The sequence below is a fragment of the Ascaphus truei genome, chromosome 9, assembly GCF_040206685.1.
Source record: "Ascaphus truei isolate aAscTru1 chromosome 9, aAscTru1.hap1, whole genome shotgun sequence".
Classification (NCBI taxonomy): Eukaryota; Metazoa; Chordata; class Amphibia; order Anura; family Ascaphidae; genus Ascaphus; species Ascaphus truei.
Window position 1 is genome coordinate 6049175 of NC_134491.1, and position 288358 is coordinate 6337532.

Genomic DNA, 288358 nt, shown 5'->3' on the forward strand with positions numbered 1-288358 from the left:
AGGGAGGTGCGGGGGGGCTAAGGGCAGGGAGGGGCGGGGGGGCTAAGGGCAGGGAGGGGCGGGGGGGCTAAGGGCAGGGAGGGGCGGGGGGGCTAAGGTCAAGGAGGGGCGGGGGGGCAAATGGCAGGGAGGGGCGGGGGGGCTAAGGGCAGGGATGGCAAGAGGGCAGGGATGGGCAAGAGGTCAGGGAGGGCAGGGGGGGGCAAAGGGCAGGGGGGGCAAGAGGGCAGGGAGGGAGGGGGGCAAAGGGCAGGGGGGGCAAGAGGGCAGGGAGGGAGGGGGGCAAGAGGGCAGGGGGGCAAAGGGCATGGTGGCAAAGGGCAGAGGGGCAAAGGGGAAAAGGGCAGGGGAGGGAGGGCAGGGGGAAAAGGGCAGGGGCAAAGGTTCAGGGGAGGCAGGGCAGGGGGCAAAGGGCAGGGGAGGGCAGGGGGCAAAGGGCATTGGGAGGGAGGGCAGGGGGCAAAGGGCATTGGGAGGGAGGGCAGGGGGGGCAAAGGGCATTGGGAGGGAGGGCAGGGGGCAAAGGGCATTGGGAGGGAGGGCAGCGGGGCAAAGGGCATTGGGAGGGAGGGCAGGGGGGGCAAAGGGCATTATGGGCAAAGGGCAGGGGGAGGGAGGGGGCAAAGGGCAGGGGGAGGGAGGGGAGGGGGGCAAAGGCAGGGGGATGGAGGGTAGGGGGGGCAAAGGGCAGGGGGGGGGCAAAGGGCAGGGGGAGGGCAGGGGGAGTCAGGGAAGCGTTAAATAAGCCATTCCCCTGCGTGTACTCACCTTGCACATGGCCGCCCTCCTCCTCCACCTCGGGCTCCTCCGCGGCGAGGCTGAGACGCTCCAGTGAGGAGGTGCTGGGCCTCGCGGGGAGAGCCGCGTGCTCTGTGTGTATGGGGGGGGGGGGTGAGGGAGAGCGCCGGGTGAGGGGAGAGCCGCGTGCTCTGTGTGTGTGTGTGTGGGGGGGGGGGGGGGGTGAGGGAGAGCGCCGGGTGAGGGGAGAGCCGCGTGCTCTGTGTGTTTGGGGGGGGGGGGGTGAGGGGAGAGCCGCGTGCTCTGTGTGTGTGGGGGGGGGGGTGAGGGAGAGTGCCGGGTGAGGGGAGAGCCGCGTGCTCTGTGTGGGGGGGAGGGGGGGTGAGGGAGAGCGCCGGGTGAGGGGGAGAGCCGCGTGCTCTGTGTGTGTGTGTGTGTGTGTGCCAATGAGAGGTGTGCGGGGGCGGGCCAAGGGACCAATCTCATTGGCCTGGCCCAAGGTCCAATGAGATTGCCGCTAGGGACACGGGGAGGGACACAGGGAGACACATACAGACCCGGACACATAGAACACTTTCACAAATATATAGTAGATAAACGTAATGTTTTTCTTCATATTTAAATTGCTTTTTTTTTTAAACCACAGGCTCATGTTTACGACGCTGTGCTATGAAACCACACCTGCCCCTCACTTCTGGAATGGCCTTCCTCTTAATATCTCTATCCACCTTTAAGACCCACCTCCTTAACAAAGCATATAAGTTGCTCCGTGGTTGAGACTATATAGCTCATTCATCGACCTTGGCCCCCTGCAGTCGCACTTACCAGGACACCATCCTACTGTCTCTGTACATTCTTCCTACCTACCACTTAGATTGTAAGGGACTCCTTTCCCTAAACGTTACTTTTATGTCTGAAAGCGCTTCTTCCCATTATGTGTTATTTGTATTATTTGTTATTTATGTGATTGTCACGTGTATTACTGCTGTGAAGCGCTATGTACAGAAATGGCGCTATAGAAATAAAGAAATACATATATACATACATGATTATGTTTAAGTGAATGGGAGGTGGCATAGCGGTGTTTAGTAAATATTGGCCATAGTGTGTGGCAGTGAAGGGGTCGCTGAGTGCGGGGTACAGTGTATCCTTTCATCATGACACTGTTTCTAGTGTCCTAGCTTTAGAAGATATAGGTAAATACATACACCCTGATGGACAATCTCCCTCACTTCAGCTTCTTTCCACGTTACTAAGAACAGAGAACTCGCGATCCAAATCACATTGACACCTTTATCAGAGGAAACATTTCTGGGGATTATACCCCTGTGAAAATGATGTTGCAATATATAAATATAGAGTCTCTCTAGATATCTCTCTCAGCTTTTTTTGCTGTGAGCCTCAGTAGCGGCCGTGGTCACTGGAATGGTTGTGGCTGGAAACTTGGAGCCCTGCAGCAGTGTATTTCAACAGGGTTTTCCGCGGGGATCCCTAAAGTGGTCTGAATGCATCTGAATTTGGGGAACAGGTGAGTGTAACTCTACTTGTGCACCTTTTAGAATGTACAAAGGATTATTACACCATGTCTGCCCCTCTTCTAAATCTATTGGAGAGGTTTACCGGACCCGTGCAATACCCAGAGGATTTCCTGGATACCCCACATTACCAGCGGGCTCTGGATTCATTCCATACTGCCTGCTTATACTTTGCACCATGTGAGTGGGCCACATTGATACTGTACCTACTTTAAGAGTTAATACATTGTACTGTATTACACACACACACACACACACACACACACACACACACACACACACACACACACAATCTTTTTCCTACATAAAGAACACTTTAAAGATTCACAAAGTATACATATACCGAGTATCCCAATGTTTGAAGATTAATTACACTTGTGAGAGCACGGATTACCCTCTATATCACTTGTATTCACTGGAGAATATACTACACTTTTTTCTTGTCATACTCAGAGATTGCTCCCCTTGTTTGGTCTGGAATCCTAAAACGATTCTCTGTAATTTTCAGGTCATTTGAAAATTGTACCAAATACAGAAGCTTTTACATTGCATCTGATCTCAGACGCGCTAATAGAGGGGGCTGGGGTTCCTTACAATGTATCTGATCTCAGACGCGCTATTAGAGAGGGTCGGGGTTCCTTACAATGCATCTGATCTCAGACGTGCTATTAGAGAGGGTTGGGGTTCCTTACAATGTATCTGATCTCAGACGCGCTATTAGAGAGGGTTGGGGTCCCTTACAATGCATCTGATCTCAGACGCACTATTAGAGAGGGTTGGGGTTCCTTACAATGCATCTGATTTCAGACGCGCTATTAGAGAGGGTTGGGGTTCCTTACAATGCATCTGATCTCAGACGCGCTATTAGAGAGGGTTGGGGTTCCTTACAATGTATCTGATCTCAGACGCGCTATTAGAGAGGGTTGGGGTTCCTTACAATGTATCTGATCTCAGACGCGCTATTAGAGAGGGTTGGGGTTCCGGAGAATTTCACAATATAATTATTGGGTTCCTTAACAAAAAAAAGGTGGAAAGCCAATGTCCTACAGAGTAACAAACTGCTACTTTGTATTTAGAACCTCAGACGTCTCCAGAATAGAACATTATAAGATTCTATAGTGCCTACTCCAATATACAGTGTCTCCCGCCCTTCTTGTTCTTGTAGCATAGACATAGAGCTTACTTAAATAGTGTATAGAGTCTTCACTGCATGTTTCGGAGTACTGCGCTCGCCCGGGAAAGCCGCACAGTATCACTACTTGTTCTATGGCGTCACAATCCGATTTGCACCGGGTATCTGCAGCGACATGCAGGGAGGGGATCAGACATTTTGTTCCTGCTGGAAAAATGGAGAAATGATTTGCCGAGATCCGGTAAATAAATACTTTCAATGTGATTTTTTTCCTTTGATAAAGTTGGTGCAGCCCCCCCCACCCCCCCCCCCCCCCCCCCTAAGTTTTGCAGCCAGGGATTTTGATAGACAGACCCCAGGATGTCTGAGCTCGGCAGTTAAAGCTTCTTATGGCTTTGCCAAGTGAGGTTTTATTTTCAATATTCAAACCATCAGTGGCCAAGCCCTGTATAACTTCCCCAGCGAGGCTTAGAAGTCATCCTATGTGATGAAGCAATATATTAAGGGGAGGAAATTTAGAACCTCATAAAAACAAACAGCATGGAGCAGCAGACACATAAGAGAAGCCTTTATTAAAAGTGACTCCGAATATTTACATCTGTGTGCCATAGTCTTTTTTTTACAAGTTAAAAATATAAGTGTTATTTCAAAGTTTTAACTATAAAGAGAGTCCACAGTGAAGCAAGATCAGGAAGTCTCATGTGTGACATCATCAGATTGAAACCCATGACATCATCTCTACTAAGAGCTCACCTTACATATTGTATCACATCATAGTTATTGGGTGTACAACTTTTATGGATTAACCCCTCCACTGCCAGAGATGCCTGCAAGGTATTGCAGTTTACGACAGAGCAGTTAATTGGTTAAATCACCTCTAAATTAGAACTGGCAGCTATCAAACTTCAAAAGTGACTTTTATTTAAGAGATAAATAAAACATTTAATGTCTGCAGAATTTCTTTCTGATTTCTGCAATACAGGAAGCAGCATTATAGCTAAATTATCATTTTTTTTTACATACTGTACAAAAATACCCATGGTATGGCTAACAGCAAAATATACACATTTTTATTATAATTTACAAGCTGCACATCTCTTTCTAAAAGAAAACAAGTGCCAGATCCCAGTCACTGTCTTGGTTCTGGATGTTGCATTGTGGATTACACAGGGGCGATGTATGAATGCAAATAAGGAGCAAAATTGTGCAGTTTCCATGTTGCGTCAGTGTATCATGGTGTTTGCTCTACATTTAGCACGGTGTGCGTTAGCTTGTGATTTGGGAAGTGTCAGGAGGAAGAGTTACATGTCGCAGAGTTTAATAATAATTGTTTATTTATAAAGCGACAATTCCACAGTGCGATACAATGGGGCACAGAGTGGTATAAATTACATAAACCACTGATATACAAATAAGGGAGAAGAGATACAGACGGTAATGAGGGCTGTGCTCCGCAGAGCTTACAGTCTGCAGAGAATGAGGGCCGTGCTCCGCAGAGCTTACAGTCTGCAGAGAATGAGGGCTCCGCAGAGCTTACAGTCTGCAGAGAATGAGGGTCGTGCTCCGCAGAGCTTACAGTCCGCAGAGAATGAGGGCCGTGCTCCGCAGAGCTTACAGTCTGCAGAGAATGAGGGTCGTGCTCCGCAGAGCTTACAGTCTGCAGAGAATGAGGGCCGTGCTGTGCAGAGCTTACAGTCTGCAGAGAATGAGGGCGGTGCTCCGCAGAGCTTACAGTCTTCAGAGAATGAGGGCGGTGCTCCGCAGAGCTTACAGTCTGCAGAGAATGAGGGTCGTGCTCCGCAGAGCTTACAGTCTGCAGAGAATGAGGGCCGTGCTCCGCAGAGCTTACAGTCTGCAGAGAATGAGGGTCGTGCTCCGCAGAGCTTACAGTCTGCCGAGAATGAGGGCCGTGCTCTGCAGAGCTTACAGTCTGCAGAGAATGAGGGCTGTGCTCCGCAGAGCTTACAGTCTGCAGAGAATGAGAGCTCCGCAGAGCTTACAGTCTGCAGAGAATGAGAGCTCCGCAGAGCTTACAGTCTGAGGTCTTCACCTGTGTCTCAAGATAGGATTGCAGGCCATTGGATATGAGTGTATACATAAAAAGCAATGTCTCTATAGAAATAGATATAATGTGGCTTAACTAACAACTGGCTGATCTCGTTCAGCACAAGACTGTTGTAGTTTGCAACTCACGGACCACAAGTAAGTCTCTGACAGCTTCCAAGAATCCAAAACCTTGCATCAGCACGAAAACTTCGCCCAGAGGATCCCAGGGGCCAAAAGCCACGGCAGTAGCAGGGAAGGGGATCACCGTTCGGTCAATCCCCAGTCGTGCGGGCTAGCTCATAGCAGAGCTCCTAACCGCAAAGTGGATGTAGATGCACTCCCTCTGTGAACGTCAGGGTGTTCACAAGCCATGCAGCCCCTCCATTGAGCATACAGACTCACTCCACAGGTGCCGGAGGGAGGCGTCAGAGTAGGTATATGCAGACCTTTGCAGCGTCTCCACAATGGCGTGCCTCCAGGTAAGTAAACAGCAAGCAGCATCCAAACAGGAACTGGAGCACAGCCTCACCAATGCAACATGGGACACAGGAATTACTTTCCAAGATTTGTTGGGTTAATTGGGGTTATTGGGTTCAAAGAACATAGGGACAAAGTCCTGACAAAAACTCTGACATGTTTCAAGCTCAAGGCACTTTATCAAAGATAAAGTGCCTTGAGCGTGAAACATGTCAGAGTTTTTGTCAGGACTTTGTCCCTATGTTTTTTTAACCCAATAAATCCTTGAAAGTAATTCCTGTGTCCCATGTTGCATTGGTGAGGCTGTGCTCCAGTTCCTGTTTGGATTCTGCTGGGAGAGTGAATTGTCTAAATTTAGCATACAGTAGGTTGAACTTGATGGACCTATGTCTTTTTCCAACCTCATCTACTATGTAACTATGTAGCATGGGGAGAGAGAGTGACACAGCATGGGGAGAGAGAGAGAGAGACATACACACAGCATGGGGAGAGACAGAGAGAGACACACAGCATGGGGAGGGACAGAGAGAGACAGCATGGGGTGAGAGAGAGAGAGTGACACAGAATGGGGAGAGAGACAGCATGGGGAGAGAGAGACAGAATGGGAGACAGACAGACACAGAATGGGGGATAGAGAGAGAGACAGAGAATGAGAGAGAGAGAAACACAGAGAATGGGAAGGGTGGAACGAGGATGGGGGGGACAAGAATGTAGGGATGTGGGGAGAGAGAATGGGTTGTGTGTGATGATGGAGAACAGAGAGGGGCGGAGAGACATAAAGGAGACAAAGCGCAGTTGGTGATGTCATTTGTTTTATAAATATTCTTTTTAATGTGTCCCGGTTTTTACTTTTGTAAATCTGGTCACCCTAGGTAGGGGTGAGGAGCTTGTTCAGATAGACGGGTAGCTTGCACAGAAAGTATTTGAAGGCAAGAAAGGAGAGGTGAACTTTACGCCTAGACACAAGTGATGACCAATCTAGCTCTTTGAGCATTTCACAGTGATGTGTGTTGTAGTTGCATTGGAAGACAAAACGGCATATTGAATTGTAGAGGGTATCAAGTTTGCTAAAGTGGGTTTGGGGTGCCGAGCCGTATACTATGTACCCATAGTCTATAATTGGCATCAGCATCTGCTGTGCGATGCGCTTTCTGACCAGCAGACTTAGGAAGGATTTGTTCCTATATAGTACACCTAGTTTGGCATAGGTTTTGGATATCAGGGTATCAATGTGCAACCCAAATGTTAAATGGGAGTCAATCCATATGTCCAAATATTTGAAACTAGTAACAGGGGCTAGGATAGTATTAGAGTTGGTTCTGATCTGGAGCTCATTCATTGGAAGCTTTAGAAATGTAGCCTTGGTCCCAAATATACTGGCGACACACTTTATTCGAGCTCGGCTAGTCCCACGAATTCGGGTATACCCGGGTGTATTGAGGTTTGTGACGGTTTTCTGCCCGAGTGCATTGGGTTATTTTCCAGGCAGGGATTGAAGCATTTTATTCCCGCTGGCTGCAATACTGCACAGTATATATATATATACTGCATTACAATTCATGAATTTATGCCATCTGGTAGACACGCGAAGCATTGCAGCCTATTAAATCCTAATCATTATCATTTAACAAATCAGCCGCCCGTCAGCCAGGCATGAACCCAGGCTGGGAAGGCAAACGCAACGGGGCTTGTCAGAGGTGAGGAGCGGCGCATTCCAGGTATCTGCCAGGTACATACTGGGTATTTGCTCGAATAAAGTGTGTCGGTGCAGTACCATTGCCACAGTCTTGTCAGTGTTTAAAAACAGTTTGTTTTGGGAAATCCAATTTTAAAGTCAGATTGAAGTATGTGTCCAAGGTCGGAGAGGTTTGGACTAACAGCATATAAGATTGTGTCATCCGAATGCATGTGTATTGAGGCTCCCTTACAAGCTGTAGGAAGATCATTGATGAACACTGAGAAGATTAAGGGCCGCAGAACAGAGCCTTGCGGGACACCACAGGTGATATCCATGGGGTTGTAGTTAGTACCCGAGATAGACACATGTTGGGATCTACCTGACAGGTAGGAATGAAATCAGTTTAAAGCATGCTACCCTATTCCAGAGCACCAGAGTTTATTTAGCAAGATAACATGATCAACAGTTTCAAAAGCTTTACCAAAATCTAGGAATATTGCACCAGTGAGTTGTCGCAGTTCCATTGCACACTGGATCTCATTGCAAACTTTTAGGAGGGTAGTCACTGTGGAGTGTTTGGGGCGAAAGCCACATTGGAATTGGCTAAGGAAATTTGTCTTGGTATAGTAATCGCTTAATAGGGAGTGAACACATTTTTCCATGACTTTGGATAGTATTGGGAGAAGAGAGATTGGCCTGTAGTTTCAGACAGTGTTTTTGTTCCCACCTTTGATCATTGGGAAACTATGGCAGTTTTCCAGGTCTTAGGGATATGGCCTGAAAACAAAATAGAGTTAATTATGGAAGCAAGGAGTTTGGCAATGGCTGGGGCACCAAGTCATAGGAACTTAGATGGCAGTAGGTCAGGTCCACATTGGCTGCTTAGTTTTAATTTGAGGAGCGCTTGTGTAATCTTTTCAGATAGTGGGTGTAGAGGGAGAGGGGGTTGGCCCGGTATTAAAGGGGTTGCACCCCATATGGCCACCCCCTGACCTCACAAGGGAGGCAAGGGGTTAACTGGACTGCGGTCCAGGATTGTGGCTTACACCTCGTCATGTCAGGAAAATGTATGTTCCCCTGTTCCCATGTTTCATTATAATCCTGTATTTTAAAAATGTTTTAAAGTGCATTTCTGTATCTCCGGTTCTGGAGGTCGCAGAGAGTTGAAATGTGGCCAATATGTAGAGTCACTGTAGGCATTAAAAACTGGCAAATTTCTACCCACTGGGCCCACCAGAACGGAACTTATTAATATGTGAAGATATTAAAGTATATATGGTATTTTGGATCTGCTCTGAAAATGCAGACTCCATCTGCTATGCTAATAGGTCAGGAAGGGCAGCCGGATGATTTAGCATAAGCCCTGTGATCAAAAGTTAACTGCCCTGATTGTTTACACTAGGGACCAAGTACTGATCAAAAGACTCTGCTACTCTAACTGTTTACCTGAAGGCAGAGAAGCATCAAACTGGAGTGGTTTGTAAGTGTTATATCTACACCTACAAACAATGAAGATCCTGCCAGATACTTCATTTGGTAGACTGGTTGTCGCCCCTGATTTAATCATGGGGCTACAGAAATAAGACCCTCAGAGTCCCAGTACGCATGGGCTAACTAGCTTGGGGGCATGGGTTAAACTGTGTCTCCACGTTAGGGATTGGATACAGTTAATTGTTCACCAATAGTCTGTATTCAATGTTAAGAATAGGGTTACAAAGGTATATAAACTGTGTCAACCCTATAGTTCTTGTTCTTCTGATTTCACCTTGAATGTCACCAGATTGCTGGAGAATTGCTAGCTGATACTTCTCCATTCCCCAACCCTAAGTAAGTGTTACCTTCTTGTCTGTTAATTGTACTATATTGCTGTGTTCACCTTTTTAAAGAATAAATATATTTTATTATATCTAAGCCTCGTTCAGTTCAACCCAGATATTTGGTGTTTGTTATATCTTGTCATAAGTTACCATGACAAGCTCTATAATTAACTGGTGGCAGCGGCGGGATTGAACTGAACCTGTATTACAATGTACTGCGGGACCCTGTAATATAGTGGGAACTCGAAGGGAATTACGAGCTCCTGGGACTAAAGATATTGAACACACAGTAGTGCAACAGTTAACACAAGTTGTAACCCCACCTCACTGCTGCGACCATGAACCATGAGCGAGGCTGAAGGCTCATCCAACATGAGGACCCGAGCTCAGCTGAAGGACAAGTGCCGTGAATATGGACTGCCCTATGAGAACCAGGAGGTCGCAGACATGGTTGACGCAATCTGTGACTATGAAGCCCGGCTTGCAGAGCCTCAGGATACGGCTCAGCTTGCCCTTATACAGCAAAGGAAAATGTAGTTGGTGGGTGGTCACTGCAGCAGGAACTCAGCCGAATGCATAAGTGAATAAAAACAGCTTTATTGCACTGTAGTGCTGCACATCACATCACGGAGAACACCTCTGACGCGTTTCGTTCCGGTATGGAACTTTATCAAAGATTTCTTTGATAAAGTTCCATAACAGAACGAAACGCGTCAGAGGTGTTCTTCGTGATGTGATGTGCAGCACTACAGTGCAATAAAGCTGTTTTTATTCACTTATGCATTCGGCTGAGTTCCTGCTGCAGTGACCACCCACCAACTACATTTTCCTTTACTGCAATTACTGGCGTGGATCACGCAGGCAACTACGCAGAGCTGGGAGCTGGTCTTCACTATTCCCCTCCTGACGAGTGTGTTGGATCTATCCTCTGCGCCTGCCTTAAGGAGATTCAAGAGCGCTGAGCTGCAGTGTACTCCTCATTCATCCACAGCACAGCTGTCGGCCCTCTGGGATGACGTCACATGCCAGCGCGAAGCCCGAGGAGATGGGACCGGCCAGGCACGGGCAGTGAAGATACCGGGTCGGGTAAGGGCAGCAGGCGATACCAGCGTGAGTACACGAGAGGGGTAGCCCACGGTTGCCTCTTTTCCTGTCTCAGACTATTTCCTGTGCACTAGCCCCCCACCCAGGTTTTATTTCATTTGTTCATCCCGTCAGAGCCTTGCTGCCGTCTCCCTCTATACAGGATCTTTATGCCTGCTTAGTTGCCGTTTTCTTTCAACATATGCATCAGAGACAGTTTATACATCACTACCAGTTCTACTGTGGGCACTTGTAGCACCGGGTTCATTCTCCCATACACCACAAATTGCCCTTATACAGCCACCCGGAGATCAGGGAAGGAACCCAGTGCCGGGGCGGCGGAATATCAGGGAGGGAACGAGTGCACCTCCCGGGAGCAGTGCAACAGGAGGGGTACCAGTCCGTTCACCCCTGAAATGTTGGCACTGATTACTGTGTGGGGTGACAGAGGGACACCAGAGGAGCGGCTGCAGTTTATCACTCTGGCAGTGAACAAACCCGCTTATTGCCCCCCTGTCCAACCCAACAAAGATGAACTCAAACTGGATCAGCACAGTCTCACCAAGTTCGTGGAAGGTACCGATCAGATCGACAGTTTTCTAAAGAACTTTGAGACACAGTGTCGGCGGTACAAAGTGCTTGCCCAGCATGGGGTTGCACGTTTGGACCCCTTACTGTCCGGCTTGGCTGAGCAGACGATGGTGGCGCTTCCAGATGAGTATTCTGATGACTATGACCACCTGAAAGAACTGTTACTGTTTCAGTACGGTTTTAACCCTGAAGCCTACCGGGGTAAATTCCGGCAGGAAGAGAGGCAGCCCCTGGAGTCCTATGTTACCTACGTGACCCGCATGGCTTTGTACGGGATACGCTGGGTGGAGGGCTATGAGGCACGGACTTACCAATGCCTGCTTGACCTCATCTTTCAGGAGCAGCTCATGCAGCAGTGCCCGCTGGCGGTGAGCGCTTGGGTGTACGACAAGAAGCCCAAAACTTACCAGGAGGCGGCGAGGCTTGCAGACGACTATGTGGCCAGCCGAGCCCTGATGCCCGCCAAAGCAGTAGCCAAGGCGGCGGTGGCGGCAGCACCGGCCAAAAAGTCTGCCAATACCCCCCAATGGACTCAGAGGCCACCTGCGGGCAGCAGTCCACCGAAGGCGGGGGAGCTCCAGCACGAGCGCCGGTGCTTCAACTGCAACCGCCCTGGTCACATCAGACCAGATTGCCCGGAAACCCTGCGTTCCAGCAGACCCCATCAGGGGCAACGCACCCCAGCTGCGAAGCCGGTAGCCCGCGTGCGGGTGGCTTCCACCAAAGACTCCGGATCGGTCATGGAACCAACTCCCAGAGAGACGTCCCATGCCACACCTGTCCCGGTTTCATCGGTGCCTACAGCCAGGAGCGGAGGACATCTCAGCGCAGACTTGCAGCAGACGGACGGCCGGAGCAGACATCTCACCCTGGTCACAGTTGGTGACCGGCAAGCAGTCGGCTTGATGGATTCAGGAGCTGAAGTGACCCTGGTCCGACCTGATATGGTCCGGCCAGAGGAATTACTCCCAGACCCTGGGATGCAGATCACTGTGGCAGACGGAGAGCCACATTTCCTGCAAGTGGCCAGAATCTTTTTGGATCGGGGGGAGGGCCAGGGTGTGCGGGAGGTGGGGGTTTTACCCGGTTTGGATGCTGAAGTTCTTCTTGGCAACGATCTGGGTCCGATAACCTGCACCTACGACCGAGTGCCCAAACCCGCTGCAGTGGCGGCGTTTACCCGGAGCCAGACAGTGGCAATGGCGGCGGCGCCAGTCCCCCAGCCTTTGGGACCAACGTTAGCGGAGGGCACAGAGGAGCCCGGGGAGGTAAGCCAGGATCAGTTGCAACCACAGACTAACTTACTGTTTCCCCTCACCCTTCCCCATTCTCCGGACAATGACATGACTGGGGGGTGGCCAGAATTAGGAGCCCAGTTTAGGGAGGCAGTGAAGACAGACCCTACCCTGGCCGGCGTGAGACTTCGGGCGTCCGAATCTCAGACAGGGGAAGGCACTGAGCACTGCCTATGGTATAAGGGACTCCTGTATAGAGAAGAAGGGAACCCAGGGATAGAGGAGGGATTGACCTGTAAGCGACAGCTAGTAGTGCCCCAGGGGTACCGACAGCAACTGTTATGGGTAGCTTACTCTATTCCGTTAGCGGGACATCAGGGGGTCAACAGAACGCGAGCCCAGTTATTACAGCGTTACTACTGGCCGGGGGCATCTCGAGATGTGGGCAATTTCTGCCGCTCTTGTGATGACTGCCAGCGAGTGGGTAAGGCGGGCGACCGTGTGAAGGCACCCCTGAAACCCCTACCGATAATAGGGGAACCCTTCCAGAAAGTAGCGATGGATCTTGTAGGACCCCTTATGATTCCTAGCAGGTCAGGGAAGCGCTACATCCTCACGGTGGTGGATTTTGCCACCCGGTACCCTGAGGCGGTAGCGCTTGGCACCATAGATGCCAAGACAGTGGCAGCAGCTCTGCTGAACATTTTTTCTAGGGTAGGTTTCCCTAGTGAGATCCTAACCGATCAAGGGTCGAAGTTCATGAGCGAACTGTTACATTGTCTCTGGGATGCAGGCGGTGTACAGCACCGGCGCACTACCCCTTACCATCCCCAGACAAATGGATTATGTGAGAGGTTTAACGGTACCCTGAAGCAGATGCTTCGGACCTTTATAGAGGCGGAGGGGAAAGACTGGGAGATTCATTTACAGCACTTGCTGTTTGCCTACCGAGAGGTATCCCAGGAATCTACAGGCTTCTCCCCCTTCGAGCTACTATATGGTCGCAGGGTACGTGGACCTCTGGACCTATTCCGTGAGGGATTGGAAGGGGAGGCTACTGCTACTGATGCTTCAGTGATCCAGTATGTAGTAGATCTCCGAGACCGGTTAGAGATGCTCATGGGGGTGGCCCAGGACCACCTCAGGGCCGCTCAGACCAAGCAAAAGCAATGGTATGACCGGAATGCCCGTAGCAGGGAATTCATCCCAGGACAGCAGGAGCTTGTTCTCAAACCCACTCAGGAGAACAAGTTGATGGCTGCCTGGTCGGGACCGTACCCGGTTATCTGAAAGGTGAATGAGTACAACTACGTTGTACAGGTAGAGCCTGAGAGGCATAAGACATATCACGTCAATATGCTGAAAGAATACAGAGCACCGAGTATGGGATCAGTAATGGCCATTTGTAGCCCACTGCTGGAGGATCCGGCGAGCAATGCTCTGCCTGATCTCCTAGGGGAGGCTAGGCAGGGAAACACTGTGGAGCAGGTATAGATAGGGGCACGGTTGCGTGCTAGGCAGCAGGTAGAAGCCAGGGACATGCCAGCTAAGTTTAGGGCCCTCTTCACTGACATGCCAGGGACCACACATCTCACAAAACACCCAGTGCACACAGGTGATCTGCAGCCACTGCATAAGCACGCTTATAGAGTGTCAGCAGAGGTCAAGACCAGTATGGAAAGGGAGATAGAAGAGATGCTGACCCTAGGGGTAATTACTCCGTCCCAGAGTCCTTGGGCAAGCCCAGTAGTTCTAGTCCCTAAGAAGGACAAGACCACCCGGTTTTGTGTGGACTACCGCTTGCTCAACGCTGGGACGGTGTCAGATGCCTACCCCATGCCCCGCATGGATGAGTTACTGGATGAACTCGCGGGGGCAAAGTATCTGACCACCATGGATTTGAGCAAAGGCTATTGGCAAATCCCCCTGACCCTGGAGGCTAGGGAGAAGTCAGCATTCATCACTTCAAGTGGCCTCTATGAGTTTTTGGTGATGCCATTTGGGATGAAGAATGCCCCGGCTACCTTCCAACGCCTGGTCAATAGGTTACTGGAAGGGATGCAGAGCTATGACAGGGCTTACTTAGATGACATTGCTGTCTTTAGTAATTCCTGGGACTCCCACTTAGGACATGTAGCTGCAGTGCTAGATAGGATCAGGGAGGCTGGGCTTACCTTGAAACCCACTAAGTGTATGGTAGGGATGGCAGAGGTCCTGTACTTAGGGCACAGGGTGGGTGGAGGGCACCTCAAAATAGAGCCAGCCAAGGTAGAAGCCAGAGTTCAGTGGCCTGTTCCAAAAACCAAGAAACAGGTCATGGCATTTTTGGGCACCGCAGGGTACTATAGGAAGTTTGTCCCACAGTACAGCGCGTGGCCTAACCCCTTACTGATTTGACTAGGAAGCAACTGCCTGTGCTTATCACCTGGACTCCTGCCTGTGAGACTGCATTCCAGGCACTGAAAACTGCGCTTGCTGGGGCCCCCATTCTGGCTGCCCCGGACTATACCAAACATTTCCTTATACAGACTGATGCCTCAGACTATTGCATTGGGGCTGTGTTGAGCCAAGTGGGGGACGACGGCAGAGAGCACCCTGTGGTGTACCTCAGCCGAAAACTACTCCCCAGAGAAGTGGCCTATGCCACCATTGAGAAAGAGTGCTTGACCATTGTGTGGGCACTCAAAAAACTCCAGCCCTGTGTGTATGGAAGGGCTTTCACGGTCCTCACAGACCACAACCCCCTGAGTTGGCTGCAGAGGGCATCAGGGGAGAATGCCAAGTTGCTAACGTGGAGCTTGGCCTTGCAAGAGTTTGAGTTTACTATTCAGCACAAAAAGGGTAGTGAAAACAGCAATGCTGATGGACTTTAACTTCAGGACTATCCCTCTGAGACTGAGTTCGTTAAGGATGCCAGCAGTGCCCCACTCCCCGTTAGGGCCAGTGGGCCACAGGTCACCCATTAAGAAGGGGAGGTGTAGAGGGAGAGGGGGGTTGTCCCGGTATTAAAAGGGTTGCACCCCATATGGCCACCCCCTGACCTCACCAGGGAGGCAAGGGGTTAACTGGACTGCGATCCAGGAATGTGGCTTACACCTCGTCATGTCAGGAAAATGTATGTTCCCCTGTTCCCATGTTTCATTATAATCCTGTATTTTAAAAATGTTTTAAAGTGCATTTCTGTATCTCTGGTTCTGGAGGTCGCAGAGAGTTGAAATTTGGCCAATATGTAGAGTCACTGTAGGCATTAAAAACTGACACATTTCGACCCACTGGGCCCACCAGAATGGAACTTGTTAATATGTGAAGATATTAAAGTGTATATGGTATTTTGGATCTGCTCTGAAAATGCAGACTCCATCTGCTATGCTAATAGGTCAGGAAGGGTAGCCGGATGATTTAGCATAAGCCCTGTGATCAAAAGTTAACTGCCCTGATTGTTTACACTAGGAACCAAGTACTGATCAAAAGACTCTGCTACTCTGTTTACCTGAGGGCGGAGAAGCATCAAACTGGAGTGGTTTGTAAGTGTTATATCTACACCTACAAACAATTAAGATCCTGCCAGATACTTCATTTGGTAGACTGGTCGTCGCCCCTGATTTAATCATGGGGCTACAGAAATAAGACCCTCAGAGTCCCAGTACGCATGGGCTAACTAGCTGGGGGGCATGGGTTAAACTGTGTCTCCACGTTAGGGACTGGATACAGATAATTGTTCCCCAATAGTCTGTATTCAATGTTAAGAATAGGGTTACAAAGGTATATAAACTGTGTCAACCCTACAGTTCTTGTTCTTCTGATTTCACCTTGAATGTCACCGGATTGCTGGAGAATTGCTAGCTGATACTTCTCCATTCCCCAACCCTAAGTAAGTGTTACCTTCTTGTCTGTTAATTGTACTATATTGCTGTGTTCACCTTTTTAAGGAATAAATATATTTTATTATATCTAAGCCTCGTTCAGTTCAACTCAGATATTTGGTGTTTGTTATATCTTGTCATAAGTTACCGTGACAGTGGGACAAATTGAAAATTGTGGGCAGTGCTAGGAGAGGTTGGGGCTATAGGGGTACTCCCAGAATGGGGTTCATGTATGTAGTTTGGGTTGTGTTTCGCTAATAAGTTAGTAGTACACCCCACAAAGTATTAATTGAATGCATTTGCAATGTCAGTGGGATTTGCCAGAGTAATAGCCTCCTTAATGATATTACATGGTTGTTGATGGCTAGAAGGCTGGAATATACTGTATGGTTGATAACCTTCCATACGTTAGCTGGGTTTGATGTATTCTGGTGAAGATTGTCAGAGTAATATTGTGCTTTTGCATGCCTTGTTTGCCTTGTGCACATATTCCGCAGGCATCTGTAGTTATTAAGATCCTTGGTAGTGGCAGTTACTTTGTAGCTTTTCCGCAACCCATTCCTTTGATAGTAGAGCAATATAAGGTCGGTTGTTACCCATAAAAGGTGGGCCCCCCATACTCTTATTCTGAGTAGTGGAGCATGGGTATCACATAGTTTTGAGAACTCGGATTGGAAATAGTCGAGTGCGGAATCGGGGCCGAGAATTAAGTTGATTCTGTACCAAGGGCAGTTGGTAAGATCAGCCAGAAACTGTTCTGGGTTAAAGTTTTTAAATGTTCTAATGAGGAGAACTTTAGGTCTTAATTGGGGTGATCTGATTTTCCTTACACAGTACACTATTGCATGGTCACTGAAAATGTCAGGTAGGGTGCCAAAGCATTGGATTCTGCTGAGATTGTGATATTTCAGGTTTGTCCGTGTGGGTTGGAAAATTAATTGTGTTAGGTTCAGTGACTTTAGTTGTATCTGGATTTTCTTGTTTTGGGGTCGAGTAAATTGTAGTTGAAATCCCCAAGAACTAGCAGCTCACTCTTCTCATTCAGAGAGGAAATTGAACCAAGAAACTGGGTGATATCAGTCAGGGATTGTAGTGGTGCTTTTGGGGGGCTGTATATGCCAGTAATAAGAACAGGCTTAGAAAAGGGGAGGGAGATTTTGCCAACTAGGATTTCAAAAGAAGGTGGGCTTGAGGGGCAATTTAGGAACGTAATTTGTAAGGTGTCTGCAAGGTAAAATAACACCCCTCCTCCTCTCTTCGACCTGTCTTTCCTAGAAAAGGAGTATCCCTGAATGGCGAGTTGCATTGAGGGTTTTAGGAGTTAGCCATATTTCTGTGAGGATGATGACTTTGGGTTTATGCATAAGGCACCATGCCCTTAGTTCATCCAGTTTGGGCAGCAGGCTCCGGATATTTATAATGGCGACAGATACACCTTTTTGGAATTTGAAAGGGATATTCCCAGGGGTATGAGACAGAGTTGAAAAGGGAGGGCCTTGGTTACATTCCATATCACTTGCTAAAGAGAGTAACAGTATAAATAGAAATGTGAGTAGTTGTTTACAAGTTGTAAATTTGTCATGTTTGCCATTAGAATGTGTGGTGCTAGGTGTGCTGGTTTTCAGAGTTCTCCACCAACATTCAGCAGATAATGTAAGGCTTTTGAGTAATCCAGGGTGTATCATGATATTGGGTGTGGGCCAGAAGGGAGGAGTTTGTAGTGGATAGATAGAGTAACATTTCCATTTGGTCACAATAAAGGACAGAGTTGAAATAAGTAGCAAGTCCATGACCACAAAAGTAGGTAACTTTGCATGAAGCTGTTGTGAGCTAAGTGAGTGTGTGCAGAGTAAACAGCAGAGGTGTGCATTTTCTTTGCCAAAATGTTTTGCTGCATTTGCATTTCTAGGGTCTGTTCAAGGTTTGCAAAGGGATTTGGGAGAGGCAATTGTGTGCATTCAATACAGACAGGGTGGGGGTGAGTCTTATATGCAGGGGTTCAACGAGTTAAAACATACCAGAGATAACTAATACAGACAGGATGGGGTGAGTCTTATATGCAGGGGTTCAATAAGTTAAAACATACCTGTGGGTAAGGAGACAATGCAATTAGTTCCATATCACATCAGCTGAGATTATAGTCTTCCATGGAGAACAATTCATATATATTATATTAATAATATATATAACGACTATCTAACTACATTATTCACTTACAAATGCCCACCTTAAAATGCAACACTCTTAAAATGCAATGCTCAACCCTTCGAGGGTGCCAGAGAGGGAGCAGAGGAGCTGTGAGGGAATAGGATGAAGGGGGCAAGTTGTAGGGCGAGATGCTGAGACCTCATCCTCAGTCACAGGGCAAATGAGCTGGAGGTGGATGCTGCTGTGCGAAGGGAGGTAGGTGATGCGTGTAAAACCTGACCTGAAGAGAGGTCAAGTCTGATGTACTCAATCATATCTGTGAAGTAGATGATGAAGTCTTCGGCCATGAGGGTAGAAAGGGGTGCAGGTGCAGTTGGGCAGAGAAGGGAGTTAAAAGTGGCAAATAGGCATTGAGGGTTAGAGAACAGAGCTAGTATGAGTGAGGAAAAGTCTGTTTGCTTGGCAATGGAAAGGGCAGTTTTATCGGAGAGTATGAATTTATAGTGAAAGAAAACAGTTTTAGAGTGGAATTTCCTCCAGTAGCAGGTAGAGCTTGTGTGCCATGGTTGTGACTTAAATTGTTGGGGGCTACATGTGGTGACAGAAGCGGTCTTGTCTAGGGATGATGAGTGTACTGCTGTATAGACAGGTTGACAGGTCTGGGCAGTAATGGTTACAGATGGGAGAGAGGAGAGGTTGTAAAGATGTTGAAAACTGGAGGGGGCCTAGAGCATGTAGGTTTCTGTATGTGCGTGTGGAAGTAGTTGTTGGGGAGGGTGCAGAGGGTAGAGTGAGGTTAGAAGTTAGGAGGTGGTGATCAGAGTGGGAAGGGAGTGTTAGAGTTAGAGACTGAGCAGAAGTGAGAGAAAACCAGGTCTAGTGAGGGTCCATTGCAGTCAGTACGAGAGGTGGCCCACAGGGAGAGACCTAAGGGGAGGTTAGAGAGAGAAATGAAGCAGCTGAAGTGACATTGGGATTGTCAATAAGTATGTTAAAGTCTCCCAGGAGGACGGTAGGTGTTTCAGAAGAGAGGAAGCATAGTGGGAAAGTTATCAAGAAATAGAGAGGTTAGTCTAGGGCGGCGAAAGATTACAGTGACACTGAGGGAAAAAGGGAAAAAGTGACGCACAGCGTGAACTTCAAAGGCTTAGAAAAAGAGTGAGAGAAAGGGGGGTACTGTATGATGTGAAATGAGACGGAACAAACTGCGCCTCTGACACAAATAAAAAATTAAGAGAAGGGACAAAGTCTGAAGTGGTGTACAATTCTCTGGCTCACAATCTGTCACCTGTAGGAAATGCGCCAAAACAAACCTCTGTTCGCGCTTTCTTTATGCTGATATAGCCCCCTCTTGGTATCCAAGTGATTCCCCTGAAGATTTGATTCCCTGCAGTTGTATTGAGCCTTACAGAAGTGAAATCCCACACAATGCCGACTGCAGCCGCGGCCCCTCTTCCAGGAATTCTCTGCGCATTTGTATCTCACTAATGATTTATTATCAAGTTTCAGGCCGTGGAGCCAAAAAAAAAAGAGAAAGAACTTGTGTCAGATTCTTAAAATAACCAAAAGCATTTCTGACATCAAAGGACAAACAGAGCTGCGAGAGTATGTGCGCCTGGGCGAGAGTGTGTGCGCCTGGGTGAGAGTGTGTGCGCCTGGGCGAGAGTCTGCGCGCCTGGGCGAGTCTGCACACGCCTGGACGAGAGTCTGCGCGCCTGGGTGAGTCTGCGCGCCCGGGCGAGTCTGCGCGCCTGGGCGAGAGTCTGCGCGCCTGGGCGAGAGTCTGCGCGCCTGGGCGAGAGTCTGCGCGCCTGGGCGAGAGTCTGCGCGCCTGGGCGAGAGTCTGCGCGCCTGGGTGAGAGTCGGCGCGCCTGGGTGAGAGTCTGCGCGCCTGGGTGAGAGTCTGCGCGCCTGGGTGAGAGTCTGCGCACCTGGGCGAGAGTCTGCGCGCCTGGGCGAGAGTCTGCGCGCCTGGGCGAGAGTCTGCGTGCCTGGGCGAGAGTCTGCGCGCCTGGGCGAGTCTGCACACGCCTGGGCGAGAGTCTGCGCGCCTGGGCGAGAGTCTGCGCGCCTGGGCGAGTCTGCGCGCGCCTGGACGAGAGTCTGCGCGCCTGGGTGAGAGTCGGCGCGCCTGGGTGAGAGTCGGCGCGTCTGGGTGAGAGTCTGCGCGCCTGGGTGAGAGTCTGCGTGCCTGGGTGAGAGTCTGCGTGGCTGGGTGAGAGTCTGCGCGCCTGGGTGAGAGTCTGCGCGCCTGGGTGAGAGTCTGCGCGTCTGGGTGAGAGTCTGCGCGCCTGGGTGAGAGTCTGCGTGCCTGGGTGAGAGTCTGCGCGCCTGGATGAGAGTCTGCGTGCCTGGATGAGAGTCTGCGCGCCTGGATGAGAGTCTGCGCGCCTGGGTGAGAGTCGGCGCGCCTGGGTGAGAGTCTGCGTGCCTGGGTGAGAGTCTGCACGCCTGGGTGAGAGTCTGCGCAACTGGGTCTGCACCTGAGTGAGAGTCTGCGCACCTGGACGAGTCTGTGCGACTGGGTCTGCGCAAGGGCAAGTGTCTGCGCGTCTAAGTCTGCACCTGGGTGAGAGTCTGCGCACCTGGTTTTGCACCTGGGTGAGAGTCTGCGCGCCTGGGCATACTGTGTATGTATATATATGTAACGGGTATTCCCCCCCCCAATCGCAGATATAGTGTGGGGTGCAAGGGAACATACAAGGTTACCATAGGTGTGGTGCATTACCTGTTGGCTCGCAGGAGGGCTGAGCTTCCGCCACGGGGAACCTGGGGCAATTATACTAGGGGTACTCACTTACAACAATGCAGCGCCTCCACCTGCGATGGCTCCCACCAGAGGGGGAGTGGTTCCTCGCAGGACAATCAATAATACCATACACAGTGATTTATATATTAACTAATACCATTTACTGGGAACAGCATATAACACATCATCACATCAATACCATAACATATCAGAACAGGTGTCCCTCTCTCGAGGAGACACTTACTGCGACGTCCAGCAGGACGCTTCCCCAACACCAGGTGATCCCACCCAGTGTCCAAAGAACCCCACCCAATGTCCCGCACTCTTGCAGAGAGAGTCAATGGATGACTGCGCAGTCACTATTTATACTAAGGGCCCGTTGGTGCACTTGTGTGTTAGATAGTACCTGCCGAGCACTCCCGTGCTCGGATCTCCAACTGGCTTCACAAAGGATCCGTCGTGTGATGGTTCCGTCTGATCCTACACCGGACTCCTTACACGCAGACCGCCAGGGGCGATCCGAACCTGGAAACAGTCTCTGCGGACCCCAACTTGGATCCGAACCTCGTAGCAGGAACCGCAGCGTCCGCTGTGTCCCTAACTAAGCTACCCTATTGTGACAGGATCCCTAACATAGGACCTGTCCCTACAGCCCTAAGTGACACGCGCTATACTATAGGCCGTCCCTACAGCACAGCAACCTGTAATGGCTTTGGGGGAAACTCCTAGGGGCATATAGGGGTTAATAACCTGCCCCACTCCCCTAACTCTTCCCAGCCCTGACAGTACTAAACTAATCCCAGCGCCTGCAGCAACAAGCTGTGACCCACTGGATGCTGGCAGCCAACGTGCTGCGCAACAAGGTGCCTGCCTGTCAGACCTCACAGCACTGACAGCCGTGACTCTGACAAGGCAGCACTACACTAAGGGCAGCGTCCCTATCTTGGGCCTCCCTCAGCACTTCCCCACTAACCTAGTGGGGAGTTGGGGCCTACCTGGGGGTGTGGGTACCTATATGGGTGCAGGAGCTGCACTCGCTCCCCGCACCCTTCCTTCCCTCACAGCTCCCTGACTCCAACTCACTTACTGATAACTATCAGCGCATGCAGCAACACCCTGCAACTTAACACTAAGTCCGCTGCTGCCTTTCTTCCCTTCTGTTCCCCAGCTCCCACTAATGCAAGTGACAGGGTCCCTAACCTGAGGGCTGTCCCTGGCAACACTCACTTTACTGGGGAGCTGAGCTATCTCGGGCCCTGGGGATACTGGCCTAGTACAGGGAGTCCCTGACTACTGTACCCTACCTCCTTCCCTGGGCTGCTCCGGTCTCTGACTCACTAGCGTGGGCTCAGCGCGCGAATTGTATCCACTTGCCTCTGCAGACTTCTTAAGCCCTATTGGCTCCCTGGCATCACGTGGGGCGCGCAGAGGCTCCTGGGATCTGTAGTCCCTGCCTAGAGCCTTCCCCAACAGGCTAGGGCTTCGCGGGCTTTTACCTCCCTCTCCTGCGCCTGCGCAAGCTCTCGGCGGCTGCCTCAATCTTCCCCTGCCTAACCTTGCCCTACTCTGGGGCTCTAACTACGCATGCGCGACCACTGCGCATGCGCGAGTATCCGGGCAATGGCGGCGCCCTTACCGCCCGGCTCCGGGAGCGCCGGGAGCCCTGTGACGCGCGTGCGGCCTTGGCAACCGGCCGCACGCGTCCCCAGCAACCCCCGAGCCGGGACCTGACCGCCCTCTCCCCTGCCATCACCGGACGGAGCCGCCATTGGACGCGGCGGCCCCCGCGATCGGCAGCCAGGTGAGGGGGGCACTGGCAGGCTGGGAAGACATGGCAAAATCTATATAAGTTATGGTGGGTGAAAAAAGTGACAAAAAGCCCTCCACCGTAAAGCATATAGCAAATGAAAATATCACTTGTGAGCACATTCACAAGTCATGTCTTAGACAGGTCTGCAACCCGCCTTTCCCCATTATCCAGTAACTATAGATGCGTAATGCTAAGGACCTGTAACAGAATAAGGATATGCATGTAAATGGATACTTGTAGGTGACCCCCTGATAATACTGGATTGAAGACAGGTACTGGGTGTAGGGTCCTGGATGGTAAACTCACAACTCCTTGATGAGAATGTGTACACAATTAGTCCAGAGACCATGACAATATAATTCACCCTAGATTGTACCAAATGTCCTGAAATTCATGATAGGGAAACATGTAGCAAGCAAGAGACTCACTGTTAGGCCGAGTCCATGCTCCCTGCTTGCTCGCTGAGGCGCGCTGAGGCTCAGGGAAAGCGGGTGCTTTCCCTGGCCTTGCAGTTGCTTACCGCACGCGCTCTCAGCAGCCGTCAGGGGGCGGTCCGGGGGCGGTTTCTCTGATGTCACGGAGCTGATTCGCCCTCATTGGGCGAACCGCTCACGTGACCGGCCTGTCTCGCGGGCAAGCGGGGGAATTTTAAATTCCCCTAAGACCTGCGCTTCCGCAAGCGCGCGGAAGCGCAGGTGAGCCCCTACTAAAGCCGCTCTAATTGCGGCTGTAGGGGCTCAGTGCTGAGCGGGAGCGCGCGTCAGCACGCTTCTGCCAGCAAGCGCCAAACATGGCCAAGGCCTTATGCTGCAGCGCCCATGTATATCCACATTCCCAGGGGTCCTGGTGTGTCTCCGTCCAAATGAAGCAGAATGTGAAGACAGCAAAAAGTGGCAGAGCACTACAAGCAGTATCCAAAGGTCACGTGAGCAGTTCGCCCAATGAGGGCGAACCAGCTCCGTGATGTCACTGGCCCGCCCCCGGCCAGTGACGCGCCTGCCCCCGGACCGCCCCGACGGCTGCTGAGAGCGCTTGCGGTAAGCAACCGCAAGGCCAGGGAAAGCACCCGCTTTCCCTGAGCCTCAGCGCGCCTCAGCATGCCAGCGGTAAGCGTGTCCGGGGCCTTACAAAGACCAAAATTCTGTCTCTTCCTCTTAAAAGGGAAAAAGAGGAGGAGTGGAGAGAGGGGGAGAGAGGGGGGGGACTGGAGAGATAGAGGGGGGAGGAGAGAGGGGGGAAAGAGAGGGGGGAGGAGAGAGGAGGGAAAGAGAGGGGGGGAAAGAGAGGAGGGAAAGAGAGGGGGGAGGAGAGAGGAGGGAGAGGGTGGGGGGGGGGGGGAGAGACGGTGGGGAGAGGAGGAGGAGAGAGAGCTGCTGAGTTGAACCACTTTATACAGTTTGACTCTTTAAATGCCAGCGGAGCAGTGGCACCAAATTGCCACAGACCCTGTGGCACTCACAATCACGCGATTGTCCTATCTGATTGCATTCTCAGTCTCACCTACATAAACGAGCAACTATATTATGATGGAGCCGGGAGTGCCAGACCCCATGACTTTATAGCTACGTCACCCAGCCACCCAAAGGTACTGGGATAGCCCTTCCTGTCAGAGGAGCACAGCAAATAGGATCTGTGCTTCACTTAATGGGATCATCTAGCCCCCACTGAGCCCAAGACGCTACCCTGGAGAGCAGCCCCTTGCCCCCTCACTGGGGACCAGGTGGCATACGTAGGGGAAGGTATACCTTGGCTTTGGCGATGGACTGTAGATTTATTTTTTGTGAATGATTTGCTGTTGAAGCAGAAGACCCTGGTGCCACCTGTAGCCAACTACAATCTCCCTGAGATACATCTTGGACCAGTACTAACCTACCTATGGGTTGACCTCTAGCATCCACCACCAGCCATGTGGGCTACACTTGTAACAAGAATATAATGAAATGGTGGTTTTTTGCCACAATTGGTTGGTGATTTTTGTATTCCTTTTATACAACGTTTGCCTCTCCCTGAACTCATCGGAAAGCGCGGATAATGGATAGATCTGCTCCCCCCTGGGTGTCTCTGATCTCGGGGCAGAATGCCACTGGTGAGGACTGTTGGCTGTCACTGTTTTATAATATAATGCCGTCTCACAGCAGTGTACATAAGCTCAGGTTACGTTCACTGAAACGGCTTCCAACTGCCCCAGCACATCCCAGCGACAGACGATACCCAGCGTCACAGGTACGCTCTGTGGATCCATCACACAAGGGTTGGGCACCGAGCACCCAGACAAGTGGAGGAGACTGAATGCACTCTCACTTTTGATAGGAGGCACCCTGGGGAAATCACAGCTTTTTGACCCTATAAGTAAAAGTACAACAGTCCAAACAGGAACATTTTACACGTCTCATCTTGAAAAATAAAATTCTGCACTTCCAGACTCCAACAATACTTCACTCTAAAGATAGAAAGAACTGTGTGTTACTGCGCACGACATCACTCGCTGTGTGTTACTGCGCACGACATCACTCGCTGTGTGTTACTGCACACAATATCACTCGCTGTGTGTTGCTGCACACGATATCGCTCGCTGTGTGTTACTGCGCACGATATCGCTCGCTGTGTGTTACTGCACACAATATCACTCGCTGTGTTACTGCACATGATATCACTAACTGTGTGTTACTTGCATTACTAAATTGTGTAAGGTAATAGAATCAGAGCAGGATGTAATTTCTCTTCAGAAGGACTTGGAGAGACTGGAAACGTGGGCAGGTAAATGAGGTTTAATACAGATAAATGTAAGGTTATGCATTTGGGAAGCAAGAATAAAAAGGCGACGTACAAATTTAATGGAGATATATTGGGGGAATCCTTGATGGAGAAGGGTTTAGGAGTGCTTGTAGACAGCAGGCTTAGCAATAGTGCCCAATGTCATGCAGTAGCTGCAAAGGCAAACAAGATCTTATCTTGCATCAAACGGGCAATGGATGGAAGGGAAGTAAACATAATTATGCCCCTTTACAAAGCATTAGTAAGACCACACCTTGAATATGGAGTACAATTTTGGGCACCAATCCTTAGAAAATACATTATGGAACTAGAGAGTGCAGAGAAGAGCCACCAAATTAATAAAGGGGATGGACATTTTAACTTATGAGGAGAGGCTAGCTAAATTAGATTTATTTACATTAGAAAAGAGGCGTCTAAGAGGGGATATGATAACTATATACAAATATATTCAGGGACAATACAAGGAGTTTTCAAAAGAACTATTCATCCCACGGGCAGTACAAAGGACTCGGGGCCATCCCTTAAGGTTGGAGGAAAGGAAATCTCACCAGCAACAAAGGAAGGGGTTCTTTACAATAAGGGCAGTTAAAATGTGGAATTCATTACCCATGGAGACTGTGATGGCAGATACAATAGATTTGTTCAAAAAAAGGTTTGACATCTTTTTAGATGGGAAAGGTATACAGGGATATACCAAATAAGTATACATGGGAAGGATGTTGATCCAGGGATTAATCCCATTGCCAATTCTTGTAGTCAGGAAGGAATTAATTTTTCCCCTTAATGAGGTTTTTTGTTTGCCTTCCTCTGGATCAATAAGTAAGTATAGATATAGGATAAAGTATCTGTTGTCTGAATTTAGCATAGGTTGAACTTGATGGACCTACGTCTTTTTTCAACCTCATCTACTATGTAACTATGTAATATCACTCGCTGTGTGTTAGTGCACACGCTATCACTCGCTGTGTGTTACTGCGCACGATATCACTCGCTGTGTGTTACTGCACACGCTATCACTCGCTGTGTGTTACTGCACACGATATCGCTCGCTGTGTGTTACTGCACACAATATCACTCGGTGTGTGTTACTGCGCACGATATCACTCGCTGTGTGTTACTGCGCACGATATCACTCGGTGTGTGTTACTGCGCACGATATCACTCGGTGTGTGTTACTGCACACGCTATCACTCGCTGTGTGTTACTGCACACAATATCACTCAGTGTGTTACTGCACACGATATCACTCGCTGTGTGTGTTACTGCGCATGATATAGCTCGCTCTGTGTTACTGCGCACGCTATCACTCGCTGTGTGTTACTGCACACAATATCACTCAGTGTGTTACTGCACACGAAATCACTCACTGTGTGTGTTACTGCGCATGATATAGCTCGCTGTGTGTTACTGCACACAAAATCACTCACTGTGTGTGTTACTGCGCATGATATAGCTCGCTGTGTGTTACTGCACACAATATCACTCACTGTGTGTGTTACTGCGCATATCGCTCACTGTGTGTAAGACTGCGCTTAAAGTGCCGATGACAGCGACGTCGCAGCGAAACAAATGCATTGTCGCCGTCGCGTGTGCTTATAGTAAGCGCGACGGATTGGTCGCGATCGCTGGAAGTTATCTCTATTTGATTTTCCAGCGACCGTCGCCTGACCGTCACGTCGCCATCACTATAAGCGTAGCCTTACTGCGCATATCACTCACTCTGTTACTGCACACAATATCACTCGCTGTGTGTTACTGCGCATATCACTCACTCTGTTACTGCACACAATATCACTCGCTGTGTGTTACTGCGCATATCACTCACTCTGTTACTGCGCACGATATCACTCGCTGTGTGTTACTGCGCACGATATCACTCGCTGTGTGTTCCTGCGTATATCGCTCACTGTGTTACTGCGCACGCTATCACTCGCTGTGTGTTCCTGCGCATGTCGCTCACTGTGTTATTGCGCATGATATCACTCGCTGTGTGTTCCTGCACACACTATCACTCGCTGTGTGTTCCCGCGCATATCGCTCACTGTGTTACTGCGCATGATATCACTCGCTGTGTGTTCCTGCGCATGTCGCTCACTGTGTTATTGCGCATGATATCACTCGCTGTGTGTTACTGCACACACTATCACTCGCTGTGTGTTCCTGCGCATATCACTCACTCTGTTACTGCACACAATATCACTCGCTGTGTGTTCCTGCGCACGATATCACTCGCTGTGTGTTCCTGCGCATGTCGCTCACTGTGTTACTGCGCACGATATCACTCGCTGTGTGTTCCTGCGCACGTTATCACTTGATGTGGACGCTCAGTGGTCAGGACAGGTTTAAAATAATGATTGAGCAACTAATCCAGGAGAAGCGGCTTGTACCGTGATGTCCCGTTGCATCTGAGTGTTGACAAATAACCCTCCGAGTGGAAAATAACCAGGACTGGATGTCCCATGATAAGGATGGGAAGCAAAGATCAGATTCAGTTGTGGTACATACAGATGTTTTAATTCAGAGGTCTGTACACTGACAAACACACATACATAGTGCAAGGTTCTAGTAGCGTTTTTGGTTAAAGAGAATACGAGGTACTTTGCAGGTGGCGAGTCTTCTTACTGGACCAACATCTATAGAAAATTCAAGTTATTCTGTTTTCACAGAAGTTACTTTGAAGATCTGAACAAGAAGTTGGTGCTATCTGCCAAACTCAATGTAGGAATCCCATATAGGGAGATGTCTCATGTTAAGTCCAGTAACCAGTACCAACCCCTGCGAAGCAACCTACATACATACATAAATATATATCAAATATTCTATACAGGAATATACATGTGCATTCTATAAAAATAACAGAAATAAAACATTTGACACAAATAGATTTAATAAAGAAACCCAGGAAATTTCCAGCAATTTGTTTAGACGAGTGTGAGAAGAGTCCTAGATTTCATATTACATCAATGTGTGTGTTTGAAGCTTCCTCTCTCCCTCAGTGTATATATACAGCAATTATACAAACTTCCAGTACCACCAGACACATGATGCAGAGATGTAAATTTTGATGCTGCGCCGGTTGGTGTATATATAACAAGCAGAATTCTACACAAACACACGGCAGGATACACTTTCCATTCATTCAACCAGCAATCATTTCCAGGCTGTACACCTGTCGGGATAGTTTTCTTTCTTCACCTGTTCATTACTTTGCGGATCACTTTAATCCCTTCGCCGTGTCCCAGACAGGAGTTCATGACACGTTCCTCCCGTTTCTCGTTGCTGGTCTCACCTTCTCAGACAGATTCTCCGGCTGCCGGCGTCACTGTCTGGTTTGATACTGTAGTTGAGATCTCTTCCCGATGCCCGCTCCTGCACCTCTGTCAGTTGCCGGTGACTGTCGCTTCTTTCTGCCGCAGCCTCTCTTTCTGCATTTCAAGGAAAAATAAACTGATATTTGTTCTATTTAATATATATATGTATGTATATATGTATGTATATATGTAGCAAATGGAAATATTACTGTATGCTCATTTGCATGTCTTGGACAGGGCTTGCCCCCATGCCTTTCACCATTATCACCCAGCACACAGCGCTTCCACTGCAGCAAGGGATTCTGGGAAATGACATGCAAATGAGCACACAGTGCCGCATTTTGCTTCAAAACCATAAACATAGTTCCCTATAGGTTTAAGCTTGCTGCATGGTCACAGCTTTGAGCACAGCCAGAGTTAAGATGCATAGCCATCAAAGGTAGGCTTAAGCCTATAGGGAACCATGTTTATGGTTTTGAAGCTAAAGGTGGCACTGTGTGCTCATTTGCACGTTATTTCCCAGAATTCCTTCCTGCAGTGGAACTGCTGTGTGATAATGGTGAAAGGCGGGGTTGCAGACCATTTGCTATATGTTTTGCTGTTGAGGGTTTTTGTCACTTTTTTTACCCACCATAACTTAACTAAATATATATATATATATATATATATATATATATATATATATATATATATATATATATATATATATATATATATATATATATATATATACACACACACACATTTTTTTTTATTGGAATGTAATATGTGTATGTGTTTCTTACAGTCCACTAACTCAGTTCAAAGGAACATTTATTTCCCCCTCTATCACCTGGATAACACATTTTCACGGTTAGAACCCTTTGACTGCAGGAAAATACTGTATGTGTAGTTAATTGGTACATAATAATTTAATTCTCTGAGCCGTTTCCCTTCCTCTCGCTACCAAGTTACAGCCTTGACTAAGTTGGAGAAAGTGGCCTTGTGCAGCCACCCTCCTAATCGCATTCTCAGACTGGCTGCTGTGCCAGACATAACACAGAGACATCTCTCGTTAAGGCCGCCTAATGACGTCCTGTTCAGCGCACAGACTGGATCAGATTCTGTATGCGAGTGCTGCTCGGGAAGATGCTGATCCACTAATATTGTATATCTCCCTTAATACTATGCTGGTGAACAGTGTACTTCAGTATATACCTCGTAATATACAGGGGTTCCTCCTATACCTCCCAGTATACAGGGGCCCCCCTTATACTTCCCAGTATACAGGGCGATACCCTACACCTCCCAGTATATAAGGGCGACACCCTACACCTCCCAATTAAAAAGGGGCTTCCTCCTATGCCTCCCAGTATAACAGGGGCTCCCCCTATACCTCCCAGTATACAGGGGCTTCCTTCTCCCATACCTCACAGTATACAGGGGCTCCCCCTATACTTCCCTGTATAACAGTGGCTTCCTCCTCCTGTAACTCCCTGTATATAGGGGCTTCCTCCTCCCATACCTCCCAGTATACAGGGACTTCCTCCTCCTATACCTCCCGGTATACTGGGCTCCCAACTATACCTCCCAGTATACAGGAGCTCCCCCTATACCTCCCTGTATAACAGAGGATTCCTCCTCCTATACCTCCCAGTATACAGGGACTTCCTCCTCCTATACCTCCCAGTATACAGGGACTTACTCCTATACCTCCCAGTATACAGGGGCTTCCTCCTCCTATATCTCCCAGTATACATGTGCTTCCCCCTATACTTCCCAGTATACAGGGGAATCAGAAAATATATAACTTACTATGTACCGGCGACTGTGCTGTGGGGCAGACTATATTCATGAGATCTCGGGGAGGCGTTACATATTAAAATCGTATTTATCGCAGTGTAAGTGTCATCTTAACGTAAGAGCTGCTCACGCACAGCGAGGAGGGGAACCGGCAGCATTTCACAGGACACTCAGGTACAGGCGACAGTGACAAAATGTGGGTGACCTCGATATCTAATGGTGGTTTTACAATAATTACCAGGCTCGCTGCAGGGTTAATCTTCTTGGTCTCCACCTTCTTCTCCCCTGTCAGTTTGTTGACCGACTCCTGAGCCAAACGGAGTCTGAAACACATGAGAGAGAGAATTCAAAATCCCCTCCTTCGGCTGAAACGCTCGCCTGGAGACGAGAACGCCGCTGTCTGATTGCATCATCGGTAACGCGCTGATCCAGCTGCTCCCACCTCTTCAACCATACGTTGTTTTACTAATTCGTTTTTTCAGTTCTCTTCGCGACCATCCTTTATCAGGATACATTTATATAAGTGTTCCTAATGTGTTTATCTTCTTCGATAAACATTTTGTTACTCTGCACTTGATGAGGTCATCACGCCGGCATCAATTCCAAAGAATATTTATTAGATTATCAAATAATTCTTAAATGTTATAATCTCCTGTGACAGACATATCATTTTTTTTCCAGATAGTTTTTATTAGTTTTCAACATAGTACAAGTAATTGACATAATACTGTATATCCAACAATATGACCGTCTAAACATTATCCTCTACCAAATAGTAGTATTAAGTAGAAATTCAAAACAGTCTTAGTGGAGCACTACCACTCCGGTTATACTCAAGCTGCAGGTAATTTAGACCTTGGATCCGGCCTATTTCGGTCCACGTTGAGGGATCGGCTCTTACTGAGTAATATATATATATATATATATATATATACACTATGTTGGGGGAAGAAAGAAGCAGAGACAGGGAACGTCAACAGAAAGAGACGAGACGACAAGGAGGGACTGGAGGGGGAAGAGGAAGGAGGGGGGGACGGAATGGGTGGAGGTAAAGAGAGGGATCGGGTGGGGTAAGTGCCCCTCCCCACGTCCGACTCAGACATCTGTTTTTAATCATTTGTATTTAGTTTTTGGTAAATTACTACTAATCAATTAACTGATTTCCAGCCACGGGCCCCATGTTTTATGGAATTCGTCGGTTGAATGTTTTAGGAAGGCTGTCATTTTTTCCATAAGCATCACCTCGGTGGTTATTCTGCTTTCTACAGTTCGCCTTGAGGGGGGCGCTATTTTCTTCCGGGACGCTGCCACGGCACACCTAGCAGCTGTTAGTATAGATGACACTAGTTGTCCCATGGGCCGGCTGATATCTGCTACTGGCTTTGCAAGGAGAAAAGTCAATGGCTCCACAGAAATAGAGAGGCCTGTCACATCTTTAATGATAGTTTGGACAACGGCTCAAAACTTCTGAATCTCTGGACATGACCACCAAATGTGAACCATGTCACCTCTCTGCCCACAGCCCCATCCAACACAATTCTGATGTTGCCGGGTAGATCTGCTTCAGACGACTCGGTGTGAGATAGCAATGAGATAGGATTTTGTAAATATTCTCTTTGATTGTGGTACAGATAGAGGTCTTTGCAGCACACTCCAAAATATCCTCCCAGTCATCTCTATCAATTACTATGTTCAGGTCGACGCCCATTTGAGTATGTAATTATGATCGGGCGAGTCCACTGCGGACTCTATACCCGCATATATTTTTGTGATCAGGCCTTTTTGATAGGTACCTCTTCTGCATAGTGCTTCAAAATTTGAGAGACAGGAGGAAATTCCAATTCCGGGGAGATTTTTTGGAGAAAGTGCCGAATCTGTAAGTATTTAAACATAGAGAGATCAGGAGTCTCGTATTTGGTTTGTAGCTCCTGAAAGCTTAGAAATGTTCCATTATGTAATAAGTCGGCAATTGTCTTAATGTTTTTCTCTTTGAATTGGTCAAATTGTTTAGTATGATATCCCGGAGGGAAACTTGGATTATTAAAAAGTGGGGTAGGTTGCGAGTTGGTTGATATTAATTTGAATTTGCGCTTTAATTTGTTCCATACTTCCCATGTGCACCTCATCGGACCCAGCTCAAACAATTTAGCCTGTAGATCTTTTTTTTCCGCGGCCCACAGGGATGTTTGCAGAGAAGACGTTCTGGCGTACTGAGATTCAACAGCCAACCAGCAATGATGTGTTGGGTCGGCATTCCACATCACCGCTTGTCATAATTGAGCGGCTTGGTAATATTTTAAGATGTCTGAGACTACCCAGCCCCCCCATCCCCCCCTCATCTTCGATGTTAGCATGACTGGTCTAGCTGTTCTGGGCCTTTTGCCCTGCCAGATATAGTGGAATATTTTATTTTCTAGGTTTTTTAATTCGGACCCAGGGATCCTGACTGGCAGTGTCTGGAAGTAATATAATATAATAATCTTGGAAGTATATTCATTTTCACTGAAACTATTCTCCTGATTCAAGACACCTGGAGACCTTCCCAGCTCGTCAAATCTTTTTTTAATCTTATCAAATAGTGGATGGTAATTGCTTTGGTATAGAGAGTGGTAGAGCCTGGTCATATATACTCCCAAATATTTAATATGAGAGGAACTCCATCTGTAATTATAATTCAGCTTTAACAGCTTAACCTCAGGGTCCGGAAGATTCAAATTTAGAGCCTCTGACCTATTATTGATTTTATACCCTGAGATTCTCCCAAAATCCAACAGGGTTTTTTGCAGATTGGGCAGGGAGGTTTGAGGGCTGGTTGACGTTAGGATAATATCATCTGCAAATAGGGAAATTTTGTAGTTCGTTTTACCGATTTCTATTCCTTGGATATTTTTATCTGATCTTATAATTGCAGCTAGGGGTTCAATCGTTAAAGCGAAAAGAATAGGGGACAATGGACATCCCTGTCTTGTGCCATTTTTGATTCTTATTGGGTCTGGCCCATTTCCTGGGAGTTTAACTACAGCCGTCGGGTTTTGACATAATGCTCGTACTCCCTCTAAAAACGAATCTTTAAATCCGAATTTCTGCATTGTTTTGTCTAAGAATACCCAGTCTATTCTGTCGAACGCCTTCTCTGCATTGAGACTTAGAAGAATAGCTCTGGTTCCAGTGAGTCGAACATGGTCCACTAAATTTATTATTTTCCGAGTGTTATCCGAAGCTTGTCTACCCGACACAAATCCCACCTGGTCGACATGAATCAATCTTGGCAAGGATTTTGCCTATTCGCCAGGATTTTGCTGTATAATTTCAGATCGTTGTTTAGAAGAGAGATTGGGCGGTAGCTCCCACATTGCATGGGATCATTACCCTCTCTATGAATAATGGCCAGATTAGCGGTTGACAGTTACGGGAATTGGTTTTCCCCCTAGGAAGGAATTATACATTGCAACTAGATATGGAGAGAGAACAGGCAAAAACCTTTTATAATAGACGTTGGTGAATCCATCCGGGCCAGGAGATTTAGATACTTTTAATGTCTTGACTGCTTCTGCAAGTTCAGTCTTGGTAATCTTTCCGTTTAAGGCTCCGGATTCCTCCTCGGTTAGTTGGGGGAGATTACATTTTTCTAAATACTTAATTATAGCCTCAGAATTCTGCGGCTGTGATGTGCCCTTAGAGGAATTCAAGTTGTATAATTTTGTATAGAATTTAGTGAATTCCTGTGCGATTTTCTTCTTGTCGTATACAATATTGCCCTTTTTAACTTTGATTGCCGTTATTTGTGATCTCACCCACACCCCCATCAGCTTATTTGCAAGTAGTTTATCCACCTTATTTCCCTTGTCATAATATCTCTGATTAGTCCATTTCAGGGCTTTCTCCACGTCTTCCAATTGAAGTTGTCTTAGTTCTGATCTAGCCGCGACCAAGGATTTGTACAGTTTCTTTGTTGGGTTAGTTTTATGTAGTTGCTCTAGGTGTGTAATTTTATCGGTTAGTTCTTTGTATTTTTTTAGTTTGGATTTTTTCTTGTGGGATGCTATGGAAATGAAATCACCCATGATTGTGGCATTATCGGCTTCCCAGAGCATTGTCGGGGAGGACGCGGAGTCCCTGTTAATATTGCTTGTTTAATTCTGCATTCTATTTCAGGGTGATTGAGAAGGGAGTCATTTAATCTCCAACAAAAAGAATAGTTTTTGACAAAGGGGAGGGTGAGAGTGAGATCAATTAGCGCGTGGTCCGACCATGTGATAGGACCTACAGTATATCTGCACGCGACGAGGCCTGGAGAATATTTTTGGTTGCAAATAGATAATCTATTCTAGAGTAGGTCTGGTGAGGGGGGGGATAGAAGGTGTAATCGCTCTGGCCCCTGGCCCTGATGTTGAGCTCTCCATATGTCTGTCAGTGAGAAGTCCCATATTATATCTCTGAATTGTTTTGCTGTTCTCTGAATATGAAGGGAGTGAGACTGTCCTGGGACAGAAGATTTATCTACCTTAAGGTTGAGAACCATATTTAGGTCACCTCCCACTATCAGGGAGCACAGGTATTCTGGTTCAATTGTTTAGAGTACAGTTTCCAGAAAATCTGTCTGGTTCTCGTTTGGCGAATAGAGATTTACTAAGGTGACTGCGGAGCCGGAGAGGGATCCGCGAACTATCAGGTATCTACCTTCTGGATCTGTAAATGTTTTTTCTACACTGAAGGGAACACCCTTCCTAATTAAGATTGCCGCCCCTCTTTTCTTACTGCTAAACGAAGAATAGAATGCCTGTGGGAAAATATTTCTGAATGTGTTAGGAGGATCGGAGATACCAAAATTAGTCTCTTGGAGGAAGACTACATCTCCTCTTGATCTTTTAAGTTCCTGGAGCGCTAATCTCCTTTTCCCATTATTATGTAGCCCTTTAACATTCAGTGATATACATGTAAGTTTTATAGAGGTGGAGTTAGCCATAGTTAGTGACAATAAATTGAGAAACTAAGACTGGAGGGGTCTTTATATTTTTCAAAAGATTTTCCGAGTTTGTGATCTTGGATCACCTCATCCTCATGGATTTTTGCGGCTGCGGGGAAGGGGGGGGGTCGGGGAGGGAAGGGGGGGAAAGTACACAGGGGTTAAGACAAGAAGAATAGAAAAACAAGGGGGGCATAGAAAAAGCCCCAAAACGAGAGAGCCAGTCATCCAAGTGACTGGCCTTTAGGGTATAAATCCCTTTGGAGACACCCCCGATTCCGGGAATCCAGTGTCAGCGGAAGGGTGGTCAGGAGACCCTCCTTTGAGTTAGTGGACAGTTCCCCACCTCGTCAGCGAGTATTTCGATTAGGGTACCATGTATTTTGGTTTGTTTGTTGCCTGGTGTTAACATTGATGTTTTTGTTTGGGGGAGGAGAGGGGGAAGTGAGGGAGGGGTGAAGGGGACAGCGGGGAGAACGGAGGGGTGAGTGGGGAGAGGAAGGGATAGGGAAGAGGGACTCTGAACACATCCTTATTTTGTTTCGCTTATAATTATGGTCACAGGTTTACCCTTGTACTTGGTATCTATCACTCTAGAGACATATATATCTGTGAAAAACCAGATAAGTATAATTTGTTCTTCATTTGACATATAACTTTGAGTACTGGATATTAACATATTAACCTTTTCCATAACCATAATGCGGGGTAAGGGAGGAGGGGAGGACTCTGAACACATCCTTATTTTGCTTAGCTTATAATTATGATCGCTGGTTAACTCCTGTACTTAATATCTATCACTATAGACATATATATCCTTGAGAAACCAGGTAAATACAGTTTGTGCTTCATTTAGCACATCATTTTAAATTCAGGATATTAACATATTAACTTTTTCTATAACCAGAATGCAGGGTGAGGAGGGGGGAGGAGGGCGAGGGGGCATGGGGAGGGGAGAAGGGAGAAGTGGGGAGGGGAAAAGGCGGGAGATGGGGGAGGGAGGGAGATGGGGGAGGGAGGGAGAGAGGGGGGAGACGGGAGAAGGAGGGGTGGACTATGAAAGCATCCTTATTTTATTTAGCTTATAATTATGTTCGCTGGTTAACTACTGGACTTGATATCTATCTCTGTATAGACCTATATATCTGTAGGAAACACCGTTTCTTCTTCATTTAACATATAGTTATAAAGATAGGAATTTGCCATATTAACCTTTTCCATAACCAGTATGTGGGTGAAGGGGGGGGGGGGGAGGGAGAGTGGGTTGAGGGGTGGGGGGTGGAGGATGGGGGATGGGAGGGGGAGAGGAGGGGGAGCGGGGGGGGGCTCTGAACACATCCTTACTTTGTTTAGCTTACAATAATGATCGCTGGTTAACCACTGGACTTGATATCTATCACTCTATAGACGTATATATCTGTGGGAAACCAGGCAAATACAGTTTGGTCTTCATTTGACACATCGTTTTGAATACAGGATTTTACCATATTAACCTTTTCCACGACAGACATACTTTTAATGAAAACTTAGTGATTGATGAAAAATAAAAGGGGTCCCGTTACTTATGAGCACAGTGTATATTCAGAAAGTACTCTGCACAGGGAGCTGTGAGCAGCGGCTGCTGCTCCCTGGAGAAGGAAGTTATCAGGGATTAAGCCAGAGGGCTCCTGCTCATTATAAGGCTCCAAATAACAGCACCTACAGTAACGCAGTTAGTAGCATCCTCTGCCCAACTCATAATCAGATTATTTAAAAAAACACAAAACGAAAAAGATTTTTGTGTGGTGCTCAGAACAATAAGATGACATATGAAAAAGTATGAAAGTTCCAATAGGGGCAACCCGTGAGGTACCAATTGATAGATATATATGTAGGTTTAGATAGGTAGGTACAGCCTTGATAAAGCGCTACGGCCCGAAATGCGTATGTGGGGGTGGCAGGGGGAAACCTCCGTTTTTTCTGCATGACCAATAAATGATCATACTTTTATGGGTAACGCGCACTCAGTATTCTTTCTGGCTGTTCCAGTGCTCCGTTTTTCTCCATTCATCTTTTCCTTTAAAAAACTGTTATTAATCAGTGATTCTCTTACATGCAGAATGGACGCCCAAACCAGTATCACTATACCGGTGCCCGACACTTACAGCTGCTAACTCCACTTGCGTATTGCTAAAGCCCCATAACCCCTCCAAACACCACTATGGTTACCTGTAGAGTGGGAATTACTAGCATTCCAGGACTATGTCAATTCAAACGGGGAATGTATGGAAGGTTAAATAAGCATAATTATGCCCCTCTATAAAGCGTTAGTAAGACCACACCATGAATATGGAGTACCGTTTTGAACACCACTCCATAACAAAGACATTATGGAACTAGAAAATGTGCAAAAAGCCACCAAATTAATAACGGGGATGGAAAATCTGATTTATGATGAGAGACTAGCTCATTTAGATTTGTTTACATTAGTAAAGAGGCGTCTAAGAGGGGATATGATAACTATATACAAATTTATTCGGGGACAGTACAAGGAGCTTTCAAAATAACTATTTATCCCCAGGGCCGTACAAAGGACTCAGGGCCATCCCTCAAGTTTGGAGAAAAGGAGATTTCACCAGCAACAAAGGAAAGGGTTCTTTACAGTAAGGGCAGTTACAGTGTGGAATTCATTACCCATGGACACTGTGATGGCAGATACAATATATATCTTTAAAAGAAGCTTGGGCATATTTTTTAGAAAGGAAAGGTATACAGGGATATACCGAATAAGTAAAAATGGGAAGGATGTTGATCCAGGGAGTCATCTGATTGCCATTATTGGAGCCAGGAAGGAATGTATTTATCCGCTTATGAGATCATTGGATGTTATGTCACTGGGGTTTTTTGTTTGCCTTCCTCTACATCAAAATACTATAAATACAAATATTTGATAAGTAACTGTAGTCTAAATTTAGCATAGGTTGAACTTAATGGACATATGTCTTTTTTCAACCTCATCTATGTAACTGTGTAACCTATTGTAGCTGGCTTGTCAAGGGTTCTACTGCTTTTAATAATCATTAAAGATGACTGGTAGACGCCCAGTGTCATTGGCAGTGATGCTGCACTCGGACTGCGCGAGTCCTGGACAGATTCTGCTCTCTCCGGGAACTAGCATCCACGATAGGAGGAGTCAGGAGGAGCCTTGGAACGTGAGTAAGCGTGAAATATGAGCATGTGCCACGTGCGATTGTTCAAAAGGAGGACTTTCAGTGTCAACTCATCACCAGACTTTGTAATGAAAACAGCATGGCTGGCCTGAGAAATTCCATGTTCTAACAGGAGCCTTAATTACACCTCACTCTGCGTAATACCGCACACAGAGTCCAGAGCAAAAAGCACGGGGAGCTAAATGATTCCTCCTAATTACACACTACCAACAATCACAGCAATGAGAACAGAACGATGACCCACTGGCATCCAGAACGGCCAGTTGCACAGATCAAAGGAACAAAGGGAAACAGCGCCAGGATCTGCAGGACCTGTCCAAACTGGAAGTATTTGTATTTTATCTAACGAAATACAAACTGGAGCAACAATCTGATGAATGCCCCCATTAACTTGCAGCAGGCAGCATTATATATTCATTTGTATATCTATAAATCACTGTTCTCTTTTTAATGTAATCAAGAACCACCTTCAACAAATGTCTCACTCACAGGAACGCCAAGAACTCTCGTGCTGTTTACTTCCCAAATAAACATTCACCGAACCGATATCTGCACAGGAACAGTGTCATGTTGTTCAGCATAAAACACCCCCCACCTATCGGACATCTCGGTACGTCAAAATAGGGGACAAGTGTGTCCTAGAAAAGGCTTAACCCTTTCCTCACCACAGAAGGAATAAAGCAAAAGTAACTGTTAAATAAACTGTGTTTTGTGCTCATAGTGCTTTGTTTCACCAGGGAAGATACAACGCAGAAATCAGCACAGGGATCCACAGATAATTTTACTCTGAAAGGACATTAAAAAAAATATAGAATTTGACCTCAATATTAGAAGGGTAGCAGACTTGCTAAAGAGAGGAAATTCTGTCCCTCCAGGAGCTCCGAGGTAAATTTCAAGTACAAGACCTCAAACCGTTTAAATTCCTTCAAATTAGGCACTTTCTTATAGCGCTCTCCCAAACCGCCAAATTTCCCAAACCGACCAAATTTGAGTCCCTCTGCATCAAGGGTTGTTACCAGAAGGGATTGATCTCAGAGATCTATAGGGGGTTAGAGCCAACATCGGAGAACCCAAGCCATGCAAAAGTGGTGTGCAGACCGTAACCTACAACTAGTTATGGATGATTGGAAGGACGTCTGGGAGGCAGCATCCAAGACCTCAATTTGCCCCATCACAAAAGAAAATATCTACAAAATTCTATTCCAGTGGTACCTAACCCCGAGTAGACTGAGCCAGATGTTCCCCGGCACGCCAGATCTGTGCTGGAGGGGATGTGGTCAAAGAGGAGACATGGCCCACATTTGTTGGCCATGCCCAGAGATCCAGGGGTTCTGGTCTAAGATCCAGAAACTACTCTGTGAAACCTCGGGGCTGGAAATTCCCCTGGACCCTCTGACCTTTCTGTTAGGAAAACAAGTTGATGGTCCTCCCGCTCCCCTAAACACACTTATCTCCGCCATTCTAACTGCTGCAAGGTGCTCTATCGAGCTGCTTGGAAGCAGGTAAAAGCACCCTCAAAAAATACGGTCACTAAAAGAATTACCACGGTTATGACCATGGAAAAACTTACGGCCATGCTCACACAGAAAATCCCCCAGTTCTACAACACCTGGGGGCCATGGCTAGACCGCAGAGGCCCAACTCTCCCACAAATAAGCACCCGAACCAGTTGATCCCTCCTGCGGGAGAAGGATGAAAAGGAGTCGGCCACTCCTCTTCCCCCCTCCCCCGACCCCTCCCCTCCCCCCCAGACCTTTCCCTCCCCCCTCTGTTTATCTACCACACTACCCCCTTCCCCCGCCCCTGTCAGCCCCCTCCCCGCCCCCAACAAAAAATGAAAATGCTTTATTGGTTTCAATGATTGTAGTCTATATGTTATGTGCAAATGAACGCAATGTATCTGTATATGTTCCCTGTTTGTTTCCAATAAAGGAAAAAGATTGGGGGAAAAAAAAATAGAATAGAATTTAACAGCAGATAAAAATGTGGCCCCCCGTGTCTGCCCATTTTCCCATCTGCTGTAAAACCTCAGACCCCCCATTTGATTCTTGGCTTTTTGTAAAAATATTTAGCCTTGTGTTTTTCAAATTCCCTTTACTGTATTAGCCTCTACAACCTCTCTTGGGTGGCTATTCCATTAATTTCCCACCCTTTCCATGAAAAAAGTAGTTCCTCATACTTCTGCAGAACCGGCCACCCTCCAGATTTAGAGCATGACCTCTTATTCTAGCATTTCTCCTTCTCTGAAATATACTTTTTTCCGGAACTGTTGAAACTCATTGGGTTCTAAAACATTTCTATCATGCCGCTCCTCTCATTTCTCGCCTGTAAGCTGTACATACTGTATCAAGGTCCTTCAGCTTTTCCTGGTAAGTTTTATGATGTAAATCATGCACCATTTTAGTAGCCATTCTTTGAACAATCTCCAATGTATTTATTTCCTTCTGGAGATCTGGACTCCAGAACTGAACACAATACTCTACTGGAGATCTCATCAATGATCTATAAAGTGGCATCACCACCTCTCCCCAATACAACCTAACATCCTGCTGACTTTCCCCATTGCTTTGTTACAATCGCTCGCCTACTTTTAAGTCAGCTGAAATCATGACTCCCATGTTCCTTTCTAATAGTTGGCAATACAATGCCATGAATGATGTATTCTGCCTTTAAATGACTCAAATGCATTTTTTCTTGCACTTCTTGGCATTACATTGTAATTGCCACACTCTTGACCATTCCTTGATTTTACCTAGATCATTAATCATTTAGTTCACCCCCATGGAGTGTCAACACTGTTGCAGATCTTTTAGTCATCTGCAAAAAGGCACACTTTGTCTTTAATATCGTTATTAGTGACATTACAAAATGATATTAAAAAGAGTACAGGTCCCAGTACAGATCTCTGAGATACTCCAACCACCAGCTTCCTCTCCTCTGAAAGTACACCATTTACCACAACTCTGTGTTGCTTATCCTACAACCAACGTCATATCCATTCAACCATCTTAGAATCCAATCCCAATTACTGAAACTCATTTATCAGTTTTCTATGTGGGAGTGTCAAAGGCCTTACTAAAATCCAGATACACTACGTCTACTGCTCCACCCTGATCTTGACCGTAGTCATCCAGTCAAGAAAAAATCAATTCGATTTGTCCCACATGATCTCCCCCCAGTAAATCAGTGCTGCCTGGGATCTTGTAAGTTGCGGGACATTCAATAATCAACAATTCTATCTTTCAGCGATGTTTCCAACAATTACCAGCAATTACCTCACTACTGACATTGCGCTCACAGGAATTAACACCTGTTAATAGTGACTGGTTAACTAGTTCTGTTAATGGTGTTGCCAGCCTACCCCTTGGATGTATCCCATGAAGCCCCATTGACTTGCCCACATTCAGTTTTGAAAGCTCCAGTAGAACTTTCTCATCTGTAAATGAACTTGTGTCCAGCCCCTTTCCATTTATATTCCTGTGATCCCACTGTGGTGCCTCTCCTCCTCTCCTTCTCTCCTTCTCTCCTCCTCTCCTTCTCTCCTTCACCTGTACAGACCGAGTGAAAATAATTAGAAATGTTTTCTAATATTCCCTCAACATGGCTGTCCTCTTGTTTCTTACAATTTCACCTTGTGTTTTTTTCCTCATATGCCTAAAAAAGGTTTTGCCCCCTTCTTTACTGACAGGGCTATTTTCTCTTCTGTTTGGCCGTTGCACATCTGATTATCTGCTTAGCCTCCTTCTGCCTGACCTCGCTGTCCATCTTCCTTTTTTCCATGTCTGCCTAGACTTGATAAACGTTGTCTTTGTAGTCCTCACAATACCTGCCACCTTCTTTGGTAACTACATCGTTGTTCTTTTCCTTGCGATTTTACTAAACCGGTCTGACGCACAGGTCTGTTACTGTTGGTATTGCATCTGTCAGACAGGCTTTTATTCGTCTTCCGTGTGCAAAAAACCCCGGAGCTAAGAGATTTACATATAACCCAGAACATCTTCACAGTGCTAAGTGTGTTTTCTCCTGTGTTGCAACAGGGGGTAGGGGGGGGGAGTATGAAGAATCGGGGTCTGGGCTTTGAATAAAACAATAAAAGCAACTGAACAGGCTTGGGACATGTTAGAAAACAACCCTAGCATGTACTTTTATCTGCTCCCTGACTTTGCTCCTGTATCTACTTTATATTCCATCAAAGGAAGCTGTGTATAATCATCTGGAAATTTCAGCAATAACATGGTGCCACTTAAAAAACATCACCGCTGTGCTGCTGGGGTTTTACATGTCCCAAAGGAGACTGCAGATTCAGCTACAGACTATTAAATGCATCTGGCTACCCTTTTCCCACCGCACTGCTTTACACTATTTAAATCTCTTAATTGATTTATTCAAGTCAATAAAATAAATGCCACAGTGGCTCACGCTGCTCAGTTTCCAGTTTTACTGCGGAGCGAGACGTCCGTCCGACATTGAAGGAGGAAAGCTCGGATAGAGGAGGGCACCGTAATATGCTGGAATCAACAAGTCTTTTATTAGACCAATATAAATAAATGTATAATACACAGATGGGTTCGCAGAGAAGCTGGTGGGGCCCACCTAGGTGTCAGGGAGGTGGTAGCGTGCGTGTTCAGCGGAGTGAACAGTTATCAGACGTACTCCGTTTAGAAATAAACTGTATAATGAGGACCCCTTGTAGCCAACTATCTTCACTGACCTCGATAAATCACGAGAGGTGGAGCCAGAGAGGAGTCAAACTCTCCTATCGTTTATTAGCAGTGAAGCTGCCGTTCTATAGAGCAGCCCTGAGCGTGCAGCTCCCCCCACGCGGACCGCTGGTTTATATGAAATCTATGCATACAGCAGTTCAGATAAATGTAGCTGTGTGGACTTTATGTGTAATGAGACATGGGCTTCCCATATCCCTTGGGTTTATTCTGTAGTGCTGTTGCTTTGGCCCTTGTAATGGGTTGCTACACTCCTATCTGCGAACTCAGGAGATGAGATACAAAAGTCACATCCACTCTTACTGTAAGTCTTTTCTTGCCCGAAACCCCTTGGCTGTTAGCAGGCCAGTAACATATTGTGCTGCAATGCACTGCAAACGCCTCTGGCAGCAAAAAGGTTAAAAATCGTGTTGGATTTGAGCACAAAAGCCCACCCCCTCTTGTTGATGCGTCTGAGTAATTTCGGGGAATTTTTTTTTTTGATCAATGCCAAAATATCCTAATGTGCAGCAGATGATACAGCGCTTTTCTATTAGGGTTTGGGGCTCCATGGCAACACCTCGGCCACCGCAGTGTTAATTCTTGCAGTGCACGAGCCCACATGAAGCAAAATACGGGGCTCCTCGGCGCTGACTGTCACAGCTAATCCCAGCTTGTTCCGTGTAACGCAGACACGAAAGACAATGAAAAAAATGCAGCAGCAAAGGCTGAGGAATCTGTTCCAAATTAGCAGAGGTCTCCTTTCATTTTACTAGCAAGTAATTGGAAGTGATAAAGAAAAGTGTAACTTATCGGATCTGGCGTGTTTATCTTTCCGTGAGGACAGGCGGCCGCTAGTGGGTTCCCTCTGGAGCCCTGGGGGGGAATCACCTTCCCTTGATGTCCATTTGATCCGAAAAGAAAACAAAGGCGCCTGTGGAATGAGTGAGCATAATTTGGGCGTCCCAGATGCTCTGTAATGCAAGGAAGGATCTTGATTGGAAACGTACCTTTCTGCGGAGAGGACTTTGCTCTCTCGCTTCCACACGCCCTTGAAGTCACCGCAGAATTCATACCACACCGTGAAGAAGGAGTTGGGGTTGATATCCTTTTCGCCGGCCTTTGGCTTCAACCCAAAATATCCGACTGTTTCTTCAAAGCTGGGAGCGGGAAATGGAGCTGTCAGCAAACAAGATCCCCCGGGGAGACGTTATGTTCCCCACCCACCCCCCTCACACGGCCTGTTTCTGGCTCTGCAGACAAGACACCAATAATTGCAATGACTTCCTACCATCAAACACTCATTCCTACAAGTATCGTCTTATTCCTGCCTCCTGCACTCGGAGCCAAATCTGCTTATGTAAATGTCTCACAAAACACATGGACTCAAATAAATTGAAAGCACTCAGCCATGCAACACATTGTCTACTATTTGTCGTTTGACAGCATTTCATAATTCAAGAGATGTTTAATAAAACCCTAAATCTTAAGAGTGCAGTAGCATGGTATATATATATATATATATGTATATATATATATATATATATATATATATTTATTTGTATTTGTTAGAAATACATTGCTAACTGAAGAGATGACAAAGTTTGCAGCTGTCAGGGATGAGTTATGAAGCATTTCTTAGGAAACTCACATTGTGGACATACATATATACACACACACACACATATATATATATATATATATATACATATACACACACACACACATATATACACACAGACATATATATCATATTTAAGGGGCCATGGTCTTGTATTCTATTATTACTTTTTCAAAGCAAAAAGAGTGCGAGAAGCTTTCGTAATGTAACAGGATGAATGTTTCCCACTTTTAAGCAGAGATGTAAGTTTGAGTAATTTGAAAGCAAAATGTTTAAGAAAGCTGTTGGCAAAGCTAAATAAGGTGTTTTTCTCAATACCCCCCGGTTGTGATGAGGTTGCTTTGCTTGGTTGTGGAGCAGCTGCCATTACCACCTACTATTCTTGTTTTCTGTTTTGCCATTTGCTGTTCAGCAAACCTTCACCTCAAGGGTGCTGCAGGTCTGTGCTCAGCCACAATTTACTGTCTTAATATCCCTGCTCTTGTCTGGCAGGATGACAAACTGCACAGGAGATCAGAGCCTTTAATGAGACCTCGAATGTGGCCTAAACACCGGCCAGATCACCCCCCTGCCCTAAAACGACATTGTATGAAAATGAACAGCAGGATAACCCTGTTTCAGGTGCTTAGAATTAGCCACTGGTGGACAGCCTGTGTCGCTCCGTGGAGAGAAGAGTTCACTGCTGGTTCTCTTGCCCACCGCTCATTTACCTGCTCTGTGCTTTGCTCAAATTGTTTTCCTCCGTCTTATGTTCTTCTTTGGCTGCAAAAAAATACAGTGTTCTTACTAATACTGCGCAGAGCCTCATACAAGTATAGACTTAGAAAGACATTGTTTGTCCCAAGAGATTGTCACCACATTCCCATGAATGAGACCCCCAGGGGAAAAGTCACCATAGATGGTATGTTTCCAGCAGCTTAAGTGGAAGATGTGAAAGTCTTCCAGATATAAAATGGTGCAAATACCAGCAGCAGATTCCTCAGAGAAAACCCAATCATTTACTATTGGATCGTTAGCTTTGATAAATCTGGTGATATTTTGGGTTGTGGGTTTGCAGTCAAAATACTTTGATACAAAGAATGATCACACAACCACTAAACTGGATAAAAGAGGGAGAGGGCTAGAGGGATAGAGGGAGAGGTGATGGAGAGGGGGAGAGAAAAAGAGAGGGGGTAGAGAGAAGTGGGGGGAGAGAGGGTAAGAGAGTGGGGAGGGAGAGAGGTGGGAAGAGAGGGGGAGAGAGATAGATGGGGAAAAGAAAGAGGGGGTAGTGGGAGGACGGGAGAGAGGGGGGGAGAGAGATAGATGGGGGAAAGAAAGAGAGGGGGTAGTGAGAGGAGGGGAGAGAGTGGGGAGGGAGAGAGGGGAGAGAGGGATAGATGGGGGGAGAGAGAGATAGATGGGGGAGAGAGTGGGTAGTGAGAGGTGCGGAGAGAGAGGAACAGCAGCATTAACAAGCTGTAACTAAACATTTTCCATACTCTGATTTCACTGGTGCCTAATATCCTGCCGTCTTTGTGAAAACATTTGAAGGAGGTAATATCCCTACGGATTACATCAGGGGAATGACGGGCTGAGCTACAGAGCCCACACGGTGCATGATAAATAACAGAACTCCCACCCTATGTTCTGTGACCAGAGCTGATCATATCACAATGTTTTGAACTTGGGAAAATGACCTTTGGTAATAAGGTACCTAATGTGGTCTAGGACATTTGGTCGCGGCCATTTCGCCACGACCAAATGACTGCCAGCACTTCGCCGCGACTCACCCCGCCACTGGAACCTGTCGCCGTACACTTAGCCGCTCAGGTAAGTGCCTAAACCCCCTACCCTAACCACTAAAGCCCTTAAATTAACCCCCTACCCTAACCACTAAAGCCCTTAAATTAACCGCCTACCCTAAACAGTCATAAAACTTACCATACAAGCGGCCGGCAGTGGGGATTCCAGCAGTGGATCGGCCGGGGTGGAGAGTCCGTCTGTGGCCAAATGCCGGCGGCCATTTGGTCGCAGCCGCGACCAAATGTCCCATTCCGTTACCAATTTGCAGTAGCAACACATCTGAGGTTGCCCACCTAACCACCCAGAGACAACCTGGAGACGTGACTCGCTACATATTACTTTATGTAACAAATCCTGGCATTGCCTCCACCCGTGTGCATCCCACTGTCACGCCCCCACCTGTTCCAATCCCTCAAACATCAATACGATATACAAAAACAGGAGCGCAGAGACACACCTGTGTTAGAGAAAATCACTTTATCACATATAGTGTCAATATTAAAAACGTTCATATAATGTAACAACGTAGGGCGCGCTTCCCCCACACCACTGATGGATGTAACGACGGGACCCAGATCGCGCCCTCTAGGTCAGCTCCAACCGGAACATCAATCAGCCACCAGACCAAAAGCAGCCGGATCAAACTTTCCCAGGGTGCACCGCGAGCCACGCGAGGGCGACTGCCTAGCTCGAGCAGCGCTCCCTCAACTCACAGGGTGGGGGCGGAAACAGCGCAGTGTCCCGACATGGCCGATTGATGTTCCGGTTGGAGCTGACCTAGAGGGCGCGTTCTGGGTCCCGTCGTTACATCCATCAGTGGTGTGGAAGCGCGCCACCTACGTTATTACATTATACGTACGTTTGTAATATTGACACTATCAGCCGCGGCCCCTTTTATTCTCCAACATCTCCGAATTTTTTCGGGGATTTTTTCCGAATGCCTCGCACTTCACCGCGTTCATGCCGCATTCACGTTCATGCATTCAATATTACGAGCGCTACAATAGCGGAACATATTCCGCAAAAAAATAATACTGCACCTGCCCGCGGTTATCAGAGTTGCGCCAATACGGCCGCATTAGGATAAAGGCGGCCGCAGCTGTATATGGTATAAGGTGATTTTCTCTAACACCGCCGTCTCACTGCGCTCCTCTTTTTGTACACCGTATGTCTGTTTTGCCCCCGTGGATCACGTGAGACGTTTGGATCAGCGGGAAACACTGATCCAAGAAGAAGCAGAAAGTCCCTGACCAGCGCAGTCTCAAAACTTTCTCTCAAACATCAAGCAATATTTAAACTGCAGGCTTCCCGACTCTGGCTGAGAATAGGAGAATGATAATTACATTGAGGGGTTTCATTTATCAAAGTCTCCCGACCGCAGGACTAAAAGATGCCACAAATTGCTATGAAATTTTTTTTAAGGCAACAAATCTAGTATGAGGGTAACCCTTCCGCCCCCTAATATTGATGTCCAATTAAGCTCCCCCCTTTTCTGGAATTTTTGCCTCAATCAAACAATCCCATCACTGCTATTAGGAACAGCAAGATGTTACTTTGCAATGGAAATCCACACCTAGCAACCCCAGTCAGCTTTATTACACACAGGAAAGTTCTTAGTGTTAATAATATCCTCTCCAGTCTTGGGAGTGAATGGCTTCATGTGTTATAACAGTGGTTTCCAATTTTTGGGGGGGTTAAGGAACCCTATAATTATATTATGACATTCTGAGGAACCCCAACCCTCTCTAATAGCGCATCTGAGATCAGATGCATTGTAAGGAACCCCAACCCTCTCTAATAGCACTTATCATCTGAGATCTGACTCCAAAAGACTGTTCATGGTTCAGCAAAGTATCCGTCCGCTCCTCCTCTTACCGTGCACCCCAAAACTGGAACAATCTACCGGAGACTCTCACAGCCACCACCAGTCTAACTTCTTTCAAAACTAAAGCTGTCTCACATTTGAATCTGGCCTGTAACTGCAACATACGCCTATAATATATATTATCTGTAACTGTGCATGGTATGTCTTGTATATAATGTATACCCTGTTCACTTATGTAACTGTATTTGTAACCATGTATTATTTGTCATCGTAACTCTATGCCCAGGACATACCTGAAAACGAGAGGTAACTCTCAATATATTACTTCCTGGTAACACATTTTATACATAATATCCAGCCCTGGTATCTGGGGGCAGCTACAGCAGGAGAATGGCTGAGGTTAGATTAATGATCCGCAGATTTACAGATCTCTCCCAACGAAGCTCCCTCACCCGACTTTGTGTTATGGACTTTATCCTGACACATGGCGTCATGACACAGAGTGCTTTGTTTATCACTACACACTGGACCTGCCACACGTCCTATCACACAGATCCCTCTATAATGTAGAAAGTAGGAGGGGAGACAGACATACTTCCCGATCACTAAATACATCCCCATCCCCCTAACGATAAATACTCTGAAATAAGCCTGCAAAATGAGGGCAAAAACAGATCACTTGTACAAATGAGATTTTCCTCTTTGATAAATATGGTGCAGTATTTTTGCAGCCGGTTGGCAGGCAGAGTATACGTTTATAAATAACTAACACCATGGCCATATTTGCTAAGTGGTGCTATAGGAGAGGCCTTCTGGCACTGGAACACTTGAGTGGCCATGTACTGTTTTCCAGTGCCGCTTAGTGTCATATGGCTTAACACCGCTTAGTGAATATGGCCAATATCCTGCCCTGTGTACCATGTGATGTTTATAAATCAGCTCCAACCTTCCCTATCGCCAACATTGTGCTGAATCCAATAGCCACTGTGCCCTGCTCTTGGTGCCATGTTCAGAGCTAGCGGAAGACATATGGATGCCTTACATTTGGTTTTTATTCTTTATAGCCTTAGAGATTTTGGCGAGTACCAATTTACTGGCTTATTGGAGCAGTAAGTATGTGCTTTACAGACTACGGCCAGCACCCGCTTCCATGTGTCTGACAAGGGCCCCAAAAACATTAGTCCTAACCCCTTCCCTGCTGGAGGGTGAAGCCATACGGCAGTAACGTTACAGGCAGGGCAGACCAATCCAGTAATGACCATGCTGCCAGGCGCTAGGTGGGACCGACTGGTGTTATAAAGTGGAGACTCAGAGCTCAATGACATTGGGAGGAGGTGGTTAGAGTGCGTTTTATTCCTGCACTCGCTGCTGTCGGCTGAGAGACCGAATACACTTAAACATAAGCCCTGCTATCTGATATCATGCATCACACAACTCAGACTGTGAGCTCCACTCAGAGTCACTTTGGATGCTATTCACCCATGTATCGGATTCCCATTTCTAAGCTGCGACATCCATGGGGTCAGCACTAAATAAACATGAAGGAATCTGCAGTTGGGTTTTATTTATCCTTTTGTTACAGATGCGCTGCTAGTGTTGGTTTCTTTTCTCATGTAGCGCAGAAGCTTGGAGATATGAGAACTTTACCTCGGCTCTCCCTCTGTCCCCCTCTCTTTCTCCTCCTTTTGTGGGTCACCTACAGTATCAAACAATCCTTCAAAACTGGCTACATTCTGGAAATTTGTTTTTTTTTTTGCACCAAATGCATCATAGGAAACTTATTGTGATGGGATGTCTCCCCTTTTCTGATAAACACCCCTCAGTACATTTCACAGACAGCATCTGAGTGTCTATAGGACACAGACTAGTCTGGCAAACTTGTACTTAAGAACTTTTAAGGCGTTACAAAGTATCTGTGTAGCTATGATCTGTACACAGACTGTTCAGCGATCTCTGCCATCGTGCAGAGATCTCTCTCTGTGCCATTGTGCAGAGATCTCTCTCTGTGCCATCGTACAGAGATCTCTCTCTGTGCCATCGTACAGAGACCTCTCCCTGTGCCATCGTACAGAGATCTCTCTCTGTGCCATCGTACAGAGATCTCTCTCTGTGCCATCGTACAGAGACATATCCCTGTGCCATCGTGCAGAGACCTCTCCCTGTGCCATCGTGCAGAGATCTCTCTCTGTGCCATCGTGCAGAGATCTCTCTCTGTGCCATCGTACAGAGACCTCTCCCTGTGCCATCGTGCAGAGATCTCTCCCTGTGCCATCGTGCAGAGATCTCTCCCTGTGCCATCGTACAGAGATCTCTCTCTGTGCCATCGTACAGAGATCTCTCTCTGTGCCATCGTACAGAGACCTCTCTCTCTGCCATCGTGCAGAGATCTCTCTCTGTGCCATCGTGCAGAGATCTCTCCCTGTGCCATCGTGCAGAGATCTCTCCCTGTGCCATCGTACAGAGATCTCTCTCTGTGCCATCATACAGAGATCTCTCTCTGTGCCATCGTACAGAGACCTCTCTCTCTGCCATCGTGCAGAGATCTCTCTCTGTGCCATCGTGCAGAGATCTCTCTCTGTGCCATCGTGCAGAGATCTCTCTCTATGCCATCGTACAGAGACCTCTCTCTCTGCCATCGTACAGAGACCTCTCTCTCTGCCATCGTGCAGAGATCTCTCTCTGTGCCATCGTACAGAGACCTCTCCCTGTGCCATCGTGCAGAGATCTCTCCCTGTGCCATCGTACAGAGACCTCTCCCTGTGCCATCGTGCAGAGACCTCTCCCTGTGCCATCGTACAGAGATCTCTCCCTGTGCCATCGTGCAGAGATCTCTCTCTGTGCCATCGTGCAGAGACCTCTCCCTGTGCCATCGTGCAGAGATCTCTCCCTGTGCCATCGTACAGAGACCTCTCCCTGTGCCATCGTGCAGAGACCTCTCCCTGTGCCATCGTGCAGAGATCTCTCTCTGTGCCATCGTGCAGAGATCTCTCTCTGTGCCATCGTACAGAGACCTCTCCCTGTGCCATCGTGCAGAGATCTCTCTCTGTGCCATCGTACAGAGACCTCTCCCTGTGCCATCGTGCAGAGATCTCTCCCTGTGCCATCGTGCAGAGATCTCTCCCTGTGCCATCGTGCAGAGATCTCTCTCTGTGCCATCGTGCAGAGATCTCTCTCTGTGCCATCGTACAGAGACATATCCCTGTGCCATCGTGCAGACCTCTCCCTGTGCCATCGTGCAGAGATCTCTCTCTGTGCCATCGTGCAGAGATCTCTCTCTGTGCCATCGTACAGAGACCTCTCCCTGTGCCATCGTGCAGAGATCTCTCCCTGTGCCATCGTGCAGAGATCTCTCCCTGTGCCATCGTACAGAGATCTCTCTCTGTGCCATCGTACAGAGATCTCTCTCTGTGCCATCGTACAGAGACCTCTCTCTCTGCCATCGTGCAGAGATCTCTCTCTGTGCCATCGTGCAGAGATCTCTCCCTGTGCCATCGTGCAGAGATCTCTCCCTGTGCCATCGTACAGAGATCTCTCTCTGTGCCATCATACAGAGATCTCTCTCTGTGCCATCGTGCAGAGATCTCTCTCTGTGCCATCGTGCAGAGATCTCTCTCTATGCCATCGTACAGAGACCTCTCTCTCTGCCATCGTACAGAGACCTCTCTCTCTGCCATCGTGCAGAGATCTCTCTCTGTGCCATCGTACAGAGACCTCTCCCTGTGCCATCGTGCAGAGACCTCTCTCTCTGCCATCGTGCAGAGATCTCTCCCTGTGCCATCGTACAGAGACCTCTCCCTGTGCCATCGTACAGAGACCTCTCCCTGTGCCATCGTACAGAGACCTCTCCCTGTGCCATCGTACAGAGACCTCTCTCTGTGCCATCGTACAGAGACCTCTCTCTGTGCCATCGTACAGAGACCTCTCTCTGTGCCATCGTGCAGAGATCTCTCCCTGTGCCATCGTGCAGAGATCTCTCTCTGTGCCATCGTACAGAGACCTCTCCCTGTGCCATCGTACAGAGACCTCTCTCTGTGCCATCGTACAGAGACCTCTCCCTGTGCCATCGTACAGAGACCTCTCTCTGTGCCATCGTACAGAGACCTCTCCCTGTGCCATCGTACAGAGACCTCTCTCTGTGCCATCGTACAGAGACCTCTCCCTGTGCCATCGTACAGAGACCTCTCTCTGTGCCATCGTGCAGAGATCTCTCCCTGTGCCATCGTGCAGAGATCTCTCTGTGCCATCGTACAGAGACCTCTCCCTGTGCCATCGTACAGAGATCTCTCTCTGTGCCATAGTGCAGAGATCTCTCTCTGTGCCATCGTACAGAGACCTCTCCCTGTGCCATCGTACAGAGACCTCTCCCTGTGCCATCGTACAGAGACCTCTCCCTGTGCCATCGTACAGAGACCTCTCCCTGTGCCATCGTACAGAGACCTCTCTCTGTGCCATCGTACAGAGACCTCTCCCTGTGCCATCGTACAGAGATCTCTCTCTGTGCCATCGTGCAGAGATCTCTCTCTGTGCCATCGTACAGAGACCTCTCTCTGTGCCATCGTACAGAGACCTCTCCCTGTGCCATCGTACAGAGACCTCTCCCTGTGCCATCGTACAGAGACCTCTCTCTGTGCCATCGTACAGAGACCTCTCTCTGTGCCATCGTACAGAGACCTCTCTCTGTGCCATCGTGCAGAGATCTCTCCCTGTGCCATCGTGCAGAGATCTCTCTCTGTGCCATCGTACAGAGACCTCTCCCTGTGCCATCGTACAGAGACCTCTCTCTGTGCCATCGTACAGAGACCTCTCCCTGTGCCATCGTACAGAGACCTCTCTCTGTGCCATCGTACAGAGACCTCTCCCTGTGCCATCGTACAGAGACCTCTCTCTGTGCCATCGTACAGAGACCTCTCCCTGTGCCATCGTACAGAGACCTCTCTCTGTGCCATCGTGCAGAGATCTCTCCCTGTGCCATCGTGCAGAGATCTCTCTGTGCCATCGTACAGAGACCTCTCCCTGTGCCATCGTACAGAGATCTCTCTCTGTGCCATAGTGCAGAGATCTCTCTCTGTGCCATCGTACAGAGACCTCTCCCTGTGCCATCGTACAGAGACCTCTCCCTGTGCCATCGTACAGAGACCTCTCCCTGTGCCATCGTACAGAGACCTCTCCCTGTGCCATCGTACAGAGACCTCTCTCTGTGCCATCGTACAGAGACCTCTCCCTGTGCCATCGTACAGAGATCTCTCTCTGTGCCATCGTGCAGAGATCTCTCTCTGTGCCATCGTACAGAGACCTCTCTCTGTGCCATCGTACAGAGACCTCTCCCTGTGCCATCGTGCAGAGACATATCCCTGTGCCATCGTACAGAGACCTCTCCCTGTGCCATCGTACAGAGACTTCTCCCTGTGCCATCGCCTGCTAATGTGAGCCAGGATTCACACAGACCACAACACAAATGCTATTTTTGCCAGAACATGTTGGAACAATATGATTCCAATAAAGATGTTGTTTCGGAGCAGGAACAGGGTGACACACATTTGGGCGCTCGGGGGAAGCAGCGTTATGCTATACACTTGCGCCTGCGAAGGTTGAAGGGCTCAGATCTGGGCTCACACTGGTTCATTGTTACTTTCATTTAGAATTAATGCTTCATGCATGTGCAGCAATGGAGACATCTGCTCCAGCATTTCTTTTTCTCGGGCACTTGGATTTTAGAATTTTTTTTGTGCCATTTTCCATTGCTGTCCAGGGATAGAATAAAATGACGACCACAGGTTGCCATTAAAATCAGTAAAGCCAAATCAAAGAGAGAAATATCCGTAAAACATATTAAATCTTTAGGAATTTTGGAAATTGGTAACGTTGGTGGGACTGGGAAACAAGAATGCATGATAACATATGTCCCTCTGATTACACTTGGGGTGAGTCCAACTTTGTAGAATAATGTCTGATCTGGTGCCTGGAACAAAAACATTACTCACGGTTACAAAGGGTTAATGCAGCTTTTCTCAATCAGAAAGTGTACGATTTCCCGGCAACTGGTTCCTCTAACATAGTTCTGTGAAATACTTTCATCTATTTATTTATAAAATGTTTTACCAGGAAGTAATATATGTCAGAGAATCTATTGTATCTGATAATCCTCCCACACCCCTCACACAGAAATTCGCAGGGAAAGCGCCAGTGTGTGTCACAGGGAAAGTGCCAGTGTGTGTCACAGGGAAAGTGCCAGTGTGTGTGTCACAGGGAAAGTGCCAGTGTGTGTCACAGGGAAAGTGCCAGTGTGTGTCACAGGGAAAGCGCCAGTGTGTGTCACAGGGAAAGTGCCAGTGTGTGTCACAGGGAAAGCGCCAGTGTGTGTCACAGGGAAAGCGCCAGTGTGTGTCACAGGGAAAGCGCCAGTGTGTGTCACAGGGAAAAGTGCCAGTGTGTGTCACAGGGAAAGTGCCAGTGTGTGTCACAGGGGAAAGTGCCAGTGTGTGTCACAGGGAAAGTGCCAGTGTGTGTCACAGGGGAAAGTGCCAGTGTGTGTCACAGGGAAAGTGCCAGTGTGTGTCACAGTGAAAGCGCCAGTGTGTGTCACAGGGGAAAGTGCCAGTGTGTGTCACAGGGGAAAGTGCCAGTGTGTGTCACAGGGAAAGTGCCAGTGTGTGTCACAGGGAAAGTGCCAGTGTGTGTCACAGGGAAAGTGCCAGTGTGTGTCACAGGGGAAACTGCCAGTGTGTGTCACAGGGGAAACTGCCAGTGTGTGTCACAGGAAAAGCGCCAGTGTGTGTCACAGGGAAAGTGCCAGTGTGTGTCACAGGGAAAGTGCCAGTGTGTGTGTCACAGGGAAAGTGCCAGTGTGTGTCACAGGGGAAAGTGCCAGTGTGTGTCACAGGGAAAGTGCCAGTGTGTGTCACAGGGGAAAGTGCCAGTGTGTGTCACAGGGAAAGTGCCAGTGTGTGTCACAGGGAAAGCGCCAGTGTGTGTCACAGGGAAAGTGCCAGTGTGTGTCACAGGGAAAGTGCCAGTGTGTGTCACAGGGAAAGTGCCAGTGTGTGTCACAGGGGAAAGTGCCAGTGTGTGTCACAGGGAAAGTGCCAGTGTGTGTCACAGGGAAAGTGCCAGTGTGTGTGTCACAGGGAAAGCGCCAGTGTGTGTCACAGGGAAAGCGCCAGTGTGTGTCACAGGGAAAGTGCCAGTGTGTGTGTCACAGGGAAAGCGCCAGTGTGTGTCACAGGGAAAGCGCCAGTGTGTGTCACAGGGAAAGTGCCAGTGTGTCACAGGGAAAGTGCCAGTGTGTGTCACAGGGAAAGTGCCAGTGTGTGTGTCACAGGGAAAGTGCCAGTGTGTGTCACAGGGGAAAGTGCCAGTGTGTGTCACAGGGAAAGTGCCAGTGTGTGTCACAGGGGAAAGTGCCAGTGTGTGTCACAGGGAAAGTGCCAGTGTGTGTCACAGGGAAAGTGCCAGTGTGTGTCACAGGGAAAGTGCCAGTGTGTGTCACAGGGGAAAGTGCCAGTGTGTGTCACAGGGAAAGTGCCAGTGTGTGTCACAGGGAAAGTGCCAGTGTGTGTGTCACAGGGAAAGTGCCAGTGTGTGTCACAGGGAAAGTGCCAGTGTGTGTCACAGGGAAAGTGCCAGTGTGTGTGTCACAGGGAAAGTGCCAGTGTGTGTCACAGGGAAAGTGCCAGTGTGTGTCACAGGGAAAGCGCCAGTGTGTGTCACAGGGAAAGCGCCTGTGTGTATAGAAGGCCGCTCACCTTTCTGAGAAAAGTCTGCCATTCTGTCTTTGAAGGGCTGGAGATGTTCCTCAGGAGAGTCCTTGCAAACTACCAGCGCCTGCTTCTCACACACTGCGAAGAGAGCACACACATGTGAAACAGGACCCAGGAAAAGCAGAGTCACCCTGCAGCCGTGGGACGGACGCACCATCTGTGTAACACGCATTTACAGCTGGGGTGCCCCAGGTGTGAATCACGGCTTCTGTTACTGCTCAGAAGGTACAGTGGGGTTTATTTATCAAGGCAAAAGTGGTGACACTCTGGGGCACAAAATCTTCAATATACGTATGAAACAAAAGCAATCGTGTACATTTCAGTGATATTTTGTATATACTGCATTTTGTTGCCCCAGAATTGCAGCACATTTGCCTTCATACATAGTCATTAATGCATGTCACATGTGGATGGTATAATCATTAGATTATAAGATTTTCGAGGACAATGAAAACAGAAAACGGTGTGCTGCATTTGCATGTTTAAAAATGAACTTGGATCCTCTCCTATAATTACACCTTTTCGGATATTCCTTAAAACTATCCAGGTCAGTAGCACCCTCCTGCAGCGCGGAGTTTAAAGCCTCCCCTCCCCCGCACTGTTTTTGAAATTCACCAGAACATGGCCAGGTAGAAGGGTGACGGGTCTGGTCGTTACTATGTAGCTGTACTTAGCTTGGAGTATTCTTGGGTGCCAACTGTATATAAGGAAGCTGAGAATGTTTACAGAGCTGCATGTCCTTCACTACAGGTTCTATGGGCTATCATGCACGGATGCCTTGCGGAGCTCTGTAACCCGGCCACGGGGGTGCAGAGTATGCACACGCTGCACTGCCAGTGCCAGGTACTGAAGTGGAAGGAGTGAGGGGGTGAGAATCAGTCCGCTCTCAAGGGGCTCGTGTACAAAAAAAAAGGGCAGAGGTTTGTCATGTTCTGTACGAGTCACACACGGGTTAATGTATTAGGAGTTATACGGGGCAATAGGAGTGCCAGGAAATAGCCCTGACATACTTTCCTAGATCTCCCTCTCTCCCAGTTCCTTTCTCTATCCACCGGGTGTGCTGCTGTTTTCTGCCCGTTCTGGGGTGCCTCTGTCTGTCTGTCTCCTTGTTGCTCCTGTCCTATGTTTACTGTTCCTCCCTTGCCTTTGTTTTGTGTCCAGACTCCCTCTGCGCTGATCTTTTTCTGCTTGTTTCTGTATTTAGTCCTGTACTTATTAAAGGTCCTTGCCTATGATCTGGCTTGTCCCAGTTTGTTCCCTGATCCCTGGTCTCCGTTTCTGCTCCCTAGTTTGTTCCTGCTCCCCTGCCCTGCTCTCCTGTTGCCAACCCCTGCTTGGACCCCAACTATCCTGCTTGCTGCCTGCCACTGAACCTTGCTTGTGACCCAAACTATTCTGCTTGCTGCCTGCCACTGAACCTTTCTTGTGACCCCGACAATCCTGCTTGCTGCCTGCCACCGAACCCTGCTTGTGACCCCAACAATCCTTGCCTGCTCCCCGCTGTTCCAGCCACCCAGGTCATATCTGCTCCTGGAGTTTCCCCTTGACAAGGAGGAGTTATAGGGAGCAGTTATATGGGGCAATAGAAGCAGTTATAAGGACAATAGGAGGAGTTAGCAAGAAGTTATATGGGGCAATAGGAGTGGTTATATGGGGCAGTAGTAGTTATTGGGAGTGGTTATAGAGGGTGGTTATTTGGGGCATTAGGAGCAGTTATAGGGGGTGGTTATATAGGGTATAGGAGGAGTTATAGCGAGAGGTTATTTGGGCAAATAGAAGATATAGATTGCGGTTATATGGGGCTGTAGGAGTTATAGGTAGGGTTGCCAGGTGGCTTGTCCATAAATACTGGACACAATGGTGAAAGGTGCGACGCACTCGAGAATCGTTGGTGGAGAAGAATGTTATTTATAAATGACCTGACTGGTACGTAATTTTTTCTAAATTTCACTCCAAGTATTCACCAATTTATATTCTTTTCCGTAAAAAAATCTGGGGAGGAGTCTTGGAAGGGAGGGACCTCCCTAGGATTTTTTAGGCAATAGAAATGAAATAGTGCAAATTGGTGCACGCTTGGAGTGAAATGTAGAACAAATGATGTAATGGTCAGATCATTTATAAATAACTTACCTGCGGTCACACTGTACTGCACCGACACAGTTTATTCTTACATTTGCCCGTTATGAACGGGACTTTTCTCAGCTGGCGCCGAAACGGAGCGGCGAGCGAGCCGCATCTTCCCCTTCCCGCGCGTTTTAATAAAAACGATCCCCTTCCCCTCCCCCGAACCCCTGGCTGCTCCCCCCGGCTGCGCGCTGCTTTGCGCAGCTTCCCCCTTACCCCTGCTGCCTCTGCAGGCTTCGGGGATGCCGGGGGACCCTGGAACGCGTGACCGGCGCCAGGGTGGCGCCAGGGAAATCCCGAAACGAGACGCCGGCTAATCGCGACTCTCCCCACACTGCGGTGGCGGCCGCATTAGAATAAAGCGTGCCGCCACTGTACATCAGGAGTGAGCAAACTTTTTATGCCGAGCCCCCCTTTTTATCCATGAAATTTCTCGCCCCCCCCCCCCCTGCCTGATGTAATCAAAATCACATGGGGAAAAAAAACCTTTATTAAACGGTATACAGTGTAAATAAAAATATGTCTAAATACTTACATATTTCACCAGCTCAAGCTTGCAAAATTAGGCTGCGTCCACGCTGCCGCTGAGAGCGGTGACATCACCAACTCTCCAAGCATGAGCGCAGGGTGTCCTGCATAATTTTGCAAGGACGAGCGGGGAAGTGTTTACACTTTATTTTATTATTATTTCTGTACATTCATAGTATGATTGATATAGTGGCAGCCGACCCTTTCCCTCGCAGAGGATCGCAGCGAAGCAGGTTGCCAGCGGAGGAGAGCAGGAACACAGCGCTATTGTAGGGCAGACACCGGAGGGAGGGGCGTTTGACATCACATCGCTCGGGCGTGCTCCTCCCCCGTACCTCCAAATCACGTGGCCGCCACCTACACTATCCAGTTTGGCCGCCCGCGCACATCTTCTTGGCCTCCCCCCCCCAATTTGTGCACTGCTGCATTCAATCACAACACCCACACAATCACAACACCCACACAATCACAACGAAAACAACCAACACTCAATCACAACCAACACACACAACACTCAGACAACCAACACACACTCAATCACAACCAACACAACACACACACAGACAAGACACACAATCACAACCAACACAGACAACACACACAGCACACCTACTCAGACACAACACACACACACTCTTTTACCTGGGGGGGAGGAGGGGAAGGGAGGGAGTAACTAAACCTGCTCCGGTCCCCCCATGTGCTGCTGAAAACGGGCGGGTAACAGACTGGAAGAGGAGGGCTTGTCTGTGTGCAGGGAAGGCCCCACAGCAAGGCCCCGCCCCCTCTGCAGGCCCCGCCCCCTCTGCAGGCCCCACCCCCGCTGCAGGCAGACACAGAGAAACAGCAGCACGGAGCTTCTGGCCGCCCGTGCACAGCTCTGCCCGCCCCCAGGTTTCCCCACACGCAGCCTGCACCCCCCATTAAATAATCTTGCCCCCCCAGTTTGCGCGCTGCTGCTGTACATGACAAGCAATACTGCACCCCTCCTCAGCCTCTCTCTCCCCTCTCCCTTCATCCTCTCTCTCACCCCCCCTCCCTTCATCTGTGACATGTGTCCTGCCTGTCTGTGTCCTAAGGACACACTCTCACCTCTCTCTGCTACATGCTTTTCCTCCACTCTTTGGCCCCACTCCCCAGGCTCCTGCCACCTCCTCCTGATTGGCTGCTGCTGCTGTGTAAGGCTACGATTATAGTGCCGGCGACGCGACAGTCAGGCGACGGTCGCTGGAAAATAAAATTGAGATGACTTCCAGCGATCGCGACCAATCCGGCGCTCCGCGCTTACTATAAGCACACGCGACGGCGGCAATGCATTTGTTTTGCTGTGACGTCGCTGTCGCCAGCACTATAAGCACAGCCTAATGCAGCCAATCAGGATGGAGGAAACTGCCCAGCCCCCTAGCAGCAGCAGGGAAAATCCCACGATTGGTTACTAAGTCCGGAGAGATAATACCGGACACATACATGTTCAAACCTCCCCCCCGCACACATACATGTCCCCCTCCCCCCCGCACACATACATGTCCCCCCCCCCCCCCCGCACACATACATGCCCCCCCCCCCCCCCGCACACATACATGTCCGGTATTATCTCTCATTTTTTAAGCGGACAGAGTAACCATATACCGGAAACCTGGCAACCCTAGCTATAGGGAGGGGTAATATGGGGCAACAGGAGGAGTTATAGGGAGCAGTTATATGGGGCAATAGGAGGAGTTATAGGGAGCGGTTATATGGAGCAATAGGAGTTATAGGGAGCGGTTATATGGGGCAACAGGAGGAGTTATAGGGAGCGGTTATATGGGGCAATAGGAAGAGTTATAGGGAGCAGTTATATGGGGCAATAGGAGTTATAGCGAGAGGTTATCTGGGGCGAGAGGAAGAGATATGGGGAGCGTTTATATGGGGCAATAGGAGGAGTTTAAGGTCCAAGTAAACTGACTTGACATAGACTACATTTTACTAGAGGAGGGAATGTTACATTAATGATAATTATGCTGCAGTCTGCTCCCTGCCCGGGGTGATGTCCAAACAGGTGAAAACAACTCTCTGCTGTACTGTAATTATCTGCAGCCATCAAACCTCCCCTGTAACTGCTGGACCCCCCTCCAGTCCTGCAGGAGATGTTATCTCCACATGCAGGGGTCAGATAGGGGACCCATAGGTGGCGAGAGGTGCTCAGCACGTGCAGCCAATTCTGGGAGGCGTGAACATAAGAACAACAAATCTGCAGATCCCAGCTGAATCAGAAGCAGAAGGTGCCTGCACTCATGAGGAGTTGATGGATAGTTAGTGTTCAGCTGTCAGGGTCTTGGGAGTCCCAACATGAGGACCTAAAAATAACACTGACAGATTTTTTTTTTGTTCCTATTTATGAGGGAGTAGAAGTTAAGTGAGTGATGAAAGCGGTCTCTCACTGGAATGTTGTGTCACCCATTAGGAGCGGTGTGTCACCCATTAGGAGCGGTGTGTCACCCATTAGGAGTGGGTGTCACTCCCTGGATTGCAGCGTCACTATTTAGGAGCGGATGTCACCCATTATGAGTGGGGGTCGATCACTGGAATGCAGGGTCACGATTTAGGAGCGGGTGTCACCCATTAGAAGAGGGTGTCACCCATTAGGAGCGGGGGTCGATCACTGGAATGCAGTGTCACTATTTAGGAGCTCCGTCCCCCACAATACAAAAAAATGTTTTCAAGGGTTAACAGCCATTAACTCTAAAATTGCTGCAGGGAGTGGGGAACATTGGAGATCAAACAGGGATCATGTTCCGACTTCCAGAGGAGAGGGCAGCGAGAAGGTCAGGAGACATGAGGATATAGGAAACTCACACAGGGCCAGGTTATACAAACAAACCCCATTCCACCCTCCACATCTCCTGCTGAACATGCTGAGCCAGGGAGCTGTGTTTATATTGTTACAATATCCTGGTGTAATCTGCACTTCCCAAACATATATATGAAACATAAAAATGTTTCAATGCTCTTTATAGCACGTTTAGCACCTCCCTATAATGCCTCCTAATGTTCTATATAACCCCTTCCTATAACTACTCCTTATGTTCCTTATAACCATTCCCTAACTCCTCCTATTGCCCCATATAACCGCTCCTTATAAATCCTCCTATTATTCCATATAACTACTCCCTATAACTCATCCTATTGCCTCATATAACAACTTCCTATAACACCTCCTCTTGCTCCGTATAACAACTCCTCTTGGTGCGTATAACCTCTCCCTATAACTCCTCCTCTTGCTCTGAATAATCGCTCCCTATAACTCCTCCTCTTGCTCTGAATAACCGCTCCCTATAACTCCTCCTCTTGCTGCGTATAATCGCTCCCTATATCTCCTCCTCTTGCTCTGTATAACCGCTCCCTATAGCTCCTCCTCTTGCTCTGTATAACCGCTCCCTATAGCTCCTCCTCTTGCTGCGTATAATCGCTCCCTATATCTCCTTCTCTTGCTCTGAATAACCGCTCCCTATAACTCCTCCTCTTGCTCCGTATAACCGCTCCCTATAACTCCTCCTCTTGCTCCCTATAACTCCTCCTCTTGCTCCGTATAACCGCTCCCTATAACTCCTCCTCTTGCTCTGTATAACCGCTCCCTATAACTCCTCCTCTTGCTCCGTATAACCGCTCCCTATAACTCCTCCTCTTGCTCTGTATAACCGCTCCCTATAACTCCTCCTCTTGCTCTGTATAACCGCTCCCTATAACTCCTCCTCTTGCTCTGTATAACCGCTCCCTATAACTCCTCCTCTTGCTCTGTATAACCGCTCCCTATAACTCCTCCTCTTGCTCTGTATAACCGCTCCCTATAACTCCTCCTCTTGCTCCGTATAACCGCTCCCTATAACTCCTCCTCTTGCTCTGTATAACCGCTCCCTGTAACTCCTCCTCTTGCTCTGTATAACCGCTCCCTGTAACTCCTCCTCTTGCTCTGTATAACCGCTCCCTATAACTCCTCCTCTTGCTCTGTATAACCGCTCCCTGTAACTCCTCCTCTTGCTCTGTATAACCGCTCCCTATAACTCCTCCTCTTGCTCTGTATAACCGCTCCCTATAACTCCTCCTCTTGCTGTGTATAACCGCTCCCTATAACTCCTCCTCTTGCTCTGTATAACCGCTCCCTATAACTCCTCCTCTTGCTCCGTATAACCGCTCCCTATAACTCCTCCTCTTGCTGCGTATAACCGCTCCCTATATCTCCTTCTCTTGCTCTGAATAACCTCTCCCTATAACTCCTCCTCTTGCTCTGTATAACCGCTCCCTATAACTCCTCCTCTTGCTGTGTATAACCGCTCCCTATAACTCCTCCTCTTGCTCCGTATAACCGCTCCCTATAACCCCTCCTCTTGCTCTGTATAACCGCTCCCAATATCTCCTCCTCTTGCTGTGTATAACCGCTCCCTATAACTCCTCCTCTTGCTCTGTATAACCGCTCCCTATAACTCCTCCTCTTGCTCTGTATAACCGCTCCCTATAACTCCTCCTCTTGCTCTGTATAACAGCTCCCTATAACCCCTCCTCTTGCTCTGTATAACCGCTCCCTATAACTCCTCCTCTTGCTCTGTATAACCGCTCCCTATAACTCCTCCTCTTGCTCCGTATAATCGCTCCCTATAACTCCTCCTCTTGCTCTGTATAACCGCTCCCTATAACTCCTCCTCTTGCTCTGTATAACCGCTCCCTATAACTCCTCCTCTTGCTGCGTATAACCGCTCCCTATAACTCCTCCTCTTGCTGTGTATAACCGCTCCCTATAACTCCTCCTCTTGCTCTGTATAACCGCTCCCTATATCTCCTCCTCTTGCTCCGTATAATCGCTCCCTATAACTCCTCCTCTTGCTCTGTATAACCGCTCCCTATATCTCCTCCTCTTGCTCCGTATAATCGCTCCCTATAACTCCTCCTCTTGCTCTGTATAACCGCTCCCTATATCTCCTCCTCTTGCTCTGTATAACCGCTCCCTATATCTCCTTCTCTTGCTGCGTATAACCGCTCCCTATAACTCCTCCTCTTCCTCTGTATAACCGCTCCCTATAACTCCTCCTCTTGCTCTGAATAACCGCTCCCTATAACTCCTCCTCTTGCTCTGTATAACCGCTCCCTATAACTCCTCCTCTTGCTCTGTATAACCGCTCCCTATAACTCCTCCTCTTGCTCTGTATAACCGCTCCCTATAACTCCTCCTCTTGCTCTGTATAATCGCTCCCTATAACTCCTCCTCTTGCTCTGTATAACCGCTCCCTATAACTCCTCCTCTTGCTCCGTATAACCGCTCCCTATAACTCCTCCTCTTGCGCTGAATAACCGCTCCCTATAACTCCTCCTCTTGCTGTGTATAACCGCTCCCTATAACTCCTCCTCTTGCTGTGTATAACCGCTCCCTATAACTCCTCCTCTTGCTCCGTATAATCGCTCCCTATAACTCCTCCTCTTGCTCCGTATAATCGCTCCCTATAACTCCTCCTCTTGCTCTGCATAATCGCTCCCTATAACTCCTCCTCTTGCTCCGTATAACAGCTCCCTATAACTCCTCCTCTTGCTCTGTATAACCGCTCCCTATAGCTCCTCCTCTTGCTGTGTATAACCGCTCCCTATAACTCCTCCTCTTGCGCTGAATAACCGCTCCCTATAACTCCTCCTCTTGCTCTGTATAACCGCTCCCTATAACTCCTCCTCTTGCTCCGTATAACCGCTCCCTATAACTCCACCTCTTGCGCTGAATAACCGCTCCCTATAACTCCTCCTCTTGCTCTGTATAACCGCTCCCTATAACTCCTCCTCTTGCTCTGTATAACCCCTCCCTATAACTCCTTCTCTTGCTGCGTATAACCGCTCCCTATAACTCCTCCTCTTGCTCTGTATAACCCCTCCCTATAGCTCCTCCTCTTGCTGTGTATAACCGCTCCCTATAACTCCTCCTCTTGCGCTGAATAACCGCTCCCTATAACTCCTCCTCTTGCTCTGTATAACCGCTCCCTATAACCCCTCCTCTTGCTCTGTATAACCGCTCCCTATAACTCCTCCTCTTGCTCCGTATAACCTCTCCCTATTACTCCTCCTCTTGCTCCGTATAACCGCTCCCTATAACTCCTCCTCTTGCTCCGTATAACCGCTCCCTATAACTCCTCCTCTTGCTGCGTATAACCGCTCCCTATAACTCCTCCTCTTGCTCTGAATAATCGCTCCCTATAACTCCTCCTCTTGCTCCCTATAACTCCTCCTCTTGCTCTGTATAACCGCTCCCTATAACTCCTCCTCTTGCGCTGAATAACCTCTCCCTATAACTCCTCCTCTTGCTCTGTATAATCGCTCCCTATAACTCCTCCTCTTGCTCCGTATAACCGCTCCCTATAACTCCTCCTCTTGCTCCGTATAACCGCTCCCTATAACTCCTCCTCTTGCTGCGTATAACCGCTCCCTATAACTCCTCCTCTTGCTCTGAATAATCGCTCCCTATAACTCCTCCTCTTGCTCTGTATATCCGCTCCCTATAACTCCTCCTCTTGCTCCCTATAACTCCTCCTCTTGCTCTGTATAACCGCTCCCTATAACTCCTCCTCTTGCTCTGTATAACCGCTCCCTATAACTCCTCCTCTTGCGCTGAATAACCTCTCCCTATAACTCCTCCTCTTGCTCTGTATAATCGCTCCCTATAACTCCTCCTCTTGCTCCGTATAACCGCTCCCTATAACTCCTCCTCTTGCTCCGTATAACCGCTCCCTATAACTCCTCCTCTTGCTGCGTATAACCGCTCCCTATAACTCCTCCTCTTGCTCTGAATAATCGCTCCCTATAACTCCTCCTCTTGCTCTGTATAACCGCTCCCTATAACTCCTCCTCTTGCTCTGTATAACCGCTCCCTATAACTCCTCCTCTTGCTCCCTATAACTCCTCCTCTTGCTCTGTATAACCGCTCCCTATAACTCCTCCTCTTGCTCTGTATAACCGCTCCCTATAACTCCTCCTCTTGCTCTGTATAACCGCTCCCTATAACTCCTCCTCTTGCTCCCTATAACTCCTCCTCTTGCTCTGTATAACCGCTCCCTATAACTCCTCCTCTTGCTCTGTATAACCGCTCCCTATAACTCCTCCTCTTGCTCTGTATAACCTCTCCCTATAACTCCTCCTCTTGCTCTGTATAACCGCTCCCTATATCTCCTTCTCTTGCTCTGTATAACCGCTCCCTATAACTCCTCCTCTTGCTCTGTATAACCTCTCCCTATAACTCCTCCTCTTGCTCTGTATAACCGCTCCCTATAACTCCTCCTCTTGCTCCGTATAACCTCTCCCTATAACTCCTCCTCTTGCTCTGAATAATCGCTCCCTATAACTCCTCCTCTTGCTCCGTATAACCGCTCCCTATAACCCCTCCTCTTGCTCCGTATAACCTCTCCCTATAACTCCTCCTCTTGCTCCGTATAACCGCTCCCTATAACCCCTCCTCTTGCTCTGTATAACCGCTCCCTATAACTCCTCCTCTTGCTCCGTATAACCTCTCCCTATTACTCCTCCTCTTGCTCCGTATAACCGCTCCCTATAACTCCTCCTCTTGCTCCGTATAACCGCTCCCTATAACTCCTCCTCTTGCTGCGTATAACCGCTCCCTATAACTCCTCCTCTTGCTCTGAATAATCGCTCCCTATAACTCCTCCTCTTGCTCCGTATAACCGCTCCCTATAACTCCTCCTCTTGCTGCGTATAACCGCTCCCTATAACTCCTCCTCTTGCTCTGAATAATCGCTCCCTATAACTCCTCCTCTTGCTCCCTATAACTCCTCCTCTTGCTCTGTATAACCGCTCCCTATAACTCCTCCTCTTGCGCTGAATAACCTCTCCCTATAACTCCTCCTCTTGCTCTGTATAATCGCTCCCTATAACTCCTCCTCTTGCTCCGTATAACCGCTCCCTATAACTCCTCCTCTTGCTCTGTATAACCGCTCCCTATAACTCCTCCTCTTGCTGCGTATAACCGCTCCCTATAACTCCTCCTCTTGCTCTGTATAACCGCTCCCTATAACTCCTCCTCTTGCTCTGTATAACCGCTCCCTATAACTCCTCCTCTTGCTCCGTATAACCGCTCCCTATAACTCCTCCTCTTGCTCTGTATAACCGCTTCCTATAACTCCTCCTCTTGCTCCGTATAACCGCTCCCTATAACTCCTCCTCTTGCTCCCTATAACTCCTCCTCTTGCTCCGTATAACCGCTCCCTATAACTCCTCCTCTTGCTCCCTATAACTCCTCCTCTTGCTCCGTATAACCGCTCCCTATAACTCCTTCTCTTGCTCTGTATAACCGCTCCCTATAACTCCTCCTCTTGCTCCCTATAACTCCTCCCCTTGCTGCGTATAACCGCTCCCTATAACCCCTCCTCTTGCTCTGTATAACCGCTCCCTATAACTCCTTCTCTTGCTCCGTATAACCGCTCCCTATAACTCCTCCTCTTGCTCTGTATAACCGCTCCCTATAACTCCTTCTCTTGCTCTGTATAACCGCTCCCTATAACTCCTTCTCTTGCTCTGTATAACCGCTCCCTATAACTCCTCCTCTTGCTCTGTATAACCGCTCCCTATAACTCCTCCTCTTGCTCTGTATAACCGCTCCCTATAACTCCTCCTCTTGCTCCGTATAACCGCTCCCTATAACTCCTCCTCTTGCTCCCTATAACTCCTCCTCTTGCTCCGTATAACCGCTCCCTATAACTCCTCCTCTTGCTCCCTATAACTCCTCCTCTTGCTCCGTATAACCGCTCCCTATAACCCCTCCTCTTGCTCTGTATAACCGCTCCCTATAACTCCTTCTCTTGCTCCGTATAACCGCTCCCTATAACTCCTCCTCTTGCTCTGTATAACCGCTCCCTATAACTCCTCCTCTTGCTCTGTATAACCCCTCCCTATAACTCCTCCTCTTGCTGCGTATAACCGCTCCCTATAACTCCTTCTCTTGCTGTGTATAACCGCTCCCTATAACTCCTTCTCTTGCTCCGTATAACCGCTCCCTATAACTCCTCCTCTTGCTCTGTATAACCGCTCCCTATAACTCCTTCTCTTGCTGTGTATAACCGCTCCCTATAACTCCTTCTCTTGCTCCGTATAACCGCTCCCTATAACTCCTCTTGCTCTGTATAACCGCTCCCTATAACTCCTCCTCTTGCTCTGTATAACCGCTCCCTATAACTCCTCCTCTTGCTCTGTATAACCGCTCCCTATAACTCCTCCTCTTGCTCTGTATAACCGCTCCCTATAACTCCTTCTCTTGCTCCGTATAACCGCTCCCTATAACTCCTCCTCTTGCTCTGTATAACCGCTCCCTATAACTCCTTCTCTTGCTCCGTATAACCGCTCCCTATAACTTCTTCTCTTGCTCTGTATAACCGCTCCCTATAACTCCTCCTCTTGCTCTGTATAACCACTCCCTATAACTCCTTCTCATGCTCTGTATAACCGCTCCCTATAACTCCTCCTCTTGCTGCGTATAACCGCTCCCTATAACTCCTCCTCTTGCTGCGTATAACCGCTCCCTATAACTCCTCCACTTGCTCTGTATAACCGCTCCCTATAACTCCTCCTCTTGCTGTGTATAACCGCTCCCTATAACTCCTCCTCTTGCTCTGTATAACCGCTCCCTATAACTCCTTCTCTTGCTCTGATTAACCGCTCCCTATAACTCCTCCTCTTGCTCCGTATAACCGCTCCCTATAACTCCTCCTCTTGCTCTGTATAACCGCTTCCTATAACTCCTCCTCTTGCTCCGTATAACCGCTCCCTATAACTCCTCCTCTTGCTCCGTATAACCGCTCCCTATAACTCCTCCTCTTGCTCTGTATAACCGCTCCCTATAACTCCTCCTCTTGCTCTGTATAACCGCTCCCTATAACTCCTCCTCTTGCTCTGTATAACCGCTCCCTATAACTCCTTCTCTTGCTCCGTATAACCGCTCCCTATAACTCCTCCTCTTGCTCTGTATAACCGCTCCCTATAACTCCTTCTCTTGCTCCGTATAACCGCTCCCTATAACTTCTTCTCTTGCTCTGTATAACCGCTCCCTATAACTCCTCCTCTTGCTCTGTATAACCACTCCCTATAACTCCTTCTCATGCTCTGTATAACCGCTCCCTATAACTCCTCCTCTTGCTGCGTATAACCGCTCCCTATAACTCCTCCTCTTGCTGCGTATAACCGCTCCCTATAACTCCTCCACTTGCTCTGTATAACCGCTCCCTATAACTCCTCCTCTTGCTGTGTATAACCGCTCCCTATAACTCCTCCTCTTGCTCTGTATAACCGCTCCCTATAACTCCTTCTCTTGCTCTGATTAACCGCTCCCTATAACTCCTCCTCTTGCTCCGTATAACCGCTCCCTATAACTCCTCCTCTTGCTCTGTATAACCGCTTCCTATAACTCCTCCTCTTGCTCCGTATAACCGCTCCCTATAACTCCTCCTCTTGCTCCGTATAACCGCTCCCTATAACTCATCCTCTTGCTCTGTATAACCGCTTCCTATAACTCCTCCTCTTGCTCCGTATAACCGCTCCCTATAACTCCTCCTCTTGCTCCGTATAACCGCTCCCTATAACTCCTCCTCTTGCTCTGTATAACCGCTCCCTATATCTCCTTCTCTTGCTCTGTATAACCGCTCCCTATAGCTCCTCCTCTTGCTCTGTATAACCGCTCCCTATAGCTCCTCCTCTTGCTGCGTATAATCGCTCCCTATAGCTCCTCCTCTTGCTGTGTATAACCGCTCCCTATAACTCCTCCTCTTGCTGTGTATAACCGCTCCCTATAACTCCTCCTCTTGCTCTGTATAACCGCTCCCTATAACTCCTTCTCTTGCTCTGATTAACCGCTCCCTATAACTCCTCCTCTTGCTCCGTATAACCGCTCCCTATAACTCCTCCTCTTGCTCTGTATAACCGCTCCCTATAACTCCTCCTCTTGCTCTGTATAACCGCTCCCTATATCTTCTCCTCTTGCTCTGTATAACCGCTCCCTATATCTTCTCCTCTTGCTCTGTATAACCGCTCCCTATAACTCCTCCTCTTGCTCTGTATAATCGCTCCCTATAACTCCTCCTCTTGCTCTGTATAACCGCTCCCTATAACTCCTCCTCTTGCTCTGTATAACCGCTCCCTATAACTCCTCCTCTTGCTCTGTATAACCGCTCCCTATAACTCCTCCTCTTGCTCTGTATAACCGCTCCCTATAACTCCTTCTCTTGCTCTGATTAACCGCTCCCTATAACTCCTTCTCTTGCTCCGTATAACCGCTCCCTATAACTCCTCCTCTTGCTCTGTATAACCGCTCCCTATAACTCCTTCTCTTGCTCCGTATAACCGCTCCCTATAACTTCTTCTCTTGCTCTGTATAACCGCTCCCTATAACTCCTCCTCTTGCTCTGTATAACCACTCCCTATAACTCCTTCTCATGCTCTGTATAACCGCTCCCTATAACTCCTCCTCTTGCTGCGTATAACCGCTCCCTATAACTCCTCCTCTTGCTGCGTATAACCGCTCCCTATAACTCCTCCACTTGCTCTGTATAACCGCTCCCTATAACTCCTCCTCTTGCTGTGTATAACCGCTCCCTATAACTCCTCCTCTTGCTCTGTATAACCGCTCCCTATAACTCCTTCTCTTGCTCTGATTAACCGCTCCCTATAACTCCTCCTCTTGCTCCGTATAACCGCTCCCTATAACTCCTCCTCTTGCTCTGTATAACCGCTTCCTATAACTCCTCCTCTTGCTCCGTATAACCGCTCCCTATAACTCCTCCTCTTGCTCCGTATAACCGCTCCCTATAACTCCTCCTCTTGCTCTGTATAACCGCTCCCTATATCTCCTTCTCTTGCTCCGTATAACCGCTCCCTATAACTCCTCCTCTTGCTGTGTATAACCGCTCCCTATAACTCCTCCTCTTGCTCTGTATAACCGCTCCCTATAACTCCTTCTCTTGCTCTGATTAACCGCTCCCTATAACTCCTCCTCTTGCTCCGTATAACCGCTCCCTATAACTCCTCCTCTTGCTCTGTATAACCGCTCCCTATAACTCCTCCTCTTGCTCTGTATAACCGCTCCCTATATCTTCTCCTCTTGCTCTGTATAACCGCTCCCTATATCTTCTCCTCTTGCTCTGTATAACCGCTCCCTATAACTCCTCCTCTTGCTCTGTATAATCGCTCCCTATAACTCCTCCTCTTGCTCTGTATAACCGCTCCCTATAACTCCTCCTCTTGCTCTGTATAACCGCTCCCTATAACTCCTCCTCTTGCTGTGTATAACCGCTCCCTATATCTTCTCCTCTTGCTCTGTATAACCGCTCCCTATAACTCCTCCTCTTGCTGTGTATAACCGCTCCCTATAACTCCTCCTCTTGCTCCCTATAACTCCTCCTCTTGCTCTGTATAACCGCTCCCTATAACTCCTCCTCTTGCTCTGTATAACCGCTCCCTATAACTCCTTCTCTTGCTCCGTATAACCGCTCCCTATATCTTCTCCTCTTGCTCTGTATAACCGCTCCCTATATCTTCTCCTCTTGCTCTGTATAACCGCTCCCTATAACTCCTCCTCTTGCTGCGTATAACCGCTCCCTATAACTCCTCCTCTTGCTCTGTATAACCGCTCCCTATAACTCCTCCTCTTGCTCTGTATAACCGCTCCCTGTAACTCCTCCTCTTGCTCCGTATAACCACTCCCTATAACTCCTCCTCTTGCTCTGTATAACCGCTCCCTATAACTCCTCCTCTTGCTCTGTATAACCCCTCCCTATAACTCCTCCTCTTGCTCCGTATAACCGCTCCCTATAACTCCTCCTCTTGCTCTGTATAACCCCTCCCTATAACACCTCCTCTTGCTCTGTATAACCGCTCCCTATAACCCCTCCTCTTACTCCGTATAACCCCTCCCTATAACACCTCCTCTTGCTCCGTATAACCGCTCCCTGTAACTCCTCCTCTTGCTCTGTATAACCGCTCCCTTGCTTGCTGAGTGGATTATCCTCAGGTAAATGAGGCTCTTGGGTGTCCTGTGACATAACATCGCTCAGTAAATATGGGTGATTATCCTTCCAAATGTGGGAGACATTTTTTTTTAAGGGGGACACTAAGAAAGACTCCCAATGTGATTCTGAAACCTACTCCTGAATGCAAAGAACGAATCTTTAATTAAAAGCCTCGCTCCTTTTATGCTACTCTTTGAACAAGAAAAAAAGAAAGAAAATCAGACAAATTCTCCATAAAACTGTTCCTGTTCCAGCCTTTCATGTCCCAGACCTCTAACAACCCTGCTAAGCATGAACAGCTATTTAAAACGTTTCTTTTATGTTCCAGTGTTAAAAAGTATCCTTACCCAAATCTCCCACCCGCCCGGTCTAATCTTGGCCACTCGCTTCCCCAAACGTTATTACTAATTCAAATTCTTTCTCGGAGCTGTTAAATTGTTGTTGCACAAGCGTCTGCAAAAGTATTTATGTTATTAAACCAAGAAATGTCTATATCGTGGAACACATGGCCCTGCAGATGACAGGGAGGAATTCTTGCATGTTTAAAGTCCATTTCCCACAGATTTGGTGTATGTGGGTATTAAGCGCAAGTTCAGTTTTATTATTGTTATGCACATCATATATTAACACGTATCTGCGCTGTTTACTTTATCGTATCTTTTCTTATTGTGCAGAAAGGAAAACCCCATTTTTCTCGCCCTGATTTTGGACGCTGAGCCGATTCCCAGAGTGAATTAAAATCTGCTATTAACCCGTTTGCTGCGAGCAGAGAATGTAACACATTAATGTCCAATAAGCAGGTCGCTGCTCCCTGGGGCAGTAAAGAGATGGATTCAGATAATGAGATTCTTGTTCAAGGAATCTAGAGGCATACAGCAGCATACAACCATACAGAGTATGACTACTTACTTCCAGACCTACACACTATCTTATCTTGAAGGCACGCACTCCTCAAAACCTATTATTGGAACACCCCAATCATTACAGCTGCTAGCTTTACCTTCAAGGTCTTTTCGGAGTTTTCTCAAGTCCTTCTCAAGGTCCTCAAACTTCACCTGTGAGGCCAGGAAGAAATCCTGGGTCTCCGGGAGTGGGTAGATGCTCTTCTCTGTCCCAGATTCCTAGAACATCAACATCATAAACACAAGCAGACACTCTTCAAAAGACTGTTCAGCCCAGGACTATCCTGTGTTGAGGGGCCCACGTTGGGTGTCCATCCCCCTGACCCAAACCCAGTCAGAGATTCAAAGACGGAGGGGGTGACATGGGACAAAGGATGCCGGCCGCCTGCTTCACTGTAAGTCTTACATCTTAGCGCTGCTTTGTAAACTTAGCCTTGGGGTCATCCTTGGGGAGATCATTGGGAGGTGGGTATTTTTATTTCAATAATATGACCGTCTGATTTTAGACATTCCTTGAAACATTGTGCTCTGAGGGAGGGGTGAATGTATCGCTGATTATGTATTTGCCAGTGCGGTACATATTGGGGTTATACCCGGATACACATGAAGTTAAAGCACCTGTACTGGATCACGGATCTCACCTGGTCAAAGTATCGGAGATAATACTTCACAACGTAATCCATGAGGCTGACACAGTGTTCCTAGGAATGAGAGAAGAGGAGTTATTTACACTCTACTGTCCGTAGCTCTTTAAATCCTGGAGATTGCTACTGTGTGGTATAAATTAACCAATGCACTGCTGGTCCCTCTGGCAGCAAGGGGGTTAAAGTATATTGTTCGGATCATAGTTGTACGCACAACTTTTTACGACACTTCTAATGTAACCATGTAGCCACCCCTGGGGTGGATATTCTGCAGGGTTTTCTGCATGCAAAGGGGGCAGGTAAGGGGACTTGGAATATTAGGAGATTTTACTATCATACTGGAACTGCTATAAACTGCATTTTCTACAGGTGTGGCACCTTTCCTTGGACTAGCATACGTTTTGTATAGCTCTGCAGGTGTGGCACCTTTCCTTGGACTAGCATACGTTTTGTATAGCTCTGCAGGTGTGGCACCTTTCCTTGGACTAGCATACGTTTTGTATAGCTCTGCAGGTGTGGCACCTTTCCTTGGACTAGCATACGTTTTGTATAGCTCTGCAGGTGTGGCACCTTTCCTTGGACTAGCATACGTTTTGTATAGCTCTGCAGGTGTGGCACCTTTCCTTGGACTAGCATACGTTTTGTATAGCTCTGCAGGTGTGGCACCTTTCCTTGGACTAGCATACGTTTTGTATAGCTCTGCAGGTGTGGCACCTTTCCTTGGACTAGCATACGTTTTATATAGCTCTGCAGGTGTGGCACCTTTCCTTGGACTAGCATACGTTTTATATAGCTCTGCAGGTGTGGCACCTTTCCTTGAACTAGCATACGTTTTGTATAGCTCTGCAGGTGTGGCACCTTTCCTTGGACTAGCATACGTTTTGTATAGCTCTGCAGGTTTGGCACCTTTCCCTGGACTAGCATACGTTTTGTATAGCTCTGCAGGTTTGGCACCTTTCCCTGGACTAGCATACGTTTTGTATAGCTCTGCAGGTTTGGCACCTTTCCTTGGACTAGCATACGTTTTGTATAGCTCTGCAGGTGTGGCACCTTTCCCTGGACTAGCATACGTTTTGTATAGCTCTGCAGACACTTTGCAGAGGACAAAACCCATGGAAATGGGAAACATAAGAATTAAAATGATATGGTTTTATCTTATCCGTGCTTATAGTGCCGGCGATGCGATGTCGCCCGAAAAAAAAATGCATTGCTACCGCCGTGTGCGCTTATAGGGCGCGCGACGGAGCGAAACCTGGTAGCCGGCAAAATTTGATTTTTCAAGGGCTGTCGCGTCACGTGACGGCCTTGAACCAATCAAAATGCCGGATACACGCAACGCTGCCGCCTGGCGAAATATAACTTTCGCCGGTGCAACGGCGACGTCACCCGTCGTGTCGCCATCCACGGCACTATAGGCACGGCCTTACTCTCTCAGAGATGATGAGGGATCCCACACACTGACCTCAGTCTCACTTACATGGACATTGTTACAATGTAATCGTTGCTAATTCAATGCCACATGCTAGGCCTGGTTCAGTTTGGTTCCAGTGCTCACCGTGCTCTTAACGTCCTTCAGCTTGGGCAGGATTTCCAGCCCGAATCCATCCGCCTGCCCCCGCGTCCGGTTTCCACCATTCATGTAGTTTCCAAAAGCAAGGATCAGGCCCATGATATCCTTCACACTGTCCATCTCCAGCAGGCCCTGCAGGGGGTGGGGGGGGGGGAGGTGAGAGCACAAAGCAATATAACTATATGCAACACATCTGTCAGAGGCGGGGTTAATAACACTCATGGTTAATTAGGACAAGAAGAGTTAAGAGCTATTGACAGCAGCTTTAAGTGAGAATTTCCAATGTGATTAACCAATCAGATTGCTCCAAGCTGCAACACTTCCCCTACTAAAAGTGTTTAATGGAACATTTAGAAATGGAACACTCTGATTGGCTGTTGCCTTGGATACATGAACCTCCCAGCTTTGATGTCAAGACAGTTACATAGTTACATAGTTACATAGTAGATGAGGTTGAAATAAGACATATGTCCATCAGGTTCAACCTATGCTAAATTTAGACAGATACTTTATCCTATATTTCTATTTACAGTATTTTGATCCAGACGAAGGCAAACAAAAAACCCCAGTGACACATTATACGATGATATCTCGTAAGGGGAAAAATAAATTCCATCCTGGCTCCAAATATTGGCAATCAGATTAATCCCTGGATCAGCATCCTTCCCATGTATACTTATTTGGTATATCCCTGTACACCTTTCCTTGCTAAAAAGATGTCCAACCTTTTTTTTAACAAATCTATTGTACCTGCCATCACAGTCTCCATGGGTAATGAATTCCACATTTTAACTGCCCTTACTGTAAAGAACCCTTTCCTTTGTTGCTGGTGAAATCACATTTTCTCCAACCAAAGGGATGACTCTTAATATATAGTTTTTATTTAGCTTCTTTTTTTTTAATGTGGCTAATAGGTCAGTAGCCATAATTATATGGAGGGGGCTTAGGTGTTATTGAGAGGAGGGTAGTAGAGGTGGGTGTTTTGAATAGATGCCTTGGGTTCGAGGGTAACCAACTGTATGCTTTACTAGCCTTTATGGCATGCAATGGGTGGACACTTAGGATAAGGTGGGGTGTTAAGGCGAGTATAAGCTCTCCTGGTCAGGGTTTTCCTTTCCCATTGTCTGATTTAGTTTGTTACACTTATTGTATTATAATTCCTTGTACTGTATTGTCTGTGGGCACTATATAATTAAAGACAAACATTATTAACACTTTAGTTTCCATGCGATACATGACAAAATACATCATGACCACCATGGATGCCAATGAGTTATTAATTCATGCTAATTTAAATATGTCAAATATATTTCAAAAGATTTAAAATGATCATATTTCCCAGACATCTTAGGTGTGTTAAAGCAGCAGTTCAAGCAATATCCTACATGTATTTTACTTATTTTTTAATAAATCAGTTATGTATTATGAGAAAATGTTTTAAAGATATTTTTTATGTTTCTAATGTAGGAAGCATTTCCAAAGTGACAGCCCGTTCCCCTTCTGATAGGCTCTGGCTCTTGAGCCCCGCCCTCTCTCTAGCAGTGCACCAATTGTATCTATTAACTGCCCAGTCAATCATATTCCAGGACTACATTGCCCACAATGCTGTGCAAGAACTGAATTAAATAACCCGGAGCAAACGATCGATTAACGGAGAACAGATCGATCTGTAGCTTAGCTAATCACTTGTCAGTATGCAGATTGTATTGATGCACATATTGAATGGGGAAAATATATATATATTTTAAAATGGCAGCTTGAACTGCAGCGTTAACAGATATCTCACCTCTAAAGCAAAATGCTTACTTTGACTACACCTGAGGGAGGCGAGAGTTGTGCGATCTTTTCTGGGCTATCTGTACAAAATGTGCAGATCGTAGGAAACAAAAAAGCCTCGTTTGGACATGTGCCAAGTGCTTGATGAATACGGCGAGCTGATTATATGCACTTATCAGACTTTAATAAAGAGGTGCGTCCGTGTGTTAGTGCATTTTGTAGCTGGCAGCATTGATGGGATATGGTTACTTTGTTGCACTGCACTCATTGTTTTCATGTAGCACTGAACATACTCACAGCACAAGCATGGATAACCATGTCCACCTTCCTGCGCACAGAGATTATTCCCTCTGCAAAGACGGATTGGAAGATGATGCACTGGGAGCGCTCGGAAAAGTTTGGGATCTGAGACAACTCGTACAGGAACCTGGTAACGAGACGGAATAACACTACAATTACACACCGTCACTCCTCCCCATATGGGAACATTGTAAGCTGTGTGGCACAGGGGCTCCACTCAGCTCATATTTATACATTCAACAGTTTCAGCGACTTTGTACATGAGGTGTAATACCGTGATCCGCTCTCTGTGGGGAATTCACTGAGTCACAGATTATACATACACATAATATTCCCAACAGGAACACTACTAGCAACCATGGATGTAGAATCACTTTACACAAACATCCCCCACAAAGATGGGATTTCAGCCTGCAGATACTTTCTGGGACCGCAGGAGCCACTCACAGAGACAGTGACTAAATGTATCAAATTCATTCTGACCCATAACTACTTCATATTTGGAAATGACACATACCTCCAGAAAACCGGGACCGCTATGGGCACTCGGATGGTGCCACAGTTTGCCAATCTCTTCTGCGTAAAACTGGAAACCCCTTACATACCTTCGGTACAACGATGACATCCTCATGATTTGGACCTCTGGTAGACAGGGCCTCATACAGTTCCATGAGAACTTCAATACGTTCCACTTGACCATCAACCTCAAACTCACCCATTCCCCGGACGAAGTATATTTCCTAGACACCACCATTACTATAAAGAACAACCAACTACATACGTCTGTATACCGCAAACCTACAGACAGAGCCAACTATTTGAGGGACAACAGCTTCCAACCCATACACACTAAGCATGCAACCATCTACAGTCAAGCAATACAACCGGATATGCTCCGACACAGCAGACACACCAGACAGAGGCCAGCGGATTACAGCCTTGAAATCTGATTTCATAAACCGTGGATATAACCACAGAATTGTAGACTAGCAAATCCACAAAGCCACCAGAATACCAAGAAGTGATCTCCTTGAATACAGACAGAAGGAGACAAGCGACAGGGTACCTTTGGTGGTCACATATAACCCACACCTAGAAGCCCTACGCAAGATCGCCAGGGAACTACAACCCATTCTCCAGGAAGATACAAGACTGCAACAGGTCTTCCCTGAAACACCTTTATTATATCATACAGACAACCTCATAATCAAGAAAATGATGGTGAGGAGTGAAGTATTCAACAGTACAACTGAATGCGAGACAAGACCATGCCAGGACGCAAGATGCAAAACCTGCGCAATGCTCCACACAGCGAGCACAATACAATACAAATACCACACAGGAATCTGGAGTACAAAATCAAAGGAAGGTTCACCTGTTCCTCCAGCAATGTCGTGTACCTCATCATGTGCATGAAATGCCCAGGGGGCTGCTACTGCATAGGTGAGACAGGACAGGGGCTAAACAAGAGAATGAATCTGCATTGCCACAGCATCACACGCGGAACAAGAGACAGTCCTGTCGGCGAACATTTCCTGATTCTGGCCATAAGATGAACAAACTGAAGGTGGCCATACTCAAAGGTAATCTTAGAACACCGAAAGAGAGATGGTTACATGAATACAAATGTATGCAACTGTTCGGGAAACTTAGCGGTGCAGCTTCATGAGTCACTAGCCTGACACAAGGGAACTCTCTTCCCATGAGTGCTAAATGCCATGTGTATACATACTGCGCTATATGATTGCACACACAGCTGTCTCTTACACATACATATGTACAATGTAATTCTATATATACACACATTAATAGTAATGCAACACCCTCTTACATTTCTACACCTACCCACACCATTGGTATACACTCCCATACACACCTTTTGTAAAGAGCTGTATACACAGTAGGCGCTTTATAAATTTATACACACACACACACATTCATTGTGCCTCATAATGCATTTGTTTATACACTAGATCCAATTTATTCATGTATGGGCCATGTTCCTGTGTCTTTATGCTTAACATCTGTATGTATCATATTTTACATTCTGTATTATACATTAACTCAACCCTTTGTGTGGGGTTTAATGGAAGTTTTACATCATGCTCTGTGTCAGCGGTGCACAAATTGGGGGGGGCTGAGAGATTATCCCCTCTCGTCTGTGGCTTAGAGATGATGCTACCACATCATGTCCCGTAAGTGGGGGTTTCAGCCGCAGCAGCATATCTCTCAGTGGGACTTGTCTCATATTTTTATTATCCTTTATGCTCATTACTTTGTGTTGTTTTATTAAATGTTTCATTGTTATCAGTCACCTGTTGTTTATCTCAGCATCTTGTCTTAATGTTATAGTTTGTCTTGATTCAATCTCACAGTATTACGCTATGTATTTTGTTTGTTTTTATTTCATGTACAAAATGTCATCGATTGGAGTATGTCCTGATATGTAAAACCATAGAATTCAAAGAGAGAGTACTTTCTTTTTCACACCACTGTACCTGGTGTGTACGCTCCTTCATCAAGCCCCCGGACGAAGCTAAGGGCGAAACATACGTCAGGGCTTTCCTCCTGTGTGTATTCCCTGTGCTCCTCTTCACGAACTGCTGTTGGGTGAAAGCTCCTGTGTTTTGGACTTACCGAAGGATTTCTCACACTTGCGGTCCTGTTAGCAATCCTGTCAGCAGCTCCATTTGCGGTTTCACGTCTCCCTGCATATACCGGAGGCCAAGTACCTGGCATTTATGTCCACGATCAGTGTCATCATTGGCACCTTATCTACTCTAGTAGTGCTGTTATTCTAGTACACTTATCTTGGACTAATACATTGGGACTGCTATTAATTACTCCAAGCTGTGTGTATTGATGTATATTTGCCTATCTGGGACCTTGGTCCTTTATTACATACTCTACAGAGCTTGTATTATCTGGTTCTTTATTCCCTTGGTATGTGCCTGTCCGTTTAGGTTCACTACATTGTAGTCTGTTCTATTAAGTGTTATTCACATACTGTAGACCGGCCGGGCGCATTGGTTAAAGGCAGCTTACATGCCTTTTTACCATCATCGTCTTAGTGTCAGCTACTCTAATTAGTTAACCCAGCAGTTGCTTTCTCTCCACTTCAGGGCAATTGCCTTTCTATAGTGTTACTGTGTTGGTACAGGGACTGTTTTAGTATTATTGTATGTGATGTGTTTAATAAATGTATATATTTTTTGGTTCACTTGAGTGCTATTTGTGGGATACTTTTCTTTTTCTCTCTCCCTGTTGACATTGCTTTACTGATCTCAGTACCTAGTACCAAACGTGTGGTGCTTGGGCCAATATTTACTCGCCCGGGGTTTAAATCAACTGTGTATAGGTTTGTCGAACACTGTATATATATATATATATATATATATATATATATATATATATATATATAGACACACACACACACAATACCGTTCCGGAGTCAGGTATATATATATATATGACGTAGGGATGACGTCATAGCGACGCCGGCTGTACTGTAGCAGTGTCAAACTCATAGGAGTTTGTTCACGTCCTGTAGATTAGCTTTAAACTTTGATGTGGGCCACAGATGTGGATCCTACTAGCTAGACGCTAGGCATATGAGAGTCTCTGCTGGCACTGGCTAGCTCTAAAGCATACATACACAGTAGGGGTGTGATAACATCTCTCCCCCCCCTCTGGAAGGAGCTGACAAAGCGTGAGTCCTGGCTATCAGTCTGGAGTACTCTCACGAGGCTAATAACGGGGTATACTCACCTGCACCCACCTCCTAGCAAGGCTCCCATTGATTTGTCACCAGGGGGGTCTTTTCCCTATCTGGGTCTGCATTTGGCTCCCTGTGTATGCAGCAGTGTTATGCACCTCATTGCAGCCTTGTTACACAGAGCTGCACCACCTATGCATTACTAATGCTCCCAGTGCCTGTGTATTACAACACCTGTGTAGAGTGCACATCAGTTGTTTCCCCCACAGGGTCATATACATTGTGCATCCACTAAATTTATACACTAGTGTTGTTAGAATCTACAGCCTCTTGCATCTACTGTGCATCACACGAGTTATGACACTATCTGGTCATTCAGAGTGAATGCACATTAGAACTGCACAGTACACTTGTTAGGTTTTAATATATTTGTTATGTTTGCATTTTTCAATAAATAAATAAAAGTTTATTATTATTATTTTTATTAGTAGGGTTGAGTGCATCACATAGGGTTCTTTCTCTCTCCTCCTATACGCTAAGTTTCACCCTGATAGCACCTCCCTAGAAAGTCTATTTTGAGCTGAGCAGGATTCTTCCCCCCCCCCTTTCCCCCACTGACTGCATATATACACACACACACACACACACACACACACACACACACACACACACACACACACACACACACACACACACACACACACACACACACACACACACACACACACACACACACACACACACACACACATATATACACACACACACACACACACACACACAGTAAACAAACAGATAAAATAGATAATTGATGAACAAATAAAATAGAGATCAGTAGATATTGGAGAGACAGATAAAATAGATAGAAAAGATAAATAAATGTGCAGCTGTGCAACGGCAGCAATGCTCTCATGAAACAATACATGTTCATTGCACACAGACAATAGGACGTGTCTGTCCCCGGTGATAACTCCAATATCTCAGAGGAAAAGCAGAAAACCTCTTACTGTTCCGGTTTGTCCAGCAGCTTCACGTCCTCTGCTTTGGATGTCTGGTAATGTTTCTTGATGGTTTCTAGTTCCTCTTTCTGAGCTCTCTGTGTTGGGACAGAATGAATGTGCAACAATGAACAAAGTCTGGGTGCAAAGTATTCTGGGAATGTGACAACAAACACGTAGGGATGTAGCTGCTGCATGACAGAGACGATAACATAGTAACATGGTAACTGATATTGAAAAAGGAAAGACATGTCCACATGCAGACGTGTCCCTTCTATGAAACCACCTCATACGGCCACTTTTATTATCCATTTTATGCACTACAGACGTCTGTGCAAATAACACACTGATGTTTAAAACAGAACGATTATACAATACAGGGATAGGAGCAGCAGACACACCTAATATACAGGGGGATAGAGGAACATAAATGAATAACCGGGATTTAAAGAGAATAAGTGTTTCTATGTATCTATGTTCTCCTAATACAGAGGTCGGCAGCCTGCGCTGGCTCGTTCCGCTCCTACTTGCGGCTCTCTGAAGGTTGCCGACCCCCAGCTGCTGCCTCTCCCCCTCACTACCCTGCCGGTGGCTGCGTGGGGGCCCGGCCGGCGCTGGTCGGGCCTCTTGTTGCCGCCGGGCCCGACATCTCCCCAGCTGCTAGCCTGCCTCTCTGCTGTACTGTCCCATGCTGGGCTCCCATGCTGGTGGGCGCCGGAACTTCCGGCGTGAGCCGACGTCGCAGAGCCCTGGGTGGGATAGTACAGGAGAGAGGCAGGCTGGCAGCTGGGGAGACGTCGGGCCCGGCGGCAACAAGAGGCCCGACCAGCGCCCACCTCCCCAAAACCACCAGCAGGATAGTGAGGGAGAATGACAGCAGCTGGGGGTCGGGAGCCCAATGTAAGTCTGTATATATATATATCACAATTATTAAGGTTATGGTGGGTAAAAAAAGTGACAAAAACCCTCCACAGTAAAGCATAAAGCAACTGTAAATATTCCTGTATATTCATTTGCATGTCTTAGACAGGTCTGCAACCCTATCTTTCACCATTATCACCCAGCACACAGCACTCCCACTGCAGCAAGGGATTCTGGGAAATGACATGCAAATGAGCACACAGTGCCACCTTTTGTGTAATACGAGCTTGAGACAAAAGGTGGCACTGTGTGCTCATTTGCATGTCATTTCCCAGAATCCCTTGCTGTAGTGGAAGTGCTGTGTGCTGGGCGATAATGGTGAAAGGCGGGGTTGCAGACCTGTCTAAGACATGCAAATGAATATACAGTAATATTTACAGTTGCTATATATATATATATATATACCACACTTATTAAGGTTATGGTGGGTAAAAAAAGTGACAAAAACCCTCCACAGTAAAGCATAAAGCAACTGTAAATATTCCTGTATATTGCATGTCATTTCCCAGAATCCCTTGCTGCAGTGGAAGTGCTGTGTGCTGGGTGATAATGGTGAAAGACAGGGTTGCAGACCTGCATAATACATGCAAATGAGCATACAGGAATATTTACAGTTGCTATATATAAATATATATATATATATATATATATAAATATATATAATATATATATATATATAAAAATAATATGTGTGTATTGGGGGGGCAGTGTGTGTGTATTGGGGGGTTTGTGTAGGTGTTTGTTTTTTGGGGGGGTAGTGCATGTATGTATTGTGTATTTGTAAATGACACGGTTTTGCACAGAAAAACAATGAAAAAAAACTAAATAAAGGGACGTATTATTGTGAGATGCATTTTATTTCCCCACATATTTTGTTGTATTTTAATGCTTATACAGTATATACCTATTAGTGTGTGTACAGTATATGTGTTTGTGGGGGTGTGATATTCAAGAATGTGTTGCGGCTCTCGGAATATTTTGGAAAAAGACATTTTCTATAAAATGGCTCTTCTTCGGTGAGAGGTTGCACATCCCTATCCTAAACCCTCTCTAATCGGTTTCCGCGCTGCTCACTACTGAAACAGCACTAACCGAAGTAGCAAACTACCTCCACATAGCTAAATCCCAAGGACATTACCCCCTTCTCATTCAATTCCACTTGTCTACAGCCTTTGGTACTATTGACCACCCACTTCTCCTTCACACTCGCCACTACCTTTGTGTTAGGGGCAAAGCCGTCTCCTGTCTTTCTTCCTACCTCTGTAATTGCACCTACAGTCTCGCACAACCATTCCTTGCTTGACTGGATTCTGTCCTCAAATCCCAGCAGAATCCAATCCTCTGGCATCCTTCCTGACATTTTCAGTGACCATGCAATAGTGTACTGTGTAAGGAAAATTAAACCGCCCCAATCAAGCCCTAAAGTTCTCCTCACTAGAACATTTAGAAACTTTAACCCACAACAGTTTCTGGATGACCTTACCAACTGCCCATGGCACAGAATCGATTTAATTCCCGACCTTGATTCTGCGCTCGACTATTTCCCTTCCACTATATCCACCTTCCATGGGTTACACCTGACCTTATAGCACTCTACCAGTTCAGGGATGCCTTGTGGAAAAGCTACAAAGTAACTGGCACTACTAAGGATCTCAATCACTACAGATGCCTGCGGAACATGGCACAAGGCAAACAAGGCATGCAAAAGCACAATATTACTCTGACAATCTCCTCCAGAATACATCAAACCCAGCTAACTTCTGGAAGGTTATCAACAACATATGCTAGCCTTCTAACCATCAACAGCCAAGTAATATCACTAAGGGGGACATTACTCTGACAAACACCACTGACATTGCAAATGCATTCAATGATTACTTTGTGGGGTGTGCCACTAACTTATTAGCGAAACGCAACCCAAACCACAAACCTGAATCTCATCCGGGGAGTACCCATATAGCCCCACCCTCTCCCAACACTGCCCACAATTTTCAATTTGGCCCAGTATCCGAAGAGGAGATTACACAAGCGCTCCTCAAACTAAAACTAAGCAGCCAATGTGGACCTGATTTACTACAATCTAGGTTCCTACGACTTGGTGCCCCAGCAATTGCCAAACCAATTGCTTCCATAGTCAACTCTATCCTCTCTGCAGGCCATATCCCTAAGACCTGGAAAACTTCCAGAGTTGTCCCAATCTTCAAAAGTGGGGACAAAAACACTGTCTCAAACTACAGGCCAATCTCCCTTCTCCCAATCCTATCCAAAGTCATGGAAAAATGTGTCCACTCCAATTAAGCGATTACTATAACAAAACAAATTTCCCTAGCCAATTCCAATCAGGCTTTCACCCCAAACACTCCACGGTAACTACCCTGCTAAAAGTTTGCAATGAAATCCAGTGTGGAATGGAACGGGGTCAACTCACTGGTGCAATATTCCTAGATTTTGCAAAGGCTTTTGATACAGTTGATCATGCTATCCTGCTTAACAAACTCCAGAGCTCTGGAATATGGAAGCATGCTTTAAACTGGTTTCAGTCCTACCTATCACGTAGATCCCAACATGTGTCCATCTCAGGCTCCAACTCTAACCCCCTGGATATCACCTGTGGTGTCCCGCAAGGCTCTGTTCTGGGGCCCCTACTCTTCTAAGTGTTCATTAATGATCTTCCCACAGCTTGTAAGGAAGCCTCAATACACATGTATGCAGACGACACAATCCTATATGCACACAGCCATAGCCTCTCTGACCTTGAACACATACTTCCGTCTGACTTTTTGAGACCCGAAAACTGGATTTCCCAAAACAAACTGTTTTTAAACACTGACAAGACTGTAACAATGGTATTTTGGACCAAGACTAAATGTTTAAAGCTTCCAGTGACTGAGCTCCAGATCAGAACCAACGCTAACACCACCTGTTACTAGTTTTAAATACCTGGGCTTATGGTTTGACTCCCACTTAATATTCGGAATGCACATTGATACCCTGACATCCAAAACCTATGTCAAACTAGGTGTACTTTACAGGAACAAATCCTCCCTAAGCCTGCTGGTCAGAAAGCGTATTGCACAGCAGATGCTAATGCCAATTATCGACTATGGAGACATAGTATATGGCTCGGCACCCCAAACCCACCTTGGCAAACTTGACACCCTCTACAATTCAATTTGTCGTTTTGTTCTCCAATGCAACTACAACACACATCACTGCGAAATGCTCAAAGAACTAGATTGGTCATCACTCGAGTCTAGGCGCAAAGTTCACCTTTCCTGTCTTGCCTTCAAATACTTTCTGGGCAAGCTACCCAGCTACCTGAACAAGCTCCTCACCCCTACCACATGCAGTACCTATCACCTGAGATCAGACTCCAAAAGACTATTCATGGTCCCAAGACTCAACAAAGTATCCGGACGTTCCTCCTTCTCCTTCCGTGCACCCCAAAACTGGAACAACCTACCAGAGACTCTCATATCCACCACCAGCTTAAGTTCTTTCAAATCTAAGGCTGTCTCACACTTTAATCTGGTCTGTAACTGTTTCATAAGCTCATAATATATATTTTCTTTAACTGTGCATGCAATGTCTTGTATATAAATGTATACCTTGTTCATTTATGTAACTGTATTTGTAACCATGTATTATTTGTTTTACTCTGTGCCCAGGACATACTTGAAAACGAGAGGTAACTCTCAATGTATTACTTCCTGGTAAAATATTTTATAAATAAATAAATAAATAAATAATATACATATTCTCTAACTGTGCATGCAATGTATTGTATATAATGTATACCCTGTTCATTTATGTAACTGTATTTGTAACCATGTATTATTTGTCATATTATCTATGCCCAGGACATACTTGAAGACGAGAGGTAACTCTCAATGTATTACTTCCTGGTAAAACATTTTATAAATAAATAAATATTGCCAACTCCTCTTCTTCCTCTGTTGATCCATCTGTTGGTGTACCCCAAGATTCGGTTCTAGGACATCTCCTCTTTTCTCACTATAGTGACCTTATTAATTAGTTTGGCTTCAAGTATCACCTGTATGCAGATGACACACACCTGTATCTCTCCCACACCGAACCTCACATTGCAGTACAGTCCCAGGTCTCCAACTCTCACAGCAATCTCATCCTGAATGGTAACTAGACATCTAAACTCCATATGTCAAAGAGTGAGCTGCTCATAATCGCACCTAAATCAAGTCAAACATGTCTCTGTTCCGCGACTGTTAATGCATCCCCTCGTTCTCTCACGTCTGCACTACTGCAATCTTGTTCTCATTGGCCTCTCTAGCTTCCAGCTTTCTACCCTTCAGTCTATTACAAATGCTGCACAGACAATAAACGTGCTCTATTCTCGTGCAGTCCCTGCATCTCTCCTGAAAACACTCTGCCGGCTCCCTATTAAATTCCACTCTCAAAATAAAACTATTCTTCTCTTTTAAGGTTCTCCGCTCCTTAGCACCTCCTTATAGTTGAGTTTAATCTCTCACTATACCCCTATACGCACTGTATACTCTGCTCAAGCCTGTCCTATCTATACCCCCTCCGTGTCATTACAGCTCTCTCGCTTGTTGCATCCTACCTCTGGAACCCGGGAGCACTTACATTTTCATACAAAGCTTCCAGGGTCTCCAGATCCACCACAGAATCGTCCACATTTAGAATAGCTGCAAATAAAAAGGACAATATGTAAGGAAGGGGGGACATTCTCCCAAACTCCAGGCTGTGAGAGAACAGGTTAAAGTGTGACAATGTAATGCACAAGCTGCGGTTAGAAGCAGCCATATTAATAGAGACGCACATAATGTAAGAAATAGTGCGACACGACCTGGCAAATAAAAAAAACCCTTAAAGGTTTTTTGGGTTGTTCAGCAGGAGGTAGAAATCCTGATCCTACAAAGTAATCTGCAGACATAAAGTACTGTACGAAACCCGAGTGCATCGAAGGCATTTTACAACAATATTTGGGGTACATTTAGAACAGTGGATGTGGTAAAAATGACCTAAAGCTTCATGTTTACATTCTGACCACATGTTGTGAGGTTAAACCTAATCAGCCTGGTCACTGGTAACAATGTAACCAGAGAGCCAGTGTGTCTGTCCGGGACAGAGGCAGCAAGTACCAAAGGCAATATCCCTGATGGAATGAATACCGACAGCAGTGATATGATCTTTGCATGTGGCACTAAACAAGACTGTAGGTCTCCGCTCCCGTCATGTCACACTCTCCCTCTCCAAAATGGATGTGGCTGTTCTAGACTAAACAAAAGATGACACGGCCTCTCAGTGACTAGCGTCAGCCATCGGCTGGAAGTTCTCCGTGTCACTCACTGCTGTCCCCTCGAGGTAACCCCCTAGTGCCAGAGGGATCAGAAACACATTGCCTTAGGGTTAAAGTCACATGGGAAAAGACTTGACACACCCAGGTCTTGTGCTCTCTTCTTATAACAGGACATTCAGCCCACAAAGCAGCATCGTACTACACAACTTGTACTGTTCCCATCGCAAGTACAACAACCACACACTGATATTATCCTGTCTGAATTGCACAAATCCAAAAGGTAATCAGATTTATTTTATTTAAAATACCTTTTTTTTTTAATCACTGATAAGAATATTCTGTTTGCCAGGTATGTCCTGAGTTTTATTAAAAATAAACAGACATTGAAGAGACGGAATTGAGTAACGCGGGAGAGAGCGGACAGCTTCAATGTTCTAAAGCGCTCAGTGGTCGTCATAAGAAATATGTGACTTTAAATGAGGACAGTGTCCAGTTTCGTTATTAAACTTGGGGCCATCTCAGGCGTCCAAAGGATGATGCTATGATAAGTAATAAATGCTGCACTATGTTGGAATGGATCCTGGGATTTATAGGAGTGTCCCCAAGTAATGTCACAGGGATGTGACACGGGAGACACCAGGTTCCACTGACCTACAAAATCTACCTACCATATATAAAGGTGATTAAATGGCAAACATATAAAAGCTCTGTCCAGTAAAATGTGGATATGAAGGCCGAACAGCAGCTTACTGTCCCCGTAGCGAGGGATTTACATTGAATGTATGTAGTATAAACCACCTCTTATATCTTCTGGAGATTAATTCCATCAGTATCCAGCCAAGTAAAGGCTTTTTGCCATCCAAAATAAGACATGCTTGTGATGGGCTCCTCTGGCTTCAGACTACTTGACATGTAACCAGCTTCATTGTTCCAAGTGATAACACAACATATGCCAGTGTAACTCAGAATATACTCAGAGTTTCCATAACTATCACTAGCTACACAGGAGATACATACTGCGATATCTCCCAACATAGCTGCTAAAGATATAGCCAGCAAGGGGAGTTCATTTTGAAATAGACCCCAGCACGGAGTTCCACCTGCTGATTCACGCTACACTTATACCCACGGTCATATTGATGCACAGGAAAGTTACACATTTTTACCCCTACAGCTATTAGTGCAAAACACTGAACCCCCATTTCAGACAGTGCAACGCTCTGTGCACTGCAGCTACTTTACATGCTATTGTTAGATAGCACAAGTTGGGTTGGAATCACTATACATTGCAGCTTGCTCATTTTTGCGAGGCATTATTTTTTTTTAATCAAAGTACTTTTACAAGATTCTCCAGATAGCCCACATCTCTCCTGGGCCCCCCACCCTCAAATAGCAGACCACCCCAACTCTCGGGGGCCCCCTGCCATAGCAGACAGCCCCCATCTCTCCTGCCCCCCTCTCATAGCAAACCTCTCATACCTCACCTCTCATAGCAGACAGCCCCCATCCCTCCTGCCCCCCTCTCATAGCAAACAGCCCCCACCCTGCTGGCCACCCTCAGATAGAAGACAGCCTCCTGTCCCCCTCCCATAGCAGACAGCCCCCCCCCCCTCCTGCCCCCCCCCCCACTCATAGCACACAGCCCCCACCTGTCCTGGGCTCCCCCTCTCATAGCAGACAGCCCCCACCCCTCCTGCCCCCCTCTCATAGCAGACAGCCCCCACCCCTCCTGCCCCCCCCTCCCATAGCAGACAGCCTGAAAAGTGTTAATGTTATGAAGTGCGTCTGCGTGAAGCTCACCATGTAATGCAAATTAGTCTCATTAAAGCCATTCACCCCTGGTGGTTTTTCACTTCCCTCCACCATACACTGTCAGCCCCCTGAATATCTCACCTACACCTCCCAATAACACCAAAGGAAGCAGACGCATGCTGTGCAAGGCTGGTAATTTTATTGGGTTCCTCCACCTTTAAAAAACCCGTTACAAGGCCGGGTCTGGTTTCTGAGCTCCTTTTTTGCAGGGAAATTAAGGCAAACATTTTTATGTGGCCCTATGGTGTCTGCTCAGTGCAAGAAGAATTTATATACAGCAGCGTCATTAGCACAAAGTTGCCCCCATTAGGATATAATAACCGTCAGCAGGGACAGAAAGCAGAGCAGGAGCCAGCGCTCAGGCCAGCAGGCGCTCATAAAAAACACTTGCCAGCGACGTTTCACACGCTCTGCTTATTGCATTGTTTTAAGTAGAAACTTTCCTTCGCGCTCTCTGCGCTTTAACACACTTAATTCAACATGATTATACAGCCCTTTCTGCTCAACACTTTACCGCTCGTATCTGAAATACAGAGGGAGATGCCGCCAGGGACTCGGATTACAAACAATAATAGCACAGACAGTCCCTGCCCCGCAGAGCTTACAGTCTAATGTAAAATAAAAACATTACAATATCATAGTCACATAAAGGAGAATATGAACACAGAGCGTCCAATTCTGTACATCAAATACACACTGTTCTTTTGTCATTAATAAGCTGTGACAATGTAATTATTATATAGGTATTTAAAGCAGCAATATTACATCCCCCTCCCCCCCCTTATTTGTATATGTAAAGCATGTGGCAACGCATAATTCTACATTCTTACCTACACTGGCAATCGTTGGTGCTCCTGCTAGTGTGGATCTGTAACAATCCCGATCGTGCGCCGAACTAAAGGCTGCTTCAGTCCGTGTAAGACCAGGACTCCAGTGGCCGCTGCGGTGCACGTTACGGCGTGCGTGCCGCACACAAGGCACAACCCTCTTCGGGGCAGGCCCCAGTCGGCGTGTGTGCACAAGCCGCGATGCGTGAGCGCCTTGGCCAAAAGACAAGATTTTTGTCTTTTCTGTCGGCGGCAGATCAGCCAATGAGGGCGAACCAGCTGCGTCATGTCATGGGCGCGCCCCCGCCCCCCCCCCCTTTTCGGATCTCCTGCTCTTCAACCACAGACCACAGGTCGCGGCTGAAGCGGGTGCACTCGCCACCAGACATGCAGCCGTGAGCACTGGGACCGCAGTCTAACTCAGCAGCTACAATGTATCATTATATTACTACGGCAACATTATCTATTGTTACAGCTGTAATATTGGCAACAAAGTGTTGCAAAGATCTTGCACTGCTTACGTGTGCGAAAACCTGCTATAGAAATCAAAGAATGCTTTAAAACTCATTAAAAATGTTATTAACAGTTGAATAATAATAATAAGGAAAATACAGTAAGTATTATCTAATACTACAGAGCTGATTTTTTTTTTTGAAACCGTATAAGATTTCACATGTTTTGCTGCTTTAATGTCAATGAATCAGAAGCAGTCATCACAAGGCGGGTGGGACAGGTATGTGGAGCAATAGGAGGAGGTTTACGGTGCGGTGAGATGGAGCAATAGGAGGAATTAGAGGGAGTGAAAACAGTCCGATGAAAGCACTAGGCCTGAGTTTATGCATCATTCCAAATACAACGGATATACCAACATTCTGCTCTCTCCGGAGCAAAGAAGGTATTTTTCCATTTGGAAACATTTTGGAGCATTTCACAAAGATGCGTTATGAGAGTGAGGGGTTCTGTGGGGGGGAAAGTTCTATATTTGTACAGAAATGCTCTTTAAAAAAAAAAAAAAAAACATTTTGTAGATCATTCTCTGAAAGCTAAAACTTCAATACTCCGCTGAAGAGAGATTGAGTTTACTGGAAATGTACTTTCTCCGTCTCTGCAAATATCCCCACAAACCATTAAACACAGCAGCCCAGAGTGTATATTTGGGAAGCTTACAAAAGTGTCAGGAACGAGCCAGCAAGACTAATTATGACTCTGTAGTCCTGTCCGAACGTCTCTTGTGAACGGAGTTATCAGACACCTCTTTACCCTGACTGTATCTATACAAATGCCCGGTGATTTATGATGTGGAGGAGCAGTAAGGTTTTAATGCGGGATTAGGACACTAAGTAAACTCCCTTGTTACATAAAGTCATCAGCACTAAGTCTCTGGCACCAGAGATTCCCAGACCACATCCAATCTGATCGCTCCGGCCGCTCTGCACAGACACGCATTTTATTCAGCAGTGCAGCGCAGTAACCCCTGCACTGCCGGGGGAAGCAACACAGTGCAACGCACAATGGCGTGATACACCGCACAGAGAATTAGGGCCTGCTATGCAGCACAGAGGATTAGAGTGTGTGATATGCAGAGAATGGGGTAAATTAGGTATTTAATTATTGGATGTGCACAATAATGTTCTCTGGTTCATCAATTTACAGTAGCTTTAGACGGCTGGATCTGTCAAGACATGCACAGTACTGATATATTGCAGCCTTGCACTCAGTTGTAGTTATACTCAGTATGACTTTATATTGCAGCACATTCATTTTCGTACAAATATTTTTATTGAGTTTTTCTTTTTCCAACAAAGTTATTACATGACAATATTCATAACACTTATCTAAACTAGTCCCCTCGGGCTTCCTCAGCCTGAGGTGACTATCTGACATTGTTTTTATACATTTAAACATTAAAATAACTCAATAAGATATAACAAAGAAAATCAACTTTTAGGGCGGAAATGGGGGGGGGGGGGGTGTTCCAACTCTTTCTCTTTATCTGTTCCTCTCTTTGTTACCCTGACACGCTCCTAAATTTGAGCTTCTAGCCATGGATCCCAGGTCTTATGAAACTTTTCGGTAGTGTTTCTGAGGAAGGCTGAGAGTCTCTCCGTCAGCATTACTTCCCCTATTCTGTTTATGACCATCTGTTTGGAAGGGGGTGACTGGCACTTCCAGGCTGCCGCTATTGCGCATCTGGCGGCCGTCAGGATATGTGAGATTAGGCGTTTGCTCGGGGAGTTGTTTTTCTCGGTCGGGTTGGCTAAAACGTACACCAGAGGGTCAAGTGGGATGGTCAGACCCATATTGGCGTTGATGATTTCCTGTATCAATCCCCAGTACCTCTGTATTGCTGGGCATTCCCACCAAATGTGGACCATGCTGCCCACCTGCCCACACGCCCTCCAACATTGGTCTGAGGTTTCTGGGAAGATCTGTTTTAATCTTGAGGGCGTTAGGTACCACTGATAAATTATTTTATAAATGTTTTCTTTTGTAATTGTGCAGCTGGATGTTTTGGCGGCATTGTCCCAAATGTCCTCCCAGTCGATTTAAGTTCCTAGGTCGTTGGCCCATTTGACCATGTATCTGTGAGCCGGGGTGTTCCCAGCCGCTTCTATCCAAGCATATGTTCTCGTTATCAGTCCCTTCTTGTACTCTGCATCCTTGCAGAGAGCTTCGAATTTAATGATTTTCGGCAATTCTGATTTCTTTAGGATAGATAGGAGAAAGTGTCTTATTTGCAAGTATTGAAAAGGTGGTAAATCTGGGGCTTGATGTTGTTGCTTGAGCTCTTGTAGGCTCAACAGCTTCCCTTTGTGGAAAAAGTCTCCTAACCTTCTTATTTTTTTAATTTTTTTTAACACATCAAAATGATTCGTTCCTATTCCGGTGGGAAGTCAGGGTTGTAAAAAAATGGGTAGAAGCTGGGAGACAGTGGATCTAAGTTTATATTTTTCTTTTACCTTAGCCCAGAGATTCAACGTGATTTTTTTGGACCTAACTCCTATCCTTCCTGCCTTGGTTCTTTTTTCTCTTGTCGCCATAGCGTGTCGGGTATTGGGCGGTAATTTGAGGTCGTAGACTCAATTTCCAGCCAACAATACTTGACTGGATCCACGTTCCACACTATCTGGCATAGCTAGGCTGCGTGGTAGTATCTAACTATGTCTGGAACTGCCATTCCTCCCTTTGACTTAGAGTCTAGCAAGACCGATCTAGGGATTCTGGGTCTCTTTCCCTGCCAAATAAATCTAAAAATGTGATTTTGCATTATTCTCAGTTCCCTTTTTGGGATATTGATTGGAAGAGTTTGGAAGTGGTACAGTAGTCTAGGGAGTACGTTCATTTTTACAGAAGTAATTCTTCCAAACCAAGAGATCTGGTGGTCGCTCCAGTCCAATAAGCCATTTTTTATTTTCCCAAATAGGGCTGGGTAATTGTCCTGGTATAGGGATTCGTACTGTTTGGAGATATTGACCCCTAAGTATTTAAAGGAATCATTTCGCCATTTGAATTTACATTTTTGTTGCAAGCTTTGAATTTCTAGACCCGGGAGAGACAGATTCAGGGCCTCGGATTTGTCCCTGTTTATTTTGTATCCTGATAGTCTGCCGAATTCTCCCAGAGACTGCATCAGATTAGGTAGCAAGATCACGGGGTTAGCTAGTGTCAGGATGACATCGGCTGCGAATAATGAAATCTTGAACAGTATGTTCTGCTTCCAATATCTATCTCTCGGATGTCCGGATGATGTCTGATTGTTGCCGCTAATGGCTCTATAGAGAGCGCGCGAATAGAAGGGGGGATAGCGGCCACCCCTGCCTTGTGCCATTTTTTATAATTATAGGTTCAGGGTTATTCCCTGGGCACTGGGAGAGTGGTAAAGCGCCCTAATCCCCTCCAGGAAAAGTCCAGAGAATCCGAAGGATTGCATGGTTCTGTCCAAGAAAACCCAATTAATCCTGTCAAAAGCCTTCTCTGCATCTAGGCTGAGTAGAATTGCCTTTTTATCAGTATATTGTACATGATCTTTAATATCTATTATTTTTCTGGTATTATCTGATGCTTTTTTAGTTCTAGCCTGGTTTCCGAGAGCCTTAAAATGTGATTTGGAGGGGTTGGATTTGTGTTTTTGTTCTAGTTGTATTATTTTGTCTGTTAGGTCGTTATGCGTTTTTTGTTTGAGTCTTTTTCTATGGGAGGCCACCGAGATGAATACTCCCCTAATTGTGGCCTTATGTGCTTCCCACAGCATTGAAGGAGCATCCACCGAGCCTTTATTTATTGAGAAATAGTCAGTTAGTGCGGCCTTAATTTTATCAGTTGTTTCTTTATGATTTAATAATGATTCGTTGAGCCTCCAGTGGAAGGTATTTCTTCTGAAGAAGGGGGGTAAAAGACATCTCGACTGGGGCGTGATCTGACCACTTGATTGGTCCTATCTTAGTTTGCTGTTAGAAAAAAAAGTAAAATCCTTCTGACCCTGCTGCTCTGCCCTCAATGTGTCGATTAGAGAGAACTCCTTCAGCAAATCTCTACATTTTTTTGAAGTCTTGTCAATTAGTTTTAGGTGCGCTTGGCCACCTGTTCGGGGAAATAACCATATTCAAGTCGCCACCAAGGATTAGGGAGGGCAAGTATTGGAGGTTGATTGCCTCAATGTCCTCTCTTAGAAATTCTGCCTGGCCATCGTTTGGGGCATAGACATTGTTGAGCGTTAATGCTGATCCTGCTAGGGTCCCATGCACCACCAAGGATCTGCCCTCCGGGTCTGAAATTACTTTGACTGGTCTTAAATTGTACATTTTGTTTGATAAGGATAGCTACTCCTCTTTTTTTACTACGGGAGGATGAAGAATAGGCCGTTGGGAAGCATTTCTTAAATGTTTTAGGTGATTCCTGTGTGTTAAAGGGAGTTTCTTGGAGGAAAATTATGTCTCTTAATTCTTTTAAGCTCTTGAAGAGCTAATCTTCGCTTTCTATTGCGGTGGAGGCCTTTTACGTTAAGTGACACAAACTTGACTAATAGTGGATTAGCCATTCGATAGTAGTGTTGGAGATTGTATCGCTTGGGCCCCTTCTGTTTTGGGGTAGGCTCTAGTGTGGTCTACTTGACTGAAGCGAGCTTGGCGTGTGGCCGAGTGGTTAGGTATTCCAGATTTTAAGAGACTTGGTAACACGGGTGGCGGGATGGGATTAGAAGGGGAAGAGCTTGTCAGCACAGTTTAAGGGGGGTGACTTAGGTTGGGGGATAGCGGGGATGGGGTGTGAGACACACCCAAAAACTTTAATGCCAGACAGTACTGTGACTAGCGGAATGTGCTTTCTGCCCATGGGAGACCTCCCTGATCCCAGGGGGCTGGATTCCAGAGAAGAACACGATGTACGAGACCCCCATATCCTATATAAGGTGTGAAACTATTCATATAGATTTCAACTGTTTGTTTCCTTTTATAATTAAATGAGGCCTCTTTCAGGCTTAGTGGTTTAGTGGCCCTTATTTTTTTTTATTTTTTTAATGTGCTTGGTTCTTTAAATTCTAGCAAGCCTTTAGGATTTTAGTGTCGCCCTGACTTTCTATCATGTACCCTAAGTCTACGCACGCGCGCCTGGAAAGGGGAGTTTACTTTCAATCGGGTCAGGGTGAGGGAGGCGGGAGGGGACAAGATAGGTTCTTTACAGGTACAGACAGCATGGGTCCTGTAATGCAAGCAACCCTTTTTCATCCCTTGAGCTCCTTGCGAATCTCCCCACAGGAGCTCCGAGATTAACCTTCTAGGCTGAGCAAGGATTTACCAGACCAGACTGGTCCCAAGTCTTCCCTCTTAGCTTCTTAGCCGAGAAGTATTGTAAAAGTCATTTTACACCAAGTGCAGTTTCTAAATAGTAACCATAAAACATTTCCTGTGTGGAGGAGAAGAGGGGAGGAGGGTGATGGGGAGGGTTGGGGGAAGAAAGGGAGAGTAGGGGGGGGGAGAAGGGTGGGCGCAGTAATTGAAAAAAATGTGTTCTGTATCTTCAACTGTAGAACCTTAGGCCGCGCTTAGTGTCGGCGACGCAACGTCACCCGAAAACAAATGCATTCCCGCCGCCACGTGCGCTTATAGTAAGCGCGACGGCGACAATGCGACGTCGCCGTTGCGAAAACTGGTAGCCAGCAAAATTTGATTTTTCAAGGGCTGTCGTCTCATGTGACGGCCCTTGAACCAATCAAATGCCCGGAAACCTGCAACGCCGCCGCCCGGCGAAATATAACTTTGGCACTCTAGGCGCGGCCTTAGCTTCAAATAGCCGTTAACATACTTTAACTTGTTCATTGCAAAAAGCCTTATAGCATATCGGTCTAACAGCCCTACCATCATGTATTACAAAAAACACATATCCCAACAATGCTCTGTCCGTCAGTTCGGACCACGACCTAGATTCCCCATTGATCCCTACATCCCCTCTCAGTCCCAAAGCTGGTAATAAGACAGAACAGTACCATAAACATCAGGTGCATTATCTCTCTATAATGTACCTTAAGCATTCCCTGCCTGGGTAAGGAGAGGAGGGGCGGGAGCGCGCCTCTAGGGAGTACGTGTGGGGGCGGGGGGGAGCACATGGGAGGGAGAGGGGGGGATAGTGGGGCGGGGGGGATAGTGGGACAGAGAGGAGGATGGGAGAAAAGGGGGAGGGGGGTGGGGTGGAAGTAGGGGGAGGGGGCAGAAGGGGGTGGAGGGAGCGCAATACCTGGTAAAACCGTGTTCTACTGTAAAACCTTAGCTTCCAATAGCTGTTGACATAGTTTAACTTGTTGATTTAAAAAAGCCTTATAGCATATCAGGCTAACAGCCCTACCTTTATGTATCACAAAAAACACATATCCCCAACAATGCTGTGTCCGTCACTTCGGACCACGACCTAGATTTTTGGGGCAGTCCTGTAAATCCCTCGCTAAACTGTTTAGCGCTGCTTTAGTCTTCAGCACCTCCTCCTCCCCTTAGCTGCCCAGGCCAAACTAAACAGTTCTATTCAGAGATATGTCTCCAGTGATCTGGACATAGAATCGTTTTAGGTTTAAGTACTTTATTTTGTCCTGCTTGAGGCTTAAGTATGGCCACGTCTCCCACTGCAGGGAGAGGGACAGCATCGGACTTGGTCATACCTCACGGCGCCAGGACCGGGCAGCTGCTGTGCAGGCCATGAGGGGGCTGCCCCAGGTGTCTCTGTTCTCCTCCATGGGCCATCTTCGATGTAGGTGGCGAATCGCGACCGCCGACTCTCCCCCTGTGCCACATCCAGGGGGGGGGGGGGCGCACACAAGGAACTCCAGTGAGGAACCTCAGGCCCTCCCGCCGTAAATCCAGTACAGGGTCGGGTCCCCCAGCAGCAGGGCAAACCACCTCCACTTCCCCCCCCAGCCAGCCAACAAAGCAAGCAGCCCCCGGCCCCCAACCCCCGCATGCTTCCAGGGCACATCCCAGCTTGAACCAGCCCTCCCAGCCCCGTGCTCAATGTCGCTCCCCGCGTAGATGCCGTCTGGGCTGTCCATGAAGGGAAAGTTAGTGAGTTGATCCATGTAGCCGCTGTCGTCCTCCAGGCTGTTGGTCCATCTTCAGGGGTTAGGTGCTCAGTTATAACTCCGTGGTCTGCCCGTTTCCACGAGGGTCCCGGGCCGCCCCGACTGAGCGATACAGGCCATAAAGTACGTGTTTTTGTTTCATTTTTCATGTTTTATTTCAAGTTTAATCGGATCTTCGGTGTTCTGAGGGAAAAGGGGGGGGAAGAGAGTCCTTCTTGACCTGGCCGGTCTTCGGTCTCATCTCCCCTGTTAGGCCCCCGGTGATTCAGGGAGGCCAGCCTCTCAGACGCGCGTGGGGGTCTCCGGTACGGCTTGGTACTCTAGTTGTCTGCGATGGGCCGGGATCTTCCGACGGCGAAATACCCAGGATATGTAGGAATCCCTCTCCCTCCTCCGCGTAGCGCAGTGTGGTTTGTTTCCTGTTTTTGAACACTATAAGTTTAAATGGGAACCCCCATCTATATGTTATTCCTTTTTCTCTTAGTATAGAGGTATACGTCTCTTTGTTAGCCTGGGCCCGATCGCCCGGAGTTGCCGCCTGTTGGGAGCCACCAAAGAACCGGTTAACCTCCTGCGCTGTAGGTTGTTTAGACTTTGCCGACATCCTGATGTGTTCTTGCAGCTTTGGGCCGGTTCTTTTTTTTTATGGAGTGAAACTCTGCTTAATTTATATTATGCATAAAAAAGTCTCGGGAGCTCCCTCTCTAGGCATCCATTCCCAATGACATCACAGGAAGTCACTAACACATTCATTTTCAGAGTAGCAGTAGGTCCTGCACTTGGAATTCTGTAAAACGCATCACACCCTCACAACCTCCCTGCCAGGACACGGCCTCTCGTCCCTTCCTAACACACAGGTACAACCTGCCAGGACATGGGCCTCTCGGTCCCTTCCTAACACACAGGTACAACCTGCCAGGACACGGTGTCTCTGTCCCTTCCTAACACACAGGTACAACCTGCCAGGACATGGGCCTCTCGGTCCCTTCCTAACAGACAGGTACAACCTGCCAGGACACAGCCTCTCTGTCCTTTCCTAACACACAGGTACAACCTGCCAGGACATGGCCTCTCTGTCCCTTACTAACACACAGGTACAACCTGCCAGGACACGGCCTCTCTGTCCCTTCCTAACAGACAGGTACAACCTGCCAGGACACGGCCTCTCTGTCCCTTCCTAACAGACAGGTACAACCTGCCAGGACACGGCCTCTCTGTCCCTTCCTAACAGACAGGTACAACCTGCCAGGACACGGCCTCTCTGTCCCTTCCTAACAGACAGGTACAACCTGCCAGGACACGGCCTCTCTGTCCCTTTCTAACAGGCAGGTACAACCTGCCAGGACATGGCCTCTCTGTCCCTTCCTAACAGACAGGTACAATGATGTTGTAATAGCATATCAACACTCACTCCTGCGCCATAAATTTCTTCTGCCTGAATTAACCGCTGGCTGCCAGAGGTGTCTCCAATGGTTTTATCTGGGAGTTCCCCCAACACGACCCTGGATTAAAGTCTATATATATTTATTGGGATTGACACATTGTGGTGATAAAAAGTTAATGTACAATACTGCATAAGCAATGGGAAAAGTGCAACATTGGAGCTCAACTGCTTCTGTCCAGCCTGTGAGAAATCCATACACGGCATGAAGCTCAGACGGGACAGACTGACTGAACCAGTGATACATTGGGGCCTTGTAGAAAACCAGGACATTTGGTAACTTCGTTGTTACACTGCCTTCTAGAGCTCTGAGGCCTTCAGACAAACCACTGACCACTGACCACTGACCGCCAGAGAACTCCTTTTCAGGCTGTAACTTCCCTGTTACCTACATCCCGTTCCTTCATTACAATTAGGTTTTTTTTTTGCAACATCATTGAATCCCATTTTGTTCAATAAAAGTCTGCTTTTCACTTTGAATGTTTGGGATGCTTCTGTGTTTCTTCTCTTCTACTGATCTCAGCCCACACAGTGTGGGAAATATACTTAAGCTGGGTGGCTCCTTCCCCCGGTCAGTGGGGTTGGGGCCAGACTGGTCTGACTGTCATTTAAACCATCAGATAAAAAAATTAAATAAAAGAAATCAATGTGTGAAAATGATGAGAAAGTAGCTAAAGCCCCATAATGAGGATCAGGGGAACATTGGTATCTGCACTAGTTCCTAGAGGGAGGTTGGGGGGGGGGGGAGCAGTGTAAAACCTGGTCTAGCCCTCTCCAATACTTCCATGTGTAAGTGCCCCTTGAACTTAACGAGCGTTGCACATCAAAAGAGAGGAGGTCAGCCCTGCTGTAATGTGTTGCAGATGGTGCAGGGTTTAGCGCACACCTAACCCCCTATCACTCAGAGCCGGCAGTCACAAGCTCCCAAATATTATGCAAATGAGCTCTGTGATTATCATTATTATGTCCAGATCCCCTGCAATGTATTCACATAACTAGCACATTATTTCTGCAGGACATGCTGCTGGCATCCAGTGCTGTATATTACGCTGGCTTTATGCTCACTGGATCCCTTAGTAATACATGTGTAGTCTGACACTAGACAGCTTCTTGTTGCTGCTATATAATAATGACTAGCGTATAAAAAGGTCAAAAGTTTCAAATATCACACGTTTGATGCATGTTTCCTATTCACATGAAGCCACAGCCAGCTCAGAGCTGGGGGGATAAGTGATGCACAATGTATCATTAGAGCATGTCCTTCCCTAATTCCCGCGGCATGGAACCTCTCCCTCGGACACCCACAGGTGCTGCAGGAACTGGGACAGTGACACAAATCACTCTTTACATCAGGGTTGGGAATTATTTTGTTGGCAGGGCCACTTGACAAGTTTTGCGGGCCACAAACTGCACTTTATACGAGAGAGAGAATCTACATTAAGTCTGCGGCCCGCAAAGCGTACCAAAGCTCCCCTCCTCACCAGCTTCTCCCTATCTGCACCTCCCCCACCCCTTCACTCTCTTTGATACTCACTCACCCCCCCTTCTCTTTTAATTCTACCCTCTCCTCCCTCAACTCACTCCCTCCCTCCCCTTCACCCTCTCTCTCCCCACTTCTCTTTTAATTCTACCCCGTCCCCCTGCCCTTCTCCTTCCCACTCCCTGCCTCTCATCTCTCTCCCCCCCTTCTCCCTCACTATCCCCCGATCTCTTTTAATTCTACCCCACCCTGCCTCATCCCACTCCACCCCTTCTCCTTCTCTTTTAATTCTAACCCCTCCACCATCACCCCACTCCCTCCCTCTCCCCCCATCTCTCTCTCCCCCCCTATCTCCCTCTCTCCCCCCCCTATCTCCCTCTCTCCCCCCCCTTTCCCTCTACACCCTCTTCTCCCCCTCTCTCTTGCCCCCTTCTCCCCCTCTTCTCTCTCTCCTCACTGACTCCCTCTCCCCTGGTCCCTGCAGTGCCAGAAACAGTGCCGCAGCGGAGACAGCAGCGCAGCAGAGGAGAAAGTAGTGCAGCGGAGGAGAAAGCAGTGCAGCGGAGGAGAAAGCAGTGCAGTGGAGGGGAAAGTAGTGCAGCGGAGGGGAAAGCAGTGCAGCGGAGGAGAAAGCAGTGCAGCGGAGGGGAAAGCAGTGCAGCGGAGGGGAAAGCAGTGCAGCGGAGGGGAAAGCAGTGCAGCGGAGGGGAAAGCAGTGCAGCGGAGGAGAAAGCAGCGCAGCGGAGGAGAAAGCAGCGCAGCAGAAGAGACAGCAGCGCAGCTGCAGAGTAGACAGCAGCGCAGCGGCAGAGGAGACAGCAGCGCAGCGGCAGAGGAGACAGCAGCGCAGCGGCAGAGGAGACAGCAGCGCAGCGGAGGAGACAACATTGCAGTGGAGGAGACAGCAGTGCAGCGGGGAAACAACAGTGCAGCGGCAAAGGAGACAGCAGCATAGCAGCGGAGGAGACAGCAGCTCTGCGGAGGAGGAGACAGCAGCTCTGCGGAGGAGACAGCAGCGTGGCGGCAGAGCCAGCAGCGCAGCTGGAGCCCACCCAGGCAGTGATTACAGAAGTTGGGCCCAACTTCCTGTCGGTCCGAACTTCCATGTTAGGACCACTTGGGTGAGCTCCAGCCACAGAGCTGCCATCTCTTCTTCTGCAGAGCTGCTGTCTCCTCCTCCACAGAGCTGCCGTCTCCTCCGCCGCCGCAGAGCTGCCGTCTCCTTCGCCGCCGCGCTGCTTCTCATGCTGCCTCCGTCACCCACACCACAGGTAGGGAACCAAGGAGCGGGTCCCTACCTGGTAGGGCCACAAGCAATCATCCCGTGGGCCGCACTTTGCCCACCCCTGCTTAACATGAACCTTATAGAGGAAGCGTGGGTACTAACAGGTGCTGCTGTTCACCACTCACCTTGCTGAATGTCCTTCATGTCCAGGTGTAAACTGGATATTAAAATGCCCACAGTCTGTGACCTCTTCCCATCCAGGAGTTTTATAATCTGGAAGTAAAAGCAGAGGGATCAGCATCGGCTATTTCCATAACACAACTCCCGGAGGCACAGGGAAAAGAAAAGACTTGACCAAAATAACGTGCATCACAAACGGATTTCAACACAGATAATCCCACTTGCAAGACCAGCAGAGTCAATCTTTCGCCCCTAGCTACAATTTTACTCATATGCAGAATTAATTTGATTCATCCTAGTATTACATAGATGTGTATGTGTCTATAATACAAGGGAAACTGGCGGAGGGGTAATTAAATTCTGTACTCCACTTTTCTTTTTAAATACAATTTTTTGATCCGATATATGCAGCATTCGATTACCTTTAATGAAAACTAATTACCCAAGCTGCCAATCTATTAGTTCTCCTTTGATCGATCAGCGAATATATCCTGCTCCCTGGGTTCACCTAATTGCCTCCATTGAATAAATCATGCAGCCAGTGGAACACAACAACTACAATATAACCTTATATTACAAAGGGTAACATTGTCAACATGTTCCTGTTGATAATTTGTTGCCAAAGATCTTGCACTGCTGGGCTCAAAAAGGTGTGTGCCAGAGCCTGCTTCAGCAGCCAGAGGAAAGGATGCTGTGTATTAAACCTCATCAAAAATGACAAAGAGCTGAAAAAAATGCAGTAAGTATTATCTAATACTGCAGAACTGATTAAAAAACAACAACACACATTTTGAATGTTTTGCTGCTTTCTGGGGGCGGGTTAATCACAGCTTTCTGGCAGTGCCACCACTGGCGTAGGACAGTGATAATATTACTCAGAGAAGTCCCATTAACGGTTTCCTATTTTCTGCGCAAGATAATGGTCCAGACAGGTCTGTTTAGGAAAGGACAATATACAGACCTGAAGGGGTGTAGGAGAGAGGATATACGCTCCCTTCATTGATCTTGGCTGTCACATCTGAATGCGATTGTGGAAGCGATTGTACAGAAACATCTGTGGATGGTTCCATCATTAGGAAAATATGAAAGCTGCAGATTCGGGAAGTTCTCTCTCGTGCTTTTTTCTGGGGCACAAAATATCCCCTGATTCCGGCGTCTGTATCAGGGCGTCAGGAGTCCCTGCGATTAACATGAGAAACTCCCTGCAACCTGCTTCTGTTTGGTGCTGGGGACGTGCGACTCGTTACATGTGAGGAACAAGTAGTGATAGATACAATAAAGCGATTGAACACAGGTAATTATATGACTCTGCGGTCACCCTCGGCCTGTGTGACTTAGCTCAGTAAACCCTTTTCAGGCTGGATGGAGTGTGTGATCCACAGTCCCAACGTGAGGGAGGCATCTCTCAGTAATTAGAGGTTTGGGCACAAGGGGATTGTGGAAACTAGAGAGCTGTACCATGAGATGAGTTCATTGTTGTATAGAGCGGACTATTTACACTGCTCTGTATGTACATGGCCCATTCAGAAGCAGAGTGGTTAACACTGTCACTGCCAAGCAGTATGCCAGCAAGTAAAAGCTGAATTACCTGTGCAGTCACTTTTACCCTAGTAGTGAAAAAGCTGGGGGTGCAGTAGGACAGTGGACAGTGCAGACAAAATGCCCCCAACCAAAAAGCACCCCCTCCTGGTGTATAGCAGAATGACATCAGGGGGTGCTGTACGGATGCTTCAAAAGGCCCAAAATTGCTAAGCAACACTAACCCTCGTGTGGAAGGGATAACAGGGGTAGCAGTTTAGTAGTTTTGGACTCAACTGCCGCCCATTTGGCCACTTTTATGCTGCTGTAACTGCTTCTTTAAGATTTTGAACGAGCTCAGAGACATTCAGCGGAAAGGAATTAAAGAAAACCTCCAGCGATAAACACCCCACACCCAGAATCCCTTTATTCTAAACATTTGAGAACTCCACGTAATGCTCCCAGGTCTCTAAACACAAATACACATGGTCACAATTACTCGTGAGACAGGGCCCTCTGGGAGAGAAATGGAATAATTAACTCTTCCCTGCCCGGACTACCCTATCCCGCGGTAACCCCTGCAGTGCCACAGACACACAGTGCCCTCAAGGGGTTACAGATTAAGGAATCATCTTCAGTTATCAGTCCAAGGGGCCTCATTACACTGCAATTTTATTATTATTATCATTATTATCCCCGTCTTGATTGATCTAATTCACTCGCATATTGTAATCATTAAACGACTTCATCTAAATGGAGGGGATAGCGAAAAGTGTTTGAACTCTCTCTATGCTGGACAGGCCAACAACGCACTGCACGCAAAGTAATAAAGTGATATGGGGTTTTCTGGGGCAGGGATCCAGATTTAAACACAGATCCAGTATATAATACCACAGTGAGGTACATTATTACAAATGCATTCATACAGTATATTTATACACAGATACCCAGCAAGCTCTAAGGAACCCCAAAAATTACCACATAATATATATGTATACAAGTGTCATTTGGAGTGCTACTGGGCATGGGTAAATATATACAACTAAAAACAAAGAAGCCCAAAGCTACATCCAATATGACAAAAATACACAGTGAAATACCTATATACACCTCTTGAAAAATGGTAATTTAATTAAACCTTTTGGCAAAAGCATTATAAGCCTGCCAGCCACATCAAGGCATGACCAAATATTGCAGGTCCTAACACTACCTGATTAAAATTCTTATTTACCTCTATAATTAGAGGAAGAATGATTGCATTGGATCTGTCATAACCAGCTGCATGCACGACCTGCTCACTTGGATTCATATATTTATACTCGTCTCACCAAGGATGTGAAAATAATCAGAATCAGTTGAAGTTTTGCAGAAAACGATCTTTATCAGAGCAAAGATTGTGTCATTTATATAGTGAGAACTCATGAATACAGAACGACGATACCATTCTGACTGAAGTTCAGGACTGGGAGGAATTCCCACTGCTCAATGAACGAGTGGCTAATCTTTAGTGTCAGGTCCTTTGTAAATCCTGGACACGCTCTCTTCACATGCACGTCATCTTTAGCCCCCGAGGGGAGGCGATTGGACAGGAGCCACGAGCAAGGCACTGACTCCTCCCCCTCACTACCTGCAGAGAGTTCCGCACAGGAGAGCACTGAGGAGAAAAATGCTAGGCAATGAAACGCGTTGGGACGGACTTTCACGAGTTGGCCTAGTCACACCCCTCGAGACACAGGAGCCAAAGACGCTGCTCCAGGATTCCACTGGCGACACATCTGTGAGAAGCCACCGGGATGATCTAAAACAGGGGTGCGCAAACTGGCATGGCGATTGCAGATGCCCCGCGCTCTTCCCTGAGGCATTTAAATAAAATGCTGGGGGATCGCGTGAGGCCTTTGTAGCTTCACTTACCTTGTCTACAGCGACGTGTCGCCACGTCACCCTACAGCGTCATTTGATGCCAGAGACATGGTAAGGACAGGGGTACGAGCAAGGGGGGGTGCAGACAGGGGGCACGCAGGGGGGAAGTTTGCGCAGCCGATATAAAAGACACTGCTACGGTAGTATGCTTCTGTTCTAGTGACACATAGTAAGGGCAAAATCTCATCACTCGTTGCTAGATACATTGCTTTATACTTCAATTCTTTTTATCTATACGTAGTGCTCTGTTGCACCAGGATTCTAGAGATCTAAAAAAAATAAATGTGATCGCATTATGGGGGCATGCGCTTCTTTTCCTTGTTTATAGATTACTCTCTGGATGTGGGTTCATCCAATTAAGTTGCACCTGACTCAGCAAACAAGCTTGGTGATCCAGGCTCTCTCGCGGACATCTGATCCACTAGTAATTCAGTAAATTATCACCTTTTTTGCAACTACATTGCGTGTTTTGGATAGTTTTTCAGTAACTCTGGACAGAAAGACTATACAATTGTTGTTTTAGACTTTTACACCCACTTTTTCTATTTTGGTGTTGAATGAGACATTTAAAGAAATCACTTATTTTTAGTTTGTGTTGTTTTACCACGCCTTGTAATTATTTATTTGCACTAATTGATTAGTGTTACAACTGGTATAACACTTTCAGCACTTATTTATTTGAAATCCATCTATGTGAACGTCCTTTCACTGTCCACTTTGATTGTATTTGAGTTATATTGCTAGCGCTGATTTCTTTCTTTCTGTTTAGCCGCAGTCTGCCTTATATTTCAATCCCTTGTAATGACAAATAGAAGGTGGGTCACTGAGCCTTTCCTCTCCGGGACAGCTTGTCTCAGCTTGTCAGGCTGGGTGCTTCACAAAACATTCAATCCATTTCATCCTCTCGTTTTTGTCACATACAAAGTTGGTCATTTGAATTCAGTCATTGAGTCACTGTGATCTGAAAGTCTGCTCATAATGTGCCGTTCTGACAGTGGTACAGAGTAGCACCTCATTATTTTCAAACTGTTGTACTTTTCTGGGTAAAATAAGATCACTTATTTGAACAACCTCAGCTCTCTTTCTTTAGAGTTGAGGAACTTTTCGAAAAGTGGATGCTGGAGGGTCCTAAAGGTCCAACAATGGCTATTGGAGCTAGACCAGCTTTAACTGCCATTGTTTGTGTATGCATGTTCACGTGAACCTCACACACAATCCTCACATGGAACGTTCCTCCTCGGAACCTCCCTGCTCATGCCATGGTGACACTTCCGCCTCACTCCTACAGGGCGATCCGAGAGGGAGGGGGGAAGACACTAGTAAGGCCATTATCCTAACCCTGTCCTGAGCTTTGCCGATTGTGGGTCTAACAGGCGCAGGGTGATCCAGGAGACGATCACAGCTTGTCATATCTCAAAACATGTATGATCCACTCCGGACAGTGCACTCTGACTCCACTCCACACTCCCACTCCAGACACTCCCACAGAGCATCCCGTCAAATACTTTGTAACCATTAAAATATGTTATAAAGTAACCATCATCTCCCCTAAACACGTAGCACTAAATACGAACACAGAGTATCTCCATGCACTCCCAGCGCTGCCCACATATACTTCTTTGTCAAAACACACTAGAATTTCTCAAACACTTATTTTGTTTGACGTTCTCCCCAATTGATGTCCAGAGATACACAGACAAGTGATGAAAGTTATTGGTCAGCAGCGGAAATTAGTGGACGACTCCCCTAATGTTGTTTAGGTCACTGTAAAAATCTGTGGAATGTAGCTATACTCAGCACAACTTGATACTGCAACATGTTTCATTCGCAGCCGTGTCACCGCTTGAGACATGTGCTGCAGGTGCCATTCCCTCTTGCTCCCTGGATTAAAGAGACACTGGGGTGTGTAAACCTGCTTGGGAGGGGGTCACAAGTTCTTCCAGCAGTCACAGGGTTACCGCAAAGCTTGGGTAGCTGCAGACTGCCGGACTCTCTGTCCCCGTCGTGACGCCTCGGGCTGGTTCTCTGCCCACAGGGATCGGGACACTATTTGGTTTACAGACATCGATATCCCAGCATGGGCTCGAAGTTCTGTCCTTGCCTCTCTGAAATCACAAAGGTCCTCAGCCAGCACCAGCGGATCAATGGGGAGAGCTGCAAAGCAGCCGGAGCAGAGTCTGACTTCAGTGCTGCACAGAGACGGCAAAACCCCACCAGGTACTTAACCTCTTCACAGCTGGGCCAGCAAGGCCTCACTTTGCATGCTGCAAACATATTGCTCTGTACGTTATAAACCTGTGGTGTGTTCACGCGGAATAAATGTGACACAGGAGGAAGAAACAACAGCACAATTAAAGCAGTCATATGGCAGCAGTACGAGCCACTTGGGGACACGCTACTCAGTGGTAGCACCTCCTTATTTTCCTTTTTTGCGACGAGAAGGGGGGGCAGTAAGATGGCTTATTACTACAACCCTCTCTCTTTCTTTAGAGCAAACAAACCTTAGGTGGATACAAAAGGGGGTCCCAAGAAGCTTCGATAATGGGTATTGGGGCATTGTGGATCCCTTCCAAAGACACACAACATGTGTGTCAAGGTTTATCAAGGTCAGATTTCGTAGGAAGGTAGAGTTACCGCACCCGCTCATCACACAAGCCGTAATATTGCTGCTCACTGTAAACCTGTGAAACCTCTGTACTGTAGCTCGAGACCATAGAAAATGCAATCACAAATGGTCTTTCAGGGTTATTAATTAAGCTGTAATAGTGCGGATCGGGTACCACTGCACTGAAACTCCCAATGAAGTCAATAGAGCACTGATTGACACCATCACATTTTAATGAATAATCGTCTATATGAATAAAACATCCACATCCTCTCTATACTGTATGAACATTGATTGGGAGCATCTCATGTATCTCCTCTGATGTGAGCTGTGAGGAGTCTTATTGGGACAGACGGTTCAGATCAGTCAATCACCTGACAGACCGTCCACTTTGTACAAAAGATTTCCGGACCTTCTTCAGTGTAGCGTAGATTATACGTAAAGGAACAGTCCAACTTCTGCCTGTGATAACCACAGTGCTGGTGCTGCTAGAATTGCCGATGTTCGGCATCGAGACTCCAAAACATGCACCACAGGGAGAAATTAGGGGGTCTATGTGTCAAGGCAAAAATGGGGCATTTTCATCCTGAGTTAATGTATCAATGTACTTTGCTCCAAATGAGCCCCACTCAGCACCAGCATGTGCCTGGTCAGTTGGTGGATTTGGGGAGGAGTTGACGTATATTAGAATGAGATGGATCCCATTCGGCGTCTGTGCGCCATTCCTTTTGCATTTTATTTGCTCCCAAACATCCGCTAGATATGAAGTGAAGTCAAAGTTAAAAAATGTGAACAGACGTGAGAACCTGTTTGTTACATATGACGACAGTGCACGAAAAAAATGAAGCAGTGTGCCAAAACCCACGTTCCTCTGCGTTGATACACAAACCCCTACATTACTGCTGGTTACATCTGTGCAAAGCATTTCAAGCAGTGTTATCCCACACATACAGTATACAGCGCTGCTCACTTGCTCAGCATTGGAGACAAGCATGGCATCCTAATACAGAACAAGAAACATACCTTCCTGGCCTTCGTTTTCTTCTCATAGGACTCTGATAAGGGTTTCCTCTTCTGCTGTACACTGGCTTTGGAAAACAGGCCCTCAAATTCTGTGGGATCCACAATATTGGGCTCCTTCAGGGATTGCCATAGTGTGAGGTTGGCACTAGTGTGATGCAAGAGAACATTTGTGTATTATACACAGCTTAACATACTCAGCATCCTCACCTTCCTAAAATGGGTTGCAATCTGGTTTCCCAATGCTAGTGAGTAAAACACTTTCAACCACTTAACGTTTCATATTAATCAGAGCAGGTGTGTCACAGCAATTAATAATAATAATAATGATATTCGAGTGCTGATAGCATGCGCTGCACTGTACTCGGGAGAATACAGCCAAACATTCATTCCAGCCCAATGGAGTTTACAATATAAATGTACTTCCCCAAAACAGTGAGATAAAGACTAGTCCAAGGTAAAGAATCTGGCACAATCACATGCACTTGTCGGGTTGAGGAAAATACAAAGTATTTGGTATTTACTGCTTATTACAGTCCCTGGTTAAGCAAAGACTAGTAAATCGCTCCATGTGGTAAAACAACCACTAACATTAGCTCTTCCGCAAGAAATAGAAGTAGGTGGAGAGCCGTGTTGTGTAAAACGCTTACATGCTGATGAATCCTGCGCAAACGGTTTAAATGCTGGTTATTTTCATACTCTGTAAACCATTTAGCTCATAATTTAGAAGTGGAATACTTGTTTTATAGTAAGATTTCATGTGAATTTCTCAACCCTTCCCCCCTTTGGGTAATATTCTCTTGAAAATAAAATGTAAATCAGCCCAGTTCTTTTTCTGCCCCTGCCCCCCTCCCCCCTCCTCACGTTACCTGCTGCTCTTTACTTGGATCCTTGTCCAGTACAGCGGCTTCATGGGGCAACCAGGCTCTATCGGAGGTTTCCTAGGGGCAAGGGCTCTGCTCGCAGCTAAGGCTCCACCAAAAGGGAGCCCAGGAGCTGGGGGAGGGGGAGGGCCCGACCCCATGAAGAAAGGAGGTGGAGGAGGAGGAGGGGGTCCAGAACCAGGCAACGGAGGAGGTGCAGGAGGACCGAAGCCTGGCAGGGGCGGAGGGGGAGGTACCGAACCAGAACCTGGAAGGGGAGGTGGCTGGAATAGACCTGGCAAAGGAGGTGGAGGAGGAGGTGGTGGAGGAGGACCAGACATAAAATGTGGCAAGGGGGGTGGAGGGGGAGGAGGAGCCAAGGAAAACGGTCGAATCTCGGTGGGACTGGCCAGGTTCTGACTCAGGGAGGTGATGTTCAGCTTCTTGGGCAGAATGTGGTTGCTCTTGAGGGTCTTGCTCTCCTCCTCGCTGGGCTTTAGGAAGGTGTCGCGGTCAGTCTGGATGCACACGTTGCGGAACGACTTGGGAGGGGTTTCATCCTCTGTGGAAATGCAGGCGTCCCGGGCCTTCCCCCGCTCTTGGCTGAGTCTGTTCTCCTGCTCTTCTCGTAGGCTCTGGATTGTCTCTTCCAGACTCGTGGTCTGGACGGCCTGTTCCCCTCGTACATTGAAGATTTCCACCTCAAACTGAGACTGGGGGTAGAGACAGAAGGAAAAGCATGTGTTGGTACAAAGTGCTTCCAGTAACCTACTTCCACCCAAGGAGGTCACATGGAATTAGCCTAAAAGAGTCTAACAAAGATATAGGACAGGAAAATATTTGTGCAGAAACTAAAGATCTATAACTCTGAGCTCACAAAGAAAACAATACAAAAAGGCATACAGTGAGGTCTGTAAAATAAAGGATATAAAAATCTCTCACAAGACGCACATCAGAAAGGACAAAATGGAGTTATATTTAAATAACAGAAACACACTAAAGGTTGCGTTTTCAGATACCACAGCATAGCCTTCCACTGCACGGTCAAACCGATTCATTCCAGCAAAATCCATGCCGCATTCCTCTTTATATCACAGGTGCATGGAGACAGTCTATAGTGAAGCCGTTTCTAAACAGTAACACACATGTAACAAACGTAAAACCATGTTCCAGTACTAAGCGCGCCAAAGAAAGTGTCATCCTGTGAGGGGCAGCAGCAGCAGACCCGCATTGTATTAATATTCCATACTTTAGTAGCTGAATGGAACAAGTGGACAAAGCTCCTCAGCCTCAGGTCTGACACGTCGGTGCTCATTTCAGAATTAGACCGGTTTAAATACCAACAGCTTCATAAAAAGTGGGGGGAAAAACGTAAAACCTGCACGACAATGATGGCGATTTCTTTTATCTCGTGTTTGGGGGGAAAAGGAATTTAAGTGAATGGGGAACGGTGTTTTAATGTTTAAACATTCTTGCAAAACTGACAGTGAAGGCAAATCAGAATTAAAAAAACCTAAATACTGCACCCTGCTGACCATAGCCCAGATCCACCGCACATACGCCCCCCGCTCCCCCTCACTGGAAGGGAGGCTGTTCTGACAGTTCCCCCATTCTCCACCTCACCGACTCCATAACTTCAACACAAACCGCCAGATTTGTGGCGTCACGTCAAAATGACGTCTATATGAAGAAATTCCCATGTTCAGCAAGTGACACTCCGGGCAATGAAGGGATAAGCCCATCAGGGCTTTCATTTGTGTCCCCAATCCCAAAAGAGACACGTATCATGTAAAAGGTCCTGGGTTCAAGTCCTTCCATTGGCACAGTGTTTTACGGCAGCAGGCACCTATATTGCGCTATGAAGAAGAAGCATAGAGTTGTCACCCATCTCTGTGTATTCGCGAGCATGTCATCTTACCACTCTGTGCCCCGAGTAACTTCCAATAGACTGTAAGCTCTTTGTGGCGCTCCGTGTGTATTTACTATTCTATTCCCAGTGTAGCCCATCGTGTCGGTTATCCTCGCCCCCGGTCTGGCCAGAAGGGCTTTCCAAGGTGAGGAGCTAAGAATAAATGAATAGTTACTGATGATAAACTTTATGGTCCAAGGTTCCTGGTGCCTGAATTCCTCCTTGTGCGGAGTTGTATACATTGGCAGCACTACACAAACACGAAGCGGCATAAAAGCAGATTTTATTTTACATATCGTAAACTTTTCTACTAAAGCTAATCTCTCCTCCTCTAACGAAGTGAACATTTAAGGAATCTGGAGAACAGATGAACAGACGGCTGATAAAATTGTTATTGTTTGTAGAAAGGACTTAATAATGCATCATATTTTCCCAACAATGTTTTTTTAGTCATACAGCAAATCTATTTGTGAGCACGCTGGGGGAAAAAAACGATGTAATATGGCATGGATCATTAAATGGGAATTCTGCAGGGTCTTCTCATCATCATCAAATTGCCCTCAATTAATAATGTCTATCTGACAGCTGGCAAGACACAAAACAACTTACATCTGGTTGGAATTACAGCAAGAAAGTAACCATTTTCTGCTCAGAAATCATAGCAACCAACTCCAAAAAGACAGGTCTGATAAAAGAGCCGAGGACGTCCGCACAACAGAGTTAAGAGCTGCGGGGCCAGTCACATAGATGCTGGTGTCATTAACCGCATTTTATCAGCGTTCGGACAATCATTGTACCCCTTTTCAATGTATAAATAGTGCACTCTGAAAGAATGGAAAGGAATGTGTCTATCTGTATTTAAATCATGCAGCGTATCTGAGACTGACTATCCTATCAGGCAGCATCTGTGCCAAGGGCTGATTCATGTGATAGATCAGAGTACTCTGACGAAGCGCCGTCTAAGGCTTTGCCTCTAGTGTCGCCGACGGCGACACAACGGGTGACGTCACTCGTCGCCACCGGCGAAAGTTATGTTTCACCGGTCGGCGGCATCGCGGGATTCCCGCAATTTGATTTGTTCAAGGGCCGTCACGTGACGCGACGGCCCTTGAAAAATCAAATTTTGCCGGCGTCGGGTTTTCGCGACGTCGCTTGTCCCGTGCACTATAAGCGCACGCAGCGGTAGCAATGTATTTGTTTTCGGGCGACATCGCATCGCCGGCACTATAAAGCGCGGCCTAAGGCGTGAAACGCACAAGAGGAACCATTTTTACCTGTCTGCACCATGTTGTCGCATATCCATTAAAGAGTTTTTCAACAGACCTGCTGTGCCCTGGATTAACCCCTCGTGTGCGCGGCTGTGCTCCGCTTTCTTTTCCCTGCTGGGATTATCTATCCATTGTTATTTATAAACACAAACTAAACGATGCGCAAGAGAAAGGCAAATCAATTCAAATAAAATAACTTTATAAAATACATATGACCAATTGACAAACTCACATGGAGACAAGTACACCGCAGCTACACCATGATCCCTCCCACTTCCTGGACAAGATGATACTAAGAGACCCCCTCCAATGCCCGCGCCCAGCGTAGACGCCGTGAAGTAGCAAGGAGAGAAAACTTAAAGCCCAGGAGGCCTGTGACACAGGGTATGCAGCTCCAAACACAACAACCCGTCAGATAAACAGGCAGGGAGATGGACCGCTCAGGACGTGCGACGTCACTCCGTCTTAGGTGCTGCCGGGAATAGACCACAACCTCAACGCGTTTCACACTTCGTCAGCGCAGACCCTAATCTTTTTGTAATTTTTATTTATGCAGAAACAGAGCCCTATTGTGTTTTCCGCCTGCCGAAGGGAATACCCCAAAACGTTGTGCACTGTTCCTGCAAAAGTGATCTTGACTACGTGAATATATATTTGAGTGAGGCAGGGTCAACTTCATATCGATTTATCTGATACTAGTTTCTTAAGGTTAAACACCCCACGCCTGGTGTTTTAAGAGACAGATTTAAAAAAAAAAGTGTAGAAAAATCATGTCAAGATGCATTAAAATTGAAAAGTTCTATTATGGAAAGCATGTCATTCTTGCCCTCACTCCTTCGTACGGTCCTGGCAGAAATATTCTCGCAATGTCGATATTGTTCCAAGCAGCCGTTTGGGGCGCTTTCTGCAGGAATTCCACATGAACTTTGGACATTATAAAATAATGCTAGGAGCTCAATTCCAGTGAGGGTTATTCATGAAACTGGTCATGCTGAACGGGACACTATGCAGTATAATGAATAACCCACATTGTGTCCTTCCGATATTATCACAAGGGCCTCTGCAGTTTATATTGGAATGTACAACAAATGTTCTTTTTAGGTTTCCCCAACAGAGAAATCGTGCGGCACCCAGCCCCGCCACACCAATGGAAGTGACAAATCTGATGAAGGTCCAAAGTAAGCAGGCACCCCCCGTGATCCCAGATTTTCATAACACAGGATAAGAAATTGCCAACATTTGTTTCACGATGCAAAAATTAGAAATACTGTTACCCTTTAATATAAAATGATCTGTTATTCTTCCATTCCCCTATGTGTTCCCCTGCACCTCCCCTCTCTGCACAAGTGCCTCCCAAAGAATTTAGTATAAAAAAATATCTGCATATGTTAATAAATTCCTGTGGCTCAGACCATAAACAAAACAGGAGCGAAAGCGGCCACACCCGAGATACAGGATACAACAGACATGTGCAGTACAGAGGAAAACCTACTCCAACCCTCTGCCATGCCATTGACCCATTTTCATGGATAGTGAAAGATACTGCACATAGCTCATTGTTTTCCTCCATGGATAGATGTCTCTGACCAGGACCAGCGCCTATATCCTTGTGTCAGGCGAACCACCTCACATGTCCAACACTGTGCATGGATAAACATTAGATTTCCTTCCTACATATCCAGTTTTCGATCCAATTTCCAGATTCTGGGATCAAAACCCTTCAATAGGAGGAGTTATAAGAAGTGGTTTTATAGAGCAATTGGAGGAGCTATAGAGAGAAATTGTGTGTGTTATTTAACACCTACAACGTGTAATTATTAGGATTTCTTGATGTCTTTTTGTGTTCTTCTTTGAATCTTGGAACTTGTGTAAGATACAAAATATTCCCCCCAAGTGTGTTACATTGGCCATGTAATAAATTAGTTCCCTGTATCAAGAAGCATGGCACCCATGTGACATGTCGAAGGTCATTCAAAGTCAAAACCACAAATGTACTCTTTCAGCCCATAAACGTTCTAACAGATGCAGAAGACATACTACTGCCAATCCATCCTGTTACTCTGCTAAATCCTGCCGCCCACATCACCCTATCCTGTAAAGTGCTGTGTACACTGGAAGACTGCATAAAAACTAGGGGAAAAACAACAAAATAATAAAAATAGAAGCCAAATCCAGAAAAAAAACAGGCTTGTTACTAAATTAAAAACATACCAATCATCAGAAGAGCAGAGTTTGGATGAAAGACAAATCAGGCCTGAGCCAGCATCCAAAAAAAGGAGGCTGAACTTCGGACCATATGATCAGATGCACATGGGGGCTTCACCTCGGCCCTACTGGAGGGCACCACAGGACCCCCAGGAGGTGAGGGGATCAAATTAGTTTAGTGCTTTGATATTTTACAGAGAAAAGTCTGACTAATGAACAAGGGAGTCATTTTGAGATTCCTGCCCAGTTCAGCAGTTATTGGCTGCAGAGCTCACATGAGCTACCATTGCTAGAAGTTTTGCAGATTTGATGGATTCTGTTTCTAGCTACCAATACCCACAAAGTTATGGGCCTCCCGCTTGAGGGAGGGTACCATGCTCCAGGGAGACTGTGTGTCTCCAGCCCACCATCGGCACAAGAGAAATTAGATGAAAGGCATTCCGGAGACACGCTGTGTTATCACGGGAGAACATTCACATGTCGAGGCACCAACACAGGGGGAAATGGGACCAAGCACAATGCAAACCCTTTCCAACGTTACTTTCTGGATAACATACTGAACTATCAAGAAATCTATTGTGATGTTCCAAGTATCATTAAAAACTCAGGAATCAAAACACCATTAAACATGCAAACTGTGAAAGATATAAAGCACAACAGCCTCTCAGACCTTTCATCAAAGACTCAGCTCCCAAAACCAGAGCCAAGGAAGGGATCAAGGAACGATTACAGGGCTGAGCGATCAGGCACTCAAGAGCTCTGGTGTGAAACTCGTGTTACCAGTTATTGCCCTGCCACACAATCCCAGGAAGAGAAGCAGCACAGTCCTTAATAAGCTTCAAGTGCCATCTGCTTATTGATACGTGGCAGATCCATAGGGCGCACAACTATGAGAATCTGACATCCGTGTATAAAATCCAGGCCGATAAACTGCTTGGCTCCTATTTGAGTCCAGGCTCAGCATGATTGTACAAGATGCTGCTTTTTCAGACTGTCCTGGTTACTACAGTGACATCTACAAATATAAGAGGAGGAGGTAGCATTTTGCATCTATGAATAGAAAAACTGTTCAAACATAAGTGAAGGTTAATTTTATCCTCAGAGATACAGAAATCTCACCCATCTTTCTAACCTAAAGAGTCAGCCCATAAGCTCCAAGTCATGGTATGGATCCACTGAATGACCCCTTCTCATAACTGCTCCACATCTAAACGATTTTATCGGAGAGTAAAATGATGAAATCTCTTCATCTACCATGGACTGTTTTTAGGAGCAAACTTTAAATTAGGGAGAAAGAAGAAATGCAAAACATTTCTTAAGCCAAGTATCAGGAAGAGTTGGTCTTTAGTGCGTGCAGACTTGCTTGTTTGGAGGACCTCTTGGGGTGCAATAATTTAACACACAGAACAGGCACCAGTAGGAGTGGAGCATGGCAGTAAGGTGGCTGGTATCCTGGATAAAGGTTGGACACCTATCAGGCATTTTTCTAATTTATTTCTTTTTATTAAACAGCTTAAGCGGCACTCAGGTTCTTTTGATGAGATTCTGTGCTGTGGCGCATTGAGTGACCCTGTGGTCCAAATCCCACAAGTCTTTGATCCTGGGCAGCCGCATAAATTCAGAGCTATAAACCCCCCCGTGCTTTTATTAGCAGTGCTCAGGCCAGGGCTGTGTGTGCAGCTCTATCACGTCTACAAACCAAGGGACACATTTTGTACACATTTTTAATCAGCAGGATCGTTATACTGCAGAATTAATGATGCCAGGTCCACAGCGGGACAGAAGTTACAGATTAACAGCGAGACAAACGGAATCTGTGGCCAGTGTGTCTGTCCCCTCTACAGCCCAAAGGTCACCAGCTTTTACAATAATTATAAGATAATTACCAGGCCTTTATTACTTGATTCTTAATGTCGCACTGACCAAACGGCACAGCGCGCTTTCAGGGTGATCAGCCAAGGACACGCAGAGTTCATTTCACTTTAAGTAGCTGCACAAAAGCTTCAATCCGGACATAACGTCAAAAACATACAGAATATGGGGTGTAAATTAATAATGCGGGGGTTATGCTCTCAAAGGGAAAAAAACTGCAGCAATAACAAAGTTACACTGATCAGAGTGAAATTTACAATATTCACAATAGCCATTTTTAGGCGATCCTGCAAAAAAACTAAAATACTCATCAATATATCTCTGATAAATGTTGCATGAGGGGGGGGGGGGCAGTTAGTGGACATGGTTCTCTGAAGTGAAGGGTGATTGCTGGCCTCATTATCTATCTCCCTCGTTAGGCATATTCTATCAGAAGGCAAGTAACTGCTTCCTCATTGCCCGGGATTCCAGTGCATTAAGATTGCTGCTGAGTGAAGTAACCCTATAATATTAAGTTGCATTCACATTCCTATGGTATTGAATTTAAAAACCAAAGCCGAACATTAAAGCAGCAATCACGGATACTTTCCCAATGACGGCATAACTCCGGCTCCACGCCTGCACCCGCCTTTCTTTTTATTTTGGGATGTTATCTCGGACTCTCTGACCTTTCATGATATGTTTAGATTTGGAGGGGGGGTGGGGGGTGAGAGGTTGTGATCATCGCTCTCGGGCAACGCGACCACCAGAGATGCGTTAGTGCAGCTGCCACAGCATGCTGGGATGCCAAGAATAAACGTAACCTGTATTTACATCGCGTCCTTCAATTCCAACATCCATGAGACCCGTAACAAAGGACATAAAGCCAGGAAATGACCATGGCCGTGATATACCCAGTTACCCTTACAGACCCTACTGTGCCCAATTATCTCCTTTACAGAACAAGTATTTATCATTATAAACCTGCATTAGATCAGATGTACGGCGGGTGGTCAGTTTCCTGTCTTACTGGCCCATATGAGAGATGTATTCTGGTACTTGTGTGTCTTGTATTACTACACAGGGACATTGAGTGGCCAACAGAGGAAAGAGCAGGAACATGGAAAAGGATTTGTAGGGGTCTAGGAGTAAAGGCAAATAAAATCTTCTCCATATATATCAACAGAAAAATGATCATTGAAAGCAACAGAATTCTTACTGATACATATAGAGCATTCTATTGCCCCAGAATTGCCTTGATGCATAGACCGAACAAGGGAGATCCTGCAGCAGAGGATAACACTGCCCTCTACTGGTGAGACTGTAATAAAGCCACTGAACATGTTTACAGAAATTCGCAATCAGGAGAATCTCATTTTAATCTGTTGATTTTCTGTTTTGCTGCATTTCTATTAATTTCACAGTGAAAGATGTGAAATCCACCAGTGGTTCTGTTACCAACCACTTTATCTTTTGAGGAAATGACCCTCTGTTTAGAACAGCTCAAAACGAACGCTGCAAAATTCTAAACAAATGTGACCTTCCAATTTATTTTATAATAATAAAAAAAAAGCCCAAAAATGTATGAGGAAAGTCTGCACTTCTATTTTTCTAGGACTGCATATTGGTTGCTATACCTTTTAGTAGGCCAACATAGGAGTTCTTCGTAGATAAAATGAAAAGCTTTCGAAATCTCACAACTTTCTTCCTCAAGTGCACGGTGTAAGCAGTCAAGTCTCGCATCGAACTATAATAATAATAATAGCATGTTCTTGTATAGCGCTGCTAGTTTAACTTGGCGCTATACAGAGACATTTTTGCAGGCACAGGTCCCTGCCCCGTGGAGCTTACAATCTATGGTATTTGGTGCCTGAGGCACAGGGAGATAAAGTGACTTGCCCAAGGTCACAAGGAGACAAGGAGACGACACTGGGAATTGAACCAGGCTCCCCTGCTTAAAACTCTCAGTGCCAGTCAGTGTCTTTACTCACTGAGCCACTCCCTCTCCCCAGTATCTACTATGCTCAAAATTCCAGTAGCCATATTGGTCCTCGAGAAATGTAGTTGTGTTGTAGGTTGCGTTACCTCTTAGCGAACCAACAAAACAACCCGTACACTAGAAGACAACGATGAGGTTTCCAACGCTCTGTACACTTATTTGATCCACAAAGATGTTTCTTCAGGAGAAATACAGAAAACTAAGAGAGCCTAAAAACAAGAGACTTCTTCCTAAAAGCAGCAATGACACTTAGGCTGCGGCCCCGCTGGCGCTGACCACGCTCATGCATGAGAGCGGTGATGTGGACATGTTGGGCATGTTGAGCGCGCTTCAAACTCTCTTTTTTTGTCTCCCCAAGCGCCAAGCTTGGAGGGTGTGCGTGCCCGCGCACGAGCGCGCACCGCGAGATCAGGGATGGGACAATTTAAATTGCAGAAACTGAACTCGACAAGCACAGCGCGCTCAGCCTTAGCGTGGACGCAGCCTTACAGTATGTGCCCGGCTTCGCCCGGGTTGCAGTACTCTGGAGACATAACGACCGGCTTCCGACAGGTCTCTCTCCATACAGTCTCATTCACTCTCAACCTCCCTCATCCCTTTACTATAATACCTTATGACAGGGGAGAGCAAACTTTTGGAGCTGCGCCCCCCTGCCTGCTCCCCCTCGCTTTCGCGCCCCCCTCACCTCGCTCGGCGGCGTGAAATGACGCCGCGGGGTCACGTGATGCTGCGTTGCGTCACACCAACGCGTCTGAACCCCGGTAAGTTTGTTGCAGAGGCCTCAGGCGATCCCCCGGCATTTATTTTTAATGCTATGGGGAAGAGCACGGGGCCCGCTTCCCCCCAAAAAAATCTCCTCTGCTTGTTGCTGGCTTTGGCCATTGATGTAATATAGCAGCCATGGAAAGACACTAAAAGGCTTATTCTTCATTCTCCAGAAGTGCACCCCACTTCTCATTCTCCTGCAGTGCACCCCACTTCTCATTCTCCTGCAGTGCACCCCACTTCTGGAACAATATATTGGAGTCTCCCAAAACCGCCTCCTGTTGAACTTCTCCCAAGGCTTTGGCTGTCTCCTACGTTAAACATGTTTGGAACTTATATTGTTGGCAACGTATTATTTTGTACACAGGACATTCTTGAAAACGAGAGGCAACTCCCAATGTATCTTTTCCGGGTGAAATACGTAAAGAAAAAACAAACTTCAGTTTTTTACATCAATGGGAAATTGTGGCAGAAAGCAGCCCACATCGGCCATTTCAGCTGTTCTAGAATATGCCGCTAAGTCAGTTGACCACTTTGCCAATTAGTGAGAGATGTAACCTGATGCAATAAGCCCGGGTGAAGCAGCAGCACCCTAACCATCATTATCCCATGAGGGGATAATACAGGAACCAGTTATATTCCTAGAGTTCAAATATATGTTCATGTGTTCATGCCCATACCTTCAGGATCTCCACTTCCTCCTTGTGTTCCCTCTTCAAGTGTAGAATAACCGCATGGTATTCTACAAGAAAAGAGATGAGAAATTAGTCCCCTGCGCAGTGTAACTGTCCATAGATACTACCATGTTCCATGTTAGCATGTTCCATGTTACTCAAACGGGTAGACACAACCTCGGGCAGTAGGTTTAAGCATTAAAATATCAGGGTCAGTGGAGAGGAGCTTTAGCATCTGAGACCTTCCTGTCTTATCTTTTTGTTGCCGACTTATCAATCAGCAAATTACCAATGGCATATGTCTCATTTTAAACCTTTACATGTCTGGGAATAACTTCAGGGCAGGTTAGGTTTAGGCCCATATTTACTAAGTGGTGCTCTACCATTAGACACCTTCCAGTTACAAAATACATCTTACAGCCCATTCAAGTGAACTCAAGTAAATGGGTTATAAGGTGTCTTATGGTGCAGTATCGCTTAGTAGACATGGGCCTAAATCCCAAACATTTTTACTGTCACACTTTCATGGCTCCATATCATCCCCACCGTTAGTATTGAGACTGAGCCGATCCCTTTGCAAAGCTGTAATAAAACCTACATGGTCACTGCCTTCTCACCACTGTGATATTCCACTCCAACGTGTCAGCATTTTCGGGGTCTTAAAATGGCAGCCAGTAAGCAGCTTCTGGTAGTACTGTCCTGATCTGTTCACAGCCAAGAATCTGGTCAGCAGCCATCTTAGAAGTGGAAAAATGCCTCTTTCTATATACTCAAATCACCAGGACCATGATCTCTGGGTGTAGGACTGATGTAGTCTGACCCTAGAAAACTCCAAGGTTTAGGATACCACCATTAAAGCAAAGTAAGTAGCAGGGATTGTAGATTTAGAGACTGTGTGGCTAATTTACAAATTACAAACTGTAGAATATATGTGAGTGTACAAACAATACTCTGTGTTTCAGTGTGACTGGGCGTGCTCCCTGAGAGACAGATATTGGTAGTCCGTTGGAGAAGCATAGTTGTGTCATTAACATGTCTTGCATAACACACGGCTTATTCACGCACACACCTCAGTTATACTTTGCATCAGGCGTTGGTCACTTTTTGCCTCACAATCTAGAAAATCTCATTCTGCATAAACTAGTTCAAAATATTTCATTTTTTATTCATGCCACCAGCTGTCCTGACTGCTTCTGAGCCCTAGCTCCATAGATCACACCCCAAATACATACATATGTACTATACATGTGTGTATATATACACACACATACACAAAGCGGACCAGGAGTAAGTATTGTAAAAATATATTTGAAATATCACAAGTACAGATGTAGCTTCATTTACGGGATGGGTTTCATTGCATTTAGATTGAAGACACAACAGCACCATCTATCATTACTGCAAAGTACTGCAACCAATGCTAAAACTCAATTTCTTCCGGTCGCAACACACTCGTGACTCAGGTGAGAGCAGTCGACAAAACATTGGGAGATCAGATGTATTCCACGAGACTGCGCCGAAACTAAATAATGCTACATCTGTAGCTTCTACAATTTACAATTCATAAAATAACAGGGCTTCATGTATGCAACTTGTTACATTGTATTTGTTTTTCTATATGTAGCTTTTTTTTTTTCCAACTTACTTTTTATTGTTTATCCAAGCATAAACATACAGAGATAAAACATTTGAGGATGGGTATTGGGGTAGGGGGGGGGGGGTAGATACATTAAAAAAAGGAGTGGTGGGGGGGAAGGGGGAGGAACAACCGCATAATACATTGACATTTCTTAATATACTTTACCTAGTATAACTGTAATATACGTAAGCAATTTGTGTATTTGAGATGGGAGCTGTCTCTAGGGGGCCTGGGTAACTGTATACATTCTTGGTAGTTAGCCATTACAGGAGGGAGCGAATGAGACTTCCGAACTTCTTCTAATAGATACATATAGTTAGTCCCAAGGGGCTACAGGTTCAAATAGCCTATCTACATTTGCATTGCTGACCCTTTATTATACTCGGCACCTGGCGGCTGTTCAGGAAATGGGGACAAGGGAGGAGAGAAAGGGGAAACCGGAAAAAAAAAAAGAGTGAGCTTGGATGTGTCTCCCTAGTATTCCTAACACTCACGTGCCCTTGGGAAAAAATCTGGGGTGAAGGAGAACAGAAAAATAACAAGGGCAACTGTGCCATTAAAGACACAGACATGGTTGGGGGTAGCAGCCAAGACCCAATTGGTTTGGGTGCTCCATTTCCATCTCCTGAGCTTCTTTGGGCTATGGGTTTAATGCAAAGATAAGATTAAACTGTATTCATATCATAAGCTTGGACTGCGCTTGCAAACCTTTAATAACCTTGTAATTACATGTGCCCATAAGCATACCATAATATGTCAGCATAACATACTTTGTGTCTACACCTGTCACGTCAAATCATGGGGTGCAACCTCAGAATAACTAAAGCTAGAAAATATAAATTGGCGTTTCGGCACATAGTCCTTTTATGCTTGAATTTGTTTATGTTGAACATTCAGGGTTCTAGTTCAGGGGAATCCCCGCCTATGAACTTTCGGCTCTCAGCCTAATTCCGCTCCGGGTTTGGCCATGATGGAGGTCGATTTGCTGAAATAAGGCCAGGGGGAGGTGGACCCAAGTCTAGATGGTTGAGGAAGGCCTCGCCATCGTCCGGGTTCCTTAGTATCTGGGGTCATTTTTAATTACCATTAACCCATAGGGAAAAGTCCATCTATACTCGATATTGCGGTCTCTTCATTTCGACGTTACCTCCCTAAGATTTCTTCTTTTGGCGAGAGTGGAAGGCACCAGGTCTGTGTATATCTGTAGGGGTATATTTTGGAACTTCAGGTCTCTAGAGCCTCTAGATACCGAGATGAAAGCTTCCTTTGTTTTAAAGTAGTGGAATCTAAGCACCACATCCCTTGGTCTGTCTCCCGGTTGGGGTCTCAATCTTGAGGCTCTGTAGCTTCTGTCCAAGTTAAGAGATTCGTTTGTGTAATCTGGGAGGAATGATGTTAGCCATTTGCCCATAACCTCTCGATATACGTTTCCGACTCCGGGATGTCCCTGATATCAAGGAGTTGGGGCTTCACCTCCCTGAGCTTAATATCCATCAAAGATTGCCGGGTGATTGTGGCTTAGACCTTGAATTCCAAGGAGCTAGTGCGCTCCCCAAGGGAGGATATTTCCTCTTTAAGATCCTTCACTACTGTTTGTATCAAGGATTCAATTTTATTGCAGAAGATAGATAAGTCCTCCTTTGTAGAGAGATTTTCGATCTCAGACGCTATTTCAGATTCTGAGCGTTCCATGGAGGGATCTTCTCCCTGCTCCGCCTGCTGTGGAGTTGGTCGACCTTGTTTTTTTTGTAAATATTCACGAAACTCATTCTGGTTTTTCTTCTTTTTGATGGTTCTAATCGTTTTCGAGGCCAGGGTGATTGGGACTAGCGCAGGGGAGAGCAATCTTTTTTCCCTGCGCCCCCTGCAGTCTGTCCCCCTCTCCTCGTGCCCCCCCCCCCCTGCTTACCTTGCTTCAGACGTCCTGGCGTCACGTTGCCACGGCAACCAGGAGCGTCTGAAACAAAGTAAGCAGAAGTTTACAGAGGCCCCGCAGCTCCCCTGGCATTAATTTAAATATATTCGGGAAGCGTGTGGGGTCCTCTATAAACCCTGTGCCCCCACTTTGCGTACCGCTGGACTAGCGTGTGATGTGGTTTGTTTTTTAGAAGACCAATCAGAGCTGAATTTCTTTCATAGACTTAGAATGGTGCTCGGTGTATTAGAGAACATGGGTTTGGGACCGCCAAATTAGACTGCACCATCCAGACTTTCTGTGGACATAGATCTTTTATAGAGGGGTAGCTATTCCCTTGAGGGAGGACACAGCAATGCCACCTGTGTGATTGTTATTTTGACTTGACTGATTCTGACTTTACTGCTTCCTTTTAGGCTTCTACACACAGAAACACGAGGGACTAGATGTTGAGACTGTTTAGAGACCCATGATTGTCATTTTGGAGGTTGTGTGGCGGGGGGGGGGGGGGGGAGGAGGGGGCGCACTCCATTGTTCACCCGCACTGAAGCGCTTCCGCAGTATGGCTGCCCCTCTTCCCTCCCCGCAACCGTCCCCTCAACCGACGGCTGGATATTCTCCCATCTACCCGATCAGCTCCCCTGCCCGGCAGCTCTCCGCTGCTTCTCTCCTTACCTCCCTGGAAGGTCTGAAACCCGTGGCACTCTCTGCTAGCAGGAGGCCTCTCAGACGAGCCCGGCCGCCATCTTGGGGGCTTTGCCGATCCGGTGAGGAGTCTCTGGGGACCCGATATCAGTCTGCGGGGTTGTTTTTGCCGAGATTCTCGCCGCTGTTGGGCCCGGTCTCGCCCAGGGAGATGTTTCTCCCAGCTTTCTTGGGGGGTGCTCCGCTTTTACTGTGCGCCTTTTTGGCCTGGCTTTGAGATGGCGTTGCGGCGCCACAAGTCTTGCTTGGTAGGTGTCTTGGCCTTGCCCCTATATGTAGCTTTTTGATGAAGGTCGTCTTCTTGATGCAATGTGAAGAAAGGTCCAATTCATTGCTGGCTCTATTTACCATTATTGACACGTAGTCTTTACATTATTTATCTATTCACATACTGTATTTACACTAGAAGTGTCACTATATTTAAAATTTTCATATAGTGAGTGTATATAATATATTTATTTATTTTCCCGAAGTTGAATTACTGGTAAATAAAAACATTCTGATTTTGATCTCTCTCAAATGGTTATTAAATTGTGTATAACATGTATATGAACATGTTAAATGAACCATGGTGTTTTGTGGTCCAATTAGTCAATGGCCTACTGAAGTTGGGTATATAAGGGAGGGAATACCCCAGTGACGTAGCCCCCTGATGAAGCGTGTCTACATGCGAAACATGTTGAGGTTCTGTCAGTGCTTGTTACCGCGTCATTACGCATTGACGGGCCTGGAAACTGTATCTCAGATATCGGTCTGGGGACCCAGTGTGCCCGCTCTCTGCTGTTTGCCACCTACGGACCGCGGGTCTCATTGTGCCACGTGGAGCCCTGGGTTATTTTATGAATTGTACGTTTTACAAGCTACATGTGATATTTGACATATATTTTTATGTGACTTACCCCTGGGCCCTTTACCTTCCTGTTCTTCTCCTCTTTGGAGATCCGGACATTTTTCACAGTAGCTGAACGGAGCACCTGGTCAGACTTAAGCTGCAAGGGGGTAATTGCTGAAACTTTTGGACATCCATAAAGAATTATATGAAGAGTCTGCGTGTTTGGGATATATTATATACACACATACCTGTACATATATACAGTACATATACAGACACAAAGGCGCTCAAAGTCCAGAGTAAAACAAGTAACAAACTCTGCATCAACACAATGTTTGCAGAAGGAGTTGGAAGTAAGAAGGGTGTCAGCCTAAAAGTATCCATTTGTTACACACAACTCCCACTTTATCTCCAGTGAGTAATGGTATCTGCAGGTTTAATCTATCGGTCAAATTCTGCTTGTTTAAGCAGCTGTTTTAAACACCTTAACATCTCGTGGTGAGAGGCAGGATGTGAGCAAAAAGTATTCTGGGTAAGGATGTGAAGGAATGGCCGAGGCCTAGCATGGGCCGTTGCCCACATGAGGGCTGCTCTGTATTTAGAGGATGGGAGCTGTGGCCTGCTCTCCTCCCTCTCACCAAGAGGGTTGTTAGATTCGAGCACGTGCCAACATGGGGATGAGGGGAGACTTGCGCGGGCTATTTAAAACCCGGTGCTTGCTTGAGCTCTTCATTGATTTTGTTTTTTCCCTTCCTGCAGGTACCTTTGATCCTCCGTCCCTCCTTCCCCAGCAGCAGCAGCATGGAGCAGCCCAGCGCAGCCCAGCCTCCTGCAGCTGACCGCCAGACCTCCCGCCAACCGCTCCCGAAGAGAGAGTGGCCAGAGCAGGAGCCGGGTGCTGCATCTTTCAGCCAGAGACAGAGGGAAGCCGCACGGAGGAGTAGCACCGCCCCCCAGCCTCGACAGCCTCCAGCCAGCTAGATCAGCTGTGCAGAACAGGAAAACAGCTAACCAGCCCACGGAGGCTACCAGAGAAGTGTATGCTACTCTCACCCCCCCCCCTCCCCTCATGCCTGCTCTGATCCCTCCCCCCCGCTGCCCAGATCCCCTCCCCCCTCTGCTGCCCAAATCTCCCCCCCCCCTACTGCCCTAAACCCCCTCCATGGCTGCCCATAATCCCCCACAGCTGCCCAAATCACCCCACTGGAAGCCCATAACCCCCCACTGCGGCCCAGACCCCACCCCCACGGCAACACTGAGCCCCTCCATGGCTGCAATGGATTTAACCCCTCCCCCCCCACCGCCGTTCCCCTGCCCTACACCCCTGCGATTTACGCCCCTTACGCTCCCTCCCATGCGCCCTACACCCACGTGTCTTCCCCACTACGCACCCGCCCCATACGTGCACTACACATCTGCGCCCCACGCTCCTGCGCCTCATGCACCTGTGCCAGCCCTGGATCCACCAACGGCAGCCCCACTGCCACTGGCGACAGGGTGTCACCCGGTCACCCCCATTGTCCCGGGTGGCCCCCCGGTGCATACACCGGTACCAGGGAAGCGTTGCTGATCCGGGGAGCAGCAACAAGAGCCCTGCAGCGAGCAAAATATCCAGGACCGGTCACCCAGGTGCCCAAGCCGCAGGAGCAGGGGAGCATGATAATGCTGTGTTTGAAAGTGATGATGAGGTTAGTGAAGGTGGGGCGGTTAGGTCAGCGTCGGACTGTGGGTCCCAAGGGTCAGACAGCGACGATAGTGGGAGCGCAAGGGAGAGCACTGATTCAGACGCAAGCAGCGGCGCAGACAGCGACGAGACCCCGGGGGAAAAGCGCATAAGGTAACAGGTAGAAGCGTTCAGCAAGTCTGCGAAGCGGAGTAGGAAGGAGAATAAAAGCAAAGCGCGCAAGGACAAGGGGGTCATTTCCTCCCACAGCGGGTGGATTTGTCAGCGGGGGAGATTAGCTCCCTGTACACACACCTGCCCAAGAAACCCCAGAGAGATATAGATAAAAGGAGGCATGCGGATATGTTTAGGCTGTCTGTAACGGGGCGAGCAGAGAGGAAGCGCGAGGGAGGAGGGCGAGAAAGTGCAGGTTGTGAGGAGTAATATAAACTGGTTACTGGGCTTCACTGTTTTTGGGGACCGTTTCCTTTCAAAACATCCAAAACAATTGCATAATGTAATGAAATACTTGCATGTAATACAGACCATGTATGATAAACACGGGGGGTCAGCGTGGCGGGATTAGGACGAGCAGTTCAGGCTGAGGTGGCAGGGAGATCCACGGTTTAGTTTGGGGAAGATGGACATGGAATTGTGGATGAATCTAGTGGGACGGGGAAGCAAGGGGGTAACGCGCCCTTTCCCAAGGGGCCCGGGCGATCGGCCCGGGAGTTTTTCAATGAGCAGGGGCAAGAAAAGGGAATGTTGGGCGTTTAACGATAAACACTGCACGCTGGGGGCGAGTTGCAAGTTTAGACGTGTGGAGCCAGTGTGGGGGTAACCACCCTGTCAAGAAGTGCTACAAAGCACCGGGCAACCCCAACCAGGGGGGAGGGTATACCCCTAACAAAGGCCCCAACACCGGTCAGCCTTAGCGCTTTGAGCCGTTGGTTAAGGAGGTACCCCCGACCGGGAGAAGGCAAGGTTCCAGGAGGAAGGGTTTAAGGGGGGTTTCACATACCAGTGGGGGGGGGGGGGTGGGTGGATAGTACAAGTGAGGTGAGCGAGCCGGAATTTGAAATCTGCTACGACACACACACATAGTTAAAGACATAATAGAGGAGATAAAATTGGGACATATGGCGGGTTCATTCGCACCCCCCCATAATTATTTCATCGCTGGGTGTGGTGCCTAAAAAGGGCCCGGGCAAATTCAGGATAATACAACACCTGCCACACCCAAGGGAGGGGGTGTCTGTAAATGATGCCATAGACCCAAAGCTATGCCGGGTACAATACCAATCATTCGACCCCACCATAGGAATAATTAAAACATGTGGGGAGGGAGCACTACTGGCTAAAATTGACATAGAATCAGCCTTCCGGCTGTTACCTTTGGCCCCAGCAGCTTCACAGGGTGCAAATTTGAGGGCGCGTATTACATTGATAGGTGTCTCCACATGGGCTGAGCTATTTCATGCGCCTACTTTGAGGCATTTAGTGCTTTCCTACACTGGTGCGTAGTCAGTAAGACGGGGACTAGCTCAGTTGCTCAGTATCTGGATGACTTCCTGCTGGTGGGTCCCCCGGGTTCCCTGCTGTGCAACAGGCTGCTGCAGAGTACTAAGGGGATCATGAGGGAATTGGGGGTTCCCATAGCAGAGAAGAAAACTGAGGGCCAAACAGAAATACTGTCATTCCTCGGCATAGAGATTGGCACTCGGGTAAGGGAATCACGCTTACCCGCAGACAAAGTCAGGAAGCTGAGAACTAGCCTAATTCAGTTCAGGGAGGCCAGGAAGGTGACCCTGAAACTAATGCAGGTTTAAGCTCGCCCCTCCCCACTTTCCAAGTTGGCAGGTAATTTTCATTTTGCCAGGTTACGACAGATCCAATGTGATCATTCTTCCTGTAATTATACAGGTAAATAAGAATTTGAACTCAGGGAGTGTTAGGACCGGCTAACGGTCAAGCCTTGAAAGTGGCAGCAGGCTTAAAATGCTTTGGCCAAAGGGTTGAACTAAATGACCCTTTTTCAAGAGAATATATAGGTATTGCACTGTGTATTTTTGGCACATTGAAAGTAGCTTTGGGCTTTTTTGTTTGTTTTTTGTTGTAAGAAATACGTTTCAACTGATTTCTTGCGCAACGCGTGACCCCTCTCGCTTCCGCGCATGCGCTCGCACGCCACATGGACGCGCTCGCTGCCTTACGGCAGTCTGATCACTCAGCGTGCAGATGCCTCTGCGCCACCATGACCCCTGCCTTAGGGTCCGTCTCAGATAGACCTGGTTTTAGATCTGCGGTTGGGTGAACGGACCACTGGCCCAAATCTTCGCTCTCCTTACAATTAACATCCCAAAATCAGAAGAGAGTGAATGGGAGTTAGGGGTGTACTCATAGTACAGAGGACAGAGTAATCCATCATGTACCAGATCACAGAGGCTGCCATCTTGCCTGACAAACTGGTTCGGCAGCCTCTATATCTGAGAAGCGCTCACCTACTAAACACCATTCTTCTTCGTGTACTGAAAGGTGCGATAGCCGCAGTCCCACAAAATAGTTCAACACTTATAAGACCTAAACATGTTTTACTTGTTTTGTGTCTCCCGAGCAGACAGAACAGTTGCGCCAGATTCTGCTTTTATCTGTCATATTCTTAACCTGCCCCAGTTCGACAAACAGAGTATGAAACAATCCAGTCCTAGACCGAGCACAGAGCCGTCACACACCTGTATGGGGAGCAATGCAAGACCCCGGGGCGCAGAGCCGTCACACACCTGTATTGTGAGCAATGCAAGACCCCGGGGCGCAGAGCCGTCACACACCTGTATGGGGAGCAATGCAAGACCCCGGGGCGCAGAGCCGTCACACACCTGTATGGGGAGCAATGCAAGACCTCGGGGCGCAGAGCCGTCACACCTGTATGGGGAGCAATGCAACACCCCGGGGCGCAGACCCGTCACACACCTGTATGGGGAGCAATGCAAAACCCCGGGGCACAGAGCCGTCACACACCTGTATGGGGAGCAATGCAAAACCCCGGGGCACAGAGCCGTCACACACCTGTATTGTGAGCAATGCAAAACCCCGGGGCGCAGAGCCGTCACACACCTGTATGGGGAGCAATGCAAGACCTCGGGGCGCAGAGCCGTCACACACCTGCCTGTATGGGGAGCAGGGCCATTGACAGCCGGGGGAACAGCCAGGACTGCTGTCCCAGGCCTGGTGGGGTTAGGGGCCCCCTGCCCGCACATGAATTCTCTGTGGGGGCCCCGAGATACAGGAAGCACAGAGGGGAAAAGAGAGGAGAAGAGAGAGAGAGAAGAAAGAAAGAGAGAGAGAAGAAAGAAAGAGAGAGAGAAGAAAGAAAGAGAGAGAGAAGAAAGAAAGAGAGAGAGAGAAAGAAAAGGGAGAAGAGAGAGAGAGACATGAGGGGGAGAAAAATAGAGAGACATGAGGGGGAGAAAAATAGAGAGACATGAGGGGGAGAAAAATAGAGAGACATGAGGGGGAGAAAAGAGAGAGACATGAAGGGTAGAAAAGAGAGAGAAACAAGGGGAAGAAAAGAGACATGAGGGGAAGAAAAGAGACATGAGGGGGAGAAGAGAGATGCTGGGGAGAGGAGAGAGACATGCTGGGGGTGAAGAGGAAAGATATATGCTTGCGGGGAGGAGAGAGATATGCTTGGGTTGGGGGGAGAGGAGAGAGAAATGCTTGGGGTGGGGGGAGAGGAGAGAGAAATGCTTGGGGGGGGAGAGGAGAGAGACATGCTTGGGGGGAGAGGAGAGATGCTGGGTGGAAGAGGGGAGAGAAATGCTTGGGGGGGAGAGGAGAGAGACATGCTTGGGGGGAGAGGAGAGATGCTGGGTGGAAGAGGGGAGAGACATGCTGGGGGGGGAGAGAAATACATGACAGGAGGGAAGAACAGAGAAACAGAAGGGGGAAGAGAGAGAGAGAGAGAGAGAGAGAGAGAGACACACTAGGGGGGAGGGAGGAACAAAGAGACATGAGGGGGCAAAGTAGACCCAATGTGATTATGCTGTAACATTTGCACGTGCCCTGTTCTTCAAGTTTGTCCTGGGCCCCCAAAATTCTGTTGGCGGCCCTGATGGGAAACAGGGCATAGACCCGTCACACACCTGTATGGGGAGCAATGCAGGACCCCGGGGACAGAGCACAGACCCGTCACACACCTGTATGGGAAGCAATGCAGGACCCCGGGGACAGAGCACAGAGCCGTCACAAACCTGTATGGGGAGCAATGCAGGACCCCGGGGGACAGAGCACAGAGCCGTCACACACCTGTATGGGGAGCAATGTACGACCCCGGGGGACAAAGCACAGACCCGTCACACACCTGTATGGGAAGCAATGCAGGACCCCGGGGGACAGAGCACAGAGCCATCACACACCTGTATGGGGAGCAATGCAAGACCCCAGGGGACAGAACACAGAGCCGTCACACACCTGTATGGGGAGCAATGCAGGACCCCGGGGGACAGAGCACAGAGGCGTCACACACCTGTATGGGGAGCAATGCACGACCCCGGGGGACAGAGCACAGACCCGTCACACACCTGTATGGGAAGCAATGTAAGACCCCGGGGGACAGAGCACAGAGCCGTCACACACCTGTATGGGGAGCAATGTAAGACCCCGGGGGACAGAGCACAGAGCCGTCACACACCTGTATGGGGAGCAATGTATGACCCCGGGGACAGAGCACAGAGCCGTCACACACCTGTATGGGGAGCAATGCAGGACCCCGGGGGACAGGGCATAGACCCGTCACACACCTGTATGGGGAGCAATGTATGACCCCGGGGACAGAGCACAGAGCCGTCACACACCTGTATGGGAAGCAATGTAAGACCCCGGGGGACAGAGCACAGACCCGTCACACACCTGTATGAGGAGCAATGCAGGACCCCGGGGGACAAAGCACAGAGCCGTCACACACCTGTATGGGAAGCAATGTAAGACCCCGGGGGACAGAGCACAGAGCCGTCACACACCTGTATGGGAAGCAATGTAAGACCCCGGGGGACAGAGCACAGACCCGTCACACACCTGTATGGGAAGCAATGCACGGCCCCGGGGGACAGAGCACAGAGCCATCACACACCTGTATGGGGAGCAATGTAAGACCCCGGGGGACAGAGCACAGAGCCGTCACACACCTGTATGGGGAGCAATGTATGACCCCGGGGACAGAGCACAGAGCCGTCACACACCTGTATGGGGAGCAATGCACGACCCCGGGGGACAAAGCACAGACCCGTCACACACCTGTATGGGGAGCAATGCACGACCCCGGGGGACAAAGCACAGAGCCGTCACACACCTGTATGGGGAGCAATGCACGACCCCGGGGGACAGAGCACAGAGCCGTCACACACCTGTATGGGGAGCAATGCACGACCCCGGGGGACAGAGCACAGAGCCGTCACACACCTGTATGGGTAGCAATGCAGGACCCCGGGGGACAGGGCATAGACCCGTCACACACCTGTATGGGGAGCAATGTATGACCCCGGGGACAGAGCACAGACCCGTCACACACCTGTATGGGGAGCAATGTAAGACCCCGGGGGACAAAGCACAGAGCCGTCACACACCTGTATGGGAAGCAATGTAAGACCCCGGGGGACAGAGCACAGAGCCGTCACACACCTGTATGGGAAGCAATGTAAGACCCCGGGGGACAGAGCACAGACCCGTCACACACCTGTATGGGAAGCAATGCACGGCCCCGGGGGACAGAGCACAGAGCCGTCACACACCTGTATGGGGAGCAATGTAAGACCCCGGGGGACAGAGCACAGAGCCGTCACACACCTGTATGGGGAGCAATGTATGACCCCGGGGACAGAGCACAGAGCCGTCACACACCTGTATGGGGAGCAATGCACGACCCCGGGGGACAAAGCACAGACCCGTCACACACCTGTATGGGGAGCAATGCACGACCCCGGGGGACAAAGCACAGAGCCGTCACACACCTGTATGGGGAGCAATGCACGATCCCGGGGGACAGAGCACAGAGCCGTCACACACCTGTATGGGGAGCAATGCACGACCCCGGGGGACAGAGCACAGAGCCGTCACACACCTGTATGGGGAGCAATGTAAGACCCCGGGGGACAGAGCACAGAGCCGTCACACACCTGTATGGGGAGCAATGCACGACCCCGGGGGACAGAGCACAGAGCCGTCACACACCTGTATGGGGAGCAATGTAAGACCCCGGGGGACAGAGCACAGACCCGTCACACACCTGTATGGGGAGCAATGCACGACCCCGGGGGACAGAGCACAGAGCCGTCACACGCCTGTATGGGGATTAATGTAAGACCCCGGGGGACAGAGCACAGAGCCGTCACACACCTGTATGGGGAGCAATGCACGACCCCGGGGGACAAAGCACAGAGCCGTCACACACCTGTATGGGGAGCAATGTAAGACCCCGGGGGACAAAGCACAGAGCCGTCACACACCTGTATGGGGAGCAATGTAAGACCCCGGGGGACAAAGCACAGAGCCGTCACACACCTGTATGGGGAGCAATGTAAGACCCCGGAGGACAAAGCACAGAGCCGTCACACACCTGTATGGGAAGCAATGCACGGCCCCGGGGGACAAAGCACAGAGCCGTCACACACCTGCATGGGGAGCAATGCAGGCCCCGGGGGACAGAGCACAGAGCCGTCACACACCTGTATGGGAAGCATACATTGATTGGATGCAAACGTGATCAGAACATGGAGCAGCGCGTAAGAACATGGAGCAGCGCATCAGAACATGGAGCAACGCGTCAGAACATGGAGCAACGCGTCAGAACATGGAGCAACGCGTCAGAACAAACTTCAATTTCCAAAAAGACAGGGACACGTACCTCTCTCCCCCTCCTAATACACAGACATCAGGGACACATACCTCTCTCCCACTCCTAATACACAGACATCAGGGACACATACCTCCCACCCCCTCCTAATACACAGACATCAGGGACACGTACCTCTCACCCCCTCCTAATACACAGACATCAGGGACACGTAGCCCTCACCCCGTTAATATGCAGACATCAGGGACACGTACCTCTCACCCCCTCCTAATACACAGACATCAGGGACACGTAGCCCTCACCCCGTTAATATGCAGACATCAGGGACACGTACCTCTCACCCCCTCCTAATACACAGACATCAGGGACACGTACCTCTCACCCCCTAATACACAGACATCAGGCACACGTACCTCTCCCCCCCTCCTAATACACAGACATCATGGACACATACCTCTCTCCCCCTCCTAATACAAAGACATCAAGGACACATACCTCTCTCCCCCTCCTAATACAAAGACATCAAGGACACATACCTCCCACCCCCTCCTAATACAAAGACATCAGGGACACGTACCTCTCACCCCCTCCTAATACACAGACATCAGGGACACGTAGCCCTCACCCCGTTAATATGCAGACATCAGGGACACGTACCTCTCACCCCCTCCTAATACACAGACATCAGGGACACGTAGCCCTCACCCCGTTAATATGCAGACATCAGGGACACGTACCTCTCACCCCCTCCTAATACACAGACATCAGGGACACGTACCTCTCACCCCCTAATATCCAGACATCAGGGACACGTAGCTCTCACCCCATCCTAATACACAGGCATAAGGGACACGTAGCACTCACCCCCTCCTAATACACAGACATAAGGGACACGTAGATCTCACCCCCTCCTAATGCACAGACATTAGGGACACGTAGCTCTCACCCCCTCCTAATACACAGGCATCAGGGACACGTAGCTCTCACCCCCTCCTAATACAAAGACATCAGGGACACATACCTCCCACCCCCTCCTAATACAAAGACATCAGGGACACATACCTCTCACCCCCTAATACAGAGATATCAGAGACACATACCTCCCACCCCCTCCTAATACACAGGCATCAGGGACACCTACCTCTCATGTCTCCTAATACACAAGCATCAGGGACATGTACCTCTCACCCCCTAATACACAGACATTAGGGACACATACCTCTCACCCCCCCGAATACACAGACATCAGGGACACATACCTCTCACCCCCTCCTAATACACAGACATTAGGGACACGTAGCTCTCTCCTCCCAATACACAGACATTAGGGACACATACCTCTCACCCCCTCCTAATACACAGACATTAGGGACACGTAGCTCTCTCCTTCTCCCAATACACAGACATCAGGGACACGTACCTCTCACCCCCTCCTAACACACAGACATTAGGGACACATACCTCTCACCTCCTAATACACCGACATCAGGGACACGTACCTCTCACCCCCTCCTAATACACAGACATTAGGGACACGTACCTCTCACCCCCTCCTAATACACAGACATCAGGGACACGTACCTCTCACCCCCTCCTAATACACAGACATTAGGGACACGTAGCTCTCACCCCCTCCTAATACATCGACATCAGGGACACGTACCTCTCACCCCCTCCTAATACACAGACATTAGGGACACGTACCTCTCACCCCCTCCTAATACACAGACATTAGGGACACGTACCTCTCACCCCCTCCTAATACACAGACATTAGGGACACGTAGCTCTCACCCCCTCCTAATACACAGACATTAGGGACACGTACCTCTCACCCCCTCCTAATACACAGACATTAGGGACACGTACCTCTCACCCCCTCCTAATACACAGACATTAGGGACACGTACCTCTCACCCCCTCCTAATACACTTAAATTGTAAGCTCTTTTGACGCCTTCTCCTAATGTTACTTCTATGTCTGTAGCACTTATTCCCATTATGCGACTGTTACTTTGTCACTTGCATTGCCGCTATGAAGCGCTACATTGCGCTATACAAATAAAGATACACGTACATCGGGGACACGTACATCGGGGACACGTACATCGGGGACACGCACATCGGGGACACGCACATCGGGGACACGCACATCGGGGACACGTACATCGGGGACACGTACATCGGGGACACGTACATCGGGGACACGCACATCGGGGACACGCACATCGGGGACACGCACATCGGGGACACGCACATCGGGGACACGCACATCGGGGACACGCACATCGGGGACACGCACATCGGGGACACGCACATCGGGGACACGCACATCGGGGACACGCACATCGGGGACACGCACATCGGGGACACGCACATCGGGGACACGCACATCGGGGACACGCACATCGGGGACACGCACATCGGGGACACGCACATCGGGGACACGCACATCGGGGACACGCACATCGGGGACACGCACATCGGGGACACGCACATCGGGGACACGCACATCGGGGACACGCACATCGGGGACACGCACATCGGGGACACGCACATCGGGGACACGCACATCGGGGACACGCACATCGGGGACACGCACATCGGGGACACGCACATCGGGGACACGCACATCGGGGACACGCACATCGGGGACACGCACATCGGGGACACGCACATCGGGGACACGCACATCGGGGACACGCACATCGGGGACACGTACATCGGGGACACGTACATCGGGGACACGTACATCGGGGACACGCACATCGGGGACACGCACATCGGGGACACGCACATCGGAGACACGCACATCGGGGACACGCACATCGGGGACACGCACATCGGGGACACGCACATCGGGGACACGCACATCGGGGACACGCACATCGGGGACACGCACATCGGGGACACGCACATCGGGGACACGCACATCGGGGACACGTACATCGGGGACACGTACATCGGGGACACGTACATCGGGGACACATACATCGGGGACACGCACATCGGGGACACAAACCATAAGTCCATAGATAAGACAGTGGGTTTCCAAGCAGTGGCTGTAACAGTATTGGGGCTCGAGGCAGCATCTTGTAGATATAGGACAGAAAGCTGGGCCCTTCTGCCACGAATTCATTCCGTGCAGGACCTAACCCCAATAAACAGATCCGGCCCACGCTTTCCCGAGGCAGAGGGAGGGTGACCTATCTCGGTGACTAGGTGACGGCGGTCTGTGCCAGTCAGCGTCACGGGGAGCCCATGTCTCAAAGGGAATATATGAGGTTCAGAAAGCAACACGTCTGTGTGTTACTAACGCTCACCTACCTGCTTCTGTGTACTTCAGACCCACTTTCTCTTCCTCATCTTTGGGTTTCAGGGGGGGCCACACAGCCTGTAGTCTTCCCGGGGTCCGGTCTTCTGTATCCGAGGGGCTGTGATCCGGCTGCAACAGGTCAGAGAATGGGAAAGATTTACAGGCAGCAACAATATGCATTTATTTTATATACCGCGGGCCGGGGCGGAGCACTGGGCAGTCTGCAAGTGACCGGCACCATGACTCTGCCGAGGCACAGGGAAGGAAAGGGCCTCGGACCCTTCCCATTTCAGAGGCTATCTACATAGAAACAATCATATAGGAACCCAACACTGCATAACTATGGGATGTTTGTGCATAACTATGGGATGTTTGTGCATAACTATGGGATGTTTGTGCATATCTATGGGATGTTTGTGCATATATATGGGATGTTTGTGCATAACTATGGGATGTTTGTGCATACAGTATCTACGGGATGTCTATATGCACGGACTGTGTGTGTAACAATATATGGATGTGCTGTGTGTGATATTATGCACCTGATGAAGGTTCCGAACGGGACCTGAAACGATGCACTGCCCCCGCTGTTCCATACATGACGACCCTGCATTAAGAATACTGGAGGACAGCTCCTTTTGAAAAATTCAGTTTCATTACTTTTTAGACTATTTTGTGTTTGCTACACACAGATTTTTCTCTAAAGTTTCCCCCCCTGCCCCCTATTTTTGTATTCATTGCGTGAATATATAGAGAGACACACACAATATGTCAGATTGCCCCCAATAAGAACCATATAAAAAGGAACATTTCCTCACAAGAGATGCCTGGTCAGTATCAGCAGGTCTGGTCTTGTCAAAGATGGACTTCAAAGTCTCCTTCTCGCTCTTCTGCTTTCGCTTCACGGCATCCAGATCAGGTAAGTCCAGCGCTGGCACTTTCCTGGGAGGCCTTATGAACAAGGATTTAAACGCATCCAGTGCAGACTCTGCCTCTGATCTGTCCACTGTTACACCTTCTGTGTCTTGTTCCGTGTCCTCACTGTGCTCCGGTGGGATCTCCTCTGTTTCTTCCTGCTTGGGGCTGTCGAGGTTCAGAAGCTGGGAAAGTTGTTCCAGGAAGCTAGAGCTCGCTTTGGGTTCTGCTGACTTCCTCAGCTCCCGCTTCCGAGCAAGAGACTCCAGTGGCAACTTGGACTTCTGCACCGGCTGGGACAGCTTCAGCAGAGCCAGATCGCTGTCCTTCGGCTTCACCTCTGTGACCATCTCTCGCTCCTCAGCATATGCCCCCTTCTTGTGCACACGCAAACCGCTAAAGAAAGCTGGAAGCTGGAAGGTCTTGTCACCCTGGGCTTCTGAGAGAGGAGCAGCTTTGCTAGGGTCTGAGCTGAAGGTGATGTGTGGACTGCTCCCCACTGATAAATCCTGTTCAGTGACATTATCTGCAGGAGACGCTGTGTCCAAATTGGCTCCCACAGATTCTGACCTGTTTGGATCCAATTCCTCCATGGCCTTTTCCATGAAGTCAGCTCCTCCAAGTTCTTGTGTTTCAAGCTCCTGCTTGGGACCATTGTTCAGTGACACATGAGATGCAGAGAAATCCTTGGATACAGGTGCATTTTTAGTTTTTTGGCTTGTGAATGGCTCAGGGCTCTCGCTGTCGGAGTCTGTATCGCTCGTTGTGTGCACCAGAGTCCCCCGTACAAGCAGCCCATCCTGGTCATAGTCTGCTTTGCAGAGGACAGGCGTGGCCGTGAGATCTGCGATGGGGGGCACATCAGTTACTGCATCCGCATGTACAACTGCTGCTTCCAGACGCCCAGAGCACACTCCCTCCTTTTCATCACTTTGCTCTTGTAAAACTTGCACTTCTGCCACTCCCAGGTAATCCAACTGTGGGTAGTGACCCTGGTTTTCCGTTGCTCTATCTCCAGGATTTTCTTGCCCCACTGTGTCTTGCGAATTCATCTCCTCACATTGCAAATCCACCAAACTCTGCTTCTCTAAATCTGAATCAGCAATTTGTACGCTTCTCATAGGCTCCTCTTCCCCTAACTCCTCTGGGCCTTTTGTTCCCCTCTGCGCTTTGTCTTGCTGCGCTGCTGACTGCATGCTGTGTCCTTGCTGCGCTGCTGACTGCATGCTGTGTCCTTGCTGCGCTGCTGACTGCATGCTGTGTGCTTGCTGCGCTGCTGACTGCATGCTGTGTGCTTGCTGCGCTGCTGACTGCATGCTGTGTCCTTGCTGCGCTGCTGACTGCATGCTGTGTGCTTGCTGCGCTGCTGACTGCATGCTGTGTGCTTGCTGCGCTGCTGACTGCATGCTGTGTGCTTGCTGCGCGTGGCCAGGGGCTTCTGGCTGCACCGTAGCATCGCTCCCTTTGGCTCTGAACGCTTTGAGAACCGCATTCTCTTCTTTGGGCTTTGGGGTCTCCAATTTAGTAGTGATTCCAAAAAATGACCTTATGGAAAATTTAGCTAACACAGATGGAGCGTCACCCGGTGTTCCTGCTGCTGGGGACGCTGGCGCCAGGGGCTCGTGGAAAGGATTTCCTTCCCCTTCCATGTCTTCGGAGGTATCAGTCCTGAAACGGAAAGTGTGGAGCCGAGATCTCAGGGGCAGCTCTCTGGGTGCGACCAATGCAGAACGTCCATTTACAAGAAAGAGAGAGCATTTGGTTGCAGACTGAGTCAGACTCTCCTCCTCCCTCTCATTAAAAGTGGATGCGGAGGATCTGTCAAAACTTGATGGCAATAAACAGTAAAAATATCCTATTCTAATGAAAGAGGGGGAGAAGCACCAAGAATGCACGTACTGGGAGGAGAGTATGTCTCTGCAACCCTAACACACAAAGGTTATTTTGTGGGGGGGGGGAAATGGGGGGTGGAGAGAGCCGGTCTGTTGTGTAAGTCAGCTGGAAACTTCAGCAGCAGCAGCAGCGTCTGTACCTGCAAAGTCCCTCTTCCTGCTTGTACAACACGGGGCTCTGTAGCTGCTTGGCCGTTGGTAAATGAATGACATACATATGACACAAACAGTGTCAGCATCAGCTAGGATGACAGCACCAGAAAGATTTCTGTTCCTCTCTGGCCTCCGATCTCCTTCCAATAAAATCCAAGTTAGTAGGCAAAAGAGAGAGAGAAAAAAAAAAAACTAAAAAGATGGAGGGAGCCGTTCACGTGTCTGCACCGTGGGAAAGAACCCTGCGACGTTCACAGAATCAGGACTGATAGAAACGAGACGGGTTTCAGCGGCAGACAGCCCGGCCTTCCAGCTGAATCAGGGGGAAATCTCCCGTCTTCCGCCTTGCTGCAGGTTTTCAGTGGAATGCAAATGTCACCATTGGGAGACGGCATGAACGAGGCTGGTTTCAAATTACTTTACCTCCCAACTTTTAGCTGCTGTGCACTACAAACAGGTAGTTAGTGAGAGCAGAGTTCGCCACACCCACCGCCTGTGAAAAGGCAGAGACCAGTGACTCTGCAAAGGAGGCTTCCCAACTCACAGAGCAGGGAGCAGCCGGGAAAATCCCCGGGAGAGAGGGGTGCTGTAACAAGGGGACCGGAAAGGGATTATAAATAGGAGGGCCACAAGAGCACTGTAATGTTAATTTAAGACTTAAATCTATGTGACATGTGTAGCAAACTGCTAGAAATCTTTCCATTCAGTATTGGACCCTGCCGGCGGTGTAGGGGTTAATCGTTTGCCGGGCCTGCATTATTACATGTTAGTATTTAATATGTTGCCTTTTTAAAGGGCAGTGTTAGTCACGTTTAATTCTAGAAGTTGCTAGAAGATCACATGGATGTGGTGTGACCACATTGCAACATATAATCTGCCCAGTTACTGGGGCAGGTTATTGGTCACAACCCTGGTTTAAAAGGGTGGGGATCCACCATTTTGTAACCAGTCCCCCAACTGCCATCAGGAGACTCCATTTAACACCAAGAGGATTCCAGGGAGGTCTCCAAGCTATGCTAGCTGGTAACTAGGACACTTTTATTGCCTTGTAGTGCTAAGGCAAGTACCGGTGTTCGGAAGGCCCTTTGGAACCTGCATCCAGTAGGCCTACTCCAAAGCAAAGAGTAATTCCATAGCTCAGGGGTTTGAAAGATGAAATCATTGGGGGGGTCTGATAGGAGTTTCAGGGGTAACTCCCTGATCTGTCCTAAGCAGGGCAAAAGGCTCTCTTGGAGAGTGAGTGTTACTACTCTCATAGCAAGAGAGAATTGGATTGTCAGAGTTCAAAAGTACTGAAAACCTGTCCTGTTACACAAGTGTGCCTCTTCAAGGATGTATATTGCATATGAAAAAGTGTTCCCTGTTAATAAACCAAGTTAAAAGTTCCTGGCGCCCTGTACACTTATTATTGATTCCTCATACAAACCAACGTGGATCCATCTACCCCGAGATACACCTGAAAACCTGTCCTGTTGATGCAACCAGGTAAACCGCTGAGCACTTACATCTTTTATTCAGATCCAGCCCGGTTTAAAGTGACAGAGACTGTTAATATCCTCTCCTTTTCACTGTACACCCTGTCCCTCCTGCTGGGGGGGAGGGGGGGGGTGAGGAGATAGGGGTGTTGCACATGTATCTGTATCATAGGTATTTACATTAACCATGTTCAGAAGTAACTTTCACTTCATTACAATGAGAGCAGATTACACGTCAAGACCCGTTCGGGCCGATTTGGAAGCAAGTTAAAGAGCCAATGACTAAATGAATATTAGGACTCGCTGATAAACGCAGAACGCTACATAACAGCGGATTGGAAAACCTCCGAGAAAGCAGAAAAGATTCAAGTTCTGCATGGAGCAAAAATGGAAAAGATATAACAGTAAAAAACAAAAACAGTGACAACTTCCATATCCCACGTGTTTTACACATACAGACATGTAAACACGGTACCCACCCTTGGTGATGCCGGGCGCCGTCACTCCTAATTACATTTAGCAGTGATACATACACTGGCTTCCCCCATTCAGACTCACGTAGATATCCAGGCTGAGGTGCAGAATATTCCGGTCCGGCTTCCCCTGCGCGTCCCAGCTTGTGAATTGGTCAGGCCTGACTGGTCTGATATCACACACACCGGACTCCTCCTCTCTGACACAGGCCAGGGCACCGGGAGACACTCTGGTGACATCTTTCGGTAAGGACCCACCACCTGCATGGAATGAAACCATGTAACATGCTGAACATCAAATCGTCTCAGCAGAAAAGGACCCTAAATTAGGCATTGTTAGTAATACCCTCGTCGAAGCTGCCCCTCTGACAAAATATGTATATATATATATATATATATATATATATATATATATATATATAAAAATATACAGTGTTCGACAAACCTATACATTTGCACGCCCCGGGCGAGTGGATTTAACATCGTGGCGAGCTCCTATTGGCCCAAGCAGCACACGTGTGGTACTAGGTGGCGAGTAGATTTTTTTGTTCGGCGAGTAGATTTTTTGGTTATTTGTCGACCACTGAAAATATATATATATATGTAATGGAAATATTCCTGTATGCTCATTTGCATGTCTTAGGCAGCTCTGCAACCCCGCCTTTCACCATTATCACCCAGCACACAGCACTTCCACTGCAGCAAGGGATTCTGGGAAATGACATGCAAATGAGCACACAGTGCCACCTTTTGCTTCAAAACCATTAACATGGTTCCTTATAGGCTTAAGCTTGCTGCATGGTCACAGCTTTGAGCACAGCCAGGGTTAAACCTTTCTCACTGACTGCCCCGCACCTCTGGAATGCCCTTCCCCTCAATACCAGACTAGCACCCACTCTATCCACCTTTAAGACCCACCTTAAGTCACACTTGCTTAGAGGCATATGAGTAGCACTGTGGATATTACTAGACACATAATACATAAAGCTTGGCCCCCTGCAGAAGCACTTACCAAAATTCCCTCCTCCGGTCTCTGTACGTTCCTCCTACATATCAATTAGATTGTAAGCTCCTCGGAGCAGAGACTCCTTTTCCTAAATGTTACGTTTATGTCTGAAGCACTTATTCCCATGACATGTTATATTATTTGTTATTTATATGATTATCATGTGTATTACTACTGTGAAGCGCTATGTATATTAATGGTGCTATATAAATAAAGACATACATACAAATAAAGACATACATACATACAAGATGCATAGCCAGTAAACTCACCCACAGACAGCTGTGGAGGGTTTTTGTCACTTTTTTAACTTAACTAAGTATATATATATATATATATATATATATATCCAACTTGTAGGGCTGCAGTGTGTTTTGTGGGTGTAGAGGAGAGGGGCTGCACATTGTGTAGGGGGGACTGCAGAGTGTGTTTGTATCTATAGAGGGGTGTTGCAGAGTGTGTGTATAGAGGGGGTTGTGTGTATGTACAATTTCCTTTTAATATAACTTGCAGTAAAAGCAGTAAAAGCATAAGAATATAGACAATCATGCTGATAAAAATCAATACAACAATGTATCTTTAATTTTTTTTTTTTTAAGCCTACATTTAGCCTATAATAGTAATAATCCCCTCAGAACAGGGCATTACTGACCAATAATGCCCTGGCTGGGTTAAAGTCCCTCGGCTTCGCCTCGGGCCTTCAACTCTTCCAGCCAGGGCATTATTGGCCAGTAATGCCCTGTTCTGAGGGGATTATTACTTAATTATCTTTAACTGTTCATGCAATATCTCTAAATATAATGTATAACCCTGTTCATTTAATGTATTGTCATCATAACTCTGTGCCCAGGACCTACATGAAAACGAGAGAGAACTCTCAAATGTATTATTTCCTTGTAAAACATTTTATAAATAAATATAATGCTGACTAACATACGATGCAGAGAATCATTTCCCTGGCTCATCCTGTAGCCTCTATACAGACAGCACAATTATATACCTCTTTTCTATCTCTGCATCCGAAATATTAACCTTCCTCTTGCTGGATGAAAGTAATGGTAGCATTTGCAGAGATATGTAATGCTTTAAAGACCCATTAACTATATCTTAAAAAAAACTGAACATTAGCATAACATCAGTGCTGTGTGATACAAAGGGGGGGCGTCATGAGACGTGCATTAAAGAGTCAATCTTGTGCCGTGATGCTACAGGATCTTTCCACTGTTACAGCAACTTAAAATGTGATTATTACTCAATAATACAAAACTTTTACATACAAAACTGATTACCAGGAGCAATGTCCTTATAGGTTCTCCAACTGCATTATTACTGAACACCACAAGGTGGCCAACAAAATAATGTGCCAGAATGTGCAGTCTATACGTGTTTAAAGCTGCAGTTCAGTCAATATCCTGCATGTGTGTTTTTTTTAATAAATCAGTTCTGTAGTTAGAAAAAATACTTTTAGCATTTTCTGTTTTAAAAAACAACTTTTAAAGACCAATTTTCTTGTATTCTATTTTAACAGCCATTTGCTAAGGCACTGCCCCTTCATGTCCTGTCACAAGCCCTGGCACACCCCTTTGTCAGCCCTGCCCTCCCTCTAGCACATGTCAGTGCAGGAGTGCTCATGAATATTCATGAGCTTCCACTGACTGACAAGCAGAATATAAACAGATCCCGTCACTAATTATGTCACCAAATTTCGACCTATCAATACATGGAGAACGAATTGACCTGCAGCTATACAGTTCTTTAGGTAATTAGAGATTGCACACACAAAACTATTGAAGTAAAAAAATAAATTAAAAAAAAAAAAAAGACTGAACTGCAGCTTTAATACTAGCAAAGACACTAGTTGTAAATCGTTTTCGCAGTTTAGTTGTTAACTTCCAGAGTAAAAAGGAAGAGGTAGGAATTGCCATACTCTAGTCATTTTATAATGTTTTTGGCAGGAAATAATAATACTTGAATGTTGTGTACGGTAGATGATTATTTGTATGATATATTTTCAATGTAAGCTGTTTTCTTCCTGTGTATACAGAGGCTAGTCTTTTTGTACATTTCACTGCAGACTAATTGTCTCTCTTTAGGTGCGGTAATGGTACTTTGTCAGGTTAATTGTTTGGTAACATCCTCACCATAATCCTGTTATTACGCTGGCTCAGCGTTCCTACTGTTACAATAAATAATCTGGAGGATTAAAACTGCAAGGAACACAACAAAGCAGGAAGAGTGCTGATACCGGCAAAGGTCACTGACCAGCACCGTTTCCTACAGGGGTGCTAACTTCAATCCTCAAGACCCCCCAACAGGTCAGGTTTTCAGGATATCCCCGCTTCAGCACAGATGGTGCAGTCTTCAATTGAGCCACCTGTGCTGAAGCAGAGATATCCTGAACTGTTGGGGAGGTCTTGAGGACTGGCGTTGAGCACCCCTGGCCTAGAAGTCCCAGCGCTTGCAGTACCTGTGTTGCTGCCGGGGAACCATTTCTTAGGGGCTGTTTAATACAGTACAGTATGCTGCCAAATTATTATTTAGACACATACATCGATACCTAATCTAAAGAGAGGTTTGTAGTCTGGGCATCTTCCTATATTCACAGATGTGACCCCCGACATTACACAGATTTACATTTATACTGTAAATAACTGCACATCATTACAGTGTGTGATGCAATCACTGTGGCGTGTTACAGATAGTATGCTTTCCAGACTACAGGGAGTTAATTTGCCCTAGAGAAGCTAGTTCAGCTGCAGCTAATCAGGCTGGACTCCTGAGTGAACAGAAGTATTTTAAAAGACAGACAGAGCTGTCATCGAGAGAGACCGATTTTTCCCCAAAGAAAGGGGGAGATAGAAAGTGCTCCCCAGCTAAAGAAGAGGCTGGCACAGTTCCTTAGACCCGCTGGACTGTGGTCGTGGAGTCTGCTAGGACTGCCCGGGTTTGAATCCCAAAGGGAAGAATGAAGGACACGAGACCATGCTGAAGCAGGGATGTCCTATCCATGGCATTGGATCTACAGAGGAGGGTGTCATGGAACAAGAACTACATTTCTGACTCACCCCCCTCTCTCCTTTGCAGCTTCTGCCTGTCAGATCTTATTCCCAGCTGCATGGAGTTTGCACACACACACTGTGCCTGTGTAAATTGCAACAATGTTGCATTTCTTGCCTCCAGGCATGGAATCAGTGAGCTGCTACTGCAGTTTCTGAGATCCTCACCAGATTGGGCTAGTCTGCCCCCCCTCCTGTTTGTTCAGAGATAGTCTGCCCCTAGACTATTCCCTTTACCCACACTGCCCCTCACTTCCTTTTCCACCCTGGAGACAGTGAGTACAAGACCCTTCTCTGTTCATCCCCTATGGTGAGGCCATCTCTTTTTACCGGTTTCTAACTAATAATCACCACTACATACCATCCACAAGTATTTGTATCCTGCTGCTTTTCCCAATAAAGTGGAGGAAATATTACAGGGCTTGGAGTGATTTAAAAGGGAACTGAGTTAATGCTATCGGGAGCCATTCACACATCAAACGTGACCATGGCTTCAGAAAAGTAAAAAGAGGACCGTGTGCCTTGGGAATACACACAGAGGAGCTGCTACCCACAGCCAATATGCTAAAGAAACAAGCAAGCAGCTTACACAGCAAATAAACAGCAGTCTTTCGCGACACTGTACAGCATACTGCTCCACGTTGCTACACAGAGCCACCAGCCTCTACACAGCAAACAACTACAGCTTTATGCAAAGACAAGTGAGCAGCCTTACTTTGCTAATAAGAACACAGAGCAGTCTCTGCAGAGTGAAAAGCAGCAAGTAGCTCCAACTGCACACAGCCTGCAACCTTACAGATAAGCAAGCAGATTTACACTGGACACAGCCAGCACCTACCCTGCACCTAAGGCAGCAGCTTTGCAGACTGACAGTGCACTTTACACACAGAGCCTTGATCGCCTTCTCTGTCTTTTTGAGTCCACCCCCTGCACAGCCCCATAGTGAGGAGCCACCATCTCACCTACCCCTGCGCACGTCCCACGGCTAGCGCCATCAAGGGCCACGCTACCGGACACCCGCCAGGACACGGGTCAGAGCCGCCGGACACCTGTGAGTACAGCTACCCCTACGCTGCACGCTGCAGGACACCACTCGGCATCATCTGAGACAGACGCCCATCGCTGACAAGGTAAAAGACCGCACGCCACACGCACTGGCTAAAGGCCTACACACACCTACAGCATGGCAGAACTCAGAGCCTCACCAGACATCACGCAGGAAAGCGATCACTCAGACACAGATGCGCAACTGCAACAGGCGCAGGCAGGCGCAAGGCCCAAACGGGCAGTCACACTGACACAAAAGGCCCGCGAAATATATGAGACTGACATTGAAGCGCACCGCGCTAAATTAGAGTTGGCCTGGAGCACAACCACACTGGGAATATGCAATGTTACTAGCGTGGGCAACTATGCGCAACAGCTCGAGCAGGCAATAACGCAATTAAGGACCGATTACTCGCGTTATCAAGAACTGTCAGAAGCATACATTACTTACCTGACCAGAGCCAACACCAGCGAAAGCCTGCAAGAAAGAGACTTACAAAATGACATTGACCTTACACGTGACAGCCACGTGCGGACCGCTATCACAGACGCGCAAAGTGTGAGAAAAGAGCTCCTCCTGGAGACCGCGTCGCAGCGCTCCAGCACATCAAGGCACTCATCAAGGTCTGCAAAATCAGCGCAATCCAACGTGTCCAGCGCAAGCGCAAACGCTATCAAGGCGCGAGCCACTGCAGAGGCCGCACGTGCCAGGGCCGAATATGGTCGCAGAGAAGCAGCCATAAGAGCAGGAAGAGCGCGCATAGAAGAGGAGGAAAAGACAGCCGCCGCTAACGCTGCTGCCGCTACTGCTGCCGCTACCGCCACTGCTGCCGCCGCTACTGCCGCAGCAACTGCGCGTAGGAAAGCCGAATTTGATGCGGAACTAGAGGCACTTAATCAAGAGAAGGAAGCCGCTGCCGCCATAGCCCAAGCTGAAGTCCTAGAAGCAGCCGCGAGACAGGACGGCGGGGAGCAACCGTACAGACGGATAGCCTCAGAGGATCCAGTCCAACGCACTGAAGACTACGTAAGGAGCCTCTTCAGTGTAAACACCAGCGCATCATCTCAATACGGAGAGAGTGACACCACAGACACCAAAGACTTGCTAGGCCCACGAGGAGAAGATGCTGTTCCTTCAATGGTACATGCTGCCTGGGATAGCCACAGCCGCAACAGTGATCCACACGCCAGCGCGCACACGGATGCACTACAACAGGCTCACCATCCAGGTACACCCACACGGGAAAACACAGCCCCCCACACCGACCAGCAGTCGTCACGCGTCCACGCCAAGGAAGAGGCAACCACACAGACCCTCCCAGCAACTACCTCAGAACGGGACAAACACGCCGATGCCTCAGGCCTGACAGACATAGTCAAGTACATGATCCGGCGTGACCTGGTGCAAGCAGGACTCACCAGGTTCGACGACCGCCCTGAGAACTACCGGATGTGGAAGTTCACGTTCAAAGACGCAATCAACAGCTTGGACTTCTCAGCAAGGGAAGAGCTCAACTTGCTATTCAAGTTCCTGGGGAACGAATCCAGAGAGCACGCGAATAGACTGCGGGCGGCCAACGCGCACCAACCCCATGTAGGTCTTGACCTAGTGTGGGAAATGCTAGAAGAGTCCTATGGCAGCCCCGAAGCAGTCGAGCATTCGCTCTTCAAAAGAGTCGACAGCTTCCCCAAGATCACAACTAAAGATTACTCGAAGTTACGAGAACTCGGGGACCTGCTGCAAGAACTGGAGTTCGCAAGGAAAGACCATTCCTTAATAGGTCTCAACGTCCTAGATTCAGCTCGTTGAGTGAGACCCATCCTGGAGAAGCTACCCTTCAACCTCCAAGAAAGGTGGATTTCACAAGGTTCCAAATACAAAAGGGAGAAACAAGTCGTCTACCCCCCATTCTCAGTTTTCTTGAGCTTCATTCGCGAAGCAGCCAGGACAAGGAACGACCCCAGTTTCATCTTAGGTGCGCAAACCACATACAGTGCGAGCAGTCTAAGGAACGAGAGGTCAGTGACGAGATATGGTAACACTCAAACAACCATCTCGATCCGCAAGACGGACGTGCCTCCCACGACCCAAACTACTCCCGATCAGTCGGTCGCCGGAGACAAGGAACCAAGGGACCCAAACAGGGAATGTCCCATACACAAGAAGCCACACCCACTCAACAAGTGCTTTGGGTTCAGGATGAAGCCCCTAGAGGAACGCAAGAGGTTACTTGGAGAATTCAGAGTTTGCTTCAGGTGCTGCAGTTCCACGACTCACCTAGCCAGGGACTGTAAAGAAGAGATCAAAAGCACAGTGTGCGAAAGTGACAAGCACGTGACAGCATTACACCCAGAGGCGCTGACACTCCACCAACTCAAGAACCCATCCTCCGTAGCGGAGCATAGCGGGGAGAAAGAAGAAGGAGAGTCAACATCCGTCACATCTCAGCGCACTGAGGTTTGCGGAAAAGGAGGTGACAAAATATCCTGCTCCAAAATATGCCTTGTCGCAGTGCACCCCCAGGGACAACCTGAGAAGGCTATTCGGATGTACGCGATCCTCGACGACCAGAGCAACCGATCGCTGGTCAGGTCAGATTTCTTTGACATGTTTAACATACAAGACGGTGCTTCTCCTTACACTCTCAGAACGTGCGCAGGGCGAATGGAGACCACAGGGAGAAGAGTGAATGGCTACACCATATGCTCAATAGACGGCAAAGTGAACATGCCCCTTCCCACACTCATCGAGTGCAGCCACATGGCCACAAACAGGGACGAGATTCCCACACCAGACATGGCACGCCATTACCTGCACCTCAAAGGAATAGCCAACTACATCCTGCCGGTAGAGCAAGGCGCCAAGATCTTGCTGCTGCTCGGCAGGGACATCATGAGGGTACATAAAGTCCGTAAACAGCATAACGGACCCCACAACGCGCCATATGCCCAAAGACTTGACCTAGGATGGGTGATAGTGGGCAATGCGTGCACTGACACAGAGCACGGATAAGACTATGTCGACGCCCGCAGAACGGTGGTAACAGAATGTGGACACACATCTCTCTCTGAACCATGTCTTGGCCATCTCCAAGTGACCGAAGGGCCAAGTGAAAAGAAAAGACAAGGTCATAGCTCTGAGGTCAACAAAAACATCCTTGCATTGGGGGGTTGTGACAATGGCCTAGGATGCTTAGCGGTTCAGATAACCAAGGATGACGAGTCGACTCCACTGAAGGAAGAAAGTAACCTCCCAAAGGTGACCGACAAAGGGGTCATCCAAAAGACAATAAACAATCGGACGATCCTCTCGCGAGCAATAGCACGGCTAGGACGTACAGTTGTTCCTCTCCACAGAGTATCCAGCGATAAAGCAGCCAGCTGTCACGGCTGGCATAACCGCAAAAGACTGCGCCCTACAGGTGAAGCCACAGTGTCAAAAGGACTGTTCGTTCACACACGTAAGGGGAGACAGTTGCAGAGACATTTCCCAAAAGGATTTACAAGGACAAAAGAGACTGTTCTTCGTCATGTCCAGGGAGAGAACAACCTCCTGAGGGCAGTCAACAAAGAGACACAAAAGCATTTCACCAAATTACGTGGAGATGTTCTCGTGCAAGAGAAAAGCACAGATGACCTATGGTGCACAGCGTTCCAGACAACAAGGGACAACGACAAGCAAACACCATCAAGGGAAGATAGAGGATTCCCGAGGTTAACAACCAAGGAGCTCTCCAAAGACGGACCAGGCAGTTGGGTGAACCCGCTACCATTCCGTTCACCAAGAAGGCGCTTCCCAAACAATGGAGAACATGCCATCTCTAGGTTCACTTCGCACCTCTGCGACCCACAAAGGGAACCAGAGAACAAAAACAACTTTGTGGCATTCATCCAGATGATGTTCCTTACCTGCCACGCAAAGCCAGCACCTCTAACGAAGGAAGGTGAAGAATGCTGGTACCTCCAATCATCTGGGGCCTACCACCTTCAGGAACCCGATCAAATCCGGGTAGTGTTCAGCCCCAGCACTCAGCTTCAGGGAGTCTCCCTGAACGACGCCCTCTTTACTGGACTAGATTCGACAACCAGTCTTCCAGGAGTGTTGTTCCGCTTCCGCAAGGAGCCAAAAGCCATCTCCTTCTGCCAAACGCCAGGTGATAGAGCGACAGGCTACCACGACTGGCATACCTACAAGGGGATGCATTCTGTGGGTAAAACTACAGAGACAAAAAGACTGTTCTCTCACAAGGCTAAAAGGAAACAGTGCCAGAGACCTTTACACAAAGACATTGTGGTGCAACCAGCAAACCTGGAGCTGTGCATCCACCCTGCATCCTTTGCCAAAGAACCTTGACCAAGGGACCTTGATACCAGTGATACCGGCCGGTGTCACATCGCTATGTGGACATGGACTCTTGCATCGTTTGAGAATGTGATGTTATCTTTGTTATGCATTGCACATATGTTCCACATAGTCTGTTATATAGTGGTATCTACAGATACCAGACGGGGAGTGTCATGGAACAAGAACTACATTTCTGACTCACCCCCCTCTCTCCTTTGCAGCTTCTGCCTGTCAGATCTTATTCCCAGCTGCATGGAGTTTGCACACACATACTGTGCCTGTGTAACTTGCAACAATGTTGCATTTCTTGCCTCCGGGCATGGAATCAGTGAGCTGCTACTGCAGTTTCTGAGATCCTCACCAGAATGGGCTAGTCTGCCCCCCCTCCTGTTTGTTCAGAGATAGTCTGCCCCTAGACTATTCCCTTTACCCACACTGCCCCTCACTTCCTTTTCCACCCTGGAGACAGTGAGTACAAGACCCTTCTCTGTTCATCCCCCATGGTGAGGCCACCTCTTTTTACCGGTTTCTAACTAATAATCACCACTACACACCATCCACAAGTATCTGTATCCTGCTGCTTTTCCCAATAAAGTGGAGGAAATATTACAGGGCTTGGAGTGATTTAAAAGGGAACTGAGTTAATGCTATCGGGAGCCATTCACACATCAAACGTGACCCTGGCTACAGAAAAGAGGGATTCTCTGAACTCTCGCAGGGGGAACTACCTGGAGCCCCAACAGAAACAGATAAGAGAAACACTGTATTGCTGTGTGCAGAGACTGTGCATGTTTAATTATAATACTACCTGTTTTGTGGCGAGAACCTGCTTAGATGGCCATCCAGTTAGTAAGGGCTAAAGCTACGGTGTAGTTAGTTTTCACTAAAGGGAAATGGTGTTATATTTATGTTTTGTTTTGACTTAAAGGGACGGTGGGCCTGTTGGTGTATGATTTAACCCTGTAAATAAACCCCCTGTATAGAGAAATACAATGTTTCCGTCCTTAATCTGGGACTAAAAGAGACTGCAACGTGATGTGGGCATCACAAGTGCTACAAATAATAATTATTACAGGAAATATGGGCAACAAGGCTTACTAGGTGTGTTTAATAAACCAAGTACAATAAAAAAAAAAACACTTTAAGGCAACTGCTCTATTATGTGACAAACCTATTGGCACAGTGGGGGGCAACATAATACACTTTGAGAGACACACACACACACACACACGGGATGTTGCAGTCGTGGGTAGGAGCTTCTGCCGTCCAATCTGCTTCTTAATGGTGGTGCGCCATTCCTTAGGCCTCGTTCAGGGTGCAGGCTTCGGAGGGAGGGAGGGCGTGCTGACGTGCGTGCGGCTGTCTGACACAATGTATTTAAAGGGAATTGTGGTTGTCAGGGTAGCAGCTGCCCTGTCTCCGAAGTACGGAGTTGACGCTGGCTACAGTTTCAATAAACAACCCAAGTCGTTTTTTGAAGCTGCAGCAGCGTCACTGGGACCTCGGCAGCCTATCAAATCATTCTTGAGAATGATTTCAAGACTGCAACTTGGATCCCTAACCTGCCGTCTGTAGCCCCGCCCCCTCCCCCTCTGTAGCCCCGCCCCCTCCCCGTCTCCTCAACTCCTGAAAAAGTCTGCTGGGGAGGATGTACACACATCGCCCAGCAGACTGCCGCGCGCACACGCGAACGCGCGCCCTCCAACTCCTGCCTCTGGCACCCTGAACGAGGCCTTAGGCTGGGAATTGGTGATTAGCACGGTAATTAGCTCAGGGAGTGGGAAGAATTCGCAATCAACATCTCCACTCCCTCTGCCCCGGGGAGAAAGGTCTGACGGTTAGACAGCGGTTGGGGCCCCCAGTTAACCACCAATTTATTAGCTAATTATGTTATCTTTTCCCTTCCCGTTAGAGGGGACACAGATAAACCCCAGCTTTTGTTTGCAGATTGCGATTTCTGAGCACACCTGTCATATTTACAAAGCCGTGCTAAGCTGTAACCCTACGGCTCAGGTGCTGCAAGGTTTCTTACGGCACCAGAAGATTTCTTATGTAATGGGCCCCAACAGCTAGATTCACTAAAGGTTGATCAGAAAATATCACCAATTTTTCTTAACATATTCACTAAAGCAAGATCGCCAGCAGTAAAGGAGTGATAAGATGCTTTTTACGGCAGTGATACTTACAGTATGCAACATTTTTAACACCGTGTATGCAAATGAGCATTTAAATTAGCAATTATCTCAAAATGACTTCTTCACTTTAGTCAGATGCCTGGAAATATCGAGATACAGTGAAAATATATCACAGATGTTTATCACTTATCCAGGCTGGTGTTAGGCCTATGTTGATTGTCTGTAATAGCCCCTTTATAGATACACTAGCCAACCTGGAATAGGCGACAGAGATACACTAAATACACAAATGATTACTTTTATTTATAATAACCTCTTAGTAGGTCAAGTGGCTAGCTAGGCCAGGGGAACCTCTATGGCAGGGGTGGACAACCTTTTTTCCAGGTGTGCCAATAAATGGGCACACATTTTTGGGTGGGCCATTGTCCTACTGCCCAGCTACATCCACACTCCCCCTGTCACGAGGCGGAGGGGAGCTGGAGTCACGCAGACGGATGCAAAATTTGGTCCCGACTCCTGGGCGCACCGGCAGGGGGGAATGGCGTGAGATGACCCTGCAGCAGAAGCGCTATATATAAATGTCCAAAATGTTTGGTCCGATATGAACATGTTCAAATTCAGAGAATAGAGAATAGAGTAGATTGATCTATGATCCCCAAGTATCATCCGGACATCGAGTTGGCCACACCTGCTCTATGGTGTACTAAGGGTTGGCCACACCTGCTCTATGGTGTACTAAGGGGTAATACCGTCCCACATCCCCATCCCCATCACGCATTGGACCCTCCCATTCTTGTAAACCATGGCATCTCCATGCTTCATTTCAGGCCCTTATGGGAAGTCAAATGAGTAGTAGGGATGTTAGAGTAGGGACTGTATGCACAGCTTAATACAACTTAGAGGTCAGCTACTGCTTGGCTGGCCCCTTGGGCTACTAGGGGGTTAATATTTGTCAAAGTTGTGTGTACTTTTTTTCTCCTATGGTTTATTTATTTTTGGGGGATAGGGGTGAACTGTTAACCTCTTTGGTGCAGCATCTAGCATCAAAGGAGTCCCATCCCACTGCTGCCGTAAGGCACTCTACTGGTTATTACATCACAGAAAATACTTCTATTTCTTGGTGGGTTTGGCATTAAAGAGGAAATTTGGATTGTATCCAACACAGACAAACACCCACACAAACACCCACACTGTTATCACGCGTACATCATGGTTGGAAAATAGGGCATTAAATGGGCGAGCATGTTTGGATTAATTTCTTCGTAACAATAACACCAATTATAGGCTAAAACTGGTAAATTCCGGGCATTATTGAAATCCCTGGTCTCTGGTTAAAATTACGGGCATTATCCAATCAGTAAATGGTCCAGAATTTTTGGCACTGTGCCATGTTTTTCAGCCAATCAGCTTTCAGTTCTCATTCACAAAGAGTGAAATTTGTTCTTAGACAGGGGAGGTGATTGGACAGGGGGCACCAGCAAGGCACTGACTCCTCCCCCTCCCTGCAGCAAGGCACTGACTCCTCCCCCTTCCTGCAGCAAGGCACTGACTCCTCCCCCTCCCTGCCTGCAGCCAGACACTGACTCCTCCCCCTTCCTGCCTGCAGAGCGCTCCGCACAGGAGAGTGAGGGGAAAGGTTTGTGTGCCTGTTGTGTTTTGTGGGTGTAAATGGGGCCAGCAGTGTTTTATTGGTGTGTGTGTGTCTTCTGTTGGTGTAGAGGGAGCAGCAGAGTCTGTTTTGTTGGTGTGTGTCTGCTGTGTGTGTTTTGTGATTGTAGAGGGGGAGCTGCAGTGTGTGTGTCTTCAGTGTGTGTTTTGTGGATGGATGAGGGGTGCAGATCGTTGTGTATGTGTCTTCAGTGTGTGTGTTTACAGGGGGCTGCTGGTGTGCGTTTTGTGGATGTAGAGGTGGCAGTCTTTTTTGTTGGTGTGTGTGTGTCGAGTGTGTGTTTTGTGGGTGCAGAGGGGGGGCCGCAGTGTGTCTTCAGTGTGTGTTCTGTGGGTGGAGGGGTGCAGAGCGTTTTGTGTGTGGGTTTGTAGTGGGTGCAGCGGGAGGGGGGCTGCAGTGGGTGTAGAGGGGGGGCTGCTGGTGTGTTTCGTGGATATAGAGGGGGCAGCAGTCTGTTTTGTTGGGGTGTGTGTCTGCAGTGTGGTTTGCAGGTGTAGAGTGGGGCTGCAGTGTGTTTGTGGGTCAGTGGTTGTAGAAGGTGGAGGAAGGCTGCAGGTTGTGTGTGTGTGTGTGTGTCTGCAGTTTTGTGGGTTTACAGGGGCTGCAGTGTGTTTGTGGGTGTAGAGGAGGGGGGCTGCAGAGTGTTTGTATATAGAGGGGGGGTTGCAGATTGTGATTGTGTGTATAGAGGGGGGCTGTGTGTATGTATAATTTCCTTTGAATAAACTTGTAGTAAAAGCAAAATAATGTAGACAATCATACTGATAAAAATCAATGACTACAAAAGTGTATCTTTTTATGAAAAATGTAAAAAAGAAATTAAAAACAAATAAGCCTACATTTAGCCTATAATAGTAATAATCCCCGAAGAACAGGGCATTATTGGCCAGGATTCACAGCACTTAGTGAGTCTTCCCCTCAATCACTTATACTAAAGAGTGACATTATACTGTATTAAACAGGGATTTCACAGGCAGAATGTGTTTCTATTCAAAAGTTCAGGGCTTAAAACTCTAAAAATATTCAGCAGAGTTTTTTTTTTTGTTTTTTTTTTAAATTTGGGGAATTTAATGTAATAATTTTTATAGAAGAAAAACCTAAAACATGCAATGCATCAAACAGAAATCTGAGAACCTGCGGAAATGGCACAAACAAAAAAAACCAACTCCTTAAATGCATCTTTCTTCTCTTCAATGGAGCCCAATAACATTCACTTATGGCTTTAGCAGAATGTGCTGGTTCTGAACATTTCCAAAGCATTATTACTGCTCTCCATCCTTTGCACATAGAATTGTCCTGTGGTAGCTCGGGGTCTGGTTAACCTGTGTGACCCGGGCAGATCATGTTAAACATATAGGGTTTAACCATTTACTTCACTGTTAATGGCACCGGTCACTGGAGCACGTTTGGATTGTCCAGGAAATTGCCAGAGATGTGATGTTTCTCTGAACGTTTTCCTTTGCTCTAAGGTTAACAGGTCTGGTGCAGAAAAGCGGATCGGTCTTTCTTTGAAGGGATTATGTGGCTTGGAAATCTCGATCTACAAATGAGTACATTGTTGCCAGCCAGGCTCAGTTTGAAGGGTTTCTATGCTCTGCAGAAAAAGACTCCAAACTTTTCATATTTCTAGTATAGCTTCTCATGTTATTGGCAAACAAACAGTTGTAACTGTAATACAAAATAAATACATGTTTGGTATATTCTGTGTAAACTAAAGTTTTAGAATTTGAATAATCGTTTTCATTCTTTACTCAAACATGTAGCAAACTCGCTAATATTACACGCGCGTGTTTAAGCACAAGCAGAAACACGCTCTCTAAACACAGTACAGCACATTCTCCTCCTGAAAGGGTTTGAAAAGCTATAGTCATTAACTAACATTTTTGTCCCCTGACCATCACGATGCACAGGGCTCCTTAACCCAATCACTTACAGAATTAGATTTTCTAGTTGTACAGTATAGGATCAGCAGTACGCACACTGGGGGGGGTGCACCCCCCCCCCCCTGAATAACTGTGTGGGGTTACAGAGGCCATGCGCACTTCCCGAAGGCACTTAAATTAAGCGCCGGGGAAGCGGCGAAGGCCTCTGTAAACCTTAGTTCCCGTGGTTCAGCCGACACCGGGAGACGCGTCGCCATGGCAACGCGCCGACAAATGACGCCGCGGGGTCATGTGTCGCCACGTTGCTATGGCAACGTGACATCATGACTCCCAGGCGCCGTGAACCAAGGTAAGGAAGAGGAAGGGAGGGGGGCGTGCAGAGAGTAGGACAGCCGGCAGGGGGGGGCGCAGGGGAAAAAGATTGACCTCCCCTGGTATAGATAACGCTTCCATCTGTAAGTCCATGATGTTTTGAAGCTTGCTCTGTACACACATCGTTACATAACAGGAGCATGTGCAGAGATTTCAGTGTCAGTTCTCGTTATTTTGGGTCACTGCCCTTTGTGTGCATGTCTGGAATGATTTCTCACTAGGTATTTCTGCCAAGCTCTGCACCCCTCTGCACCCCTCTGCACCCCTCTGCACATACAACACGTCCGTACAATAAAAATAAAAAAAAACTATATAATTACTTATAATTAAGTTGCTGTAATACTCAAATATTGAATTCACAGGGGAAGTCTGGCTTCATCTGCACATGTTCTGTAATACACAAGGTCCATAATCCTGTCCAGACACTGGAACATCAGTGTACAAACTGCCCTTTCCGGGGTTCTGGGTGTGGAAGAGCACATTTACACTCTAGCTTCCGTCCCTCTCAGGGAGACCCCTGAAGCTCTAGTCTTCTGCATGAAGTATCTTATGAAGGAAACTATAAGCTCAATGCATTACCAGTTTGACAGGCTTTACAATACGCTACTCGGGCACTGAAAGGGTTAAAAAGCACTGCTTAGCTGATATAAAGGCTATCCCAAAACACAGCTTACAGTTCCGGAATGAATGGACTGTGCGGTTCTGGCACTGCAAGGTGTTTTATGGCATAGCACTGCTTAGTAACGCTGTGCGCAGGACATACGTGAAAACGAGAGGTAGCAATGTATAACTTCCTGGTAAAACATTTTATAAATAAATAGTAAATATGGGTGATAATGGAAATAACCCCCCCCCCCCCCCCCCGGATCCTACAGATGCTGCTACATTGTCACCTGAGGAATAATACAAATGTGACAAAAACAATACAGAGGAAATGTTTTGTAAACCAAGATTTCTGAGGGTATGCACGGAGATGACATGAAGGGATTAAAATGCAGTAAAGTAGTGAATGGGTTAAAAGAGGAGATCCCCGCTAGCAGCGGCACTGCCTTAGCTCAGCTGTAAGCCCTGACTGTGGATAGAAGCCCTAACATTGCTTGTCCCAGCATACTGTGAGCAGTCAGATGCCATTTGGAGCATGCGGAAGGATTGGTGTCACATGCACTTGGTCACAGCTGGGACACAGACACACTGATGCACTCCCCTGTACCAACACCTGTTTTTGTTTATAAAAACGGGCGTAATTACGCATTTCCCATCATGCAAAGTAGGCCGTATATAATTATATTGTGTGCGTAATCAGGATTTGCAGGAATATATATTGATGCCCCTTTTCGTAAGATCCTTCCACACATTTGTGACCTTTCACCTTTTGTTTGTGAGGAATGAAAAGAAACCAGAGTCACGGTAAATTGCAGCGCTAATATATAATACATATAAAGATTATAACTAAAAGCCATGAACCAGGCTGATCTGACTTTTTTATTAGATCTCAGATGACATCATCTCTGTGACCTCGGCCAGGATTGTTGGATCCTACGTGTGATATAAAGTGAAACCTGCCAAGTTTCATCTCCCTGAAAGAGCAGCTTGGCCGTGCATTCTCAGCTAGACATGAACTATTTGTCTCTGAGAGTTCTCACCCCATATTCACATGGGCAGCTATGTTGGAGGAACTCACTATTGGACTTTCCTTTCGCCTCCTTTCTCTGGGATGGTGCCTGGACATTTGTAACCCTGCAGCACTAAACAGAACACAAAGGGTCAGACTCTGCAGTGCTCAATCCGAAAACAAACCCAACAGATGTCGTCCTTGTTAAACTGGTCTGAGAAGCTGCAATGGAGGTCAATGCTCTTCTGCTTCACCATACCCACGCCTGACCAGCATGAAAATCCTGTGCCTGATTGCTCGTTCCAATTGTAACAATGGTATTTGGGACCAAGACTAAATTTGTAAAGCTTCCAGTGACTGAGCTCCTGATTAGAACCAACGCTAAAACCACCCTAACACCTGTCACTAGTTTTAAATACCTGGGCTTATGGTTTGACTCCCACTTAACATTCGGGATGCACATTGATACCCTGACAACCAAGACCTATGCCAAACTAGGGGTACTTTACAGGAACAAATCCTCCCTAAGTCTCCTGGTCAGAAAGCGTATTGCACAGCAGATGCTAATGCCAATTATTGACTATGGAGACATAGTATATGGCTCGGCTCCTCAAACCCACCTTAGCAAACTTGACACCCTCTACAATTCAATTTGTCGTTTTGTTCTCCAATGCAACTACAACACACATCACTGCGAAATGCTCAAAGAACTAGATTGGTCATCACTAGAGTCTAGGCGCAAAATTCACCTTTCCTGTCTCACCCTCAAATACTTTCTGGGCAAGCTACCCAGCTACCTGAACAAGCTCCTCACCCCTACCACATGCGGTATCTATCACCTGAGATCAGACTCCAAAAGACTATTCATGGTCCCAAGACTCAACAAAGTATCCGGACGTTCCTCCTTCTCCTTCCGTGCACCCCAAAACTGGAACAACCTACCAGAGACTCTCATATCCACCACCAGCTTAAGTTCTTTCAAATCTAAGGCTGTCTCACACTTTAATCTGGTCTGTAACTGTTTCATACGCTCATAATATATATTTTCTTTAACTGTGCATGCAATGTCTTGTATATAAATGTATACCTTGTTCATTTATGTAACTGTATTTGTAACCATGTATTATTTGTTTTACTCTGTGCCCAGGACATACTTGAAAACGAGAGGTAACTCTCAATGTATTACTTCCTGGTAAAATATTTTATAAATAAATAAATAAAATAAATAATTAATTGCACTTGATCACCCTTCACTGATTAGCGTTGACCTCCAAGTCACATGTTTTAGGTGAAACCCAGTCACACGTTCTGCATAAGACGATCACACTGCGATGTCTCAGACATGAACGAGGAGGGAATTCTCTGCCCTTATGTTCTGGAGACGTTTGACAATGATGGTATTTTGTTACCATCAGATTGTCCCATTTCAGGAAGCAGGCGACTTGCAAGCAAAGATAAGGTTACTGGGTCTGATGGTAATGAAGTTACTTGTACAACTGTCAAACAGCAGAGGGCTGCCTTCCAATCCCAGTGAAAGCATTGAGCTGTCGCAGTCAGCACTAGCCTCACTCCCGGTGACAGGTAAAACCACATGCCTCACTGTCATATTACAGGTCTGTGAATCATTCAAACAGGCTGCTGCAGGTACTGAATTGGTTTACAAATTCCTCCCAAATCCAAGCAAAAAAGACGCACCCTTTCTAAATTATCCCCAAAATGTTAAATAATGTAAACGTGGGCTCCAGGAGCTGTACAGACTGAAATAAAACTGATGGAACAACATTTTTCTATCAGAAATTATTGGTATGTAATATAAATGTATCATTTTATTATGTATAGGAAATTCAATTGCAGCCCTATTGAGAGTAGTAAAAACCTATGAATTTCAGCATAACCACCAATGTAATTCTAATGTGAAAAGAAGAGGAATCCCAGAAGAAATCATATTATACAATGCAATGGGAGCTTAATGTCACTGAGAAATGTCTATGGCACTTATTATATTAAGCTTAAAAATATATATTTATATAATGGTGATTTAAAATCAAAGGGGGCAGCTGTCATCTTTAACATTCCCAATTTACTTAAACTTCAAATGCACATCTTTTTCAAATTACAAACAAAGTAATTAGCGTTAATTTCTGAGCCACTAACCCAACAGAGGAGGCTACTAACGGGGAGGCGGGAGGCTACGAACGGGAAGGCGGGAGGCTACGAACGGGGAGGCGGGAGGCTACCACCGGTGAGACGGGAGGCTACTAACGGGAAGGCGGGAGGCTACGAACGGGGAGGCTACAAACAGGGAGGCTACCAACGGTGAGGCTACCACCGGTGAGACGGGAGGCTACGAACGGTGAGGCAGGAGGCTACCTACGGGGAGGCTACTAACAGGGAGACGGGAGGCTACTAACGGGAAGGCGGGAGGCTACTAACGGGAAGGCGGGAGGCTACTAACAGGGAGACGGGAGGCTACTAACGGGAAGGCGGGAGGCTACTAACGGGAAGGCGGGAGGCTACTAACAGGGAGACGGGAGGCTACTAACGGGGAGGCGGGAGGCTACTAACGGGGAGGCGGGAGGCTACTAACAGGGAGACGGGAGGCTACTAACGGGGAGGCGGAAGGCTACTAACGTGGAGGCGGGCAACTACTAACGGGAAAGCGGGAGGCTACTAACGGGAAGGCGGGAGGCTACTAACAGGGAGACGGGAGGCTACTAACGGGGAGGCGGGAGGCTACTAACGGGAAGGCGGGAGGCTACTAACGGGGAGGCGGGAGGCTACTAACAGGGAGACGGGAGGCTACTAACGGGAAGGCGGGAGGCTACTAACAGGGAGACGGGAGGCTACTAACGGGGAGGCGGAAGGCTACTAACGTGGAGGCGGGCAACTACTAACGGGAAAGCGGGAGGCTACTAACGGGAAGGCGGGAGGCTACTAACAGGGAGACGGGAGGCTACTAACGGGGAGGCGGGAGGCTACTAACGGGAAGGCGGGAGGCTACTAACGGGAAGGCGGGAGGCTACTAACGGAAAGGCGGGAGGCTACTAACCGGGAGGCGGGAGGCTACTAACGGGAAGGCGAGAGGCTACTAACGGGAAGGCGGGAGGCTACTAACGGGAAGGCGGGAGGCTACTAACGGAAAGGCGGGAGGCTACGAACGGGAAGGCGGGAGGCTACTAACGGGAAGGCGGGAGGCTACTAACGGGGAGGCGGGAAGCTACTAACGGGAAGGCGGGAGGCTACTAACGGGAAGGCGGGAGGCTACTAACGGAAAGGCGGGAGGCTACTAACGGGAAGGCGGGAGGCTACTAACAGGACGGTGGGAGGCTACTAACGGGAAGGCGGGAGGCTACTAACCGGGAGGCTACTAACGGGAAGGCGGGAGGCTACTAACGGGAAGGCGGGAGGCTACTAACCGGGAGGCGGTAGATCCGGCTGCAGGGTGGTGTCTCCTCTATCTGCCGACTGTTTTTCCCAAAGATCGTTAGAACAGGAGCTATCCGTCCTCACCATACAAGAGGTGAATCCTTTGGCTTCCTCCCCCAGTGCCTGGAGTGACGCGGACTCCTCTGGAAACCCGCATGGAGCAGAACGGAGCGTCTCTCTTCCCCCCGAGGCTGGATCCTCCTCTTCCGAGAGCTGGCTGGGTAGGGGGAGAATTTTGTGATGAAGTTGGGGGTTGAAAAAGCGCGGTGATAAAGAGGATGGGATGGGGGATATCTGTTTGTACGTGTTGCTGGATGAATATGAGCTATTGGACACATCAAAGGCTAGTGAGGGGGCTGCAGTGGGCTTTTCCTCTTCCTTAAAGCTGAGGCTCTGGTGAGGAGTCGCAGGGTTTATTAATGCAGGTGTCCGATTCCCCGGTCTCAGGCCGGGGCTGCACCGCTCACCTCTCTGATCCCCCAGCAACCCCCGCCAATACTCCGTCTCTTCCACGCTATCGCTTTGCAGGACCTTCAGGAGGCTTTTATTAACGAATCCACGAGAAAGTAGAGACTCATCGTTAATCTGCATCTCCCAGGGGGTGCGTGCGCCCCACTCCTGGTGCCTAACATTGGTCTGCGCACCCTCTGGTTGTATCTCACTGCCCCACACCGCTTCATGATCTGTCACAACGGGCACGTGGAGGACATCCACCTGGGAGATGTACTGATTTGGCACAGTGGAGACAACAGCAGTGATGTTTTCACACTTCCCTTCCTTGCCTCTATCCCCCTGGTAACTATATGTGGTCACCACTTTCTGCACACAGGGGCTAATGTCCTGCACTTTAGCTATGACTGTGCTTGAGCCCCTCCTAGTGGATGTCTGCTCGCTGCCTCCATGCCCCATGTAGCTCACTGGGGCAGCAGACTTGTCTGATGTAGTGCCCTGCAGCAGTGGGGTGTTCTGCTGTTCCTGCATGATTTTGAGGACTCCCTGCAGGTCCCCCAGAAGGCTGTCGCTGTGAGGCAGCAGAGAGAAATCAGCAAACACATCATTATCGTACAGAGACAGTGAGCTGCCCAGCGCTGGCTCAACACCCAGCATCCCTGAGCTCTGACAGCCTCTCTCCTTACCCTGCACGCTCTTCTTGGGGGACCCTAGTACGTAGTGGTCCTTGTTCTCCACAGATTGAAGTCTGGGGCGCGACAAGGAGTCCACGGAGCCGCTCCGTGAAACCCTTGCTGAAGCTGCTCGGTCTCTGCCCTGTGCAGTACTCGGCTCATGGCCGCCCTGCCCTTTCCATTTTATCTTCTTGTTCACAAAGTCCTCTATGCTCTCCTTCCTCCGGCTGAATCTCCTGCTCTTCCCTTTGGACGGGGCAACCTTCTTCTCCCCAGAGGCAGAGAACGAGTCCTGCAAATCTATTCGGTCAGAGAACTCCTCCTCTGGGAATTTACGTCCTCCAGGCAAGTCCTGCAATTTGCCCTCCTGGTTGCCCATTCTGGAGCCTGGATCGCGGATGGAGTGGAGCAGATGGACCAGCAGCCTGTCTTTAGCAGCTGTAAGCTTGTACAGCTCAGTGAGGATGCTCCGGGTTGTGGTTTCCTTTAAGGCCTCTGTGAAGCTTTGAAAAGGTGGATCCCTCTGCTCTGCAGGCTCCGTCTCCTCCCTGACTCCATAGCAGCTATCAAAACATGTCCTGGCTTTGTCTCGAGTTACACAGCGTTTGTATGTGAATCCCCTGATATTTCCCCGAGGAAGGTAGAAGCTGACGTAGCAGAGCTCCATAATGGGTTTGTGCAATTGGAGGATGGAGTGAGTGCCTTCCATTATACGCCTCTAATTATTCCAAGATTTAAATAATGTGGTCAATGTTCTTCAGCTTCATGACACAGCATGTGATAAGCAGACAGGGAGTCATCTGATCAGCAAGAACACCGCCTGTTAGAGCAAGAACAAACTTATCAGACTTGCACCGACAATGTTACAGCACATTAGATGCAGTACAGATATACTTTGTGCAAAACTCCCTGAAAAACTTTCACACAATCATTTAAACAAAAAAAACACATCATTTTAAAAAAATGATGGGGAAAAAAAAAAACAAAATTTAAAAAAATATATATTTAAAAAAAAAATACAATAAAGTGACATTTATTTTGTGGTTGTTTTTTTTTTAAAATAGTTTTCTCAGCATTATATATTTTTTCACATGCTCCGGTCAATGCTCTGCATTAGAGGGTAAGTACTCGAGTACTTGATCAGGAATAAATGTGGACGCCTTTGAGATTTAAAGGGGGTTATGCTGCACTCCACAATGATAAATTGTATACAGTTTACCGGTGCTGCTGGTTCAAGGAGGTACCTGTCAGGTCTGTTCCAAGGCAATACTCAGGAAGGAAGGATCCCACGCTCCACGGTTTTTTAAATAAAGTTAATTTATTGAGCCACACAACGTTTCGACCAATAGGTATTTTTCAAGTGACTAGGCATCATGAAAAAGACCTATTGGTCGAAACGTTGTGTGGCACAATAAATTAACTTTATTTAAAAAACCGTGGAGCGTTGGATCCTTCCTTCCTGAGTGACGCCTTTGAGATATCACAACTTGTGAGGCAGCAATATAGGAACAGTATGTCAAGGCACTTTAGGATTATTTGAGATATATTTGTGGCATATTTTGCTACCATTTGTCAGGATTGACTGTTTTTGTTGTGCCATTATTTTGATTGTGAATGGATTTATACATTTGTTTAATATGTGATTAGTTTGTTAATATTTTGATACACTCCTATTATCTTGGTGGTTTTCGACCTTTTCTTTTTTATGGATTTCTTATGGTTTCCGACTGTCCTGTATAACGCTATGATCCCTGCAACGTTGTAATCACTGCAGTATTCTTTTTTTTTTTTTTTTTAACTCAGGGATCTACCCATTATTATATATACACCCCATACGTTGTTCTGCATTTAACAGGGCCTGAACATATCTGTAATTATGCACACACAACAAAAAGTTATAAATGTCCAGAGATTAACCCCCCCTTACCTGAGCTGTTAGCTCGTGTTCTTGCTCACCACTGCTGGCTGTGGGTACCACGGTGTCACTGGCTCTGGGTACCACGGTGTCACTGGCTGTGGGTACCGCGGTGTCACTGGCTGTGGGTACCACGGTGTCACTGGCTGTGGGTACCACGGTGTCATTGGCTGTGGGTACCACGGTGTCACTGGCTGTGGGTACCACGGTGTCACTGGCTGTGGGTGGCCCCTTGTGCACGCAGAAGCTCTCTGCTAGTGTAAGAAACCTGCAGATGTTCTCTCATTACATCAAAACTGCAAAATAATACAAGTAGAAAAGAATATTGGGATCCTATAAAGATGGCAGTGCACCTAGATTGTAAGCTCTTTGGGGCAGGGCCTCCTTTTCCTAATGTTGTTACTTTTGTCTACCGCGCTTATTCCCATTGTGTTTTACAGTATTATTATGTCACGTGTATTACTGCTGTGAAGCGCTATATAAAGATATACATACATTAGGCACACCAGGGACATACAATACCCTGTTTTCTAGCAGAGTTTAATTTTCTTTTCTTATAGTTTTTTTAAAAATTGGTTTTTAAGCATTAAACAACATTATTACAACATTACAACACAGAAAGAAGCACAGAAAAACATACTTTTGTACAAAATTAGTTTTAGTATTGCTCATCATACTTATTTCAAAATTCAACACATTAACACAAATAATAATAATGTTAACACAAATTATAATAGTATTTTCAAAGATTAACATCAGAGCTCTCACCACACAGCCTCCTAACAGAATCTGGCATAAGATTCCCCAGTCACCATCTCCCCATCAACAGTATATAGACAGCAGAGAGTTTCTAACACTGAAAGTCAACCGCTGTATCATTTCTAGCCTGCCAGACATTTCCTTCTGCATTCAAACCATCAGCTAATTCGTTTTTTTGCAAACGTGTTACAGTGAGTGAGGGAAAACATCACGATTCCGGGAGCAACAGTACTAGCCAAGCAGCCCCCTTATTGGGAGGAGAAGACACACACAATTACATGCACAATTAAAGCATTTCAATAAGAAAAAAAACTTCAAAACTAAACCCAAATACAGACACATATATAGCCTCACTCACCCGCACTGCTTTGCTGGATATGAGAAAGGACCCCCAGCAGTTACAGCATGAGCCCCAACAATAACCCCATGCAATGCAGGACCTCCAGGGGGCGGAAAGGACTAAAAAAGTGGCCGGATTATGAAGCTAGATCAGAAACCAGCCAGGAGGAACACGGCTGGTGTGACCGGGGCGGGGAATATGTAAGCACAGGTCACATTTAGGCCTGTTCTATAGTGCCGCGCGCCTGCTACGCCCTGTGCGCTGCGTCTGGGCTGGCAAATGGCAGTCATTCCAACAACCTCTGTCTTGCAGCTAATGCATAGAGAAATACAGGAATGGGAACAGGAACAGCTGCTGGGGGGTCTCTACTGTGATCCCAATCATCAGGGTGAGGCCAGGACACCCGCACCTTACGCAACATTTAGTCCCCAGAGAGTGGGGACGACAGTGAAATTACAGGCCTTTCCCACATCCTAATTGCACAAATAGTATACAAATAAAATGTACTTTAGATGGCAATTACATTAAACGCATCTGCTGAGGCTCTACTGGATGTCTTAATTTGATTTTCTAGAGATTCATTGTCCACAAGCAGTTAAACAGATTAATCCATTTCCGCCCCTTTGCGATCAGATTTATGCCATTAGTGTACAAGCTTTTAGAGGAGTTTTCACTGTTCTGACAAATCTTGTGTGGCCCTTACTACAACTATATGTATATTATGGACAATACAGAATGACTCTGCTCCACCTATCCCATAGTGTGATAAGGAACAAGAGAGACTGTCCCTGATCTGCTTGGTAACATAACAGGAGTGAAGCGAGCAGAGCAGTAGTGGGAGAGGGGTGGTGTGCGGTCGGCCCCTGGGGTGGGCGATGGAGGCGAGGAGCCGCAGTTCTTCTCTCTTTCCCCCCCCCCCCCACTTTGTATATATATATATATAACCATGCAGCAAGCTTAAGCCTATAGGGAACCATGTTAAAAATGGTTTTTGAAGCAAAAAGTGGCACTGTGTGCTCATTTGCATGTCATTTCCCAGAATCCCTTGCTGCAGTGGAAGTGCTGTGTGCTGGGTGATAATGGGGAAAGGCAGGGTTGTAGACCTGCCTAAGACATGCAGATGAGCATACAGTTGTATTTACATTTGCTTTGCTGTGGAGGGGTTTTGTCACTTTTTTTACTCACCATAACTTAACTCAGTGTGTATGTATATATATATATATATATATATATATATATATATATATATATATATATATATATATATATACCAGCACTGTTCACTCGAGCGGTTACTTCCGCATCAGTTGCGCAGATTGTATCTTGTTTATATATATATATATATATATATATATATATATATATATATATATATAAAAATATCCATAGAAATAGGGGATATATATTAAATGAGATATATATATATATATAGTATATAAACAAGCTACAATCTGCGCAACTGATGCGGAAGTAACCGCTCGAGTGAACAGTGCTGGTAACCGGCGTACTCCGATCATAGAGTGTGAGAGACTCGCTTTTTACTCTCAACTGCTTGTATTCAACTCACACAATGTGAGTTTATTACCTACTTTTTATTTTTTTGTTATATTTTATTAAAAGGTTTTACACTACCCCTGTTTTTCCTTTTATTCCCCACCTATCCCTTTTTGCGAGATCTATCTGCCAGGTACAGTCTGTGGAACAGATACACCGCGATTGCTGTTGGGACTCCATATAAACAAGGATCACCAAGAAATCAAGATCACAGATAGAAACAGACAAGTTTCGGAAGGAGAGTTCCTGAATCCCTGAGTGGATTAAAGGCTGTTATTTGCTATACTAAGTGTACTGCTGCGGCCGAGTTTATTCGAGCATTTGCCCGTTCTCGGCCGCAGCAGTTACCTGGCGCGCGCCGGAGGGTGCCGGGCGCGCGCCGAAGCAGCGGAGGAGAGGCCCGCCGATCGCGGCTTCCCCCTCTCCTCTCCGGGTGCGCCGGGTCCCCCGCAACCCCCTGCCGCCGTCCCCCACATCGCGGGACACCAGGGCTCCCTCGGGGAGCCCTGGACGCGCGTGCAGGGGGCGCAGGCACCCGATGACGCGTGACCGCGCGGCACGCCGAGGGGATGCCACTTGCAAGCCGGGAAATCTCCCGGCTTACAGAACTGGCCACACTTCAATAAAGTGTGTCGCCAGTGTAAGTGCATATCTTACCATTAATCACCTGAATTGCTTAGATATACTGCCCTATGATGTTCCTCTCTTTTTCTCTTTCCCTGCTTTTTTGCGCCTTATATATATATATATATATCTTATACTATATTTGTGAAAGCACTGTATGCCTGTCTGGATGTCTGCATGGCCTCTGTCCCTAGGGGAAATCTCATTGGTCCCTTGGCCCGCCTGCCCCCGCACACCTCTCATTGGCCTGAGGCGGAGTGACGGGCCAAAGGACACACAACACACACACACACACACACACACACACGCTCACAGTGTTAGCAGCACATCTCCCGGTCTCTTGCCCGCCGGTCCCGGAGGCTCCGCCTCTTCCGCCCCGAACATCAGGCTGAAATCCAAGTCATCGTGACCCGCGCGCACCTCCTCCACTCCCCGTGTCTCCCTGTTTCCCGCGCTTTCACCCCCCCCCCCCCCCCCCCGGCGCCGCTACAGTCAGCGGGGGAGCGGAGCGATCGCCCGGGACACAGCGGGGGACTCTCACCTCCCCACGGCTCTCACCACACATAGGCCACTCCCTCACCCGGCGCTCTCGCTCACCCCACACACACACACACAGAGCACGCACTGTGCGTCTCTCCCCTCACACAGGGCGCTCCTCCGGCTGTCTCCGCCTCTCCCCGCGAAAGGCACAGCACCTCCTCACCGGAGCGTCTCAGCCTCTCCGCTGAGGAGCCCGAGGTAGAGGAGGACGGTGGCCGGTACCCGTAGGAACAGGAGCACGGCCGTGTGCAAGGTGAGTAAACGCAGGGGAATGGGTTATTTAACGCGTCCCTGACTCCCCCTGCCCTTTGCCCCCCCTACCCTCCCTGCCCCCCTACCCTTTGCCCCCCTTCCCTCCCTCCCCTGCCCCCCCTACCCTCCCTGCCCTTTGCCCCCCCTCCCCCTGCCCTCCCTCCCCCTGCCCTTTGCCCCCCTGCCCTCCCTCCCCCTGCCCTTTGCCCCCCTGCCCTCCCTCCCCTCCCCTTTGCCCCCCTGCTGCCCCTCCCCCTGCCCTTTGCCCCCCTGCCCTCCCCCTCCCTGCCCTTTGCCCCCCCATCCCTGCCCTTTGCCCCCCCCTCCCTGCCCTTTGCCCCCCCCTCCCTGCCCTTCCACTCCATGCCCCCTGCCCTTCCACGCCCGGGCAACGCCGGGTATATCAGCTAGTATATATATATATATATATATATACAGTGATCGACAAATCACCAAAAAAATCTACTCGCCACCTAGTACCACACGTGTGCTGCTTGGGCCAATAGGAGCTCGCCACGATGTTAAATTCACTCGCCCGGGGCGAGCAAATGTATAGGTTTGTCGAACACTGTATATATATGTAGCCCTTTTTCTGAACCCTCCCAAAGGAACTACTGGTCACTGTACAACACCTGCGGCTCCAGGAGATCTGAGCCTCCGCTAGCTGGGAGCCTCGGGTAACACTCATACACTTACTTAGCACAGCGCCTCCACTTACCCAGGATCCCCGTGATGTGAGATGCCCCTGGGCAAGAAACATCCAACACCAGTTTTACTATATGATATTGCACGGAACCTTATCACTCTATATTATAGCAATATAACCTTAACGTGTAACCTTAGTGGCCCGGCCACTCTCTTAGTGGCCCGGCCACTCTTAGTGGCCTCCGTCCCCTCACCGCGTGCCCCACACACCGTGTCCATATATATTAAAGTGATGGTATAGGTAGGGTGACCAGATTTTGAAAATGAAAAAACGGGACATTTTTTTTTTTTTAAATAACAGTTTATTTATTGTAGTACACTTATACTTACTACCATTAGTCCTTGTTACATAGTTGTGTGTGTGTGTGTTGACCTCACTAATCGCACAAAAAAAACCCAGATGTGAATGATTCTGAACCCCTTAACCAGTGTCAGGATGCCCCCTCTTCACAATTTCTAAAGCCGCAATCCCGCCTGGGATCTTACCTGATCCGCAGTCCCTCAAGGTACTATACTGGAGGGGAGGTGTTCCCTACCTGTCTTCCGATGCCTCCCGTGTGAAAATTGAGTCAGATCTGGAAGAAAGAAGGGTAGGTTACTTCGGTGTAGGTTTACGGCAGTTAAGATAAGACAGGGAGGGTGAGAGAGACAGAGAGGGAGAGGGTGAGAGAGACAGAGAGAGAGAGGGTGAGAGAGACAGAGAGAGACAGAGAGAGAGAGGGTGAGAGAGACATAGAGAGAGAGGGTGAGAGGGACAGAGAGAGAGAGGGTGAGAGGGACAGAGAGAGAGAGGGTGAGAGAGACAGAGAGAGTGTGAGAGAGACAGAGAGAGAGAGGGTGAGAGAGACAGAGAGAGAGAGGGTGAGAGAGACAGAGAGAGAGAGGGAGGGTGAGAGAGACAGAGAGAGAGAGGGAGGGTGAGAGAGACAGAGAGAGAGAGGATGAGAGAGACAGAGAGGGTGAGAGAGACAGAGAGAGGGTGAGAGAGACAGAGAGAGAGAGAGGGTGAGAGAGAGAGAGGGTGAGAGAGACAGAGAGAGAGAGGGTGAGAGAGACACAGAGAGAGAGGGTGAGAGAGACAGAGAGAGAGAGGATGAGAGGGACAGAGAGAGAGGGACAGAGAGAGAGGGAAAGAGAGAGAGAGGGACAGAGAGAGAGAGGGACAGAGAGAGAGGGACAGAGAGAGAGGGACAGAGAGAGAGGGACAGAGAGAGAGGGTGAGAGAGAGGGTGAGAGAGGGTGAGAGAGGGACAGAGAGAGAGAGGGACAGAGAGAGAGAGAGGGACAGCGAGAGAGGGACAGCGAGAGAGGGTGAGAGAGGGTGAGAGAGAGAGAGGGTGAGAAAGGGGGTGAGAGAGATGGTGAGAAAGGGGGTGAGAGAGAGGGTGAGAGAGACAGAGCGAGAGAGGGTGAGAGAGACAGAGAGAGAGAGAGGGACAGAGAGAGAGGTGAGAGAGAGGGTGAGAGAGAGGGTGAGAGAGAGGGTGAGAGAGAGGGAGAGAGAGAGGGAGAGAGAGAGGGTGAGAGAGAGAGGGTGAGAGGGAGAGGGTGAGAGAGAGAGGGTGAGAGAGAGAGGGTGAGAGAGAGAGGGTGAGAGATGGAGGGAGAGAGACGGAGACACACACACGGGTACACACACACGGGTACACTCACACACACTGGTACACACACTGGTACACACACACACATAATGGTACACACACACTGGTACACACACACACACACTGGTACACACACACTGGTACACACACACACACACACTGGTACACACACACACACACACTGGTACACACACACACACACTGGTACACACACACACTGGTACACACACACACTGGTACACACACACACTGGTACACACACACACACTGGTACACACACACACATTGGTACACACACACACTGGTACACACACACACACACACTGGTACACACACACACTGGTACACACACACACTGGTACACACACACACACACACTGGTACACACACACACACACACACACACACACACTGGTACACACACACACACACACTGGTACACACACACACACACACTGGTACACACACACACACACACACACTGGTACACACACACACACTGGTACACACACACACCCTGGTACACACACACACACACACACTGGTACACACACACACACACACACACTGGTACACACACACACTGGTAGAGAGAGAGGGTGAGAGAGAGAGGGTGAGAGAGAGAGGGTGAGAGAGAGGGTGAGAGATGGAGAGAGAGAGATGGAGACACACACACACGGTACACACACACACACAATGGTACACACACACTGGTACACACACACACACACACACACACACTTGTACACACACACACTGGTACACAAACACATACACACACTGGTACACACACACACTGGTACACACACACACACTGGTACACACACACACACTGGTACACACACACACACTGGTACACACACTGGTACACACACACACACACTGGTACACACACACACACACACACACTGGTACACACACACACACACACACACTGGTACACACACACACACACACTGGTACACACACACACACTGGTACACACACACACCCTGGTACACACACACACCCTGGTACACACACACACCCTGGTACACACACACACACACACACACACTGGTACACACACACACACACTGGTACACACACACACACACACACACTGGTACACACACACACTGGTAGAGAGAGAGGGTGAGAGAGAGAGGGTGAGAGAGAGAGGGTGAGAGAGAGGGTGAGAGATGGAGAGAGAGAGATGGAGACACACACACGGGTACACACACGGTACACACACACACACATAATGGTACACACACACTGGTACACACACACACACACACACACACACACACACACACACTTGTACACACACACTGGTACACAAACACATACACACACTGGTACACACACACACTGGTACACACACACACACACACTGGTACACACACACACACTGGTACACACACTGGTACACACTGGTACACACACTGGTACACACACACACACACTGGTACACACACACACACACACTGGTACACACACACACACACACACTGGTACACACACACACACACACACACACTGGTACACACACACTGGTACACACACACACTGGCACACACACACACCCTGGTACACACACACACCCTGGTACACACAAACACCCTGGTACACACACACACCCTGGTACACACACACACACCCTGGTACACACACACACACACACACACACACACACACACACACACACTGGTACACACACACACACACTGGTACACACACACACACACTGGTACACACTGGTACACACACACTGGTACACACACACTGGTACACACACACACTGGTACACACACACACACACACACTGGTACACACACACACCCTGGTACACACACACACACCCTGGTACACACACACACACCCTGGTACACACACACCCTGGTACACACACACACACACTGGCACACACACACACACACTGGTACACACACACACACACACACACACACACACACACACTGGTACACACACACACTGGTACACACACACACTGGTACACACACACTGGTACACACACACACACTGGTACACACAAACACTGGTACACACACACACACAGACACACCAGACACAGACACTGGTACACACACACACACACACACACACACACAGGTACACACACACACAGGTACACACACACACACTGGTACACACACACACTGGTACACACACACACCCTGGTACACACACACCCTGGTACACACACACACCCTGGTACACATACACACCCTGGTACACACACACACCCTGGTACACACACACACACACACACACCCTGGTACACACACACACACCCTGGTACACACACACACACACACACACACACTGGTACACACACACACACACCCTGGTACACACACACACACACACACACACACCCTGGTACACACACACACACACACACACACACACACACACACACTGGTACACACACACACACACACACACACACACACACACACACACACCCTGGTACACACACACACACCCTGGTACACACACACACTGGTACACACACACACACACTGGTACACACACACACACCCTGGTACACACACACACACACACACACACACACCCTGGTACACACACACACCCTGGTATACACACACACACACCGGTACACACACACCCTGGTACACACACACCCTGGTACACACACACACACACACACACACTGGTACACACACACACACACACACCACACACAGATACACATACAGACACACCACACACAGGTACACACACAGGTACACACACACACAGGTACACACACACTGGAGTACAGACGGAGGCAGCCACGAGCAGGCGGCTCCCTGCCTCGCCCTACACCCACCCCGCACCCATCTCCCGCACCAAGGGGGGGGGGGATGGGAGCGCCGGGACGCAAAGGTACAAACTGCCGCCCCCCCTCCCCCGGCGGCCAGCCTATCACCCCGGGTTCTTGGGGAGAATGGGGGGACATCGCGCAGCCACCACTGACCGCCCCCGCGCCCATCTCCCGCACCAAGGGGACCGGGGGGGTGCCCACCTCCTATCACCCCGGGCGGGCAGAGGGGGGAGACACTGTGCAGAGGAGCCAGGAGCGGGCAGAGACACAAATGCCACGTGTGCTCTGCCGCAGGAAGCGGAAACCCCGCCCCCAGGCACCCTGGTCCTGACCCCCGCCCCCAGGTCCGGACCCCCGCCCCCAGGCACCCTGGTCCGGACCCCCGCCCCCAGGCACGCTTATCCTGACCCCCCCAGGCACGCTTATCCTGACCCCCCCAGGCACGCTTATCCTGACCCCCCCCAGGCACGCTTATCCTGACCCCCCCAGGCACGCTTATCCTGACCCCCCCAGGCACGCTTATCCTGACCCCCCCCAGGCACGCTTATCCTGACCCCCCCAGGCACGCTTATCCTGACCCCCCCAGGCACGCTGGCCCTGCCCCCCGCCCCCAGGCACCCTAGCCCTGCCCTCCCCACGGCACCCTTCCTTCCATCCATTCCCACATGCCGGGCCTTGGTGAAGGATGATGCCGGGAGGCGGGGCTTAATGCCGGGACGCAGGTGATTGGCCAACAAGGTAGGAAACTGCCAGGGGGGGGGGGGGGGTCATTTAAAAAACAAAAATGCTTACCAGCCGGGCTGCTGCAGTCTCCTCCTCCGCGCCGCCGCAGACTCGCGCACAGCGCACCGCCGCAGACTCGCGCACAGCGCACAGCGCACCGCATCTTACTCGCGCACAGCCGGCGACGCAAAAAAAAAAAACGGGAACACAGGGAGGAAAAACCGGGACATTTCCGGGACACACAGGAAACCGGGACAGCTCTCGAAAAACCGGGACTGTCCCGGCAAAAGGGGGACGGGTGATCACCCTAGGTATAGGCTCAGTTCTTTAACCACTCGCTCAGTGTTCCTAAAGAGTTTAGCCTAAGGCAGGATCAGCGCCTGTTGACCGGTGTTGGTGCACTTGTTGTTATAGTACCTGCCGGTCACGGCGGTGACCGGTACCTCTTCGCAAAGGGTCAGATGAATCAGCGATCTGCCTCCTGGGTCTCAATGTCCAGCCTTCTGGTCCCAGACGACTCGCCAGCAGACCTGCTCTGCACGCTTGTCCCTAGCTGGTACTCAGTAAGGGTGATGCTCGATACTACTATAGGCCGTCCCTGCAGCACAGCAACCTTTGGTGCCTTCAGGGAACACTCCTAGGGGCCTACGGGGTAGCCTGTCCTATGCAGATGGGTCACTGACCCCTTGCACCCACTCTACCTCTCCCTTCACCACCCGGGTCCCCTCTGACTAAATTCCTAAACCTGCAGCAAACACACTGCACTCACACTGAACCTGCAGCAACCGCACTGCACTCACACTGAACCTGCAGCAACCGCACTGCACTCACACTGAACCTGCAGCAACCGCACTGCACTCACACTGAACCTGCAGCAACCCACTGCACTCACATTGAACCTGCAGCAACCGCACTGCACTCACACTGAACCTGCAGCAACCCACTGCACTCACTCGGTACCTGCAGCAACCGCACTGCACACACTGAACCTGCAGCAACCCACTGCACTCACACGGTACCTGCAGCAACCGCACTGCACACACTGAACCTGCAGCAACCCACTGCACTCACTCGGTACCTGCAGCAACCGCACTGCACACACACTGAACCTGCAGCAACCCACTGCACTCACTCGGTACCTGCAGCAACCGCACTGCACACACTGAACCTGCAGCAACCCACTGCACTCACACGGTACCTGCAGCAACCGCACTGCACACACTGAACCTGCAGCAACCCACTGCACTCACTCGGTACCTGCAGCAACCGCACTGCACACACACTGAACCTGCAGCAACCCACTGCACTCACTCGGTACCTGCAGCTACACTGCACTCAACCGGTACCTGCAGCTACCCTGCACTGCACACACACACTGTGCCTACTTGTCAGCGCTCACAGCACTACCAGCCGTGACACTGACAAGCCTGCACCCTCACACACCTAAGGGCAGAGTCCCTAACCTAGGGGCTGTCCCTCAGTACTTACCCCCTACCCTGGTGGGGATTGGGGCCTGCCTCGGATCTGGGGAACCTTACCTGGTGTAGGAGCCACTTGCTCCCTACACCCTTCCTCCCCCTTCCTGCTCCCAGCTCCAACTGCCAAACGTGGTCCCCGCAACATTGTAGCCTTCCTCCACAGGAGAAGCTGCAAAACCCTATTTGCTGTCTGGCTGCACGTGATGTGGATGAAAGGGCAATCCCCAGAGGCTGCTGGGAATTGTAGTCCACTCAGGACCTCTTTAGCATTGGAACCGCGTGTGCTACCCTTACTGCGCCTGCGCGACCAACGCGCACGCTCGCGCAACCTGTCATGGCGGCCCCCGCTAGCCGGGTGCACCGCCGAGGCTCCGGGGACTCGGAGCGCTCCCTCCTCCGGCCCCCACCCTCGCGCCGTGCCGATGGGTCATTTGCTGCCTCCGGCGGCATCCGCGATCGCTCGGCACGCTACAGAGGGGGTCTCTGGAGGCAAAATAAGACCGGGGCTACATATATATATATATATATATAATATATATTGCTCTGATACAGGCTCCTGTCCCCTTGCCCTAGCTCGGACACAGATCCCTGTCCCGCCTCCCGACCCGCCTCCGCCCCACAAGCCCCCCTACCAGAGCACATGCTCTGTCTGAGGGGCAAGAATATGAAACGCAGCCGCTTGGTATGCGAGAGGTGAACATCAGCACTGGAGAGCGCGGCCACTCTCCACTATAAACACAGCCTAAGGTTGCGCTTATTGTGCCTTGCGACGGTGTCGCGATGTTGCTCCTAAACAAATACATGGACTCCGTCGCAAGCGCTTACAGTAAGCACGACCGCGACGGAACGACCAAAAATCTTGAAGCCGGGTAAATTAGATTTTTTAGAGACAGTCACCACATGTGACTGTCTCTAAACCAATCAAATTGCGCGGGCCACCCCTTTTAGTGACGTCACTGGCCTTGTCGCCAGCGACGTCACTAAAAATCAAATTACAACTTTCGCCAGTGGCGACGTCATCGGTCGCGTCGGCAGCACTATAAGCGCGGCCTAACAGACAGCCGAGAGACTCTTTCCCGCAACTTTTAAGTATCCTTTGTGTAGTACACACACACACCTTAAATATTTGACCCTTACCAGGCCTGCAACACAACTACACGCCATTTTGAGATAAGACCTCCAACACAGTGCTGGCAATAATATTGGCCTAAGTGGCTACCACATTGAACAATGGGACTAATATAAGGGACGCAGCGTCCTCATTTATGGTGTACTGTGAGATATATTTCTTAAGCAGAAAATGTTTTCTTCTGCCGTGTTAAAGCAGCAGTCCAAACTGCCATTTTTCCCCCTTTAATAGGTGCATCAATAAAATCCACACAATTATAAGTAATTAACCAAGTTGCCGATTGATTAATCGGCGATGATTCGGCTCGGGGGTTCACTAAATGACTGTCAGTGCAGCAGAAGAGGAGCAAAGATGCAAAGTTCCGTGGGGAAGATCATGTGACCAGGCAGTCACTAGATACAATTAGTGCACTGCTAGAGAGAGGGCAGGGCTCAAAAAGGGGTTTGCCAGAGCCTGTTTCAGAAGAGTTAGGGGATGTGACTTTGTAAATGGTTGCCATAGAAACAAAAAAGGTTGTTACATTATAATACATTAAAAATTTCATTATTAGCCGTTTAAAAAAAAAATGCTACAAGTATTTTCTCAAAGTACAGAACTGATTTATTTAAAAAAAAAAAAAACACATGTAGGCTATTGCTTGGTCTGCAGCTTTAAATAGAAAGTGTTTTCTTCTGCTGGGTTAAAGCAGCAGTCCAAACTGCTTGTTCTGCAGCTTTAAGGTTGTCATGGGGTTAAAGCACCGGTTAATATATACACTCCATTCTCATCTGGGTACTAAAGGAGGACAGTGCCCCACCATAGCACATATAGACTTTGGAAATAGACGGGTTGCACAAGGTTTGGGACGGCTTAATTACACCCTCTACCATATCACAACTAGTCCACGTGGAAGAAGCAACAGCATATACTCCAATAAGCTACTGTATAAAGGTTTATATATCCCTTTATACAGTATAAAAACAATAATGCCTGGTTGCTATTCAGGATATCTTGGGGAGGGCTGAGGCACAGGGCCCTATTTCTAAACAACTAGCTCCGTTCCTCAGCATTGAGGAATCTATTGTCCCTATGTTCCACATACTCCAAGATTCAGAAACGCCTTGCGAATCCCCTGGGTCGGCCGATAGTAGCCAGCACCAGTTCTATCTTTGACCCCATAGCTATATTGCTGGATAAATTGCTACTTCCCTTAGTCGTTAGGGGCCAATCTTATATTCAGGACACAACTCAGTTCCTCCATAGACTTAGGGAGTAACCACCCGTGACAACCAAGACAATCTTCACCAGAATACATCAAACCCAGCACATTTCTGGAAGGTCATCAGCAATATATTGCAGCCGTCTAGCCATCAACCACCATGTAATATCATTAAGGATGATATTACTCTGACAAATCCCACTGACATTGCAAATTCATTCAATGAATCCTTTGTTGGGTGTGCTACTAACTTATTAGCAAAACGCAATCCGAACTAGAAACATAAAGCTCAATCTGGGAGTACCCCTATAGCTCACCCTCTCCCAACAATGTCCACAATTTGTCCCAGTATCTGTAGAGGAGATTACACAAGCGCTCCTCAAATTAAAACTAAGCAGCCAATGTGAACCTGACCTACTGCAATCTAAATTTCTACGACTTGGTGCGCCAGCCATTGCCAAACCGCTTGCCTCCTTAATCAACTCCATCCTGTCTGCAGGCCATATCCCCAAGACATGGAAAACTGCCAGAGTTGTCCCAATCTTCAAAAGTGGGGACAAAAACACTGTCCCAAACTACAGGCCAATCTCTCTTCTCCCAATACTATCCAAAGTCATGAAAAAAATGTGTTCACTCCCATTTAAGTGTTACTATACCAAGACATATTTCCCTTGCTAATTCCTTTCTAGCTTTCGAACCCAAACACTCCACCATAACTACCCTCCTAAAAGTTTGCAATGAAATCCAGTGTGGAATGGAACTCACTGGTGCAATATTCCTAGATTGTACGATGGTTATTGATACTGTTGAACATGCTATCTTGCTAAACAAACTCCAGTGCTCTGGAATAGGAAAACATGCTTTAAACTGGTTTCATTCCTACCTATCGGGTAGATCCCAACATGTGTCTCAGGCTCTAACTCCAACCCCTTGGATATCACCTGCGGTGTGCTGCAAGTCTTTATTCTGGAGCCCCTACTCTTCTCAGTCTTCAACAAGGATCTTCCTACAGCTTGTAAGGGAGCTTTAATACACATGGACGCGGATGACAAAGCCTATATGCACACAGCCCTAGCCTCACTGACCTTGAACATGTACTTCAATCTGATTTTTTTCAACTTGAAAATTGGATTTCTCCAAACTGTTTCTAAACACAGACAAGACTGTAATAATGGTATTTGGGACCAATAGAACAAAACAGATAGAGTGCGCAAATTATTATTTCTAATGTTTAAACCCTTCACCACCCTTGTGTTAATTTTATAACATAATACAACCTCTAAATCGATGGGTGATCTGCAGCTATGTGAACAGGGGTAAAACCCCTAGGCAACTGAAACACAAAAAAAGACAAGAGCGCAAACGCACATAGTGAAGTTTGTAAAAATATGGGTGTATATTATTTAGGGTATAATATCTGCGTACATCAGATTAGTGGGTAATAAGCATTTCATGTGCAATACATGAGTTTACCACACGCCGCACTGCCGCCTCCAGGCCTCAGGAGTTCTCTCTCACAGCATCCAGGACAGGCTACCACGGTTGTAGTATGGAACCTCCGCTGCGGTGCCTTATCCTGATCGATATCCTTCCCCAATCGCTGCCGTCACTACCGCTCACTCCTCGGATCTGCCTCCGACTGCCACTGCACCTCAGAGCACTGTGTTGGTAGGTCACGTGTCCCGCGGGGTTTTGCGACCGGCCGCAAAGGGAGGTTGGGGCGTAAAGCGTGATGGTAGCTTTACTGCAGTATGCCGAGTGCAGCTCTTTGCATGAAATCAGTCCAATGGAGATAAACCACGCAGAGTGTGGAGATACAGTTCTAGGACTTTTAAAAATCTTATCCAACGCGTTTTGAAGCATAAGCTTCTTCTTCTCCCTGAAGAAGACTCGGCATACTGCAGTAAAGCTACCATCACGCTTTACGCCCCAACCTCCCTTTGCGGCCGGTCGCAAAACCCCGCGGGACACGTGACCTACCAACACAGTGCTCTGAGGTGCAGTGGCAGTGGCTCCCATCAGCTACAGGCTGTCTCCACCACTCACCTGGCTGACTCCCACTCTGGGCACCTGAACTTATCCCTGGGCTCGCTCAGACAGGCCTCCGCTCCACCTCTTGCTCTCATTGGTCCTCCTGCATATATAACCCCAGTCTGCCCTCTCCTTCCTCGCTCTGCATAGTTCTTCTGTGGCTTCGGTTGTTCGGTCGTCTATGCCTGGCTCTCCTCTGTATTACAGCTTCAGTTCCTGTCCCTGCCCCCGTTGGATACCCTTGGATTTGATCTTGGCTCTCGTTGACTTCGTGTACCTCGCTACTCCCTGGACTCAGCTTTGGACCTTACTACGCTGCTCTCTCCTGCCCCTGACCTACGGCTCTCGGATCTCTACCCACGGACTTCTGGCACCCCGGACACAGCAAGTATCAAGTTAACCCTTTCTCACCAGGCCCGGCAACGCATCATACCACACTCCGGGCACGCCCTCACTGCTGTGGGTGCGTGTTATACCCTTACCCACCTCAGTATTGGGGACTGGACAGGTCTGCGGGCATTCAGGCGTTACAGTATTACTTCCTGTAAAACATTTGATAAATAAATAAACTATCGATGTCAACAGCCTCTATATGTCCCCATGCAGAGGGGATGGAGGCTAATGACTTCTATTTAAAACAGTTGAATACTCTTACGACACAGGAAGCGAACTTCGCATTGTTTCTTCTTAAATTGGTTCTTTATGAAAATTATTTCCTATTTGAGGATCATCTTATAACCAAGTGAGGGGTACGGCCATTAGTTCGAACGTGGCACTGTCCTATGCCAACATTTTTTTTGTACAAATATTTTTTTATTGAGTTTTTTTATTGAAAGTAATACAAACAGTATTCATAACATTCTATAAAGCAGTCTTCATGGGCTCCGTATAAAGCAGTCTTCATGGGCTCCGTATAAAGCATTCTATCTTCATGGGCTCCGTCGGCCCTGTGTGTTGATTTACTGCTATTTCAGATGATTAAAAACACAATACAAATAAAATTAAAATAAAGAAAATAAAACATAGGCAGTTAGGGGGGAGGGGGTGTGTTCCAACTCACTTCCTTTATCTATAATTAGTTCCTCTCTAGATTAGCCTGAAGACCCTCTAGGTTTGGGATTCCCAGCATGGGTTCCAGGAAGGCAGAGTCTTTCCATCAGCATTACTTCCCCTACTCTGTTTATGACCATTTGTTTGGAGGGGGCGATGGGCATTTCCAGGCTGCAGCTATTGTCAGTATATGTGAGATCATGCGTTTGGTCGGAGTATTAGTTTCTTCGATCGGCTTGGCCAACACATATACCAGGGGGTCAAGTGGGACCATCAGATCCGTAGTGTCTTTTAATATTTCCATTATCATTCTCCAATATATCTGTATTGCTGGGCAAACCCACCAGATGTGGACCATATTGTCAACCTGCCCACACTCCCTCAACATTGGTCTGAGGCTTCTGGGAAGATTTGCTTTCATCTTGAGGGCGTTAGATATCACTGAAAAATTATTTTATAGATGTTTTCTTTTGTGATTGTGAAGATGGATGTTTTGGCCGTGTTATCCCATACATGTCTTCCCAGTCAATTTCGATCCCCAAGTCGTTGGCCCATCTGACCATATATCTATGGGCCGGGTATTCCCAGTCACCTCAATCCCTGCATAAATTCTTGTTATCAAACCCTTCTTATACTGTGTCTTTGCATAGGACTTCGAACTTAGCGAGTCCCGGCAGCCCCAACCTCCCCAGGGTAGACAGGATAACGTGTGTTATTTGTATATATTGGAAGGGTGATAAGTCTGGAAGTTGATCAATCTGCTTGAGCTCTTGGGGACTCAGAAGTTTTCCCTTATGGAAAAAATCAGTGAGATTTTAATTATTTTTGAACTGGACGAAGTTGTTCGAACCTATTCACGGTGGGAAGTCAGGGTTGCCGAAAATCGTCAGGAGCTGGGAAACAGGCGAGCTGAATTTATATCTTCCCTTTACCTTGGACCAGAGATTCATAGTGAACTTTTTTGGTCGTGTCCTTTTTATCCGATCGCAAGAACATATCAGGTATTGGGAAGTCCTTCGTATATTTGGATTCAATTTCCACCCAGCAATACTTGGCCGGTTCCGCGTTCCACACTACAACTTGGCGTAGCTGGGCTGCGTGGAAGTACCTAGTTATGTCTGGCACTCCCATTCCCCCTCTTTATCTAGAGGCCAGTAGGACCGATCTAAGGATTCTGGGTCTCTTTTCCAGCCATATAAATTTGAAAATGTGGTTTTGTATACAGTAGTTCTCAGTTCTTTTCTTGGAATATGTATTGGGAGGGTCTGAAAGTGGTACAGATTTTCCCAAATAGAGTAGGGTAATTGCTCTGATAAAAGAATCGTAGTGTTTAGAGATATTGATCCAGAGATATTTAAGACAGTCATTTCGCCATTTGAATTTACATTTTTGTTGTAGGCTTTGGAGTTCAGGGCCCGGAAGGGACAGGTTCAGGGCCTCTGACTTGTACCTGTTTATTTTGTATCCTGATAGTCTTGCAAACTCGCCCAGGGACTGTATCAGGTTTGGTAATGAGATCACAGGGTTAGCAAGTGTCGGTATAACATCATCTGCGAAAAATTATCTTGTATGTTCTATGTCCAATATCTATCCTCTGGATGTCCGGGTGAAGTCTGATTGCACTTTCTACTGAGCCCTTAGCAGCAACAAAGAGGAGAGGGGACAACGGACACCCCTGTCTTGTGCCATTTTTAATACTTATTGACTCGAGATTATTGCCTGTTGTAAGGATCCGCGCTGCAGGCATACCCGCTGCCAGCGCCTCCTTAATTATCTTACATGCTGCCCAGGCTCCCCGGCGGTGTACCTCGCTCCTTGCAGCTCCCTCTACCGCTGCCCCCACACTTCCGGGTCGCGCGCGTCACCCCTACGGGTGCGGCAGACCCAGGCTGCCATTTACTGGCGCCGGGCGCCTGACTCTGCCCCCGATGATGCAGCGCACACTCCACGCGCTTCCCTGCCTCTTCCCTGTCAGGTCCGCCCCCCAGGCCCTTCTTCCTATCAGGCTCTTCCCCGGGCCGCTCCTCCCCTTGCTGTGACAGGCCCCAGCTTCCCAAACACTTCCCTCCTATCAGGTGTTTCCTCAGAACACTCCTCCGTTCCTCCCCTTCCTCTGATAGGTCCCAAACCCCTACTTAGTCTCCCCTCACCATTACCGCCTTGCTTTGCATAGCTTCTGTATCCCTTGGTGCTGTCTGCTGTTGCCTGGCCCCATTTTGTCTTTCAGTCCCTGTTCCTGTCCCTGGATATTCTGCTGACCTCCCTGGATATTGACCTTTGGCTTTGGACTTCGTTTATGCTGCTCTCTGGTACCCTTGGACTTGGCGTTGGACTCCTTACCTTGCAGACTTCTATATCCCTTGGAGACGGCTTACGGACAATCTACTTCGCTGCTCACTCCACGACCCAGGCTTACGGACACTCAACTACGCTGCTCTCTCCATTCGACGACCTTTGGCTTACGGACTATACCTACCACCGCAGGAGTTAGCAAGTACGGTACTCTTTCTATTGTTGTTACCCGGACCAACTACGCTACTTCCACACTCCGGCCATGCCCCCGTTTACTGTTAGGTGTGTGGTATTATCCCTTTCCACCTCAGTCCCGGGGTCTCGTCTGGCTTGTGGACAGGCCGAGCGTTACACCTGGTAGTTTAACCAGGGCTTTGGGAGAATGATATAGTGCTCTGACCCCTTCCAGGAAAGGCCCAGAGAATCCAAAAGATTGCATGGTTTTGTCCCGGAAACCCCAATTAATCATGTCAAAGGCCTTCTCTGCATCAAGCAAAGAAAAAAGGGGTGATGTAGAATAGCGCTAATGATGAAGTAATAATCAATAAACTCTAAATAAGAGCAACCCCCATGGGGTCTGAGGCAGCCTGGTGGGACATCGATAGTACAATCAGATAATAACCAGAGACAAAAAGAAAGAGATACCAGCGCCTAATAAGTCCAATTAGGTGTTAGTCCTGGATATCCAGATGGAATAGTTCAAGTCCCTATAATGACAGCTGAGGAAGTATGCGCAAGCGCACAAAACGCGAAGGGTTTTTTCATTACTGCTGGACGATTTGACGCTAACAGAACTGAGTGCTGATCCTCTGGAGCTGAATTAAGAAGAACCTCCGCTCGAAAATCCCGCCGAGAGTCCCGCCCACCAGTGACGGAGCATCCGGTATCTGGTATCCGGTGACGTCACTTCCGGTTTCGAGGAGCACGGTGCATGGAGGAACGTTGCGGTTACTTCAACTTCTCAGCCCAGGGAGGACAGATTACAACCGCCTATTCGGCGCTCATTGCTTGTGTTCTAGAGCCGTCCTGTGAGTAGCTTTTCAGTTTTACTCCACCGGACTGGCTCCATCAGTGTCTCATCGTTCCACATTTTATTATTTTATAGTTGTATTAAACAATTTTTATTTTCAGCTTTGCGTTTGTGTGTCTTGTCTGTGCTGGTTTGTGAGTCTATGTCTGTGAAGATTTTTTGTTAGCTGTGTTGCACTAAATTCTGTGTTCTTTTCATTTCATGTTCCACACAATACGGAGGAATTTACATCTGATCAACCCTTGATTACAAGCTGTCATCATTGGGACTTGAACTTCTCCACATCAAGGCTAAGTAGGATCGCTTTATTTTTTTTTAAATGGATTGTACATGGACTATGATATTAATTATTTTTCTGATAATATCTGATGCTTGCCTGCCAGTTATAAAAACCAACTTGATCTATATTGATCAGTCCGGGCAGGATTGGGTTTAGTCTGTTTGCTAGAGGTTTGCTATAAATTTTGATGTCCGAATTTAGTAGGGATATGGTACCCCGAGGGAGTCTGTCCGAGCATCCATCCTATCCGGTTAACCAGCTCAGCTATTCTCTGGCTCCTCAGCAGTAAACCAGCCGCCCACCCCGACCCCCCCCCCCCCCCACCCCACCACCCAAATAGCAAGCTCCCGACCGCGGGAGACCACGGCCCACCACAGCAAGGCCAGGCCATTTTGCCTCCCGAGCCGAGGATCGCTCTCACTAACCATGACGCTGGTTGAACAAACTGTGCAGGGGCAGGTCGTCGCCCTATAGTTTGATGCCCCTGCCGCTGGCCTCATTCAGCAGTTGCTCCGCTCCCTCGCCCCAGGCCATTCCAGATCTCAGGCGCTATCCCCGGAGTATATCTCCCTATGTCGCCTCCACGAGGCTCGTGGGCTGTCTGACTGGGTCACAGATGAACAAGAGGTAGGTGGTCTTATTCTAAACCTTCCATTTCAATTTTGGGGTCGGGTCTGAAGGGTCTTCAGCAGTTAGCCACAGTGCCGCATCATAGGGTAGAAGTATAGGTGAGAAAGGAGGGGGGGAATCCTCCCCGATCTTACAGGCTCTGGACTCGGCGTCCCTGCGAGGGCCCGTGGTTCAGGGAGTCCAATCTCTCAGATGCTCGCAGGGGAGCTCCAGTGCGGCCTGGACCCCTGCGACGAGTTGGATATCTCCGATGGCGAGATCCCAAGGGTATGTAGGCATCCCTCTCCTGGGTAACGCAGTATGGTTTGTTTTCCATTTTTAATCACCATCAGTTTGAATGGGAACCCCCACCTATATTTAATTCTTCTTTCCCTTGGAATAGAAGTGATCGGTTTCTGTTCTCTTCTTGCGACCGTAATTTTGAATACAGTAGGTCGTTGAATATTTGTAGAGTGCTATTTTCAAATGGTATATCTCCAATTTCTCTACAACCATTTATTAACTTCTCCTTTGTTGTGAAATGATGCAGTCTGACCATCATCTAAAACAAAACAGTGTTCCTGGCGCAAAGTGATAAAACAGTTAATATGTGCAAATGAACCCAGTGTTGGTTAGCCCTGAAAAACACATAATACTGTAACTCCAAGTAGAAGATTCTCCAGGTCAGCAGACTCTTTGTAGACCCTCATATGAAGAAACACAAATGCATGGATTATAGTGCATTAACATTTACTTTAAGATAACAAACAACACAGAGGGGATGGTAACACACTCACACTCTCCCCTCTGGTAACACACTCACACTCTCCCCGTTGGTAACACACTCACACTCTCCCTGCTGGTAACACACTCACACTCTCCCCGCTGGTAACACACTCACACTCTCCCGCTGGTAACACAGTCACACTCTCCCCGCTGGTAATACACTCACACTCTCCCCGCTGGTAACACAGTCACACTCTCCCCTCTGGTAACACAGTTACACTCTCCCCGCTGGTAACACAGTCACACTCTCCCCGCTGGTAACACACTCACACTCTCCCCGCTGGTAACACAGTCACACTCTCCCCGCTGGTAACACACTCAAACTCTCCCCGCTGGTAACACGCTCACACTCTCCCCGCTGGTAACACGCTCACACTCTCCCCGCTGGTAACACACTCACACTCTCCCCGCTGGTAACACACTCACACTCTCCCCGCTAGTAAGTAAACAAGAAGTGACTTTGGACGCACTTCAACCCTTCTCCTTAGATAACAGCACCCGATGCGACCGCTCCACTTATCAGTCAGGAACAGACCGTGATTGCCTCTGCCAGCGTCTCTCACCCGCAGTGGGGGCACTCCGCCGCGTCACGGCCGTCTCAGCAGTCTCCTTCCAATCAGGGCTTCTCAGGAGTTTGGGTACAGTGGCCTCAAAGCATCAAAAAAGGCCCAACATGTTTCACCGGACTTCATCTGGGGTCATGGTAAATGTAAATGCTCTCTATCCTTGCATGTGTTTCTTCATATGAGGGTCTACAAAGAGTCTGCTGACCTGGAGAATCTTCTACTTGGAGTTCCAGTATTATGTGTGTTTCAGGGCTAACTAACACTGGGTTCATTTGCACATTGTAACTGTTTTATCACTTTGCGCCATGAACACTGTTTTGTTTAGGTTTTTTTAATTTGCGGTTTTGGGGGAAACCGCTGGTGTTTAGGCTGCAGCTTGATTATATCACAATATTTGTTGCGCTTTATTATAGTTTTTTTCACAGTCTGACCATCATGTCTCTGCACCTTTTTGGATCTTCAATTCTCAGCCCCAGGGCCCTGGAGATTCATTCTTCCAAGTACGGCCTTGTTATTTCACCTCTATATCCCTCGCTGCCCTCCTGGGCCTTCAGAGTACATGTCTGCTTTTCAGCCTGGGCCTGATCATTTGGCTTCGCTGCATGTTGGGAGCCCCCCAAAAAGTGGCTAATCTCCTGTGCTGTCGGTTGTTTGGACTTTGCTGACATCCTGGAGCGTTCCTACACCTTTAGGATGTTTTTCTGAGTTTTTTTGTAATTTGGAAATTTGTTTAGTTTGTATTGTATGTCTTTATTTATATAGCGCCATTAATGTACATAGCGCTTCACAGTAATACATGTGGTAATCAAATAATTAACAGATAATATAAATAACAGGTCATGGGAATAAGTGCTTCAGACATAAAAGTAACATTAAGGAAGAGGAGTCCCTGCCCCGAGGAGCTTACAGTCTAATTGGTAGGTAGGGAGAACGTACAGAGACAGTAGGAGGGAGTTCTGGTAAGTGCGTCTGCAGGGGGCCAAGCTTTATGTATCATGTGTTCAGAATATCCACAGTGCTATTCATATGCTTCTTTAAGCAAGTGTGTCTTAAGGTGGGTCTTAAAGGTGGATAGAGAGGGTGCTAGTCGGATACTGAGGGGAAGGGCATTCCAGGGGTGTGGTGCTGTCAGTGAAAAAGGTTTGAGGCGGGAGAGGGCTTTAGATACAAAGGGGGTAGAAAGAAGACATCAATGAGAAGAACGCAAGAGTCTGGGTTGTGCCTAACGAGAAATTAGGGCTGAGATGTAAGGAGGGTCAGAAGAGTGTAAAGCTTTAAAAGTGAGTAGAAGAATGGAGTGTGAGATGCGGGATTTGATCGGAAGCCAGGAGAGGGATTTCATGAGGGGAGATGCTGAGACAGATCTAGGAGAGAGTAGTGTGATTCTGGCAGCAGTGTTGTATTATACATGCGAGGGTCACAGGAACTCCCTCTTAATGTATAAATTCCCGATGATGTCACAGGAAGTCTCCCTATGCCAACATTTTTATGAATTACTTTGGAGGAGAAATTTGTGTACAATAATCCTCTGCACACACAGTTTGCCACTAGCTGGTTAAGATATATTGATGATATATTTTTGGAAAGACTGGGCCACGTTGGTACCCTGGTTCCTTGACGAACTGAACATGGTGATTGCAATGATCTCCTTTTCTATACAATACATCAATACATCCAGGTCTGTTGCCTGGATACAAAGGTCTATATACAGGGGGTCACAATACAGACTGATCTATTAACTAAAACCATTGATCGTAACACTTCTACACCATGCCAGCTTTCATATGCCTAGTACGGTTCGATCTCTACCGAGGAGCCAGTTGTACAGAGTCAAAAGAATTGTTAGTGAGCCTAAAAATAATCAAGAACAGACTGCAACAGATGACTGACAAATTAAAATCCAGGGGCTATCTGGTAGTCGAACTGGAGGTAGAAAAGGACAGTGTCTATAATGAACAGGGAGACAATTACATACTAGAGAGACAGGTTCCCAATCTAAACGGATTTAATTTGTCACTACCTACAGTATAATACAGCTAGCCCGATTATCAGCAGACTCATCATCAGGAAGCATTGGCATTTGATAGATGCAGACTTAACATTTAGTACCTTCCTAACATCTCCCCCGTTAATAGCCTACAGAAGGGCCCCTACTATTAAGGACGCCCTGGTCAGGGCCGACCTAGGTTCTACCAAATCCTTAGGACTTTGTTTTAGGGGTGCACCCATTGAAGTTAACTTCCCATGTCTATTGTGTGCACAATGTGGCAATGTCCAGAAGGGTTCCACTTTTACACACACGTCACAAATACGAGAGGAGGGATTATACGACCTGTAACTCTGACTTTGTGGTCTATTTGATCAAATGCCTGTGTGGTCTGGCATATGTAGGGGAGACTACCCGGGAGGCCAAAGAGCGGATCAGCCAACACAAATCCACCATTAGCTGTAAAGTGTTGGACCAATCGGTGTCCGCACACTTCTTACACAATATCAGCCAACTCTGAATGTAATTAATTGAATTGATTCAGAAACAACGTCAGGTGGCTGTAAGAAATAGTTTTTCCATCTAAAAATCATGATTTGAATGATGATTAGAGGACAATAGTTGAAAAGGATGTCTTACAAAGAAAAGGAGATATGTTTAATTTATTTTAACATTGGAATGAGTTCTGAAGATCTTTTTATGTGGAAAAAGATCAAATCTTCTTTAGATTTAGTTACAAGTGAAGTATTTTAAGTAAGAGAGGTGTGGTTAACCTATTCTAACAACCAGAATAGACAGGAAGGTTAGACTGCGCTCATAGTGCCGTCGCCAGCAACAACGAAGGCGATGATGATGTCACTCTAAAAATCAAATTGACTTGACTTCCAGCGATCAAGCCGTCACGTCACTTCTACTATAAGTGCACGGCGGCAATATTGTACATTTGTTTTCCAACGACGTCCCTGGCACTATAAGCGCAGCCTTATACGATGGTCTTAAGTTGCCTGGGGAAGGGGCCCTACGGGTGACATTTGAGTTACAACTGACAGCCGTTGGTATAGCTGATGAAATCATTTCTGATAATAAGCTCAAGTTCCTTATATGTACATGAGGAGCTATTGTATTTCATCAGTGTTAAGATGGAACAACATATGTAAATACCATGTTAGGATACAATACTTAACTATGCAGCCATCTTTGACAATATCCTAACTTATTTGGACGTCATCGCCATTTGTACTATTTTTGAATGCGAGTATTTATCTTCAAAATAAATGTTTCTTTTTGTGTGCAAAGACCAGAATTGCTTAGCTCTTTTATGCTGGAGTAATCTATAGAAAAGACAAAAGGACATTTAACAGTGTATCCTGGAACCAGGGTCACGTGTGATGTGTGAATAGCTCCGGTTAGCTTAACTCAGCCCCTTTTCCAAAGGGCACAAAGTCCTGCTATATTTTCCTCACTTTATTGAGAAAGCATCAGTCATATACAGGCACTTGTGGATGGTATGGTGAGAGAGTGCTTCTCTGTGTGGGTGCTCTATAATCAGAGGCAGGTAAAAAGGGAATGGCCTTGCCATAGGTGTGTAGCATAGGAGTACTCACTCAGCCAGTTCAGGAAGGAAAAGGAAGTGTGTAATGGTTGTAACACAGGAATAGGGCCAGGGCTAAACTACCTCTGAAAACAGACAGGGGAGTATGGGAAAGTCCATTTAACTTGGAGGACTAGAGATGTTGCCAAAGCAACCAGTATCTAGCAGACTGGAGGGAGGAAAGTATCATACATGTATCCATTCCCATCTGCACTAGGAGTGAAGCAGCAGGGAAAGCTTACATCCAAATAAAGCTAGCAGGCAGAGCTGCAAAAAGGGGGGGGGGGGAGGAACTGGGGGAGCAGAAATAGATATTCCTGTTCCAGGACACAGTGGCAATAGGATATGTCTCCTTAAAAGAGAGGCGTACTGGATACACTAATTAGGCACAGTATACAGCACCCAGTGCTGGTTACCATACAGATATTCACCTGCCAGACAGTAACACTGACGTCAGTGGCACCTGCAAAGCGGGATCCGGGGATGTGTTTGTTTACCCCATCATGGGAAGCTGAAGGCTCCTCATCCAGCATGCGTGTGTCAGCGGTGACATCATCAACTCCGCCCACCTATCCATCGCATCACATCTATTGGACAGAGGGCTTTCCTCCCCTCTGTTCTCACATCAGCTGGGACTTCTCCTGCACTCAGCAAAACAGCACTTCGATTGGATAGCAGGCTCCCCTCCCATTAATCCTTCTATCAGCTGAGATCTTTAAATACTGGAGGTTTGCACTGCAGCTTCACAGGAACCCTCAAGGAGAGCACAGCAATCTATACTGACGAGCAGCACAAACTGGAGGATTTGTATTGCTTTTCCTTCCCTCCCAGACTCATTTCAGTTCAGGTTTTTCTGTATGGAGTATTTGTGAAGAAATGTTCTCCTGACGAAGCCGTATGCACACAACGGCGAAACGCGTAGTGTTTAGTCCAACAGTATCCAAGAGAAGGAACACCGAGAATCCACCTCCACCATCGAGCTCGGCGATCTCAGACGCACCGGAAGTGACATGAGCCCCGGCATGGATACGGTGTTCCGGTGAAGCGGAGGACAACGAGGAACCCAGGAGATCGCGACTCTCTGTGTACCCGCTACCCGCTTTCTATTTCGCCTATTTTGGTCATCCAAAGTGTAAGCCTCCATTTGTATATTTACTGTCTGAATATATTACCGTCTACACTATATGGTCTTTTTCTTTTCTTCCTTGGAGATTGGTGGCTGGTGGTTGCTGCATATCCACAGGGAACATCCACCCCTTAAAAGCTGGATGGCTGCTTTCTTTTGGCTGCTTTAATGCGAGTAGCCATTTTTGAGCATTATACATATACTCACTGTATTTTAACATTGCTGTACTATGTGATGTTTTTCATTTTCACTTTTATGGCTGCAAGATACTCTCCCCTGGTTCTTTTGGAATAACTTATTGATGCCTCTATCTGATTTTTTCATACTGAGTGCTGGGAACCACTATATTTACTAATTAGGCACGTTGCATCCTTGTGGCCTAAATAGGGAGTATGATCAGACTAATATTTTATAGCTCTTTTTAAAGGTGAACCTGCAGGTTTTGGCTTATACCAGGCACAGTTGGACATGAACTGTGTGTGTACACACACACACAGGAAACAATACAGACCGGCGCCTTAAAGTCCAAATGGGAGAGTTAGAGTTCAAATTGGTAAATTGGAGTGTCCAGCAAATGTTGCTTTGATCCAGTTGTATACACACACACACACACACACACACACACACACACACACACACACACACACACACACACACACAGTCCTTATGGACTAGATAGCTAGCAGAGTGGATAGGTTCCAGTGTACAGGAGGTTAAATTACTCTATGGGAGCTTGCTGCACCTGGTACTAATTAAGATAGCACTCCTAAGTGAAGGTTTAAAAAGGCAGGAAGTACCCTGCACAAGAGAGAGACTGCTTTTCCCCAGCAAGGGGGAGATTAATTTTCTCCAAGCCAGGAAGGACCCTGGCTGTTCGGGTTCCCCAGCCCTGCAGGAAGCATGGCTGCTGAGACCTCCATCCAGGATAAATATTTCCATGGGCTGAACACAGCCTGCTCCCAAACACTGGCGTTCCTGTTTGCTGTTGGAGCTACCCAGAGACCCTGGGATAGGAATCCCCTACAATACAGATATGCAATCAATAATACTCTGCAATGTTAATAGACTGTTTAGTTGCATAGGATAGTATATGTTTGGGCTGGGAACCAGTTCAGCTGGTCAGTGCCATTAGAAAGGGCCACAGAAAAGTTTAGTTTGTTTCCCTATAGAGAATAGGTTATTTTATGATTGTTTTCTTAAAAGCACAGTGTACCCATGGTTTAAGTGTCGTGAAGAGCCTGGGCAAACGGCAGTGCTACACAAAGGGAGCCGTTTGCCACATATGGTGTAAGAGTGAGGGCAGACACTGAAAGGTCTGTGGGTTTGAGAAAAAACGTGGGGATAAGTAAAGTGCAGACACTGCAAGTGAAGTCTGTCCCACTGTGTATGACCAGTTGTGCTTACAGCATACAGAGAATGTGTGAAGTGGGGATGCAATAGCACCCAGAGGGGTCATTAGATGAAGATATGTTAAGGCCCTGAACCCAAGCAAAAAAAATTCTGAAGTGAAAATTGCATCTAGCAAGTTCCTGCTTAAAACATGCCCTGGCATATGCAACAATGCACACAGTCTCTGCAAACAACAATAAAGTGTTTTTCTTATCTTAGTCCATTGGAGCTGAAGTCCCGCTTCAGCACGGTCTCTCCTCCTTTCCTTCCTAGGGGAACTCTGCCCCACGTGAGCTCAGAGGCTCAGAGAAACTCTCCTGTCAAGGGCTATGCCAGCCTTCCTTCTTTAGCTGGGGAGCACTTCTCTCACTGACTCTCAGCATTGCAGCTTCTCTGTAGTTACTTCCTGACTATTAAAAACTGCACGAGCAATCAGGAGTTCAGCCTTCTCAATTAGGCATCAGCTGAACCATCTACTTCTAAGGAGGATTAACTCTCTATGAGCTGGAAAGCACACTTACTGCACTGTTCCAGCACCTAGAGATACCTGATGGTATCACATTATCTATATATTGTGTATTTGGGTGTGTGGTGTGTTGTGTGTGCATTTGGAGGGTGGGTCATGTAGTTGTTTTTTGGGGAGGGTAGTGTATGTATCGTGTATTTGTAAATGACACTGTTTTGCACAGAAAAACAATGAAAATAAATAAAGGGACTTATTATTGTGAGATGCATTTTATTCCCCCACATATTTTGTCGTATGTTAGTGCTTATACAGTATATACCTATTAGTGTGTGTACAGTATGTATAGGTATGCGTTTGTGGGGGTGTAATATTCATGAACGTGTGGCAGCACTCGGAATATTTTGGAGAAAGACATTAAGAGGGTGCAGACTCCCGCACTAGCCCGATTGAAAGCGGCATCATACAGGTACACAATGACTGTCACACTGAACCGGATGTTCCAAATCCTGCCGGCTGTCTGGTCATGCACCGTTTCTCATTTGTACTTTTGCAATGTCCTGAAATATAATGTATTACCCTGCTCATTCAATGTAACCATGTATTACTATCATAACTCTGTGCCCAGGACAGACATGAAAACGAGAGGTAACCCTCAATGTATTACTTCCTGGTAAAACATTTTATAAATAAAATGTTACCATCCAACTGCTGCAGAGACGAAACCGGACACGTTGCATATAGTTATAGTGCAGACAGGAACTGATGGTTTACTTACTCTTCTTTGTGTCAGTCTTGGAATTACCCCCACCTGTCACCCTCTGCATGTGTAGCATCCTCTTTATTGTTAAATAGGATACCAGAGACTTGTAAGTCCAGATTCCCATGTGCTTTCTCAGTTTAAGGCTGCGTCCAGGGTTGCAGCAGCCGTGCAGAGGCGCGCTGAGGCTGCAAGGCGCTGGCCTTGGTTAGCGCGCCGTGCGGAGGCGCGCTGAGGCTGAGGGAAAGCGGGTGCTTTCCCTGGCCTTGGTTAGTGCGCCGTGCGGGGGCGTGTTGGGGGGGCGGGCCAGTGACGTCACGGAGCTGGTTTGCCCTCATTGGGTGAACCGCTCACCTGACCGGCCCTGTGCGCTTGAAACTAAAAATTTCATAAGACCTACGCTTCCGCATGTTTGCGGACGCGTGCGCGAGCCCCTGCTAAAGCTGCTCTCATTGCGGCTGCAGGGGCTCACTGGTAAGTGAGAGCGTGCATCAGCACGGGTCAGCGCTTCATGCCCGAGGCCTAATGGTCTATGCTCAAATACTTGTCACCTTGCAGTTTGCTGCGCATCTCACACACCCGAAGCACCTTGTACAGTTAAGCGGCTGTTGCATGACCCTGATCTAGGCACAATCTGTGCCCAAGCCCCACACATCTTCACATTGCTAGAAGCACGTGCTGGACTCAGAAGACCGATTCTTGAGTCATTTGATATCATGCACATATTGCATAATCAATTATGCATCACTTTGTAAAACAATTAGCTGTGTGTTCTGACAGCAGATGTGTTTCAGATTTCTCCAAAAAACAAGTATCCAAAGCAAATACAATATTATTTATATTCTTTACCGAGCATTTTATGCAAAACGCAGTGTGATTATCAGAACATTAGAGTCTAATTATATAACAGGCTCAACATCTCCAACATCAAATTCATCTCCATCAAAAAAACAACAACAAAAAAAACGTAGATCTGGCTCTCTCATGGGGTAGGATGAGGGGGGGGGGGGAAAGAGAGAAAATAAATAAATAAAAAACACGTCTTTTTCAGACAAGGACAATATTAGCTTTAACTTGGAACTAAGAGGTGCTACATAAATACTAGATGTTGTTAATATTAAACAATTTTTGTATTCGTGCAGCTCAGGAAGAGCATTCACAGACATAATCTGCTGGAGTTCACAAAGCGATGTAAAGCCCCATGTAACACAGAGGACCAAGGACAGAGTGACGAGAGAGATCAAAAACAGCTGGTACTGTAGGCAAACTGCGAAATACAGGATTGGATCAGAGATATTCTACTAGCCAGCCACTTATTAATTCAAACTTGCATTATGCAGTTATAATAGTACAAAGACACCAGCAGATTAGATAACCAGATATCAAGATTATCCGATAGCTGGTTATCTATTCAATGAAAATATTTGGTATAAAACTGGAGTACTATCACAAATTCTTACCAGAAATGCCACAGAAGAGATCATGGAACAGAGTTCATTGTAATAAAATAACTTGGGATAGGAGGCCTTAGCCCCTACACAATAGAAGTAATCTATACATTACTATAATTCTAAGTTGGATTCCGTTTGTTTGTATGTCAGAAGCATCGAAATCTCAGAAACTGCACCACGTAGCACAACAAAACTTTCAGTGGACATTCTGCTGTGGATTTGTAGGTCAACGCACCTATTTTGAGCTTCCAATGTCACTCACCTCCCAAATTATGGACATTCTAAATTTCACTCGGCTGTACAGCAAATCTGTTAGAGCAGTGGCGGGGGGCGTGGCTACTAAGGGAGGGGTCGTGTTTGTGCCTGTGTGTGTGATGCGAGATGTGCGGGGAAGATGTGCCAGCGGGGGAGGGGACAGGACATGTGCCAACGGAGGGGGGAGGGGTGCCGGCAGCGGGGGGAGATGTACCAATGGGGATGAAGGGGTTGGCGTTCCTGTGATGAGCTGTCGGTGCGGGAGGAGGAGCACCACTGCAGCAGCTAAGTGGTGAGGAGCCAGGGCCAGTGTGACGGGGATTCAAGACAGGGTTATGACGTCGCCGGAGCAGGGTTTTTACGTCGCTTGACATCAGCTGCGCCGGGCCCGGGTGTGATGGGGTGGTGCAGATACAGGGGGGTGGCGTGTCCTTGCCTGGATCGGGGCTGTGTGTGTGTCTCTGTAGGGCGGGGGGGTGGGAGAGATGTGCCAGCTAGCAAGGGGAGATGTACCAGTAGGGCGGGGGGAAACTGTGCCGGCAGCAAGGGCGGGGGGGGCGAGGGGGTGCGGGGACATGTAGTCAATATTACATTCGAATATTACTGACGAAGCCGGGCACAAAAACTAGTTATCTGATAAACCAATGCTTTATGGGATATAGGGGGAGATGTAATACGCTTTAATGTGGGGTATCGCACATCCATCCGTTAACTGCCATTCAACTCAACGATCGCAGTGCAAAACCCAGCTAGGCGAATCCCAGCAATCTCTATGGAGCCAGATCAGAAATAAAATGTATGTAGTGCAGATGAATATATATACCCTACCTTACACCTGCTGTACAAACCAAAGTTTCTGAATGTCTCTCTGCTATATCATCCTGGATGGCCCTCCGCCGCCTTAAACTCAACATGGCTAAAACAGAGCTCCTCATACTTCCTCCCAAACCTGGCCCTACTACCTCCTTCCACATTACTGTTGGACTAGTATCATTCACCCAGTAGCTCAAGCACGCTGCCTAGGGGTCACACTGGACTCCCCTCTCACATTCAAAATATTTCTAAAACTTGTCGCTTTTTCCTCCAAAATAAAACAAAGATACGCCCATTTCTCTGTTGCTCGACTGCTAAAACTCTGACTCAGGCCCTCATTCTCTCCCGTCTTGATTACTGTAACCTCCTGCTGTCCGGCCTTCCTGCCTCTCACCTGTCTCCCCTACAATCTATCCTAAACACTGCTGCCGGAGTCACGCTACTCTTTCCTAGATCCGTCTCAGCATCTCCCCTCATGAAATCCCTCTCCTGGCTTCCGATCAAATCCCGCATCTCACACTCCATTCTTCTCCTCACTTTTAAAGCTCTACACTCTTCTGCCCCTCCTTACATCTCAGCCCTAATTTCTCGCTATGCACCATCCCGACTCTTGCGTTCTGCTCAAGGATGTCTTCTTTCTACCCCCTTTGTATCTAAAGCCCTCTCCCGCCTTAAACCTTTTTCACCGACTGCCCCACACCTCTGAAATGCCCTTCCCCTCAGTACCTGACTAGCACCCTCTCTATCCACCTTTAAGACCCACCTTAAGACACACTTGCTTAAAGAAGCATATGAATAGCACTGTGGATATTCTGAACACATGATACATAAAGCCTGGCCCCCTGCAGACACACTTACCAGAACTCCCTCCTACTGTCTCTGTACGTTCTCCCTACCTAACAATTAGACTGTAAGCTCCTCGGGGCAGGGACTCCTCTTCCTTAATGTTACTTTTATGTCTGAAGCACTTATTCCCATGATCTGTTATTTATATTATCTGTTATTTATTTGATTACCACATGAATTACTACTGTGAAGTGCTATGTACAGTACATTAATGGCGCTATATAAATAAAGACATACAATACAATATATAACCCAGAGTATATAACACCACATCCTCTCAGCGCCCCGTATCTTAACTAACATCTGTGCCACTTTATCTGCACAAAGGCCCTTCTCTGAAATCACAGGATTAGCACGAGCAAATCACACAGCCGTTGTCTGCCCAGCGGCAAAGATACACACTCATTTACTTACAAGATACTGAAAGCATCAAGACCATTATACAAAGACTACTTTATTTAAAAAAAAAAAAAATAGCCTGCGATGAATATTCTAGCAGAAAATGTACTAAAAACCTTTAAGCAAACTTAAGAAAATCAGGACATAAAAGCTGGAATAACGTTTAGAATATAGAACTATTACAAATACACTTTCCCTCCCCTCTCCGTCTCCCCATCTCCAAAAAGAATCTGACATCATATTTAATCATGAGGCAACAAAAGCATTTATAATAGGAAACAACCAAAAAGCCTAATAAATGCAAGAATAGACCGTACGAGTTAAATATTGTATCTCCTCAAGCCTTCAGCTTCCTTTTCTATTTTTCTTTACTTGGGTTTTGCAATTCGGTAATCTCGTTTATTTATTTTTAGAACCATTAATCCAAAATCCTGCCCAGACTATCAGCCCTGTTATTAAGCTGTAGTAACAGCTGTGCCTAGCAGGACAGAATGCACGTTCTTCTACAAGTAAATCTCCCAGCGCTGGATGCATCGGACAGATGTTTATGCTCTATTCCAGGGGTGCGCAAACTGGGGGGTGCAAGATTTTCTGAGTAGGGGTGTGTCGGTTACAGAGGCCCTGCGCTCTTCCCCAAAGCATTTAAATTAAATGCCGGAAGGTGGGGGTGGGGGGTTGTGCGCACGAGGCCTCTGTAACTACCTTACCTGGTCTGTGGCAGCTTCTGACGATGCGTCGCCATGCGGCCTCATATGACGATGTCACACAATGTCAGAACACGCCTGCGAAAAGGTAAGGGGGCGCGAGCAGGGGGGCGCAGAAGTAAAAGTTTGCGCACTCCTGCGAGTCTGTTCTCTCTATGAAAGGCATTGCAGAGGTTACATGCAGCTGGCTACTCACCAAGAAACTCAGTACTAGAGCATGTGTTGGAATTTAGGGAGGACAACCATCCCAGACCTACAACCGGGACCTTCCGAAAACATACAGGGGAACGACGAAGAAGACTAACAAAGGGTGCAAAGCACAAACGGGAGCAGGAAAGATGGCTGTCAGGGTAAAGTTCTGTTTGCAATGTCCTGTTAAAGGAAAGTTTTTAATTCCCTTCTGAATGGAAGTAAAGCTTCCTGATTTCTTAAAGCAGCAGGGAGCTTATTCCACAGTCTTGGGGCGGTCCCTGGTAAAGCCCTCCCACCAGCTTTATTGACCTCAAACCGAGGCAAAAATCAGATGATGGGTGATGGCAGATCTTAGGGCCTGATTGGGGGTATTCCTGATTAGGCCGTTCTGAAGGTAAGGCTAGTCCATGGATAGTCTTTAAGGTAAGGGTCAAGATCTTAAAATTAACCCTTTGCTCCACCGGGAGCCAGGGCAGATCTTGTAATACAGGCGAGATGGGTTCTCTTCTTGCCTGGCCTGCTATTTATTTATAAAATGTTTTACCAGGAAGTAAAACATTGAGAGTTACCTCTCATTTTCACGCATGTCCTGGGCACAGAGTTATGATGTCAAATACATGGTTACAATAAGTGAAAAGTCTTATACATCTATACTATAATTCTAAGTTGGATTCCGTTTGTTTGTTTCTTTGTATGTCCGAAGCATTGAAATCTCACAAACGGTACCACGTAGCACAACGAAACTTTCACTGGACATTCTGCTGCGGATTTGTAGGTCAACGCAACTATTTTGAGCTTCCAATGTGACTCGCCTTCCAAATTATGGACATTCTAAGTTTCCCTCGGCTGTCCAGCAAAAATGTTAGAGCAGGGGCGGGGGGGCGGGGGGGGCGGGGGGGCGTGGCTAATAAGGAAGGGGTCGGGTCCTTCCTCGGATCGTGACTGTGTTTGTGTGTGTCTCTGTGTGTGTGTGATATGGTGAGATGTGCGGAGGAGATGTAGCAGCAGGGGGGGGGGTAGAGAGATGTGCCAGCTAGCGGGGGGAAATGTACCAGCAGGGGGGGGGGGGGAACATGTGCCAGAAGCTAGAGGAGATGTACCATGGGGGCGGGGGGGGGGCGGTCTAGGAGATGTGCTGGCAGCGAGGGGACATGCCACAGCAGTGCGGGGAGATGTTCCGGCAGCGGGGGGAGACACACACACACAGACACACAGAGACAAAATGTGAGGCTGCTTTATTTTGAAAGAACTTAAGACTGGTGGCGGCTTTGAGAATCTCGGGTAGGTTGTTCTAGGAGTAAGGTGCACGGTAAGAGGAGGAGGAGCGGCCGGATACTTTGTTGAACCATGGGACTGTGAACAATTGTTTGGAGTCAGATCTCAGATGATAAGTGCTGCATGTACTAGGGGTGAGGAGCTTGTTCAGATAGATGGGTAGCTTGCCCAGAAAGTATTTGAAGGCAAGACAGGAAAGATTACCTTTGCGCCTAGACTCAAGTGATGGCCAATCTAGTTCTTTGAGCATTTCAGTGATGTGTGTTGTAGTTAAATTTGAGGACAAAGCGGCATATTGAGTTGTAGAGGGTGTCTAGTTTGCCAAGGTAAGTTTTGGGTGCTGTACCATATACTATTATTTTGCCTGAATGTATCTATGGGTCCCACAGAATTCAATCACTCTGCTCCCTTAAAAATCACCAGGACGGGGGCGTGTCCAGGACGCTGATGAGAACGGTCGGGTAGCAGAGGAGCTCCCTAGACCCAAGCATAAAACTACAAAAGCAGCGCTTTCCCACCCCAAAAAAATCACCACAAAACAGCTCAAAACCTAGAGGAAACCCTCGAGAAGGCAATGGCAGGCAAACAAAAAGCCCAATCGGGCCCAGGAATTGCCCGTTTTCTCTCCCCTTCTCAGAGGAGCTCGGAGGCTGCCACAAGAAGCCAAGATGGCGGCGGCCCCACACCACGCGGGGCCAAGCAAGCGGCAATGGAGCGTGACCGCACCGACACACCACCACCGCAAGACGAAGCCCTAACGCGGGATTACATGCAAGAGCTAATAACATCAATGCTGAACAAGCTACATGCCTCACTCAAAGCGGACCTTAAAGCTGCGGTCTCTGAACTGAAACAGGAGATCTCGGGCCTCTCAGAGCGCACCGCGGAGCTGGAAATAAAAATGGCTGACGCAACACAGGCCCAAGAAGACGCCGCGAACGAAATCTACCGACTGGGGGCCGAAGTGAGTAATCTTAAAGACCAGATAGAGGATCAGGAAAACCGAGATCGAAGACAAAACATCAGGATCAGAGGGATCCCAGAATCGGTCCTCCCAGCCCAGATTAAACCTTACATCCTGGCCCTTTTCCAATCCGTCTGCCCTGACCTTACTCCAAGTGAGTGTGAAATGGACAGAGCACATCGAGCCTTGGGACCAAGGTCAGATGACCCCAACAGAGCTAGAGACGTGATTGCAAGAATCCACCATTATACAATAAAAGAGCAAATCATGGCAGCATGCCGCGCGCAAGAACCTATCACCCACAAAGGCGACCATCTTCAAATATATAACGACCTGTCTAAACGCACGGTGCTCAGGAGAAAAGAGATGCAACCTCTAACCAAACTCCTGCGTGAAAAAGAAATCAAATATAACTGGGGCTTCCCGTTTAAACTGCTGGTGCAGAAAAACGGGAAATACCATACCATCAGACACCCAGAGGATATGGCGCGCTTTGCCAAAACGGTTGGACTGAACCCGCCAGCAGAATGGGATAAGAACCCCTCCAGAGTCCAAGAACCAGACACACAAGACCCGCCAGCAAGAACATCCGAAAGGCTGGCAGGACAAAGACAAGGCAGAGTCAAGTGAAGACCCTGAAAACCCACCAAACAAGGCCATCACAAAGCGTCTACCAGAAATTAGCTAAACACTCAAACACATCAGAAACCCCCTCCCCCCCCTCTCTCCCCCCCCCTCTCTCCCCCCCCCCCTCCCCTCTCTCCCCCCCCTCCCCTCTCTCCCCCCCCCTCTCCCCCTCTCTCCCCTCCCCACCCACACCTCCCCCCCCCCCGCCCGCCACCCCCTCTACCTCTCCCCCCTACCCCCCCCTCACCCCCCAAGGAACCCACAGACCCGTCTGCAAACCTGATCCTCCGCATCAAAGACGGGCTGCCGATACCAGCGGAGCGGATGACGTCGAGACGCGGCAGGCGGCCGACCAGAGAGTGAACGTGGCGAGTACCTGGAGGCGGCAAAGCCTCTTACAGCACACCGGAACGGCCGCAGCAATGAGGACGGACGTGCACAACCGACAGCCCCGACGCTGAAGCTTAGCTGAGACAGTGTGGAGCCAAGACCCGCCGTCGCGAGGGGAACGCAGGATCCTTTTGCCCCTCCCCCTCCCGGAGGCCCCGACAACCGACGGCCCCTCACGGGAGCGGAGGAAGCGAGCACTCAGACGGGAACCCAGGACATCCGGTCGGATCACCCCCTCCGCTTTTTTTGTCTTCCCCCTATCACCCCACCGTGACCCAACGGTAACCGTGAGTACTACTGCCTGTATAACACTGGCGGCGATCAGAGAGTCACGCCACTGTCGGGAGAACACGGGCCTGCCCCCCCCCCCTTCCCCCCCCCCGGCCACAGAAGGCCTCCCATGCCTTGACACCTGACCCCCCCCCCCCCCCCCAAGGGCCCCATGAGACCCATATCGACATGAAAAGAAACTTGGACAATACAAAGATACCTTGGTCTGCGACCCATTCAAACCATGGGCTGCAGACATAAAACTTTAAAAATAATTTTGACTAAAAAGAACAATGAGATTCCTAGGGCGTATATGTTCAATGTTCCAAGCCGATAGCAAAATCTAAGAATAGGAGTCCCTCCTCAATCCCTCCCCCCCCACCTCCCCTCCCCCCCACCTTTCCCCCCCTCCCCCACCTTCCCCCCCCACCTTTCCCCCCCCACACTCCCTTCCCTCCCTATCTCTCTCTCCCCCCCCCCCTCCCTCATGCTGTAGCCGAGACAGGCTGCTGCCCAAGACTGTACCGTAAATGTGCCAGGATACTAGACAAGAGTACTCAGATGTATATGCCAGGGCGAAATTATCAGGTTCTCATACAGATACTGCTGTATGGGTCGTTGTAAGCATTTGACAGGTTACCTACTGCGCATGACGAAACGGGTCTACCATGCTGCATGCCTGGACCACATCACAGTATAGGTAAATCCAGGCCTGCAATGGTACACCTCGGCGTCATAACGCAGGGGGTATCAGTGCGATTGTGATATGTCCCTTGTCAGACCTGTACTGTTGTGTATGTCAAGGTAGAATTTGATATATTAAATGCCAGGATCACGTAACTATGTAGAAACAGCGCCGATGTATTACATGCCATGACAATAACGATGTGTAGGTTAAGGCAGGCTTACTATGTAACCTAACAGGAACATTTCTCTGTATATGTTAACCAGAAAGCTGATTGTGTACTAATAATAGACAACGTATATGATACTACACACAATGCATACAGACCCAATAAAATAGGTTAACCCAGGCTTGCTATAACATACCTCAGGATCAAAGATCAGGAGGCGCTCGCGCGACGAAGTTGTATTCCGTGTCAGACCCATATTGTTATCCATGTAAAGGTAGATTTGAAACATTATATACCAGGGTTATATCGCAATGTTTAAACAAGCAGACCAAATGTATTGCATGTCATGACAATAACGAGATGTAGATCAACGCAGGTTTACTATGTTACCTACCAGGCACATCCGTCTGTATATGTTAAACCAGAAAACTGACTGTGTACTAGTATGGGCTGTGGTTTGGGAAACTACCCACAACACATACAGATCCAATAAAAGGCAGACCTAGCCCATAACTACCAACATAGAGAAGAAAGAAAGTTAGGACGGCCCCCCCCACCCTCAACTCCCCCCCCGTCCTACCCTCACCACCCGCCCCTGTGCTCCCCGCCCCCCACCCGCCCCAGTAGAACGCTGCCAACCGGCCCTAAGTAACCAACAGAGAAATACGCACCCTTATATACCTCACCAAAATGGTAAAATAACCCGAGCCATACAACCAGCGTCAGCGACTTCAACACTCACAACCTGAACGTCTCTTTGGGTGCTCACCCTCCCCCCTTTTTCTTTTTTTTCTTTCCCTTTCACTACCCCCCCCCCCCCCCCCATACAAGTAAAACACGACGCAGCCTAAACCGAAACATGACGACAGAAAAAGGGAAAGCGCAACACACTAGCAACCTAGGGTCTGACCCCTCGGTTGCACGCCGTCACTGGTACCGGAACCTCCCTAGATGGGCACATCTGCCCAAATGCCGGCCTTCACTAGGTCTGGCAACACAATATTAGGACCTGAAAAGGCCCTAATCCTATCTGCTCTCTATCCGCTGACTCTGTCCCAGCGGATCTTTAACCACCCTCCCTCCCCCTCATTCCCCCCCCCCCTCCCCCCCTTCCTTGGCACCACACAAACAACTACCAAAGAAAATATAGACAAGACACATCCCTACCCCATAAACAAAGCAGCTTCCGAAGTAATACATACCTAGGACATAAAAGCAAGATCCCCTCCAGTGGGAAGGGGGAGATCCTGAGGTCCTCAAGCCACAACAAAATCACAATGACATCCACAGCCCCAATAAAAATCTGCTCACTGAATGTTAAGGGGCTCCAAAATAATAGAAAACGGAGACTTGCACTCAACGATATGAAAAAAACAGGGGGGAGACATCATATTCCTACAGGAGACCCACTTCACATCACAGACCCCCCAAATTTATTCAAAAAAATATTCCCGACCTGCTTTTTTGCATCATTTAGTAGTAAGAAGAGGGGTGTGGCTATCCTTATCAGACAAGGCACCCCATTTAATCATGTCAGAACAACAATGGACCCAGAGGGTAGATTCCTAATGGTATATGGCTCCCTAGCGGGCTCGGCAATCGTCCTGATCAATGTATACGCCCCAAACGAGAACCAAACAGAGTTTTTACAAGCTGTTCTCGAGGGTGTTGACCCGGGATATCTGTCATCGATGATAGTGGGAGGAGACTTCAATATGGTCTTAAACCCTACCGAGGACAGATCAACCAACATGGGCCCCCCCCGCAAAACCCACTCACAGATCAAGGGGAAAAGGTTCAGGGAAATCATGAGCGAATTCTCACTGGTGGATGTCTGGAGAACCCAACATCAGGGCCAGAGAGACTACACATTCTACTCAGCACCTCACCAGACTTACTCTCGAATAGACCACATCTTGACCACCAAAAATGTGATGGCGGCAGCCATAGAATCAGACATTGGCTCAATCACATGGTCAGACCATGCCCCGGTCACCTTGACTCTGTCAGTCCCCTTTGAAAAAACAACAACGTACACCTGGAGACTGAACGACTCACTACTAAATCACCCAGAGATCGAGAGAGAAGTCAGATCCTCACTTAAGGACTATTTCTCCCTCAATATGGGAACAGTCTCCTCTCCAGCAATCCTATGGGAAGCCCATAAGGCAACTATCAGAGGGAAATTTATTTCCATCGCATCCCACAGGAAAAAAGCCCGCCAAGCGCTAATCAAAGAACTCGCAGAAAACATAAAAGCAATAGAGCTAGCTCATAAAGCACATCCCTCAAAAAAAATATACAAGTCATTAATAGATGCTAGAACAAAGCTTAGACAAACCCAGCTGGAGGACGTTGAAAAGGCCCTCAAATGGACCAAACAACTATACTATGACAAAGGCAACAAAGCTGACAGACTCTTAGCTAGTAAATTAAGAGGGATACAAAAAAGATCCCAAATAACGGCGATCAAGAGTAGGTCTGGTGAGATTCAATATAGTGAAAGCAAGATTGCAGCGGAATTCACAAGATATTACACAGAACTATACAATTTAAGAGCTAAAAATGGCCGACCTGTACCGATAGCGTCAGAATCTATAACTCAATATTTAAATAAATGCCAACTCCCTCACTGACGGAGGAGGAAAACACAGTCCTCAATGCTGAGATCTCAAAAGAGGAACTGGAAGAGGCGGTCAAATCACTAAAGCTTACTAAGTCTCCTGGCCCTGACGGTTTCACAAATATTTACTATAAAAGGTTCTTGCCAACCCTATCCACGCATCTACTAAAAATATTCAATTATTTTATGGAAGGGAATCAAATCCCCCCAACAATGTCTCTAGCCAATTTGGCTATAATACATAAGGATGGCAGAGACCCGATGCAATGTGGAAGCTACCGTCCCAATCTCCCTCCTCAATAGTGATCTCAAACTATATAGCAAAATTTTGGCAAATAGGCTAAACCCAATATTACCGAGGTTAATTAATATCGACCAAGTAGGATTTGTCCGCGGGGAGACAAGCCTCAGACAATACCCGAAAAATAATTAATATCATTGACCATGTTCACCTCACAGGCACCAAAGCACTCCTGTTAAGCCTGGACGCAGAGAAGGCGTTCGATAGAATAAACTGGCAATTTTTGGACCAGACTATGCGCAAATTTGGCTTTAAGACGCATACTTAGAGGGGGTCCGTAGACTATATCAAAACCCGTCAGCCACAGTGAAACTACCAGGGGGCAATAACCACAGATTCGAGATAACAAATGGGACTCGACAGGGATGCCCTCTATCTCCTCTCCTCTTTGCGCTAACGATAGAACCACTAGCATCAGCAATACGACTCAATACGGACATCCAAGGAATAGAAATTGGAAACAGGCAGCATAAAATCTCCTTATTCGCGGATGATGTCATACTAACCCTTTCCAAACCCCAAATCTCCCTACCCAACCTTCAAAAAGAACTCCGGGATTTTGGAAAAATCTCAGGATACAAAATAAACAATGATAAGTCAGAAGCCCTAAATCTAAGTCTGCCAGAGCCAGAGGTGAAAACTCCTCAAACTAAACTTCAATTACCGTTGGAGCTCCTCCTGTATCAAATACTTGGGGGTTAAGATATCGAGGAACTACCAATCCCTATACCAACATAACTATCCGACCTTATTCCATAAAATCAAACAAGATTTAGAAAAATGGGGAGGTTATCAAATATCATGGATCGGGAGAATGGTCTCGGTTAAAATGAACATACTCCCTAGATTACTATACTACTTCCAGACTCTCCCGGTCCACATCCCTGGCTCGGAACTAAAAAAATATCCAAAAACTAAATCTTCCACTTTATTTGGCAAGGTAAAAAACCTAGAGTCCCTAGAACAGTTCTCTTGGCCTCAAGGGGGAGAGGAGGACTGGGAGTCCAGACATCACAAAATACTACCTAGCCGCCCAACTGCGACAGGTTGGTAGTCTGGAACGCAAACCCAAACCAATTATTGTTGTGCTGGATATTGAAACACAATATGCCGGAACGCCTTCACTGCCGGCTTGCCTTTGGTCCCTGAGCAAGGAGGACATGCAGAATAGCAAATTTAAACTAGGCCAATGAGACACACATGGGAGACCTGGATGAAAAAGCAACTCAAGTACAAGCTCACAACACTCACAATCTCAACTTATACGATTCACAAAAATCCGAAATTCCCACCTGGCTGTGAGCCCAGACAATTTGACCAATTTCAAACCAAAAACATCAAGGTGATTGCCGACCTCTTGAGCTTCGGGGAGTTCCTGAGCTATCAAAACATACAAGCAAATATGGAATAATAGGACTGAACGTGTTCAAGTATTTACAAATTCGACACTTTATCCAAACAATATCCCCAACATTGAAATTTCCCCCTCTCACAGGTTTCGAGCGGCTCTGCAGAGAAAAGCTCACCAGAAAGGTCTAATAACACAAATATGCGCGGAGCTAGAGAGAGGGGCACAGAAGCCCCCCACATGACTATATGCTGCATTGGCAGCAGAATTGGACATAGTTAATAGACAAGAGGACTGGGAAAGTATTTGGAAAATGCCTCAGGAACTTCTATATGTACCACAATCAGAGTAAAATATTTACAAAATAATGTTCCGCTGTATCTTACCCAGCCAGACTAAATCAAATCTACCCCCTGGCATCCGATCTATGCTGGAGAGGCTGCGGTCAAAAGGGGGACATGGCCCACATTTGGTGGACATGTCCGGAAATTTCAAAAATACTGGGAAACGACACAAAAATTAATAGAGGAGGTCACAGACCTCACAATACCCCATTGAACCGCTGACCTACCTGCTGGCCAGGGCCACTAGACTATCTGGACCCGGCCAACAGGAAAATTAGTCTCCTTTATTCTTTACGGCGGCCAGATGTGCTGGTGGCTGCCGCCTGGAAGAAAGTGTCTCCCTCCCTCCAAACAAACAATAATAAAAAGGGTGCAAGAAGTAATGGACATGGAGAAATTGTCGGCTTTCCTTAAAAGGTCCCTCTACCTCATTCACTAATATTTGGGATCCATGGTACACCCACATGGCGCTCCTAAGACGAAACACCCCTTAACAGATCAGAGACCCAATGGACACCAGATCCAAACAGAACTGCCAAGAAGCTAGGGAATAAAGACCTTTCCCCATTACACCCTCCCCCACCCCCCCCCCCACCCCACCCCCCTCTCTTCTCTATCCCCTCTCTGTTTCCATGCTCGCGCCGCCCCGTTGGACCACATATGGTAAGGGAGACGTTGAGCCTTTCCTCTTCTCCTCCCAGTTAAGGAAAAAAAAAAAAATGTGTATTAGACGGGCTTACTGTTTCTATTATCTATACCCTGTAATGTCATAACTGTCTAATAAAAAAAAATTTGAAACAAAAAAAATCACCAGGACAAAAACATATGCCCGGTTAAAATAACATGGCCCCGGCTCTTGTAGCCAGTAAAATGCTACGACATGATCAGGAACCGACGCCATGGATTTCTATTGGTGACCCCCAACATCCGTATCTATAGCTTTTTTGCTAGAACCTGTCCGTTTGAGCTGGAAGCACCACAACATCTCCGGGTTCCAGTTAGGCAAGGGGGATAAAAAAATACAATTTCTTTTTTTGGGGGGGGGGGGGGAGGAGATTGCAGCTTTAACACAGAGGTTTTGTTGTGGGCCGCGTCAAATGTAAGAATCCTGCTCATCTCTGGGGGGGGGGGGAGGGGGCATCCCATGTGTCGAGTAAGGCCGCGTCAATGCTTAGAGTGACCGCATGATCAAACACATTTTAGTCTATGCGAACGTCCATATAGCACATGCATGTGAGCGACTTCGAGGCCGGGTCACGTTGAGCGGTTCAGCCAATGAGAGCGAACCGCTCATGTGACATCATGGACCACGTCTCCAGCACGCCTCCCGTCTCTGTGGGTCACAGATCGCTTGCACGACAGCCGCGCGTGACGTCATGCTTGCGTCCTCGCATGGCCTCGACCTACTCTTCCTAAAGACCCTCCCCAAATCACATGCGGATGCACAAGGGGCAAAATCAGAGCTCACCGCCTCAGGATATTGCTCCAAATTTTCCTTTAAAGCAGCAGCTCCCCTACTGGTTTTATTTTGTTTTTCCCTGGGGAGCCTTGGTATCCGAGATGCTATAGCGCCGTAACTATAACTATAGCGCCGGTAACTATAGCGCCGGTACAAGCCCCCTCCATGGGAAACAAAATGGCTGCTTAAGTCTCCTGTTGTTATGGGGGCCAATAGGAAGCCTTCGCCTAAGTGACAGTGGGCATTTAAACGGCCATGAAGTGCCGGGTGCTAGCCGTTCCTGGTAAGTACTTCGGGAAGCAGGGGTTCCCTGGAGCTGAAATGAATGCAGCTCATCTCCGGCGATCACCTGCTTCCTACATATGTAAATGAAGTGTCCCCGGGGGGGGAACTTGCGCCCCTGATTATGTCCTGCTCTTTAAATCTCTTGCATCTAAGGTCTCCATGGGTAACCTTGAGCAGAGGTGGGCACCTCCAGGCCTACCTACAGGTCAGGTCTACAGGTTATCCCTGCTTCAGCACAGGTTGTGCAGTCCTCAACTGAGCCACCTGTGCTGAAGCAGGGATATCCTGAAAACCTGACCTGTTGGTGGCCCTTGGAGACTGAGTTCTCACACCCCTGGGTTAGAGACTGCTCCTGGGAGAGCTCCATTTTAACTTCCAACTTCCCATTGCCTTATGACATACCTGGTGTCATAGGCACTAGCTCGTTTTCTAGGACAAGGGAAAGAAAAGGTCAAGAAGAGACCTGTTAAAGTTTCATGCAAAGCCCATGCTGGCAAATTCTAAGGTTTTTGTCCAAATTAGGACAAGCTAGCTTCTGCGCTTCTCCTCCTCCACTCTCCCTGTCGGCGTGCGAATGCACACACACACACACACTATGCACTACTCCATTGCTGTCCTAATGTTTGTTTTCGGCGCAAGCTACATAGCTCGTGCCGTAGCCTGCACTATGGACAAAACCTAATCTGTGCCGGGATTCACTGGGGAAGCTTTTTGTAGCAGACTGGAAAAGATAAAACAAGATGCACCCGACAAGAACTCGCCCACAATCACCATTTACTCACTCTCTGCTGTGCATGGATATCCGAAATGTGTCCCACTGTAATGCCTTGATCGTAGACTATTTGGGACGGGGAATTCAGTGTTTACCGCACGTAGGAAGCAGAATTTTACACTTTATTATTATTAGTTCTTGTATAGCGCTGCTAGTTTTTACGTAGCACATAAAAAATGATTACACAGTGAAGCTCTGCACACACAACACGTAGTGAATACTAATAAGGACGAGCGCCTGGAATTGGCACAACAGGTACACTCATGTATTAGGAATTGGTGCGCTATTCCCAGAATCAGAGAGTTGGAGAAGAGTAAAGGCAGGGCACAGTTACCCTGTAATGCTTACGTAGCCCTCTTTCCTGCGGATATAAAGAGACTACTAATGCTGTATGTACCTGCTGGCTAAGTGAGATCTGGGCCTCTGCTAACAGGGAGCCTGACGGTAACAATATGTTCGTGACAGCGCCTCCACTTACCCAGGATCCCCAATAAGTAAGATTCCCCTAGGTAAGAATAATGATAACCAGCCTCAACAATGTAAACTTTTACTAATATGTAATCGCATAACCTTAGCGTACACCTATTAGAGATACACACATATAGTACAGTACATGAATAGCTGATATTCAGTAATATACACCAGTGGCCCTGGCACACTCTCCCTCATGGATTAATGTCACTTCCCACCACCGTGTGTGCACTCCCCACACCATGTCCAATGTATAGACTCAGTCCCTTGGTCACTCAACCCAGTGTCCCCCAAAGAACCCCTTCCCCAAGGCGGGAATCAGCGCCTGATGGTACCCGGGTGTTGGTGCACTTATTAAATACCTTCCGGCTACTCCAGCAGCCGGCAACAGACTTCAAAACGATCCGCCGATCCAGCGCCAGTCTCTCACGAATTGGTGATTGTCCCGCAGCTTGAGCCCAAACCGCTGTTCACCACACCGCAGCTCCGGCAAAACACTGTGTCCCTGTCTGTGGCTACAGTAAGGGAATAGGAAGTCTCTCTCTATAGGGCGTCCCTGCAGCACCACAAGCTAATGGTGACTCAGGGTCTGCACTGGGCCTGAGGGGAAATATGGCCCCCTGCACACACACACAACCTCTCCCCTTGCTCCTCCGGCGCCCTCTGCTAGCATGGTCTCTCCCCCACGCTTCCCTTCCTGCCTGAAATCCCTGGACTCCTATTCGTTCCCTGGTGTCAAGTGGCTCTGCTGAGGCTCATGGGAATTGTAGTTTAACTTCAGAGCCTCCTGGTGATTGGCCAGCCGTTCGCGCGCTTACACTGCGCATGCGCGAACGCTCTCCGTGCCTCCTGGTTGCGCCTGAGTATTGCGCAATGCCCAACAACATGGCGGCGCCCTGTGCTATCGGGCCGCCACGGACCTCCGAACGCTCCCGCACAGCACCCCCCCCCCCCCCCTGTGATACCCTATGGACTCATGGCGAGTACAATTATAAGCATGCACTCAAGTCTCTACGTGCTTACTCCATTCAGTCTTCTGTGAGCCTTTCAAAGTACCCAGCATGTCGAGCACTGTTCAGTTGAAACGTTTAGGCATAGAGTCTCTTTGCGGGTGGTACAGTGGAGTTCGGGACTTGGTGATGCTCAGTAACTTAAGCAATTCTCGTATAAGGTTCCTTTCAAAGTCCCGACCTTGATCTGAATGCAATCGATTTGGCAGTCCATAATGAAGGAAGTATTTCTCCCATAAGACCTTAAGCACAGTGCACAGCCCGTTGGTCTTTGGTAGAAAAGCTTGAGCATATCTGGTATAGTGATCTGTGTGATCACCAGTACGTTTCTGATACCCCGGTGTCAGGCTCGATGCAAAGAAAATCCATACACACCAGATCCATAGGTCCTGAGCTCTTCAGATGGGCAATGGGTGCCGCCCGGGTGGGTAATGTTTTCCTTTGTATACAACGGGTGCACTGCCTACAATGTATCTCCACAGATTCTCTCATTTTGGGCCAATAGAATCGATCACGAATTAGCCCGAATGTCTTGTCAATGCCAAGATGACCATGGTCGTCATGCAACGTCCCGGAGTACCATGGTTTGCAGAATCTTGGGTAGAAATAACTGCCGCCTGTCAGGATGGTTGTGATACGGTATTACCCTATACAATAGACAGTTTTCCAATTCAAATTTTCCCATGTCCTTCATTAGTAGGGCTACCAGTTCTTTGGGAGCTCGTTTAAGTATAGACGGATTATTTTGTTGTAGCGCTTGATGAACTATTCCGACCACTGGATCCTGAATTTGATATTGCACCAAATCTTTCCAGGCAATAATCTTATCTGAAGTGACATCCATTCCTTCTGGATGGCAGTACGCCCTCGGAACCGCTTTTGATTTACATCCTAATGAATCCGCAATCCTTAATTCAGAAAAAGCTACTCGATCATCTACCACTGCTGCTATGGAGCACAACGCCCGTATGCCAGGTCCCAGAATTTCCTCCCAAACGTCCTCATCTGGAGTAAGGTTGAGCCCCTGGTCTTCGCGACAGAGCATCCGCACACCTATGTTCGTAGGACCTGGCTTGTATTTAAGGTTGAATTGATAATTTGACAGTGCCGCTAACCAACGGTGACCTGTGGCATCCAGCTTAGCCGAAGTGTTGATATATGTCATAGGATTGTTATCAGTCCTAACCTCAAATCGAACACCATACAAGTAGTCGTGCAACTTTTCCACTATAGCCCACTTGAGGGCTAGAAACTCCAGTTTGTGTACCGGATAGTTTTGTTCACTTGGTATCAGGCTTCGACTGGCATACGCCACCGGTCGGAGTCCAGTGTCATATTTCTGGTGTAACACCGCTCCCAAGCCATTGAAGCTAGCATCCACATGCAGAACATAAGCTCGATCAGGATCTGCATACGCCAATACCGGAGCCTGGGTTAAGTTTGTCTTCAGCCCTAGGAATGCCTGTTCACATGCAGTGGTCCACTTTTCCCCAACTGGCGCTTGAGCTGAAGTGGCTTTCCTTCCCGTGTCTTCGGGGTAGATGTTGAGGAGGTTGTTAAGAATTTTGGCTTTACTGGAATAGCCTTCCACAAATCTTCGGTAATAACTGCAAAATCCCAGAGATGACCGTAATTCCTGGACATTATGGGGCCGCGGCCAGTTCACCACTACTTCTATTTTGCCAGGGTCGGTAGCTATTCCTTCGGCCGGCACAATATGACCCACATAAGTCACTGATGTGCGCCAGAACCGACAGCTTAAGCCCTTCGTTACTGAGTCGATCCAGCCCTTTCAATAATCGTTCCTCATGTTCCTCCAGAGTTCTTCCTGAACATTATGATATCGTCCAGGTACACTAGGCATTCACGAGGATTCATATCCCCAATGGTCTTTTGCATCAGTCGCTGAAAGGTGGCTTGAGCACCACATATACCTTGAGGCATACGTGTTAACTGATAAAATCCCAAGGGGCAAATGAAAGCCGTCTTCTCTTGATCTTCAGAGTCCATGGGCACCTGATAGTATCCCGACCTCAGATCCAGCACACTAAACCACTTATTCCCAGAGAGGGCGTTCAGGAGGTCTTCAATTCGCGGAAGGGTGTACTGATCAGGTACAGTACGATTGTTCAAGGTTCTATAGTCCACACATAGGCGTACCGTCCCGTTCTTCTTGCGCACTACCACGATAGACCAGGCATAAGGACTACGTGATCCTCGAACAATACCGGCCTCCTCCATTTCGGTTAGCAGCTTCCTCACATCTTCCACATCCCTCGGAGCGATGCGACGGGATTGTTCTCGGAAGGGCATCGTATCGTTAAATCGGATGGTATGCTGGGCACTCTTGCTGCACCCCACATCCATATCACCGATGGAAAATACATCACGTCGGTTTTCCAGCTTGGTCTGTAACCTTTTTTTCCAATCCTCCATCAAGGGTGAATTCCCGAAATCAAACGCCAATTTAGGAGCCGCAGTGGAGACGGTAGCGGCCGACAGCCTAGGTTCTGTCTTCCCTTCTGGAGTAACAGGATATATTCGGCCCAGCTGCTGTCCGCGATCAATGGGCATGGGATAGGGAGAAAGGTTCCTCACGTAGACCCGTGTTCTATGCGGAATCCTAAACGCCACTCTTTCACTGAGGCCAACACCCTATATCCAAACTGCTGGTCATCGTCTGCCGTACTCTCCAATGAGAATAGTCGGTCCTCCTTGCGTCTTTCAGGGTAGCAACAAGCTGCTGTCATCATCCTTCCTTCCCCTGGGGGAAATCTCAGTCAATCCAGGCTCAATGTTGTACAACACCCCATGTTCTTCTTCGGCAGCTATCCTACAGCATGCCTCTTGTAACACCGGGCACGTGGCTAGAGCCAGCAACGGTAGTTCACTCGCCTCCTGCAAGTACATACGGATCACCGGCTCATCTGGGGTGGAGCCGGCACTTCATTAGCCTCCAGAGCCGTACCCTCTTTGGACACAAGGGCGGTTTCCGCGGTCCGGGGAGTGCACAGCATGGATTTCGCAGGCCTGGATGCCATCTTCCGTTTTACAGGACAGTAGGAAGAGATATGCCCCATCTTGCCACAGCCGTAGCACTGGATATTACTCCTTATGGAATTGTTCCTGAAAGTAGGAGATCTTCCCGAGGTGGAGCCTCCACGGTCAACCTCGGGTTCATCAGGCTCCTCCTTTTCTTGACTCACTTCTCCAGCTGGCCTCGCTCTAGCCTCTCCTTTCTTTGCTTCCTTGGGGGGAACCCGTTTTCTTGGCCGGGTTCAAATCCTGACCCAACAGCACGGTCTCATGATCCTGTACTCGGTCCATAAGTTCGTCAAAAGACAAGGCTTGACCCAGAACGAGGCATCCGCTGAATGCTACGGATACCGGAGGTAAATGAGAGAAGTCCCCTCAGAAGTTCTGTGGTTCACAGCCCGTCTGCATCAGAATTCTGCACTACTTTCCTCCTCACCAGAGTCTAAAGATCCAAATGCAGACGCCTAAGAAAGTCAGATACCATTTCTCCTTCTTTCTGGGCCAGCGCATGGAATTTGGCCATCAATGCGAACGCGTCCACCGGGGTTCCATAGGCTTTGGTGAGGGCATGAAGTACCCTGTGCGTGTCTGCATCCGGATGGTCATCTCTGTAACAATGCACCATATGGGAGGCAGGCGGTCGTAGGCATTCAATAATTCACTGCCTCCTCACTGCAGGACCAGTCAGGTAGTACCTGCTCAGCATGATCCAACCATTCCTCAAACCCTACCTCTCCCAAGGGCGTTGGTTTGTCTCCGGAGAACGCCATCAGCTTCCGGTTCTGATGTGACTGGGTGGATTGATGTATGGACTCCGCTAGCACCGGTATAGTCAGATCGTTAGGCATGACATTTCCTACAGAAGGGCTAGTTGTATCAAGTCTGGACATACTGCTCCTACTCAGAGAGGGCCGGATGGTGGAGGGGGTGAAAGATACTCCTAGGCCCATGGCTGCTGGCCACATGGGGTTCAGACTGCTCTCAGGGGTACGGGATGGAGTAAACGTTACTGCACTTGACGGGCCAGGGGACTGTCTCTGTGGTGTGGACATAGCCAGTGGTTCGGCCACGCCCACCTGCATCAGCGAGCAATGGATGCCCGGGTCCTCAGGTAGGATTAATATAGAGGGTAATGCTTCTGGGCATATGTCCCGTTCAGTGGCAAATAGTACCTTACGCCAGGTTTGATCCGAATCATACTTATGGTCTATAACTCGGGCCGTGGCCAGGAATGGCAGTTTCCTCACTTGATCTCCTATGGTGTCCAAGGAGGTGGTTGCAGGGACATTCCCAACGGCAATGGCACAGGTCAATGGAATATGATTTTGTTGGGCCCACTTGCGCACTTCGGTCTGTGAGAGCACAAACATGGCTTAACTGGATAGCACAATTTAATTTCTGAATGGGGCACCCCAGGTCTGAGATCTCAACAGCGCCTCCAAATGTAGCCCTCTTTCCTGCGGATATAAAGAGACTACTAATGCTGTATGTACTTGCTGGCTCAGTGAGATCTGGGCCTCTGCTAACTGGGAGCCTGAGGTAACAATATGTTCTTGACAGCGCCTCCACTTACCCAGGATCCCCAATAAGTAAGATTCCCCTAGGTAAGAATAATGATAACCAGCCTCAACGATGTAACCTTTTACTAATATGTAATCGCATAACCTTAGCGTACACCTATTAGACATAACACACATATAGTACAGTACATGAATAGCTGATATTCAGTAATATACACCAGTGGCCTGGCCACTCTCCTCATGGATTAATGTCACTTCCCACCACCGTGTGCACCCCACACCGTGTCCAATGTATAGACTCAGTCCCTTGGTCACTCAACCCAGTGTCCCCAAAGAACCCTCCCCCAAGGCGGGATCAGCGCCTGATGGTACTGGTGTTGGTGCACTTATTAAATACCTTCCGGCTACTCCAGCAGCCGGCAACAGACTTCAAAAAGGATCCCCCGATCCAGCGCAGTCTCTCACAAGTTGGTGATGTCCCACAGCTTGAGCCCAAACCGCTGTTCACACACCGCAACTCCGGCAAAACACTGTGTCCCTGTCTGCTACTACAGTAAGGGAATAGGATGTCTCTCTCTCTAGGGCTTTCCCTGCAGCACCACAAGCTAATGGTGACTCAGGGTCTGCACTGGGCCTGAGGGGAAATATGGCCTACGCAGGTGGGTCACTGACCCCCTGCACACACGAAACCTCTCCCCTTGCTCCTCCGGCGCCCTCTGCTAGCATGGTCTGTCCCCTACGCTTCCCTTTCCTGCCTGCCAGCAATCCTATTCGTTCCCTGGTGTCAGGTGGCTCTGCTGAGGCTCATGGGAATTGTAGTTTAACTTCAGAGCCTCCTGGTGATTGGCCAGCCGTTCGCACGCTTACACTGCGCATGCGCGAACTCTCTCCGTGCCTCCTAGTCGCGCCTGAGTATTGCGCAATGCCCAACAACATGGCGGCGCCCTGTGCAATCGGGCCGCCACCGAACCTCCGAGCGCTCCCTCACAGCACCCCCCGTGATTGCGCCCCGCAGCGGAGGTACAGAGGGAAAACCAGAACACCTTATGAGCATAGTATTTGATGTCCTTGTATCTCCCTTCCTCCTACTCTAATATGCAGAGCTGCAGCCGCCGCCAGAGAGCAGCATACGCCGACGGTGCCGCCAGAGTGAGAGCATACGCCGACGGCGCCGCCAGAGTGAGAGCATACGCCGAAACCGCCACCAGAGAGCAGCCATTATAATTCTGAATGGTTGCTGAAGAATATGAAACCCTTATCTACCAGCAATGAGTTCCAGTACAAGTTATACACACACACACACACACACACACACACACACACACACACACACACACACACACACACACACACACACACACACACACACACACACACACACACACACACACACACACACACACACACACCTCCTTGTTTCTCACTTTCCCCAGATACTATGGGGGTGGGAGGAGTGAAAACAGAACAGTGTTACAAAAAAAAAAAAAGGAGACCAAATTAATTAACAGACGGTGTGATGTGGAGGCAGAAAGAATGACTCATTCTGAGATACAAAACAAGAGCAAAGGCAAAACCCAGACGTTCTGTGTGAGCAAATTACGGTTTTCTCTAAATTATTATTATTATTATTGTCTGTCTAAAAGACAATAATACGTTCACACATATGCAGGGGTTTGTGTGAGGGGCGGTTGGGGCACCTGGAGAAGGGAAGGTAACACACGCCTCTAACAAAGATAAAGTGCAGCTGTGTGATTTGCAGATAACTTCAAGATGACTGTGCACTGATGTTTAAAAGACACCAAGTACACAAAGAAAATCACTTGGTTTCAATGGTGATGTTTGCAATATTGCCACCAGTTTTACAGCTAAGAGTCTCTAATAAATAACCCCTTATATCTCTAAAATAAGCAAGAATATGTCATGCACTAAACTATACAGGACTTTGGTGTGTGCGTTTAAATCAGATTTTAGGAATAATCGCAGGCACACGTGCACTTATTCTATATGTGAATATGAGATTACCTGGATGTGCCGGTTTAAAATCATTGGCAGAAACAGTCTGTGTACAGTACCTGCTTAAGCTGCAATTGCATTGGGCATTAAACAAGCAGTGTGGATGTGCACAAGTTATTCAGACACCATCCTAGCTAATATTTTTACTACCGAGTACAGACACATTCTGCTGTATAATGTGACCTGCCATTTCTCACAGTATCTTGGCAGGCTGTGATGCTTTCTATTGGACTAGTATTAACCATTACATATTAAATACAAATCATACATAGAAATTGCACAACAGGAGCCTGAGAGACCATGCAGGTGTGTATTTGACATGTCAGAAGGAACCAGTAATCTGTAAATAGACATCTTGCTTGCTTATCCTAGGCTGACAGCTGACAGATGAAACCTCTCTGCATTGCTTTGCTAAGGGGATCTGATCACTGCAGGATGAGACAGGGAACCAGGCACAGAGATAGGGCGCCTGGGCACGGAGACAGGGCGCCTGGGCACAGAGACAGGGCGCCTGGGCACAGAGACAGGGCGCCTGGGCACGGAGACAGGGAGCCTGGGCACGGAGACAGGGCGCCTGGGCACGGAGACAGGGCGCCTGGGCACGGAGACAGGGCGCCTGGGCACGGAGACAGGGCGCCTGGGCACAGAGACAGGGAGCCTGGGCACGGAGACAGGGAGCCTGGGCACAGAGACAGGGAGCCTGGGCACGGAGACAGGGTGGCTGGGCACAGAGACAGGGTGCCTGGGCACGGAGACAGGGAGCCTGGGCACGGAGACAGGGAGCCTGGGCACGGAGACAGGGAGCCTGGGCACGGAGACAGGGCGCCTGGGCACGGAGACAGGGCGCCTGGGCACGGAGACAGGGCGCCTGGGCACGGAGACAGGGCGCCTGGGCACGGAGACAGGGCGCCTGGGCACGGAGACAGGGCGCCTGGGCACGGAGACAGGGAGCCTGGGCACGGAGACAGGGAGCCTGGGCACAGAGAGGGCGCCTGGGCACAGAGAGGACGCCTGGGCACAGAGACAGGGCGCCTGAGCACAGAGACAGGGCGCCTGGGCACAGAGACAGGGCGCCTGGGCACAGAGACAGGGAGCCTGGGCACAGAGACAGGGTGCCTGGGCACGGAGACAGGGCGCCTGGGCACGGAGACAGGGCGCCTGGGCACGGAGACAGGGAGCCTGGGCACGGAGACAGGGAGCCTGGGCACAGAGAGGGCGCCTGGGCACAGAGAGGACGCCTGGGCACAGAGAGGACGCCTGGGCACAGAGACAGGGCGCCTGAGCACAGAGACAGGGCGCCTGGGCACAGAGACAGGGAGCCTGGGCACAGAGACAGGGTGCCTGGGCACAGAGACAGGGAGCCTGGGCACAGACACAGGGCACAGAACTGCAACATGCTTATCTTTGTCATCCTTTGATTGGGGGGGGGGGGGGGGGAGGATTGACAACAAGCAGTAACTATCATGGAGGAGAGAGGGGGAACAGATGTGCAAATCCGCAAACACTCCAGTTCATGCACTGCAACCCCGCAGAAGAGGAGCATACTATCCCCACAGAGTCACATCTGCAAGCAAGAATGTGAGCCCGGCAGCAAGCTGACATGTGCGTGCGTTCCCTGCCAGCACTGAAGGGGTTAAGCACAAAGTGCTCAGAGTCCCATTGCACCGCAATGTATTAGTAGGAGTCTGCGCCTGACCCGCTGAGCTTACACTCTCGGTCTGTTCATTTTATCCGGACTTTATTATTATTGTATTTGCCCATACTGTATATTAAAGAGACAGGTTTCATTCAGTTACCCTGCAGTACTTAAATACTCAGTGTTGGGGGCGATAATACCCCGCAGCGCAACGCGCCACCCGCAGAGCAATGCGCAACCCGCGGAGCAATGCACCACCCGCAGCGCAACGAGTCCCGCAGAGCAATGCACCACCCGCAGCGCAACGAGTCCCGCAGAGCAATGCACCACCCGCAATATAGAAGGAGCGTAACCTGCAGGGTGCGAGTCGGCTCCCATTGCTCACGATGCCGCGCTGCTCCTGCACTCTGCGCTGCTCACCATGCCGCGCTGCTCCTGCACTCTGCGCTGCTCACCATGCCGCGCTGCTCCTGCACTCTGCGCTGCTCACCATGCCGCGCTGCTCCTGCACTCTGCGCTGCTCCTCTCCGCACTCCGGTACAGCTGTGTATCCTGCGGTCTGTGCACTACTCGTCCATCTGTCACTCACCGGAGCTGGGTCAGCCAATAGGAGAGAGCAGAGGGTTAGTGGGTGGGATTTACACAAAAGGCGGAGATCTGCACCGTATATCTATCTATCCACCCATACCCAGAGAGAGAGAGCGATATATACACCCAGAGAGAGAGCGATATATACACCCAGAGAGAGAGAGCGATATATACACCCAGAGAGAGAGCGATATATACACCCAGAGAGAGAGAGAGAGCGATATATACACCCAGAGAGAGAGAGCGATATATACACCCAGAGAGAGAGAGAGAGCGATATATACACCCAGAGAGAGAGAGCGATATATACACCCAGAGAGAGAGCGATATATACACCCAGAGAGAGAGAGAGAGAGAGCGATATATACACCCAGAGAGAGAGCGATATATACACCCAGAGAGAGAGAGCGATATATACACCCAGAGAGAGAGAGAGCGATATATACACCCAGAGAGAGAGCGATATATACACCCAGAGAGAGAGAGAGCGATATATACACCCAGAGAGAGAGCGATATATACACCCAGAGAGAGAGCGAGTGATATATACACCCAGAGAGAGAGAGAGCGATATATACACCCAGAGAGAGAGAGAGCGATATATACACCCAGAGAGAGACAGCGATATATACACCCAGAGAGAGAGAGCGATATATACACCCAGAGAGAGAGAGTGATATATACACCCAGAGAGAGAGAGAGCGAAATATACACCCAGAGAGAGCGAGCGATATATACACCCAGAGAGAGAGAGCGATATATACACCCAGAGAGAGAGAGATATATATACACCCAGAGAGAGAGAGAGCGATATATACACCCAGAGAGAGAGAGCGATATATACACCCAGAGAGAGAGAGCGATATATACACCCAGAGAGAGAGAGCGATATATACACCCAGAGAGAGAGAGCGATATATACACCCAGAGAGAGAGAGAGCGCGATATATACACCCAGAGAGCGATATATACACCCAGAGAGAGAGAGCGATATATACACCCAGAGAGAGAGAGCGATATATACACCCAGAGAGAGAGAGCGATATATACACCCAGAGAGAGAGAGCGATATATACACCCAGAGAGAGAGAGCGATATATACACCCAGAGAGAGAGAGAGAGAGAGAGAGAGCGATATATACACCCAGAGAGAGTGAGAGCGATATATACACCCAGAGAGAGAGAGAGCGATATATACACCCAGAGAGAGAGAGCGATATATACACCCAGAGAGAGAGAGAGCGATATATACACCCAGGGAGAGAGCGATATATACACCCAGAGAGAGAGAGCGATATATACACCCAGAGAGAGAGAGAGCGATATATACACCCAGAGAGAGAGCGACATATACACCCAGAGAGAGAGAGCGATATATACACCCAGAGAGAGAGAGAGCGATATATACACCCAGAGAGAGAGAGAGCGATATATACACCCAGAGAGAGAGAGCGACATATACACCCAGAGAGAGAGAGCGACATATACACCCAGAGAGAGAGAGCGATATATACACCAAGAGAGAGAGAGAGCGATATATACACCCAGAGAGAGAGAGAGAGATATATACACCCAGAGAGAGAGAGAGCGATATATACACCCAGAGAGAGAGAGCGATATATATACACCCAGAGAGAGAGAGCGATATATACACCCAGAGAGAGAGAGCGATATATACACCCAGAGAGAGAGAGAGAGCGATATATACACCCAGAGAGAGAGAGCGATATATACACCCAGAGAGAGAGAGAGCGATATATACACCCAGAGAGAGAGAGCGATATATACACCCAGAGAGAGAGAGAGAGAGCGATATATACACCCAGAGAGAGAGAGAGAGAGCGATATATACACCCAGAGAAGGAGAGCGATATATACACCCAGAGAGAGAGAGAGCGATATATACACCCAGAGAGAGAGCGATATATACACCCAGAGAGAGAGAGCGATATATACACCCAGAGAGAGAGAGCGATATATACACCCAGAGAGAGAGCGATATATACACCCAAAGAGAGAGAGCGATATATACACCCAGAGAGAGAGAGAGCGATATATACACCCAGAGAGAGAGAGAGAGAGCGATATATACACCCAGAGAGAGAGAGAGCGATATATACACCCAGAGAGAGAGCGATATATACACCCAGAGAGAGAGAGATATATACACCCAGAGAGAGAGAGAGCGATATATACACCCAGAGAGAGAGAGCGATATATACACCCAGAGAGAGAGTGCGATATATACACCCAGAGAGAGAGAGCGATATATACACCCAGAGAGAGAGAGAGCGATATATACACCCAGAGAGAGAGAGCGATATATACACCCAGAGAGAGAGAGCGATATATACACCCAGAGAGAGAGCGATATATACACCCAGAGAGAGAGAGCGATATATACACCCAGAGAGAGAGAGCGATATTTACACCCAGAGAGAGAGAGCGATATATACACCCAGAGAGAGTGAGAGCGATATATACACCCAGAGAGAGAGAGAGCGATATATACACCCAGAGAGAGAGAGAGCGATATATACACCCAGAGAGAGAGAGAGCGATATATACACCCAGAGAGAGAGAGAGAGCGATATATACACCCAGAGAGAGAGAGAGCGATATATACACCCAGAGAGAGACCAATATATACACCCAGAGAGAGAGAGCGATATATACACCCAGAGAGAGAGAGCGATATACACCCAGAGAGAGAGAGCGCGATATATACACCCAGAGAGAGAGTGCGATATATACACCCAGAGAGAGAGAGAGGGATATATACACCCAGAGAGAGAGAGCGATATATACACCCAGAGAGAGAGAGCGATATATACACCCAGAGAGAGAGAGCGATATATACACCCAGAGAGAGAGAGAGAGAGAGCGATATATACACCCAGAGAGAGGGAGCGATATATACACCCAGAGAGAGAGAGAGAGAGAGCGATATATACACCCAGAGAGAGAGAGTGATATATACACCCAGAGAGAGAGAGACCGATATATACACCCAGAGAGAGAGAGAGAGACCGATATATACACCCAGAGAGAGAGAGATATATACACCCAGAGAGAGAGAGAGAGAGCGATATATACACCCAGAGAGAGAGAGAGACCGGTATATACACCCAGAGAGAGAGAGCGATATATACACCCAGAGAGAGAGAGAGAGAGCGATTTATACACCCAGAGAGAGAAAGAGACCGATATATACACCCAGAGAGAGAGAGAGCGATATATACACCCAGAGAGAGAGACAGCGATATATACACCCAGAGAGAGAGAGAGAGAGAGACCGATATATACACCCAGAGAGAGAGAGAGACCGATATATACACCCAGAGAGAGAGACCGATATATACACCCAGAGAGAGACCGATATATACACCCAGAGAGAGAGAGAGACCGATATATACACCCAGAGAGAGAGAGAGAGAGACCGATATATACACCCAGAGAGAGACCGATATATACACCCAGAGAGAGACCAATATATACACCCATACCCAGAGAGAGAGACCAATATATACACCCAGAAAGAGACCAATATATACACCCATACCCAGAGAGAGAAACCAATATATACACCCAGAGAGAGACCAATATATACACCCATACCCAGAGAGAGAGACCAATATATACACCCAGAGAGAGACCAATATATACACCCATACCCAGAGAGAGAGACCAATATATACACCCAGAGAGAGACCAATATATACACCCATACCCAGAGAGAGAGAGAGAGACCGATAAATACACCCAGAGAGAGACCAATATATACACCCAGAGAGAGAGAGCGATATATACACCCATACCCAGAGAGAGAGAGCGATATATACACCCAGAGAGAGAGAGAGCGATATATACACCCAGAGAGAGAGCGACATATACACCCAGAGAGAGAGAGCGATATATACACCCAGAGAGAGAGAGCGATATATACACCCAGAGAGAGAGAGCGATATATACACCCAGAGAGAGAGAGCGATATATACACCCAGAGAGAGAGAGAGCGACATATACACCCAGAGAGAGAGAGCGACATATACACCCAGAGAGAGAGAGCGATATATACACCCAGAGAGAGAGAGCGATATATACACCCAGAGAGAGAGAGAGAGAGAGCGATATATACACCCAGAGAGAGAGAGCGATATATACACCCAGAGCGAGAGAGCAATATATACACCCAGAGAGAGAGAGCGATATATACACCCAGAGAGAGAGAGCGATATATACACCCAGAGAGAGAGAGAGCGATATATACACCCAGAGAGAGAGAGCGATATATACACCCAGAGAGAGAGAGAGAGCGATATATACACCCAGAGAGAGAGAGCGATATATACACCCAGAGAGAGAGAGAGAGAGCGATATATACACCCAGAGAGAGAGAGAGCGATATATACACCCAGAGAGAGACCAATATATACACCCAGAGAGAGAGAGCGATATATACACCCAGAGAGAGAGAGCGATATACACCCAGAGAGAGAGAGCGCGATATATACACCCAGAGAGAGAGTGCGATATACACACCCAGAGAGAGAGAGAGGGATATATACACCCAGAGAGAGAGAGCGATATATACACCCAGAGAGAGAGAGCGATATATACACCCAGAGAGATAGAGCGATATATACACCCAGAGAGAGAGAGCGATATACACCCAGAGGGAGAGAGCGATATATACACCCAGAGAGAGAGAGAGCGATATATACACCCAGAGAGAGAGAGTGATATATACACCCAGAGAGAGAGAGCGATATATACACCCAGAGAGAGAGAGAGCGATATATACACCCAGAGAGAGAGAGCGATATATACACCCAGAGAGAGAGAGCGATATATACACCCAGAGAGAGAGAGCGATATATACACCCAGAGAGAGAGAGAGAGCGATATATACACCCAGAGAGAGGGAGCGATATATACACCCAGAGAGAGAGAGAGCGATATATACACCCAGAGAGAGAGAGTGATATATACACCCAGAGAGAGAGAGAGAGAAATATACACCCAGAGAGAGCGAGCGATATATACACCCAGAGAGAGAGAGCGATATATACACCCAGAGAGAGAGAGATATATATACACTGTGACAGAAACCAGGGGTTGGTAATAAACTCCATATACAGGGCTCCCAGGATACTGAACAGTTTCTGTCCTGTCTAAGCTGAACAGGGCAGCCTCGTAGTACAGGCACTCCATTCCACAGTTTGTCTGCTGCCTGTTTTCTGTCACCTGTCATGCTGATTAGAGTTCAGGTATATAAGACCTGTTTCCTGTTTCCTCTGGGCCCCGCCCAAGAGCCTGGAAGGCTGCTGAACTGCAGAGGGGTGAGAAAGCCTCTTTCCCAAATCGCTTCATTCATTCTGTTAGTTTGTCTAAAGACTGCAAAGGTACTTATTTTGTTGGTGGAAGTGGACAAGCCACTTCCAACTCTGAGTCAGGGACATCTAAGGTTTAAGTTATCGCTCAGACGAGCAGCTTTTTGTTTGGCTTTGTTTTCTGTTTACACTGTAGCAGTCCCAGTGCCTGGGACTGAATAAACCAGGTATAGCCTGTTTAAAGGAACAGTACGTGACGTCTCATCATTTAACCTACCCTAAAAGACCGTGTTCTAACAGTCCCGGACAGACGGCGGAGCCCCGGAGTAAGCCGTTTGTCACATATGGTGGAGAATGCGGGCAGAGCACTAGGGGGTCTGCGGGTTGAAAAACTTTGAAAAAAAAAAAAGTTTTTTTCATCCTCTGCAAACAAGATGGAAGACGTGGTGGGTGCGCTGGTACGCAATGTCGCTGCCCAGAAAGACGCGAATGAAACCCAGCAACAGCTATTAATAGCCCAGCAAGAAACTAATGCAAACCAGCAGCAGACGAATGCAGCCCAGCAACAGCTGCTAATAGCCCAGCAAGAGATTAATGCCAACCAGCAACAGGCGAATGCAAACCAGCAACAGACGAATGCAAACCAGCAACAGACGAATGAAGCCCTGCAAAACGCGAATGCACACCAGCAAGAGACAAACCGCTTGCTGAGAGAGGAGCAACAGCGGTTCGCTCAGGGCTTACAGCAGGAACTCGAGATCCTGAGGGGGACTATCAGTAACCTTCCACTGGCAGCGGCAGCCCCAGTTCCGAAAATGACCAGGGCAAGCCACTACCTTCAGAAGATGGGACCCTCGGATGATGTGGAAGCCTATCTTCTCACGTTTGAACGCACGGCACAGAGAGAGGGATGGCCAGAAGCTGAGTGGGCTGGTCTAATCGCACCCTTCCTAAGCGGCGAACCCCAGAAGGCTTACTTTGATCTAGAGCCAGCCGAAGCTAACGTCTATGCAAAGTTGAAGTTCGAGATCCTCGCCCGCCTCGGCGTAACCACGGCTGTTCGTGCCCAAAGGTTTCACGCATGGTCCTTCACGATGGATAAAGCCACCCGAAGCCAGATGTATGACCTCATCCACCTCGCCCGGAAGTGGCTACAACCCGAGATCAACTCAGCAAGCCACATCGTGGAACGGTTGGTCATGGACCAGTTCTTGAGGAAACTTCCCTCTGCCTTACGTCGTTGGGTCAGTCGGAGTGACCCCCACAATGCGGATGAGCTTGTGGCCCTTGTAGAAAGGTACAGTGCAGCAGAAGAGCACCCGCAACCCACAGTCGTGGAGCAACCCCACTACCCGAGGTTCCAGGACTCTTCCAGAGACGGTAAAAGGGTACCGGGGTTAAGGGGCGCTGAAGAGCGGCGACCACCTTCACGCCGCTCCAGCAACAGTGGTTCGCACACTAAGGGCAATAGCCAACATGGGGAGCCGGGAAAAGGCTCTAAGTGGGACACGGACTATGTACCTAAATGTGTAAATTGTCATGAGAGGGGCCACACAGCAAAAATCTGCCCACTAAATGATGAGCCCATGCAATGCAACAGCGTGGAACCTTATTCGCTGTTGTCCCAATGTATGGGCCCTAGCCCAGAGGACCCCTTGAATAACCATCTGTGGGCATTTGTAAAGGTTAATGGTAAGAGGGTTCGGGCACTTCTTGACTCTGGGAGCATGGTCACACTAGTGTCCGAATACCTATTGCCCATTAAGAAGAAACAGGTAAACAGTTCACAAAGAGTGGCAATTTGTTGTATACATGGGGATAATCATGAATATTCCACTGTTGATGTTTTGTTTGAAACAGAATTTGGTTCTTTAGATTTCAAGGTGGGTGTTGTACCCAAACTGGCACATGATGTGTTAATAGGGACCGACTTTCCCCATTTTCTAAAAATGTGGTCCCCAGCTCAGAATAGCGCCCAGAGTTCAATAGCGGACCATAACGAAGGGTTAGAAGAAACAAATCCTTTCCCTTTTTCAGAAATGGATGTTGACGAGGGCCCAAATAAGAAGGGGGAAAAGGAGGAGTGCTGTGAAATTCCCTTCCCCATCACTACTTTGGTAGGGAATACCCCAAATCAAGATGTTGATCAGGCACTTACCACCCCAGTACAGGATAAGACCCTCGCTGACCTAGAGGTCAGTCCTGGGAGTTTTAAGAAGGCCCAGTGGGAGGACCCCACATTAGCGGTAGCAAGGGGAAATATACGGGACCAGAATAGTACTCATGGCCAACCAGATAGGTCACTTGCTTACCCCTACTTCGAGGTAGAGAACGACTTAGTATATCGGGTTGATAAAAGAAAATCAGTTACAACTAAACAATTGTTGGTACCACGGACATTCCGTAACGTAGTATTACACCTCGCACATAGTCATCCATTGGGGGGACACCTAGGGGTGGAAAAGACAAAAGAAAAGGTTCTCCGAAGCTTTTATTGGCCTGGGGTTCTGGCAGAAATTACAAACTATTGTTCCTCATGCCCAGAATGTCAGATCACCGCCCCGTTCAAAGCATACCGCAGCCCATTGGTACCCCTTCCCATAATAGAGGTACCATTTGACCGGATTGCTATGGATCTAGTAGGACCCCTAATAAAGTCTGCTAGGGGACATCAGCATATATTGGTAATATTAGATTATGCTACCCGATATCCGGAGGCAGTTCCCCTACGCAGCACCTCTGCTAAAAACATAGCAAAAGAGTTAGTACTTCTGTTTTCCCGGGTCGGAATTCCTAAAGAGATTCTATCTGACCAGGGAACACCATTTATGTCCCAAGTAACAAAAGAGCTATGTAAACTCCTAAAAATCAAGCATCTCAGAACCTCAGTCTATCATCCACAAACAGATGGTTTAGTGGAAAGGTTCAATAAAACCTTAAAGAGCATGTTACGCCGGGCGGTCGATAAGGATGGGAAAAACTGGGACTGTTTGTTACCATACCTGTTATTTGCCATTAGGGAAGTTCCCCAGTCATCCACAGGCTTCTCCCCGTTTGAACTATTGTATGGCCGACACCCAAGGGGCTTACTGGATATAGCCAAAGAAACTTGGGAACACGAGGTTACCCCTTACAGAAGTGTAATAGAGCATGTTGCCCAGATGCAGGACCGCATTGCTGCAGTCCTACCCATAGTGAGGGAACACATGGAGAAAGCTCAAGAAGCACAAAGGAATACGTATAATAAGGGTGCTAGGGTCAGAATTTTTTTTCCAGGTGATAGGGTACTAGTTCTGGTTCCCACCGTGGAGAGTAAATTCCTTGCTAAATGGCATGGGCCATATGAGGTCTTGGAAAGGGTGGGAGAAGTAAATTATAGGGTAAGGCAGCCAGGTAGGAGGAAACCTGAGCAAATTTACCATATAAACCTACTCAAGCCCTGGAAAGATAGAGAGGTCTTGTTAACCCTAGTACCCCCAGGTCCGTCAGAGAATCAAGAAACTGACCCAGAGGTTAGCATAGCTGAAACACTGTCCGTGCATCAGAAACGAGAAGTCCAGAGTTTAGTGAGAAGGAACAAAGAAATCTTCTCTACACAGCCAGGTAAAACTAACGTAATTAAACATGACATAGTCTCTGAACCGGGGGTCCGAGTTAACCTTAAACCGTACCGAATCCCAGAGGCCAAGAGAGAGGCTATAAGTTTAGAGGTTAAAAAAATGCTAAAACTAGGCGTAATTGAGGAATCCCAAAGTGGGTGGAACAGCCCTATAGTTTTAGTCCCAAAGCCAGACGGTACAACAAGGTTTTGTAATGACTACCGGAAACTAAACGCGGTGTCAAAATTTGATACTTATCCTATGCCCAGGGTGGATGAACTTGTAGAGAGACTGGGCAAAGCCCGATATCTCACAACCCTAGACCTAACAAAAGGGTACTGGCAGGTTCCCCTCACAGAAAGGGCAAAAGAAAAAACAGCCTTCTCAACCCCAGACGGCCTCTTTCAATATAAGGTGCTGCCTTTTGGCTTACATGGAGCTCCCGCCACATTCCAAAGAATGATGGATAAAATTTTAAAAACCACATGTTCGGTATGCTGCCGCCTACCTGGATGATGTGGTAATCCATAGTGAAGATTGGCAGTCCCACCTTCCAAAGGTCCAAGCTGTGCTCGATGCAGTTCGGTCTGCTGGACTAACTGCTAACCCGCTAAATGCACTATTGGTCTGGAGGAGGCCAAGTATCTGGGGTATTCTATTGGTAGAGGGTTACTCAAACCACAAACACTCAAAGTAGAGGCGATACAAAATTGGCCAAGGCCAGTCACAAAAAAACAAGTAAGACTTTTTGGGGTTAATTGCTACTATAGGAGGTTTATTCCCAATTTTGCACTAAGGCAACCCCACTAACCGACCTCACAAAAGCAAGAGGACCGCTAATGGTAAAGTGGTCCCCCGAAGCCGAACAGGCCTTTAGAAGCCTGAAAGAAGCTCTCTGTGCCCAACCAGTGTTGGTCACACCTGACTTCTCCAAAGAGTTCGTAGTCCAAACCGACGCATCTGAGGTAGGGCTGGGGGCGGTACTCTCCCAGGAGTCTCAAGGTGAGGAGCACCCCATCCTTTATTTAAGTAGGAAACTAAATCCCCAGGAGAAAAATTACTCCATAGTCGAGAAAGAGTGTCTCGCAATAAAGTGGGCTGTAGAGACACTCAAGTATTATCTGTTGGGGAGAAAGTTCCGATTGGTCACAGATCATGCACCCCTTACCTGGATGTGTCAAAATAGGGAGAAGAACGCTAGGGTGACCAGGTGGTTCCTAAGCCTACAGCCCTTTAATTTTCTGTGGAACACAGGTCGGGGCACAAACATGCAATGCCGACGGGTTGTCAAGGATGCACTCCCTAATATCCATGGTCGCTCACCCCTCGAGGTCTGAGCTGGGGGGGAGGATATGTGACAGAAACCAGGGGTTGGTAATAAACTCCATATACAGGGCTCCCAGGATACTGAACAGTTTCTGTCCTGTCTAAGCTGAACAGGGCAGCCTCGTAGTACAGGCACTCCATTCCACAGTTTGTCTGCTGCCTGTTTTCTGTCACCTGTCATGCTGATTAGAGTTCAGGTATATAAGACCTGTTTCCTGTTTCCTCTGGGCCCCGCCCAAGAGCCTGGAAGGCTGCTGAACTGCAGAGGGGTGAGAAAGCCTCTTTCCCAAATCGCTTCATTCATTCTGTTAGTTTGTCTAAAGACTGCAAAGGTACTTATTTTGTTGGTGGAAGTGGACAAGCCACTTCCAACTCTGAGTCAGGGACATCTAAGGTTTAAGTTATCGCTCAGACGAGCAGCTTTTTGTTTGGCTTTGTTTTCTGTTTACACTGTAGCAGTCCCAGTGCCTGGGACTGAATAAACCAGGTATAGCCTGTTTAAAGGAACAGTACGTGACGTCTCATCATTTTCATTTAACCTACCCTAAAAGACCGTGTTCTAACAGTCCCGGACAGACGGCGGAGCCCCGGAGTAAGCCGTTTGTCACAACACCCAGAGAGAGAGAGAGCGCGATATATACACCCAGAGAGCGATATATACACCCAGAGAGAGAGAGCGATATACACCCAGAGAGAGAGAGAGCGATATATACACCCAGAGAGAGAGAGCGATATATACACCCAGAGAGAGAGAGCGATATATACACCCAGAGAGAGAGAGAGCGATATATACACCCAGAGAGAGAGCGATATATACACCCAGAGAGAGAGAGAGAGAGATATATACACCCAGAGAGAGAGAGAGCGATATATACACCCATTGCGAGAGAGCGATATATACACCCAGAGAGAGAGAGAGAGAGAGCGATATATACACCCAGAGAGAGAGAGCGATATATACACCCAGAGAGAGAGAGACGGATATATACACCCAGAGAGAGAGAGACCAATATATACACCGAGAGAGACCCCAATATATACACCCAGAGAGAGACTGATATATACACCGAGAGAGAGAGAGAGACCGATATATACACCCAGAGAGAGACTGATATATACACCCAGAGAGAGAGAGAGACCGATATATACAACCAGAGAGAGAGACCGATATATATACACCCAGAGAGAGAGAGAGATATATACACCCAGAGAGAGAGAGAGCGATATATACACCCAGAGAGAGAGAGCGATATATACACCCAGAGAGAGAGAGAGCGATATATACACCCAGAGAGAGAGAGAGCGATATATACACCCAGAGAGAGAGAGAGCGATATATACACCCAGAGAGAGAGAGCGATATATACACCCAGAGAGAGAGAGCGATATATACACCCAGAGAGAGAGAGCGATATATACACCCAGAGAGAGAGAGAGCGCGATATATACACCCAGAGAGCGATATATACACCCAGAGAGAGAGAGCGATATATACACCCAGAGAGAGAGAGCGATATATACACCCAGAGAGAGAGAGCGATATATACACCCAGAGAGAGAGAGCGATATATACACCCAGAGAGAGAGAGCGATATATACACCCAGAGAGAGAGAGAGAGAGCGATATATACACCCAGAGAGAGTGAGAGCGATATATACACCCAGAGAGAGAGAGAGCGATATATACACCCAGAGAGAGAGAGCGATATATACACCCAGAGAGAGAGAGCGATATATACACCCAGGGAGAGAGCGATATATACACCCAGAGAGAGAGAGCGATATATACACCCAGAGAGAGAGAGAGCGATATATACACCCAGAGAGAGAGCGACATATACACCCAGAGAGAGAGAGCGATATATACACCCAGAGAGAGAGAGAGCGATATATACACCCAGAGAGAGAGAGAGCGATATATACACCCAGAGAGAGAGAGCGACATATACACCCAGAGAGAGAGAGCGACATATACACCCAGAGAGAGAGAGCGATATATACACCAAGAGAGAGAGAGAGCGATATATACACCCAGAGAGAGAGAGAGAGATATATACACCCAGAGAGAGAGAGAGCGATATATACACCCAGAGAGAGAGAGCGATATATATACACCCAGAGAGAGAGAGCGATATATACACCCAGAGAGAGAGAGCGATATATACACCCAGAGAGAGAGAGAGAGCGATATATACACCCAGAGAGAGAGAGCGATATATACACCCAGAGAGAGAGAGAGCGATATATACACCCAGAGAGAGAGAGCGATATATACACCCAGAGAGAGAGAGAGAGAGAGAGAGAGAGAGCGATATATACACCCAGAGAGAGAGAGAGAGAGCGATATATACACCCAGAGAGAGAGAGCGATATATACACCCAGAGAGAGAGAGAGCGATATATACACCCAGAGAGAGAGCGATATATACACCCAGAGAGAGAGAGCGATATATACACCCAGAGAGAGAGAGCGATATATACACCCAGAGAGAGAGCGATATATACACCCAAAGAGAGAGAGCGATATATACACCCAGAGAGAGAGAGAGCGATATATACACCCAGAGAGAGAGAGAGAGAGCGATATATACACCCAGAGAGAGAGAGAGCGATATATACACCCAGAGAGAGAGCGATATATACACCCAGAGAGAGAGAGATATATACACCCAGAGAGAGAGAGAGCGATATATACACCCAGAGAGAGAGAGCGATATATACACCCAGAGAGAGAGTGCGATATATACACCCAGAGAGAGAGAGCGATATATACACCCAGAGAGAGAGAGAGCGATATATACACCCAGAGAGAGAGAGCGATATATACACCCAGAGAGAGAGAGCGATATATACACCCAGAGAGAGAGCGATATATACACCCAGAGAGAGAGAGCGATATATACACCCAGAGAGAGAGAGCGATATTTACACCCAGAGAGAGAGAGAGCGATATATACACCCAGAGAGAGTGAGAGCGATATATACACCCAGAGAGAGAGCGATATATACACCCAGAGAGAGAGAGAGCGATATATACACCCAGAGAGAGAGAGAGCGATATATACACCCAGAGAGAGAGAGAGAGCGATATATACACCCAGAGAGAGAGAGAGCGATATATACACCCAGAGAGAGACCAATATATACACCCAGAGAGAGAGAGCGATATATACACCCAGAGAGAGAGAGCGATATACACCCAGAGAGAGAGAGCGCGATATATACACCCAGAGAGAGAGTGCGATATATACACCCAGAGAGAGAGAGAGGGATATATACACCCAGCGAGAGAGAGCGATATATACACCCAGAGAGAGAGAGCGATATATACACCCAGAGAGAGAGAGCGATATATACACCCAGAGAGAGAGAGAGAGAGAGCGATATATACACCCAGAGAGAGGGAGCGATATATACACCCAGAGAGAGAGAGAGAGAGAGCGATATATACACCCAGAGAGAGAGAGTGATATATACACCCAGAGAGAGAGAGACCGATATATACACCCAGAGAGAGAGAGAGAGACCGATATATACACCCAGAGAGAGAGAGATATATACACCCAGAGAGAGAGAGAGAGCGATATATACACCCAGAGGGAGAGAGAGACCGGTATATACACCCAGAGAGAGAGAGCGATATATACACCCAGAGAGAGAGAGAGAGAGCGATTTATACACCCAGAGAGAGAAAGAGACCGATATATACACCCAGAGAGAGAGAGAGCGATATATACACCCAGAGAGAGAGAGAGCGATATATACACCCAGAGAGAGAGAGAGAGAGAGACCGATATATACACCCAGAGAGAGAGAGAGACCGATATATACACCCAGAGAGAGAGACCGATATATACACCCAGAGAGAGACCGATATATACACCCAGAGAGAGAGAGAGACCGATATATACACCCAGAGAGAGAGAGAGAGAGACCGATATATACACCCAGAGAGAGACCGATATATACACCCAGAGAGAGACCAATATATACACCCATACCCAGAGAGAGAGACCAATATATACACCCAGAAAGAGACCAATATATACACCCATACCCAGAGAGAGAAACCAATATATACACCCAGAGAGAGACCAATATATACACCCATACCCAGAGAGAGAGACCAATATATACACCCAGAGAGAGACCAATATATACACCCATACCCAGAGAGAGAGACCAATATATACACCCAGAGAGAGACCAATATATACACCCATACCCAGAGAGAGAGAGAGAGACCGATAAATACACCCAGAGAGAGACCAATATATACACCCAGAGAGAGAGCGATATATACACCCATACCCAGAGAGAGAGAGCGATATATACACCCAGAGAGAGAGAGAGCGATATATACACCCAGAGAGAGAGCGACATATACACCCAGAGAGAGAGAGCGATATATACACCCAGAGAGAGAGAGCGATATATACACCCAGAGAGAGAGAGCGATATATACACCCAGAGAGAGAGAGCGATATATACACCCAGAGAGAGAGAGAGCGACATATACACCCAGAGAGAGAGAGCGACATATACACCCAGAGAGAGAGAGCGATATATACACCCAGAGAGAGAGAGCGATATATACACCCAGAGAGAGAGAGAGAGAGAGAGCGATATATACACCCAGAGAGAGAGAGCGATATATACACCCAGAGCGAGAGAGCAATATATACACCCAGAGAGAGAGAGCGATATATACACCCAGAGAGAGAGAGCGATATATACACCCAGAGAGAGAGAGAGCGATATATACACCCAGAGAGAGAGAGCGATATATACACCCAGAGAGAGAGAGAGAGCGATATATACACCCAGAGAGAGAGAGCGATATATACACCCAGAGAGAGAGAGAGAGAGAGCGATATATACACCCAGAGAGAGAGAGAGCGATATATACACCCAGAGAGAGACCAATATATACACCCAGAGAGAGAGAGCGATATATACACCCAGAGAGAGAGAGCGATATACACCCAGAGAGAGAGAGCGCGATATATACACCCAGAGAGAGAGTGCGATATACACACCCAGAGAGAGAGAGAGGGATATATACACCCAGAGAGAGAGAGCGATATATACACCCAGAGAGAGAGAGCGATATATACACCCAGAGAGATAGAGCGATATATACACCCAGAGAGAGAGAGCGATATACACCCAGAGGGAGAGAGCGATATATACACCCAGAGAGAGAGAGAGCGATATATACACCCAGAGAGAGAGTGATATATACACCCAGAGAGAGAGAGCGATATATACACCCAGAGAGAGAGAGAGCGATATATACACCCAGAGAGAGAGAGCGATATATACACCCAGAGAGAGAGAGCGATATATACACCCAGAGAGAGAGAGCGATATATACACCCAGAGAGAGAGAGAGAGCGATATATACACCCAGAGAGAGGGAGCGATATATACACCCAGAGAGAGAGAGCGATATATACACCCAGAGAGAGAGAGTGATATATACACCCAGAGAGAGAGAGAGAGAAATATACACCCAGAGAGAGCGAGCGATATATACACCCAGAGAGAGAGAGCGATATATACACCCAGAGAGAGAGAGATATATATACACCCAGAGAGAGAGAGAGCGATATATACACCCAGAGAGAGAGAGCGATATATACACCCAGAGAGAGAGAGCGATATATACACCCAGAGAGAGAGAGAGCGCGATATATACACCCAGAGAGCGATATATACACCCAGAGAGAGAGAGCGATATATACACCCAGAGAGAGAGAGCGATATATACACCCAGAGAGAGAGAGCGATATATACACCCAGAGAGAGAGAGCGATATATTCACCCAGAGAGAGAGAGCGATATATACACCCAGAGAGAGAGAGAGAGAGAGAGCGATATATACACCCAGAAAGAGTGAGAGCGATATATACACCCAGAGAGAGAGAGAGCGATATATACACCCAGAGAGAGAGCGATATATACACCCAGAGAGAGAGAGCGATATATACACCCAGGGAGAGAGCGATATATACACCCAGAGAGAGAGAGCGATATATACACCCAGAGAGAGAGAGAGCGATATATACACCCAGAGAGAGAGCGACATATACACCCAGAGAGAGAGAGCGATATATACACCCAGAGAGAGAGAGAGCGATATATACACCCAGAGAGAGAGAGAGCGATATATACACCCAGAGAGAGAGCGATATATACACCCAGAGAGAGAGAGCGACATATACACCCAGAGAGAGAGAGCGACATATACACCCAGAGAGAGAGAGCGATATATACACCCAGAGAGAGAGAGAGCGATATATACACCCAGAGAGAGAGAGAGAGATATATACACCCAGAGAGAGAGAGAGCGATATATACACCCAGAGAGAGAGAGCGATATATATACACCCAGAGAGAGAGAGCGATATATACACCCAGAGAGAGAGAGCGATATATACACCCAGAGAGAGAGAGAGCGATATATACACCCAGAGAGAGAGAGCGATATATACACCCAGAGAGAGAGAGAGAGCGATATATACACCCAGAGAGAGAGAGCGATATATACACCCAGAGAGAGAGAGAGAGCGATATATACACCCAGAGAGAGAGAGAGAGAGCGATATATACACCCAGAGAGAGAGAGCGATATATACACCCAGAGAGAGAGAGAGCGATATATACACCCAGAGAGAGAGCGATATATACACCCAGAGAGAGAGAGCGATATATACACCCAGAGAGAGAGAGCGATATATACACCCAGAGAGAGAGCGATATATACACCCAAAGAGAGAGAGCGATATATACACCCAGAGAGAGAGAGAGCGATATATACACCCAGAGAGAGAGAGAGAGAGAGAGCGATATATACACCCAGAGAGAGAGAGAGCGATATATACACCCAGAGAGAGAGCGATATATACACCCAGAGAGAGAGAGATATATACACCCAGAGAGAGAGAGAGCGATATATACACCCAGAGAGAGAGAGCGATATATACACCCAGAGAGAGAGTGCGATATATACACCCAGAGAGAGAGAGCGATATATACACCCAGAGAGAGAGAGAGCGATATATACACCCAGAGAGAGAGAGCGATATATACACCCAGAGAGAGAGAGCGATATATACACCCAGAGAGAGAGCGATATATACACCCAGAGAGAGAGAGCGATATATACACCCAGAGAGAGAGAGCGATATTTACACCCAGAGAGAGAGAGCGATATATACACCCAGAGAGAGTGAGAGCGATATATACACCCAGAGAGAGAGAGAGCGATATATACACTCAGAGAGAGAGAGAGCGATATATACACCCAGAGAGAGAGAGAGCGATATATACACCCAGAGAGAGAGAGAGAGCGATATATACACCCAGAGAGAGAGAGAGCGATATATACACCCAGAGAGAGACCAATATATACACCCAGAGAGAGAGAGCGATATATACACCCAGAGAGAGAGAGCGATATACACCCAGAGAGAGAGAGCGCGATATATACACCCAGAGAGAGAGTGCGATATATACACCCAGAGAGAGAGAGAGGGATATATACACCCAGAGAGAGAGAGCGATATATACACCCAGAGAGAGAGAGCGATATATACACCCAGAGAGAGAGAGCGATATATACACCCAGAGAGAGAGAGCGATATACACCCAGAGGGAGAGAGCGATATATACACCCAGAGAGAGAGAGAGCGATATATACACCCAGAGAGAGAGAGTGATATATACACCCAGAGAGAGAGAGAGCAATATATACACCCAGAGAGAGAGAGAGCGATATATACACCCAGAGAGGGAGAGCGATATATACACCCAGAGAGAGAGAGCGATATATACACCCAGAGAGAGAGAGCGATATATACACCCAGAGAGAGAGAGAGAGAGAGCGATATATACACCCAGAGAGAGGGAGCGATATATACACCCAGAGAGAGAGAGAGAGAGAGCCATATATACACCCAGAGAGAGAGAGTGATATATACACCCAGAGAGAGAGAGACCGATATATACACCCAGAGAGAGAGAGAGAGACCGATATATACACCCAGAGAGAGAGAGATATATACACCCAGAGAGAGAGAGAGAGCGATATATACACCCAGAGAGAGAGAGAGACCGGTATATACACCCAGAGAGAGAGAGCGATATATACACCCAGAGAGAGAGAGAGCGATTTATACACCCAGAGAGAGAAAGAGACCGATATATACACCCAGAGAGAGAGAGAGCGATATATACACCCAGAGAGAGAGAGAGCGATATATACACCCAGAGAGAGAGAGAGACCGATATATACACCCAGAGAGAGAGAGAGACCGATATATACACCCAGAGAGAGAGACCGATATATACACCCAGAGAGAGACCGATATATACACCCAGAGAGAGAGAGAGACCGATATATACACCCAGAGAGAGAGAGAGAGAGACCGATATATACACCCAGAGAGAGACCGATATATACACCCAGAGAGAGACCAATATATACACCCATACCCAGAGAGAGAGACCAATATATACACCCAGAAAGAGACCAATATATACACCCATACCCAGAGAGAGAAACCAATATATACACCCAGAGAGAGACCAATATATACACCCATACCCAGAGAGAGAGACCAATATATACACCCAGAGAGAGACCAATATATACACCCATACCCAGAGAGAGAGACCAATATATACACCCAGAGAGAGACCAATATATACACCCATACCCAGAGAGAGAGAGAGAGACCGATAAATACACACAGAGAGAGACCAATATATACACCCAGAGAGAGAGCGATATATACACCCATACCCAGAGAGAGAGAGCGATATATACACCCAGAGAGAGAGAGAGCGATATATACACCCAGAGAGAGAGCGACATATACACCCAGAGAGAGAGAGCGATATATACACCCAGAGAGAGAGAGCGATATATACACCCAGAGAGAGAGAGCGATATATACACCCAGAGAGAGAGAGCGATATATACACCCAGAGAGAGAGAGAGCGACATATACACCCAGAGAGAGAGAGCGACATATACACCCAGAGAGAGAGAGCGATATATACACCCAGAGAGAGAGAGCGATATATACACCCAGAGAGAGAGAGAGAGAGAGCGATATATACACCCAGAGAGAGAGAGCGATATATACACCCAGAGAGAGAGAGCAATATATACACCCAGAGAGAGAGAGCGATATATACACCCAGAGAGAGAGAGAGAGCGATATATACACCCAGAGAGAGAGAGAGCGATATATACACCCAGAGAGAGAGAGCGATATATACACCCAGAGAGAGAGAGAGAGCGATATATACACCCAGAGAGAGAGAGCGATATATACACCCAGAGAGAGAGAGAGAGAGAGCGATATATACACCCAGAGAGAGAGAGAGCGATATATACACCCAGAGAGAGACCAATATATACACCCAGAGAGAGAGAGCGATATATACACCCAGAGAGAGAGAGCGATATACACCCAGAGAGAGAGAGCGCGATATATACACCCAGAGAGAGAGTGCGATATACACACCCAGAGAGAGAGAGAGGGATATATACACCCAGAGAGAGAGAGCGATATATACACCCAGAGAGAGAGAGCGATATATACACCCAGAGAGAGAGAGAGACCGATATATACACCCAGAGAGAGAGAGCGATATACACCAGAGAGAGAGAGCGATATATACACCCAGAGAGAGAGAGAGCGATATATACACCCAGAGAGAGAGAGAGTGATATATACACCCAGAGAGAGGGAGCGATATATACACCCAGAGAGAGAGAGCGATATATACACCCAGAGAGAGAGAGAGACCGATATATACACCCAGAGAGAGAGAGCGATATACACCAGAGAGAGAGAGCGATATATACACCCAGAGAGAGAGAGAGCGATATATACACCCAGAGAGAGAGAGAGCGATATATACACCCAGAGAGAGAGCGATATATACACCCAGAGAGAGAGAGCGATATACACCCAGAGAGATAGAGAGCGATATATACACCCAGAGAGAGAGAGCGATATATACACCCAGAGAGAGAGAGCGATATATACACCCAGAGAGAGAGAGAGCGATATATACACCCAGAGAGAGAGAGCGATATATACACCCAGAGAGAGAGAGCGATATATACACCCAGAGAGAGAGAGCGATATATACACCCAGAGAGAGAGAGCGATATATACACCCAGAGAGAGGGAGCGATATATACACCCAGAGAGAGAGAGCGATATATACACCCAGAGAGAGAGAGAGACCGATATATACACCCAGAGAAAGAGAGCGATATACACCAGAGAGAGAGAGCGATATATACACCCAGAGAGAGAGAGAGCGATATATACACCCAGAGAGAGAGAGAGCGATATGTACACCCAGAGAGAGAGCGATATATACACCCAGAAAGAGAGAGAGCGATATATACACCCAGAGAGAGAGAGCGATATACACCCAGAGAGAGAGAGAGCGATATATACACCCAGAGAGAGAGAGCGATATATACACCCAGAGAGAGAGAGAGATATATACACCCAGAGAGAGAGAGAGCGATATATACACCCAGAGAGAGAGCGATATATACACCCAGAGAGAGAGAGAGAGAGATATATACACCCAGAGAGAGAGAGAGCGATATATACACCCATTGCGAGAGAGCGATATATACACCCAGAGAGAGAGAGAGAGAGAGCGATATATACACCCAGAGAGAGAGAGCGATATATACACCCAGAGAGAGAGAGACCGATATATACACCCAGAGAGAGAGAGAGAGACCGATATATACACCCAGAGAGAGAGAGAGAGATATACACCCAGAGAGAGAGAGACCGATATATACACCCAGAGAGAGAGAGAGACCGGTATATACACCCAGAGAGAGAGAGAGCGATATATACACCCAGAGAGAGAGCGAGAGAGAGAGAGAGCGATATATACACCCAGAGAGAGAGAGAGAGACCGATATATACACCCAGAGAGAGAGAGAGAGCGATATATACACCCAGAGAGAGAGAGAGCGATATATACACCCAGAGAGAGAGAGAGAGAGAGAGACCGATATATACACCCAGAGAGAGAGACCGATATATACACCCAGAGAGAGACCGATATATACACCCAGAGAGAGAGACCGATATATACACCCAGAGAGAGAGACCGATATATACACCCAGAGAGAGAGAGAGAGACCGATATATACACCCAGAGAGAGACGATATATACACCCAGAGAGAGAGAGCGATATATACACCCAGAGAGAGAGAGCGATATATACACCCAGAGAGAGAGAGCGATATATACACCCAGAGAGAGCGAGCGATATATACACCCAGAGAGAGAGAGCGATATATACACCCAGAGAGAGAGAGAGCGATATATACACCCAGAGAGAGAGCGACATATACACCCAGAGAGAGAGCGATATATACACCCAGAGAGAGAGAGAGCGATATATACACCCAGAGAGAGAGAGCGATATTTACACCCAGAGAGAGAGAGAGCGATATATACACCCAGAGAGAGAGAGCGACATATACACCCAGAGAGAGAGAGCGACATATACACCCAGAGAGAGCGATATATACACCCAGACAGAGAGAGCGATATATACACCCAGAGAGAGAGAGAGCGATATATACACCCAGAGAGAGAGAGAGCGATATATACACCCAGAGAGAGAGAGAGCGATATATACACCCAGAGAGAGAGCGATATATACACCCAGAGAGAGAGCGATATATACACCCAGAGAGAGAGAGAGCGATATATACACCCAGAGAGAGAGAGCGATATATACACCCAGAGAGAGAGAGAGAGAGCGATATATACACCCAGAGAGAGAGAGCGATATATACACCCAGAGAGAGACCAACATATACACCCAGAGAGAGAGCGATATACACCCAGAGAGAGAGAGCGATATATACACCCAGAGAGAGAGAGCGATATATACACCCAGAGAGAGAGAGAGCGATATATACACCCAGAGAGAGAGAGCGATATATACACCCAGAGAGAGAGAGCGATATATACACCCAGAGAGAGAGAGAGCGATATATACACCCAGAGAGAGAGAGCGATATACACCCAGAGAGAGAGAGCGATATATACACCCAGAGAGAGAGACAGCGATATATACACCCAGATAGAGAGAGCGATATATACACCCAGAGAGAGAGAGCGATATATACACCCAGAGAGAGAGAGAGCGATATATACACCCAGAGAGAGAGCGATATATACACCCAGAGAGAGAGAGCGATATATACACCCAGAGAGAGCGATATATACACCCAGAGAGAGAGAGAGCGATATATACACCCAGAGAGAGGGAGCGATATATACACCCAGAGAGAGGGAGCGATATATACACCCAGAGAGAGAGAGAGAGAGCGATATATACACCCAGAGAGAGAGAGCGATATACTCCCAGAGAGAGAGAGCGATATATACACCCAGAGAGAGAGAGAGCGATATATACACCCAGAGAGAGAGAGGGATATATACACCCAGAGAAAGAGAGCGATATATACACCCAGAGAGAGAGAGAGCGATATATACACCCAGAGAGAGAGCGATATACACCCAGAGAGAGAGAGCGATATATACACCCAGAGAGAGAAATGGCGATATATACACCCAGAGAGAGAGAGAGCGATATATACACCCAGAGAGAGAGAGAGAGAGCGATATATACACCCAGAGAGAGAGAGCGATATATACACCCAGAGAGAGAGAGCGATATATACACCCAGAGAGAGAGAGCGTTATATACACCCAGAGAGAGAGAGCGATATATACACCCAGAGAGAGAGAGACCGATATATACACCCAGAGAGAGAGAGACCGATATATACACCCAGAGAGAGAGAGAGACCGATATATACACCCAGAGAGAGAGAGAGAGAGATATACACCCAGAGAGACAGAGAGAGCGATATATACACCCAGAGAGAGAGAGAGACCGGTATATACACCCAGAGAGAGAGAGCGATATATACACCCAGAGAGAGAGAGAGAGAGAGAGAGAGAGATATACACCCAGAGAGAGAGAGAGACCGATATATACACCCAGAGAGAGAGAGCGATATATACACCCAGAGAGAGAGAGCGATATATACACCCAGAGAGAGAGAGCGATATATACACCCAGAGAGAGACCAATATATACACCCAGAGAGAGAGAGCGATATATACACCCAGAGAGAGAGCGATATACACCCAGAGAGAGAGAGCGATATATACACCCAGAGAGAGAGAGCGATATATACACCCAGAGAGAGAGAGAGAGCGATATATACACCCAGAGAGAGGGAGCGATATATACACCCAGAGAGAGAGAGCGATATATACACCCAGAGAGAGAGAGAGACCGATATATACACCCAGAGAGAGAGAGCGATATACACCAGAGAGAGAGAGCGATATATACACCCAGAGAGAGAGAGAGAGCGATATATACACCCAGAGAGAGAGAGAGCGATATATACACCCAGAGAGAGAGAGAGCGATATATACACCCAGAGAGAGAGAGTGATATACACCCAGAGAGATAGAGAGCGATATATACACCCAGAGAGAGAGAGCGATATATACACCCAGAGAGAGAGAGCGATATATACACCCAGAGAGAGAGAGAGCGATATATACACCCAGAGAGAGAGAGCGATATATACACCCAGAGAGAGAGAGCGATATATACACCCAGAGAGAGAGAGCGATATATACACCCAGAGAGAGAGAGAGCGATATATACACCCAGAGAGAGGGAGCGATATATACACCCAGAGAGAGAGAGCGATATATACACCCAGAGAGAGAGAGAGACCGATATATACACCCAGAGAAAGAGAGCAATATACACCAGAGAGAGAGAGCGATATATACACCCAGAGAGAGAGAGAGCGATATATACACCCAGAGAGAGAGAGAGCGATATGTACACCCAGAGAGAGAGCGATATATACACCCAGAAAGAGAGAGAGCGATATATACACCCAGAGAGAGAGAGCGATATACACCCAGAGAGAGAGAGAGCGATATATACACCCAGAGAGAGAGAGCGATATATACACCCAGAGAGAGAGAGCGATATATACACCCAGAGAGAGAGAGAGCGATATATACACCCAGAGAGAGAGCGATATATACACCCAGAGAGAGAGAGAGAGAGAGATATATACACCCAGAGAGAGAGAGAGCGATATATACACCCATTGCGAGAGAGCGATATATACACCCAGAGAGAGAGAGAGAGAGAGCGATATATACACCCAGAGAGAGAGAGCGATATATACACCCAGAGAGAGAGAGACCGATATATACACCCAGAGAGAGAGAGAGAGACCGATATATACACCCAGAGAGAGAGAGAGAGATATACACCCAGAGAGAGAGAGACCGATATATACACCCAGAGAGAGAGAGAGACCGGTATATACACCCAGAGAGAGAGAGAGCGATATATACACCCAGAGAGAGAGCGAGAGAGAGAGAGAGAGAGCGATATATACACCCAGAGAGAGAGAGAGAGAGCGATATATACACCCAGAGAGAGAGAGCGATATATACACCCAGAGAGAGAGAGCGATATATACACCCAGAGAGAGAGCGATATATACACCCAGAGAGAGAGAGCGATATATACACCCAGAGAGAGAGAGCGATATTTACACCCAGAGAGAGAGAGCGATATATACACCCAGAGAGAGTGAGAGCGATATATACACCCAGAGAGAGAGAGAGCGATATATACACCCAGAGAGAGAGAGAGAGCGATATATACACCCAGAGAGAGAGAGAGCGATATATACACCCAGAGAGAGAGAGAGAGAGCGATATATACACCCAGAGAGAGAGAGAGCGATATATACACCCAGAGAGAGACCAATATATACACCCAGAGAGAGAGAGCGATATATACACCCAGAGAGAGAGAGCGATATACACCCAGAGAGAGAGAGCGCGATATATACACCCAGAGAGAGAGTGCGATATATACACCCAGAGAGAGAGAGAGGGATATATACACCCAGAGAGAGAGAGCGATATATACACCCAGAGAGAGAGAGCGATATATACACCCAGAGAGAGAGAGCGATATATACACCCAGAGAGAGAGAGCGATATACACCCAGAGGGAGAGAGCGATATATACACCCAGAGAGAGAGAGAGCGATATATACACCCAGAGAGAGAGAGTGATATATACACCCAGAGAGAGAGAGAGCAATATATACACCAGAGAGAGAGAGAGCGATATATACACCCAGAGAGGGAGAGCGATATATACACCCAGAGAGAGAGAGCGATATATACACCCAGAGAGAGAGAGCGATATATACACCCAGAGAGAGAGAGAGAGAGAGCGATATATACACCCAGAGAGAGGGAGCGATATATACACCCAGAGAGAGAGAGAGAGAGAGCCATATATACACCCAGAGAGAGAGAGTGATATATACACCCAGAGAGAGAGAGACCGATATATACACCCAGAGAGAGAGAGAGAGACCGATATATACACCCAGAGAGAGAGAGATATATACACCCAGAGAGAGAGAGAGAGCGATATATACACCCAGAGAGAGAGAGAGACCGGTATATACACCCAGAGAGAGAGAGCGATATATACACCCAGAGAGAGAGAGAGCGATTTATACACCCAGAGAGAGAAAGAGACCGATATATACACCCAGAGAGAGAGAGAGCGATATATACACCCAGAGAGAGAGAGAGCGATATATACACCCAGAGAGAGAGAGAGACCGATATATACACCCAGAGAGAGAGAGAGACCGATATATACACCCAGAGAGAGAGACCGATATATACACCCAGAGAGAGACCGATATATACACCCAGAGAGAGAGAGAGACCGATATATACACCCAGAGAGAGAGAGAGAGAGACCGATATATACACCCAGAGAGAGACCGATATATACACCCAGAGAGAGACCAATATATACACCCATACCCAGAGAGAGAGACCAATATATACACCCAGAAAGAGACCAATATATACACCCATACCCAGAGAGAGAAACCAATATATACACCCAGAGAGAGACCAATATATACACCCATACCCAGAGAGAGAGACCAATATATACACCCAGAGAGAGACCAATATATACACCCATACCCAGAGAGAGAGACCAATATATACACCCAGAGAGAGACCAATATATACACCCATACCCAGAGAGAGAGAGAGAGACCGATAAATACACCCAGAGAGAGACCAATATATACACCCAGAGAGAGAGCGATATATACACCCATACCCAGAGAGAGAGAGCGATATATACACCCAGAGAGAGAGAGAGCGATATATACACCCAGAGAGAGAGCGACATATACACCCAGAGAGAGAGAGCGATATATACACCCAGAGAGAGAGAGCGATATATACACCCAGAGAGAGAGAGCGATATATACACCCAGAGAGAGAGAGCGATATATACACCCAGAGAGAGAGAGAGCGACATATACACCCAGAGAGAGAGAGCGACATATACACCCAGAGAGAGAGAGCGATATATACACCCAGAGAGAGAGAGCGATATATACACCCAGAGAGAGAGAGAGAGAGAGCGATATATACACCCAGAGAGAGAGAGCGATATATACACCCAGAGAGAGAGAGCAATATATACACCCAGAGAGAGAGAGCGATATATACACCCAGAGAGAGAGAGAGAGCGATATATACACCCAGAGAGAGAGAGAGCGATATATACACCCAGAGAGAGAGAGCGATATATACACCCAGAGAGAGAGAGAGAGCGATATATACACCCAGAGAGAGAGAGCGATATATACACCCAGAGAGAGAGAGAGAGAGAGCGATATATACACCCAGAGAGAGAGAGAGCGATATATACACCCAGAGAGAGACCAATATATACACCCAGAGAGAGAGAGCGATATATACACCCAGAGAGAGAGAGCGATATACACCCAGAGAGAGAGAGCGCGATATATACACCCAGAGAGAGAGTGCGATATACACACCCAGAGAGAGAGAGAGGGATATATACACCCAGAGAGAGAGAGCGATATATACACCCAGAGAGAGAGAGCGATATATACACCCAGAGAGAGAGAGAGACCGATATATACACCCAGAGAGAGAGAGCGATATACACCAGAGAGAGAGAGCGATATATACACCCAGAGAGAGAGAGAGCGATATATACACCCAGAGAGAGAGAGAGTGATATATACACCCAGAGAGAGGGAGCGATATATACACCCAGAGAGAGAGAGCGATATATACACCCAGAGAGAGAGAGAGACCGATATATACACCCAGAGAGAGAGAGCGATATACACCAGAGAGAGAGAGCGATATATACACCCAGAGAGAGAGAGAGCGATATATACACCCAGAGAGAGAGAGAGCGATATATACACCCAGAGAGAGAGAGAGCGATATATACACCCAGAGAGAGAGAGCGATATACACCCAGAGAGATAGAGAGCGATATATACACCCAGAGAGAGAGAGCGATATATACACCCAGAGAGAGAGAGCGATATATACACCCAGAGAGAGAGAGAGCGATATATACACCCAGAGAGAGAGAGCGATATATACACCCAGAGAGAGAGAGCGATATATACACCCAGAGAGAGAGAGCGATATATACACCCAGAGAGAGAGAGCGATATATACACCCAGAGAGAGGGAGCGATATATACACCCAGAGAGAGAGAGCGATATATACACCCAGAGAGAGAGAGAGACCGATATATACACCCAGAGAAAGAGAGCGATATACACCAGAGAGAGAGAGCGATATATACACCCAGAGAGAGAGAGAGCGATATATACACCCAGAGAGAGAGAGAGCGATATGTACACCCAGAGAGAGAGCGATATATACACCCAGAAAGAGAGAGAGCGATATATACACCCAGAGAGAGAGAGCGATATACACCCAGAGAGAGAGAGAGCGATATATACACCCAGAGAGAGAGAGCGATATATACACCCAGAGAGAGAGAGAGATATATACACCCAGAGAGAGAGAGAGCGATATATACACCCAGAGAGAGAGCGATATATACACCCAGAGAGAGAGAGAGAGAGATATATACACCCAGAGAGAGAGAGAGCGATATATACACCCATTGCGAGAGAGCGATATATACACCCAGAGAGAGAGAGAGAGAGAGCGATATATACACCCAGAGAGAGAGAGCGATATATACACCCAGAGAGAGAGAGACCGATATATACACCCAGAGAGAGAGAGAGAGACCGATATATACACCCAGAGAGAGAGAGAGAGATATACACCCAGAGAGAGAGACCGATATATACACCCAGAGAGAGAGAGAGACCGGTATATACACCCAGAGAGAGAGAGAGCGATATATACACCCAGAGAGAGAGCGAGAGAGAGAGAGAGCGATATATACACCCAGAGAGAGAGAGAGAGACCGATATATACACCCAGAGAGAGAGAGAGAGCGATATATACACCCAGAGAGAGAGAGAGCGATATATACACCCAGAGAGAGAGAGAGAGAGAGAGACCGATATATACACCCAGAGAGAGAGACCGATATATACACCCAGAGAGAGACCGATATATACACCCAGAGAGAGAGACCGATATATACACCCAGAGAGAGAGACCGATATATACACCCAGAGAGAGAGAGAGAGACCGATATATACACCCAGAGAGAGACGATATATACACCCAGAGAGAGAGAGCGATATATACACCCAGAGAGAGAGAGCGATATATACACCCAGAGAGAGAGAGCGATATATACACCCAGAGAGAGAGAGCGATATATACACCCAGAGAGAGAGAGCGATATATACACCCAGAGAGAGAGAGAGCGATATATACACCCAGAGAGAGAGCGACATATACACCCAGAGAGAGAGCGATATATACACCCAGAGAGAGAGAGAGCGATATATACACCCAGAGAGAGAGAGCGATATTTACACCCAGAGAGAGAGAGAGAGCGATATATACACCCAGAGAGAGAGAGCGACATATACACCCAGAGAGAGCGATATATACACCCAGACAGAGAGAGCGATATATACACCCAGAGAGAGAGAGAGCGATATATACACCCAGAGAGAGAGAGAGCGATATATACACCCAGAGAGAGAGAGAGCGATATATACACCCAGAGAGAGAGCGATATATACACCCAGAGAGAGAGCGATATATACACCCAGAGAGAGAGAGAGCGATATATACACCCAGAGAGAGAGAGCGATATATACACCCAGAGAGAGAGAGAGAGAGCGATATATACACCCAGAGAGAGAGAGCGATATATACACCCAGAGAGAGACCAACATATACACCCAGAGAGAGAGCGATATACACCCAGAGAGAGAGAGCGATATATACACCCAGAGAGAGAGAGCGATATATACACCCAGAGAGAGAGCGAGAGAGAGAGAGAGAGAGCGATATATACACCCAGAGAGAGAGAGAGAGAGCGATATATACACCCAGAGAGAGAGAGCGATATATACACCCAGAGAGAGAGAGCGATATATACACCCAGAGAGAGAGCGATATATACACCCAGAGAGAGAGAGCGATATATACACCCAGAGAGAGAGAGCGATATTTACACCCAGAGAGAGAGAGCGATATATACACCCAGAGAGAGTGAGAGCGATATATACACCCAGAGAGAGAGAGAGCGATATATACACCCAGAGAGAGAGAGAGAGCGATATATACACCCAGAGAGAGAGAGAGCGATATATACACCCAGAGAGAGAGAGAGAGAGCGATATATACACCCAGAGAGAGAGAGAGCGATATATACACCCAGAGAGAGACCAATATATACACCCAGAGAGAGAGAGCGATATATACACCCAGAGAGAGAGAGCGATATACACCCAGAGAGAGAGAGCGCGATATATACACCCAGAGAGAGAGTGCGATATATACACCCAGAGAGAGAGAGAGGGATATATACACCCAGAGAGAGAGAGCGATATATACACCCAGAGAGAGAGAGCGATATATACACCCAGAGAGAGAGAGCGATATATACACCCAGAGAGAGAGAGCGATATACACCCAGAGGGAGAGAGCGATATATACACCCAGAGAGAGAGAGAGCGATATATACACCCAGAGAGAGAGAGTGATATATACACCCAGAGAGAGAGAGAGCAATATATACACCAGAGAGAGAGAGAGCGATATATACACCCAGAGAGGGAGAGCGATATATACACCCAGAGAGAGAGAGCGATATATACACCCAGAGAGAGAGAGCGATATATACACCCAGAGAGAGAGAGAGAGAGAGCGATATATACACCCAGAGAGAGGGAGCGATATATACACCCAGAGAGAGAGAGAGAGAGAGCCATATATACACCCAGAGAGAGAGAGTGATATATACACCCAGAGAGAGAGAGACCGATATATACACCCAGAGAGAGAGAGAGAGACCGATATATACACCCAGAGAGAGAGAGATATATACACCCAGAGAGAGAGAGAGAGCGATATATACACCCAGAGAGAGAGAGAGACCGGTATATACACCCAGAGAGAGAGAGCGATATATACACCCAGAGAGAGAGAGAGCGATTTATACACCCAGAGAGAGAAAGAGACCGATATATACACCCAGAGAGAGAGAGAGCGATATATACACCCAGAGAGAGAGAGAGCGATATATACACCCAGAGAGAGAGAGAGACCGATATATACACCCAGAGAGAGAGAGAGACCGATATATACACCCAGAGAGAGAGACCGATATATACACCCAGAGAGAGACCGATATATACACCCAGAGAGAGAGAGAGACCGATATATACACCCAGAGAGAGAGAGAGAGAGACCGATATATACACCCAGAGAGAGACCGATATATACACCCAGAGAGAGACCAATATATACACCCATACCCAGAGAGAGAGACCAATATATACACCCAGAAAGAGACCAATATATACACCCATACCCAGAGAGAGAAACCAATATATACACCCAGAGAGAGACCAATATATACACCCATACCCAGAGAGAGAGACCAATATATACACCCAGAGAGAGACCAATATATACACCCATACCCAGAGAGAGAGACCAATATATACACCCAGAGAGAGACCAATATATACACCCATACCCAGAGAGAGAGAGAGAGACCGATAAATACACCCAGAGAGAGACCAATATATACACCCAGAGAGAGAGCGATATATACACCCATACCCAGAGAGAGAGAGCGATATATACACCCAGAGAGAGAGAGAGCGATATATACACCCAGAGAGAGAGCGACATATACACCCAGAGAGAGAGAGCGATATATACACCCAGAGAGAGAGAGCGATATATACACCCAGAGAGAGAGAGCGATATATACACCCAGAGAGAGAGAGCGATATATACACCCAGAGAGAGAGAGAGCGACATATACACCCAGAGAGAGAGAGCGACATATACACCCAGAGAGAGAGAGCGATATATACACCCAGAGAGAGAGAGCGATATATACACCCAGAGAGAGAGAGAGAGAGAGCGATATATACACCCAGAGAGAGAGAGCGATATATACACCCAGAGAGAGAGAGCAATATATACACCCAGAGAGAGAGAGCGATATATACACCCAGAGAGAGAGAGAGAGCGATATATACACCCAGAGAGAGAGAGAGCGATATATACACCCAGAGAGAGAGAGCGATATATACACCCAGAGAGAGAGAGAGAGCGATATATACACCCAGAGAGAGAGAGCGATATATACACCCAGAGAGAGAGAGAGAGAGAGCGATATATACACCCAGAGAGAGAGAGAGCGATATATACACCCAGAGAGAGACCAATATATACACCCAGAGAGAGAGAGCGATATATACACCCAGAGAGAGAGAGCGATATACACCCAGAGAGAGAGAGCGCGATATATACACCCAGAGAGAGAGTGCGATATACACACCCAGAGAGAGAGAGAGGGATATATACACCCAGAGAGAGAGAGCGATATATACACCCAGAGAGAGAGAGCGATATATACACCCAGAGAGAGAGAGAGACCGATATATACACCCAGAGAGAGAGAGCGATATACACCAGAGAGAGAGAGCGATATATACACCCAGAGAGAGAGAGAGCGATATATACACCCAGAGAGAGAGAGAGTGATATATACACCCAGAGAGAGGGAGCGATATATACACCCAGAGAGAGAGAGCGATATATACACCCAGAGAGAGAGAGAGACCGATATATACACCCAGAGAGAGAGAGCGATATACACCAGAGAGAGAGAGCGATATATACACCCAGAGAGAGAGAGAGCGATATATACACCCAGAGAGAGAGAGAGCGATATATACACCCAGAGAGAGAGAGAGCGATATATACACCCAGAGAGAGAGAGCGATATACACCCAGAGAGATAGAGAGCGATATATACACCCAGAGAGAGAGAGCGATATATACACCCAGAGAGAGAGAGCGATATATACACCCAGAGAGAGAGAGAGCGATATATACACCCAGAGAGAGAGAGCGATATATACACCCAGAGAGAGAGAGCGATATATACACCCAGAGAGAGAGAGCGATATATACACCCAGAGAGAGAGAGCGATATATACACCCAGAGAGAGGGAGCGATATATACACCCAGAGAGAGAGAGCGATATATACACCCAGAGAGAGAGAGAGACCGATATATACACCCAGAGAAAGAGAGCGATATACACCAGAGAGAGAGAGCGATATATACACCCAGAGAGAGAGAGAGCGATATATACACCCAGAGAGAGAGAGAGCGATATGTACACCCAGAGAGAGAGCGATATATACACCCAGAAAGAGAGAGAGCGATATATACACCCAGAGAGAGAGAGCGATATACACCCAGAGAGAGAGAGAGCGATATATACACCCAGAGAGAGAGAGCGATATATACACCCAGAGAGAGAGAGAGATATATACACCCAGAGAGAGAGAGAGCGATATATACACCCAGAGAGAGAGCGATATATACACCCAGAGAGAGAGAGAGAGATATATATACACCCAGAGAGAGAGAGAGCGATATATACACCCATTGCGAGAGAGCGATATATACACCCAGAGAGAGAGAGAGAGAGAGCGATATATACACCCAGAGAGAGAGAGCGATATATACACCCAGAGAGAGAGAGACCGATATATACACCCAGAGAGAGAGAGAGAGACCGATATATACACCCAGAGAGAGAGAGAGAGATATACACCCAGAGAGAGAGACCGATATATACACCCAGAGAGAGAGAGAGACCGGTATATACACCCAGAGAGAGAGAGAGCGATATATACACCCAGAGAGAGAGCGAGAGAGAGAGAGAGCGATATATACACCCAGAGAGAGAGAGAGAGACCGATATATACACCCAGAGAGAGAGAGAGAGCGATATATACACCCAGAGAGAGAGAGAGCGATATATACACCCAGAGAGAGAGAGAGAGAGAGAGACCGATATATACACCCAGAGAGAGAGACCGATATATACACCCAGAGAGAGACCGATATATACACCCAGAGAGAGAGACCGATATATACACCCAGAGAGAGAGACCGATATATACACCCAGAGAGAGAGAGAGAGACCGATATATACACCCAGAGAGAGACGATATATACACCCAGAGAGAGAGAGCGATATATACACCCAGAGAGAGAGAGCGATATATACACCCAGAGAGAGAGAGCGATATATACACCCAGAGAGAGAGAGCGATATATACACCCAGAGAGAGAGAGCGATATATACACCCAGAGAGAGAGAGAGCGATATATACACCCAGAGAGAGAGCGACATATACACCCAGAGAGAGAGCGATATATACACCCAGAGAGAGAGAGAGCGATATATACACCCAGAGAGAGAGAGCGATATTTACACCCAGAGAGAGAGAGAGAGCGATATATACACCCAGAGAGAGAGAGCGACATATACACCCAGAGAGAGAGAGCGACATATACACCCAGAGAGAGCGATATATACACCCAGACAGAGAGAGCGATATATACACCCAGAGAGAGAGAGAGCGATATATACACCCAGAGAGAGAGAGAGCGATATATACACCCAGAGAGAGAGAGAGCGATATATACACCCAGAGAGAGAGCGATATATACACCCAGAGAGAGAGCGATATATACACCCAGAGAGAGAGAGAGCGATATATACACCCAGAGAGAGAGAGCGATATATACACCCAGAGAGAGAGAGAGAGAGCGATATATACACCCAGAGAGAGAGAGCGATATATACACCCAGAGAGAGACCAACATATACACCCAGAGAGAGAGCGATATACACCCAGAGAGAGAGAGCGATATATACACCCAGAGAGAGAGAGCGATATATACACCCAGAGAGAGAGAGAGCGATATATACACCCAGAGAGAGAGAGCGATATATACACCCAGAGAGAGAGAGCGATATATACACCCAGAGAGAGAGAGAGCGATATATACACCCAGAGAGAGAGAGCGATATACACCCAGAGAGAGAGAGCGATATATACACCCAGAGAGAGAGACAGCGATATATACACCCAGATAGAGAGAGCGATATATACACCCAGAGAGAGAGAGCGATATATACACCCAGAGAGAGAGAGAGCGATATATACACCCAGAGAGAGAGCGATATATACACCCAGAGAGAGAGAGCGATATATACACCCAGAGAGAGCGATATATACACCCAGAGAGAGAGAGAGCGATATATACACCCAGAGAGAGGGAGCGATATATACACCCAGAGAGAGGGAGCGATATATACACCCAGAGAGAGAGAGAGAGAGCGATATATACACCCAGAGAGAGAGAGCGATATACTCCCAGAGAGAGAGAGCGATATATACACCCAGAGAGAGAGAGAGCGATATATACACCCAGAGAGAGAGAGGGATATATACACCCAGAGAAAGAGAGCGATATATACACCCAGAGAGAGAGAGAGCGATATATACACCCAGAGAGAGAGCGATATACACCCAGAGAGAGAGAGCGATATATACACCCAGAGAGAGAAATGGCGATATATACACCCAGAGAGAGAGAGAGCGATATATACACCCAGAGAGAGAGAGAGAGCGATATATACACCCAGAGAGAGAGAGCGATATATACACCCAGAGAGAGAGAGCGATATATACACCCAGAGAGAGAGAGCGTTATATACACCCAGAGAGAGAGAGCGATATATACACCCAGAGAGAGAGAGACCGATATATACACCCAGAGAGAGAGAGACCGATATATACACCCAGAGAGAGAGAGAGACCGATATATACACCCAGAGAGAGAGAGAGAGAGATATACACCCAGAGAGACAGAGAGAGCGATATATACACCCAGAGAGAGAGAGAGACCGGTATATACACCCAGAGAGAGAGAGCGATATATACACCCAGAGAGAGAGAGAGAGAGAGAGAGAGAGAGATATACACCCAGAGAGAGAGAGAGACCGATATATACACCCAGAGAGAGAGAGCGATATATACACCCAGAGAGAGAGAGCGATATATACACCCAGAGAGAGAGAGCGATATATACACCCAGAGAGAGACCAATATATACACCCAGAGAGAGAGAGCGATATATACACCCAGAGAGAGAGCGATATATACACCCAGAGAGAGAGCGATATACACCCAGAGAGAGAGAGCGATATATACACCCAGAGAGAGAGAGCGATATATACACCCAGAGAGAGAGAGAGAGCGATATATACACCCAGAGAGAGGGAGCGATATATACACCCAGAGAGAGAGAGCGATATATACACCCAGAGAGAGAGAGAGACCGATATATACACCCAGAGAGAGAGAGCGATATACACCAGAGAGAGAGAGCGATATATACACCCAGAGAGAGAGAGAGCGATATATACACCCAGAGAGAGAGAGAGCGATATATACACCCAGAGAGAGAGAGAGCGATATATACACCCAGAGAGAGAGAGTGATATACACCCAGAGAGATAGAGAGCGATATATACACCCAGAGAGAGAGAGCGATATATACACCCAGAGAGAGAGAGCGATATATACACCCAGAGAGAGAGAGAGCGATATATACACCCAGAGAGAGAGAGCGATATATACACCCAGAGAGAGAGAGCGATATATACACCCAGAGAGAGAGAGCGATATATACACCCAGAGAGAGAGAGCGATATATACACCCAGAGAGAGGGAGCGATATATACACCCAGAGAGAGAGAGCGATATATACACCCAGAGAGAGAGAGAGACCGATATATACACCCAGAGAAAGAGAGCAATATACACCAGAGAGAGAGAGCGATATATACACCCAGAGAGAGAGAGAGCGATATATACACCCAGAGAGAGAGAGAGCGATATGTACACCCAGAGAGAGAGCGATATATACACCCAGAAAGAGAGAGAGCGATATATACACCCAGAGAGAGAGAGCGATATACACCCAGAGAGAGAGAGAGCGATATATACACCCAGAGAGAGAGAGCGATATATACACCCAGAGAGAGAGAGCGATATATACACCCAGAGAGAGAGAGAGCGATATATACACCCAGAGAGAGAGCGATATATACACCCAGAGAGAGAGAGAGAGAGAGATATATACACCCAGAGAGAGAGAGAGCGATATATACACCCATTGCGAGAGAGCGATATATACACCCAGAGAGAGAGAGAGAGAGAGCGATATATACACCCAGAGAGAGAGAGCGATATATACACCCAGAGAGAGAGAGACCGATATATACACCCAGAGAGAGAGAGAGAGACCGATATATACACCCAGAGAGAGAGAGAGAGATATACACCCAGAGAGAGAGAGACCGATATATACACCCAGAGAGAGAGAGAGACCGGTATATACACCCAGAGAGAGAGAGAGCGATATATACACCCAGAGAGAGAGCGAGAGAGAGAGAGAGAGAGCGATATATACACCCAGAGAGAGAGAGAGAGACCGATATATACACCCAGAGAGAGAGAGAGAGCGATATATACACCCAGAGAGAGAGAGAGCGATATATACACCCAGAGAGAGAGAGAGAGAGACCGATATATACACCCAGAGAGAGAGCGATATACACCCAGAGAGAGAGAGCGATATATACACCCAGAGAGAGAAATGGCGATATATACACCCAGAGAGAGAGAGAGCGATATATACACCCAGAGAGAGAGAGAGAGCGATATATACACCCAGAGAGAGAGAGCGATATATACACCCAGAGAGAGAGAGCGATATATACACCCAGAGAGAGAGAGCGTTATATACACCCAGAGAGAGAGAGCGATATATACACCCAGAGAGAGAGAGACCGATATATACACCCAGAGAGAGAGAGACCGATATATACACCCAGAGAGAGAGAGAGACCGATATATACACCCAGAGAGAGAGACAGAGAGATATACACCCAGAGAGACAGAGAGAGCGATATATACACCCAGAGAGAGAGAGAGACCGGTATATACACCCAGAGAGAGAGAGCGATATATACACCCAGAGAGAGAGAGAGAGAGAGAGAGAGATATACACCCAGAGAGAGAGAGAGACCGATATATACACCCAGAGAGAGAGAGCGATATATACACCCAGAGAGAGAGAGCGATATATACACCCAGAGAGAGAGAGCGATATATACACCCAGAGAGAGACCAATATATACACCCAGAGAGAGAGAGCGATATATACACCCAGAGAGAGAGCGATATACACCCAGAGAGAGAGAGCGATATATACACCCAGAGAGAGAGAGCGATATATACACCCAGAGAGAGAGAGAGAGCGATATATACACCCAGAGAGAGGGAGCGATATATACACCCAGAGAGAGAGAGCGATATATACACCCAGAGAGAGAGAGAGACCGATATATACACCCAGAGAGAGAGAGAGAGACCGATATATACACCCAGAGAGAGAGAGAGAGCGATATATACACCCAGAGAGAGAGAGCGATATATACACCCAGAGAGAGAGAGCGATATATACACCCAGAGAGAGGGAGCGAAATATACACCCAGAGAGAGGGAGCGAAATATACACCCAGAGAGAGAGAGCGATATATACACCCAGAGAGAGAGAGAGACCGATATATACACCCAGAGAAAGAGAGCAATATACACCAGAGAGAGAGAGCGATATATACACCCAGAGAGAGAGAGAGCGATATATACACCCAGAGAGAGAGAGAGCGATATGTACACCCAGAGAGAGAGCGATATATACACCCAGAAAGAGAGAGAGCGATATATACACCCAGAGAGAGAGAGCGATATACACCCAGAGAGAGAGAGAGCGATATATACACCCAGAGAGAGAGAGCGATATATACACCCAGAGAGAGAGAGAGCGATATATACACCCAGAGAGAGAGAGAGCGATATATACACCCAGAGAGAGAGCGATATATACACCCAGAGAGAGAGAGAGAGAGATATATACACCCAGAGAGAGAGAGAGCGATATATACACCCATTGCGAGAGAGCGATATATACACCCAGAGAGAGAGAGAGAGAGAGCGATATATACACCCAGAGAGAGAGAGCGATATATACACCCAGAGAGAGAGAGACCGATATATACACCCAGAGAGAGAGAGAGAGACCGATATATACACCCAGAGAGAGAGAGAGAGATATACACCCAGAGAGAGAGAGACCGATATATACACCCAGAGAGAGAGAGAGACCGGTATATACACCCAGAGAGAGAGAGAGCGATATATACACCCAGAGAGAGAGCGAGAGAGAGAGAGAGAGAGCGATATATACACCCAGAGAGAGAGAGAGAGACCGATATATACACCCAGAGAGAGAGAGAGAGCGATATATACACCCAGAGAGAGAGAGAGCGATATATACACCCAGAGAGAGAGAGAGAGAGAGAGACCGATATATACACCCAGAGAGAGAGCGATATACACCCAGAGAGAGAGAGCGATATATACACCCAGAGAGAGAAATGGCGATATATACACCCAGAGAGAGAGAGAGAGATATATACACCCAGAGAGAGAGAGAGAGCGATATATACACCCAGAGAGAGAGAGCGATATATACACCCAGAGAGAGAGAGCGATATATACACCCAGAGAGAGAGAGCGTTATATACACCCAGAGAGAGAGAGCGATATATACACCCAGAGAGAGAGAGACCGATATATACACCCAGAGAGAGAGAGACCGATATATACACCCAGAGAGAGAGAGAGACCGATATATACACCCAGAGAGAGAGAGAGAGAGATATACACCCAGAGAGACAGAGAGAGCGATATATACACCCAGAGAGAGAGAGAGACCGGTATATACACCCAGAGAGAGAGAGCGATATATACACCCAGAGAGAGAGAGAGAGAGAGAGAGAGAGAGAGATACACCCAGAGAGAGAGAGAGACCGATATATACACCCAGAGAGAGAGAGCGATATATACACCCAGAGAGAGAGAGCGATATATACACCCAGAGAGAGAGAGCGATATATACACCCAGAGAGAGACCAATATATACACCCAGAGAGAGAGAGCGATATATACACCCAGAGAGAGAGCGATATACACCCAGAGAGAGAGAGCGATATATACACCCAGAGAGAGAGAGCGATATATACACCCAGAGAGAGAGAGCGATATATACACCCAGAGAGAGAGAGAGAGCGATATATACACCCAGAGAGAGGGAGCGATATATACACCCAGAGAGAGAGAGCGATATATACACCCAGAGAGAGAGAGAGACCGATATATACACCCAGAGAGAGAGAGCGATATACACCAGAGAGAGAGAGCGATATATACACCCAGAGAGAGAGAGAGCGATATATACACCCAGAGAGAGAGAGAGCGATATATACACCCAGAGAGAGAGAGAGCGATATATACACCCAGAGAGAGAGAGTGATATACACCCAGAGAGATAGAGAGCGATATATACACCCAGAGAGAGAGAGCGATATATACACCCAGAGAGAGAGAGCGATATATACACCCAGAGAGAGAGAGAGCGATATATACACCCAGAGAGAGAGAGCGATATATACACCCAGAGAGAGAGAGCGATATATACACCCAGAGAGAGAGAGCGATATATACACCCAGAGAGAGAGAGCGATATATACACCCAGAGAGAGGGAGCGATATATACACCCAGAGAGAGAGAGCGATATATACACCCAGAGAGAGAGAGAGACCGATATATACACCCAGAGAAAGAGAGCAATATACACCAGAGAGAGAGAGCGATATATACACCCAGAGAGAGAGAGAGCGATATATACACCCAGAGAGAGAGAGAGCGATATGTACACCCAGAGAGAGAGCGATATATACACCCAGAAAGAGAGAGAGCGATATATACACCCAGAGAGAGAGAGCGATATACACCCAGAGAGAGAGAGAGCGATATATACACCCAGAGAGAGAGAGCGATATATACACCCAGAGAGAGAGAGCGATATATACACCCAGAGAGAGAGAGAGCGATATATACACCCAGAGAGAGAGCGATATATACACCCAGAGAGAGAGAGAGAGAGATATATACACCCAGAGAGAAAGAGAGCGATATATACACCCATTGCGAGAGAGCGATATATACACCCAGAGAGAGAGAGAGAGAGAGCGATATATACACCCAGAGAGAGAGAGCGATATATACACCCAGAGAGAGAGAGACCGATATATACACCCAGAGAGAGAGAGAGAGACCGATATATACACCCAGAGAGAGAGAGAGAGATATACACCCAGAGAGAGAGAGACCGATATATACACCCAGAGAGAGAGAGAGACCGGTATATACACCCAGAGAGAGAGAGAGCGATATATACACCCAGAGAGAGAGCGAGAGAGAGAGAGAGAGAGCGATATATACACCCAGAGAGAGAGAGAGAGACCGATATATACACCCAGAGAGAGAGAGAGAGCGATATATACACCCAGAGAGAGAGAGAGCGATATATACACCCAGAGAGAGAGAGAGAGAGAGAGACCGATATATACACCCAGAGAGAGAGAGACCGATATATACACCCAGAGAGAGAGACCGATATATACACCCCGAGAGAGACCGATATATATACCCAGAGAGAGAGACCGATATATACACCCAGAGAGAGAGACCGATATATACACCCAGAGAGAGAGCGATATATACACCCAGAGAGAGACGATATATACACCCAGAGAGAGAGAGCGATATATACACCCAGAGAGAGAGAGCGATATATACACCCAGAGAGAGAGAGCGATATATACACCCAGAGAGAGAGAGCGATATATACACCCAGAGAGAGAGAGAGCGATATATACACCCAGAGAGAGAGCGACATATACACCCAGAGAGAGAGCGATATATACACCCAGAGAGAGAGAGAGCGATATATACACCCAGAGAGAGAGAGCTATATTTACACCCAGAGAGAGAGAGAGCGATATATACACCCAGAGAGAGAGAGCGACATATACACCCAGAGAGAGAGAGCGACATATACACCCAGAGAGAGCGATATATACACCCAGAGAGAGAGAGCGATATATACACCCAGAGAGAGAGAGAGCGATATATACACCCAGAGAGAGAGAGAGCGATATATACACCCAGAGAGAGAGAGAGCGATATATACACCCAGAGAGAGAGCGATATATACACCCAGAGAGAGAGAGCGATATATACACCCAGAGAGAGAGAGCGATATATACACCCAGAGAGAGAGAGCGTTATATACACCCAGAGAGAGAGAGCGATATATACACCCAGAGAGAGAGAGACCGATATATACACCCAGAGAGAGAGAGACCGATATATACACCCAGAGAGAGAGAGAGACCGATATATACACCCAGAGAGAGAGAGAGAGAGATATACACCCAGAGAGACAGAGAGAGCGATATATACACCCAGAGAGAGAGAGAGAGACCGGTATATACACCCAGAGAGAGAGAGCGATATATACACCCAGAGAGAGAGAGAGAGAGAGAGAGAGAGATATACACCCAGAGAGAGAGAGAGACCGATATATACACCTAGAGAGAGAGAGCGATATATACACCCAGAGAGAGAGAGCGATATATACACCCAGAGAGAGAGAGCGATATATACACCCAGAGAGAGACCAATATATACACCCAGAGAGAGAGAGCGATATATACACCCAGAGAGAGAGCGATATACACCCAGAGAGAGAGAGCGATATATACACCCAGAGAGAGAGAGCGATATATACACCCAGAGAGAGAGAGAGAGCGATATATACACCCAGAGAGAGGGAGCGATATATACACCCAGAGAGAGAGAGCGATATATACACCCAGAGAGAGAGAGAGACCGATATATACACCCAGAGAGAGAGAGCGATATACACCAGAGAGAGAGAGCGATATATACACCCAGAGAGAGAGAGAGCGATATATACACCCAGAGAGAGAGAGAGCGATATATACACCCAGAGAGAGAGAGAGTGATATATACACCCAGAGAGAGAGAGCGATATACACCTAGAGAGATAGAGAGCGATATATACACCCAGAGAGAGAGAGCGATATATACACCCAGAGAGAGAGAGCGATATATACACCCAGAGAGAGAGAGAGAGCGATATATACACCCAGAGAGAGAGAGCGATATATACACCCAGAGAGAGAGAGCGATATATACACCCAGAGAGAGAGAGCGATATATACACCCAGAGAGAGAGAGCAATATATACACCCAGAGAGAGGGAGCGATATATACACCCAGAGAGAGAGAGCGATATATACACCCAGAGAGAGAGAGAGACCGATATATACACCCAGAGAAAGAGAGCGATATACACCAGAGAGAGAGAGCGATATATACACCCAGAGAGAGAGAGAGCGATATATACACCCAGAGAGAGAGAGAGCGATATGTACACCCAGAGAGAGAGCGATATATACACCCAGAAAGAGAGAGAGCGATATATACACCCAGAGAGAGAGAGCGATATACACCCAGAGAGAGAGAGAGCGATATATACACCCAGAGAGAGAGAGCGATATATACACCCAGAGAGAGAGAGCGATATATACACCCAGAGAGAGAGAGAGCGATATATACACCCAGAGAGAGAGCGATATATACACCCAGAGAGAGAGAGAGAGAGAGATATACACCCAGAGAGAGAGAGAGAGAGCGATATATACACCCAGAGAGAGAGCGATATATATACCCAGAGAGAGAGAGCGATATATACACCCAGAGAGAGAGAGCGATATATACACCCAGAGAGAGAGAGCGTTATATACACCCAGAGAGAGAGAGCGATATATACACCCAGAGAGAGAGAGACCGATATATACACCCAGAGAGAGAGAGACCGATATATACACCCAGAGAGAGAGAGAGACCGATATATACACCCAGAGAGAGAGAGAGAGAGATATACACCCAGAGAGACAGAGAGAGCGATATATACACCCAGAGAGAGAGAGAGACCGGTATATACACCCAGAGAGAGAGAGCGATATATACACCCAGAGAGAGAGAGAGAGAGAGAGAGAGATATACACCCAGAGAGAGAGAGAGACCGATATATACACCTAGAGAGAGAGAGCGATATATACACCCAGAGAGAGAGAGCGATATATACACCCAGAGAGAGAGAGCGATATATACACCCAGAGAGAGACCAATATATACACCCAGAGAGAGAGAGCGATATATACACCCAGAGAGAGAGCGATATACACCCAGAGAGAGAGAGCGATATATACACCCAGAGAGAGAGAGCGATATATACACCCAGAGAGAGAGAGAGAGCGATATATACACCCAGAGAGAGGGAGCGATATATACACCCAGAGAGAGAGAGCGATATATACACCCAGAGAGAGAGAGAGACCGATATATACACCCAGAGAGAGAGAGCGATATACACCAGAGAGAGAGAGCGATATATACACCCAGAGAGAGAGAGAGCGATATATACACCCAGAGAGAGAGAGAGCGATATATACACCCAGAGAGAGAGAGAGCGATATATACACCCAGAGAGAGAGAGCGATATACACCCAGAGAGATAGAGAGCGATATATACACCCAGAGAGAGAGAGCGATATATACACCCAGAGAGAGAGAGCGATATATACACCCAGAGAGAGAGAGAGAGCGATATATACACCCAGAGAGAGAGAGCGATATATACACCCAGAGAGAGAGAGCGATATATACACCCAGAGAGAGAGAGCGATATATACACCCAGAGAGAGAGAGCGATATATACACCCAGAGAGAGGGAGCGATATATACACCCAGAGAGAGAGAGCGATATATACACCCAGAGAGAGAGAGAGACCGATATATACACCCAGAGAAAGAGAGCGATATACACCAGAGAGAGAGAGCGATATATACACCCAGAGAGAGAGAGAGCGATATATACACCCAGAGAGAGAGAGAGCGATATGTACACCCAGAGAGAGAGCGATATATACACCCAGAAAGAGAGAGAGCGATATATACACCCAGAGAGAGAGAGCGATATACACCCAGAGAGAGAGAGAGCGATATATACACCCAGAGAGAGCGAGCGATATATACACCCAGAGAGAGAGAGCGATATATACACCCAGAGAGAGAGAGAGCGATATATACACCCAGAGAGAGAGCGATATATACACCCAGAGAGAGAGAGAGAGAGATATATACACCCAGAGAGAGAGAGAGCGATATATACACCCATTGCGAGAGAGCGATATATACACCCAGAGAGAGAGAGAGAGAGAGCGATATATACACCCAGAGAGAGAGAGCGATATATACACCCAGAGAGAGAGAGACCGATATATACACCCAGAGAGAGAGAGAGAGACCGATATATACACCCAGAGAGAGAGAGAGAGATATACACCCAGAGAGAGAGAGACCGATATATACACCCAGAGAGAGAGAGAGACCGGTATATACACCCAGAGAGAGAGAGTGCGATATATACACCCAGAGAGAGAGCGAGAGAGAGAGAGAGAGAGAGCGATATATACACCCAGAGAGAGAGAGAGAGAGCGATATATACACCCAGAGAGAGAGAGAGAGCGATATATACACCCAGAGAGAGAGAGAGCGATATATACACCCAGAGAGAGAGAGAGAGAGAGAGACCGATATATACACCCAGAGAGAGAGAGACCGATATATACACCCAGAGAGAGAGACCGATATATACACCCAGAGAGAGACCGATATATACACCCAGAGAGAGAGACCGATATATACACCCAGAGAGAGAGACCGATATATACACCCAGAGAGAGAGAGAGAGAGCGATATATACACCCAGAGAGAGACGATATATACACCCAGAGAGAGAGAGCGATATATACACCCAGAGAGAGAGAGCGATATATACACCCAGAGAGAGAGAGCGATATATACACCCAGAGAGAGAGAGCGATATATACACCCAGAGAGAGAGAGAGCGATATATACACCCAGAGAGAGAGCGACATATACACCCAGAGAGAGAGCGATATATACACCCAGAGAGAGAGAGAGCGATATATACACCCAGAGAGAGAGAGCGATATTTACACCCAGAGAGAGAGAGAGCGATATATACACCCAGAGAGAGAGAGAGCGACATATACACCCAGAGAGAGAGAGCGACATATACACCCAGAGAGAGCGATATATACACCCAGAGAGAGAGAGCGATATATACACCCAGAGAGAGAGAGAGCGATATATACACCCAGAGAGAGAGAGAGCGATATACTGTATACACCCAGAGAGAGAGAGAGCGATATATACACCCAGAGAGAGAGCGATATATACACCCAGAGAGAGAGCGATATATACACCCAGAGAGAGAGAGAGCGATATATACACCCAGAGAGAGAGAGCGATATATACACCCAGAGAGAGAGAGCGATATATACACCCAGAGAGAGAGAGCGATATATACACCCAGAGAGAGACCAATATATACACCCAGAGAGAGAGAGCGATATATACACCCAGAGAGAGAGCGATATACACCCAGAGAGAGAGAGCGATATATACACCCAGAGAGAGAGAGCGATATATACACCCAGAGAGAGAGAAAGCGATATATACACCCAGAGAGAGAGAGCGATATATACACCCAGAGAGAGAGAGCGATATATAAACCCAGAGAGAGAGAGAGCGATATATACACCCAGAGAGAGAGAGCGATATACACCCAGAGAGAGAGAGCGATATATACACCCAGAGAGAGAGAGAGCGATATATACACCCAGATAGAGAGAGCGATATATACACCCAGAGAGAGAGAGCGATATATACACCCAGAGAGAGAGAGAGCGATATATACACCCAGAGAGAGAGAGATATATACACCCAGAGAGAGAGAGCGATATATACACCCAGAGAGAGCGATATATACACCCAGAGAGAGAGAGAGCGATATATACACCCAGAGAGAGGGAGCGATATATACACCCAGAGAGAGGGAGCGATATATACACCCAGAGAGAGAGAGAGAGAGCGATATATACACCCAGAGAAAGAGAGCGATATACTCCCAGAGAGAGAGAGCGATATATACACCCAGAGAGAGAGAGAGCGATATATACACCCAGAGAGAGAGAGGGATATATACACCCAGAGAAAGAGAGCGATATATACACCCAGAGAGAGAGAGAGCGATATATACACCCAGAGAGAGAGCGATATACACCCAGAGAGAGAGAGCGATATATACACCCAGAGAGAGAAAGAGCGATATATACACCCAGAGAGAGAGAGAGCGATATATACACCCAGAGAGAGAGAGAGAGCGATATATACACCCAGAGAGAGAGAGCGATATATACACCCAGAGAGAGAGAGCGATATATACACCCAGAGAGAGAGAGCGTTATATACACCCAGAGAGAGAGAGCGATATATACACCCAGAGAGAGAGAGACCGATATATACACCCAGAGAGAGAGAGACCGATATATACACCCAGAGAGAGAGAGAGACCGATATATACACCCAGAGAGAGAGAGAGAGAGATATACACCCAGAGAGACAGAGAGAGCGATATATACACCCAGAGAGAGAGAGAGACCGGTATATACACCCAGAGAGAGAGAGCGATATATACACCCAGAGAGAGAGAGAGAGAGAGAGATATACACCCAGAGAGAGAGAGAGACCGATATATACACCCAGAGAGAGAGAGCGATATATACACCCAGAGAGAGAGAGCGATATATACACCCAGAGAGAGAGAGCGATATATACACCCAGAGAGAGACCAATATATACACCCAGAGAGAGAGAGCGATATATACACCCAGAGAGAGAGCGATATACACCCAGAGAGAGAGAGCGATATATACACCCAGAGAGAGAGAGCGATATATACACCCAGAGAGAGAGAGAGCGATATATACACCCAGAGAGAGAGAGCGATATATACACCCAGAGAGAGAGAGCGATATATACACCCAGAGAGAGAGAGCGATATATACACCCAGAGAGAGAGAGAGCGATATATACACCCAGAGAGAGAGAGCGATATACACCCAGAGAGAGAGAGCGATATATACACCCAGAGAGAGAGAGAGCGATATATACACCCAGATAGAGAGAGCGATATATACACCCAGAGAGAGAGAGAGCGATATATACACCCAGAGAGAGAGAGAGCGATATATACACCCAGAGAGAGAGCGATATATACACCCAGAGAGAGAGAGCGATATATACACCCAGAGAGAGCGATATATACACCCAGAGAGAGAGAGAGCGATATATACACCCAGAGAGAGGGAGCGATATATACACCCAGAGAGAGAGAGCGATATATACACCCAGAGAGAGAGAGAGCGATATATACACCCAGAGAGAGAGAGCGATATACTCCCAGAGAGAGAGAGCGATATATACACCCAGAGAGAGAGAGAGCGATATATACACCCAGAGAGAGAGAGAGCGATATATACACCCAGAGAGAGAGTGATATATACACCCAGAGAGAGAGAGAGCGATATATACACCCAGAGAGAGAGCGATATACACCCAGAGAGAGAGAGCGATATATACACCCAGAGAGAGAAAGAGCGATATATACACCCAGAGAGAGAGAGAGCGATATATACACCCAGAGAGAGAGAGAGAGCGATATATACACCCAGAGAGAGAGAGCGATATATACACCCAGAGAGAGAGAGAGCGATATATACACCCAGAGAGAGAGAGCGTTATATACACCCAGAGAGAGAGAGAGAGAGCGATATATACACCCAGAGAGAGAGAGACCGATATATACACCCAGAGAGAGAGAGACCGATATATACACCCAGAGAGAGAGAGAGAGACCGATATATACACCCAGAGAGAGAGAGCGAGAGATATACACCCAGAGAGACAGAGAGAGCGATATATACACCCAGAGAGAGAGAGAGAGACCGGTATATACACCCAGAGAGAGAGAGCGATATATACACCCAGAGAGAGAGAGAGAGAGAGAGAGAGAGAGAGAGAGAGAGAGATATACACCCAGAGAGAGAGAGAGACCGATATATACACCCAGAGAGAGAGAGCGATATATACACCCAGAGAGAGAGAGCGATATATACACCCAGAGAGAGAGAGCGATATATACACCCAGAGAGAGCGATATATACACCCAGAGAGAGAGAGAGCGATATATACACCCAGAGAGAGAGAGAGAGAGATATACACCCAGAGAGACAGAGAGAGCGATATATACACCCAGAGAGAGAGAGAGACCGGTATATACACCCAGAGAGAGAGAGCGATATATACACCCAGAGAGAGAGAGAGAGAGAGTTAGAGATATACACCCAGAGAGAGAGAGAGACCGATATATACACCCAGAGAGAGAGAGCGATATATACACCCAGAGAGAGAGAGCGATATATACACCCAGAGAGAGAGAGCGATATTTACACCCAGAGAGAGAGCGATATATACACCCAGAGAGAGAGAGCGATATATACACCCAGAGAGAGACCAATATATACACCCAGAGAGAGAGAGCGATATATACACCCAGAGAGAGAGCGATATACACCCAGAGAGAGAGAGCGATATATACACCCAGAGAGAGAGAGCGATATATACACCCAGAGAGAGAGAGAGCGATATATACACCCAGAGAGAGAGAGCGATATATACACCCAGAGAGAGAGAGCGATATATACACCCAGAGAGAGAGAGAGCGATATATACACCCAGAGAGAGAGAGCGATATACACCCAGAGAGAGAGAGCGATATATACACTGTGACAGAAACCAGGGGTTGGTAATAAACTCCATATACAGGGCTCCCAGGATACTGAACAGTTTCTGTCCTGTCTAAGCTGAACTGGGCAGTCTCGTGGTACAGGCACTCCATTCCACAGTTTGTCTGCTGCCTGTTTTCTGTCACCTGTCATGCTGATTAGAGTTCAGGTATATAAGACCTGTTTCCTGTTTCCTCTGAGCCCCGCCCAAGAGCCTGGAAGGCTGCTGAACTGCAGAGGGGTGAGAAAGCCTCTTTCCCAAATCGCTTCATTCATTCTGTTAGTTTGTCTAAAGACTGCAAAGGTACTTATTTTGTTGGTGGAAGTGGACAAGCCACTTCCAACTCTGAGTCAGGGACATCTAAGTTTAAGTTATCGCTCAGACGAGCAGCTTTTTGTTTGGCTTTGTTTTCTGTTTAAACTGTGGCAGTCTCAGTGCCTGGGACTGAATAAACCAGGCATAGCCTGTTTAAAGGAACAGTACGTGACGTCTCATCATTTAACCTACCCTAAAAGACCGTGTTCTAACAGTCCCGGACAGACGGCGGAGCCCCGGAGTAAGCCGTTTGTCACATATGGTGGAGAATGCGGGCAGAACACTGAAAGGTCTGGGGGTTAAAGAACTTTAAAAAAAAAAGAAAAAAAAAAAAAGAAGGTTTTTTTTTCTCTCTCTCCAAACAAGATGGAAGACGTGGTGAGTGCGCTGGTACGCAATGTCGCTGTCCAGAAAGACGCGAATGAAGCCCAGCAACAGGCGAGTGAAACCCAGCGACAGCTGTTAATAGCCCAGCAAGAGACTAATGCAAACCAGCAAGAGACAAACCGCCTGCTGAGAGAGGAGCAAAAGCGGTTCGCTCAGGGCTTACTGCAGGAACTCGAGATCCTGAGGGGGACTATCAGTAACCTTCCACTGGCAGAGGCAGCCCCAGTTCCGAAAATGACCAGGGCAAGCCACTACCTTCAGAAGATGGGACCCTCGGATGATGTGGAAGCCTATCTTCTCACGTTTGAACGCACGGCACAGAGAGAGGGATGGCCAGAAGCTGAGTGGGCTGGTCTAATCGCACCCTTCCTAAGCGGCGAACCCCAGAAGGCTTACTTTGATCTAGAGCCAGCCGAAGCTAACGTCTATGCAAAATTGAAGTTCGAGATCCTCGCCCGCCTCGGCGTAACCACGGCTGTTCGTGCCCAAAGGTTTCACGCATGGTCCTTCACGATGGATAAAGCCACCCGAAGCCAGATGTATGACCTCATCCACCTCGCCCGGAAGTGGCTACAACCCGAGATCAACTCAGCAAGCCACATCGTGGAACGGTTGGTCATGGACCAGTTCTTGAGGAAACTTCCCTCTGCCTTACGCCGTTGGGTCAGTCGGAGTGACCCCCACAATGCGGATGAGCTTGTGGCCCTTGTAGAAAGGTACAGTGCAGCAGAAGAGCACCCGCAACCCACAGTCGTGGAGCAACCCCACTATCCGAGGTTCCAGGACTCTTCCAGAGACGGTAAAAGGGTACCGGGGTTAAGGGGCGCTGAAGAGCGGCGACCACCTTCACGCTGCTCCAGCAACAGTGGTTCGCACACTAAGGGCAATAGCCAACATGGGGAGCCGGGAAAAGGCTCTAAGTGGGACACAGACTATGTACCTAAATGTGTAAATTGTCATGAGAGGGGCCACACAGAAAAAATCTGCCCACTAAATGATGAGCCCATGCAATGCAACAGCGTGGAACCTTATTCGCTGTTGTCCCAATGTATGGGCCCTAGCCCAGAGGACCCCTTGAATAACCATCTGTGGGCATTTGTAAAGGTTAATGGTAAGAGGGTTCGGGCACTTCTTGACTCTGGGAGTATGGTCACACTAGTGTCCGAATACCTATTGCCCATTAAGAAGAAACAGGTAAACAGTTCACAAAGAGTGGCAATTTGTTGTATACATGGGGATAATCATGAATATTCCACTGTTGATGTTTTTTTTGAAACAGAATTTGGTTCTTTAGATTTCAAGGTGGGTGTTGTACCCAAACTGGCACATGATGTGTTAATAGGGACCGACTTTCCCCATTTTCTAAAAATGTGGTCCCCAGCTCAGAATAGCGCCCAGAGTTCAATAGCAGACCATAACGAAGTGTTAGAAGAAACAAATCCTTTCCCTTTTTCAGAAATGGAGGTTGACGAGGGCCCAAATAAGAAGGGGGAAAAGGAGGAGTGCTGTGAAATTCCCTTCCCCATCACTACTTTGGTAGGGAATACCCCAAATCAAGATGTTGATCAGGCACTTACCACCCCAGTACAGGATAAGACCCTCGCTGACCTAGAGGTCAGTCCTGGGAGTTTTAAGAAGGCCCAGTGGGAGGACCCCACATTAGCGGTAGCAAGGGGAAATATACGGGACCAGAATAGTACTCATGGCCAACCAGATAGGTCACTTGCTTACCCCTACTTCGAGGTAGAGAACGACCTAGTATATCGGGTTGATAAAAGAAAATCAGTTACAACTAAACAATTGTTGGTACCACGGACATTCCGTAACGTAGTATTACACCTCGCACATAGTCATCCATTGGGGGGACACCTAGGGGTGGAAAAGACAAAAGAAAAGGTTCTCCGAAGCTTTTATTGGCCTGGGGTTCTGGCAGAAATTACAAACTATTGTTCCTCATGCCCAGAATGTCAGATCACCGCCCCGTTCAAAGCATACCGCAGCCCATTGGTACCCCTTCCCATAATAGAGGTACCATTTGACCGGATTGCTATGGATCTAGTAGGACCCCTAATAAAGTCTGCTAGGGGACATCAGCATATATTGGTAATATTAGATTATGCTACCCGATATCCGGAGGCAGTTCCCCTACGTAGCACCTCTGCTAAAAACATAGCAAAAGAGTTAGTACTTCTGTTTTCCCGGGTCGGAATTCCTAAAGAGATCTTATCTGACCAGGGAACACCATTTATGTCCCAAGTAACAAAAGAGCTATGTAAACTCCTAAAAATCAAGCATCTCAGAACCTCAGTCTATCATCCACAAACAGATGGTTTAGTGGAAAGGTTCAATAAAACCTTAAAGAGCATGTTACGCCGGGCGGTCGATAAGGATGGGAAAAACTGGGACTGTTTGTTACCATACCTGTTATTTGCCATTAGGGAAGTTCCCCAGTCATCCACAGGCTTCTCCCCGTTTGAACTATTGTATGGCCGACATCCAAGGGGCTTACTGGATATAGCCAAAGAAACTTGGGAACACGAGGTTACCCCTTACAGAAGTGTAATAGAGCATGTTGCCCAAATGCAGGACCGCATTGCTGCAGTCCTACCCATAGTGAGGGAACACATGGAGAAAGCTCAAGAAGCACAAAGGAATACGTATAATAAGGGTGCTAGGGTCAGAATTTTTTTTCCAGGTGATAGGGTACTAGTTCTGGTTCCCACCGTGGAGAGTAAATTCCTTGCTAAATGGCATGGGCCATATGAGGTCTTGGAAAGAGTGGGAGAAGTAAATTATAGGGTAAGGCAGCCAGGTAGGAGGAAACCTGAGCAAATTTACCATATAAACCTACTCAAGCCCTGGAAAGATAGAGAGGTCTTGTTAACCCTAGTACCCCCAGGTCCGTCAGAGAATCAAGAAACTGACCCAGAGGTTAGCATAGCTGAAACACTGTCCGTGCATCAGAAACGAGAGGTCCAGAGTTTAGTGAGAAGGAACAAAGAAATCTTCTCTACACAGCCAGGTAAAACTAACGTAATTAAACATGACATAGTCTCTGAACCGGGGGTCCGAGTTAACCTTAAACCGTACCGAATCCCAGAGGCCAAGAGAGAGGCTATAAGTTTAGAGGTTAAAAAAATGCTAAAACTAGGCGTAATTGAGGAATCCCAAAGTGGGTGGAACAGCCCTATAGTTTTAGTCCCAAAGCCAGACGGTACAACAAGGTTTTGTAATGACTACCGGAAACTAAACGCGGTGTCAAAATTTGATACTTATCCTATGCCCAGGGTGGATGAACTTGTAGAGAGACTGGGCAAAGCCCGATATCTCACAACCCTAGACCTAACAAAAGGGTACTGGCAGGTTCCCCTCACAGAAAGGGCAAAAGAAAAAACAGCCTTCTCAACCCCAGACGGCCTCTTTCAATATAAGGTGCTGCCTTTTGGCTTACATGGAGCTCCCGCCACATTCCAAAGAATGATGGATAAAATTTTAAAACCACATGTTCGGTACGCTGCCGCCTACCTGGATGATGTGGTAATCCATAGTGAAGATTGGCAGTCCCACCTTCCAAAGGTCCAAGCTGTGCTCGACGCAGTTCGGTCTGCTGGACTAACTGCTAACCCCGCTAAATGCACTATTGGTCTGGAGGAGGCCAAGTATCTGGGGTATTCTATTGGTAGAGGGTTACTCAAACCACAAACACTCAAAGTAGAGGCGATACAAAATTGGCCAAGGCCAGTCACAAAAAAACAAGTAAGGACCTTTTTGGGGTTAATTGGCTACTATAGGAGGTTTATTCCCAATTTTGCAACTAAGGCAACCCCACTAACCGACCTCACAAAAGCAAGAGGACCGCTAATGGTAAAGTGGTCCCCCGAAGCCGAACAGGCCTTTAGAAGCCTGAAAGAAGCTCTCTGTGCCCAACCAGTGTTGGTCACACCTGACTTCTCCAAAGAGTTTGTAGTCCAAACCGACGCATCTGAGGTAGGGCTGGGGGCGGTACTCTCCCAGGAGTCTCAAGGGGAGGAGCACCCCATCCTTTATTTAAGTAGGAAACTAAATCCCCAGGAGAAAAATTACTCCATAGTCGAGAAAGAGTGTCTCGCAATAAAGTGGGCTGTAGAGACACTCAAGTATTATCTGTTGGGGAGAAAGTTCCGATTGGTCACAGATCATGCACCCCTTACCTGGATGTGTCAAAATAGGGAGAAGAACGCTAGGGTGACCAGGTGGTTCCTAAGCCTACAGCCCTTTAAATTTTCTGTGGAACACAGGTCGGGGCACAAACATGGCAATGCCGACGGGTTGTCAAGGATGCACTCCCTAATATCCATGGTCGCTCACCCCTCGAGGTCTGAGCTGGGGGGGAGGATATGTGACAGAAACCAGGGGTTGGTAATAAACTCCATATACAGGGCTCCCAGGATACTGAACAGTTTCTGTCCTGTCTAAGCTGAACTGGGCAGTCTCGTGGTACAGGCACTCCATTCCACAGTTTGTCTGCTGCCTGTTTTCTGTCACCTGTCATGCTGATTAGAGTTCAGGTATATAAGACCTGTTTCCTGTTTCCTCTGAGCCCCGCCCAAGAGCCTGGAAGGCTGCTGAACTGCAGAGGGGTGAGAAAGCCTCTTTCCCAAATCGCTTCATTCATTCTGTTAGTTTGTCTAAAGACTGCAAAGGTACTTATTTTGTTGGTGGAAGTGGACAAGCCACTTCCAACTCTGAGTCAGGGACATCTAAGTTTAAGTTATCGCTCAGACGAGCAGCTTTTTGTTTGGCTTTGTTTTCTGTTTAAACTGTGGCAGTCTCAGTGCCTGGGACTGAATAAACCAGGCATAGCCTGTTTAAAGGAACAGTACGTGACGTCTCATCATTTAACCTACCCTAAAAGACCGTGTTCTAACAGTCCCGGACAGACGGCGGAGCCCCGGAGTAAGCCGTTTGTCACAACACCCAGAGAGAGAGAGAGCGATATATACACCCAGATAGAGAGAGCGATATATACACCCAGAGAGAGAGAGCGATATATACACCCAGAGAGAGAGAGAGCGATATATACACCCAGAGAGAGAGCGATATATACACCCAGAGAGAGAGAGCGATATATACACCCAGAGAGAGCGATATATACACCCAGAGAGAGAGAGAGCGATATATACACCCAGAGAGAGGGAGCGATATATACACCCAGAGAGAGAGAGCGATATATACACCCAGAGAGAGAGAGAGCGATATATACACCCAGAGAGAGAGAGCGATATACTCCCAGAGAGAGAGAGCGATATATACACCCAGAGAGAGAGAGAGCGATATATACACCCAGAGAGAGAGAGAGCGATATATACACCCAGAGAGAGAGCGATATATACACCCAGAGAGAGAGAGAGAGCGATATATACACCCACAGAGAGAGCGATATACACCCAGAGAGAGAGAGCGATATATACACCCAGAGAGAGAAAGAGCGATATATACACCCAGAGAGAGAGAGAGCGATATATACACCCAGAGAGAGAGAGAGAGAGAGAGCGATATATACACCCAGAGAGAGAGAGCGATATATACACCCAGAGAGAGAGAGAGCGATATATACACCCAGAGAGAGAGAGCGTTATATACACCCAGAGAGAGAGAGAGAGAGCGATATATACACCCAGAGAGAGAGAGACCGATATATACACCCAGAGAGAGAGAGACCGATATATACACCCAGAGAGAGAGAGAGAGAGAGACCGATATATACACCCAGAGAGAGAGAGCGAGAGATATACACCCAGAGAGACAGAGAGAGCGATATATACACCCAGAGAGAGAGAGAGAGACCGGTATATACACCCAGAGAGAGAGAGCGATATATACACCCAGAGAGAGAGAGAGAGAGAGAGAGAGATATACACCCAGAGAGAGAGAGAGACCGATATATACACCCAGAGAGAGAGAGCGATATATACACCCAGAGAGAGAGAGCGATATATACACCCAGAGAGAGAGAGCGATATATACACCCAGAGAGAGCGATATATACACCCAGAGAGAGAGAGAGCGATATATACACCCAGAGAGAGAGAGCGATATATACACCCAGAGAGAGAGAGCGATATATACACCCAGAGAGAGAGAGAGCGATATATACACCCAGAGAGAGAGAGAGAGATATACACCCAGAGAGAGAGAGAGCGATATATACACCCAGAGAGAGAGAGCGATATATACACCCAGAGAGAGAGAGAGCGATATATACACCCAGAGAGAGAGACCAATATATACACCCAGAGAGAGAGAGCGATATATACACCCAGAGAGAGAGCGATATACACCCAGAGAGAGCGAGCGATATATACACCCAGAGAGAGAGAGCGATATATACACCCAGAGAGAGAGAGCGATATATACACCCAGAGAGAGAGAGCGATATATACACCCAGAGAGAGAGAGAGAGATACTGCACCGACACACTTTATTCGAGCAAATACCCAGTATGTACCTGGCAGATACCTGCAATGCGCCGCTCCTCACCTCTGACAAGCCCCGTTGCGTTTGCCTTCCCAGCCTGGGTTCATGCCTGGCTGACGGGCGGCTGATCTGTTAAATGATAATGATTAGGATTTAATAGGCTGCAATGCTTCGCGTGTCTACCAGATGGCATCAATTCATGAATTGTAATGCAGTATATATATATATACTGTGCAGTATTGCAGCCAGCGGGAATAAAATGCTTCAATCCCTGCCTGGAAAATAACCCAATGCACTCGGGCAGAAAACAGTCACAAACCTCAATACACCCGGGTATACCCGAATTCGTGGGACTAGCCGAGCTCGAATAAAGTGTGTCGCCAGTGTATATACACCCAGAGAGAGAGAGCGATATATACACCCAGAGAGAGAGAGCGATATATACACCCAGAGAGAGAGAGCGATATATACACCCAGAGAGAGAGAGCGATATATACACCCAGAGAGAGAGCGATATATACACCCAGAGAGAGAGAGCGATATATACACCCAGAGAGAGTGAGAGCGATATATACACCCAGAGAGAGAGAGAGCGATATATACACCCAGAGAGAGAGAGCGATATATACACCAAGAGAGAGCGATATATACACCCAGAGAGAGAGCGATATATACACCCAGAGAGAGAGAGCGATATACACCCAGAGAGAGAGAGCGATATATACACCCAGAGAGAGAGAGCGATATATACACCCAGAGAGAGAGAGAGCGATATATACACCCAGAGAGAGAGAGCGATATATACACCCAGAGAGAGAGAGCGATATATACACCCAGAGAGAGAGAGAGCGATATATACACCCAGAGAGAGAGAGCGATATACACCCAGAGAGAGAGAGCGATATATACACCCAGAGAGAGAGAGAGCGATATATACACCCAGATAGAGAGAGCGATATATACACCCAGAGAGAGAGAGCGATATATACACCCAGAGAGAGAGAGAGCGATATATACACCCAGAGAGAGAGCGATATATACACCCAGAGAGAGAGAGCGATAAATACACCCAGAGAGAGCGATATATACACCCAGAGAGAGAGAGAGCGATATATACACCCAGAGAGAGGGAGCGATATATACACCCAGAGAGAGAGAGCGATATATACACCCAGAGAGAGAGAGAGCGATATATACACCCAGAGAGAGAGAGCGATATACTCCCAGAGAGAGAGAGCGATATATAGACCCAGAGAGAGAGAGAGCGATATATACACCCAGAGAGAGAGAGAGCGATATATACACCCAGAGAGAGAGCGATATATACACCCAGAGAGAGAGAGAGCGATATATACACCCAGAGAGAGAGCGATATACACCCAGAGAGAGAGAGCGATATATACACCCAGAGAGAGAAAGAGCGATATATACACCCAGAGAGAGAGAGAGCGATATATACACCCAGAGAGAGAGAGAGAGCGATATATACACCCAGAGAGAGAGAGCGATATATACACCCAGAGAGAGAGAGAGCGATATATACACCCAGAGAGAGAGAGCGTTATATACACCCAGAGAGAGAGAGAGAGAGCGATATATACACCCAGAGAGAGAGAGACCGATATATACACCCAGAGAGAGAGAGACCGATATATACACCCAGAGAGAGAGAGAGAGAGAGACCGATATATACACCCAGAGAGAGAGAGCGAGAGATATACACCCAGAGAGACAGAGAGAGCGATATATACACCCAGAGAGAGAGAGAGAGACCGGTATATACACCCAGAGAGAGAGAGCGATATATACACCCAGAGAGAGAGAGAGAGAGAGAGAGAGAGAGAGAGAGAGAGAGAGAGAGAGAGATATACACCCAGAGAGAGAGAGAGACCGATATATACACCCAGAGAGAGAGAGCGATATATACACCCAGAGAGAGAGAGCGATATATACACCCAGAGAGAGAGAGCGATATATACACCCAGAGAGAGCGATATATACACCCAGAGAGAGAGCGATATATACACCCAGAGAGAGAGAGCGATATATACACCCAGAGAGAGAGAGCGATATATACACCCAGAGAGAGAGAGCGATATATACACCCAGAGAGAGAGAGCGATATATACACCCAGAGAGAGAGAGCGATATATACACCCAGAGAGAGAGAGCGATATATACACCCAGAGAGAGAGAGAGATATATATACACCCAGAGAGAGAGAGCGATATATACACCCAGAGAGAGAGAGCGATATATACACCCAGAGAGAGAGAGCGATATATACACCCAGAGAGAGAGAGCGATATATACACCCAGAGAGAGAGAGCGATATATACACCCAGAGAGAGAGCGATATATACACCCAGAGAGAGAGAGCGATATATACACCCAGAGAGAGTGAGAGCGATATATACACCCAGAGAGAGAGAGAGCGATATATACACCCAGAGAGAGAGAGCGATATATACACCAAGAGAGAGCGATATATACACCCAGAGAGAGAGCGATATATACACCCAGAGAGAGAGAGCGATATATACACCCAGAGAGAGAGAGAGCGACATATACACCCAGAGAGAGAGCGACATATACACCCAGAGATAGAGAGAGCGATATATACACCCAGAGAGAGAGAGAGAGAGCGATATATACACCCAGAGAGAGAGAGCGATATATACACCCAGAGAGAGAGAGAGCGATATATACACCCAGAGAGAGAGAGCGACATATACACCCAGAGAGAGAGAGCGATATATACACCCAGAGAGAGATAGAGCGATATATACACCCAGAGAGAGAGAGAGCGATATATACACCCAGAGAGAGAGAGAGAGCGATATATACACCCAGAGAGAGAGAGCGATATATACACCCAGAGAGAGAGAGCGATATATACACCCAGAGAGAGAGAGAGAGAGAGCGATATATACACCCAGAGAGAGAGAGCGATATATACACCCAGAGAGAGAGAGAGCGATATATACACCCAGAGAGAGAGAGCAATATATACACCCAGAGAGAGAGAGAGAGCGATATATACACCCAGAGAGAGAGAGAGAGCGATATATACATCCAGAGAGAGACCAATATATACACCCAGAGAGAGAGAGAGCGATATATACACCCAGAGAGAGAGAGCGATATACACCCAGAGAGAGAGAGAGCGATATATACACCCAGAGAGAGAGAGCGATATATACACTCAGAGAGAGAGAGAGCGATATATACACCCAGAGAGAGAGAGCGATATATACACCCAGAGAGAGAGAGCGATATATACACCCAGAGAGAGAGAGAGCGATATATACACCCAGAGAGAGAGAGCGATATACACCCAGAGAGAGAGAGCGATATATACACCCAGAGAGAGAGAGAGAGCGATATATACACCCAGAGAGAGAGAGCGATATACAGTATACACCCAGAGAGAGAGAGAGAGCGATATATACACCCAGAGAGAGAGAGCGATATATACACCCAGAGAGAGAGAGCGATATATACACCCAGAGAGAGAGAGCGATATATACACCCAGAGAGACAGCGCGATATATACACCCAGAGAGAGGGAGCGATATATACACCCAGAGAGAGAGAGCGATATATACACCCATAGAGAGAGAGAGAGAGAGCGATATATACATCCAGAGAGAGAGAGAGATCAATATATACACCCATACCCAGAGAGAGAGACCAATATATACACCCAGAGAGAGACCAATATATACACCCATACCCAGAGAGAGAGAGAGAGACCGATATATACACCCAGAGAGAGAGAGACCGATATATACACCCAGAGAGAGAGAGACCGATATATACACCCAGAGAGAGAGAGAGCGATATATACACCCAGAGAGAGAGAGACCGATATATACACCCAGAGAGAGAGAGAGCGATATATACACCCAGAGAGAGAGAGCGATATATACACCCAGAGAGAGAGAGAGATATATACACCCAGAGAGAGAGAGAGCGATATATACACCCAGAGAGAGAGAGCGATATATACACCCAGAGAGAGAGAGAGCGATATATACACCCAGAGAGAGAGACCAATATATACACCCAGAGAGAGAGAGCGATATATACACCCAGAGAGAGAGCGATATACACCCAGAGAGAGCGAGCGATATATACACCCAGAGAGAGAGTGCGATATATACACCCAGAGAGAGAGAGCGATATATACACCCAGAGAGAGAGAGCGATATATACACCCAGAGAGAGAGAGAGAGATATATACACCCAGAGAGAGAGAGCGATATATACACCCAGAGAGAGAGAGAGCGATATATACACCCAGAGAGAGAGAGCGATATATACACCCAGAGAGAGAGAGCGATATATACACCCAGAGAGAGAGAGCGATATATACACCCAGAGAGAGAGCGATATATACACCCAGAGAGAGAGAGCGATATATACACCCAGAGAGAGTGAGAGCAATATATACACCCAGAGAGAGAGAGAGCGATATATACACCCAGAGAGAGAGAGCGATATATACACCAAGAGAGAGCGATATATACACCCAGAGATAGAGAGAGCGATATATACACCCAGAGAGAGAGAGAGCGATATATACACCCAGAGAGAGAGAGAGAGAGCGATATATACACCCAGAGAGAGAGAGCGATATATACACCCAGAGAGAGAGAGAGCGATATATACACCCAGAGAGAGAGAGCGACATATACACCCAGAGAGAGAGAGCGATATATACACCCAGAGAGAGATAGAGCGATATATACACCCAGAGAGAGAGCGACATATACACCCAGAGATAGAGAGAGCGATATATACACCCAGAGAGAGAGAGAGAGAGCGATATATACACCCAGAGAGAGAGAGCGATATATACACCCAGAGAGAGAGAGAGCGATATATACACCCAGAGAGAGAGAGCGACATATACACCCAGAGAGAGAGCGATATATACACCCAGAGAGAGATAGAGCGATATATACACCCAGAGAGAGAGAGAGCGATATATACACCCAGAGAGAGAGAGAGCGATATATACACCCAGAGAGAGAGAGCGATATATACACCCAGAGAGAGAGAGCGATATATACACCCAGAGAGAGAGAGAGAGCGATATATACACCCAGAGAGAGAGAGCGATATATACACCCAGAGAGAGAGAGAGCGATATATACACCCAGAGAGAGAGAGCAATATATACACCCAGAGAGAGAGAGAGAGCGATATATACACCCAGAGAGAGAGAGAGAGCGATATATACATCCAGAGAGAGACCAATATATACACCCAGAGAGAGAGAGAGCGATATATACACCCAGAGAGAGAGAGCGATATACACCCAGAGAGAGAGAGAGCGATATATACACCCAGAGAGAGAGAGCGATATATACACTCAGAGAGAGAGAGAGCGATATATACACCCAGAGAGAGAGAGCGATATATACACCCAGAGAGAGAGAGCGATATATACACCCAGAGAGAGAGAGAGCGATATATACACCCAGAGAGAGAGAGCGATATACACCCAGAGAGAGAGAGCGATATATACACCCAGAGAGAGAGAGAGAGCGATATATACACCCAGAGAGAGAGAGCGATATACAGTATACACCCAGAGAGAGAGAGAGAGCGATATATACACCCAGAGAGAGAGAGCGATATATACACCCAGAGAGAGAGAGCGATATATACACCCAGAGAGAGAGAGCGATATATACACCCAGAGAGACAGCGCGATATATACACCCAGAGAGAGGGAGCGATATATACACCCAGAGAGAGAGAGCGATATATACACCCAGAGAGTGAGAGAGAGCGATATATACATCCAGAGAGAGAGAGAGATCAATATATACACCCATACCCAGAGAGAGAGACCAATATATACACCCAGAGAGAGACCAATATATACACCCATACCCAGAGAGAGAGAGAGAGACCGATATATACACCCAGAGAGAGAGAGACCGATATATACACCCAGAGAGAGAGACCGATATATACACCCAGAGAGAGAGAGAGCGATATATACACCCAGAGAGAGAGAGACCGATATATACACCCAGAGAGAGAGAGAGCGATATATACACCCAGAGAGAGAGAGCGATATATACACCCAGAGAGAGAGAGCGATATATACACCCAGAGAGAGAGAGAGAGAGAGAGAGAGAGAGAGAGATATACACCCAGAGAGAGAGAGAGAGACCGATATATACACCCAGAGAGAGAGAGCGATATATACACCCAGAGAGAGAGAGCGATATATACACCCAGAGAGAGAGAGCGATATATACACCCAGAGAGAGCGATATATACACCCAGAGAGAGAGCGATATATACACCCAGAGAGAGAGAGCGATATATACACCCAGAGAGAGAGAGCGATATATACACCCAGAGAGAGAGAGCGATATATACACCCAGAGAGAGAGAGCGATATATACACCCAGAGAGAGAGAGCGATATATACACCCAGAGAGAGAGAGCGATATATACACCCAGAGAGAGAGAGAGATATATATACACCCAGAGAGAGAGAGCGATATATACACCCAGAGAGAGAGAGCGATATATACACCCAGAGAGAGAGAGCGATATATACACCCAGAGAGAGAGAGCGATATATACACCCAGAGAGAGAGAGCGATATATACACCCAGAGAGAGAGCGATATATACACCCAGAGAGAGAGAGCGATATATACACCCAGAGAGAGTGAGAGCGATATATACACCCAGAGAGAGAGAGAGCGATATATACACCCAGAGAGAGAGAGCGATATATACACCAAGAGAGAGCGATATATACACCCAGAGAGAGAGCGATATATACACCCAGAGAGAGAGAGCGATATATACACCCAGAGAGAGAGAGAGCGACATATACACCCAGAGAGAGAGCGACATATACACCCAGAGATAGAGAGAGCGATATATACACCCAGAGAGAGAGAGAGAGAGCGATATATACACCCAGAGAGAGAGAGCGATATATACACCCAGAGAGAGAGAGAGCGATATATACACCCAGAGAGAGAGAGCGACATATACACCCAGAGAGAGAGAGCGATATATACACCCAGAGAGAGATAGAGCGATATATACACCCAGAGAGAGAGAGAGCGATATATACACCCAGAGAGAGAGAGAGAGCGATATATACACCCAGAGAGAGAGAGCGATATATACACCCAGAGAGAGAGAGCGATATATACACCCAGAGAGAGAGAGAGAGCGATATATACACCCAGAGAGAGAGAGCGATATATACACCCAGAGAGAGAGAGAGCGATATATACACCCAGAGAGAGAGAGCAATATATACACCCAGAGAGAGAGAGAGAGCGATATATACACCCAGAGAGAGAGAGAGAGCGATATATACATCCAGAGAGAGACCAATATATACACCCAGAGAGAGAGAGAGCGATATATACACCCAGAGAGAGAGAGCGATATACACCCTGAGAGAGAGAGAGCGATATATACACCCAGAGAGAGAGAGCGATATATACACTCAGAGAGAGAGAGAGCGATATATACACCCAGAGAGAGAGAGCGATATATACACCCAGAGAGAGAGAGCGATATATACACCCAGAGAGAGAGAGAGCGATATATACACCCAGAGAGAGAGAGCGATATACACCCAGAGAGAGAGAGCGATATATACACCCAGAGAGAGAGAGAGAGCGATATATACACCCAGAGAGAGAGAGCGATATACAGTATACACCCAGAGAGAGAGAGAGAGCGATATATACACCCAGAGAGAGAGAGCGATATATACACCCAGAGAGAGAGAGCGATATATACACCCAGAGAGAGAGAGCGATATATACACCCAGAGAGACAGCGCGATATATACACCCAGAGAGAGGGAGCGATATATACACCCAGAGAGAGAGAGCGATATATACACCCAGAGAGAGAGAGAGAGCGATATATACATCCAGAGAGAGAGAGAGATCAATATATACACCCATACCCAGAGAGAGAGACCAATATATACACCCAGAGAGAGACCAATATATACACCCATACCCAGAGAGAGAGAGAGAGACCGATATATACACCCAGAGAGAGAGAGACCGATATATACACCCAGAGAGAGAGAGACCGATATATACACCCAGAGAGAGAGAGAGCGATATATACACCCAGAGAGAGAGAGACCGATATATACACCCAGAGAGAGAGAGAGCGATATATACACCCAGAGAGAGAGAGCGATATATACACCCAGAGAGAGAGAGAGATATATACACCCAGAGAGAGAGAGAGCGATATATACACCCAGAGAGAGAGAGCGATATATACACCCAGAGAGAGAGAGAGCGATATATACACCCAGAGAGAGAGACCAATATATACACCCAGAGAGAGAGAGCGATATATACACCCAGAGAGAGAGCGATATACACCCAGAGAGAGCGAGCGATATATACACCCAGAGAGAGAGTGCGATATATACACCCAGAGAGAGAGAGCGATATATACACCCAGAGAGAGAGAGCGATATATACACCCAGAGAGAGAGAGAGAGATATATACACCCA

General features: G+C 47.6%; 1 protein-coding gene across 5 annotated transcripts; it reads right to left on the reverse strand.

The window, feature by feature from the left end:
• Positions 1-28169: 28169 nt before the first annotated feature.
• Positions 28170-223089, reverse strand: FMN1 (formin 1). Of its 5 annotated transcripts, none has more exons than XM_075613256.1 (20): positions 223001-223089; positions 166969-167252; positions 163908-165861; positions 143452-143627; positions 138470-138587; positions 121550-121611; positions 110879-111585; positions 110013-110157; positions 102952-103039; positions 87745-87806; positions 82210-82298; positions 77485-77614; positions 75397-75543; positions 73839-73898; positions 73296-73416; positions 56619-56711; positions 45977-46028; positions 44656-44805; positions 31009-31093; positions 28170-29102 (listed from the first exon to the last, which is right to left on the reverse strand). In XM_075613256.1, exons 3-20 carry the CDS (start codon positions 165748-165750, stop codon positions 29058-29060), a joined length of 4173 nt encoding a protein of 1390 aa, XP_075469371.1. In that variant the 5' UTR covers positions 165751-165861; positions 166969-167252; positions 223001-223089; the 3' UTR covers positions 28170-29057. The 5 variants fall into 5 exon arrangements, with proteins under 5 accessions (XP_075469371.1, XP_075469370.1, XP_075469368.1 ...); XM_075613255.1 differs by having other exon boundaries at positions 222966-223080; XM_075613253.1 differs by having other exon boundaries at positions 222931-223059.
• Between the last annotated feature and the right edge of the window lie 65269 nt (positions 223090-288358).

Excerpts from the sequence above, each read along its gene's own strand:
- FMN1 (XM_075613256.1), bottom strand. The coding sequence starts at position 165,750 with ATGGAAGGCACTCACTCCATCCTCCAATTGCACAAACCCATTATGGAG. Across the intron at positions 121,612-138,469 it reads TCTGAAGTACACAGAAGCAG|AATACCATGCGGTTATTCTA; the intron begins GTAGGTGAGCGT and ends CTTTTCTTGTAG. Across the intron at positions 31,094-44,655 it reads AAAGTCCTCTCCGCAGAAAG|ACTCCGTTTGGCTCAGGAGT; the intron begins GTACGTTTCCAA and ends CATGTGTTTCAG.